Source organism: Gorilla gorilla, chromosome 4 (assembly GCF_029281585.2).
Source record: "Gorilla gorilla gorilla isolate KB3781 chromosome 4, NHGRI_mGorGor1-v2.1_pri, whole genome shotgun sequence".
Classification (NCBI taxonomy): Eukaryota; Metazoa; Chordata; class Mammalia; order Primates; family Hominidae; genus Gorilla; species Gorilla gorilla.
Window position 1 is genome coordinate 50,549,043 of NC_073228.2, and position 276,790 is coordinate 50,825,832.

General features: G+C 51.4%; 10 protein-coding genes and 3 long non-coding RNA genes across 33 annotated transcripts; 8 read left to right on the forward strand and 5 right to left on the reverse strand.

Moving 5' to 3' along the window:
* Positions 1–1,079: 1,079 nt before the first annotated feature.
* On the forward strand, positions 1,080–51,668 carry ACLY (ATP citrate lyase). Of its 4 annotated transcripts, none has more exons than XM_019027100.4 (29): positions 1,080–1,312; positions 6,310–6,491; positions 7,661–7,783; positions 9,931–9,993; positions 10,515–10,705; positions 11,147–11,226; positions 12,641–12,771; positions 13,575–13,693; positions 14,563–14,699; positions 15,431–15,492; positions 18,457–18,574; positions 21,476–21,630; positions 22,422–22,512; positions 23,611–23,640; positions 27,077–27,218; positions 27,805–27,973; positions 32,514–32,618; positions 33,896–34,092; positions 35,933–36,014; positions 36,975–37,085; positions 41,230–41,357; positions 41,959–42,052; positions 44,628–44,782; positions 46,411–46,561; positions 46,761–46,904; positions 49,007–49,120; positions 49,474–49,556; positions 49,815–49,891; positions 50,688–51,668. In XM_019027100.4, the coding sequence occupies exons 2-29, from the start codon at positions 6,333–6,335 to the stop codon at positions 50,780–50,782; spliced, it is 3,306 nt and encodes a 1,101-aa protein (XP_018882645.3). In that variant the 5' UTR covers positions 1,080–1,312; positions 6,310–6,332; the 3' UTR covers positions 50,783–51,668. The 4 variants fall into 4 exon arrangements, with proteins under 4 accessions (XP_018882645.3, XP_018882644.3, XP_018882643.3 ...); XM_019027098.4 differs by having other exon boundaries at positions 1,093–1,312; positions 6,306–6,491; XM_019027099.4 differs by lacking the exon at positions 23,611–23,640 and having other exon boundaries at positions 1,085–1,312; positions 6,306–6,491.
* Positions 51,669–52,583: 915 nt separating this feature from the next.
* Positions 52,584–69,879, forward strand: KLHL11 (kelch like family member 11). Of its 2 annotated transcripts, XR_008680128.2 has the most exons (3): positions 52,584–53,518; positions 63,064–64,722; positions 68,039–69,879. XR_008680128.2 is itself a non-coding variant. In XM_031011419.3 (2 exons), exons 1-2 carry the CDS (start codon positions 52,974–52,976, stop codon positions 64,643–64,645), a joined length of 2,127 nt encoding a protein of 708 aa, XP_030867279.1. In that variant the 5' UTR covers positions 52,585–52,973; the 3' UTR covers positions 64,646–69,879. The 2 variants fall into 2 exon arrangements, 1 of the variants encoding a protein (XP_030867279.1); XM_031011419.3 differs by having other exon boundaries at positions 52,585–53,518; positions 63,064–69,879.
* A 162-nt stretch (positions 69,880–70,041) lies between these two features.
* On the reverse strand, positions 70,042–82,210 carry KLHL10 (kelch like family member 10). Of its 3 annotated transcripts, XM_055388136.2 has the most exons (7): positions 81,986–82,019; positions 80,769–80,867; positions 80,231–80,457; positions 76,058–76,547; positions 72,646–73,263; positions 70,979–71,128; positions 70,042–70,456 (listed from the first exon to the last, which is right to left on the reverse strand). In XM_055388136.2, exons 3-7 carry the CDS (start codon positions 80,422–80,424, stop codon positions 70,082–70,084), a joined length of 1,827 nt encoding a protein of 608 aa, XP_055244111.1. In that variant the 5' UTR covers positions 80,425–80,457; positions 80,769–80,867; positions 81,986–82,019; the 3' UTR covers positions 70,042–70,081. The 3 variants fall into 3 exon arrangements, with proteins under 3 accessions (XP_055244111.1, XP_055244112.1, XP_004041741.2); XM_055388137.2 differs by lacking the exons at positions 80,231–80,457; positions 81,986–82,019 and adding an exon at positions 82,077–82,210; XM_004041693.5 differs by lacking the exon at positions 81,986–82,019 and having other exon boundaries at positions 80,231–80,429.
* LOC129533761 (uncharacterized) lies at positions 80,623–82,049 on the forward strand. The gene is made up of 4 exons (XR_008680129.2): positions 80,623–80,777; positions 80,907–80,993; positions 81,701–81,793; positions 81,972–82,049. It is a non-coding gene; the product is annotated as an uncharacterized lncRNA (long non-coding RNA).
* On the forward strand, positions 82,105–95,942 carry NT5C3B (5'-nucleotidase, cytosolic IIIB). 2 transcript variants are annotated; one of them, XM_004041691.5, is made up of 9 exons: positions 82,105–82,181; positions 82,406–82,504; positions 83,091–83,160; positions 83,247–83,293; positions 85,890–85,975; positions 87,479–87,568; positions 89,518–89,680; positions 90,843–91,043; positions 93,538–95,770. In XM_004041691.5, exons 1-9 carry the CDS (start codon positions 82,170–82,172, stop codon positions 93,670–93,672), a joined length of 903 nt encoding a protein of 300 aa, XP_004041739.1. In that variant the 5' UTR covers positions 82,105–82,169; the 3' UTR covers positions 93,673–95,770. The 2 variants fall into 2 exon arrangements, with proteins under 2 accessions (XP_004041739.1, XP_055244115.1); XM_055388140.2 differs by lacking the exon at positions 82,105–82,181 and adding an exon at positions 82,681–82,775 and having other exon boundaries at positions 82,366–82,504; positions 93,538–95,942.
* Positions 95,943–95,988: 46 nt separating this feature from the next.
* FKBP10 (FKBP prolyl isomerase 10) lies at positions 95,989–106,241 on the reverse strand. Of its 3 annotated transcripts, none has more exons than XM_019027106.4 (10): positions 105,902–106,241; positions 101,994–102,139; positions 100,913–101,102; positions 100,664–100,809; positions 99,792–99,981; positions 99,516–99,661; positions 98,729–98,921; positions 98,102–98,244; positions 97,378–97,541; positions 95,989–96,977 (listed from the first exon to the last, which is right to left on the reverse strand). In XM_019027106.4, exons 1-10 carry the CDS (start codon positions 106,144–106,146, stop codon positions 96,792–96,794), a joined length of 1,749 nt encoding a protein of 582 aa, XP_018882651.2. In that variant the 5' UTR covers positions 106,147–106,241; the 3' UTR covers positions 95,989–96,791. The 3 variants fall into 3 exon arrangements, with proteins under 3 accessions (XP_018882651.2, XP_063561902.1, XP_063561901.1); XM_063705832.1 differs by having other exon boundaries at positions 100,589–100,809; XM_063705831.1 differs by having other exon boundaries at positions 95,989–97,541.
* A 96-nt stretch (positions 106,242–106,337) lies between these two features.
* On the forward strand, positions 106,338–117,251 carry P3H4 (prolyl 3-hydroxylase family member 4 (inactive)). 4 transcript variants are annotated; one of them, XM_019027108.4, is made up of 9 exons: positions 106,338–106,816; positions 107,038–107,726; positions 107,896–108,048; positions 108,146–108,317; positions 109,339–109,467; positions 111,168–111,313; positions 112,293–112,376; positions 115,749–115,893; positions 116,201–117,251. In XM_019027108.4, exons 1-9 carry the CDS (start codon positions 106,771–106,773, stop codon positions 116,221–116,223), a joined length of 1,587 nt encoding a protein of 528 aa, XP_018882653.3. In that variant the 5' UTR covers positions 106,338–106,770; the 3' UTR covers positions 116,224–117,251. The 4 variants fall into 4 exon arrangements, with proteins under 4 accessions (XP_018882653.3, XP_055244108.1, XP_055244109.1 ...); XM_055388135.2 differs by having other exon boundaries at positions 106,702–106,816; positions 108,146–108,500; XM_055388133.2 differs by having other exon boundaries at positions 106,623–107,726; positions 108,146–108,500.
* A 13,327-nt stretch (positions 117,252–130,578) lies between these two features.
* On the reverse strand, positions 130,579–132,416 carry LOC129533762 (uncharacterized). The gene is made up of 2 exons (XR_008680131.2): positions 132,066–132,416; positions 130,579–131,613 (listed from the first exon to the last, which is right to left on the reverse strand). It is a non-coding gene; the product is annotated as an uncharacterized lncRNA (long non-coding RNA).
* Positions 132,381–164,634, forward strand: JUP (junction plakoglobin). 6 transcript variants are annotated; one of them, XM_004041688.4, is made up of 15 exons: positions 132,381–132,564; positions 147,331–147,546; positions 149,512–149,771; positions 149,982–150,220; positions 151,600–151,801; positions 154,112–154,256; positions 154,363–154,466; positions 155,856–156,194; positions 160,371–160,526; positions 160,723–160,842; positions 161,458–161,608; positions 161,706–161,827; positions 163,028–163,067; positions 163,348–163,513; positions 163,811–164,634. In XM_004041688.4, exons 2-14 carry the CDS (start codon positions 147,339–147,341, stop codon positions 163,497–163,499), a joined length of 2,238 nt encoding a protein of 745 aa, XP_004041736.1. In that variant the 5' UTR covers positions 132,381–132,564; positions 147,331–147,338; the 3' UTR covers positions 163,500–163,513; positions 163,811–164,634. The 6 variants fall into 6 exon arrangements, with proteins under 6 accessions (XP_004041736.1, XP_018882589.1, XP_055244116.1 ...); XM_019027044.3 differs by having other exon boundaries at positions 132,401–132,564; positions 147,334–147,546; XM_055388141.2 differs by having other exon boundaries at positions 132,443–132,584.
* Positions 164,635–183,577: 18,943 nt separating this feature from the next.
* HAP1 (huntingtin associated protein 1) lies at positions 183,578–195,095 on the forward strand. Of its 4 annotated transcripts, none has more exons than XM_055388147.2 (12): positions 183,578–184,066; positions 185,402–185,481; positions 185,857–185,973; positions 186,085–186,227; positions 186,421–186,526; positions 186,605–186,671; positions 189,404–189,534; positions 189,899–189,973; positions 190,303–190,437; positions 190,591–190,682; positions 191,836–191,874; positions 192,579–195,095. In XM_055388147.2, exons 1-12 carry the CDS (start codon positions 183,598–183,600, stop codon positions 193,030–193,032), a joined length of 1,908 nt encoding a protein of 635 aa, XP_055244122.2. In that variant the 5' UTR covers positions 183,578–183,597; the 3' UTR covers positions 193,033–195,095. The 4 variants fall into 4 exon arrangements, with proteins under 4 accessions (XP_055244122.2, XP_063562473.1, XP_030867604.3 ...); XM_063706403.1 differs by having other exon boundaries at positions 185,806–185,973; positions 192,579–195,088; XM_031011744.3 differs by lacking the exon at positions 190,303–190,437 and having other exon boundaries at positions 185,806–185,973.
* A 6,670-nt stretch (positions 195,096–201,765) lies between these two features.
* GAST (gastrin) lies at positions 201,766–205,403 on the reverse strand. The gene is made up of 3 exons (XM_004041687.5): positions 205,347–205,403; positions 202,088–202,303; positions 201,766–201,957 (listed from the first exon to the last, which is right to left on the reverse strand). Exons 2-3 carry the CDS (start codon positions 202,296–202,298, stop codon positions 201,863–201,865), a joined length of 306 nt encoding a protein of 101 aa, XP_004041735.1. The 5' UTR covers positions 202,299–202,303; positions 205,347–205,403; the 3' UTR covers positions 201,766–201,862.
* Positions 205,404–226,036: 20,633 nt separating this feature from the next.
* EIF1 (eukaryotic translation initiation factor 1) lies at positions 226,037–228,978 on the reverse strand. The gene is made up of 4 exons (XM_019027048.3): positions 228,613–228,978; positions 227,741–227,904; positions 227,489–227,590; positions 226,037–226,896 (listed from the first exon to the last, which is right to left on the reverse strand). Exons 1-4 carry the CDS (start codon positions 228,641–228,643, stop codon positions 226,852–226,854), a joined length of 342 nt encoding a protein of 113 aa, XP_018882593.1. The 5' UTR covers positions 228,644–228,978; the 3' UTR covers positions 226,037–226,851.
* A 26,271-nt stretch (positions 228,979–255,249) lies between these two features.
* On the forward strand, positions 255,250–256,459 carry LOC129533763 (uncharacterized). The gene is made up of 2 exons (XR_008680133.2): positions 255,250–255,537; positions 255,912–256,459. It is a non-coding gene; the product is annotated as an uncharacterized lncRNA (long non-coding RNA).
* The last annotated feature ends 20,331 nt before the right edge of the window (positions 256,460–276,790 follow it).

Genomic DNA, 276,790 nt, shown 5'->3' on the forward strand with positions numbered 1-276,790 from the left:
TTACCTTACTCCTGGCAGCAACAGGATTGGGGGAGGGGGTCTTGGAGAAGATTTTGTCTGCAAATGTCGCAACACTGTTGCAGTGTGAGTATGACCCAAAGTGCTTGGCAGGGGGACAGGCCTGCTGCTTCCCTGCATTCTGGGCTGACCTCTTCACCTGAGTCGGTCAGTGGATGCTTTTGGCCTCCTTCCTGGAGCTAGACAGCTGTTAGGCTTAGGGAGCAGCTCCGGACCTACAGGGTTGGGGTGCAGGTAGGGAGGGAGGCTGCAGCATGTCAGAGTGGTAAATACATGTCCTGATTTCCAGGACTGATTTCACATATTCTGCCCCACAAGTTCACCAGCACCTGTCAGATTGGATGTCCCAGTTTTTGGTTTGGAAAATTCGATCTGTCTCAGGTAATGGAGAAGGGGGAGACAGCAGTTCATTCATTCCAGTGTCTAAGCCTGTGGTTGGTGGGAACAAGAGACTGTCTGGGATGGCTCCAGCTCTTCGCTGGAATCTCGCATTGAATTCCTAGCTCCGCCCTGATCCGTGCTGAGGCGAGCAGGTGAGTGGGACGGACAGCGCTGTACCTGAACCCTCCTAGCCCCACTTGCTTACCGCGGCCTCTGCCCTATCCCACACTGGGAAGTATGATGCTCTGTTAGCCTCGGCTCAGCCTTGCCCCATCGGCCCAGTGGGGAGAGTCCAGGGAGGGGAGAGGCTCCACGTGCTAAAGGAAAGCGGCCTGCCAGACACTGCTGCTTAAGGAGACTGTCTAAGCAATCGGATTCAGTGCGGCCGAGATGCAGACGTCCGTTTCTCCCAAGGGAAGGAGCAAGGGTACTCCAGGTCCCAAAGCTGCGTTACAGCCAGTTGGGCTAATCCCACCCGCCCCTCCCCCAACTCCCCGAGTGGCAATCTGTCCAGCCCCTCAAGCGATCAGGCCACAACCCCCAGCACCGCGCGTTCTCCTCCCAGCCTAGCCCGGCCCATCTCCCCACCCGGGGCCCCGCCCCGGCCCCGCAGGCTCCCAAGAGGCGGTGAACGGGCCAGCGGGACTACAAGTCCCAGCAGGCCCCGGGGCCCGCCCTCGTGGGGCGGAGCCAAGCCGGCAGCGAATTGGGAGGAGCCCTGGCGCTCAGGCTAGGGAGCGCGTGTGGCCAATCGCGCGGCCGTTCTCGCCGCGAGCCGATGGGGGCGGGGAAAAGTCCGGCTGGGCCGGGACAAAAGCCGGATCCCGGGAAGCTACCGGCTGCTGGGGTGCTCCGGATTTTGCGGGGTTCGTCGGGCCTGTGGAGGAAGTGCCGCGCACGGACTTCGGCAGAGGTGAGCACGGGAGGCTGTTTTCGCTGGCTGGAGCCCGCTCGCCCTAGGAGCTTCCTGCCTCCGTCCCCCAACCCGGAACCGCCTTCCCCGACGCGGGCTCGGTGCCCACGCGCCCTGCTCGGAAGTTTTGAGGGTCTTAGCTTTAGGTTAGCCTTCGCCCGGGGTCCCGGCCGGTGGCCGCGTGTCGACGCCCCTCCCCTCCCCCCGCGCGACACACACATATTCCAGTTCCCGGGAGTTTGCATGGGGCTTGCCGCCATCCTTGCCTCTTCTGCCTCTGCCACATTGCATGGTCCCCCTCCTGGCGCGCCTCACCCCTCCCGGGCACAGCTATCGAGGCTCCTCGGGCTCATCGGGACGCCTTTTGGCTCCATCCGGGTTCCCCCATCGGATGCCGGGACGGGAAGTAGAGAAAGCGGTGGCGACTGGTCCCACTCCAATTCCTCACTGGCCGGACTGAGGCCCTTCTTGGTTCTGTGGGTACAAAATTGAGCTCCACGCCCAAGTGGAGAGAATGAGCTATGCGCGCCTCCGGGGCGGGCCACGCGGGGCCAGGCTGCCCCAGGGTGCCCGAGGCCTCGCCTCATCTCGCCGCGAGGACTGGAATCTCGCAGCAAGGACCCTCCTCGCACTGGAGGTATCGTCGAGTCCAGCCCCTAAGCGACAGATGGCCGGGGTGCCACCCCACCCCTGAGCTGACGCCAAGTCTGGCCGGGGAAAGGTCCTCAAGGGGCTGGAGGATGCTGCCGCCGCCCTCCTGTCGAGCCTGGCAATGGGCCAGTCCCAGCGCCTGCCGCCGTCTCCAACCTTGGCAGATACCGTGCAGTGCCGAGTTCTGCCGTTATGGGGTCCCTGGAGGTCTTCCTGGGAAGAGGATTTTGGAAGAGATGATAAGGAAAAGTGCACAGCACAGTTTGGCCAGCTAGCCTACTCCTCTCCACCCTTAACTTTCCTCTGTGTTTTCAGCTGCCTCAGCTGAACTAAAATGTGGGGTGAGGGACAGCTGGTAGGTCTCATTTGCCCAAATGGGTGATTTTCACCTCTTAGAAACCTTCCTAAACAGCTTGGGGGGCGGTAGTGGGAAGAGCCCTCAGACACTGGGCAGCTTATGACTCCATCCCCGTTCTGACACTATGCCTGCCGCAGTAAGGGGCACTCACAGAATTCTGCCTCTCTAGAATTTACTCCAGGGATTGCCTGTCTTCTCAAAAAAAAAAAATAAAAATAAATACCTACATACGTAAGTCCCAATCCTGCAGATACTAACGTTCAAATGAGTGTTTTTGTCTTTCCCAGAGGCACCCTTAGTAGCATCCCCAGTGATTCCCTTCCACTGGCTGTGTCCCAGGGGTGTGTTCTGGGGAACAGGCTTCTTTCATTCAGCCTCCTGTGTGGGCTGCTTCTCTCAGTGTCTGCTAAAAGTGAACTCAATCCTGGGTCACTCACCCGTCTGCAGAAAAGACTCCATTCAGCTCATAAGGCCCCTCCCTTAGAGAATGTGTGTATGTGTGTGTTTTCAGGTTCCTTGGCATGATTTCCCCCAAATGGTTTACACATTTAGCTGTTACCAAGTAACAGTTCCTGGAGTCCAGGCTCAGCCCAATCATCTGTTACTTGTTTGACAGCACATTCAGCTACTGGGGAGGCAGACTAAGACGTTCTGGGGAGCGGTCCCAAACCCAGATAGGTATTTGTAGGTATTTGCTGATTACACTAGAGCAAATATTCTTTTTTTTTTTTTTTTTTTTGAGACAGAGTCTTGCTCTGTTGGCAGGCTGGAGTGCAGTGGTGGATCTCGGCTCACTGCAACCTCCGCCTCCTGGGTTCTAGTGATTCTCCTGCCTCAGCCTCCCCAGTAGCTGGGACTACAGGTGTGCACCACCACACCCGGCTAATTTTTGTATTTTTAGTAGAAACAGGGTTTCACCATATTGGCCAGGCTGGTCTCAAACTCCTGACCTCGTGATTTGCCCTCCTTGGCCTCCCGAAGTGCTGGGATTACAGGCACAAGCCATCGTGCCTGGCTGCAAATGTTCTTAACTGGTGGTCAGTCTGTGGGCCATCGGATCATTGTCACAGGTGAGCACCTTGAAACAATATGCACAACTGGATTTGTGTACCTTTTTCTGGGGTTTTTTTCAGTCTCAGAAGAGTCTGAGACCTCAAAGAGGTTAAGAGCCACTGCCTTAGAGAGACTTTAAGACCTCACTGAAGGCCAGGCGCGGTGGCTCATGCCTGTAAATCCCAGCACTTTGGGAGGCTGAGGTGGGTGGATCACGAGGTCAGGAGTTCGAGACCAGCCTGACCAACATGGTGAAACCCCGCCTCTACTAAAAATACAAAAAAATTAGATGGGCGTGGTGGCGTGCATCTGTAATCCCAGCTACTCAGGAGGCTGCAGCAGGTGAATCACTTGAACCTGGGAGGCTGAGGTTGCAGTGAGCCGAGATCACTCCACTGCACTCCAGCCTGGGTGACAGATCCAGAGTCCTTCTCAAAAAAAAAAAAAAAAAAAAAAAAAGAAGAAGACCTCACTGAACCACTAAAGTTGCGATTTATCTCTACTGAGTCCACTCCCTGGGTTTGTGAGCCATTTGCCTTCTCTTTATTGGTGAATTTGCAGAGGCCTTATTTTTATTATGTTGTATACATTCCTTGTCTCAACCTCCCGTCTCTAAGCCAGAATGCTCTAGTGGCAAATCTCTTGTTTTGGTAAACTGGCAAATCTTGTTTTCTATCCTGTATTATCCCATTGTGTCTTCTCTCCTATCCCCCTTCCAAAGACCCTATGGACATCGGCTCTTGGACCTGAAGTTTGATCTGGGTCTCAAGAAAACTGTGATTTCTCAGCTGCAGGGGTCCATTTTCTTTCCCTTGTCCTTTCCAAAGTTGGGTCTTGTGTCTGTTTTGGAGGTGCCAGGTTCAGGGGACTGTTTTACTGGGAGTCTCAGACTTCTTTCTTCTAGAGAGGCATAGCCCAGGGACTTCCTTTCCCCTGGAGTTATGGAAGGAGTCTGAATTGCTGAGGATGGTCAGCCACTGCCCCCTCCTCTCTGAGTGTTCCTTGATCTGCCCTGGGCTGCACTCTCTTTGGAAGGGGGTGGGGGGTGTACCCATTCAATTTGAGGACCAGTTTTTCTGGTCTGAGTCAAAAATATTGGGAAATGGAGCAGTGGGTGGGGGGTGGAGGACCGTGGGGCAGTGAGGTGGTTGGGACGTCTCTGGAAACTCATGCAAGTCATTCCAGGGGAAGGCCAGAAAAGGGAACATTCTGAGCCCCTTCCCAGCTACCCCACTTTAGGCAGACACCAGGCTGAATACACCCATTGTGCCATGCTGGATACTAGCTAGGAGGCTGACAGAGGCAGCCAAGCCAGGATGAGAACCTGAAGCCCCACCAGCCTGGCCGATTGGGATGGGGCGCGATGTAGCCCCTGGAATGTTGGCCTTCTCTGAGTTGGGAACGGAGACCCAGCTTCCAGCACGTGTAAACAAGCCGGCTCCTTCACTCTGCCCTCCTTTATTTGTACTTGACTTTTTTCTCCCCCAGCAAATTAAACAGCTTTGCTTCTGGGCCTTGGCGGGGGAGACAGGAGTGACTTTTCCTGATCCGGCCAAGCTCTTGGCCTGAATTTCCATGCCCACCTCCCCCCATTCCCCTCCCCAGCTCGCTCCTTGAGTTACCCACAGGAGAATGGGTGTATCAGGACAAGAGTCGTGGGGAGGGGAGATGATGAAATTCTTATCATAGACTCTTTGAAGTGAAAAGCACACATGGGCCTGGCTCTTGGAAAAATGGTCTTTTCATGGGCTGGTGTGGATTTTTCTGGGGACCTAGGTGTAAGAGGGTTTGGGTTCGAGTCTTGGGTCATAACCTTGCTTATTATTAGGTGGGCTTCTTGGGCAAGTTATCCTAACGCCTCTGAGATTTTATTCCTCATCTAAGAAATGGGGTTATAAATCTCAGTGTACCTCCCAGAGCTCATATGAGATGAGTTTCTTTTTATTTTTTTTAGACACAAGGTCTTGCTCTGACACCCAGGCTACAGTGCAGCGGTGCAATCATAGCTCACTGTAGCCTTGAACTCCAAGATGAGTTTTCCTATACATGTGATGGAGGATGGTTTCTGCCTCTTCCTCCTCCTCCTCTCAGTCCGCCCCAGTTAGAAGTGACCACTACAGGGTGGTCCCCAGAGAGGCATCTGTTCTTCTTAGTGAGTTTTGCTCTAAATTAGCAGCTGGATGACGCAGTGGGGCGGGTGGAATGTGCTAAAGGTCGGTTTCCCTGCCCTGTGTCTGCTCCATACTCAGAATTGGGAGGCTAGTGTCCAGGAGAAAAGAGGAGAAAAGAGCTTTGTGATGATCCTCCCCCCTCCCCTACTCCCCTTCTAACCAGGACCTGGGGGTGTGACCCTTTTTGAGGCTAAGTAAACTTGCTGGCTTGGCCATTGGCCCAGTGGTGTGTAAGGGTGTGTATAGGGGTAAATCTGGGTGTGGGGGAGATGAAACCTGTAGGGAGAGAAAGGCTAGCCTTTTGCAATTTCAGCCGTACTCTGCACTGGTCAGAGAACAGAAAGGTGTTTCAGTGTCTGCCCATCTCAGATGGGACCAGCAGTCAGATTTGGGTCAAAGCACCGGTTTTCCTGGCCTTCTAGCCAGCTGCCTTTTGCTCCAGGATGAGTGTGGTTGTGGATCAGCTAGTTTGCCTAGAGGGAGTGGGGCAGGGTGAGGCAAGAGTCCCAGGGGAAATGGCACTTTTGTTTTTCTCTATCTTCCCTCACCCATTATCTCTGGATCTTCTTCCTCTGCTGGCAAAAGTGCTGCTTGATATCTCTCTTCCATCCCTCCCACTGGGACAGCATTTTTTCCTTCCTCTTGAGAAAAGCTGAGATCTGGTTTTATTGTCTGGGGGCAACTGGGAGTGGGTCTGCCCTGCTGGGGAAGATAGTGCCTCCACACGCCCGCCCCCTTCTGACCAGCTCCTCTCTCCCAGACAGGTAGAGCAGGTCTCTCTGCAGCCATGTCGGCCAAGGCAATTTCAGAGCAGACGGGCAAAGAACTCCTTTACAAGTTCATCTGTACCACCTCAGCCATCCAGAATCGGTTCAAGTATGCTCGGGTCACTCCTGACACAGACTGGGCCCGCTTGCTGCAGGACCACCCCTGGCTGCTCAGCCAGGTGAGCCCTGCCTCCACTTTGGGCCTTTCTTCCAGGCCCGGGGTCTGAGGAAGAGAAAGCCATTGGTTTGTTGGTGATGCCGACAGGGTCATGGGGTTGGAGGCTGCCAGCAGCAGCTGTGGGAAGCATGCCATGGGCTGAGCAGGGTTTGTGTTCATGCCGAGCCCTGCATGTTGAGGTACCCCAGCATGGTATACCCTGCCATGGGCTTGAAACTGGACAAACTGGTGTCCAAATCACAGCTGTGTTTATTAACCATGTGGTCTGGGGCAAGCCATTTCACCTCTTTTGAGTTTTACATTCCCCATCTCTCCAATGGGATAATACTCACTTTGAGCTGTAAGGATTAGCAAGAAGCATTTAGCGTGCTTGGTGCCTGGCACATGGTAGATGCTCAGTAAAAAGTAGGGATGTGCCCTCTTCTCCCCTAAGTGGAGTATATCAGGAATGTATCAAGGCAATTAGGAAGTGTGATGTTGTACTTTGTGAAGAATGGCCCCGACCCTGGAGGGTCAGCCTGGAATAGAGGCTCTGTTCTTGAGATCTCTGCAGGGCCATTGTTAGAAAGCTCTTAGATTTCCTTGGCAGGGCTCAGAGAGTAAGCCTAGGACTAGTGGTGGTGTTTCTTCCCACTAGGAGGCAGCTCAACCACAAAGGGATGGAGGGAGTTTCCTGGCCCTGGAGATGTATGAGCAGTGGTTAGGGGCTGCTTTTTGGGCCTGTTGTAGCCAGGGTTCAAGCACAGGGATGGGGTTGACCAGATGACCTCTAAGGTTCCTTGCTGCCTCAAGGCTCTGTCTCTCTGTTTTCCTCTTTGGAACACATGTTCTGGTCCATATTCTGAGGGGCTTACTGTTGAATGAAGAAGCTAATGTATCACATAGGGAGGGTAGAGAATCACTTATTCACTCAGCAGGTATTTGCTGAGCGCCTACTCTGCCAGGCTCCATCTGGGCACAAATGCCTCCAGATACCTGGTTGTCAAAAGCAAGATATTGGCTAGGGTAGGTGGAGGAAGCATCCAGGAGTTGACTCTGAAGGATGGTTAGGGCTGGCTTTGGAGCAGAGTGAATGGGAAGTCAATCCCTGTTGTCCTCTATTTGGATCCCCAAAATACTACGGTTTATCTAATTCTTCCTCACTCTAAATACAAACCGCTTTTGTTCCAGAACTTGGTAGTCAAGCCAGACCAGCTGATCAAACGTCGTGGAAAACTTGGTCTCGTTGGGGTCAACCTCACTCTGGATGGGGTCAAGTCCTGGCTGAAGCCACGGCTGGGACAGGAAGCCACAGTGAGTGGGCATGGGGTCAGGATGAACGTGTGTGGTAACAGAAGCAAATATGGTCACCTCCAGGTCAGCAGCTCTGTGGATCACCCCCACAGCCAGTCTCATTGTAGCTCAGGGAAGGCAGGAGTCCTGTGGCGCTGACCCACTCAGGTGGCTGCCAGCAGTAGGCTCAGTCTTGGTGCCCATTCCCAGCTCCCTCATCATCCAAACTTCTTTGTTTTATTGGTTTGGGCAAGATGTGCTGCAGAGGTAACCTCAATATAATTCAAGAGCCAGGTGGAAATGGTCTGATTCTTTTTTTTTTTTTTTTTTTTTTTTTTGAGACAGGGTCTTGCTCTGTAGCCCAGGCTGGAGTGCAGTGGCGTGATCTTGGCTCACTGCAACCTCCGCCTCCTGGGTTCAAGCGATTTTCTAGCCCCAGCCTTCTGAGTAGCTGAGATTACAGGCATGCAACACCATACTTGGCTAATCTTGTATTTTTAGTAGAGACGAGGTTTCTCCATGTTGGCCAGGCTGGTCTCGAACTCCTGACCTCAGGTAGTCTGCCTGCCTTGGCTTCCCAAAGTGCTGGGATTATAGGCATGAGCCACTGCGCCCGGCCTACTTTATTTTTTTTTAAGACAGGGTCTCACACTGTCACTCAAGGCTGTGGTGCAGTGGCATGTTTACATCTCACTACAGCCTCCACTTCCCAGGTTCAAGTTATCCTCCCACCTCAGCTTCCTGAGTATCCGGGACTATAGGTGCATGCCACCATCCAGGCTGCTTTTTAACATTTTTTTATAGAGTTAGGGTCTTGAATGTTACCCAGGCTGGTCTTGAACTTCTGGCCTCAGGTAATCCTCCTGCCTCAGCCTCCCATGTAGCTGGGACCACAGATGTGTGCCACCAAGCCCAAATTCAATTATTAACTTCTCCCAGCTTGGTGATGAATTTCAACCACGTAGATGAGAGAGTTAAAGTGAAACATGGTTTAGGAAGGCTAAGAGATGCCTGGAAATAAAATTATGTTTCTTCTTATTCCCCAGGGGAGCTGGAGGACTAAGGGAGGGAGTGGAGCTGAGGCCTGGCCTAGCCTGGGAAGAATGTGCCATCCACACCTGGCTCTGTAGAGCACATGGCTCTGAAGGGCCTGGTGCTCATCTGGGGTGAAACTGTACCAAGGATGAGCTGTTCTCTTCCTTGGCTGCCTCAAGAATAGCAATGAAGGTGGTGATGGAGATGTCTTCCTCCCTCATTGGGCTTCCTCAGAGTAGCCCTTAAATGTTAATTTCCCAGTTTCTGGCCCTCATGGGTAAAGAGGGATCCTTGAAGTTGCACATGGACCCAGGCATGAAGCGACCTGTCCCTTGAGTTCCCAGGCCTTTGGAGAGAGGATGGTGGGATTGGAGGGAGGGATGCTGAGCATGTCCCCAGGGAGCACATCCTGCTTCCTTCTGCTGGCCTCTGGGAGGGGAAGGTGGGACGTCAGACATCTGAGCTGGCAGCAGCGTTGGGCCAGCAGGACTGGCTCATTACCTCTGATGGATTGCTGTCTGGTCCCTGACTCAGCAGTGACGCACAGGCCAGGCGGGGGGTTTGGGACTTACTAGGATGAGGGCTGTCTCGCCACAGCCGCCGCCAGGGAATCACTCAAACTGATTAGCTCTGCAGGCCTGTGGTCCTCAGCCAGGAGAGTCTGCGTGGAGAAGTTTCCCTGATTAAGCCCTGGCTCACCACTTCTCCACCCATTCCCTGCGCCCGGACCCATGTCCTGAGGCTGAGTCACTGTGCCTTCCTCAAGGCTCATGAAGCAGAATGGTTACCTCCCTTCTACCCGGTTTCCCCTCCCCGTCAAGCTTTGCCACAGCCGTGACTTGTTGGAGCCCTTTCACTTGCGCAGGTCCTGTGTCACCCTCCAGAGGAGGCCAAGAGTGGGCAAGGTCGGTGCCTGTTCAGGCACAGCCCGCACTAGAGCAACGGGTGAAAGGGCATCTCGTGAGGACTTACTGAGCTTAGGGATCTGTGACCCCATTTTTTCTGGAAAAATCTCTCTTTGCTGGGTGTGGTGGTGGGAGTGCTTGGGCACCACCCCTGTGCAGTCCCTCCTTCTGCCCTAGGGGCAAGACGTGCTGTCCCTCTGAGTTTCATCTCCCTCAATTTTTCTGTAGGTTGGCAAGGCCACAGGCTTCCTCAAGAACTTTCTGATCGAGCCCTTCGTCCCCCACAGTCAGGTATGTGTGAGGCGGCTCCAGGCTGGGTCTTCTCCCTCCTGGAACCTTGGGTTTGTCCACCGTAACATGAGGAAAGAAGTCAAGCTGATGAGGACAGTCAGAGGGACCAGGGTCCCTGAAGCTGCACTGAGGATCTGAGGGTGCTGCGGACTCGGGAGTCCAGAGGGGAAGGAAAGGGCTTGGTCTACAGCAGAGAGGAGTTAGGACTGGTAACAAAGGGGACTTCCAAGTGCAGGGATGAGAACGACCTGGAGGCAGGCCCCACCCCTCAGCTGGGGTTGGTCATACTGATTCAGTCTGGACCACCAGCCAGTGGGGTAGAGGCTTCTTCCTCTTGTCCTTGGGGAAAAGATGGTGGACAAGTCTCTGGATGAATGGTTTTCACTGGGTTTTAGAAAATGAGACCGTGGGGATTGGTTTCCTCTCCCAGTACATGGTAGACCATCTTCCCCAGTTCAGCGCCCCTCACCAGCTTCGCCCTCACAACCCCAATCCCACTGTCCTGTCTCTTCACCTGCAAGGCTGAGGAGTTCTATGTCTGCATCTATGCCACCCGAGAAGGGGACTACGTCCTGTTCCACCACGAGGGGGGTGTGGACGTGGGTGATGTGGACGCCAAGGCCCAGAAGCTGCTTGTTGGCGTGGATGAGAAACTGAATCCTGAGGACATCAAAAAACACCTGTTGGTCCACGCCCCTGAAGACAAGAAAGAGTTGAGTGAGAGGGACAGTAGGGAGGTGGCAGTTGGGATGAGAAGACCGACAGGCTCTGGGCACAGACTGGGGAGAACGGAGCGGTCTCGTCTCTGGGAGCCAGGTGGTAGACACGGCCCTGTCCTGAGGAAGACAGCTGGGTGCAGGGCGGGGACTGGCTTGGAACCAGACTGAAATATGCCGCCAGCGTCCCTCACCTCCTTGCGCCTGTCTGTCTGACACCTCTGCCTCCAGCTTCTCGCCTGACAGCTCCTTTCCGCCTCAGTGGCTGAAGAGCTATGTCCAGGGAGCAGGGGTTGCAGAGGAGATGGAAGGGCCAGTGGGGTGCGTTTCGGGAAATGGAGCTGTCGGTGGCAGTGAGAGATTGCTGCGGGGCACCTGGGGTGCTGCCGAGCTGCTCCCTGATGGATGAACTGTCCCTCTCTCCCTCCCACCTCTAGAATTCTGGCCAGTTTTATCTCCGGCCTCTTCAATTTCTACGAGGACCTGTACTTCACCTACCTCGAGATCAATCCCCTTGGTAACTGGGTGTGCTTGGCTGGGAGGGGGCAAGGGTCCCAGTGCCTATGACAGCCCTGGCCTTGGCATTCAGAGAACCAGACTCCCACTTGCCAGAGGGTAACACAAGACAGATATGCACAAGCAGAGGGGTCCCCATGCACGTTTAGTGCCAGTTCCTGTTTCTGAGCTCTCAGAAGACTGTAGTTCTTCTCTTAGTCAACTCCAACCTCTCTCTTTGGTCTTAGAGACAGAGTCTTGCCCTGTCGCCCAGGCTGGAGTACAGTGGCACAATCTCAGCTCACTGCAACCTCCGCCTCCTGGTCTCAAGCAATTTTTCTGCCTCAGCCTTCTGAGTAGCTGGGATTACAGGTGCCCGCCACCACGCCAGGCTAATTTTTTATTTTTAGTAGAGACAGGGTTTCACCATGTTGGTCAAGGCTGGTCTCGAACTCCTGACCTCAGGTAATCTGTCCACCTCGGCCTCTCAAAGTGCTGAGATTACAGGCGTGAGCCACCACGCCCGGCCAGAAGTCCTGGTTTTGATCTGACTGTGTGCTTCTGCTCCTCCCGCTGGGTCAGGCTTTCTGACAGCAGGAGGTGGGCAGCCTCTGCACTGCTCTCACCCTTTGGCCCTTCATTCCTCCTGGTGCACTCAGAGGCCTCACACTTGCCTCCCTCTGTGGGAGTTGGTCAATCATTAATCCTTGATGCTGGGAAGAGCTTGGTCTCAGTCTCTTGGGCTGTGAAGGAAGCAGGTGGTGTTGAGGGAGAGTGGCGTGGGCTGGCTCTGGCCAGGACTTCTCAGGGCAAAGTCTAGGAAGGCGAGAAATCAAATCATTCCAGCTGAGGATGCAGCCCCTCTAATGGACCAGATGGCCTTGTGCTAACTCAATCAGCTAAATGGCCCTGGGGGAGGAGGAAGATGGGTGTCCAGTGAGGTGGTATAAACGAATCCTGCTGATTGGGAGTCCAGTGCACCCTGCGGCCCCTGCTCCACCTGACACAGGCTTCCCCTAGCCAGACCCTGGGAGACATAGATGTGCATACCGGTGGGGGGTCTTCTGTCAGCAACATGTACCTTTAAACACTTTTTAAAAGTGGCCGGACCATGGGTTTGCGCATGGTTAGATACTCAAAAGCAGGGAGTGTAGCGTTTTGTAAAGATGTTTGAAAATTGCCATGGCAACTAATACAGACCTCCATGTCCCATTGCCTATAGGTCAGGGAGAGGGGAATGGCCTTGTAGAATTTGTTTTGCCTTTAATGGGGAAAAGCTCTGTCTCCATAAGGGCCTCTCTGGTTTCTTACTGAGCTTAGAGAGTTCTGAGGCCTGAATGGGCCACCGTGGGATCGGTGTTTGTGGAGGGGTTGGAGGTTGGTGGTTGTCTCTACCCAGAGCCGGTGTCTGATGATTGCCTCTGCTCCCCTTGAAGTAGTGACCAAAGATGGAGTCTATGTCCTTGACTTGGCGGCCAAGGTGGACGCCACTGCCGACTACATCTGCAAAGTGAAGTGGGGTGACATCGAGTTCCCTCCCCCCTTCGGGCGGGAGGCATATCCAGAGGTAAGGCTGGTTTAGAGAGGAGATGGGGACTGGGGGGAGGGCGGTGGGGAGGTGACTCATCTCTGATGTGCATTTGGCCCCCCTTCATGAGCTGTTTATTTGGCAGGGAAAGGAAGACTGAGAAGCATTTAATTTTCTTAAAACCCCAATGGGGTGGGGGTGGGAGTGAGCCAAGCCTCTGAATCCCAGCCAGAAATCCTTTTAGATTTCTCTCTCAATCAGCCTCCCTCGACTCTTCACTTGATTTGTTGCCTCTCCATGGTTCCAAGTGTCTCGCCTTAATCCTGATGGAAGGTCATTCTCTCCGCGTCTCACTGAGAATTTTAATTGCTCTTTCCCACTCTGTCCTCTGAGAAGTCCTCACAGCAGGATTGGGCTTTCTGGGAAGTACCCCAGGCCCAAGGAAGAGGCTGGGCTAGGAGACGGTCTGGTCTGGGGAGGCCTGGGGTTGCGGGGACGTGTGATGGGCCGGGCAGGCAGATGCTGGGGTGAGGGCATGGTTGAGCAGAGGGACATGGTTAGGCTCAGGACTTAGGCAGAGGGCCAAGGACTTGACGTCAGAGAAGGGAGATGGGAAGTTTGTCCCTAGGCAGTGACTGTGACTATGGGTGGTTTTGGTACTTGGAGACACCATCAAGTGTCTTCAAGGCATGTGGGGCCCTGCGTAGCCCCTTCTTCCCACCCCATTAAGGTGATTAGTGACCTTTTCATGTGCCTCCAGGGAAAGCGGGGAGGGGTCCTAGGATCTGGGACCTGGTAAAGGGGGTACCCCAAGGGCCTACCTGTTGCTGTCTGGTCCCCAGGAAGCCTACATTGCAGACCTAGATGCCAAAAGTGGGGCAAGCCTGAAGCTGACCTTGCTGAACCCCAAAGGGAGGATCTGGACCATGGTGGCCGGGGGTGGCGCCTCTGTCGTGTACAGGTGACCGAAGGGGGTTGCTGAAGGGATGCCAGCCCAGTCTACCCAGCATCAACATGTGTGTGGCCTGGGTGGGTGGGGTCCTGTCACTTTGGTGTGGGAATTTGGGGCAGAGGAAAGCAGTGGCATCCCAGAGGGCTTCGAGGGATGTTGGTGAGGACCTGTCCTGCACACAGTGTCTTCTATAACCTTCTTGTTTGTGTCAAAATGAAGCTGTTTTATGAGTTTTAATTCTGAAAATTATGTGCTCCATACAAAGGTACAGAAAATGAGCTAGAAAGTGAAAGTTGCCTGGACATTTCCCCATCCTCTCCCTGACCAGGTCACCCCAGTTAGCAAGTTACTGTATGTCCTGTCAAGCACATATAAATATTTATACTCTTTGCTTTACAGAATATTAGGATCATATTCTACACCCTTTACAATAATTAGCAGTTTTTTTCACTTTAAGCATGGTAGACACCTGCTCATTTCTAGATGTGCAATCTGCCATTCCCTTCTGTGTGTGACTGGCACTATTTCCTCTGGCTGCAGCACACTTTCTCTTGGGCAGCCCGTCAGGGACTCCTGCAGTGTGTGATTTTGCTTGTCTTTGTGTTAGGGAGGTGCTCATTGTTCATTTTACCTGCCATTGTCTGTCCAGGGCTCCCCAGTGCCCTAGGGCTGGCAGAGTGCACTGCCCAGAAGAGTCTGATGTAGCACCATTAACCTGCAGGCCAGACTTGCATGGGAATTGGGGGCTGGAGATCCAAGAGGCCAGTTCCACAGGCTAACTCCAGTGTTTTGAGGGATCCGTGTGTCCTCCCAGACACCAGGCTGCCACTCCCTGCCCCAAGTATGACAGCCATCACTGACTTCTGTCTCCTTGGCAGCGATACCATCTGTGATCTAGGGGGTGTCAACGAGCTGGCAAACTATGGGGAGTACTCAGGCGCCCCCAGCGAGCAGCAGACCTATGACTATGCCAAGACTATCCTCTCCCTCATGACCCGAGAGAAGCACCCAGATGGTGAGATACGTGCACACACACATACCTGTCCCCCCTTCCCCAGGACAGCCCAGCAGGCTGCAATGGGACAGCTTCGTCTGAGGAGTCACCAAGGCTGTGTGTGGTCCTTTGCAACTTGAGGCTAATCATTGAACTTTGGGTCTCAGTTTCTCTGACTGCACAGAGGGCAGGGACCACATCTATCAGTGGGAGGGGACTGAGAGGGCAAGAGGCAATGTGTGATAAAGCCCTTCAAACAAGTGCAGGGGAGGAGGTGGCTGTGGCATGCTCCTGCTACAATTGCAGTAAACTCAGTTTATCCAATTGCGATAAACTCTGATTGCAATAAACTCAGTGACCCTCTTATATTACCTGGCCTCTGTGAGTCTCAGTGCCCCTTTACCACCTGTGTTTTGGAGCTCTGCATACCAGTTCTTCTTTCCTTGAGCCAGAGAGGGAGAGAGATTCCCTCCAGAGATATCTAGAAACCAACCTGGATTTTTGGATGTTGGTTAGGAGTTATGTAGTGCTCCTGTGGGTTTGTTCTGACCCCTGTCTGGTGGCATAGGTAATGGAGAGTTGAGCTGATAAAGCGGAATGTCTGGAGAGACTGTCCTACTCACTCCCCAGTACCTCCTGGCAGATGGGGGACCCTCATTCAGGGGAACAAGAACTTCCTCAGTTGGATTGCTGGGAAGATGCTCAAGTCTACCTATGTAACTGTTTTTGATTCTCTCTTACTCCAAATCCAGGCAAGATCCTCATCATTGGAGGCAGCATCGCAAACTTCACCAACGTGGCTGCCACGTTCAAGGTAACAGTTGCAACAGTGGTGCAGTTTCTGGGGCAAGTGGTTTGGGGAAAGCAGGGAAGGGACCTTGAAAGCAGAGTTTGAGCCAGAGCCAAGTTACCATGAGTTCCCAGGTCAGGTAGGGAGCTCTTGCCCCAGGGTCTCTTAAAGGGGTGGAGAAGACACTGGGACAGGAGCTGCCCATCTGCGCTGTGTGTCTCTGGGCAAGCAGCTGCTACGCTGAACTATAACTCTCCCACCTGAACCATGGGAGGCGAATTTCTGCTTTCTTCCTTCTCAGGACCAATGCTTTGGAGCACTGGCTCAATCGATCCTTTCTTTCTTTCCTTCCCTTCCCTTCCTTTCCCTTCCCTTCTCTTCCCTTCCTTCTTCCCTTCCTTCTTCCCTTCCTTCCCTTTCCTTCCTCCCTCCCCTCCCTTCCTTCCTCCCCTCCCTTCCTCCCTCCCCTCCCTTCCTCCCTCCCCTCCCTTCCTCCCTCCCCTCCCTTCCTTCCTCCCCTCCCTTCCTCCCTCCCCTCCCTTCCTTCCTCCCCTCCCTTCCTCCCTCCCCTCCCTTCCTTCCTTTCCTCCCTCCCTTCCTTTCCTCCCTCTCTCCCCTCCCTTCCTTCCTTTCCTCCCTCCCTCCCCTCTCTTCCTCCCTCCTTTCCTCCCTCCCTCCCTTCCTTTCTTCCTTCCATGGAGTTTCACTCTTGTTGTCGAGGCTGGAGTGCAATGGCACAATCTCAGCTCACTACAGCCTCTGCCTCCTGGGTTCAAGTGATTCTCCTGCCTCAGCCTCCTGAGTACCTGGGATTACAGACACCCACCACCGTGCCCGGCTAATTTTTGTATTTGTAGTGGAGCGGGGGTTTCACCATGTTGGCTAGGCTAGTCTCGAACTGACCTCAGGTGATCCACCCGCCTTAGCCTACCAAAGTGCTGGTATTACAGGTGTGAACCACCATGTCCAACCGATCCTCCTTACTTTCAACACTCTCGTGAGACTCTGGGTTCTCTGCATCTCCTTTTTTTTTTTTTTTTTTTTTTTTTGAGACGGAGTCTCGCTCTGTTGCCCAGGCTGGAGTGCAGTGGCACAATCTCGGCTCACTGCAACCTCCGCCTCCCAGATTCATGCCATTCTCCTGCCTCAGTCCTCCAAGTAGCTGGGACTACAGGTGCCCGCCACCACACCCGGCTAATTTTTTTTGTATTTTTAGTAGAGACAGGGTTTCACCATGTTAGCCAGGATGGTCTCGACCTCCTGACCTCATGATCTGCCCGCCTCGGCCTCCCAAAGAGCTGGGATTACGGACTTGAGCCACTGTGCCCGGCCATCCTGGTCTTATATCTTTCTGTCATGAGCCCTTTTTCCAAAAGATCGGAATGAAGAAAGTGCTTTGATGATCCGGGGCTCCTCTCATCCTACCGGGGTCTTCTCAACCTGGGTGCCTGTTCACGGGTCAGGGCTGTGTGTGCACATGCTTTAAAGCACATGTGACTGCTGTCAACAAGGAAGACAGAGCTAACGTGTCTCAAGAGTCATCCCTTTCAAGATAGCCACCCAAGGAGGCCATTTATTAATATTCCATGCTGTCAGATGCTCAGTGAGTGTATTCAAAAGAGTGTGTGCCACATCTGGTGGATCCATGTGAGTTTTGAGAATAATGACTAGATTAGTGTCAAACTTGAAAGTCTGAGATCTCAAGAAGTGAGAGGCTGGGCGTGGTGGCTCATAACTATAATTCTAGCACTTTGAGAGGCTGAGGCAGGCAGATCACTTGAGCTCAGAAGTTCAAGACAAGGCTGGGCAACATAATGAGATCTCATCTCTACTAAAATTTAAAAAAAATTAGTGGGTTGAGCTAGGAGGATTGCTTGAGCCCAGGAGGTTGAGGCTGCAGTGAGCCGTGATCGTGCCACTGTGCTTCAGCCTGGGCGACAATGAAACCCTGTCTCAAAACATAGATAAAATGTGGGACCAGACCCCATCAGTCCTGCCCAAAACAGGGTATCCATAACTGGACCTGATTTAACAGACAAATCTGGGACAGGGGAGCCTCAGCAGCTTTTATTTAACTTCTGAGCTGCCCTGCACTGACCCTTGGTTAGGGCACTTGGTTTGGAGCAGGTACTGTACATGGAGCTTTGTGTAAAATGCCTTGGGTGACAGAAGTCAGACTCCAGGCTCAAAAATCTAGCCTCTGTCTTGAGAAACAGATCTAGGACACACCTTTCCACCCTCTCATTTTTCCAAAGTGGATATCCATTGTAAGAACTGTTCTTACACCGCGCTGGGTGCGGTGGCTCACGCTTGTAATCCCAGCACTTTGCGAGGCTGAGGTGGGTGGATCACCTGAGGTCAGGAGTTTGAGATTAGCCTAACCAATATGGTAAAGCCTCATCTCTACTAAAAATAAAAAAATTAGCCAGGTGTGGTGGCAGACATCTGTAGTCCCAGTTACTCGGGAGGATGAGACAGGAGAATCGCTTGAACCCGGGAGGCAGAGGTTGCAGTGACCCGAGCTCGCACCACTACACCCCAGCCCGGGTGACAGAGCGAGAATTTGTCTCAAAAAAAAGAACTATTCCCGCACATCACTTAAGAAGCTTTTGTAGGACATTGAGTATGTCTTAGTACCTCTGAGAACCCTTGCATAGAGCCCAACATAGATATCCCCACCAAAAACAAAAATGTAGTAAGAGGCAGTAATGACTGCAGAAGGGACAAAAGAGAGACCAGCAAGGCCTTGCTGATGATGGAGGCCTGGAGCACCATGACATTAAGGGGTGTCAATCCCGGGTACCCCACGTTCCCACCTCAGCAACATTCTGAGTGATCATATCCCAGGCCGTGGCTGCTTATGCGTAGTCCTGTGCTTCCTGAGGAGCAGCACTTGTCACATATACCTGGTATGTTTGTTTATCACGGTTATAAATCATTGACTTGTGGCTGCCTTGTTTTTAGTCACATGTCACTTTGGGCTTCCAGGGCATCGTGAGAGCAATTCGAGATTACCAGGGCCCCCTGAAGGAGCACGAAGTCACAATCTTTGTCCGAAGAGGTGGCCCCAACTATCAGGAGGGCTTACGGGTGATGGGAGAAGTCGGTAAGATGAGGACCTTTTCTCTCCCCCTCACCCTGAGTGTGGGTGGCCTTCCTCTTTGGGATTTCTGATTCCTGAGCATCAGTCTTGGGCTCTTTTGCTCTCTACTCCCCTTCCTGGGTGTGCAGTTTGGGTTTCCATTCCCTGTCCCAATACAGAGTGCTGTCCTAAACTTTGGAGTGGTCAGGAAAGCATTTTCATTGAGCTCTACACTTAACAGATATTTATTAAAGATCACTCGCTCTGTGCTGGGCTTTGTGCTGGTGACGAGGGTTACAGCCACAAATGGACAGACAGCAAGCCTTGATGGAATGGAGGACACAAACTGCTATGTCAGGGGGTGCCGAGTGCCAGGAAGGAAAACAAAGCAGGGAAAGGAAGAATGCATGTGGGAGGGGTCAGGGCAGCCTTCAACAGGGAGATCAGAAAATGCTTGATCAAACTTGATCAAGGCTGGGCACAGGTGGCTCATGTACTTTGGGAGGTCGAAGCGGGAGGATCCCTTGAGCTCAGGATTTCAAGACCAGCCTGGGCAACATGGCGAGACACCGCCTCTACAAAAAAAAAAATACAAAAATTAGCCGGTCATGGTGGTACACACCTGTAGTCCCAGCTACTTGGGAGGCTGAGGTGGGAGGATCACCTGAACCTGGGAGGTCGAGGCTGCAGTGAGCCATGATCATGCCACTGCACTCCAGCCTGGGTGACAGAGTGAGACCCTGTATCAAAAAAAAAAGAAGAAAGAAAAGAAAACTGACATTTGAGCAAAGACCTGGAATGAGGGAGCAGCGCCATGGTGACTCTTGGAGAGGGAAGGGCAAATTCCAGTACCCTGCAGTGGTAAGGGGCTGGGACTGAGAGAGTGGCAGCGAGACACTACAGGTCACAGGAGGACTTGCTCATCACTGTGAGACAGCAGGCACAAGAGGTGTTCAAGCAGAGGAACCACATATTTATTATTATTATTTTTTGAGACAGTGCCTTGCTTTGTCACCCAGACTGGAGTGCAGTGGTACCATCATAGCTCATTGCAGCCTCCACCTTGTGGGCTCAAGTGATCCTCCTTCCTCAGCCTCCCAAGTATTGGGGACCACGGGTGTGCACCACCATGCCTGGCTAATTAAAAAAAAAAAATTTGATGTGAGATAATGTCTCACTGTGTTGCCCAAGCTGATCTCAAACTCCTGGCCTCAAGTGATCCTCTTGCCTTTGCCTCCCAAAGTGCTAGGATTATAGACGTGAGCCACTACAACCAGCCAAGTGACACAATTTGACTTAGGTTTGAATTGAATAGGGTTAATTTTTTTTTCTTTTTTTTTCTTTTTTTTTCTTTTGAGATGGAGTCTCGCTCTGTCACCCAGGCTGGAGTACAGTGGCGCGATCTCGGCTCACTGCAAGCTCCGCCTCCTGGGTCCACGCCATTCTCCTGCCTCAGCCTCCCGAGTAGCTGGGACTCCAGTCATCTGCCACCACGCCCGTCTAATTTTTGTTTGTATTTTTAGTAGAGATGGGGTTTCACCGTGTTAGCCAGGATGGTCTCAATCTCTTGACCTCGTGATCTGCCTGCCTCGGCCTCCCAAAGTGCTGAGATTATAGGCAATTTTTTTTTTTTTTTTTTGGAGACAGGGTCTCACTCTGTCACCCAGGCTGGAGTGCAGTGGTGTGATCACAGCTCACTGCAGCCTCTGCCTCCCAGACTCAAGGGATCCTCCCACCTCAACCTCCTGAGTAGCTGGGACTACAGATACATGCCACAATAAATACACAATTTTTGTACAAAAAATTAGCACACGCCTGGCTAATTTTTTTGTAGACGAACTTTTGCCATGTTGCCCAGGCTGGTCTCGAACTCTTGGACTCAAGCGATCCACCTGCCTAGGCCTCCCAAAGTGTTGGGATTACAGGTGTGAGCCTTTTGTTTTCTTTTTAATAGAGCTGGTTCAAAGCTGAGGATCTGCTATGTGCAGTGGGGCAGGCCTGGGGACAGCACAGTGAAGTTACCAGATCATGCTCTTAAAATTAGAACATTCCACAAGTAAACAGTAGGAGAAGATGCTAGGGGTCTGTCTGTACAAGGAGGAGGGGAGCGTGGCATGGGAGAGTGACCATCAAGGTCAGAGGGGGCCTTTCTCAGGAGGTAGTGCTTGGGTTGAGCTGGGAGACCAGAGAGCAGCCAGGTGAAGCTCCATGGAGAGCTCCATGCAGAGGGAGAAGCAGGGCCAGAGCCCTGGGGGAATGGGCTCAGGGTGTTTAGGAACAGAGACCAAGCACTGGTGGATGCATGCGATGAGGGCTAAGGAAAGCTGGAGAGCTGGGGTCCAGACTGCGAACAGGACGAATATGGGCTCTGATAATTTGGTTACTTGAATCTTGCCAGTAAATATGTTTCTTGTGTGGTTTTTTTTTTTTGGAGACAAGAGTCTCACTCTGTCGCCCAGGCTGGAGTGCAGTGGCGCAATCTCAGCTTACTTTGCAACTTCTGCCTCCCAGTTTCAAGGGATCCTCCTGCCTGAGCCTCCGAGTAGCTGGGATTACAGGCGCACACCACCACGCCTGGCTAATTTTTTGTGTTTTTAGTAGAGACAGGGTTTCACCACGTTGGCCAGGCTGGTCTCAAACTCCTGACCTCAAGTGATCTGCCCACCTCGGCCTCCCAAAGTGCTGGGATTACGGGTGTGAGCCACTGCACCTGGCCTGTTTCTTGTTCTTGTTATCAGCAAGTGGCCTTTAGAAAGATTTGTCTGGTGGTGAAATTATGACAGCTGATTTGTCCTGGATATTGGTCTTGCACTGAATGCGCCAAACACTGATCATGGCTGTAAAAGGCCCTTTGCAGGGTCACATGGACTTGGGCGCTTATCTGCAGACTTGAATTATGGATTTTTTTTTTTCCTTCCCTTACAGGGAAGACCACTGGGATCCCCATCCATGTCTTTGGCACAGAGACTCACATGACGGCCATTGTGGGCATGGCCCTGGGCCACCGGCCCATCCCCAACCAGCCACCCACAGCGGCCCACACTGCAAACTTCCTCCTCAACGCCAGCGGGAGCACATCGGTAGGTGCCAGCCTCCCCAAACCTTACAGGAAGGAACCATTTCATCTTTTCCACTAGGATACAGTCTTCTTCCTCTGTTCCCTGGGGGCATAGAGGAAATACAGTGGGAGTTAGTGCATGGTTGGTTTGTGGATCTCTGCCAATTTTTTTCCTGTCCTGATTAAAGTAGTATAATGGAAGGACAAAGGATTTTAAAATTGGATCCAAGTTCAAATTGTGGCCGGGCATGGTGGCTCACGCCTGTAATCCCAGCACTTTGGGAGGCCGAGGCTGGCGGATCACCTGAGCTCAGGAGTTCGAGACCAGCCTGGCCAACATGGTGAAACTGTGTCTCTACTAAAAATACAAAAATTAGCCGGACATGGTGGTGCATGTCTGTAATCCCAGCTACTCGGGAGGCTCAGGCATGAGAATCACTTGAACCCGGGAGGCGGAGGTTGCAGTGAGCTGTGATGGCACCATTGCACTCCAGCTCTGAGCAACAGAGTGAGAATTCGTCTCAAAAAAAAAGAAAAGAAAAGAAAAACTTAAAAATCGTTACTCTTACTTTTTGCTGAGAGAGCAACCTTAGCCAGTACCTTGTCCACCCAGGGCCTCAGTTTGCTCATCTATAACATGGGATAATATTAATTCGTATCTTAGAGGATTATTAGTACTTTTGGAAGCAACTTATAAAGAGCATTGCTGTGCATAATTTTTATTACGAGTTTTCTTTGGGGCCTTTAAGAACCAGTGGCTTTTTTCCCAGGTGTGACTCTTACCTCTTACACTCTCTCCTTATCTCACCCCAGACGCCAGCCCCCAGCAGGACAGCATCTTTTTCTGAGTCCAGGGCCGATGAGGTGGCGCCTGCAAAGAAGGCCAAGCCTGCCATGCCACAAGGTAACTCCCTGAGGCTTCAGGCATGTTGCAGGGAGTGGCCTTTCGGTACCCTCTGTATCTCTCTCCCCTTTCCCTTTCCCCCCTGGGCTGGCAGAGGCAGATGAACAGCGGTTTGGGTTTTGCAATGGGAGTGCACCTGGGACACGAGGATGGTATGACTTGAGCCTTCCCTGTGGGCGCTCCTGAGGCAGAGGACCCACGCCGTGCCTGGTCGCCTCAATTCCCCCTATTCTCTTCTACCCCTGTTCTTCTTATGGGGGTGTGAACTGGGCAGGGAGGCTGTGGAGGAGATAGGGTTACAGAAATTCCAGGAAGTGGAAAGTTCTCTGAGACTCTTCTCCTGAGTGGAGGGCAGACACCGGGACCCCAGGACGGCAGAGCCAGCTCATACAACAGCAGTTCCCAGGCCACCCCCGCCATCTTGGGGCCCTAACAGACATTCTCTCCTTTGAATCCCCAGCAAGAAAAGCCCCCGCCTGTCAGCCCATCTGTATTTCAACTAATTTTTCTCTCCGTGTAGATGTGATTCCTGCCGGCCAGCCCTTGCAGCCAGCTCTACATAAGTGGTGTTAGTTACCCCTGGGCTGGTATACCTGTGCAGCCTCTTTCTGGGACACACTTTGCTATGGCATTTTGGGAAATAGTGACACTGTCCCAAATCAGCAATCTTGTCCACAGCACGGGTCAACCCCATGCTGGCCAATCATCTCATAGTGTTTCATGGAGACAAAAAGGGATTGGCATTAAGAGGGTGGGACTGCGCCAGCTAGAGAGCCCAGAGTTCAAGTCATCCAGCTGTCCCTGCAGAGGGCCTGGGGGAGGCGCTGGTGTTGAGCACACCTGCCCAGCCTTCGTCCTCCTCCTGCCCCCTCTCTGCCCGTTTGGTCTTTGCTCTTTCTTGCTTCCATTCTGCTCATCGGTGCTTTCACCTCTTCTGCTGGCCTTACTCCGTTGTCCATTGCAGAACGGGAGAGGGATGGTGAGGGCTTTAGTCCTGAAAGGCTTGTCCATGGGACCCTTCCCTGTTCCCACCCTCTCCCTCCAAAGCCTCCAGCCATCAATGGGTCACTCAGTTGCCTTGGTCATTTTCTTTGACAGATTCAGTCCCAAGTCCAAGATCCCTGCAAGGTAGGATGCCCCCACCCTGCCCCCACTCTGCGTGTGGCTTTGTTAGTGGGTGACAGTTTTACTGTGTGCTCTGTTTCCCCCTCCCCTGGTGGGTTGCAGTGTCGTCTGGTCTATTTTCTGTCCCTGCCTTGATGTGGCCTGACCCGAAGTCCTAAGTCTTCGCTCTTCCTCCCCTCCTATCCGTGCTCAGTACGCGCCCCACTCAGTGCTCTCCTCACTGTGTGGCTGTTTCTGGCTCCAAGCTTGGGAAGGGGTAGAGATTTTGGAAGGAGCAAGAGCCAGACCCACAGCCCTGGAGAGTGTAGTGTCAAGGAGAGAGTGTCGCCTGGGAAGGAGGGAGCCATCCAACTGAATGGGGAGTGGCAGAGAGTTGTGGGCGTCTGTCACTGCTGGGGTGCAGAAGGGGAGCCACAAGTCACCCCTGCTTCTCATTTACATCTCCTGATGTCATTTTCCCACCTTTCCTGCCTCGGCTTCACCACTGCCAGCTTCATCCTCAAGCTCCAGGGACCAGTTTATCTTTTTCTGGGGTTGTGGTGGAGGAACAAGAGAGGTGAAGAAGGAGGTAGACGGAAGCGCAGAAGGGTGTGCGGCGGATCTAGTGACTGGGTAATTGGAAGGGGTATGAGCTTTGTCTGGTGTATGAGGTCACATTTTACAGTGGACACTTCTGTGCATGCGCATTCACCCACTAGCCTAGCTGAGTAGATTAATTGGTTCATAGCATCAGAGCTTCCATTTAACTTTGACATTCACAGCCGTGGAGGCGGGGAAGTCTTTGTTGTCCCCTTGCTAAGGGGAGGGGAAGGAGTAAGTGGCAGGGTCGATAACCAGCTGGAAAGGCCTGGAATGCAGCACTCTGGCCACCTGGCTTTAATCCTGATGTTTTTGCCTCTGGAAAAAGTTAAGAGCAGAGTGAGCCCAGTGTGGAAAGAACAGAGACCAGCCCTGGTTCTCCAGGAGCTCTCTGTGCTCTGAAGGGGAGGAGGGTTATGAGGAGGGGGGTTATCCTTGTTACTTTCTGGAGTGAGAGAAATAAAAGGAGGGTGTGTCAGGGAGAACAGATTATGGCTGAGCGAGCCCTCCCCTCAGCGAGGCCAGAGGAGGCCTGGTGTAGGGGGCATAGCCCCTGGCACAGAGGTTCTCTCTGGAGCCTCTCTGCTGCTGGTGGGCTGAGGATACACCCTTCAGCTTTGGTTTCTCTGTGCTTAAGGAAGGGCCACTTTACCTCCACCCTTTCCTGCTGGAGATGCTGGTAGGTTGGTAGATTCCAGGCTTTGTCTTGATTTCTGTGGCTGGAAGGGTAGATAGATCAGAGGCATGTGCACATGCGTCACCTGGCGGGGGTGACATGCAGGCTTCCCCTGAGGATGGCGGGTCATGAACTCACACTTATATTCTCCCTCCTCACTTTCACAGTTGAGCTGCATTTTAAGTGATTGTGTAATCCTGGCTCTGATGCTGGATGACCTCGGACCTCAATCATTTGGCATCTCTGGGCTTCAGTTTCCTAGGACTGGGAAGTGGGAGAACTGGATTAGGTGGCTTCCCTTGTTCTGTGATCTCATGTCTCAGCAGAACCCAGGGGGGTCTAGGTGACAGTAAATCCCAGGTATTTGCAACATCAGGAACCTTCTGCCATGAGAAGCTGTAAGGCTGTGATGGAAGAGGCAGGCCCGTACAGGGATTTAATGAGACCATGAACTTGGTTAGCCAAGCCTGCTCTAGTACAGTAGGTTAATTAATACCAGATGCCACTGGGCTAGATGCATCATTCTCCCCTAGGGGAGCTCAGAACCTCCCTGAGGGCTGCTTTCCTCCTCTTGGACTTGCAGGGACCCAGAGGGGAAAGTCAACTGCCTGAAGCGTGGTAAAAGTCCTTTCCCTTCAGGCTAAGGACTGCACTTTTTTCTTTTTTTAAAAAATATACTTGCTGCATTAAAATTTTCTTTTTAAAATTTTTGTGGGTACATAGTAGGGGTGCATGAGATATTTTGGTACAGGCGTGCAAAGCGTAATAATCGCATTATGGAAGGTTTTTTTTTGTTGTTGTTGTTTTTGAGGTGGGGTCTCACTATGCCGCAGTGGCTGGTTTCGAATTCCTGGGCTCAAGTGATCCTCCCATCTCAGTCTCCTAAGTAGCTAGGACTCAAGCATGCACCACTATGCCCACCTAGAGAACTGCACTTCTACCAGCTCCTTTTGTTCCCTTACCCTTTTTTTTGAGACAGGGTCTCACTCTGTGGCCCAAGCTGGAGTGCAGTGGTGCGATCTCGGCTCGCCGCAACCTCTGCCTCCTTGGTTCAAGTGATTGTGTGTTGGCTTCCCAAGAAGCTGGGATTACAGGTGCATGCCACCACGCTAATTTTTTTTTTTTTTTTTTTTTTTTTTTTTGAGACAGAGTCCCGCTCTGTCACCCGGGCTGGAGTGCACTGGCACGATCTCGGCTCACTGCAACCTCTGCCTCCCGGGTTCAAGCGATTCTCCCTGCCTCAGCCTCCTGAGTAGCTGGGATTACAGGCGTCCACCCCACCACACCCAGCTAATTTTTGTATTTTTATTAGAGACAGCGTTTCACCGTGTTGGCCAGGCTGGTCTTGAACTCTTGAGCTCAAGTGATCCACTGGTCTCAGCCTCCCAAAGTGCTGGGATTACAGGCGTGAGCCACCACACCTGACCTGCGCCTTACCTCTTAAGTGCCCACTGGAGGGTCTGTCCAAGAGCACTGTCCTGAGCAGGAAAGAGCCACCTGGTAGAAGGGAGAAGGACAGGAAAAACAGGAGAGCAGGTTGAGGGCACTGGCCCTGTGTAACTAGCTTGCTGCTCCTGCCTTGTGCAGAGCCCTGGCCGGAACCACAGTTAGCGATAAGGCTGCTGTGTCCTCAGCCCTGGCTGCACAAACCTCTTCTTTGGACCTACACTGACCTAGAATTCATGCTGATTCAAACCCTGACTGGAGCTGGTTTTATGTCCAGATTTACAGGGTAATAAGCATTGTTGGAACATAAGTCCTGAACCCACCAAAATTGGGCGAGCTAAGCATTTTTTTCCAATGACTTTAAAAATAATTTGTTAAGACCTCATTTGCATATAAGCTGATGACACACCTTGCCTGGGAAATGAAGCAGGTCCTATAGGAATTATCCTGGGCATCTTTGACTGTGGGGCCCTTCTTTCTCCATTCTTTGCAGAGCTACTTACCAGCTAGCAGGCCCTCTTAGCTTGATTTGCTCTTTCTGCCACCTTCTTCCGGAAAAATCGAGGCACCTCCTCCCCAAGTTCTCAGAATTCTGTCCTCTTGACATTCCTTTACGGTTGTGATGAGGCATCACCCTGTGGACATGGGGCGTGGAGGGGTCTGTCAGGCAGCCCTGGCCCCTGCAGGTCTCCCAGGGGTATGTGTTCTGGGTGCACTCTCTGTGTCTTTGCCCACCAGGAAAGAGCACCACCCTCTTCAGCCGCCACACCAAGGCCATTGTGTGGGGCATGCAGACCCGGGCCGTGCAAGGCATGCTGGACTTTGACTATGTCTGCTCCCGAGACGAGCCCTCAGTGGCTGCCATGGTCTACCCTTTCACGTGAGTTACCCCATGGCGGAAAATATCTCCTTCCTGTGCTAAGACACAGCTTGGGGCTGGGCACAGTGGCTCATGCCTGTAATCCTAGCGCTTTGGGAGGTCGAGGTGGGAGAATTGCTTGAGCCCAGGAGTTTGAGACCAGCCCTGGGCAACATAGGGAGACCCCCATCTCTACAGATAATTTAAAAATTAGCCGGATATGGTGGTGTGCACCTGTAGTCCCAGCTACTTGGGAGGGTGAGGCAGGAGGATTGCCTGAGTCTTGGAGGTTGAGGCTGCAGTGAACTCTAATTATGCCACTGCACTCCAGCCTGGGTGACAGAGCAAGACCCTGTCTCAAAAGAAAAAAAAAAAGGCAAGGCTTGAGGAGTCAGCGAGCTCATTCCCTTTGCTGGGGAAGGCTTTGCCCATCCTAGAGACAGAGGCAGTCAGTATTCCTGGGGGATCTTTGTCCCTTAGATGAAAATTCTTTGAGGGCACAGACCATGCCTTTTCTATCTTCTAGGTGAAATTCCTCCCCTCAGCTTCCCCTTCCCCAGTCCTGACAGGTTGAGGATATCCTAATTCTTCTTTTACTTTCTCACAGTGGGGACCACAAGCAGAAGTTTTACTGGGGGCACAAAGAGATCCTGATCCCTGTCTTCAAGAACATGGCTGATGCCATGAGGAAGCACCCAGAGGTAGATGTGCTCATCAACTTTGCCTCTCTCCGCTCTGCCTATGACAGCACCATGGAGACCATGAACTATGCCCAGGTAGATCACTGGGCTCTGGAGGGTTGGCGGTGGGGACCATGAACTATGCGCAGGTAGATCACTGGGCTCTAGGGGACAGAGGGTGGGGAAGCAGGAATGGCTCCTGGTTGATGTCCCGTCACTGCTGCCTGGGACGAAGGGCTGGGGATTTGGGAGTAGCCAGTGGCTTAGGTGGAAATGGTTGGAGACACGTGATCTTCAGAAGTCAGGATAGTGACTTAGGGCAGGTCAGTCTGGGCAGAGGCTGCTTATCTGGGCTTACAAAGAGGCTGCTCAGGCCTGGGACAGTGACTTATGCCTGTAATCCTAGGACGTTGGAAGGCAGAGGCAGGAAGATTGCTTGAAGCCAAGAGTTCAAGACCAGCCTAAGCAATAAAGCGAGACCCATTCTCTACAAAAAGCTTAAAAATTAGTCAAGCCAGGCATAGTGACTCACACCTGTAGTCCCAGCTACTCAGGAAGCTGAGGCAGGAGGATCGATTGATCACCCAGGAGTTCAAGGCTGCAGTTAGCTATGATCATTCCATGGCACTCCAGCGTGGGTGGCAGAGCAAGACCCTGTCTTTAAAAAATTAAATAAAGTAAAATAAAATATACGCTGGGCATGGTGGCTTATGCCTGTTATTCCAGCACTTTGGGAGGTCAAGGCAAGAAGATTGCTTGAGCCCAGGAGTTTGAGACCAACAAAGCAAGACCCTGTCCCTACAAAAAAATTTTTAAAAAAAAGAATTAGCTGGACATGGTGGCATGTGCTGGCTGAGGTAGGATGATCACTTGAGCCTGGGAGGTCAAGGCTGCAGTGAGTTGTGATCACACCACTGCACTTCAGCCTAGGCAACAGAGTGAGACTCTAAATAAATAAATAAATAAATGTTAAATAAATAAATGAGGTGGCTCAGGCTCCACCCCACCCCCACTATATTCTCTCTGTGCTATGCATAACTGGCTTGAAAACCGGGATTGGCTGGATGCCATGGCTTGTGTTTGTTGGGAGGCAGAGGCAGGGGGATTGTTTGAGGCTAGAGGTTCGAGACCAACTTGAACAACACAGCAAGACCTTGTCTGTACTTAAAAAAGGATTAGCCAGGCATGATGGCACTCACTAGTCCCAGCTAGTAGGGAGGCTAAGGTAGGAGGATCGCTTAAGCTCAGGAGGTTGAGGCTGCAGTGTGCTGTTATCATGCCATTGCACTCCAGCCTGGGCAGCAGAGTAAGACCCAGATCCTGTCTCAAAAACAAACAAAAAAGCAAATCAGGATTAAAGCACTTTATTTTATGTATGTTTGTATTTATTTATTTATTTTTTGAGACAGGGCCTCACTCTGTCACACAGCCTCCACTTCCCAGGCTCAAGTGATTCTCGTGCCTCAGCCTTCTGAGTAGCTGGGATTACAAGTACATGCCACCACACCTGGCTTTTTTTTTTTTTTTTTGTACAGATGGGGTTTCACCATGTTAGCCAGACTGGTCTCGAACTCCTGGCCTTAAGTGATCCACTCACCTTGGCCTCCCAAAGTGCTGGGATTACAGGAGTGAGCCACTGCACCTGGCCTATTTTAATTAAAAAAAAATTTTTTTTTTTTGAGACAGAGTTTCACTCTTTTTGCCCAGGCTGGAGTGCAATGGCACAATCTCGGCTCACCGCAACCTCCGCCTCCCGGGTTCAAGTGATTCTTCTGCCTCAGCCTCCCAAGTAGCTGGGATTACAGGCGCCTGCCACCATGCCCGGCTAATTTTTTTTTTGTATTTTTAGTAGAGACGGAGTTTCACCATGTTGGCCAGGGTGGTCTCGATCTCTCGACCTCGTGATCCGCCCGCCTCGGCCTCCCAAAGTGCTGGGATTACAGGCGTGAGCCACCGTGCCCGGCAAATTTTTTTTTTTTTTTTTAATCGGTCAGCTTCCCAAGCCAGAGGAGGCTCAGAAAGACTCCAACATTTCATTATAAAAATATTACATATTTATTATAGAACAGTTTCAAAATACTGATAAATACTGTTTTGTTGAAAATAAATACTTGAGGTCCCATTTCAGAAAAACATGACTGCTGCTATGACGGTATGTCCTTATCTACCCCCTTTTCTAGATTTGAACAAAGGGAATAATACTGTATGCCACTCATATAATCTGCTTTCTTCAGTTGCTCTTTCCACATCAGTAAGCACTTACTGGCAGCATCACTTTTGCTTTTGCAAATCTTGTGATGGGCAATCTTGGATTAACATTTGCCTATATCCTTAGTTATTCCCTAAGCATAAATTTCTAGAAGTTGAACTACTGCATCAGAAGGTGCAGGTTTGAGGCTGGGTGCGGTGGCTCACATCTGGAATCCCAGGACTTTGGGAGGCCAAGGTGGGTGATCATTTGAGGTCAGGAGTTCGAGACCAGCCTGGCCACCGCCTCTACTAAAAATAAAAAAAATAGCTGGGTATGGTGGCGGGCACCTGTAGTGCCAGCTACTTGGGAGGCTGAGGCAAGAGAATCACTTGAATCTGGGAGGTGGAAGTTGCAGTGAGCCAAGGTCGTGCTATTGTACTCCAGCCTGGGCGACGAGAGACTCCATCTCAAAAAAAATAAAATTAGGATATTGATTATTTTGTTGAAAATTATCATCTGATCCCAGACTGGCTTATTTCAGTTTATGACTGGAGAATATAAAATTGTCTTGATACCTAGAGGAAGTGAAAAAATACATTTGCTGAAAATGAGCTACTTTTTTTTTTTAAATGGAGCCTCTCTCCATCACCCAAGCTAGAGTGAGTACAGTGGCGTGATCTCAGTTCACTGCAACCTCCACCTCCCGGGTTCAAGCAATTCTCCTGTCTCAGCCTCCCGAGTAGCTGGGACTACAGGCGCCTGCCACCACGCCCAGCTAATTTTTGTATTTTCAATAGAGATGGGATTTTACCTTTTTGGTCAGGCTGGTCTCGAACTCCAGGCCTCAGGTGATCCAACCGCCTCGGCCTCCCAAAGTGCTGAGATTATAGGCGTGAGCCACCACGTCCGGCTGCTGCTTCTTTAGTTTAGGGCAGAGGTTGGCAAACTATGGCCCAAGGCAAAACCTAGCACATCACCTAGTTTTAGGGCTGTTTTTTGTTTGTTTGTTTGTTTTTGTTTTTTGTTTTTTGAGACAGAGTTTTGCTGTCATTGCCCAGGCTGTAGTGCAGTTGTGTGATCTCGGCTCACCGCAACCTCTGCCTTCCAGGTTCAAGTGATTCTCCTGCCTCAGCCTCCCAAGTATCTGGGATTACAGGCATGCATCACTATGCCTGGCTAATTTTGTATTTTTAGGAGAGATGGGTTTTCTCCATGTTGGTCAGGCTGGTCTCAAACTCCCAATCTCAAATGATCTGCCCACCTTGGCCTCGCAGATTGCTGGGATTATAGACGTGAGCCACCGCGCACAGCCAGGGGTTTTTGTTTGGTTTTAAAGAGACACACATACTGCTCTGTAGCCCAGGCTGGAGTGCAGTGATGCAATCATGCAACTCACTGCAGCCTCAACCTCCTGGGTTCAATTGATCCTTCTACTGGGTCTCCCTGTGTTGCCCAGGCTGGCCTTGAACTCTTGGGCTCAAGGGATCCACCTGCCTTAGACTCCCAAAGTGCTGGGATTACAGGCATGAGCCACTCTACCTGGCCCCTACAATACTATCTTGACCCTTTACAGAAGTTTGCTGGCCCTGGTTTAGAGCCAAAGAGAAGTGATTCCTGGATCTGTCCCATGCCCCTCCCACCCCGTCTCTGGGCTGAGTGTAGAAGCAGCTCATTTCTCTTAAACGCTGACCCTGTCCTGTGGGGATGGTGACAAGACTCGGAGGGTCCCATGAAGAAAAGCCTTAGATAGCTGCGTTATGAGCAGGCACAGGAACAGGTAGACAACAGGAGGGTGTGAGCTTTTGGGTGAGAGTGAACGTAGCTGCTATGACTGTAGCAGGGCTTCCAAAATACCTGCCTCTTTTGGGTGGATCACTGTGGCGTTAGCTAGTGGAGATCAGTTTCGGCTATCCACCACTTGTGTTTTCAGGAGATGGTTGGAGTGATTACGAGCAGAGGCCTGTGGGAAGAATGAGATGCATATTGGTTTTGTTTTTTCGTTTTGTTTTGTTTTTGTTTTTGAGATGGAGTCTCGCTCTGTCACCCAGGCTGGAGTGCAGTGGTGCCATCTCAGCTCACTGCAACCTCCACCTCCCAGGCTCAAGCAATTCTCCTGCCTCAGCCTCCCTAGTAGCTGGGATTTTAGGCACGCACCACCATACCCAGCTCATTTTTGTATTTTTAGTAGAGACGGGGTTTCACCACGTTGGCCAGGCTGGTCTCGAACTCCTGACCTTAGAAGATCCACCCTCCTCGGCCTCCCAAAGTGCTGGGATTACAAGCATGAGCCACCGCGCCCGGCTGATATGCATATTGTTAACATTACTTTGTTCTTGGACCCTGGAAGGGGACACGCGGAATGGGAGGTGGGCCCTTAAACGGTGCTGTCTTGTTGCCCTTTCTGAGGCAGAGAGTTAACAGGAAGGGACTTTTGTCATCCTCTAGATCCGGACCATCGCCATCATAGCTGAAGGCATCCCTGAGGCCCTCACGAGAAAGCTGATCAAGAAGGCGGACCAGAAGGGAGTGACCATCATCGGACCTGCCACTGTGAGCTTCCCCTCCGGAAAGCCTTTTACGTTCGATGCTATCTTATGAAGTTCAATGCCCTTAGGAAGTTTACTTTTTGACTCCTCTATCTCCCTCCTAGGTTGAGAAGATTCAGGAAATATGTGTTGAAAATCAGTCTGTCCATTTTTAGCTTTTTTTTTTTGAGACACAGCCTCACTGCAATGCCTAGGCTGGAGTGCAATGGCGCAATCCTGGCTCACTGCAACCTCCGCTTCCGGGTTCAAGTGATTCTCCTGTCTCAGCCTCCCAAGTAGCTGGGATTACAGGCACCCGCCACCATGTCCGGCTAATTTTTGTGTTTTTAGTCGAGACGGGATTTCACCATGTTGGTCAGGCTGGTCTCGAACTCCTGACATCGGGTGATCCACCCACCTTGGCCTCCCAAATTGCTGGAGTTACAGGTGTGAGCCACCGTGTTTGGCCTTTTTTTTTTTTTCTTTGAGATGGAGTCTTGCCCTGTTACCTAGGCTGGAGTGCAGTGGCACGATCTTGGCTCACTGCAGCCTCTGCCTCCTTGGTTCAAGCAATTCTCCTGCCTCAGCCTCCCGAGGAGCTGGGACTATAGGTGTGAACCACCACGCCTGGCTAATTTTGGTATTTTTAGTAGAGGCAGGGTTTCACCATGTTAGCCAGGCTGGTCTCAAACTCCCAACCTCAGGTAGTCTGCCCCCTACAGCCTCCAAAAGTGTTGGGATTGCAGGCGTGAGCCACCATTCCTGGCTGAAATTATTCTTTGAATTATTTTTTGTTTGTTTTTTTAAGAAGCAGGGTCTCGCTGTGTTGCTGGAGTGCAGTGGCTTTTCACTGGTGCAGTTATAACACACTTCAGCAGCCCAGAACTCCTAAGCTCAAGCAATCTCCCTGCCTCAGCCTCCTGAGTAGCTGGGATTACAGAAGTGTTCCTCCACACCTGGCTTATTTTTACTTCTTACTGTATTAAAAAATTGGAGCTAGTATTTATTTCCAAAGAGCTGAGATTACAGACCTGAGCCACTGTGCCGGGCCAAGTATACGTATCTGAACCTGAATTAGTGAGCCATGCTTTACAAATAAGGCTCTCTTTTGTTCTGTATGTCTCTTGAGAGAGAGAGGAGACTTTCCTAAGCAGGAAACCCAGTGGGCAAGCGTGATTTCTCTTGGTCATTCTCTCCCCAGCCTGGCCAGAAGGGGCTGGGCAGTAATGCAGGGGCTTTGTGATTCTTTGTGGTGAATCTGGAAGTCACCTTCCTCCCTGATTGTGGTTTCTGCCCCCACAGGTTGGAGGCATCAAGCCTGGGTGCTTTAAGATTGGCAACACGGGTGGGATGCTGGACAACATCCTGGCCTCCAAACTGTACCGCCCAGGCAGCGTGGCCTATGTCTCACGTTCCGGAGGCATGTCCAACGAGCTCAACAATATCATTTCTCGGACCACGGATGGCGTCTATGAGGGCGTGGCCATTGGTGGGGACAGGTAATCAGCTGGGAAGCCAAGGAGGGGCTTCCTGCTTTGAGAGCAGTGGGCTAGGAGACGATGCTGTGTCCTGCAGGCTGCTTGCTGCCCCTCAGTTCCAGGCCCGCAGGAATGCTGCTGAAGTCTAAACAATGGGGCATCACTGCTCTTGTCTCAGGACTGACAGAACATGAAATCGGAAAACACAGAACAGGGCAACAATGTGCAGGAGAGGCGACTGGGCTTTGGGGATAATTCTGTTTGTTGTGATTGGTCATAGGGAGGCAGCAGAGTACAGTGGTTAGGAGGGCCAGTTCTGAAATTGGACTAAAGAGGTTCAAATCCCATTTTCCCTCTTTAGTAGGGGGTGGGTGGCAGGGGCCATCCTGGTCCGGTTACTTAACCTCCCTAGACCTCCATCATTTTTACACATCAACACATCAAATGGGTAAATAATACCCCCGCCTCATGGGGCTACTGGAGGAATAAATGAATTGTAATACATATAAGTGTCTGAGCCAGGGCCTGCATTCAGCAGGTGCTCAGTGAGTTTTTATTGTAGTTAATAATAGTATTCTCATTATTTTTGGTAGTGGGAACACTAATCAGTAGATCATGAATACAGTATTATATGTTAGAGTAACGTCTGGCACTTAGTAGGTTCATAATAAATGTTAGCCATTATTGTTTATTATTCCTACTATTACTACTGCTGTCGGGCTTAGAAACCAAAAGCTGTTGAGATAGAGTCACCTTGTTCGTCTCCCTGGCTCTACCACATGATTTCCGATAGGATGCCTGGGTGAGGAAGAACTCTCACCAAGGTCTTTAGGGGTGTGGCCTGGGAATCCGCAGTCCTTGGGTACTGCCTGACCAAAGGCTCAGGGAATAAGTCTAGGAAATGCTGCTTGTTTAGATTGTCTTCTTAGATTTATAATGATCATATCAAAAGACATGAAGAGGCCAAGAACATTGGCTTATGCCTATAATCCCAGCACTTTGGGAGGCTGAGGGAGGAGGATTGTTTCAGCCCAGAAATTCGAGACTAGCTGAGGCAACACAGTCTCGAATTTGGTAGAGACCCCCATCTCTACCAAAAAAAAATTAGCCGGATGTGGTGGCATGTGCCAGTAGTGCCAGCTACTTTGGAGGCTGAGGTAGGAGGATTGCTTGAACCCGGGAGGCGGAGGTTGCAGTGCACCAACATCACACCACTACACTCAAACCTGGGTGAAAGAGCAAGACTTCATCTCAGAAAGAAAGAAAATATGTGTGTGTTCTTAGGTTTTGTTTGTTTGTTTGTTTTTGTTTTTGAGACGATCAAAAAATTCAAGCGATCCTCCCGCCTCAGCCTCCTGAGTAGCTAGGACTGTACAGGCGCCCACCACCACACCTGGCTGATTTTTGTATTTTTAGTAGAGACGGGGTTTCACCATGTTGGCCAGGCTGGTCTGGAACTCCTGACCTCAGGTGATCCACCCTCCTGGGCCTCCCAAAGTGCTGGGATTACAGGCATGAGCCACTGCGCCTGGCCGGAATTTGTGGATATATTTTAAAACAACTGCACCAGGGCGTACTTTCTAGGTCATCTCTTACTGCTGAGCGAACCTCTCTGGGCTTATTTTGTGCCCAGTCTTCTCCTTTGCAAGTTAAATAGCTCCAACTCCTTCCCTCTTTCTTCTCTTCTGTTCCATTTGCTACCTTCCCCTGTCCATTATTGCTGGGGCATCTCTGGACCCTTACTGGCATCCACATCCCCCCAAAATCCAGTGTACCCAGTACAAGTGTGCTTTCTAACCCTGTACACACTTCCCCAGGCCTCCTCCTGATCCTGTATCTTGATACTCCCTGCTCTCAACAGGTACCCGGGCTCCACATTCATGGATCATGTGTTACGCTATCAGGACACTCCAGGAGTCAAAATGATTGTGGTTCTTGGAGAGGTGAGTTACTTTAAAAAAAAAAATTATGATTTTAAAACTGTAATGCATGATCTCAGTTTTCAAAAAATTAAAACATTTTGGTTACATGTAACTTAAAGGGACAGTCCCTGGTAATCCCATCCCCTAGATGCTGGGGCCTCGAGGTTGTCACTATTAGTACTGCCATTTATGTTTCAGAGAAGGGAGTTCTTAATCTCCCAGCGTCCCAAACTTTAGCGCCAATAAGAGAGAAGCTCTGCTCTGGCTGGCCGTGGTCTCTACCTGGTGGGCAGTGGAAAGCTGGAGTAAAAAAAGTGCATTTTTTTGGCCAGGTATGGTGGCTCACACCTGTAATCCTCCCAGCACTTTGGGAGGCTGAGGCAACTGGGTCACTTGAGGTCAGGAGTTCTAGACCATCGTGGCCTACATGGTGAAACCCCATCTCTACTAAAAATATAAAAATTAGCCAGGCATGGTGGTGTACACTTGTAATCCCAACCACTTGGGAGGCTGAGGTGGGAGAATCGGGAGAATCATTTGAACCCAGGAGACAGAGGTTGCAGTGAACAGAGATAACGCCACTGCCCTCCAGCCTGGGAGACAGATCAAGACTCCATCTCAAAAAAAAAGCCAAAAAAAAAAGCGCTTTTTAAAAAATGTGATGACTTTTGGATAGAACAGTTAAAAAAAAATTTCTAAATACTAAAAAATTTGGGAGTGCCATAACCGCATCCCTTGTTTGCACCTCTGAAGGCAGGTCTAATCCTAAATCATGTTATATTTCTAGATTAGGAAGGGGGAGTCCCAGAGATTCCTCTAGGAGACCTGCTGTTTGTTCCTTTAGAAATCTTCCTTGTATCCAGGCTGAAATTAAACTCCTTTTATTTGGCCAAAGCCCGTGTCACTCCATTTTCTATCCAGTTTTTACGTCAGGATGGGCTGCACTAACTTGGCTTTTTCTCATTCCCCATTCCTTGGCAGATTGGGGGCACTGAGGAATATAAGATTTGCCGGGGCATCAAGGAGGGCCGCCTCACTAAGCCCATCGTCTGCTGGTGCATCGGGACCTGTGCCACCATGTTCTCCTCTGAGGTATGGCTGAGATGGATCACTTCTGGGCTGGGAGTGGGGATTGCAAGAGGGGGCATCTGAGGCGAACCATGTAATCATCTTATTAAGCAGCTAGTTCCTTCAAGAAACGGTTGTTACTTGCTTAGTTACTACAAAGTCCAGCCAGGGCCCTGCTCTCTGGGAGCTTATATCCAGTTGGAGGAGACCAATTTATAAGCAGATTAAAGCTACAGTCAGGCTCTGAGTCCCTACTTGGCGTAGGTAGCAACCAGCTGTCTGGAGAAGTTGAGATGGCTTCCCTGAGAAGGTGATGTTTGAACTGTAGTTTAGGGGATGAGAAGGGCTTTGCTGATGAAAGGGAGGCCGAGGAGGGAGAAGGACACAGCCTGGGCTCAGCTGGGTGGGGCTTGGTGAGATGTTTTGTGTGGGGAGAGGTGGTAGAAGGAAAGGTTTGTTCTTGATGTGTTAAAATGATAAAATGTACGTGAAAGTGTCTGGCGCACCTGATGGTATTGAATATAAACACTCCTTGGGCTTCTGCTGCCTGCTAAGCTTCTGAGCTATCTGTCTTCTGCTGGGGGATCATATGCCAGACTTCAGCCCCTGTGCTTCGGCTTAGAGAACCCTTTACCACCTTGAAGGTGGCTCACGTGATGATGATGAAATTGAAGGAAAAGCCGGGTACCCGGTATGTGTACAAGAATACTCTGCAGTATCATTAACAGCAAAAACTGGAAACAACTTTTTTTTTTGGAGACAGAGTCTCACTCTGTCGCCCAGGCTGGAGTGCAATGGTGTGATCTCGGCTCACTGCAACCTCCGTCTCCCGGGTTCAAATGATTCTCCTGCCTCAGCCTCCTGAGTAGCTGGGATTACAGGTGCGTGCCACCACACCCAGCTAATTTTTGTATTTTTAGTAGAGATGGAGTTTTACCATGTTGGTCAGGCTGGTCTCGAGCTCCTGACCTTGTGATCTGCCTGCCTCGTCCTCCCAAAGTGCTGGGATTACAGGCGTGAGCCACCATGCCCGGCCTGGAAACAACTTACATGCTTATCAGGAGGGGACTGTCAGCATGGCATATCCACAAACTAATGGAAAACAGGGCAGGCATGCAAAGAAGGAGGTGGAACTTGATATGTTGATACAGAAAGAGTTTAAGATACATTACCTGTAAGAAAGGGCAGAGTTCAGTAAATGCTTATAATATCCATTTTGTGTAAAGTGTGTGTGTATGTGGGTTTTATTTTTTATTTTTCCATGTAAGTAAAAGGGGAGGAGAGGTCCAGAATCCTGCCCATCCCTCCAGGGTGAGCTCTGCTTGCACAGGCTTTAAAATCAGACCTTGGTAGATCTGTGTAGCCAGATGTGGTGGCAGGGGCATATAATGCCAGCTACTCCGGAGGCTGAGGCAGGAGAATTGCTTGAACCTGGGAGGCGGAGGATGCAGTGAGCTGAGATCAGATCTTTAAAATCAGATCTTGGTAGACCTGGGCAAGTCATTTAGCCTCTTGGTAACTGTTTCCTGAGCTGTAAAATGAGGATGCCATGCCGCAAGGTTGTTGTATGACTTAAATGAGGAAGTAATTGTAAAGGTCTGGCGTGCATAGGTCTTAGAAACTATTCTTTTTTTCCCCATGCCTTGTCAGTCCACTTATTCCATGAAGCTGTTTCTGATTCTCCTTTTTTTTTTTTGAGACGGAGTCTCTCGCCTAGGCTGGAGTGCAGTGGTGCGATCTCAGCTCACTGCAGCCTCTGCCTCCCTGGTTTAAGCAATTCTCCTACTTCAGTCTCCCAAGTAGCTGGGATAACAGCCACCACGCCCGGCTAATTTTTGTATTTTTAGTCGAGACAGGGTTTCACCATGTTGGCCAGGCTGGTCTCGAAGTCCTGACCTCAGGTGATCCACCTGCCTCGGCCTCCCAAAGTGCTGGGATTACAGCTGTGAGTTACCGCGCCCAGCCGATTCTCTTTCTTCTTGAGTGCTCTCCCCCAACTCCATTGCTCTCCCCCCAACTCTGTACTCGCCCAACAGCCAAAAACCAGTCACCCTCCTCCATTGTTTCTCCTGGCTTGCTTTGCATTACCAGCCCCTCCACCTTTCCACCCCACCTCCCCATCCCCACCATGATCAGGACACTTCTAAGAGGGTGAGCACCTCGCATTTCAGTATCTGGCGGCACTCATCGCCCCATGGGTGGGGTGGGTCCTTGAATTATTTTAGGTTTTTGTGGGTTTTTTTTTTTGAGACGGAGTCTCGCTCTGTCGCCCAGGCTGGAGTGCAGTGGTGCAGTCTCGGCTCACTGCAAGCTCCGCCTCCAGGGTTCACGCCATTCTGCTGTTCCAGCCTCCCAAGTAGTTGGGATTACAGACGCCCACCACCAAGCTCGGCTAATTTTTTTTGTATTCTTTTAGTAGAGATGGGGTTTCACCGTTAGCTAGGATGGTCTCAATCTCCTGACCTCATGATCCACCCATCTCGGCCTCTCAAAGTGCTGGGATTACAGGCGTGAACCACTGCGCCCAGCCCTTTAGTTTTGTTTTTTAAATAATTCATCTCCCTTTTAGAAATTTTGTTTTTAGTTTTGAGAAATCCAGAGTTACAAGAAACTTAACTTCTTTAAACCTAGGGTTTCTGAATATAGACTCTCTTCTTCCCACCCATCTGCCGATGCAGATTAAATCCTACAAAGAACGCATTGGGAACTCACGCTTTAAGGTGTCTTTCAACCTTTGCTTACAGAGCAGCAGTTCCTAACCTTTTCATCTTTTTGTTCTGTTTGCATGGTGAAGAGCACAGGCTGAGGCCAGATTGCCTAGGTTCAAGTGCTACCACATGCTACCTGTGTGACCTGGGATAAATCACTTTACCCATCTGTGCTCCCATTTCCTTTTTTTTAGGAAACGATCATAGCTACTGAGATTGAATGAGTAAAACTCTTAGAAAAGTGCCTGAACATAGTGTTATGTAAACAGGTTAGATAGTACTATGATTACTCTCTGCACCCCATCCTAAGACAAGGCTTTGCATCAGATGTCTTGTGGGTTAATTTCCTCCATCGCTTGATTAAAGACACAGTCACGCTGGGCGCGCTGGCTCATGCCTGTAATCCCAGCAGCTTGGGAGGCTGAGGTGGGTGGGTTGCTTGAGTCCAGGAGTTGGAGACCAGCCTGGACAACATGGCGAAACCCCATCTCTACTAAAAAACTACAAAAAACTTTTAGCCAGGCATATGCCTGTGGTGGCATACGCCTGTAGTCCCAGCTACACGGGAGGAGGTGGGAGAATCACCTGAGCCTGGGAGGTTGAGGCTGCAGTGAGCCAAGATAGCACCACTGCATTCCAGCCTGGGGAACTGGAGCGAGACCCTGTCTCGAAAAAAAAAAAAAAGAAAGAAAAGACACAGACACCATTTAGCACTTCTTCTTTTTTTTTTTTTTAGACGGAGTCTTGCTCTTATCACCCTGGCTGGAGTGCAGTGGCGCAATCTTGGCTCACTGCAACCTCAGCCTCCTGGGCACATATCTATAGTCCCAGCTATTGAGGAGGTTGAGGTGGGAGGATTACCTGAGCCCAAGGAGGTCAAGGTGCCAATGAACCGTGACTGCATCACTTTACTCCTGCCTGGGTGACAGAGTGAGACCCTGTCACTTTAAAAAAAAAAAAAAAAAAAAAGGCGGGGGGGGGCAGGCGTGGTGGCTCACACCTGTAATCCCAGTACTTTGGGAGGCCGAGGCTGGTGGATCACCTGAGGTTAGGAGTTCGAGACCAGCCTGGCCAACATAGTGAAACCCCATCTCTACTAAAAATACAAAAATTAGCTGGGCGTGGTGGCAGGCGCCTGTAATCCTAGCTACTCGGGTGGCTGAGGCAGGAGAATCGCTGGAACCCAGGAGGCAGAGGAAGGTGATTCTGGAGTTGGGCTGCCAGTCTTTGTATCCTGACTTCCATGCACATTAGCTGCGTGACCCTGAGGAAGCTCCTGAACTTCTCTGTGCTTTGGTTTCCCTGTCTGTAAAATGGAAATCATCTATTGTACCTATTCAGTGAGCTTGCTTGAGGCTTAAATGAAGTGATTCATGTAAAGTGTTTAGCACACTTTACATGGGGATTCTATGTTCACTCTTGGGGGATTAGCAGTAAAGCTACTTTCCTTTGCTTTCCAGGTCCAGTTTGGCCATGCTGGAGCTTGTGCCAACCAGGCTTCTGAAACTGCAGTAGCCAAGAACCAGGCTTTGAAGGAAGCAGGAGTGTTTGTGCCCCGGAGCTTTGATGAGCTTGGAGAGATCATCCAGTAAGTGGACCTTGGGGAGGATGCCGGCCTCCCCCTCATTTCTAAATCCCTCCTGAGACAGCAGCCTCTCCCACACAGGGACATCCCGTATTCCTGGTCCCTCTCGGTGTCTAGTGCAGCTGTATGGATGGTTCAAAATCCTCTTTCTCTTTGGCTTTCCTTTTGTTTTATTTAGTTTGTGGAAGCAGTAGGTCTAGGCTGGTATTAAAACGTGTTGAGTTGCTGAGCCTACCTATTTGGCTGGGAGGTGGCAGCCATAGATGAGAGCTCCACCTGAAAATGTTTAGAGAGTATTATCTATGATTGATAGAGAGTTATTAGATATCCTGTGATCTCTTCCCATTTCTGCCTCTTAAACCTGCCTGGACTCCCGGCTGTGTCCTTCCTTGCCATCCAGAGATTGGGACATGAGGTAGTAGGGAGCAGAGGGGCAGGTGCAGTCTTGGCTAGAACTTCTTTTCATTTAGTTCTCAGAATTCAGCAGGTAAGAGTAAACTAAGAAACCTACAGTGTTTGGGTTAGATAGAGCATTCTTGGGATGTCTTACAGGAGCCCAAAATAAGAAAATCCGCATGGATGTCTTTTTTTTCCTGCCTCCCAGGTCTGTATACGAAGATCTCGTGGCCAATGGAGTCATTGTACCTGCCCAGGAGGTGCCGCCCCCAACCGTGCCCATGGACTACTCCTGGGCCAGGGTAGGTGCCTTAAATGTCCCTAACAGTGTGAGCAAGGGAGATCTATGGGTCTATGGTGGTGGGTTTCGCGTTGATTTGCCTTGAACTCTTGGAAACCAGGCCTTCTGTATCAGTCGGGGATCTCTTAGAGGGACAGAACTAATAGGATATATATATATAAAGGAGAGTTTATTAAGTATTAACTTACATGATCACAAGGTACCACAATAGGCTGTCTATAAGCTGAGGAGCAAGGAGAGCCAGTCCGAGTCCCAAAACTGAAGAACTTGGAGTCCGATGTTTGAGGGCAGGAAGCATCCAGCACAGGAGAAAGATGTAGGCTGGGAGGCTAGGCTGGTCTCTCTTCTTCACATTTTTCTGCCTGCTTTATATTTGCTGGAAGCTGATTAGATTATGCTCACTACACTAAGGGTGGATCTGCCTTCCCCAGCCCACTGACTCAAATGTTAATCTCTTTTAGCAACACCTACACAGATACACCCAGGATTAATACTTTGTATCCCTCAATCCAGTCAAGTTGACACTTTTGGAGGTCAAGATGGGAGGACTGCTTGAGACCAGGAGTTGAAGGCTGAAGTTAGCCATGACTGTGCCACTGCACTCCAGCCTGGGTGACAGAGTGAGACCCTGTCTGTAATTTAAACAAAAAAAAAAAAAAAAGGGCTGGGCCTGGTGGCTCATGCCTGTAATCCCAGCACTTTGGGAGGCCAGGGTGGGCGGATCACCTGAGGTCAAAAGTTCGAGACCAGGCTGGCCAACATGGTGAAACCCCATCTCTACTGAAAAAATACAAAAATTAGCCAGGCGCGGTGGTGGGCTCCTGTAATCCCAGCTACTCTGGAAGCTGAGGCAGGAGAATTGCTTGAACCCGGGAGGCAGAGGCTGCAGTGAGCCAAGATCGTGCCATTGCACTCCAGCCTGGGCAACAAGAGCGAAACTCCGTCTCAAAAAAAAAAGGAGAGAGAGAGATAGAGAACATATTCATGTTGTTTTTGTAATAAAAATGTAACTGTAAAGCATTTTAAAAATTCATAGAGGATAATTGGAGAAATAGGATTGGACTAAATTGGCTGATTTGCCTCAACTCTGGAAATGGGAAATTCAGGAATTCAGTCCCCGTCCCCTGGGTAAAAGACATATTGAAGGGCTCCCCCATTTCTTTAGCCACGTATCTCGCCCTTTTTTTTTTTTTTTTGAGACAGAGTTTCACTTTTGTTGCTGAAGCTGGAGTGCAATGGTGCGATCTCTGCTCACTGCAACCTCCTCCTCCCCGATTCAAGTGATTCTCCTGCCTTAGCCTCCCGAGTAGCTGGGGTTACAGACACATACCACCACGCCCAGCTAATTTTTGTAGTTTCAATAGATAATGGGGTTTCACCATGTTGGCCAGGCTGGTCTCGAACTCCTGACCTCAAGTGATCCGCCTGCCTTGGTCTCCCAAAGTGCTGAGATTACAGGCATAAGCCACTGTGCCCTGCCCCGTTACATTATTGTTATGGTTGGCAGCTATATCTGAAGTGTATGTAAGATTTTCCCTTTGGATTCATTTTACCATTTCTTACCCAGGTGACCTTGGGCTGGTTACTGAGCCTCTCTAAGCCTCTTTTTTTTTTTTTTTTCTATAACACAAGGAATGCTTCTCCTTTGTGAGGTTAAAATGAAGCAATGGGCTGGATGCAGTGGCTCATGCCTGTAATCCCAGCACTTTGGGAGGCCGAGGCAGGCGGATCATGAGGTCAGGAGATTGAGACCATCCTGGCTAAAACGGTGAAACCTCATCTCTACTAAAATTACAAAAAATTAGCTAGGCGTGGTGGCAAGCGCCTGTAGTCCCAGCTACTTGGGAGGCTGAGGCAGGAGAATGGCATGAACCTGGGAGGTGGAGCTTGCAGTGAGCTGAGATCGTACCACTGCACTCCAGCCTGGGCGACAGAGCAAGACTCCGTCTCAAAAAAAAAAAAAGCAGCAATGGACTGGGTCTCACGCCTGTAATCCCAGCACTTGGGGAGGCCGAGGTGGGAGAACTGCTTGAGCACAAGAGTTTAAGACCAGCCTGGACAGCATAGCAAGACCCTGTCTCTACAAAAAAATTTTAAAATTAGCCAGGCGTGGCGGTGCGTGCCTCGTTGCCCCAGGTACTGGGAGGCATAGCTGGGCAGATCGCTTGAGCCTAGCTAGGAGTTTGAGGCTGAAGTGAGCTATGGTCTCACCAGTGTACTCCAGCCTGGGCAACAGAGAGACTCTGGTCCCCCTCCAGAAATGAAGCAATGAATATAAACTGCTTAGGCTATTTCCTAGCCCAGCAAATGCTCAGGGAAGGATAGAAATAGAGCTGATAGTGCTGATGCCAAGTGGTATCATGGGTCTTCCTGTTTTCTATGTCCAAAATGATCTAATGAAAGGGCTTTTGCACTTCTTTCTTGGGAAAACTTTGTCTGAGAGTTGTTACTTGGCTGCCAGAGTTTACGACATTCCTGGGGCGCTTTGGTTCTGAGAGTACACACAGCAGGGCAGTCCTGGAAAAATCTGTGGTGGTCACCAGGGCCCTGCTTCCCTCTTCCCCATCTCTGCCCAGGAGCTTGGTTTGATCCGCAAACCTGCCTCGTTCATGACCAGCATCTGCGATGAGCGAGGACAGGAGCTCATCTACGCGGGCATGCCCATCACTGAGGTCTTCAAGGAAGAGATGGGCATTGGCGGGGTCCTCGGCCTCCTCTGGTTCCAGAAAAGGTGAGCATGGAGGGCAGAAGATGACAGGGCCCTGCAGCTCAGAGTTATGATTTTCCCCCAACAAAGGGGTGGGAGTGGACAGGCCTGGGGAGTGTGTCCAAGGTCAATCTTTGGGGCCACAGGTCAATTGAACGGCCAGAGGAAGGACACATAAGCTATTCCTAAGTCTTCCAAGGACAGAAAGTCCAGTCACATGAGCCACCGCACCCGGCCAAATGCAGATCTCTTGACAGCAAGATAGAGGTTAGGCAGGAGAGAACTGGAAAGATGTGGTGGCCTAAGGAGTGTGGGCCTGGTGGAGCTGCTGAACAGATAGAAAGGACCTTATGGGCTAGGCGCGGTGGCTCACGCCTGTCATCCCAGCACTTTGGGAGGCCGAGGTGAGTGGATCACCTGAGGTCAGGAATTCAAGACCAGCCTGGCCAACATGGTGAAACCCCATCTCTACTAAAAATACAAAAAGTTAGCCAGGCATAGTGGTGCACGCCTGTAATCCCAGCTAATCAGGAGGCTGAGACAGGAGAATCACTTGAACCCGGGAGGTGGAGTTTGCAGTGAGCCAAGATCACGCCATTGCACTCCAGCCTGAGCAATGAGCAAAAATACTCCGTCTCAAAAAAAAAAAAAAAAAGAAAGTATCTTGTGTTCACTTTGCAAATTTATTTCTCCCATCAGCTTGAATGTTAGAAAAAATTGGTTTTCTCTGCAACTCCCAATCTTAGCCCTCCCGTGGGACTGACGGCTGGGCAGGGGAGCCAGTGAGTATGTGATTCACAGAGCCCTGGACTTAATGTGGTGCTGGGCAGAAGGCCAGGTCAATGTCTTTGGTTGTGTCATGCCCTCACCTGCAGAGAGATGGGTCTTGGTCCTGCTTTGGACCCTTCCTGGGAAAAGTTCACGGGTTATAACACCTGAGCAGGTCTCTCTCTGTCTGCTCCTGCCTCCCACCTCTCCATACTTTGTTCCTGATTCTTAGTTGGGAGGTTGAATACTACAGGAATGAGGCATGGGGCCTCTTACACTGTGAAGGGACAGGGTTCTCACCTCCTGTCTGTCTGGCACATGGAGCATAGCCACAAATACAGGTCAAATCCTGGTGCAGGCAACTCATGCTGAAAATCACTGATCAAAGAATAGATTCAAAACTCTGGTTTCAAACTCTATTTTACAAACAGTATTTGGGGCCGGGCACGGTGGCTCATGCCTGTATGTAATCCCAGCACTTTGGGAGGCCGAGGTGGGCAGATCACTTGAGGCCAGGAGTTCGAGATAGCCTGGCCAACATAGCAAAATCTCGTCTCTACTAAAAATACAAAAATTAGCCTGGCGTGGTGGTGCGTACCTGTAGTCTCAGCTACTTGGGAGGTTGAGGCAGGCAAATTGCTTGAACCTAGGAGGTGGAGGTTGCAGTGAGCCAAGATCGCACTACTGCACTCCAGCCTGGGTGACAGAATGAGACTCTGTCTAAAGAAAAGAATCAGGAGGTTTTGCCTTAGAGTTGTGTGGTAGTATTAGACTTGGGTTGGTAGTTACCCTTCTTGGATTTGAATGACTTGTTTAGGGAGATGGGGGAAAGTACGAGCATGGCCTTGTCGACCATCTCCTGGCCTTTGTTCCCCCCGCTCCAGGTTGCCTAAGTACTCTTGCCAGTTCATTGAGATGTGTCTGATGGTGACAGCTGATCACGGGCCAGCCGTCTCTGGAGCCCACAACACCATCATTTGTGCGCGAGCTGGGAAAGACCTGGTCTCCAGCCTCACCTCGGGGCTGCTCACCATCGTAAGTACTGTCATCATGGGAGGTGAACAGTGGGGACACTGGGCCTTGGCCTCATGCTGCTTTGCCACAGCAGGGCCCTAGAAGGAGCCCCTGAGTGTAAAACCCAGTGCTCAGGGCCGTTCGGGACACACTGGGTTGGTTTGCCCAACTGAAGGAAACTCTTAAAGCTCAAGGCAACATACACTTGTTTCTCTTCCAGGGGGATCGGTTTGGGGGTGCCTTGGATGCAGCAGCCAAGATGTTCAGTAAAGCCTTTGACAGTGGCATTATCCCCATGGAGTTTGTGAACAAGATGAAGAAGGAAGGGAAGCTGATCATGGGCATTGGTCACCGAGTGAAGTCGGTGAGTTGTTACTCTCCTAAAAAAGTGGGATGGAGACCAGGCGCGGTGGCCCATGCCTGTAATCCCAGCACTTTGGGAGGCCAAGGCAGGTGGATCACTTGAGGTCGGGAGTTGGAGACCAGCCTGACCAACATGGAGAAACCCCGTCTCTACTAAAAATACAAAAAAATTAGCCAGGCGTGGTGGTGCATGCCTGTAATCCCAGCTACTCAGGAGGCTGAGGTAGGAGAATTGCTTGAACCCAGGAAGTGGAGGTTGTGGTGAGCCGAGATTGTGCCATGGCACTCCAGCGTGGGCAACAAGAGTGAAACTCCATCTCAAAAAAAAAAAAAAAAAAAGTGGGATGGATCTACTGGGTGGGTGGTGATAGTGGGGGCATTAATTTATTTGGGAGAATACCTAAGCTTTCAACTCCAACATACAAAGCTTTGGATGTGTTGACAGATGCCAAATACAAAGCAGCTATTTTTTCCATGTTATAATACAGATTGCCCTTAACAGTTTTTCTGTCGTTCGCTTGCAGTATGGAAATAGCAGTTGAAATGAGATGGAAAACTTGGTAACTTTGGTTTCCCAAATGAATCTTATGGGTAAAAGGGCCAAGGTCAGGTTGAGGGGACATATTGGTCACCTTCGGCTAGATAATACCTCATTCCGCAGTAACAGACAACTCCAAAAATCTCAGTGGCTTACCACAGCAAAGGTTTATGTCTCATTCACACTACATCCACTGAGGGTTTGCTGTGCCTGTTCTCTGCTATCTGTGCTGAAGGAACAGCCGCCGTCTGGGATGTGCTGGCCTCACGTCAGCAGGATAACAGCAATGGCAGGACCACGTGCAGGCTCTTAAAGCCTTACATGATTCACGTTCACTCACGTTTCATTGGCCACCGCAAGTCAAGTGGTTATTTGTGACATCACTGGGGCAGGAAGAGTGATAATATCAAGGCATATCTGATTGGGAGAGACCAGTGGGAAAGGACAGTAAATATTTGAAACAGTTTATATAGTCTCACACAGGGCCAGTCATTTCTATGTCCTTATAGTGTGCTGTGGTTAGAAACCGAAGAGCAAGAGATGAGGTCACTGGCAGCTGCTCAGGGCCTTATGGGGACAGCTCCTTAGCAGATCCCTTTACCCTGGGCTCCTTGGCTCTGTAGCTCCAGCAACCTCATTTATTTGGTCACTCCACTGGCCTAGGTGGGGAGTATTAACACGAAGGTCATGCATGTGATTCAGGACACCACCTTCTAGGCAACCAAACACTTGGCCATCTCAGGTGATACCCAGAGGTTGCTTGATGAGCAAGGACCAGCTCAGAACCAAGCAGGGAAGGTGGGTGGCTCTGAGGGACATTCCATCCAGGACTTGCTGGACTTTGCTCAGCCAGCCCCAGCTCCTGAGCATATAACAACATGCCTATGTACAGCACAGAGCCTCTTTCTAAGATAATGCTAGACTTGCACTCCACACTCACTCATTCACTCTTTGAGCTCCCCGCTTTCTAGAGGATGTACTGACCCAGCTATCTCTTTTGCTGAGGGCTGAAGTTGCTTTGGTATTCGATTTGGTATGTCCCTAGATCATCTTCCTCCCCCACTGACAGGTGGTTAATTTCATTCACAGCAGGTCTAGAGTTTTTCCTAAAACTTTGGGAATACTTTGCCTCCCCACACTCAACACGTGTTTGTTTAGTGTTGAACTTTGTCACAGCTTGAGTAGGCACAGAGCTGGCGGGGGCATGGCTGGAGGCTGGAACCTAAGACTCTTGAGTTGGAGAGTGGTTAACTTTCAGACCTCTGCTGTTCAACACTGTAGGACCTGGCCAGTTCCCTGAACATCTCAGGGCTCAGTTTCTTCTTTGCAACTTAAAAGTGAGAACCTACCAAGGTTGTTTTGTGTCCCAATTGAGATATGAGAGGACTTCAAAAGCCAGCCTCATGGCATTAGCACAATTGGTGCCGCATGGGATGGTACACGTGGGCCAGGTTCCTGAATTGCCGCTGGGATATGTCCAGTTCTACCTACCTGTAACACAAGTATGAACAAACACATCCCAGCAGTATGTGAGTGTTCCTCTGTACCGTTGGGTTCATTTCTAGATAAACAACCCAGACATGCGAGTGCAGATCCTCAAAGATTACGTCAGGCAGCACTTCCCTGCCACTCCTCTGCTCGATTATGCACTGGAAGTAGAGAAGATTACCACCTCGAAGGTAACAAAGAAAAAACTTCCTAATTCCCTAATATTACGTTGGACAAGTTTATTGGAGGAAATAGGAGCCACATTACATTTTGATTATGCAGCTAAAAGCAAACCTAGTTTTCTGGAAATGTTATTTTTGTTTCATAACTAAATTTAACAGACATGCACTAAATGTCAACTAGGTGTTGGGTACTTTGCTAGATGCTGGGAATTGAACTGAGTCAGACACAGTGTCGACCAGTGGGGCTGGTAGAAGGTTTTTAAATGATGGTCACAATTCGTAGTAATAGTAGTAACAGTGGAAAATTATGAAGAAAAAATGAGAAATAATGATAAATGCTTTGAATTTTTTTGCCTTCCCAGAAGCCAAATCTTATCCTGAATGTAGATGGTCTCATCGGAGTCGCATTTGTAGACATGCTTAGAAACTGTGGGTCCTTTACTCGGTGAGCATTGCAGCTGTTTTCTTCTTCATTACGTTTGTCGATTTTTGTTGTTTCCTCCAAACTATAAAAGTAATGCATACTCATACTAGAATATTTGAAAAATAAGGAGGGGTATAAAGAAGAAAACAAAAATTGCCTGTAATGCTACCACCCAGAGCACCCCTTTTCTTCTCATTCTTGGGCAGTAGTAGTACTGTCTGTGGGGAGGAGGGCAGTCACGTGAGCCTTTTAAAACTACAAGTTGATTGTGTGTTGCAGGGAGGAAGCTGATGAATATATTGACATTGGAGCCCTCAATGGCATCTTTGTGCTGGGAAGGAGTATGGGCTTCATTGGTGAGTCCATTCGTTGTTGTTTTAAGTGTTTTTTTTTAAACCCCATGGTTCAGCTACACCACTTACCCATGGGGTTGAGTTTCTTTTTTTTTTTTTTTCTTTTTTAATTTTCTTTTTGTGGTTCAGTTTCTACAGAAGAAATGTCATATCCTCTTAATCATTGTTCTTAATCTTTCCTTTCTTACTTTAACCTTTCCCCTTATCTTTATTATTGTTCCTTTGTTCTTAGAAATGATTGCTAGCCCAGGAAAATTTTTTTTTTTTTTTTGAGACTGAGTCTTGCTCTGTCACCGGGCTGGAGTGCAGTGGCGCGGTCTCAGCTCACTGCAACCTCCGCCTCCTGGGTTCAAGCAATTCTCCTGCCTCAGCCTCCCAAGCAGCTGGGACTACAGGCGCATGCCACGACGCCTGGCTAATTTTTTGTATTTTTAGTAGAGACGGGGTTTCACCGTGTTAGCCAGGATGGTCTCGATCTCCCAACCCTCGTGATCTGCCCACCTCGGCCTCCCAAAGTGCTGGGATTACAGGCATGAGCCACCGTGCCCGGCCTATTTTTATTATTTATTTTATTTTTTCGCTTTAAAATTTTGTTTTAATTTAAAGGAAAATAGAATCAGATCCAACAGCTCCCTTGTACAAAGTCCGCCTCATCTACCTATACAGTGGATTTGGACTAAACTTCCCACTGCTTTGTGTCTACTTTTTTTGTGTGTTAGAAAGATTTCCCTTCCTTAGCCTCTTCCTCTCACCAGGCTTATGAAGCTCTAATAAAAAAGATGTGTTTGCTTCATTTTAGGACACTATCTTGATCAGAAGAGGCTGAAGCAGGGGCTGTATCGTCATCCGTGGGATGATATTTCATATGTTCTTCCGGAACACATGAGCATGTAACAGAGCCAGGAACCCTACTGCAGTAAACTGAAGACAAGAACTCCTCCCCCAGGAAAAAGTGTACAGACAGCTGGCAGTGGAGCCTGCTTTATTTAGCAGGGGCCTGGAATGTAAACAGCCACTGGGGTACAGGCACCGAAGACCAACATCCACAGGCTAACACCCCTTCAGTCCACACAAAGAAGCTTCATATTTTTTTTTATAAGCATAGAAATAAAAACCAAGCCAATACTTGTGACTTTGCTCTGCTACCTGCTGTATTTATTATATGGAAGCATCTAAGTACTGTCAGGATGGGGTCTTCCTCATTGTAGGGCGTTAGGATGTTGCTTTCTTTTTCCATTAGTTAAACATTTTTTTCTCCCTTGGAGGAAGGGAATGAAACATTTATGGCCTCAAGATACTATACATTTAAAGCACCCCAATGTCTCTTTTTTTTTTTTACTTCCCTTCTTCCTTATATAACATGAAGAACATTGTATTAATCTGATTTTTAAAGATCTTTTTGTATGTTATGTGTTAAGGGCTTGTTTGGTATCCCACTGAAATGTTCTGTGTTGCAGACCAGAGTCTGTTTATGTCAGGGGGATGGGGCCATTGCATCCTTAGCCATTGTCACAAAATATGTGGAGTAGTAACTTAATATGTAAAGTTGTAACATACATACATTTAAAATGGAAATGCAGAAAGCTGTGAAATGTCTTGTGTCTTATGTTCTCTGTATTTATGCAGCTGATTTGTCTGTCTGTAACTGAAGTGTGGGTCCAAGGACTCCTAACTACTTTGCATCTGTAATCCACAAAGATTCTGGGCAGCTGCCACCTCAGTCTCTTCTCTGTATTATCATAGTCTGGTTTAAATAAACTATATAGTAACAATGAAGGCATACTGCTGGCTCCTGGCATCCATATCCTTTGATCTGTATTCCTTTGTAACTGTACTTTTTTCCAGACAGGGTATCACTCTGTCGCCCCAGGGCTGGAGTACAGTGGCACCATCACAGCTCACTGCAGCCTCCATCTCCTGGGCTCAAGCAGTCCTCCCACTCCAGCCTCCCAAGTAGCTGGGACTACAGGAGCATACCACCACTCCAGGCTAACTTTTGTATTTTTTGTGGAGATAAGGTTTTGCTGTATTTCCCAGGCTGGTCTGGAACTCATGGACTCAAGCAATCCATCCTCCTTGGCCTCCCAAAGTGCTGTTACAGGCGTGAGCCACTGTGCCTGGCCTGGCCTGAACTGTACTAATAGTTTCAGTATATATGGTTTTAAAAATGCTCATCTACGGTCAGGAGTGGTGGCTCATGCCTGTAATCCCAGCACTTTGGGAGGCCGAGGCGGGTGGATCACGAGGTCAGCAGATCGAGACCATCCTGGCTAACACGGTGAAACCCCGTCTCTATTAAAAATACAAAAACTTAGCCGGGCATGGTGGCGGGCGCCTGTAGTCCCAGCTACTCCGGAGACTGAGGCAGGAGAATGGCGTGAACCCGGGAGGCGGAGGTTGCAGTGAGCCGAGACCGCGCCACTGCATTCCAGCCTGAGCGACAGAGCGAGACTCCGGCTCAAAAAAAAAAAAAAAAAAAAATTAGCCTGGAGTGGTGGCGGGCGTCTGTAGTCCCAGCTACTCGGGAGGCAGAGGCACAAGAATCGCTTGAACCCGGGCGGCGGAGGTTGCAATGAGCGAAGAGCGCGCCACCGCACTCCAGCCTGGGCAACAGAGCGAGACTCCGTCTCAAAAAAAAAAAAAAAAAAAACCCAAAACAAAACAAAAACAAACAAAAAAAACGGATAACGAGTAACTCATTCATCCCTCATCCACTTAGCTGGGGCTAGATCTTATAAAAATCCTTTATTGCCACTCAAGGCTTTAACAACAGGTGATGGTCTAAGGTGGCTTTACTCGACAAAATGACTGCAGAGAGCATGCTACCCACTAAGGAAAGGAAGCGAGCCATCCTCGCACCGACGCCCTGGGGGTAGGCCTGGGGCTAAGTCTTCTGGACTGGGCGACTGTTACTGACGGACCTCACCAAGGCAGGCAGAGCTGCTGGAGGCGAGGCGGCGCATGTGCGGCCGGCGGGCGACCTGGCCCCGCCCCGCGCGCACTATTTAATCCCAGAATCCCTCTGTGTCGCACCAAACGGCCGCATCGTTCCGAGGCTGTGGAGGCTGGGCGCAGCGGCGTCAAGATGGCGGCTGCGGCAGTGGCGGCGGCGGCGGCGGCGGCCGCGGCTGCATCTCTTCAGGTACTGGAGATGGAGAGCATGGAGACGGCCGCCGCCGGCTCGGCAGGACTGGCCGCCGAGGTCCGAGGCAGCGGCACGGTGGACTTCGGGCCTGGGCCGGGGATCTCTGCAATGGAGGCGAGCGGGGGCGATCCGGGCCCAGAAGCTGAGGATTTCGAGTGCAGCTCTCACTGCTCAGAGCTGTCCTGGCGGCAGAACGAGCAGCGGCGCCAGGGCCTCTTCTGCGACATTACCCTGTGCTTCGGCGGGGCTGGAGGCCGCGAGTTCCGGGCCCACCGCTCGGTACTGGCTGCCGCCACCGAGTACTTCACGCCCCTGCTCTCGGGCCAGTTTTCCGAGTCCCGCTCGGGACGGGTGGAGATGCGCAAGTGGAGCTCCGAGCCGGGGCCCGAACCCGACACAGTGGAAGCCGTAATCGAGTACATGTACACCGGGCGCATCCGCGTCAGCACGGGCAGCGTGCACGAGGTGCTGGAGTTGGCCGACAGGTAGGCGAGGGAGGCGGGAGCGCGGAGGGCGGCGGACGCGGAGACGGGGAGATGCTCGCCGGCGGAGGGGAGGGCAGTGCCTGCCACGGCAGCTCGCGAGTCCTGAGTGAACGCATTGGTTTCACCCTCGCTGAGCGCCTGCTTGGGGGCAGCCACCGCGGTGGGCGAGGAGGATGCACCATCAGGTCCGGCGAAGGCGCCCGGCGCCCAAGGAGCTCAGATATTAGGTGGTGGGACAAAAGTGATGAAAAGGAAAGTCAGTATGTGGTAACTGTTGTGCTGACGTTCAAAAGGAATGAAAGGCTAGGGATTGAATAAAGATCTTTCTGAAGAGGTGAAGTTTAGATCGACCTCTGAATGTCAAAAAATAACTGACCGTGCAAAGATGGGGAATGAATATTCCAGACAGCGCAAATGCCCTCAGGCAGGATCCAGTTTGGCTTAGAGAAGAGAATTAAAATACAGTCCAGTGAGGCTGGATCTAGTGGATGAAGGGGAGAAGGATGCGTGAGATGCGTTGGAATAAGGAGTTTGGATTTCACTAAGTGTGATAGGAAGCTGGGTAAAGAAATAGCTGATTTAAGTATTTTAATATTATTCTGCCACTGTGTTAAACGGATTGTAGGGAGCAGGAATGCTCCAGAGACTGGTTAGAAGGCAGGTAATACCGTTTATAGAGATGGAGAAGCGTTTGTTTTGGCAGTTATCATCTTACAGATACATTAACAAAAATGCCTATTGAGCGCCTATTACGCATCAGCTCAGATGCGGGATTCTAAGGTGCTAGGGTTTCAGCAGTGATCAAAACAGACAAAAGTCATTTTCCTTATCGCACATAGGTTGGTAGATGGACGGTAAATAAGTAAAATGTATAGCCTGTTGGATGATTGTTAAATGTATAGCCTGTTGGATGATTGTTATCACTGATGAAAAATAAAGCATGGGGGGAGTACATAGAAACTGCTGGGGGAGAGGAAGTGTTTTCCAAATTGGGTTGATAGAGAATGCCCTATGAAGAAGACGTTTTGCTAAGAACCGAAGCAGGTAAGGTAGACTGTGTCAGGTAGGGGACACAGGTACAGAGGCTCTGAGGTGGAGCTTGTATGTTAGAGAACAGCGGGGAGTCAGTGTGGCTGTATCAAAGGGATGCAGGATGAGAGGAACAGGAGAAGCCCCAGGATGGTAATGGGCATGGATCCAGATCCCGTAGGGCCTTGATGGCCTGTGGAAGGACATGAGCTTTTACTCTGATTGAAATGGGAAGGTTTGGGGCAGAGGAATGATGCAGTCTGATTTGATGAATAGTGCTGTGTTGAAAAAAGGATGTGGCGGCCAGGCGCGGTGGCCCACGCCTGTAATCTCAGCACTTTGAGAGGCCGAGGTGGGTGGATGCTTGAGGTCAGGAGTTCGAGACCAGCCTGGCCAACATGGTGAAACCCCTGTCTCTACTAAACGTACAAAAATTAGCCGGGCGTGGTGGCGTGCCTGTAATCCCAGCTGTTGGGGAGGCTGAGACACAAGAATCGCTTGAGCCTGGGAGGCGGGAGGCTGAGGTTGCAGTAAGCTGAGATTGCGCCGCTCTACTCCAGCCTGGCGGACAGAGCAAGACTCTGTCTCAAAAAAAAAGAACAAAGGATGTGGCATTGGGGAGGAGGGGGCACCAAGGGCAGCTGCAGAGAGACGCAGAGAGGAGGTTGTGGCAGTGGTGGTGGAGGCTTCAATTGAGGAGGGAGAAGTAAAGGTGATGAGAACTGCTCTGGTTCCAGATATATTTTGAAAGTGGATGAGATGAATTTGCTGATGGATTTGACGTGGGGTATAAGGGAAAAGACTGCTACCTTTTTGACCCAAGCAATGGGAAGGATGGAATTATTAAGATGTGGAAGATTGCAGAAGAGCAGGTTTGGGAGTAAGATCAGGAGTTTTTGGATTTGGTTAAGGAGATCCCTGGGAAGTGCATGGGAGCTAGAGATACAGATTGGGGGAAATTACCGTATAAATGGTAACTAAAGCCTTGGGGCTGGATGGTATTACTTAAGGAGTATACATAGAAAAGGGACAGCGGGGAGAGAGTAGGCGAGACTGAGCCCTGGGGTTCTCTAGAATGTAAAATAGCCGGCTGGGCGAAGTGGCTCACGCCTGTAATCCCAGCACTTTGAGAGGCCGAGGCAGATGGATCACTTGACCAGCCTGGCCAACATGATGAAACCCCATCTCCACTAAAAATACAAAAATTAGGCCGGGCGTGGTGGCTCACGCCAGTAATCCTAGCACTTTGGGAGGCCGAGGTGGGCAGATCACGAGGTCAGGAGATCGAGACTACCCTAGCTAACATGATGAAACCCCGTCTCTACTAAAAATACAAAAAAAAAAAAAAAAAATTAGCCAGGCATGGTGGCGGGTGCCTGTAGTCCCAGGTACTCAGGAGGCTGAAGCAGGAGAATGGCGTGAACCCAGGAGGCGGAGGTTGCAGTGAGCTGAGATCGTGCCACTGCACTCCAGCCTAGGCAACAGAGTGAGACTCCATCTCAAAAAAAAAAAAAAATACAAAAATACAAAAATTAGCAGGGCGTGGTGGCAGGTGCCTGTAATCCCAACCCCGTCTCTACTAAAAATACAAAAAAAAAAAAAAAAAATTAGCCAGGCATGGTGGCGGGTGCCTGTAGTCCCAGGTACTCAGGAGGCTGAGGCAGGAGAATTGCTTGAACCCGGGAGGTGGAGATTGCAGTGAGCTAAGATTGCGCCACTGCACCCCAGCCTGGGCAACAGAGTGAGAGACTGGATCTCAAAAAAAAAAGAATCTTAAAGAGGAGACTGATCTCATGGAAACGTAGAAAAGAAGGATATCAAGGAGGGAGTAGCCAGTCGTGTCAACTCTGTCAACCCATTAGTGATGGTTGCAGGTCAGAGATGCCATTGACAAGAGCTGTTAAGCCTTGCTTTATAAAGAGGATCAGAAACGTGTAAATGTTTTGGGGGACAATCCCACCAAGGTAAAAGATACTAGAGCATGTCTGTGTGCTGCTGAAAATGATTCAGTAGAAGATGAGTAATTGGTGTTACAGGAGCAGGGGAATAATTGCAGGAGTAAAGTCCTTGCAACCAATAAGGGAACTGTCGGGATGGAAGAGGGGTGATCCCTTTCCTCCCCCTCATAAAGGGGTCACAGCTGACATTCTTTTTTTTTTTTTTTTTTTTTTTTGAGACAAGAGTCTCGCTCTGTTTCCCAGGCTGGAGTGCAATGTCGCAATCTCGGCTCACTGCAACCTCTGCCTCCTGAGTTCAAGCGATTTTCCTGCCTCAGCCTCCCAAGTAGCTGACATTACAGGCATGTGCCAGCACGCCCGGCTAATTTTTGTATTTTTAGTAGAGATGGGGTTTCACTGTATCGGCCAGGCTGGTCTCGAACTCCTGACCCGCCTTGGCCTCCCAAAGTGCTGGGATTACAGGCGTGAGCCACCGCACCTGGCCACAGCTGACATTCTTATAATAAAAGACAGGTTATATAGGACAGAGAAAAGCATAGCAGATTATTACAGGCACATTTGTGCTCGAGAGTCATACAAAATATGAAAACTCTAAGGGTGACTGAAGTTTTTATACCATCCTGTGGTTATAGAAAGGAATAGGGGCTTGGAATGCATCAAGACAGGTTATGGGAGAGCCAGGAGAGGAAAGCTTGGCAAGCACAGGCTGTCCTGTTATGCAGGTGAAACCTCACGGGCAGCAGCTGTCAGAAAAAATGGATGTAGCCTATGGGAAAAGTTTCTGTCAGATCTTTAAAGTGTCAGACCTTAGCCTCCTTAGTTTTTCCTGTGAGTGCGTCTTTCCTCAATCTGAGTAAGGGGAGGCCTCAGAGAAAGCCTGTTTGCATCCCTGTTTTCCTTGCTGTTTACCTCATTAATGTAGATTTTCTCTACAGATGCAAATCGCCCCCACAAAAGACAGCTCTTCAAAGCTATTCCTGTGGTTTCGGCCCCTCTGAATATGTCAAATGAGTATATTTTGGGGTGAAATATTCTGGTTATTCTTCAGTGTAGAATCCATATTAAAATTGGAACGGTTGGACTGCAAAGTATAGGGTACAACTGCTGGTGGAATGGGTGGTGGGAAGATGAAGTTCCTGCTTGATTGTCTCTGTTTTCTCAAGAGGCTGGGTCATCAATGAGAAGGTGGAGTGGGATGGGCATAGCTCTGAGGGAGAGAGGTTTGTTGCATGAAAATGGGTGGAAAAGGGTCATTGCACTCACTCAAAGCTAGGTTTGATTCTGTCATATCATCTTGAGTTTGTCAGATTTGCTCCTGCTGTATTGGGGAGTTAGAGGAGAGGAGACGATACTCCGGGCATTTTACTAAAAACTCTTAACTTCTTCTCTCCATCTGTCAGCAGCTAAGCCAATGACTTTTGTCAGGCACTGTTCAAAGTGCCCTGCAACCATCACATTTAATCTTCCCATCAGCTCTGAGGCAGGACCCGCCCCCACCCCCTCCAAAACCCCTAAGTACAAATGTCTGTTGATGATCATGCCTGCCTCACTGGGCATTTGTAAGGATCAGAAATATAATAATAGGATGTGCACAATGCCCCTCACATGACAGATGCCAAGTGTATGACAGCTATTTTCATAGAGCATTGCTTCCAGACACTTAAGGGAATTTGTCTCTGAATTACCTGGAGTGCCTGCTAAAACTAGGAGCCCAGGGCAGCCTGGGAATCAGGTGACACTGGCACCCAGACATGTCTGGGAGCCACTATATCCCATACCACTCTACTTTGTCTTTGCTTTATCTCTAAAATGATATGTTCTCTTAAAAGGGTGAAGGGAGCCTGCCTTATTGATTATCATATCATAGTTAAGAGAGTTACTAAGCACAGTCACTAATAACAAACGGTTACTGAATTGGGAGAGGCCTGAATTGATGAAGTGATTCTTAATCTTGTTTAAGGTTCTTCTCGGTTCTGGGGACTTAGTCTTTTTAAAGCAGTGGTCTCAAATTGGCTATCCTCAGGCTGATTGCTGCCAGATTTATGAATTTGTCTGAAATGATTGTGGTTTTTTTTAAATTAAACTTTAAATGGATTTAGGTGAGCAGACAATATCTAGTCAGCTACATGCCAGATCACTTTCTTTTGTTTTTTAACCTACACATGCTTTGTACTATGTCGCCCAGGATGGAGTGCAGTGGCGTGATCTCAGCTCACTGCAACCTCTGACCCCAGGTTCAGGCAATTCTTATGCCTCAGGCTCCTGAGTAGCTGGGATAACAGATGCACGCCACCACGCCCAGCTAATTTTTGTTGTTGTTGTTTTGTTTTTTGTTTTTTTGAGATAACATCTCATTCTGTCGCTGGAGTGTAGTGGTGTGATCTCGGCTTACTGCAACCTCCACCTCCTGGGTTCAAGTGATTCTCCTGCCTCAGCCTCCTGAGTAGCTAGGATTATAGGTACCTACCACCACGCCCAGCTAATTTTTTGTATTTTTAGTAGAGACGGGGTTTCATCATGTTGGCCAGGCTGGTCTCGAACTCCTGACCTCAGGTGATCCACCCACCTCAGCCTCCCAAAGTGTTGGGATTATAGGCCTGAGCCACTGCACCCAGCCTGAACCACTGCGCCCAACCCTACACATTTTTTTTTGTTGTGTTTTTGTTTTGTTTTCTGCTTCTTCAGATGTTTGAGTTTGCTTTGCATTCCTGCTTTGATGAGAACCCAGTTCAGGACAAATCTTCTCAGTACCCCATCCCCTCTGGCTGCCCAAAGAAAAAGCTCTGATGACGAGATTAAAACCTCTGACACAGGGAGTATATATTCAGGGCAACTTGAATCTATGATCCTGGAGAAAAATTTAAAAATGAAATAAAACCTCTAGCAGAAAGCCTAAATCTGAGTAAGGGGGGCATTCCTTCTGATATCTGACTGAGCAGACCCCCAAAGAAGTTCCTGCCTGGCTGTTACTTTATACCATAAAGTCCCTTCACTTAGACCCTGTTTCATTTAAGAGGAGGCTGGTGGGCTGGGCATGGTGGCTCACACCTGTAATCTCAGCACTAAAGTGGGCAGATTGCTTGAGCTCAGGAGTTTAAGACCAGTCTGGCCAACATGGCAAAACCTTGTCTCTACAAAAAAATACAAAAAAAAAAAAAAAATTATCTGGGTGGCCAGGCACAGTGGCTCACACCTGTAATCCCAGCACTTTGGGTGGCTGAGGTGGGTGGATCACCTGAGGTTAAGAGTTCGAGACCAGCCTGGCCAACATGATGAAACCCTGTCTCTACTAAAAATACAAAAATTTAGCTGGGTGTGGTGGCAGGTGCCTATAATCCTAGCTGCTCTGGAGGCTGAGGCAGGAGAATCGCTTGAACCCAGGAGGCAGAGGTTGCAGTGAGCCAAGATTGTGCCATTGCACTCCAGCCTGGGCAATAAGAGCGAAAGTCCATCTCACGGGGAGAAAAACAACAACAACAACAAAATATATATATATATATATCTGGGTTTGGTGGCATGTTCCTGTAGTCCCAGCAACTTGGGCAGTTAAGGTGGGGGAATCACTTGAGCCCTAGAGGTCGAGGCTGCAGTGAGCTGTGATTGCACCACTGCACTCCAGCCTGGGTAACGGTGAGAATCTGATCTGTCTCAAAAAAAAAAAAAAGAGGCTGGTGACTAGCAAGGAATTAGGAAAGGATGGCAAAGACAAGTTTGGATAGGGATTTGCCTTTGCCAAGGACAAATTAAAGTGAAAATAAAGTGTGTGGCTGGGCGTGGTGGCTCACGCCTGTAACCCCAGCACTTTGGGAGGGTGAGGCAAGTGGGTCACCTGAGGTCAGGAGTTTGAGACCAGCCTGGCTAACATGGTGAAACCCTGTTTCTACTAAAAATACAAGAAATTAGCCAGATGTGGTGGCGCGCGCCTGTAATCCCAGCTACTCGGGAGGCTGAGGCAGGAGAATTGCTTGAACCCAGGAGGCAGCGGTTGCAGTGAGCAGAGATCGCGCCAGTGTACTCCAGCTTGGGCAGCAAGAGCGAAACACTGTCTCTAAACAAAAAAGAAGAAAAACCTCCAGCCAGACACAGTAGCATGTGCCTGTAGTCCCTGCTACTCTAGAAGCCGAGGCAGAAGGATTGCTTGAGCCCAGGAGTTTGGGGCTGTAGCGCACTGTGATCGCACCTGTGAATAGCCACTGCAGCATAGCAAAACCCTGTCTCTTAAAAAAAAAAACTCTATTTTGTGTTTTTATATATGTATATGTGTGTATATATGTATGTATTTCACATATATGATAGGTAATTATATAAACTAATATAAATAATACTTTATATTTTATATATAAATAAGATTTTTATATATGCTTTTTTTTTTTCTTGAGACAGAGTCTTGCTGTGTTGCCTAGGCTGGAGTACAGTGGCGCGATCCTGGCTCACTGCAACCGCTGCCTCCTGGGTTCAAGCCATTCTCCTGCCTCAGCCTCTGGAGTAGCTGGGATTACAGGTGCCCGCCACCATGCCCAGCTAATTTTTTTGTATTTTTAGTAGAGACAAGGTTTCACCATGTTGGCCAGGCTGCTTTCGAACTCCTGACCTCATGGTCCACCCGCCTTGGCCTCCCAAAGTGCTGGGATTACAGGCGTGAGCCACTGCGCCCGGCCTGTATACACTTTTTTTTAAAGAGACAGTCTTGCTATATTGCCCAGGCTGGAGTGCAGTGGCTATTCACAGGCACGATTATAGCTTACTGCAGCCTTGAACTCCTGACCTCAGCCAATCCTCTTGCCTAAGCCCCCTGAGTTGTTGAGACTACAGGCATGCATCTCCCTGCCCAGCTCTATATGTGCTTTTTATTTTTATTTTTTTTGAGACAGAATCTCGCTCTGTCACCCAACCTGGAGTGTAGTGGCGCAATCTCAGCTCCCTACAACCTCTGCCTCCCAGATTCAAGTGATTCTCCTGCCTCAGCCTCCCGAGTAGCTGGGATTACAGGTGCCCACCACCATGCCCAGCTAATTTTTGTATTTTTATTAGAGACAAGGTTTCACCATGTTGTTGGCCAGCCTGGTCTCAAACTCCTGACTTCAAGTGATCTGCCTGCCTCAGCCTCCCAAAGTGCTGGGATTACAGGTGTGAGCCACTGCGCCCAGCCATGTGCCTTTTTTTAAAGAGACTTGGTTTTGCCATGTTTCCCAGGCTGGTCTTGAACTCCTGGCTCAAGCAACCCTCAGCTTCCCAAAGTGCTGGTATTATAGGTGTGAGCCCCCATGCCCAGCCTATATGTGCTTTTAAACATACTTTGCCAGCACAATATTTTCTAATTTGGTGGTGGTTTTGTTGTTGTTGTTGTTGTTTTCAGATTTTGTGTGTAAAGTGAGATTAATCTAACTATTTCAATATGTATAATTTAGATGCTCTCGAAATGTGACCATAGGCTGGGTGTGGTGGCTCACACCTGTAATCCCAAACACTTTGGGAAGCAGAGGCAGGAGGATTGCTTAAAGCAAGGAGTTCAAGACCAGTGTAGACAATATAGTGAGACCCCATCTCTAGAAAAAAAAAATAATTTTTTTAAATGTAGGCCATGGCCAGGCACAGTGGCCCACGCCTATAATCTCAGCACTTTGAGAGGCTGAGGTGGGTGGATGCTTGAGGTCAGGAGTTCGAGACCAGCCTGGCCAACATGGTGAAACCCCATCTCTACTAAAAATATAAAAATTAGCTGGGTGTGGTGGCACACGCCTGTAATCCCAGCTACTCGGGAGGCTGAGGAAGAAGAATTGCATGAGCCTGGGAGAAGGGGGTCGCCGTGAGCCAAGATTTTGCCACTGCACACCAGCCTGGCCGATACAGTGAGACTCTGTTTTTTTGGAGTTGTTTTTTTTTTTTTTTTGGGGGATAGTGTAGGCCGGGCATGGCAGCTCACACCTGTAATCCCAGCACTTCGGGAGGCCGAGGCAGGCGGATAACTTTGAGGTCAAGAGTTCGAGACCAGCCTGGCCAATATGGTGAACCCTGTCTCTACTAAAAGTACAAAAATTATCCGGGTGTGGTGGCACATGCCTGTAATCCCAGCTACTCGGGAGGCTGAGGCAGGAGAGTTGCATGAGCCTGGGAGACGGAGGTTGCCATGAGCCAAGATTGTGCCACTGCACACCAGCCTGGCCGATAAAGTGAGACTCTGTCTCAAAAAAAAAAAAAAAAAAAAAAAAATGTAGGCCGGGCACGGCAGCTCATGCCTGTAATCCCAGCACTTTGGGAGGCCGCGGCGGGCGGATCACTTTGAGGTCAGGAGTTTGAGACCAGCCTGGCCAATATGGTGAAACCCTGTCTCTACTAAAAATACAAAAATTAGCTGGACATGGTGGTATGCCCCAACTACTCAGGAAGCTGAGGCAGGAGAATCGCTGGAACCCAGGAGGTAGAGGTTGCAGTGAGCCGAGATCACGCCACTGCACTCCAGCCTGAGTGGCAGAGTGAGACCCTGTCTCAAAAAAAAGAAAAAAGTAACCACATAAAATATGCACATTTGAAAAATTAATCTTTTTTTCTTGATTTTAGGTTCCTACTCATTCGTTTAAAAGAATTTTGTGGAGAATTTCTCAAGAAAAAACTTCATCTCTCAAATTGTGTGGCAATTCATAGCTTAGCACACATGTACACCCTGAGCCAACTTGCTCTGAAGGCTGCTGATATGATACGGAGAAATTTCCACAAAGTGATTCAGGATGAAGAATTTTATACGTTACCTTTCCATCTCATTAGAGACTGGCTTTCAGATTTGGAAATTACAGTTGATTCTGAAGAGGTTCTCTTTGAAACCGTTTTGAAATGGGTTCAGAGAAATGCTGAAGAGAGAGAGAGATACTTTGAAGAACTTTTTAAATTGCTCAGGTTGTCCCAGATGAAACCTACCTACCTTACTCGACATGTCAAACCAGAGAGGCTGGTAGCCAATAATGAAGTTTGTGTCAAGTTGGTCGCTGACGCAGTGGAGAGACATGCTCTGAGAGCTGAGAATATACAATCTGGCACATGCCAGCACCCCACTTCTCATGTGTCACTATTGCCTCGTTATGGGCAAAACATGGATGTGATCATGGTTATTGGAGGTGTGTCAGAAGGAGGGGACTATTTAAGTGAATGTGTGGGATATTTTGTTGATGAGGACAGATGGGTAAATCTGCCACATATTCATAATCACCTCGATGGACATGCTGTTGCAGTAACAGAATCCTACGTGTATGTTGCTGGATCAATGGAGCCAGGGTTTGCTAAAACTGTAGAAAGGTATAACCCAAATTTGAATACATGGGAACATGTTTGTAGTCTGATGACAAGAAAGCATTCTTTTGGACTAACAGAAGTCAAAGGGAAGCTCTATAGCATTGGAGGACATGGCAACTTTAGTCCTGGTTTTAAAGATGTGACTGTTTATAATCCTGAGCTTGATAAATGGCACAACTTGGAATCAGCACCAAAGATTCTTCGAGATGTCAAAGCACTAGCCATTGAAGACCGGTTTGTATACATTGCCGCCCGCACTCCTGTAGACCGGGACACTGAAGATGGATTAAAGGCTGTAATTACTTGCTATGATACAGAGACTCGACAGTGGCAAGATGTGGAATCTTTGCCGCTTATTGACAATTACTGCTTTTTCCAAATGTCTGTGGTCAATTCAAACTTTTATCAGACAGCATCATGTTGTCCCAAGAGTTATTGTTTAGAAAACGAAGAGGCAGTAAGAAAAATTGCCAGCCAGGTGTCTGATGAGATCCTTGAAAGCTTGCCTCCAGAAGTCCTAAGCATCGAAGGAGCAGCCATTTGCTATTACAAAGATGATGTCTTCATTATAGGAGGCTGGAAAAACAGTGATGATATTGATAAACAGTATCGGAAAGAAGCCTACCGATATTGTGCGGAGAGGAAGAGGTGGATGCTTCTTCCTCCTATGCCACAACCTCGTTGTAGAGCCACTGCTTGTCACGTGAGGATCCCATACCGGTACTTGCATGGCACACAGAGATACCCTATGCCTCAAAACCTGATGTGGCAGAAGGACCGCATCAGACAGATGCAAGAGATACATCGTCACGCCCTGAACATGAGGCGAGTGCCAAGCTCTCAGATTGAATGCTAGGTTCTCTCAAGCGTGCCGATTAAAACTGTTACACCCGTTTCGTGAAGCTGAAGATACCCAGGCTGTTATTTGAAAAAGTATGTCGATAACTTATTTTCTACATGAACTGATTATTACCCCATATAAAGGAAATAGAGTTAAAAACTAAAGAATGGGAGACTCAGTTCAATACATGGTCATTTTGTTAGCTTGCAATTTTTGTCTTTGGTTTGTTTGTTTGTGCTAGCTAAATAAGATCTTATTAAGGACAAGTGGAAAAATCAGGTGTAGTTGCTTAGCTGTTTTCCTGCCAACGAGTTATAACTCCTTTGTCTTGAGGACTTATGTTTTGAACATGCTTTAAGCACCAATTTTATTTGCACATTTACTTTGATATTCTTTTTCATTTTTTATTAAATGATTGGTTTTGGCAAGATCTGACTTCTGCATTGAGCCCTCATCTGCAGGAGGCATGTGCAATAGTGAGACTGAAATTTGAATGAAAACACTCAATATTTCAGCAAGATAATTTGAGAATGTTTGCATTGATATTTTCTTATGTTTATCTAGAAATGCCAGTTTCCTTCCTAGAAGATGTGACTGATGAAATTTCTTACTGGCTCATGCATTTTTTGAATATTTTTCATTAGCAGCTGTTTATAGACTTTAAGCCTTCAATCTGAGGTGACGGTAGTTGGCAAAAGTATAGATCTTTGGCTGATTGACTAAATACAGAGCAAGTTACATGTGTGAACTTTGTTTCTCTAAGAAGAAAAGTATTAGTGTAGACTGGGAAATCAAAGGCATTTAAAATTTTTTCAACATTTTTTTCAGGAGTTGCAGGATTATTTGAGGATGTGTTAATGAGTGTAAATAATGCCTATGACAATCGACACTCAATGCCTTCCATTTTAATTTTTGATCTAATGCATATTATATAGAATCTTCATTATTCCTTTTCTCTCTCTTTTTTTTTTTTTGCTCATGTTGCCCAGGCTGGAGTGCAGTGGTGCAATCTCGGCTCACTGCAACCTCTGCCTGCCAGGTTCGAGTGATTCTCTTGCCTCAGCATCCCGAGTAGCTGGGATTACAGGTACCCGCCATCACGCCTGGCTAATTTTTGTGCTTTTGGTAGAGACAGGGTTTCACCATGTTGACCAGGCAGGTCTTGAACTCCTGACCTCAGGTGATCCGCCCGCCTCAGCCTCCCAAAGTGCTGGGATTACAGGCATGAGCCACCGTGCCCAGTCCATTATTCTTTTCTACAAGAAACTTTTTTTCCAAAATGGGAAGGAAGTCACAATTTAGAGAAATGTTGCTAAAGAGAAGCCTTATTATTTCTGATTGTTATATTTTATCCAGTTGCCCCACACTTTCAAACTTTGCCTGAGCCTAGGATACCAAATTTGGGTACATAATTTTGGCTTTTAAAGGTTTATGGGCTGGGCACGGTGGCTCATGACTGTAATCCCAACACTTTGGAGGAGGCTGAGGTGGGCAGATTTTGAGCCCAAGAGTTCAAGACCAGCCTGGGAAACATAGCAAGATCCTGTCTCTACAAAAAGTACAAAAATTAGCTGAGTGTGGTAGCTGGCACGTGCCTGTAGTCCTTCCTACTTGAAGCCAAGGTGGGAGGATCACCAGAGCCTGGGGAGGTTGAGGCTGAAATGAGCTGTGATCATGCCACTCTACCTTGGGTGACAGAGAGACGGTGTCTCAAATAAAAAGTAAAAAGATCACTGAAGCTATCTTTTATTTAGTTTTATACGTTGTTCTAATTCTCTTATGTCTCCTGAGCTTTATAAAAGTTAGCACTCAAATTGACTTTTTTTTTTTTGGGCCAGGGGATGGGGTCTCACTTTGTCACCCAGGTTGGAGTACAGTGGTACGATCTCGGCTCACTACAACCTCCACCTCCTGGATGCAAGCCATCCTGCCACCTCAGCCTACTGAGTAGCTGGGACTACAGGCACGCGCCACCACGCCCAGCTAATTTTTTTTTTGTATTTTTGGTAGAGATGGGGTTTCTCCATGTTGCCGAGGCTGGTCTCCAACTCCTGGGCTCAGGAGATCCACCCGTATCAGCCTCCCAGGGTGCTAGGATTAGGTGTGAGCCACCACGCCCGGCCTCAAAATAACTTTTTTTTTTTTTTTTTTTTTTTTGAAACAGTCACGCTTTGTCACCCTGGCTGGAGTGCAGTTGCGCAGTCTCAGCTCACTGCAACCTCCACCTCCCGGGTTCATGCGATTCTCCTGCCTCAGCCTCCTGAGTAGCTGGGATTGCAGGTGTGTACCACCACGCCCGGCTAATTTTTGTATTTTTAATAGAGATGGGGTTTCACCATGTTGGTTAGGCTGGTCTCGAACTCCTGACCTCGTGATCCGCCCACCTCAGCCTCCCAAAGCTCTGGGATTACAGGCATGAGCCACCATGCCCGGCCCTCAAATTTACTCTTAATGCTCAGTTAATATAAAGGATTCCTAACAGTTTACAATGTGGTTTTCTTGTTTTTGTTGTTGTTTTGGTTTTTTAAGATGTGAGGTCTCACCTTATTGGCCAGGCTGGTCTCAAGCTCCTTTCCTCAAGCAATCCTCCCACCTTGGCCTCCCAGAGAGCCACCTGTCCAATGATTTATCCTGTTTCTTAAGGACTGTCTTTACCTTCTTAGACATTTTGTCATACCATTCTAGAAGTCAAATTCCAAGTGCAGTGATTTTTTTTTTCCCTAGTCCATTATAGTTAATCTTCTTGTTAGTGATCAAATACCAAAAGAGAAAAGCACAACCAGAAATTTTGGCTATTTGCTGCAAGACTAGTAGTTGTAGGTCTTGGGCTCTATACTAAGAACTTGAAATTTTTAAATTAGTATCCCTGCCTAGGTGAAAAGTTTTTAATAAATGTGTTGAAAATCAACTTTAAATCCATTTAATTTAGACTGGAGTGGGCGTGAGAAACTGCAAGTCTATTTCTACATATAAGGATATATTATTATATTGTCCTATCCCACCACTACCTTTTTCTCAATTTCTGTTTCTTTGTAGTTATTTTAGTAAAAGCCATTTGGATTCTGAGAAGCACTAATTCTTAGCTGTGATAGGTCTATGCAAGTAAAACAGAATCATTAAATGAAGCTCACTAAATGAAGTTCTCATTTCTCTCCAATTGACTGTGCTAGCAAACTTCGTTTTCTTGATTGTATTTAAATAATTTAGTATCTCACTACGATAATAGTTTTTAACTGGAAGGGTGTGATGTGTTTTTTGTTTTCTCAGAGTTGTCTTTTGAGATAATCATTACCAAGTCATTTGTGGGGTTGTGTTTTTTTCATATCATGTGACAGAAATTATAACTCATAAGATTTAGGCATAATCTGGTTTTAAAACCTTGATTGAAACTGTTGTTTTTTAACTTAGCAGGCAGCCTAGGCCATGGCTGAAAAGAAGGGGTAAGTCCTTCATTGCATGATGATGTGTGCAGGTTTTCCTGATTTTCTAATTTTTATATTTGAATTCACATGTGTAATTTCACATCAATAACTTGTGTTTCTGAAATATCCTAACTAACTTGTTAATAAGGAAAGAAACCAGATTTGCTTAAATCTGTTCAAGGCTGACATTCTGAAATTCTAAACTGGAAATAACTTCCCAGAGTATTTGGAAAGGTTCTAAGTACAAGGATCAGGCCTAAAATAGCTCCTTGGGAAAGAAATTTCCTTTTTGATGAGAAAACTTAAAATATTGTTTTTGGTAATGTAAGCAGTTAAAAACATGACTTTAGAAAGACAGCTTAATGTGTATTCAAGCAAACCTTTGTTTTGTTGCTTTTGCTTTTGTTTGTAGAAGAGAGAGGAAGTTATTATACCAAAAAGTAATAGTATATGTAACTTTGAGTGAGGCTACTTATATCTTAGAATGGGTATCCTTGAACTATATCTACCCCACCATGGCTTAAAAAAATCAGTGGTATATATTGAGAATGTCAGTCATGAGCTTAGTGTTTAAGTAACACATCCCACTTACAGTTGTTTGCATGATTAGTCTTGTGTATCATGATGTTCAACTTTGCTTTTGCTGTGCCAGTTCAAAAATATCTTTTTTGCTAAAAACTCTTAAAATTCATGACATAAGTTTTGTTTTGATCACCTGGTTTTATATAGTATTTCTGGGACCAAAAAATTTAAATATACCTTTTTAATACAAAACAGAAGTTTGAAGCTGGAAAGATAGTGTTTATGGAAGATTTGTGTGCTTTTGTGTTTTTTAAACCCGTCAGGCTGCTGGTAAGGCAGTTTCTAGGGCTCACTTTTCCTCCTTACCTCTTGACTAGTGTAGCATGTGGTATGTTTAAAATATTTCATTTTCTGCTTCGTAATTCTAAGGTCAACACTATACTGTATGTAGACAGGAGAGCTGATTTGTATATTTTAGTTATTTGGTCTAACCAAGCATAACTAAAGGGACTTCTGTTTTGATACTTTTCTCAAATTAAGTTTAAATATAGTATACGGGCCACATTTCATGTCTTTGAAAGTGTTGTACATTACTGTAAACCAAGTACTCTGTCTACACCAGAGGGTGCTTTAACTGCAAAATATTTGAGAAACAATTCAGTCTCTCAAACATTTTGGCACAGTTCATCACTCCAGTTTGTTACTTTCTTGAGAATAGTCCATTTTTTGTTTTTGTTATTATACCGTATGTTCTGGTCATTGGAAACAGAACAGCTCATAGTTGAGTGATGTAATATAATAACAGTAATATAACCTAGTAGTCATTTTGCTTCAAGTAATTTAATTAGATAGCAAAATCACTGCGGTTTGTTTATTACACTTGTAGGGCCTTTTGTCTTACTCAGTGACCATCACTACGAATGTCTTACATTGAAGCACAGACTGCAGAGCACTTGTTAACTTAGTCCTCCTGCATAATGCACTCGTGAAAAGTAGTGCTTGCTAGGTGTTTGAAGACTTTATGATCCGTGTGCTTGGGCTCGTTGAGTTATTTGTAAAATAAACATTTAGTTTGAGTTGATGCAGTAAGTTTTTTGGACTAGTAGTATCCAGGTCCCTACTCTACTGAAAATATAATCTTCACTATCTCCCCTTAAGTCAGAGGAGATGTAGTATTTAGAACACCTTGAGACATGACATTGTAAAATAGCTTGTTTTATGTTCCTGAAGCTATCTTGTTCTCTGTTAAAGCTACTAATTGTCTCAGTGTAAGTTTTAAATAAACATATTTCTTTAAAGCTGGTTTGTACTGTGTGACTTTTTTTTCTTCTTTATGCACTGTCGGATATAATTGCCTTCTTCCATCCCTCCTACTCCCTCATTCATCCAGCCATTGGCTCTCTTAAGTTGAACATTTTCCAGTACTCTTCAAAGTTTAAACACTGCATTTTTTAAAAAAAGAATTAATTCTTATTGCTTAGACTTTTTATTAGCTAAATGAAGAGGCTCATACAGGTAGGGTACTTGTCGAAGCAGAATATTTTACTTCATCTCGCAGTGCTAATCCTGGGAAGTTGTCCCGTCTAGCTGCATATTCCTCAACATTGGCCAGCCCTGGTACTACACAGCAGCTCAGAGCACTGCGGTATATACTCATGTCATGAGCATCATACCACTCATCGGTCTTTTCATCATAGCACTCAACATTAAAGGTGGTGGTAAAACCATTAAAGCCACCCACCACAAACAAGAGGTCGTCCACCACCTCGATGCCAAAATTGCTACGAGGATTAAACATAGTGGGGATTGTGCGCCAAGTGTTAGCCACAGGGCTGTAGGCTTCGGCACTCCTAAGTCGATTAGCTCCATCAAAGCCACCTACCTGTGGATAGCAAAAGAAACACCGTTGACTGCTAACCATTGATTCTGTTCACTGAGGAAGCCCTTGTTGGGGGTACCAGTGATTTCATAACTCCCTCTTCCATTATCTTCCATGAAAAAAAGCTTTTCAGCTGGGTGCAGTGGCTCATGCCTGTAATCCCAGCACTCTGGGAGGCCGAGGCGGGTGGATCACAAAGTCAGGAGATCGAGACCATCTGGGCTAACACGGTGAAACCCTGTCTCTACTAAAAATACAAAAAATTAGCTGGGCATGGTGGCAGATGCTGGTAGTCCCAGCTGCTCGGGAGGCTGAGGCAGGAGAATGGCATGAACCCGGGAGGCAGAGCTTGCAGTGAGCCGAGATCCTGCCACTGCAGCACAGCCTGGGCAACAGAGCAAGACTCCATCTCAAAAAAAAAAAAAAAAGCTTTTCAAATACTTACCAATAATAGCATAAACCCATTTACTAATACAAAATCTAGGGGTAATGTGGTTTTTTTTTTGTGATAGTAGATAAACTTACCGCATATACATGTTCTCCATAAGCAATCACGCCTATTCCACTCCTCCTGCTTCTCATGGGTGCTATGACTGTCCACTGATTACTTTCAGTGTTATACACTTCTGCTGTGAACAGGCACTCGTTTCCATTAAACCCACCACATATGTAGACCTGTGTGAAGAGTTCCAAGATTATTAAAATTCCCACTCTAGGGAGTAGAAAGAAAGGATATGTGTGTGGTGGTAGTGGGCACTTAATTCCAGTCTGTACAGTCTGAATTTCTTTTTTTTGTATGTGCATGCATTGCTTTTTATTTATTTTTTAGAGACAGAGTCTCGCTCTGTCACCCAGGCTGGAGTCCAGTTGCGCCATCTCTGCTCACTCCGCCTCCCGGGTTCTAACAATTCTCCTGCCTCAGCATCCAGAGTAGCTGGGACTACAGGCGCACACTGCCACGCTCCGCTAATTTTTTGTATTTTAGTAGAGACGAGGTCTCACTGTGTTGTCCAGGCTGGTCTCGAACTCCTGAGTTAAGGCAATCCACCCCTCTCAGCCTCCCAAAGTGCTAGGATTACAGGCATGATACACTGTGCCCAGCCTATTTATTTTTATTTTTTGAGATGGAGTCTCACTCTGTTGCCTGGGCTGGAGTGCAGTGGAGCTATCCCGGCTCACTACAACCTCCACCTCCTGAGTAGCTGAAATTACAGGTGTGTGCCACTGTGCCTGGCTAATTTTTTTATTTTTAGTAGAGACTGGTTTTCACCATGTTGGCCAGGTTGGTCTCAAACTCCTGACCTCAAGTGATCCGCCCACCTTGGCCTCCCAAAGTGCTGAGATTACAAACACAAGACACTGGGCCCTGCCACATTACACATTACTTTTTTTTTTTTTTGGAGACGGAGTCTTGCTCTGTCATCAGGCTGGAGTGCAGTGGCGCAATCTTGGAGCACTGCAACCTCCGCCCACTGCAGCCTCCGCCTCCTAGGTTCAAGTGATTCTCCGCCTCAGCCTCCTGAGTAGCTGGGACTACAGGCGCCTGCCACCACACCCGGCTAATTTTTTGTATTTTTAGTAGAGACAGGGTTTCACCATGTTAGCCAGGATGGTCTTGATCTCCTGACCTCGTGATCCTCCCGCCTCGGCTTGCCAAAGTGCTGGGATTACAGGCGTGAGCCACCGAGCCCAGCCTGCATTACTTTTTTTTTCTTTTTTCTTTTGAGATGGAGTCTTGCACTGTCGCCCGGGCTGGAGTGCAATGGCGCCATCTTGGCTCACTGAAATCCTCTGCCTCCGGGGTTCAAGCGATTCTCCTGCCTCAGCCTCCCGAGTAGGTGGGATTACAGGCGCCTGCCACCAGGCCTGGGTAATTTTTTGTATTTTTAGTAGAGACAGGGTTTCACTATGTTGGCCAGGCTGGTCTTGAACTCCTGACCTAGTGATCTGCTTGCCTTGGCCTCCCAAAGTGCTGGGATTACGGGCTTGGGCCACCGTGCCCGGCTTTGCATTACTTTTCAATAAACAACATAAAAGACAGTTGCAACTAGTCACCTTGTCAATTGAAGAAAGAATGAGTACTCCAAAGTGAATACTGCCACTGCGTCTTCCATCCACCCCAAAAAAGAGCAGTATCATTTCTGGGCTTGTACTTTGCATCCACGTCTTCCCCTCCCACCCTGGTCCTTTACCTTCCCATAAAGTGTTGTGGCGCTTGCATCACTCCTCTGTTCGTGCATGGGGGCGATGAGTGTCCATTGATTGGTCTCTGGCTCATAACGTTCAGCAGTGTTTAGACGCACGTAGCCATCAAATCCTCCCATGGCATAAATAAAATTGCCGAGGACTGTCACACTGACATAGCAACGTCTGGAGTGCATCGGGGCCACCTGATGCCAAGTTTTCTTGACTGGGTCAAAACGCTTAACGCTATTGAAATAGTCTACACTATCAAACCCCCCAATGATATACACATAGCCTTTCAAATAGGCTGCCCCATGGTAGGCACGGGGACTCTCTTCCTCACAAGTAACATTCACCCATCTGTCTGCCCGAGCGTCATATGCCTCAATGGCATTGGTGGGGCTCCCACCACTCCAGCCACCAATTGCAAAGAGGATGGCATAGGGCAAGCGGGGTCTGGTGAGTGGGTTGGTGAAATCAGAATTAGAGGGTCCATTCATGTTGAGGTCATACATGGCCTTTAGGGCATTAATGATGACTGGTTTGCATTCCTCACTGTCTTTGACATAGTCATTCATCTTAACATTGTTCATGAAGTACTCAGCATGCATTAGGGCCAGGCGAACCTAAGAAGCAAACGCAGAAAGTCATTCAGGTGACGTGAGAGTGCCAGGAAATCCCACATCCTTAACTCCCATTTTACAGTCTGCCTTTGAATTGCTGGAAATATTTTGGTTTGTTTTTGAAATGTATAAGTCACAGTTTAAATAGTCGATTTTGAGGCTCACACCATAATCCCAGCACTTTGGGAGGCCGAAGCAGGTGGATCACTTGAGGCCAGGAGTTTGAGACCAGCCTGGCAACATAGCAAGACCCTGTCTTTACTAAAAATACAAAAATCGGGGCCAGTCGAGGTGGCTCACGGCCGTAATCCCAGTACTTTGGGAGGCCGAGATGGGCGGATCACCTGAGGTCAGGAGTTCTAGACCAGGCTAGCCGACATGGCAAAACTCCATCTCTACTAAAAATACAAAAATTAGCTGAGCGTGGTGGCACGCACCTGTAATCCCAACTACTCAGGAAGCTGAGGCAAGAGAATCGCTTGAGCCAGGGAGGCAGAGGTTGCAGTGAGCCGAGATCGCCCTACTGCACTCCAGCCTGGGCCACAGAGCAAGACTCTGTCTCAAAAAAAAAAAAAAAAAAAATCAGGCTGAGTGCAGTGGCTCACGCCTGCAATCCCAACATTTTGGGAGGCCGAGGTGGGCAGATCACTTGAGGTCAGGCATTTGACACCAGCCTGGTCAACATGGTGAAACCCCCATCTCTACTAAAAATACAAAAATTAGCTGGGCGTGGTGGCAGGTGCCTATAATCCCAGCTACTCAGGAGGCTGAGGCAGGAGACTCGCTTGAACTGGGGAGGTGGAGGTTGCAGTGAGCTGAGATCGTGCTACCACACTCCAGCCTGGGCAACAGAGCTAGACTCCATCTCAAAAAAAAAAAAAAATTAGCCAGGCATGGTGCCGCGTGCCTGTAGTCCTAGCTACTCTGGAGGCTAAGGTGTGAGAACTGCTTGAACCCAGGAGGTGGAGGTTGCAGTGAGCTGTGATCACACCACAGCACTCCAGCCTGGGTGACAGAGTGAGACTTGTCTCAAAGTACATAAATAATTGTCAGCCGGGCACTAGCTCACACCTGTAATCCCAGCACTTTAGGAGGCCGAGGCAGGCGGATCACGAGGTCAGGAGATCAAGACCATCCTGGCTAACACGGTGAAACCCCGTCTCTACTAAAAATACAAAAAGTTAGCCGGGCGTGGTGGCGGCCTGTAGTCCCAGCTACTGGGGAGCCTGAGGCAGGAGAATGGCGTGAACCTGGGAGGCAGAGGTTGCAGTGAGCCACGATCGCATCACTGCACTCCAGCCTGGGCAACAGTGAGACTCCTTCTCAAAATAAATAAATAAATAATAAATATTTATTTACTATTTATTTATGGGGAGGTGATATATACATTTGGAAGCTGAGAATGAGCTAGATAGAAGGCACCTCAAGTGGCCAGAGAGCAATCCCATTCCTTGGTCAGTGGTCAGTACTATTAGACCAAGAAAAACCATGGTAATTGTTCAGTAATTGAGTATGTCTTAATATGTAAAATAACGCTTATTAGCACCAACTGACAACAATTGTGTGCAATACTTAAGATTTTTTTTTTTTGTTTTTTGTTAATTTGAGACCAAGTCTCTCTCTGTCGCCCAGCTGGAGTGCAATGGTGCGATCTGGGCTCACTGCAGCCTCCGCCTCCCGAGTTCAAGTTATTCTCCTGCCTCAGATTCCCGAGTAGCTGGGATTACAGGCATGCACCACCATACCCAGCTAATTTTTGTATTTTCAGTAGAGAGTGTTCTGCTATGTTGGCCAGGCTGGTCTTGAACTCCTGACCTCAGGTGATCCACCTGCCTCCGCCTCCCAAAGTGCTAGGATTAAAGACATGAGCCACTGTGCCAGCCATGATTTCTAATTCAACTTCTACCTTGGGTATGGAGAAATTCATAGAAAGGAAAAAAGCTGAAAGGAATTTCAGCCCTTTAGAATTTTTTTTTTTTTTGAGACAGGGTCTCGCTGTATTGCCCAGGCTGGACTGCAGTGAGGTGATCACAGCACACTGCAGCCTTGACCTCCCAGGCTCAAGCAGTCCTCCCATTTCAGCCTTCCACCCAGTAGCTGGAACTGCAGGCATGCACCACCAAGCCTGGTTAATTTTTAAATTTTATAATTTTTTTTTCTTTTTTTTTTTTGAGACAGAGTCTTGTTCTGTCACCCAGGCTTGAGTGCAGTGGCATGATCTCAGCTCACTGCAACCTCTGCCTCCTAGGTTCAAGCGATTCTCCTGCCTCAGCCTCTTGAGTAGCTTGGATTACAGGCACCCACCACCATGCCCAGCTAATTTTTGTATTTTTAGCAGAGATGGGGTTTCACCATGTTGGCCGGGCTGGTCTCGAACTCCTGACCTCAGGTAATCCGCCCACCTCGGCCAAAGTGCTGGGATTGCAGGCTTGAGCCACTGCACCTGGCCAAATTTTATACTTTTTAAATTTTATAACCTATGTTGCCCAGGCTGGCCTCAAACTGGGCTCAAGTGATTCTCCACCTCGGCCTCCCAAAGTGAGCCACCACACCCCACCTAGAATTATTTTGAAGGCTCTCTTCTTCCCCCACCACCAGGAAGGATTTTGGTCAAAGAATATAACTTAGGTAAAAAGAACTAGTAATGCCAAGGGAAAAGACAGTTGCAAAATTCCAGAGAATAGTAGATGCCTTCTATCTAAGGACATGTAAATACAGCCTTGGGATCTGTCATATGTCTGAATTTTGCTTTTAGGACAATCTCTCTGTGATAAATGAATCAAGAGTGAACACTGACCTTAGGAAGCAAAATTGAAATGTGCTGCTTTCTATTTTGGGGGTCATGAGAAATCCACTTTAAAATGGCCTCAAATACAGCATCTTCCTGTTTGACATTGAGCTCATCTTTTTCGATGATATCCTTAAGTTCAGTGACCGAGAGCTCTAAAAATTCTGCCGAGACTTTCACCATCTCCTCAAAGTTGTGCAGTATGAACATGTAGGTCTTCTGCCTCAGCTCAGGACAGTAGTAGTAGTCCGTGAACTTACAGATGCCGATACAATTATCCAAGCACAGCTCTGACTTGAGGAACTCGCAGCAACCCCTGACGATACCCATGATGTTAAACTGGTCTGCAGCAGCAAGCAGTTTCTCCACATTGTCCGGTGTGATAGGCACGGTCCGGGTGTATGCATACTCAATGATTAGCTTCATCATGTCGGGGGAAATGCCAGGGATGTTGTATACCTTCTTTTCAGTGTTGTTCCAGCCACTTGTAAACAAAGCTCTGGAAAAAAGAAAGAAACTAGCAGCCACGGAAACATTTCTCTCCTGTTAGGTGAGTACATTGGAAATGGTCTGAGAAAGTGGGGTGCAGGCATGTGCTATATACAGTGGACAAGAAGAACACCTTTCCAAGAACTCTGACTTTGGTCACTCTTACCTTGTGGATGGAGAAATTAAGATCTAGAACTGAGAGTAAGACCCAGGTCTCTTGGGCCAGGCGTGGTGGCTCACGCCTATAATCCCAGCACTTTGGGAGGCCGAAGTGGGTGGATCATGAGGTCAGGAGTTCAAGACCAGCCTGGCCAACGTGGTGAAACCCCGTATCTACTAAAAATACAAAAATTAGCTGGGCATGGTGGCACATGCCTGTAGTCCCAGCTACTTGGGAGGCTGAGGCAGGAGAATCGCTTAAACCTGGGAGGCGGAGGTTGCAGTGAGCCAAGATCATGACACTACACTCCAGCCTGGGGGACACAGCGAGACTCTGTCTGAAAAAATAAAAATAAAATGGCCACTCACTGCTTTTTATCTTCCTTTTCTTATTTTCCCAGGCATTTATGATGATTTGATATGCATTTTACTCATTTAATGCCTGTTTCCTCATCCAGGGGGTAAACTTCATGAGAACAGGAATGCTTCTCTTTTTATTAATTGTTTTCTTTTCTTTTTTTCTTTTTTTTTTTTTGGAAACAGGGTCTTGCTCTGTCACCCAGGGTAGAGTGCAATGGCATGATCTTGGCTCACTGCAACCTCCAACTCTGGAGTGCAAGCAATTTTCCTGCCTCAGCCTCTTGAGTAGCTGGGATTATAGGCGTGTGCCACCACGCTCAACTCATTTTTGTATTTTTTAGTAGAGATGCGATTTCACCATGTTGGCCAGGCTGGTTTCATCATATTGGTCAGGCTTGTCTCGCACTCCTGACCTCAGGTGATCTGCCTGCCTCGGCCTCCCGAAGTGCTGGGATTACACGGGTGAGCCACGATGCCCGGCCTTTGCTTCCTTTTTCTAAGAGGTTTAAGGAAATGTGGTCTTAGAAATCAAATTCTTCCTCTAGAGCAGGGGTCTGCAAACCTATGGACTCTGTCCAAATTTGGCCCACCTCTTGTTTTCATGCTGCCCACAAATTAAGAATGATTTTTACATTTTAAATGGCTGGAGGAAAAAATCTTTTTTTTTTTTTTTGAGATGGAGTCTCGCTCTGTCACCCAGGCTGGAGTGCAGTGGCTTGATCTTGGCTCAGTGCAACCTCTGCCTCCCAGGTTCAAGCAATTCTCTGCCTCAGCCTCCTGAGTAGCTGGGATTATAGGCGCCCACCACCATGCCCGGCTTTTTGTATTTTTAGTAGAAATGGGATTTCACCATCTTGGCCAGGCTGGTCTTGAATTCCTGATCTCATGATCCACCCACCTCAGCCTCCCAAATTATTGGGATTCCAGGCGTGAGCCACTGCGCCCCACTGGTTGGGGGAAAAAATCAAAAGAATATTCTGTGACACCTGAAAATTATAATACATTTAAATTTCAGTGTCCATAAATAATCTTATTGGAATACAGCCACAGCCATTCATTTAGTATTGTCTATGGCTGCTTTTGCGGTATAAAAACAGAGTAGTTGCAACAGACTGTGTGGCCTGCAAAAACCTAAAACAATTACTATTTGGTCTATTTCTGGACTCAGCTGAGCGCGTTGGCTCACGCCTGTAATCCCAGCACTCTGGGAGGCTGAGGCAGGCAGATGACCTGAAGTCAGGAGTTCAAGACCAGCCTGGCCAACATGGTGAAACCTGTAACCCCAGCTACTCGGGAGGCTGAGGCAGGAGAATTGCTTGAACTTGGGAGGCGGAGGTTGCAGTGAGCAGAGATCATGCCATTGCACTCCAGCCTGGGTGACAAGAACAAAACTCCATTTCAAAAAAAAAAAAAGAAAAATTAGCCAGATGTGGTGGCACACAGCTGTAATCCCAGATATTCGGGAGGCTGAGGCAGGAGAATCGCTTGAACCTGAGAGGTGGAGGTTGCAGTGAGCTGAGATTGTGCCACTGCACTCCAACCTGGGTGACAGAGCAAGACTCCATCTCAAAAAAATAAAAATAAAAAATAAATTGTGGACTCTGCTCTGTGGTCTACCTGAATGAGAAGTTTTAGCAACAGGTAGGACACATTGATCATATCTTCATTGGAATTGATTACTCAAACATTTTCAGCTCATGAACAAAATAGCCCTTCTACCTCCTGGGTTACAATGGTTTTAGCCCAAACTCCCTTTTTCTTCTGATATTTCCTGGGTATTTCCCCCTCATCTCCCTTCCCATCCCCTTAATACTTGTTAATTTATCACCCTGTTTGAAATGGTCTCTATTGGGATAGGGGTACAGGGGGTCCCTGAAGTGGCATTGTCATCTGAAATCCAGTAGGGATGTCCAACCTTCCCAAAGGTTGGTTTGGGTGAGAATCAAAGATTAAAGCACCTGGCCCACCAATAGTTGGTTGAAATCCAGTTGAAAAATCAGATCTTAAAGGCTGGGTGCAGTGGCTCATGCCTGTAATCCCAGCACTTTGGGAGACCAAGGTGGGTGGATCACGAAGTCAGGTGTTCGAGACCAGACTGACCAACGTGGTGAAACCCCGTCTCTACTAAAAACACAAAAATTAGCTGGGCATGGTGGCGGGAGCCTGTAATTCCAGCTACTCGGGAGGCTGAGACAGAAGAATCGCTTGAGCCTGGGAGGCAGAGGTTGCAGTGAGCCGAGATCACACCACTGCATTCCAGCCTGGGGGACAAAGCGAGACTCCATCTTAAAAAAAGAAAAATTGTATCTTGCCAGGTGTGGTGGCTAATGCCTGTAATCCTAGCACTTTGGGAGGTCAAGACGGGCAGATCACCTGAGGTCAGGAGTTTGAGACCAGCCTGAGCGACATGGCAAAACCCTGTCTCTACTAAAAATACAAAAATTAGCCGGGCGTGGTGTCAGGCGCCTGTAATCCCAGCTACTTGAGAGGCTGAGGTGGGAGAATGGATTGAACTGGAGAGGCGGAGTTTGCAGTGAGCCGAGATGGTGCCATTGCACTCCAGCCTGGGTAACAGAGTGAGACTCATCTCAAAAAAAAAAGACAAAAATCAGATCTCTCAAGAGCAAAAGGAAAACAAAACAAAACAAAACAAACAAACAAAAAAAAGAGAGAAAAAAGGCCCTGACCCTAGTCATGCCTCTTCAGAAGGCAAAGGAGCCAGGCAGGAGCTCCTGCCTGGACCAGAGTTGGCCAGGCACAGTGGTAATCCCAGCACTTTGGGAGACTGAGGCAGGAGGATCGCTTTGGGCCAGGAGTTCAAGACCAGCCTGGGCAACATAGCGAGACTCCCTCTCTACAGAACATTTCAAAAGTAGTCAGACATAGCGGCATGTGCCTGTAGACCTAGCTACTTGGGAGGCTGGAGTAGGTGGATTGTTTGAGCCCAGCAGTTGAAGGCTGCAGTGAGCTATGATTGCATCACTACACTCCAGCCTGGGTGAAAGAATGAGAGCTTATCTCTAAAAAAAAATTTTTTTTTTAATTTTTAAGGAGCCCAGAGCTTTGACAGTGTCCCTAAAGTTAAGGTGATGGGGTGGGAAACAGAAAATGGATCAAAGTGTCTCAAAATGAGCCCAATTACCCCTTTGGCTTAATTTGGCAACCCTGTTATACCTAAAGTAGGAACTGCAGCTACAGAGGATGTTCTTATGGGCACTGAACTCAAAGCCATTGACCTTGATGACCACGTCGCAGAGCTTGCCCTCTAGTCTAAGCTCGTTGAAGATCTCACAGGCCATCGCACTCATCTTCCTCTCCATGTGAGGCTGGTGGAAACGTGTGGAGGCCGCTGCGCTCTCCATCTCCATGGCACCTTGGGACAGCGGAGAGAGGCTGCTTTCCTAGGGTGTTGGGGAGGGTTGTGGGGGGCCCCTTTAGCCAGCTGTCGCTCCTTTTCCCTACTACATCTTTTGTATAGGGTCTATCAGGCAACCCAAGTTCCAGAATCCTGGCCCTGCAGTGAGATCACACAGGATTGTCGTCTCAGGTTCTGGAACTGCCTCCTGGACTTGTCCTCTTCCTTCTCCCCTCCTTACCACCCCACTTAGGCTGAAAACCACCTCACACCTCCTTCTGTGTCCTTGAACCCAGAACAGAACCATGACCACTAGCACCATCTGAGTGTTTATTGATTCCAGCTCCTGTTACTCACCTGATACAGGTCTCTATCGCTGGAGCATTCATCTACCTTCCACAGCCCAACACTTGGCTCCCTAGACACGGAACTCAAGGAAATCCAAGTCAGTTGAGGCTGAAGGGAGAAGTAAAACTGATTAAATTTCTCTCTTAGGCCGGGCGCAGTGGCTCACACCTGTAATCCCAGCACGAGGTGGATGGATCACAAGGTCAAGAGATCAAGGCCATCCTGGCCAACATGGTGAAACCTCGTCTCTACTAAAAATACAAAAATTAGCTGGGCGTGGTGGCACATGCCTGTAGTCCCAGCTACTTGGGAGGCTGAGGCAGGAGAATCGCTTGAACCCAGGAGATGGAGGTTGTAGTGAGCCGAGATCGCTCCACTGCACTCCAGCCTGGCGACAGAGTGAGACTCCATCTCAAAAAAAAATCTTTCTTTTTCTAGGGACGGGTCTCGCTCTCTCACCCAGGCTGGAGTGCAGTGGTGTGATCATAACTCACTACAGCCTCGACCTCCTGGGCTTAAGTGATCCTCTCACCTCAGCCTCCTGAATAGCTGGGATTACAAGTGCTCCGCACCGTGCCCAGCCAACGCTGATTACATTTCAGAAAGCTGTCCCGGGTCTCCCAGCCCGCTGGATGGGTTAGTCACTCAGTTTCTTCTGGAATGAGGAATGGCCTAGTTAACAGAGCCCTTTCCGGGTGATTAACAGAATTCAGTTTATGGCTCCTTCATCTCTCCTCCCATCCAGCCGTGTGGTTTTTCTGTTTTTGTTTCTGAGACAGGGTGTCATCTGTCACCCAGGGTGGAGTGCAGTGGTATGATCTCGGCCTACTGGAGCCTGGATCTCCCGGGCTCAAGTGATCCTCGTGCCTCAGCCTCCCGAGTAGCTGGGACTACAACAGGTGCGTGTCACCATGCCCGGCTAATTTTTGTATTTTTTGTAGAGACAGGGTTTCGTCATATTGCCCAGGCTGGTCTCGAACTCTTCGGCTCAAGCGATCCTCCTGCCTCGGCCTCCCAAAGTCCTGGGATTACAGGTATGGGCCACCGCGCCCAGCCCCAGTCATGTTTTTGTCACAAACTTTCAGCCTGGAAATGACCACGCTTGGCAAGGCTTTTCCTCCACAAAGAGTGGCAGAACCCTATCTACCCACGTAACCCCAACACCTTGGGACCTTCACCCTGCTCTTCACAATAAATAGAACCCTCCTCCAGTTTGCCTAGCGCACCCGGCAAGCCCACCCGGATCGCGGCCATCTCCGGGACCACTCGATTCTCGGCCCCACCCACGCCCCGCCCCCGGCCCCCGGCCCCACCAACCCCCGCCCGGGCTCCAGGCAGGAGGCGACGCCTGCGCAGTGCGGTCGCGGGGCTGTCGTTGTCCCGCGAGCCGCCGACCAGGCCTCGAACGGGATGGCAGAGGAGGTGAGGAGGGAGGAAGCGTCCGGAGTGGGGCGGGCCCGGACTCCGACCCCCGGGGCGCTTCGAGCCCCCCAGCTGGTCACCGAGGCACCGCCGCTTCACTCAGGCCAGTAGCCGCCCCCTCGCGCACCCCGGCCCCGCCTCACACGCGCGCCCGAGCGAGCCCCGGGCTCCCCTCGGGCCCAGCGCGGCGCAGGGGTCAGTGGTTCTCTCGGGTCTCGGGACAGGTGAGCACCCTGATGAAGGCCACGGTCCTGATGCGGCAGCCTGGGCGGGTGCAGGAGATCGTGGGCGCCCTCCGCAAGGGCGGCGGAGACCGGTTACAGGTACCTCTGGGGCGTGCGGGGGCCGGCCGGGCTGGGGGCGGCTGGAGAGGCTTCCTGCCCATTGGGCCTTCCCGCTTTGCTCTGCCGCGGACCCCTCCTAGCTCTCTGCCCCAAGAAATGGCCGGGAGCTTGAAGGAGAGCGGGTTGGTTCGCCTGTCCTAAAACCCAAATTTCAGATTTCTCAATATGGTCATGCTGCTTCCTCTAATTGGACAGAAGGCGCCCACACCAGTACCTAGGGCCTTATCCTCCCCAAGCCAGCGGCTCCCCAGTAAGTTGAAGATGTCCAGATGGGCCGTAATGGTAGAGATCTCTTAGGAAGGACCCGATATTGAAGGAGTCAGAGGGGTCCTGAGTATTCACCCTTGCCCCTACACTAGGAGACTGCGTTTTCCTCAGGGTTAACGGGTACTAATTAGGATCACTTCCCCTCTATCCCTCTGTGTCACTCGGTAACTCCCCTAGGGCTTTGCCTACATCCTGGCCACTGAGCTGTATTGATTTCCATAATCATCCCCCAGGCTGAGGCAGGGCCACACTAGAATTCTGGTGCCTATTTAGGCATCATCTCTCTTTTGCCTTATAGGTGATTTCTGATTTTGACATGACCTTGAGCAGGTTTTCATATAATGGAAAGCGATGCCCTTCTTCTTACAGTAAGTCACATTCTAGCTTCCCTTGTTGAGCTTGACAAGACGATGGGTTCTAAGGGACGAGTAAAAGGAGTTTTCTCTTTTTCCAGATATTCTGGATAATAGCAAGATCATCAGTGAGGAGTGTCGGAAAGAGGTGGGTTGCTCCCGTCCTTTGCTCAGAAATGGTTGTCATTTGCTACTTCAAATGGTTCCTGATTGGAACCAAAGATTCCAGTACAGAGACCTTAGAAAATTAATTTTTAAAAACTTGTTGTTTTGCTAAGGAGGGTCTAGTTTTAATATATTAAGACAGCTATTCCTTACTGGCCAGGACATATGATGATTAATGGTTGGAACTGGACATTATAGTTACTGTTGGCTATAGAGTTTACAAGAGATTTGAACATTCTGGAGGTTCAGCAACTTACCCAGGGTCATACAGCCAAATGGCAGAGCTTGTTTGTTTGTTTGTTTTGAGACAGGGTCTCACTCTATCACCCAGGCTGGAGTGCAGTGGCTTGATCATTGTTCACTGCAGCCTGGACCTCCTAGGCTCAAGTGATCCTCTTGCCTCAGCCCTACTGAGTAGCTGGAACTACAAGCATGTAACATTACACCTAGCTAATTTTAAAAATTTTTTGTAGAGATGGGGTCTCACTGTGTTGCCTAGGTTGGTCTTGAACTCCTGAGCTCAAGCAATCCTCCTTCCTCAGCCTCCCCAAAGTGCTGGGCTTATAGGCGTGAGCTACCACACCTGGCCTTTTTAAAAGAAAATTTATATTCTGTTGGGTTCTAGTGTGTGTGTGTGTGTGTGTGTGTGTGTGTGTATTTTTTTTTTTTGAGACAGAGTCTTGCTCTATTGCCCAGGCTGGAGTGGCATAATCTCAGCTCACTGCAACCTGGGTTCAAGCAATTCTCATGCCTCAGCCTCTCGAGTAGCTGGGATTACCGGCATGCATCACCATGCCCGGCTAATTTTTGTATTTTTAGTAGAGACGAGGTTTCTCCATGTTGGTCAGGCTGATCTCGAACTCCCAACCTCAGGTGATCCGCCCGCCTTGGCCTCCCAAAGTGCTGAGATTACAGGCGTGAGCCATCTTGCCCAGCCTGATTTTTAGAGAAATGTTCTCACTCCAAAAAAACACACAGATTGAGAATCTTAATACATTTCAGAAGTTTTCTGCCTTTGTTACTATGTCATCTTTCATTTAATCTTCTTTTGAACAGATGGACAGGGATTCCATTTGATCTTGTAATGTTCCTGAGAATCATGCATGTATTAAAATTCTTTACTTGGTCAATTCTCATTTTTACTAGGCACTGTTACGGACTGGCTCTGTGTGACACATGATCCCTGGAACAGCCCCTTTAGAGTGTCAAAGTCTTGGCACATAGAAGGAAACCTTAGACGAAACACACATAGATGCTGTGCATTCATATGATATTGACACTTTTGACAGAATTGTCCACCAACATGCTGTGTCCCAAAGTACAGTCTTCTAGTTATATTTCATTTTTTTTGCCATATCTGTATATCACCTTTACTAAATCTTTCTCTAAATTGGCCTGCTTTTAAAAATTGTAATTAACTTATAAAGAAACAGGCCGGGTGTGGTGGTTCACGCCTGTAATCCCAGCATTTCTGGGAGGCCGAGGCGGGCAGATCGGTTGAGGTCAGGAGATCGAGACCTGCCTGGACAACATGGCGAAACCCTGTCTCTACTAAAAATACAAAAAATTAGCTGGGCGTAGTGGTGCATGCCTGTAATCCCAGCTACTCGGGAGGCTGAGGCAGAAGAATTGCTCGAACCCGGGAGGCAGAGGTTGCAGTGAGCCGAGATTGCGCCACTGCACTCCAGCCTGGGCAACAGAGTGAGACTTTGTCTCAAAAAAAAAAAAAAAAAAAATTGTACATGAAAATGAATCCAAAACTTCTGAGTTGAAAAGCCCTTCTCCATGAATTCCCTAAAGTTTTCTTACCTATCACCTGAGAAAGTGGACCACATTCTGGGAAACACAGCATTAAGTAAGTTCTTACTGGTTAAGCCCTGACAATTGAGCTAATTAATAACAGCAAAAAAATCTTAGTAGCCTTCTTCTCTGATAGTAAAATCTCATATTGCTGACTTTTAGACCTCACTCTCAGGGTGAGTACAAAGGAATGACCAGCTCTGTGGATCCAGGTGCTCCCTGTACTTCACCAAATGGGTAAAAATGTGAGTGTATTGAGCGATTATGTTGGAAGATAATATGAGAAGAGAAACTTAGGTCTTATAAATGACATGTCCCCAAAGGAAAACTTGAAGAAAAATTCATGTAACACTCTCTTAGATGAAGTTGCATCTTCTTTTTATTTGAGACACAATTTTACTCTGTGGCCCAGGCTGGAGTGCAGTGGTGTGATCTTGTCTTGGCTCACTGCAACCTCCGCCTCCTGGGTTCAAACGATTCTCATTTTTCAGCCTCCTGAGTAGCTGGGATTAAAGGCGCATGCTACTACACCGGCTAATTTTTGTATTTTTTAGTAGAGACAGGGTTTCGCCATGTTGGCCAGGCTGGACTCGAACTCCTGACCTCAAGTGATCCACCTGCCTCAGCCTCCTAAAGCACTGGGATTGCAGGTGTGAGCCACCGCCCCGGCCATGAAGTTGCCTCTTCTAGGTGACTTTTTTCTCATACTAAGCTGTAGGACATTGCTGGGAAGAACTTGATATGGACTAATGGCCTTTCTCCCCATTTGGATATCCCAGCTCACAGCGCTCCTTCACCACTATTACCCAATTGAGATCGACCCACACCAGACTGTCAAGGAGAAGCTACCTCATATGGTGGAATGGTGAGTGATGGTGGTGGAGAAAAGCTTCTGGGCCCTTGAGATGGAGTAGGCTGGGAGGGGCATATTTTTCCAGACCCTTGATGAGATGACAGGCTCCCTTACTTCACTGAGGGCTTAATTTAATGCTATTAGTCCAGCTATTGGAACAAACTTTTCAGATGAACCCAGGGCTTTTTGTGGCTGCTGCTAGAGTGGAGACCCTCAGAGAATCCTTGGGATAAGTTGAAGACGCTTGGTGTCGGGGGATAAGTGCTTTGCGGAAGTGACTTTTAGTCTGTTTTGTGCTGCTGTCACAGAATAACAGACTAGGTGATTTATATATTTTTTCTATTTTTTGAGACAGAGTCTTGCTCTGTTGCCCAGGCTGGAGTCCAATGGCATGATCGTGGCTCCCTGCAGCCTCGACCGCCTGGGCTGAAGAGATTCTCCCATCTCAGCTTCCCAAGTAGCTGGTACTACAGGCACGTGCCACTGTGCCTGGCTCATTTTTTCTATTTTTTGTAGAGATGGGGTCTCACCATGTTACCCAGGCTATTTTCAACTCCTGAGCTCAAGCAATCCTCCCACTTCGGCCTCCCAAAGTCTTGGGGTTACAGGCATGAGCCACTGCACCCAGCCTAGACTGGGTAATTTATAATGAATAGCAATTTATTGGCACACAGTTCTGGAAGCAGGGAAGTCCAATATCAAAGGACTGGCTGGCATTTGGTGAGGGCCTTCTTGTTGCATTATCTCATTGTGGAAGGGCAAAGAGAGTAGGGGAGAGAGAAAGAGAAAGAGAGTTATTTTTATAAGGGATCTGTGATAATGACATTAATCCATTCATGAGGATGGTGCCCCCATGACACCTCCCATTAGGCCCCATCTCTCAACACCTCCACACTGGGGATCAAGTTTCCAACACATTCAAACCACAGCAACCATCATCACTGGACAGAGCCCTACTTCTCCAGATAGAGGGTTCACGGAGGAAGGGATTCAGAAGAGTGCCGACTTCAGCAGTCAGCTTGCCCAGCACTTGTCTCTGTTGGGTTGCTTTTCTCATCCTCTTCCTTTTTTTTTTTTTTTTTTTTTGAGATGGAGTCTCGCTCTGTCACCCAGGCTGGAGTGCAGTGGCCCCGATCTTGGCTCACTGCAACCTCCGCCTCCTGGGTTCAAGTGATTCTCCAGCCTCAGCCTCCCAAGTAGCTGGGACTACAGGCGTGCACCACCATACCCAGCTAATTTTTGTATTTTTAGCGGAGACAGGGTTTCACCATGCTGGCCAGGCTGGTCTCAAACTCCTGATCTCAGGTGATCCACCCGCCTTGACCTCCCAAAGTGCTGGGATTATAGGCATGAACCACTGTGCCCGGCCACCCTCTTCCTTTTAAGGGCAGCTAACGTAAGGATGAGGCCTCTGTCGGCAATGCTGTCAGAGGGTACTTGGCTCTATAAAGGGAAAGGGTGAGTTATTTACATCAGTGATTTGAATTTGGGGTTTTCTGGGGTGTCTATTTCTAGGTGGACCAAAGCGCACAATCTCCTATGTCAGCAGAAGATTCAGAAGTTTCAGATAGCCCAGGTGGTTAGAGAGTCCAATGCAATGCTCAGGTAAGCGTCTTGCTCTGGAAAACATTCCTATCAGACTATTTAGAACTGTTTTGTTCAAAAAAAGGAGGCGGGGGAAGAGTAGAGAGCAGTTAGTTGCTTAAAGGACTGGAAGGGACATGGCACTATGAACAACTGATGTGATACAGCTAAAGCATTTCTTACCCTTGCTAGGAAACATTCAGCAGGTAGTGGATGTAGTACAAAATGGCCAGGGCACTATCTCTGAGAAGAAACCAAGTCTAGCTCTTCTTTCTTTCTCTCTCCTTCTCTTGTCTTGTCTTATCTTGTCTTGTCTTATCTTGTCTTGTCTTGTCTTGTCTTGTCTTGTCTTGTCTTGTCTTGTCTTGTCTTGTCTTCTCTTCTCTTCTCTTCTCTTCTCTTCTCTTCTCTTCTCAAGACGCAATCTCGCTCTGTCGCCAGGCTGGAGTGCAGTGGCGCAATCTCAGCTCACTGCAACCTCCACCTCCTGGGTTCAAGCGATTCTCCTGCCTCAGCCTCCCGAGTAAGCTGGGATTACAGTTGCCCGCCACCACACCCAGCTAATTTTTGTATTTTTAGTAGAGACAGGGTTTCACCGTGTTGGCCAGATGGTCTCAATCTCTTGACCTTGTGATCCGCCCACCTCGGCCTTACAAAGTGCTGGGATTACAGGCGCGAGCCACCGCGCCCGGCCAAGTCTAGCTCATTTTTCACAATGGTAAAAGACTTTTGGGGTCTCTCTGGTGACTGGTGTTCTTCATGGTGACTGGGAGTTGGCTAGGCTGGGACGCTTGATCGTTGGCGGCCTTCACTGAACAGCTGTCTCTGCTGGAGATTTCTTTCCTGGAGGAAAGAAATCCTCATAAAGGAAGGAGTGACATGGGTGCCTGCCCTCAAGGGTTGTGCATCCTAATTGGGGAGATTGGCTAGCTCCTGAAAAGTCAAGACAGTGGAGATGTGTGACCCAGTAAGTGCCGGGGTGGGAGTACTTGTACCCTAGTGAAGGTGCCCAGGTTAGCTTCCTGGTTGTATGGACAGCAACAGAAAACATATGCCTACCTTCCACCACAACAGCATCTCTCCCAGGTGTGTACCCCAGAGGAATGAGGGCATGTAGCCACTATAAGACATGCACAGGGTATTCATGGCAGCTGTATCCATAACAGCTGAAATCTGGAAATCTCTCAGCTGTCTATCAAAGAGAAGCTGGGTAGATAAATTGTGGCATATTTATATGGTGGAATAATGCTGCATAGGAGTGACAAAGAATAAACTCATTACATGCAAAATATAGATAAACTACATAGGATTATATTGAACAAAATAAGCCAGGCACAAAAGAGTACATTGTGTATGAGTCTATTTATATGAAGTTCAAGGACAGGCAAAGCTAATCAATGGGAGGGATGATATTGACTGGGAGAGATCACGAGGGAGCCTTAAGCTAGTTAGTTACATGGGTGTATACATATGTCAAAATTAACTGAGCTGAGCACTTAGGATTAGCACACTTTAACTGCTTATTGAATATATCGTATGCTCTATTTTATTTATTTATTTTTTGAGATGGAGTCTCATTCTCTTGCCCAGGCTGGAGTGCAGTGGCGCGATCTCGCCTCATGCCTGTAATCCCAGCACTTTGGGAGGCCAGGGTGGGTGGGTTGCTTGAGCCCAGGAGCTCGAGACCAGCTTGGGCAACAGAGGAAAACCCCATCTTTACAAAACATAAAAAAATTAGCCAGGTGTGGTGGCATGCACCTGTGGTCTCAGCTACTTGGGAGGTTGAGGCGGGTGGATCACTTGAACTCGGGAGGTCGAGATCGCAGTGAACTGTGATTGTGCCATTGCCCTCCAGCCTGGGCAACAGAGCAAGACCCTGTCTCACAAAAAACCCAAAAAACAACCCAAATAGGAAACAAAGAACAGCAGTAGAGGCAGTGCCATTTCAGAATTCCTCGATCTCTTTTCAGGGAGGGATACAAGACCTTCTTCAACACACTCTACCATAACAACATTCCCCTTTTCATCTTTTCTGCGGGCATTGGTGATATCCTGGAAGAAATTATCCGACAGATGAAAGTGTTCCACCCCAACATCCACATCGTGTCTAACTACATGGATTTTAATGAAGATGTGAGCCAAATCCTGTTTGGGCTGGGAAAGGACGAGGGGTGGGGACCACCAGCCAGGGCAGTTAACTCTGCATGAACCCTAACCTGGGGAAGAATGGGGGGAAGCCACGCTAGCTTCTTCACCCTCAGGCAGTTGTTTATGGGTTACTTTTTGGCCAGGCGCGGTGGCTCAGACCTGTAATCCCAGCACTTTGGGAGGCCGAGGCGGGCGGATCACTTGAGGTCAGGAGTTCGAGACCAGCCTGGCCAACATGGTGAAAGTCCATCTGTACTAAAAATACAGAAATAAGCCGGGCGTGGTGGTGTGTGGCTGTAATCCCAGCTCCTTCGAGGCTGAGGCAGGAGAATTGCCTGAACCCAGGAGGCAGAGGTTGCAGTGAGCCAAGATCACACCACTGCACTCCATCCTGGGTGACAGAGTAAGACTCTGTCTTCAGAAAAAAACAAAAACAAAAAAACTTTCAAAGGATCCTCTCTCTTTGGTGTTTGCCTGACAGTCAACTCTCTGCCCTGGGGTACCAAATTTATGGGCCTGTCCTGCCCTATGTCACTGTCATATTATTATGTGCCATTCTGGGTCCTAAAGGGCTTGAGCTTTGATTTGTTTTTCCCAAGCCAGAGGTGGGCTGCTCCAACTCATCCACGTTCTGACTTTTTTCCCCATAAAACTGATGGTTGGAATTTTCATCATGTTGACCTGCAGTGAGGATGTGGCCCGCAGCTGAGCACTAGCACATGTGTAACCTGAGTGGCATTTATATCACAGCTTCGTGCATCCACCAGAACAGATGATCTGCAATATTGGGTGGCTCCTGTTCATTTAAACTAGGAGTTACAAACTTATGCTGTAAAAGGCCCTGTCATCGATATTTAGGCTTTGTGGGCTGTGGCATCACTGTTGCAACTGCCCAACTTTGCCTTTATAGCACAAAAAAGCAGCCATAGGCATCATGTAAACAAATGAGTTTGGCTGTATCCCAATACAACTTTATTTACAAAAGCAGGCCAAGTCTGGCCCACGGGCCGTAGTTTAGGCTACAGTGAAGTTTTGGCACTATCTGTCACTTTTGGGATTCCCTTTTCTCTGTGACAGAGACAGTGGAGAGCTGGTGCCACATGGGTCCCTGCAGCCCTTCCATCTGTCTCTTGTCTTCATTATTTAGGGTTTTCTCCAGGGGTTTAAGGGCCAGCTCATACACACATACAACAAGAACAGCTCTGCGTGTGAGAACTCTGGTTACTTCCAGCAACTTGAGGGCAAAACCAATGTCATCCTGCTGGGAGACTCTATCGGGGACCTCACCATGGCCGATGGGGTTCCTGGTGTGCAGAACATTCTCAAAATTGGCTTCCTGAATGACAAGGTGGGTAGAGGACCAGGGCTGCTTCTCTTCATGGCTTTCTTCTCTTTGAATGCCCATTAACAAATGCCTTTGAACACATTCTCTTTTTTTATTTTTATTTTTATTTTATTTTATTTTGTTTTTTTTTGAGACGGGGTCTCACTCTGTCGCCCAGGCTGGAGTGCAGTGGTGTGATCTCAGCTCATTGCAAGCTCCGCCTCCCGGGTTCACGGGACCCTCTGGCTTCCAAGTAGCTGGGACTACAGGCACCCGCCACCACTCCCGGCTGATTTTTTGTATTTTTAGTAGAGACGGGGTTTCACCGTGTTAGCCAGGATGGTCTCTATCTCCTGACCTCGTGATCCGCCTGCCTTGGCCTCCAAAAGTGCTGGGATTACAGGCATGAGCCACTGCACCCAGCTTTTTTTTCTTTTTTTTTTTTTTTTGAGATAGAGTCTCACTCTGTTCTGCAGGCTACAGTGCAGTGGCGCCGTCTTGGCTTACTGCAACTTCCACCTCCCAGGTTCAAGTGATTCTTCTGCCTCAGCCTCCTGAGTAGCTGAGACTATAGGTACGTGCCACCATGCCTGGCTTATTTTTGTATTTTTACTAGAAATGGGATTTCACCATGTTGGCCAGGCTGGTCTTGAACTACTGACCTCAAGTGATTCTCCCATCTTCGCCTCCCAAAGTGCTGGGATTACATGCGTGAGCCACTGCGCCCAGCCACCTTTGAACACCTTCTGTATGCTAGACACTAGGTAAAGTATTATGGGCACAGAAGGAAGCTGTATTCTCTTGGAGCACATAATCTCATAGGAAACAGAAACCCAGTGATTACAGCTTTGTCTTACCACATGACCTGACAGGTGTTCAGAGAGAAGATCAGGCCGGGCATGAGATCCTAGCCTCAGTTTACTGATTGTGCACTGCACTGTCACTCTTCTCAGCATTTCATGGATATTAATTCATTTGATTTTTATGATAACTCCTTAAGGTAGTGACTGTTATCCTCATTTTACAGATAAGGAAGCTGAGGCCTGGGGTTAAGTAACTTGCCTAAGATGCTACAGTTCAGGAAACAGTGGGGCTGATTACCAGTCCTAAATCCTACTGGAAGGCATGATTGAGATGGGAGATGTTGGTAGTGAGGACATGGGTTTATAATTTAGAGAAAAAAAACAACAAGAACAGATCAGGGACTGACAGGGGTGAAAGCAGCATTGTCATAAAGGGGCCCAAATATGGGGTGAAGCTAGGCAGCTGCCAGGGTGCTTCCCCACAGCCTGCAGGCGCTGGAGCCCACCAGGATGCTTAAGCCATATAAAACTGGGTCCTGCTGGGTGCGGTGGCTCACGCCTGTAATCCCAGCACTTTGGGAGGCCGAGGCAGGTGGATTACCTGAGGTCGGGAGTTCGAGACCAGCATGACCAACGTGGAGAAACCCCGTCTCTACTAAAAATACAAAATGAACCAGGTGTGGTGGCACATGCCTGTAGTCCCAGCTACCCAGCTGCCTGAGGCAGGAGAATCGCTTGAACCCAGAGGTGGAGGTTGCAGTGAGCTGAGATTGCACCACTGCACTCCAGTCTGGGTGACAGAGCGAGGCTCCATCTCAAAAAAAAAAAAAAAAAAAAAAAAATGGGTCGTGGTCAGGTGCGGTGGCTCATGCCTATAACCGCCCCACTTTGGGAGGCCAGGGCAGGGGGATCACTTGAGGCCAGGAGTTTGAGACCAGCCTGGGCAACATAGTGAGACCCTGTCTCAACAACAGCAACAACAATTAGCTGGGTGTGGTTAGCATGCCTGTAGTTCTAGTTACTCAGGAGGCTGAGGCAGGAAGATCACTTGAGTCCAGGAGGTTGAAGCTGCAGTGAGCCAAGATTATGCCACTGCACTTCAGCCTACGCAGCAGAGTGAGATCCTATCTCAAAAAAGAAAGAAAGAAAGAGAGAAATTCAGTCCAGATGGATTAGAGGCAACATCTGTTTTTTTTTTTTTTTTTTTTTTTTTTTTTGAGACAGGGCCTCACTTTGTCACCTAGGCTGGAGTGTCATGGCTCAATCTTGGCTCACTGTAGCCTTAATTTCCTGGGCTCAAGTGATCCTTTCTGCCTCAGTCTCCCGAGTAGGTGGGACTACAGGCACCCACCCCCATGCCCGGCCAATTTTTGTAGAGATGGGCTTTTGCCATGTTGCCTGGGCTGGTCTCAAACTCTTGGGCTCAGATGATCCTTCTGCCTCAGCCTCCCAAAGTGGCAACATCTGGTTTTTTGTTTTTATTCCTTGTTACTGTCCTTTTGTATTGACCCAAGGGTTAATTGTGATAGCCCATGCCCATCCCTCATCTGTCTCCAAAGGGTAGGCCCGGTAACCTTGAACTCCTTTGGCTCTCAAAAGGGAGCTGGGAGTTGCTGCTTGAATGCTCTCCTCCCCAGCGCCAGGGGCTTTGAGAGTGAGCTACGGAGAGCAGGGCATTTGGGGACCCTCTGGCTTCTGCCTCTCATTCCGGGCAGGTGGAGGAGCGGCGGGAGCGCTACATGGACTCCTATGACATCGTGCTGGAGAAGGATGAGACTCTGGATGTGGTCAACGGGCTACTGCAGCACATCCTGTGCCAGGGGGTCCAGCTGGAGATGCAAGGCCCCTGAAGGCGCAGGCTCCAGCCCGGCCTGCAGGCCGTGGTGAGGAGGGGCGCCTCCCCAGAGTCCACTCCCCTGTGAACACAGAGCAGAGGCCAGGGTGGCCAGCAGTGGCTGGGTCCTTCCGCGCCCCTCCGTCCTCCTTTCCCTGAGCACCTGCATCACCAGAGGCTTGAAGGAACCCCGCCATGTGGCAGGGCACAGGCACTGTTCCTGGTGAACCTTGGACCACAGCATGTCAGTGCTCTAGGGATTGTCTACTCCAGGGATTTTCTTCAAAATTTTTAAACATGGGAAGTTCAAACAAATATAATGTGTGAAACAGATCAAAATTTTTAAAATGAAAAAAAAGCTGCTCTGATTCAGGGGATGTGGGTGGGGGTAGAACCTGGACCTTTTGGCCCTGGGGGCACATGGGATGCTTCTAGGAACACAGTTTGAGAACCACCACAAATTGGCCTGAGACCCCATCCGAGCACAGCCTGATTGTGTCTGTCTGGTTCAGCGTGGGGCTGAAAGGGTGTGTTCTAGCCTACAGTGGTTTGACTTTATTCTGATTCAGCCATCAAACTTGAAATTCATTTGGGATCGGTGGGGTTGAGGCAACCCTGTCTGAGAGCCCCCCCTTTAGGGATCCCTGAGGGGATGCGTTCGTGTGTGGCTGTCCCCCTATGCCCTAGGCTCTCCTTTCCCCTCCTCTCATGGGTCAGGGCCACTAAAGTGGATGACCTGAAAAGGGGAATTTAGAGCAGGGACCTGAGGGAGACTGTGCCAAGGTGAAACAAGTGATGTGTGCACTGTGGTCTTGCATTATTGGGCCGACCCTGAAGAGCCAGTTCAGCATTTTCTTAGCCTTAGAGGAAATCACCAGCACCCTTCCTGCAGTGTTCGGCTAGCCGTTGGAAAGTTCTGTTATTCTGCAGATGTGAAGCGGGAGGTAATACAGATGTTACTGAAGGCCTGCGGTGTCCCAGGTGCCACTCTGGGCACTTGGGTGCCTGCCAGTTGACCCTCACAATGACCCCACAAGTAGGTGCAGCTCCTCCTGCTTCCAGATGGCTCAGGCAGGATGGGTAACTTGCCCAAACTCCATAGCTAGGAGCTGGAGCCAGGATTTGAATGTTTCTGACCAAAGCCCATGCCTTTTGCTGCATTTCTCTGCTTCAGGCCTGTTCCATTCGTTTTTGGGAGGAGGGAGTGGCCACCATCTGAGGCTGGGTTAGTAACCACTTCCAGACTTTAATCAAGGAGCTTTCTTGGCCGGCGCAGTGGCTCATGCCTGTAATCCCAGCACTCTGGGAGGCCAGGGTGGCAGATCACTTGAGGTCAAGAGTTTGAGACTAGTGTGGCCAACATGGTAAGACCCTGTCTCTACTAAAAATACAAAAATTAGCTGGGCTTGGTGGCCCATGCCTGTAATCCCAGCTACTCAGGAGGCTGAAGCAGGAGAATCACTTGAACCTGGCAGGCGGAGGTTGCAGTGAGCTGAGATCATACCACTGCGCTGTGGTGACAGAGCGAGACCCTGTCTCAAAAAAAAAAAAAAAAAAGACTTCAATCAAGGAGCTTTCTGGATGCTTCGGGGCCAGAGAATGTCGGTCATTGCCCGTGGGGAGCAGTCACGTCTCTTAGGGGACCCTGGGCAAGAAGTGCTGATGGGGGCAGTTTGCTATATGAGTCCAGTCCTGTCATTTTCTTTCCTAAGTCCCCACCCCGTCCTCAGAATGCTCGGGTCATACCAGGCAAGCGAGGACAGATGGCCTGGTTGGTGGCTGAAGTCCTCCTGCAAGACACTGTGGAGATCTGAACTCCATTACCTTTCCCCTAGCAAGAGGGAGAAGGGTGGGCAGGTGGTAACAGGTGGTGGCCAGGAGCAGGGAGAGACGGGAATATCATAGTATTGGAAATGATCTATGGAAAAGGATAATCTGACTTGTGTGGTTTAATTTAATCCTTGAACTTTGTAGGTTGTGTTTTGAGGTCAGGGACCTTGTCTTTCCCATTCAATGGGGACAATTGGAGGATGAGGATCATCTCTCCACACCCTGCTGGAGGCCTCCCCCCTTTACACATTCACCCACTCCACAGAGCAGGGCTCCCTTCCCACAGCGAAGACCCCAGGTTAGGCCCAGGGCAGGCAGGAAACCTCCAGATGGGGAGCCCCTGACCTGGGGACATGCTGTCTGGAGCTAATGAGGCCATGGAAACAGCCTGGTTTAACTTTTTCCCCAATCTCTGGGTCTAAAGGCCTCCCACAACCCCCACTTCATCCCCTAGCCATTCCCCCCTGCCCCTCAACCTGTTCCAAAAGACATCCTAAGGCCATTGGTTTAATCTTTTATTTGGAACAAAGGAAAAAAGGACTGACACCAGTTTAGCCTTTGAGTGTGCAGAGCTCTGCCCTCCCTCCCACCCCTCAGCCCCAAATCCGAGATTTCATAGCCCTAACACCCACCCAAGCAGCTTCCCTCACACATGCCCTTTGTTTTCTTCCTTTTCTATGGTTCCTTAGGGAAAGGAGCCTTCTTTAGGGACGAAAAGCTAACTACAGCCCAGTCCGGCCTCCAGCAGCCCAGGGTCAGCTCAGCCTCCACTGGAGGTGAGGGAGGAGGGCAAAGGGCATGGGAGAGGTAGGGCTGCCCTCCAGGAGCCGTCCCCTTCCCTAGGAGCCAGTCAGGATTGGGGAGGAAGGCAGAGGGGTCCTAGGGAGCTGTCACATAGAGGAATAGAGGCTGGGAGTGGGGATGACAAGAAGTACAAATAAAGAGAAAGTTTGGGGAGATGGATAACAAGCTCAGCTGTGTCAGTGATGTGGAGGGGAGGTATGGTGGGGGACCAGCCATGGCCCTATCCAACCCCAGGCTCCACTGGCCCCAAATTGGCTTTGCAAATCCAAACATTTTAAGGAAGTGGTTTAGGGATGGAAGAGAAACACGGTAGAGGTCTGTGCTGTGGATTTTCATCTAGGGTGGTGGGAACACCAGAGATGTCTCCTCTGCCATTGTTTTAGTTGGCTCCTGGACCTCATCCCAGCAGAGGGAGGGTGACTGTCAGCAGGTCAGTCCCACCGCCACTGTCCCCCTCGCAGTGGGCCTCTGTGTCTCAGGCCTGGCCAGGCTCCCTGCCCCTCAGAGCTCCTCGTGGACCCGCTCCTCGTCCTCATCTGACTTCAGCTTGAGCTCGTCGACTGTGATCTTGCCGTCCTGGTTGCGGTCCTGGTTCTGGAACATGTCTCCTATGGTTTTCTCAGGGTCCTGCCCAGGCATGAGGCGTCCTTTGCCCTCACTCACTTGAGCCTTGATGAAGGTGGAGAACTGGGGGAGGGGAGAGCCGGGGGAGCGGGCAGTGAGGGTCATGGCCTTGGGAGGGGCCCCGGGTGGAGGCCAGTGAGTGCTTTCTTTTTCTTCTTTTTTCCCAGGCTCCCCCGCACCCTGTAACTCAGGAAGGGCTGGGAAAGGCACTGGTGCTGGGGTCCTGGTGGGGGCTGGGGTGGAGGCGTGGCATGGGGGATAGTCTGTGACTGGTCTCAGGTAGGGAACAGCCTGCATGTGTGCCCAGGAAAAAGCAGGGACAAGGAGCTTGAGGCGTGGGACTCAGCGCAGGCAGGAGCACCAGGGCGGGTGGGCAGTCCGGACGGGGGACGTCTTCTTCCTCGATGCTTCCTGGGTGCAGGGATTGCGTGGGCATGGCTATTAGGACTGAACCTTCACCCACCTCCTCCGGAGGGACCTCGCCATCCTTGTTGAGGTCCATGTCTTCAAACAGGTTGGCAGGAGGGTCCTCGTGCCACACAAACAGGTAGCCTGTGGGCAGCCCATCCTCCCGGGACACCAGCTCCACCTCAAACAGCAGCACAGCACTGCCTGGGACTCCCCGGGCTGGAGGGAGGGCAGGAGAGAAGGGAGGGGTCCTAGTCAGGCCAGGGTCTGGGCCTGGCTTCACTGTTTCCCAGCCCACAGGCCAGTTTCCCCCCCTGGGGCTGGGCTGGAGAGTGGGGCATGGGATGTTTAAGGAGCCATCCTGAAGGCATTCCTGACTCCTCCCACCAGCCATCAGACCCACAATGGGCAGGAGCAAAAGGGACAGATGCCAGTCAGATTACGGTCTCGGGCCGGGCGCAGTGGCTCACGATTATAATCCCAGCACTTTGGGAGGCCAAGGCGGGTGGATCACCTGAGGTCAGGAGCTCAAGACCAGCCTGAACAACATGGCAAAACCCTGTCTCTACTAAAAATACAAAAATTAGCTGGGCACGGTGGCAGGTGCCTGTAATCCCAGCTACTCGGGAGGCTGAGGCAGGAGAATCACTTGAACCTGGGAAGTGGAGGTTGCAGTGAGCTGAGAGCACACCACTGCACTCCAGCCTGGGTGACAGAGTCAGACTCCATCTCAAAAAAAAAAAAAAAAAAAAAAAAAAAAAATGGTCTCAGCCCCTCACCTCCACTCTCCCCGTGGGCCAGGTGCGGGGGCACGATGAGCTGCCGCCTCTCTCCCACACACATGCCCTGCAGGCCCGTGTCCAGGCCTTCGATCACCTTGTTGGCCCCGAGAGTCGCCTCCTGGGGGGCCCCGTAGTCATGCCTGGGGGAGAGCAGATGCCCAGGTCAGCAGCCACCCTGTCCCCTGCCAGCGCACACCCCTCTCCCTCTGAGGTGGGCCCAGAACAAGCCCTCAGTTCCGGAGTTACTCCCACTGGTGACTTGGGCCACGCAGCAGAGTGCAGGGGCCCAGCTGTGTAGACGTGGGGTTCCCTTCTCATCTTGCCTCTGCCCCCTAAAGTGTGGCCTCGAGGGCTCATGGCTCCCTGCGTCAGTTTCCCCTCTGTGAAATGGAAAGAGCAGTTCTCCCCCAACTGTTGGCTTCACCTTCCCTTCCCCTGCGAAGCAGAGAATTTCATCTCCTCGACATGCTCCGAGATGGGGACTTACAGAAGCAGCAAGAGGTTGAATGCTCCCCTGGCGCTCGAGGACCAAGAGGGAGGAGCAGGCATCGGGGGTGCACTGAGGAGGACTCCCCATGCTTGTGCCCACCCACCTGCCCAGTCCCGGCCCCACCCCGGACCCACGAGGTGAACAGCTGGGTGCCGTCCAGCAAAGAACAGTTGTAATGGTATCGAACAAAGTCCCCAAGCTTGGTGGTCTCATTGCAGGTCTCAGATGGCCGGGACAGTGTCCTGATTTCCACCACATCCGCAGGGTTGTGGAAGTCAATGACATGGACGTTGAAGATTAGCACGGCAGAGCCAGGGATCTTGTCTCCTGAGGCCAGAATGGGGGAGTGTGGTCAGCTCAGAGCACTAGGAGAGGCTACTTGAGGTCTCTCCATGGAGGTCCCCAGACCTGATACCCCTTCCCGACCCTGAGGATCCAAAGGAGGATGGGACGGGATGTTTGTCCAGAGTCAATTCTAACAAACTTTCACTGGGGCAGGGGGCAGGGGAAGGTGGCTTTCCAGTAAGAAAGCCCTTTTCCACTCACCGTCTTGCAGACTCCCAGTAACTTACCCTGTGGATCCGCATGGCTTGCCCATTTGACAGGTGAGGACACTTTGGCTCCCAGCACAGCTGGGTCCTGGGTGTATGCTGGTTCTGTTTTTCCATAACCACCCTCCCTCCCCAAACTTGGCTGCCCTTCTCCACTGCGGAAGGGGCGAAGTGGGGCGCTGCCCTGGAGGAAACCGATGGAGTCTGTGTGGCAGGAGTCAGATGGGGTGACAAGATTTAAGCTGCATGCATGTTTTTGTGATGAGAGGGGCCGAGCGGTGGCTGGAATCCCACTGTGGGAGGGGGTGGCCTAGACACAACGGGGCAGTTCGGAGGAGGAGCTGAGGTGGTGGCTGGGGAACGCCCCTACCAGTTCCATTCTCCCCGTAGGCGAGGTGCGGGGGGATGGTAATTCTCCGGCGTTCCCCCATGCAGGCACCCTGCAGCCCCTGGTCCATCCCGGGGATGATGTAACCCTGCCCGATATAGGTATTGTAGGTGTGGTTGCGGGAGTAGCTGCAATACAAGGCGGGAGGGCCAGGAAGGGAGTCAAAGGGGCCCTCCCCTTCCAGGCAGCTCAGAGTGATCCCCAGCTTCTTCCACGTTTCACCCAGCCCCCGCCCTTCCACCTCAAGACCCTCCTGACCTGGAATCGAAGAGGGTGCCGTCCATCAAGGAGCCATTGTAGTGGTAGCGCATGAAGTCCCCGGCCCCGGCTCTGCGGACACAGCCGGGGGGGAGCTCCAGCGTCTCTAGCTGGACAGTGTCCTTCGGGTTGTGCACGTCAATCAGGAGGACGTGAAAGACCAGCGAGGCCTGTTGGGGGATCACTGTCCCTGGGGAAGGGATAGGGCTTGAACGATAAAATTGGGGAGCAAGCCGAGGCTCCTTCTTGACTCAGGAAGGCCCAGTGGGCACCATGCAAGACACTAGCCCCACTCTCCAGAGCCCTTTCCCGCCCATCAGCAGCCCTGCTTCTTGCTCCTCCAGTAAGGCCTGAGCTGGGTTTTCCCCAGGGCCACCACCGGCTCATACTGAGCCTTCGTGTGAATCAGAATAAAGCACCCCTTCTTTTTTTTTTTTTTTTTTGAGACGGAGTCTCGCTCTGTCACCCAGGCTGGAGTGCAGTAGCGCGATCTCGGCTCACTGCAAGCTCCGCCTCCCGGGTTCACGTCATTTTCCTGCCTCAGCCTCTCCGAGTAGCTGGGACTACAGGCGCCCGCCACCACGCCCGGCTAATTTTTTTGTATTTTTAGTAGAGACGGGGTTTCACCGTGGTCTCGATCTCCTGACCTCGTGATCCTCCCGCCTTGGCTTCCCAAAGTGCTGGGATTACAAGCGTGAGCCACCGCGCCCGGCCAAAGCACCCCTTCTTAGTAGCACCAAGGGTAGATTTCATCCCGCCTTGAGTCCTTGGTTGGATGCCCTCGTGCAGTATACAACCTGAGCAACTGTATGTGGAGGCCTGGGTTTTCCCTCTTCTGCGGAATTTCCCCTTGTGTCCTTGCCCACCCTCACCATAGCCTTTCTCGCCATAGGCCAAGAATGGAGGGATGATAATCTTCCTTCTCTCTCCAGGACACATGCCCAGCAGCCCCTGGTCCATGCCCTTGATCAGCCAACCAGAGCCGACGTAGGTGTCATAAGTGCCGCCCCTACTGTAGCTGCAGAAAATGAGGTGGAGGTGGGAGAGGCAGGCTGGGCCCCGGATTCCCGCTCCCCATGCCACAGTCCCCAGTGCTTCAGGGCTCCCCTCCAGCCCCTTACCTGGTGTCGAAGGAGGTGCCGTCCAGCAGGGTGCCATTGTAGTGGTAGCGGACAAAGTCGCCGTCCTGGACCATGCGGGGGCAGTGGGGCGGGCGCAGCAATGTGCTCACCTGCACGGTGTCTTCCTTGTTCCACACATCCAGCAGAACCACATCGAAGTAGAGGGTGGCATCCGGTGGAATGAGCCCTGCTGTGAGGGCGCAGCAGCGTGGAGGTCTCAGAGTTCTGCTCTGCCAACCACGATCCCAGCCAGGGCCCTGTTATTCCCCTTCCTCTCATCCCAGCACCAAGAGACCCAAACCAGGGACAGAGATGCCACTATTTTTGTTTTTTTTTTTTTAAGAGATAGGGGGCCGGACACAGTGGCTCATGCGTGTTATCCCAGCACTGTGGGAGGCCAAGGCAGGTGGATGGCTTGAGCCCAGGAGTTCAAGACCAGCCTGCGCAACATGGCGAAACCCCATCTCTACTAAAAATACAAAAAATTAGCCACGTGTGGTGGTGTGCACCTGTAGTCCCAGCTATTTGGGAGGCTGAGAGGGAGGATTGCTTGAGCCCAGGAGGCTGAGGTTGCAGTGAGCCGAGATCGCACCACTAAACTCCAGCCTGTGCAACAGAGTGAGATGCTGTCTCAAAAAAAAAAAAAAAAGAAAAGAAAAAAAGATGGGGTTTTGCTCTGTCACACAGGGTGGAATTCAGTGGCATGATCATGGCTCACTGCAGCCTCCCGGGGTCAAGCAATCCTCCCACCTGAGCCTTCTGAGTAGTTGGGACTACAGGCACACACCACCACACCTGGATAATTTATTTTATTTTTTGTAGAGACGAGGTCTCACTATGTTGCCTAGGCTGGTCTGGAACTCCTGGGTTCAAGCAATCCTCCCACCTCGGCCTCCCAAAACTCTGGGACCATATATGTCAGCCACTGCCCCAGCCAGAGCTGCCACTCTTCATACTGCGTGCACAGTGTGACATTGGGCAAGTCACTCCTCATCTCCGCACTTCAGTTTTCTCACCCCAGGATCCCTGATTCTGCCTCGTGGTCTCCTCCACCCCCGGCCTGTGCCCCAGCCCTTCTCACCCAGGCCGATGCTCCCATAGCCCAGGTGGGGAGGCACAATGAGGCGTCGCCGCTCGTTGACACACATGCCCATGAGGCCTCGGTCCATGCCAGTGATGAGGCGCCCCACACCCACCACGATGGCCACCAAGGTGTTGCGATCATAGCTGGGGGGGGAGGGACAGATGGGATACAGTGACCTCAGACACACACACTGCCCATGGTGGCATAGATGCACAGGTGTGCCTGCACACACGCACACAATCCCCCCTCCCTATATCCAGGTGTAGATATGCACACACTTCTCACCTCCTTTTCAAGTCCCCCTCCTAGGTCGGCCGTGACGCCCACCTTAAGAGAACGGACTGTTGCGAAAGGCAAGTCCCTGAGGAGGACAAGGGCTGCTATTGCCCTGGGATGGGGTTGGGTGGGATGCACGGGCCTGATGGCTGCTACTATTTGCTGACAGCAAGTGGGGAGTGGTAGGTACAGCACGGAGGGGCAGAGGAGCATTACTATATGGGATTAAATGCTTGGCATTTTACATTCCGTATCTTCTTTCTCTCCCCTGTGAGGTGGGCATTCTTGTTCTCATTTTTCTTATGAAAGCAATGGAGACTTGAGAGACTCAGTGCCTTGCCCAAGGTCACACAGCTAATATGTAGTCAGCTGAGTTCTAAAATTTGCCATTATACTATTGGCTCTCCAAGGAAAAGACGGGAGAGCAGAGGTGGGGTGGGAACTGGTTTCACATTTTGAAAAGGCCTATTCTACAATCCTGGCTAACACAGTGAAACCCCGTCTTTACTAAAAATACAAAACATTAGCCAGGTGTGGTGGCGGGCGCCTGTAGTCCCAGTTACTCAGGAGGCTGAGGCAGGAGAATGGCGTGAACCCGGGAGGCGGAGGTTGCAATGAGCTGAAATCGCGCCACTGGACTCCAGCCTGGCGACAGAGTGAGACTCCCTCTCAAAAAAAAAAAAAAAAGCCTATTCTAAAAGTGTCATGGCTTTTGTTTGTTTTTAGTTATACACTTTTAATTAATGTATTTATTTTTACTTATACCTATGTATTTTTGGAGATGGAGTCTCGACTCTGTCACCCAGGCTGGAGTGCAGTGGTGCAATCGGCTCACTGCAACCTCCACCTCCCGGGTTTAAGCGATTCTCCTGCCTCAGCCTCCCAAGTAGCAGCTGGGATCACAGGCATGCATCACCATATCTGGCTAATTTTTGTATTTTTAGTAGAGAGGGCTTTCTCCATGTTGCCCAGGCTGGTCACTCTTGGCCTCAAGTGATCTGCCTGCCTGGGCCTCCCAAAGTGCTGGGATTACAGGAGTGAGCCACTGCGCCCAGCCAATTATATACACTTTTAATTTATTTTAAGTTTTCAGAAGTAAAGTGAGGATGGGAGATTTTTTTTTTTTTTTAATTGAAGGGGCCATGGGTTAAGAAAGTTTTCTGGCCGAGCGCAGTGGCTCACGCCTGTAATCCCAGCACTTTGGGAGGCCGAGGAGGCAGATCATGAGGTCAGGAGATGGAGACCACCCTGGCTAACATGGTGAAACCCCGTCTGTACTAAAAATACAAAAAAAATTGTGGAGGCGCCTGTAGTCCCAGCTAATCTGGAGGCTGAGGCAGGAGAATGGTGTGAACCCAGGAGGCGGAGCTTGCAGTGAGCAGAGATCGCGCTACTGCACTCCAGCCTGGGGGACAGAGCAAGACTCCGTCTCAAAAAAAAAAAAGTTTTCTAAGTTGTGTGGGCACGGGGGCTCACGCCTGTAATTCTAACACTTTGGGAGGCTGAGGAGGGTGGATTGCCTGAGCTCAGGAGTTTGTGACCAGCCTGAGCAACATGGTGAAACGCCATCTCTACTAAAATATGAAAAATTAAGGCTGGGCGCCGTGGCTTACGCCTGTAATCCCAGCACTTTGGGAGGCCGAGGTGGGCGGATCACGAGGCCGGGGTGGCATGTTTGACTGTGTGACACGTAGACAGACAGGGCCTCCGCAGGGAGCCATGCCCTACCCCCAGGTCCAGCTGGCTGTCTTCTTATAATACCCAACTGCCTTTTTCGAGACCAGTCTGGCCAACATAGTGAAACCCCTCTCTACTAAAAATACAAAAAAATTAGCCGGGTGTGGTGGTGTGCACCTGTAATCCCAGCTACTCGGGAGGCTGAGGCAGGAGAATCACATGAACCTGGGAGGCAGAGGCGGAGGTTGCAGTGAGTTGAGATTACTCCATTGCACTCCAGCCCAGGCAACAGTGTGAGACTCTGTCTCAAAAAACAAAAACAAACAAACAAACAAAAATTAGCTGGGCGTGGTGGCATGCGCCTGTAATCACAGCTACTTGGGAGGCTGAAGCAGGAGAATTGCTTGAACCCAGGAGGCGGAGGTTGCAGTGAGCTGAGATCGCGCCACTGCACTCCAGCCTGGGCGACAGAGCGAGACTCCAGCTAAAAAACAAAAAGTTTTCCAAGCTCAACACTCATGAGCTGGGCTCCCAGAGTCCCCATCAGGGACGACAACCCCTAAATCCCAACCCCTGCCTCACTCCTAGCAGTCAAGGGCTCAGGGCTGCACTTCTGGCTACTACCCTATATCTGAATTTGCCCACCAAGCAGACAGGTTTTAAGTCTGGACTGTTTCCTTCTCAGTGTTGTTATGAAGGCTTAAGCTCTGCATTAAGTTTCTACAAGTTCCACAGCATCAGGTCATACGGTTTTCCTCAGGGTCAATGTTAATGTGTGCTGAACTGGCTGGAGGACTGCCAGGCCCTGTGAGAAGCCTACGTTCATTCATCCATGTCCTTGGAGTCCTAACATCAGCCTTAGCAAGTAGGTCCTGTTCTGTTTTTGTCTCCACTTTTCAGATAAGGAAAGTGATACCTAAAGAGACAAAATTCTCTGTCCATGGTCATAGCCTGGATTTGAACCAGGGTCTTGGGACTCTTGGAGTTTGTAGGCTTACCCCAATATATGCCTGCCTCTAAAGTCATGGCCACTAATTTCCTGTGGTCTGAGTTGTGTGTTTCAGAGGAGAGTCTAAGAAACACTGACTTCTTTCAGTGTGCTGTGGGGTCTGTGTGTAACTGGGACCCTAGGTTTACCCCTGACGCTGGCATACAGCCCTGCCCTGTCCCCGCTAACAAAAGTGGACTTGCTGGGGCAGACCAAAGGCCTGGATCAGACCAGGAGGCCACCTTACAAACCCCAAGGCTGGCAAAAATGGGCGGCCTGTGCCTCTGGCCTGGTGTACCTAAAATGGAGAGAGATGAGGGTTCCAGGAGAACCAGAGAGAGAGGAATGAAATTCCTCCAAGGAGCCCAGGGTGGCATGTCCGACTGTGTGACACGTAGACAGACAGGGCCTCCGCAGGGAGCCATGGCTACCCCCAGGTCCAGCCGGCTGTCTTCTTATAATACCCACCAGCCGCTGAAAACTCCCACCCCCTCCAAAAAAAAGTTCTATTCCCTCTTCTCTGACCACAAAGGCACTGAAAACAGTGGAACCAGAAGGGGAGTCAGGGTGGATGGAAAGGTACGGGGTCCAGGCTGATAGACCATCCCAGGGTTCTTAAGCAGCAGGGACCACCCCCTTCCCCCCAACACTGTAGATCAGAACACCCCTCTCCATCAGGTCATTAAATACAGCCCTGGTAACTACACAAGGCAGTTCACCTTGATTATCGAGTCCTTTCCGGGATGTGGAGAGCTTGTGAGAAAGAAATGGGATCCTTTGAGAAGTGAGGGTTTGGAAGTGGGGGCAGGAGGGTATCTTTGGGGAGATGGGTGTCTGGGAGGCCCCAGGGGTGCTGTCTAGGGTTAGAGTATTGGGATGCAGAGCTTAAAAGAGGCAACAAGGAAACAGGACCCCGGGTTCAGGGGACGGAGTGGTGAATCCGGGGGCGCCCAACCGGGGTTACCTTGAATCAAACTTCTTGCCATCTTCAAAAGTGCCGTTGTAGTGGTAGCGCACAAAATCCCCCATCTGCACTTCCCGGGGACAGGCCCTGGGGATGTGGTACCTCTCGATGACCACATCTTCCAGGGGGCCCCCGGCCGGGCTTGCGCGGCCCAGCCCCCTCCCCACGGCCTGCACCACCAGTAGCAGCAACTGCAGCAGGGGGAGCCGGAGGAGGCTGTGGCTGGGGGGGCCCGCGGGGAACATGGTGCCTGGAGTTGGGACCGCCGGCAGTGAGGGCGAGCGAGGGAGTCGCCACCAACCTCCTTCCCCCCGCCTCCCAGAACTGGCTCCCCCCCTTCCTGTCCTCTTTCCCTACCCCCGCCCTGGCTGGTCCACGTGGAATGGGGGCTGGGAAGACTGAGCTGGCCTGGCCGGGAGGAGCGGGGGAGGGGGTTGCAATAGGAGGAAGGGGCCAGGCTGAGTGTGTTAGAGTCGGAGGGAGGCACTACAAAGAACTCCAGGTTCCCCCTCCCCCCATCTCCATCCCTGGCTGCGAGACCTGGGGCCTGGCCAGGGAGAGAGGCTCGGGAAAGATGAGAACTCTGAGAGGACACCAAAGGAAAAAAAAAAAAAAAGTTCAATGTCTTTTTCCGGAGCCCCCGGGTCCTAAAGCCGGGCGGAGATGAACCTTGCTTCTTTCGCGGGCACTTCGAATTCTAGTCCCCGCCAGGTGGGTGGTGATGTCGCGGAGTGTGAGAGGCATCTCCGTGCTCATCCGTGACCCCAGCTGTACTCCAAGGGAAGGCATCTCCAGGGAAGAGCAGCTTGGTCCCGCAAAAGCTGGACTGCAAGAAGGACTTTGTGACTTGGGATGTGACGGGCACGGAGATGGAGTGGGGGGTGGTGGCAGCGCAAGTTGTGCAGGTGACAGCAGGTGTGTACCTCCGACGTGGGCGGGGGAGACACTCGGAGGGTGCAGGAGGGCGCAGCGACGGAAGGCCCGGCTCCAGGGCTTCCCTCTCTTATGGGCAGCGCAGAGGAGGCGGCCCTCACTCAGTGTCCTGATCTCAGGCGGGGGCACTGTTTGCATGGGGAGGGGCTTCCTGGGCTTCCCATCTCTGGCGGGAAGCGCTCCCCGACTCATTCTCTACCTAGGGGACACCCCCAAGGCAGGAGCCCGGGCCGACGGAGAGGACTTAATGACACTATCGGACCCTCTGGGAAAAGAGGGAAGACGTCGTGACCCAGGCCCCGCCCCACCTTGCCGCCTCGTGCCCGGCGCTAAGACCCAGCGGGCGCGTCGCCCGCCCGGGGCCCGGCCCTGTCCCCTTCCGTCCGCGGGGCCGCCAGCTCAGCTCCGGAGAGCCGGCGGCGCGGCGGGCATGGCTCAGGTGGCGTGGGGGCTGCTGTGGTTGCTGCTGGGCAGCGCCGGGGCGCAGTACGAGAAGTACAGCTTCCGGGGCTTCCCGCCCGAGGACCTGATGCCGCTGGCCGCGGCCTACGGGCACGCTCTGGAGCAGTACGAGGGAGAGAGCTGGCGCGAGAGCGCGCGCTACCTGGAGGCGGCGCTGCGGCTGCACCGGCTCTTGCGCGACAGCGAGGCCTTCTGCCACGCCAACTGCAGCGGCTCCTCGCCCGCGCCCAAGCCCGACCCCGACGGCGGCCGCGCAGACGAGTGGGCCTGCGAGCTGCGGCTCTTCGGCCGCGTCCTGGAGCGAGCCGCCTGCCTGCGGCGCTGCAAGCGGACGCTGCCCGCCTTCCAGGTGCCCTACCCGCCGCGGCAGCTGCTGCGTGACTTCCAGAGCCGCCTGCCCTACCAGTACCTGCACTACGCGCTGTTCAAGGTGGGAGCCCGCCCCCACCCGGGGACCTGTCTCGGGCTGGGCGTCGTGGCTCCCCACAGATCGGTCGAAGGAGCGTTACCTTCACCCGAGGCACGAAGCCCGCCGTGCGCTCGGGGCCGCGAGCTCCGGTCTTGCTGACCCGCTCCCACACCCCCTACCCCCCGACCAGGCTAACCGGCTGGAGAAGGCGGTGGCGGCGGCCTACACCTTCCTCCAGAGGAACCCGAAGCACGAGCTGACCGCCAAGTATCTCAGCTACTATCGGGGGATGCTGGACGTCGCCGACGAGTCCCTCACGGACCTAGAGGCCCAGCCCTACGAGGTGGGGTGGAGGGTCAGGAGGAGGCTTGTAGAGGAGGGCTAGTAGAGGAGGGGAGATGTTGGGGGCGCCCTGACTCCCCCTGCCACGCCCCTTCCAGGCCGTGTTCCTCCGGGCTGTGAAGCTCTACAACAGCGGGGATTTCCGCAGCAGCACGGAGGACATGGAGCGGGCCTTGGCAGAGTACCTGGCAGTCTTTGCCCGGTGCCTGGCCGGCTGTGAAGGGGCCCATGAGCAGGTGGACTTCAAGGACTTCTACCCGGCCATAGCAGGTATCAGCCACCCAGACCACGGTGGGCGGTCCTCTCACCCACAGGGCACGGTAAGGCAGATGTCCCCTTCATGCACGTGGAGCACTGCGAATGCGGAGGAGCCAGCCGGGAGGAAGGCCTTGTCTGTTGAGAAAGACGCTGGGTGCAGGGGCCCCAGCTGGGAGTGTCCAAGGGGCTGGATCAGTGAGTAGAGGCAGTGACATCCCTAAAGGGTTTGGGAAGCTTGGGTTCATAGGCCTTCCAGGCAGAGGGCAGTGCAGATGCAAAGGTGCAGCGGTGAGAGGTAGCCCAGCAGGTGTGTGCAGAAAGCAGGTGATAACCAGAAATTACACCTAGTCTTGGGATCTCTAACCCTGGGGTCCCTCGAGCAGGGGCAGAAAGGACTGTACTTGGCCAGGTGTGGTGGCTCACACCTGTAATCTCAGCACTCTGGGAGGCCGGGGCAGGCAGATCACGAGGTCAGGAGTTCAAGACCAGCCTGACCAACATGGTGAAACCCCTTCTCTACTGAAAGTACAAAAATTAGCTGGTCGTGGTGGCGGGACCTGTAATCCCAGCTACTCGGGAGGCTGAGGCAGGAGAATCGCTTGAACCTGGGAGGTGGAGGTTGCACTGAGCCGAGATCGCGCCACTGCACTCCAGCCTGGTCGACAAGGCGAGACTCTGTCTCAAAAAAAAAAAAAAAAGACTGTCCTTTAGTTTCTCTGTTTGGACTTCTGCCCCATTTCTGGACCTCACCTGCTGCTCTCCCAGAATGCTCTGGCTCCCTCTGGCTTGGGGTGGTGGTTGAGTGGCGGGGGTGGTGAGTCAGCCCAGCCCACAGTCATCTTCCTCACCATCACTTGTCATATAGTATGCCAAGCACTTTACAGACATTCTCTCCTGTGATTGCAACAGCAACACATTTTCTGGACAAGCAGCTTGGCTTGGTAGGCAGAGCTTGGATTTAGAGTCTTCTCCACTGGGGGGACGGAGATGTTCATTGCAATGCCAGCCTCTCACTGCTGCCTCCCACCCTCAGATCTCTTTGCAGAGTCCCTGCAGTGCAAGGTGGACTGTGAGGCCAATTTGACCCCCAATGTGGGTGGCTACTTCGTGGACAAGTTCGTGGCCACCATGTACCACTACCTGCAGTTTGCCTACTATAAGTGTGAGCCCCCTGGGTGGACTGGCTTGGGCAGGGGACGAGGTGATGAGGGAGAGGACTGCATGGGAGCCTCCCAGAGTTGTGGGGAGCTTTCCTTCAGTATTGAGGACCCTGGGTGATAGGAGGAAAGTCTAGGGGTGGTGGGAATATGGGGAATGCACCCTGGGAGTCTGGGGCAGGTGAGAGGCTTCTGAGTGAGAACAGACAGCAGCCTCAGGGAGAAGAAGAGGGTCTTTTGGGCAAATGACTAGACAACCAACAACTGCAGAGCACTTGACAGTTTATTTTTATTTTTGAAACGGAGTTTCACTCTTGCCCAGGCTAGAGTGCAGGGGCACGATCTCGGCTCACTGCAACCTCTGCCTCCCGGGTTCAAGTGATTCCCTTAGCCTCCTGAGTAGCTGGGATTATAGGTGCCTGCCACCACGCCCAGCTAGTTTTTGTATTTTTAGTAGAGACGGGGTTTCACCATGTTGGCCAGGCTGGTCTTGAACTCCTGACCTCAGGTGGTCCACTGCCTCAGCCTCCCAAAGTGCTGGGATTATAGGCGTGAGCCACCATGCCTGGCCAACACTTGAAAGTTTATAAGTCACTTTATCTTATGTGGTCCTTTCACCAACACCATGCAGCTGGCATTACTGGACCGATTTTTCAGATGGGGAAACTGAGGCTTATAGGGCAAGGGGCTGTTAGTCTCATGACTAATAAAAAGTGGCACCAGGACTTGTGGCTCTCCTCACTGGAGAGATCCTGGCATCCACTGGGGCTGGAATGGACAGCCTCCAGTGTTCCTGCAGCTCGGAGATGCCAAGATTCAGACAGAGCCGGGAGTCAGAACAGAGGGGCTGAGAACCCAGGGGCCAGGAGACCCTTCCTGGGTACAGATAGCAGAGAGGCTAAGGGCCTCTAATTCACTAGAGCCATCATTCTCCAGCTGTGTGAGCTTCAGCAATTTATCTAACCTCTCTGTGACTCAGATTTCTTGACTGTAAAATGGGGATGACAGTAATAGGTAGGCATGGCTGGGCACGGTGGTTCACACTTGTAATCCCAGCACTTTGGGAGGCCCAGGCAGGCAGATGGCTTGAGCCCAGGAGTTCGAGACCAACCTGGGCAACATGACAAGACCCCGTGTCTACAAAAAATATAAAAAGTTAGCCAGGCATGGTGGCGCGTGCCTGTAGTCCCAGCTACTGGGGAGACTGAGGTGGGAGGATTGCTTGAGCCCAGGAGGCAGAGGCTGTAGTGAGCCGAGATCACACCACTGCACTCCAACCTGGTGACAGAACAAGACCCTGTCTCAAAACAAACAAAAACATACAAAAAATTAGATGGGCGTGGCGGTGCCTGCTTGTAATCCCAGCTACTCAGGAGGCTGAGGTGAGAGGATCACCTAAGCCTGGGAGATCAAGCTTGAGGTGACCATAATTGCACCACTGCACTCTAGCCAGGGTGATAGAGTGAGACCCTGTTTCAAAAACAATAAAAAGACAATAACAGTGAGGCTTAGATGAGTTAGTCAGGGCCTGGCATAGGGTAAGTGCCCACTACATGCTAGCTGGCATTATGCTTGGGTGGGATAAGGAGCCCATTAGGTATTCTGGGAGGTGGCTGGGTAGCAGGGGTGCTGGCCTGAACTGGAAGATGGGGTTGACTCTGAAGGGGAAGTGCCAGAGCAATTCCTCACCCCTGTCCTGCTGCAGTGAATGATGTGCGCCAGGCTGCCCGCAGCGCCGCCAGCTACATGCTCTTCGACCCCAAGGACAGCGTCATGCAGCAGAACCTGGTGTATTACCGGTTCCACCGGGCTCGCTGGGGCCTGGAAGAGGAGGACTTCCAGCCCCGGGAGGTGGGCACTGCTTTCTGGGGCACTTGCTGGATATGCACTTTGTAAAAAATAAACTCCTGGCGGCCGGGCGCGGTGGCTCATGCCTGTATTCCCAGCACTTTGGGAGGCTGAGGCGGGTGGATCACGAGGTCAGGAGATCAGGACCATCCTGGCTAACACGGTGAAACCCCGTCTCTACTGAAAAGAAAAAAAAATTAGCCAGGCATGGTGGCGGACGCCTGTAGTACCAGCTACTCGGGAAGCTGAGGCAGGAGAATGGCATGAACCTGGGAGGCAGAGCTTGCAGTGAGTGGAGATCGCGCCACTGCACTCCAGTCTGGGTGACAGAGCGAGACTCAGTCTCAAAAGAAAAATAAATAAATAAATAATAAAAAATAAACTCCTGGCTTCCATGGAAGGCAGGATGGGAAATGGAAAGAAAGAATATGAGTTGAGGTTAGAGTCCTGGCTTCAGAGCCCAGCCCCACTGCTGTGTGGTCCTGGGAAGACCATGGCCCTTTCCTAATCTATTGCCTCACCTGCAAGATGGCAGTGGTACTGCCACCTCACCAGCAGTGTCCAGACGAGGGAGGTATGAAGGTACACATCCACTCCTGCCTGCTCCCCTCCCTACCTTCATTACCCTCACTGCTGACCTTTGTCCCTCTTTCCCAGGAACACCCTAGGTAACCAACGGAGGAAATCTGTTGGAGTTGAGGGCCAGGCTGGCAAATATGGGGCACATGGTGCCACTCCTGCCTTCCTTGTCAGTGGCAGACATTGCTAATCGATTGAGGGACTCTTTGTCACCAAACCCTCAGAATCCTTAACTCAGTGTTCCAAGCAGCCACGATGATCTGATTAGCTTGTGAGCTGATACCTATTCTCTGATCCTTGAGCTAGAAGAGGGCCAGTGGGCCCAGATCCTAGGAGCCCTGGCTTCTTGCCATCTGGCAACAGGGTATGGCTCACCCCCTACCCCGTCCTTCCCTCCTTCCAGGAGGCCATGCTCTACCACAACCAGACCGCCGAGCTGCGGGAGCTGCTGGAGTTCACCCACATGTACCTGCAGTCAGATGATGAGGTGAGTGCCTCCTGCTTTCCAGGATTGGGCTGTGATGGGGACACCTTGGACCTTTTCCTGGGGCCACCAGTGTGCCAGAATTCAGCCCCAGCCCCTGGTGGTCAGCTGTCGTGAAGCAGAGAGGTTTGCCTGTTCCTTGTCTAGACTGTCCGTTCCTTCCCCAGCCTTAGTATTCTCATGTCCTCCTTCTGTACATGTCTCAATCCTGTTCCTCCCAGGCCCAGCTCACATGGTGCCTCCTCCAGGAAGCCCTTGCTGCATGCCCTGGCTCTTTGTTCTGGGCTAGCAGTGCCCACTCTGACCTGTGTGCCTCCCTGGCCACCTGTGGCCTGGACCTGGGTGATTGCAGCCCTGGTCCATCTCAGCCCTGGCCCCCTTCTCCAGCCAGTATCCAGGAGAACCGCACTGCAGGACACAGGGCCACATTATTCCCTGTTCTCCCACATCCTGCACAGAGCCTGGGCTCAGAAACTGAGTTTGAATGAACCAGTGAATGAATGAATGCAGGACCTCAGGACAGAAGGACCGTATTGTATTACATTGATTTATTTTATTTTATTTTTATTTATTTATTTATTTATTTTTGAGATGGAGTCTCGCTCTGCCGCCCAGGCTGGAGTGCAGTGGTGTCATCTCAGCTCACTGAAACCTCTGCCTCCCGGGTTCACACGATGCTTCTGCCTCAGCCTCCTGAGTAGCTGGGATTACAGGCGTGCACCACCACGCCTGGCTAATTTTTGTATTTTTAGTAGAGACAGTGTTTCACCATGTTGGTCAGGCTGGTCTCGACCTCTTGACCTCATGATCTGCCTGCCTCGGCCTCCCAAAGTGCTGGGATTACAGGCGTGAGCAGCCGCACCCGGCCCTATTAACATTGATTTCAAGTGAGGGTTTGACAGCCTTAATTTCTCTGAGGTGTTGCTGCTCAGTGCTCATTTATGTATCCTCTCCTTTGTTCATGCCCCCACGCCCCCACCCATCCAACCCCAGGGGAGGAGGGCAGAATCTACACTGTCAGCACCCAGGATGAGGAACTAGCCAGACCTGGCTCCATTACTTACCAGCTGGGTGGCCTCCAAACAAGTGTCAGGCAACCTCTCAAGCTTCTGTTTCTTCATCCATTGAATGGGGAGAATCATGCCCATCTCACATTGTTGTGGTGAGAATAACACAAGATCTGGCCGGGTATGGTAGCTTATGCCTGTAATCCCAGCAATTTGGGAGGCCGAGGTAGAGGGATCACCTGAGATCAGGAGTTCAAGACGAGCCTGGCCAACATAGTGAAACCCTCTCTCTATTAAAAATACAAAAATTACTCAGGTGTGGTGGTGGGCACCTGTAATCCCAGCTACTGGGGAGGCTGAGGCAGGAGAATCACTTGAACCAGAGGCAGAGGTTGCAGTGAGCTGAGATCGCGCCACTGTACTCCAGCCTGGGTGACAGATTGAGACTCTGTCTCGAAAAAAGAGAAAGAATTAAGTGACATCAAGTATTTTTTTTTTTTTTTTTGAGACAGAGTCTCGCTCTTTTGCCCATGCTGGAGTGCAGTGGCGTGATCTCAGCTCACTGCAAGCTCCGCCTCCCAGGTTCTCATGCCATTCTCCTACCTCAGCCTCCCAAGTAGCTGGGACCACAGGCGCCTGCCACCACGCCCGGCTAATTTTTTTTTGTATATTTAGTAGAGATGGGGTTTCACTGTGTTACCCCGTATGGTCTCGATCTCCTGACCTTGTGATCCACCTGCCTTGGCCTCCCAGAGTGCTGGGATTACAGGTGTGAGCCACCACACCTGGCCTCAAGTATGTATTTTTCTTTTTTTTTTTTCTTGGAGACAGAATCTCACTCTGTCACCCAGGCTGGAGTGCAGTGGTGCGATCTCTGCTCACTGCAACCTCCACCTCTTGGGTTCAAGAAATCCTCCTGTCTCAGCCTCCGAGTAGCTGGGATTACAGGCATGCGCCACCATGTCCAGCCAATTTTATTTTGTATTTGTAGTAGAGACAGGGTTTCACCACGTTGGCCAGGCTGGTCCCAAACTCCTGACCTCAAGTGGTCCGCTTGCCTCGGCCTCCCAAAGTGCTAGGTTTACAGGCATGAGCCACCGCGCCTGGCTGAGATCAAGTATGTAAAGCACTTGATAAAGAGCCAGTACCTGGTAGGTGCACAGTGAATGACAGCTGAGTCTCGCTCTGTCATCCAGGCTGGAGTGCAGTGGTGCAGTCTCAGCTCATTGCAACTTCCGCCTCCCAGGTTCAAGCGATTCTCCTGCCTCAGCCTCCTGAGTAGCTGGGATTACAGGCGTGTGCCACCATACCCAGCTAATTTTTGTATTTTTATTAGAGACATGGGGTTTCACCATGTTGACCAGGCTGGTCTTGAACTCCTGACCTCAAATGATCCACCCACCTCAGCCTCCCAAAGTGCTGGGATTACAGGTGTGAGCCACTACGCCTGGCGTATGGCAGACATTTTGACGGCTGTCTCTTATTTCCTGTGGTTTGCCAGACACCAGACTAGGGGCTGGAGTAATTAGTGAAAGTCATGGTCCTAGCGGGGTACGGTGGCTCACGCCTGTAATCCCAGCACTTTGGGAGGCCAAGGCGGGCGGATCACGAGGTCAGAAGATTGAGACCATCCTGGCTCACCATCCTGGTGAAACCCGGTCTCTACTAAAAATGCAAAAAATTAGCCAGGAGTGGCGGCATGAGCCTGTATTCCCAGCTGCTGGGGAGGCTGAGGCAGGAGAATGGCGTGAACCCAGGAGGCAGAGCTTGCAGTGAGCCGAGATCATGCCACTGCACTCCAGCCTGGGCAACAGAGCAGACTCCGTTTCAAAAAAAAAAAAAAAAAAGGAAGTCATAGTCCCTTTCACGTGCCGCTCACAGTCTAGTGGGGGAAGCACAAACTGCTGCTGGAGAGGGCAGCACACGGCACCAGGGGAGGTCTCCAGCCCAACCAGAGTCACCAGCAAGGGCTCAGCCTGGAGCTGATGCCTGGCTTTGGAGGGATTAGTGCAGGCTACGCAGGCACAGGGGACAGCAGTAGTTCCTGGCAGGGAAACAGTATGAGCAAACATTATGCATGGACTAGCAATATTCTTGCCGGGGTCTTTATGCTTAAAAGGTGGGGCTGTGCAGGGGTGATGTTTATGCTGACACCAAATTCTACTGGTGGTGCCCTATGCAGCCACTCAGGGAGGGGCAGTTTGGGAAAAATCCTCGGGACTGTCTCATTAGATCTTGAGACTGGGGAGGGGGAGGGGCTTTGGGGACCGAGAGATGGGATGGGAAGTCCCATTGGCCAGGAAGGGAGCCCATATGGGTTTGGGCGTACTGTGACCCGGTTTCTCCCACAACCGTGGCGCTACTCTAGATGGAGCTGGAGGAGACAGAACCGCCCCTGGAGCCTGAGGATGCCCTATCTGACGCCGAGTTTGAGGGGGAGGGTGACTACGAGGAGGGCATGTATGCTGACTGGTGGCAGGAGCCGGATGCCAAGGGTGACGAGGCCGAGGCTGGTCAGTGACACGAGTCCTTGGGGGGTGGGGATGCAGCCTGGGATGGAGGTTGGGGACAGATGCATTCACCTGCTGGGCTCCGGAGCCCAGGGTGTGTGTGGGTGCCGGGGCCCATCTTCCAGGGGCCTCCAGCCTGTTGGCAACCCCTGTCCCGCCTGGGGGTGGTGGTGCAGCATCTCCCCTGGAGCTGGGACCAGCTGAGACCTGTCCAGGGGAGCCTCACCCCACCTCCCATCAGGACAGCACCTGGACACCCATTGGGAGTGGGTGGGGGAGCAACCCCAGTGCTTTCTCCTTTCCTTTTCAGAGCCAGAGCCTGAACTCGCATGAGAAGGGGACACCCCACACCCCTCAAGCTTGGGAAGCCTGGTGCCGATGGCCCCACCCTCACCAGCCTGGGCAGCAGCAAGAACTATTTATTAAAAACTTAAGATGGGCCAGGTGCGGTGGCTCACACCTGTAATCCCAGCATTTTGGGAGGCCAAGGTGGGTGGATCACTTGAGGCCAGGAGTTCAAGACCAGCCTGGCCAACATGATGAGACCTCCGTCTCTACTAAACTACATAAATTAGCCGGGTGTGGTGGCAGGCGCCTGTAATCCCAGCTACTCAAGAGGCTGAGGCAGGAGAATCACTTGAACCTGGGAGGCAAAGGTTGCAGTGAACTGAGATTGCGCCACCGCACTCCAGCCTGGGCGACAGAGTGAGACTCCATCTTTAAAAAAAAAAAACAAAAAAAAAACAAGACGGGCCGGCACAGTGGCTCACGCCTGTAATCCCAGCACTTTGGGAGGTCGATCACTTGAGGTCAGGAGTTCAAGACCAGCCTGGCCAACATGGTGAAACCCCATCTCTACTAAAAAATACAAAAATTAGCCAGGCATGGTGGCACACACCTGTAATTGTAGCTGAGGCAGGAGAATCGCCTGAACCCAGGAGGCGGAGCTTGCAGTGAGCCGAGATCGTGCCACTGCACTCCAGCCTGGGTGACAGAGTGAGACTCCATCTCAAAAACAAAAAACAAAAAAAAAAAACTTAAGATGGACACAGCTGACTGGGCCCCCATCCTGCCTCACCCGTGGGTGCTGCACCCCAGACCCATCCTGCCACTTCTATGTCTCTGGACCACAGGATGGTGGTGGCATTGCAGGTTGGCAAGTGGGCTGATGGGGTCCGCCCTCCTCACTGCTGAGCTCCTCACCTGGACAGTCTCCTGGACGAGGAGTTTCCAGCTGCTGGCTGGAGTCTCAGGCCAAATTGCAGAGGGTCCTCCAGGGTCCTGAAGCGCACTGGACTAAGAGTCTAGTGGTTCCAGGGCCCTGACCAGTAGGTGCTCAATAAATGTTTGTTGTTGAATGAGTCATAGTACCCGTGGTCGTCTCCCCGGAGCTCAGTTGTAAGGGTACAGGTCCTTCCCTCCCTCTCTCCGCACCTGTGTCCCCTCATCTGTAAAATGTGGGGTGGAGGGGCACCATCTGGGCCCTGGCTGGTCCTCTGCACCTGGGGCTGAAGGTTGTGTGAGAGAGGACGCAGTGTGCAGATCTGCCACCAGGGGGCGGGAGAACACAGTCCTCCCCAGGCGGGAAGACGATGGTTTCAGATTTCTAAGATGGGAAGTCCTGTATTTTCCTAGTTCAGGATCACTTCCCTCGGGGAATGTGGCAAGTGTGGGAGGGGGCCAAGGACATTTGCTCCTAGTGTTTACTTTGTGGGCATTTACTGACCCAGTTTCCTTAGAGTCAGAGGGAACTGGCCCTGCCGCTGCCCTCTATTCCCACATTCCAGAGCCGGGTTGGGGCCCCAACTTAGCAGCCAGAGGAGCCCCAGGGATGTGTTTTGATTACTTTGGGCTTCTTGGGGTGCAGTGGGACAGCCAGATCCCTCTTGACCGATTTTACATGGGCTCCCAGGGGCAGTGGGTCCCGGTGTGCAGGGTGTGCAGGCAACGATGGTGCCTGGTGGCTACCTCCTAGCCTGGGACTCACCGCCAAACCCCCACCCCTATTCCACAGCAGGGAGGTGGGGGCAAAGGGGGTCTGTCTGGGAGGAACCCAGGGCCAAGACCAGCCAGGTGACAGTTCTGCCCCATATTTCCAGCCTCCCGGGGGCAGGGCGGCAGAGTTGTCTTCCCACTTGAAGGTAGAGTCAAGGCTGGGAAGCCAAGTTCTTACTGCCCCACCCCTACTTTCTCTCCAGATGTGCCAGGTGATCTGGCCTGGGCCCTGTCCACCTCTGTTCCTAGGAGGACTCCCTGTCCCACCCCAAGCCCCTCCCCTAGGCCTTTGATCGGGATGAGAGCTGAAAGGGCAGAGTCTGAGTCTGGAAAAAGGGCTGGGTCAAGGCTGGGGGCTCAGTGACCTCACTCCTTCCTCCCATAGGTGGGTCTTCCGGGGAAACACATCTGCAGTGGTAGCGTTTCCTGACTGCCTCCAGGTGCAGGGTGGCCCCGCCCCACCCCACCTCTTTCAAGCTGCAGTGTTGTCAGGTCCACCAAGGCCCAGCCCCTGTTTCTGGGAGGGGCTGGCCCTTCAGAGGGTGGGGAGCGGGATGTGCTGTGGCGTGTCTGCGCAGACGTGAACCTGCCATGAGCACAAGCTTTGGAATCTGGACGGCTGGGTGTGGGTCTGAAAGTGCCCGTGTGCTTGTGTGTTGCGTGAATGTGCGGGTCTGGGTGTGAATGTGTGCCTGCCTGCGTGCGTGCATGAATGTGGTTTTTTTTTCTTTTCTTTTCTTTTTTTTTGAGACAGAGTCTTGCTCTGTCGCCCAGGCTGGAGTGCAGTAGCGTGATCTCAGCTCACTACAACCTCTGCCTCCTGGGTTCAAGCTGTTTTCTGCCTCAGCCTCTCAAGTAGCTGGGATTACAGGCACCTGCCACCACACCTGGCTAATTTTTTGGGGGTTTTTTTTTGTTCTGTTTTGTTTTGTTTTTGTTTTGAGACAGTGTCTCACTCTGTTGCCCAGGCTGGAGTGCAGTGGCATATCCTTGCTCACTGCAACCTCCGCCTCCCAGATTCAAGCAATTCTCCTGCCTCAACCTCCCAAATAGCTGGGATTACAGGCATGCGCCACTGTGCCCGGCTAATTTTTGTATTTTTAGTAGAGATGGGGTTTCGCCATGATGGCCAGGCTGGTCTTGAACTCCTGACCTCAGGCAATCCACTCGCCTTGGCCTCCCAAAGTACTGAGATTATAGGCGTGAGCCACCCCGCCCGGCTAGTTTTTGTATTTTTAGTAGAGACAGGGTTTCACTATGTTGGCCAGGCTGGTCTCAAACTCCTGACCTCAGGTGATCCACCCACCTCGGCCTCCCAAAGTACTGGGAATAAATGTGTTTTTAGAGGGATTCATTCACTCAATCAGCACATATTTGTTGAGCACCTGCCATGTGCCAGGCATGCTGAGGTGCTGGGCATAGAAGAATGAACAGATCAGGCCAAACGCCGGGCCCACATGGGCTTACATTCCAGCAGGGAGGCAGGCAGAAAACAATAAATGTCAGAATGTATGAATTAGATAGGTATGGCATATATGGAGGTGGGAAAAGGATCTGAGAGCTGAGGGGTTGCAGTTGAGGTGTGTTGGTAGCTGTGCAAGTGCGCATCTGAGCGTGACGTCTCCGAGTGTGTGGTGAAGCAGTGTATGTATTAGGGAGCAGGCCCACCCTCTCTAGGCACCATTCCTGTGCAGCCCTTTAGCCCAGGCCACTGGCTCAGCCTTGCCTTACTCAGCTCTCCTTTCCCAGGGAGCCGCCAGCCCCTCCCACCTCCCCTGATGCCAGCATCTCCCCATAGCCCAGCCAGCTCTGCAAACCGGTGAAACCTACTCCCAGCCAGTCCCAGTGTGGGCCCTCTGGGGCCCTCCAGCTCATTCTCCTGACTCCACCCATCCAGACAGCTTCACCTCCTCCACACCTCTGTCTCAGGTAGCCACCTCCCCACCCGCCCCCACACCCCACCCAGCACCTCACCAGTCCTAGAATCTTGGAATAATGGGTAGGAGGTTAGGGATGACCGAAAGGGCTCTGGGGAGGCTGGCCTCATGCAGCAGGACCAGACTCAGATGCCGCGGGAAGACCCCATCCTAAAGAAATCAGAGCTACTATGATGTCCTAAGTGCCTACTGTGTGCCAGGCACTTGGGAGCTTATTTTTTGAGACAGGATCTTGCTCTGTCACCCAGCCTGGAGTGCAGTGACAATCACAGCTCACTGCAGCCTCCACCTTCCAGGCTCAAGCCATACTCCCACCTCAGCCTCCCGAGTAGCAGTGACCACAGGCACATGCCAGCACACCCAGATAATTTTTTTGATTTTTGGTAGAGACAAGGTCTTGCTCTGTTGCCTAGGCTGGTCTCAAACTCCTGGGCTCAAGTGATCCTCCTGCCTTGGCCTCCCAAAGTGCTGGGATTATAGGAATGAGCCACCACCAGGCCTCTTGACAAATTATTGATAACCCTCAAAACAGTCCTGAGATGTACATGTCAGTTCCCCTCTGCTCCAGGTGGGGTTGAGGAGTGAGAAGCAATTTGTCCAGGGTTCCTTGAGGTGGTTGGTGATTGAGCTGGGTTTGGATCTTTTCTAACTAAATCAGTGCTGCTCAGAGAAGAGAGAGAATGCCCTGGTTGCAGGGGCTGGCCTGGTGTGTGTTTGTTCATTTTTGAGACGTAGTCTCACTCCAGCCCAGGCTGGAGTGCAGTGGCGTGATCTCGGCTCACTGCAACCTCCAACTCCCTGGTTCAAGTGATTCTCCTGCCTCAGCCTCCCAAGTAGCTAGGATTGCAGGCACATGCCACTAGGCCTGGCTAATTTATTTTTAATAGAGACACACCATGTTGGCGAGGATGGTCTTGATCTCCTGACCTCGTGATCCGCCTGCCTCAGCTTCCCAGAGTGCTGGGATTACAGGTGTGAGCCACCCCGCCTGGCCAGCCTGGTTTTGTTAGGCTGTCAGCTGGGGCCAGGGAGAGGAGAGGGTGGGCTGCAGGATGTGGAGATAAATCCCCTACAGGGCCATGCGCTGTGGCTAACACCTGTAATCCCTGCACTTTAGGAGGCCAAGCAAGGTGGGTGGATCAGTAGAGCCCAGGATTTCGACACCAGCCTGGTCAACATGGTGAAACCCTGTCTCTACCAAAAAATACAAAAATTAGGCCAGGCATGGTGGTTCACGCCTGTAATCCCAGCACTTTGGGAGGCCGAAGCGGGCAGATCACCTGAAATTAGGAGTTCAAGACCAGCCTGGCCAACATGGTGAAACCCCGTCTCTACTAAAAATACAAAATTAGCCAGGTGTGGTGGCACATGCCTGTAATCCCAGCTACTTGGGAGGCTGAGGCAGGAAAATCTCTTGAACCTGGGAGGTGGAGGTTGCAGTGAGCCAAGATCGCACCATTGCACTCCAGCCTGGGCAACGAGAGCAAAACTCTGTCTCAAAAGAAAAAAAAAAAGAAAATTAGCTGGGTGTGGTGGAACATGCCTGTAATCCCAGCTACTCAGGAGGCTGAGGTAGGAGGATCACTTGAGCCTGGGAGGCGGAGGTTGCAGTGAGCCAAGATCAGGCCACTGGACTTCAGCCTGGGGCCTGGGTGACAGAGTGAGTCCCAAAAAAAAAAAAAAAAAAAATCCCCTGCAATGCCATAGCTCAGCTCTCGCTGAAGGAGGCAAGGAGTGGGAAGGGAGGGGGAAAGAAAAAAATGAAAGGAAGAAAGGAGGAGGAAGGGAGCAAAGAAAGAAGAAATGAAGGGAGGGAGGACAGAAGGAAGAAATGAATGAAGGGAGGCAGGGGGGCCTGGGGACAGAATTGCTGGGATCACTTAGACTAACAACTTCCTGAATCCTGAGAGTCATGATCAGGGAGGTGGGAGGGAGTCCCTTGGGCTCCCCGCAAATTCAGTAAATTCCAGCCGAAGAAATTCCACTCTTAGATTTGAAAAGTAGTTCTTGCCAGGCGCAGCTCATGTCTGTAATTCCAGCACTTTGGGAGGCTGAGGCAGGTGGATCACCTGAGGTCAGGAGTTTGAGACCAGCCTGGTCAACATGGTGAAACCCTGTCTCTACTCAAAATATAAAAAATTAGCTGGGTGTGGTGGTGGGCTCCTGTAATCCCAGCTACTTGGGAGGCTGAGGCAGGAGAATCGCTTGAACCCGGGAAGTGGAGGTTGCAGTGAGCCAGGATCGTGCCACTGCGAGACTCTGTCACAATTAAAAAAAAAAAAAAAAGTTCGGGCACGATGGCTCTCGCTTGTAATCCCAGCACTTTGGGAGGCCGAGGCGGGCGGATCACAAGGTCAGGAGATCGAGACCATCCTGGCTAACACGGTGAAACCTGTCTCTACTAAAAATACAAAAAATTAGCCGGGCGTAGTGGTGGGTGCCTGTAGTCCCAGCTACTCCGGAGGCTGAGGCAGGAGAATTGCTTGAACCCGGGAGGCGGAGTTTGCAGTGAGCGGAGATTGCGCCACTGCACTCTAGCCTGGGTGGACAGAGCAAGAGTCCGTCTCAAAAAAAACAAAAAAAAACAAAAAGAAACAAAGAAAAAGAAAAAAGAAAAGTAGTTCTTGAAGTCTCAACCTGGTTCTCTGTCTCTAGGAGAATAGAAACTCCCTTGGGAACAAAGAGTGGCCCTTCCCCTTGTCAGAAGGCTGTGGCCTGTTGTTGCTAGAGCCAATAGCTCAACATGACTGGGGAGATCCTGGCAGCCACAGGACTCAACTCTTAGACAGTTTCCCCATTCTGGGGCCTTGCTCCAGGCCTTCTCTTGTATCTTGTCTCTAAGGACAACCCTGGCAGATAGATGGCTTCCATTTTGTGGATGGGGAAACGGAGGCCCAGAGAGTCTGGGTTGGGCCCCCAGGGCTGAGGCTCACTCTAAGCTAGGCTGGCGCAGCCCTGCTCAGCTCCCTTCACAAGCTCCAAGATGACTTCGGAATTAGATGGGAGTGTGCTGAGGGCTGGGGACAGCCGCCTGGTACCGGCCCCATCCCAAACCCCAGGTCTGACCTATGGACACACCACTGCATAATCACTGCCTGCCTGGGTCCCAGCTGGCGCCAGCGTTCCTGGATAGCATCTCTTCTGTCCCGCAAACAGCCCTTGGGATGGGAATACCTCATGCCTGTGACTCAGGTGGGGAAACAGATAACTTGGAGGATAAGGTTGTTTACCCTTCCCTCCACGTGCATATACTGTACAGACAGTCCCCAGCTTACAATGATTCAACTTAGGATTTTTCGACTTTAGGATGGTATAAAAGTGATAAGCATTCAGTAGCAACTGTACTTCAAGCACCCAAACAACCATGCTATTTTTTCACTTTCAGTATAGTATTCAGTATATTACATGAGATAGTCACCAAGTTCTTCTTTTTATTTTTTGAGACAGAGTCTCACTGTTGTTGCCCAGGCTGGAGTGCAGTGGCGCAATCTCCGCTCACTGCAACCTCTGCCTCCCGGGTTCAAGCAATTCTCCTGCCTCAGCCTCCCGAGTAGCTGGGATTACAGGTGCGCACCAGCATGCCAGGCTAATTTTTTGTATTTTTAGTAGAGACGGGGTTTCACCATGTTGCCCAGGCTGGTCTTGAATTCCTGACCTCAACTGATCCGCCTGCCTTGGCCTCCCAAAGTGCTGGGATTACAGGCATGAGCCACTGTGCCTGGCCAAAATATTCAACAAGTTCTCATAAAATAGGCTTCATGTTAGGCGATTTTGCCCCACTGTAGGCTGAAGTGTTCTGAGCCCATCTGAGGTAGGCTAAACTAAGCCATGATGTAGGTTAGGTGTATTAAGTACATTTTCTTCTTTTTTTTTAATTTTTAATTTTAATTTTTTCCCCTTGTCTCCTCTCACAATCTTCTTTTTTTTTTTGGAGATAGGGTTTCGAACTGTTGCCCAGGCTAGAGTGCAGTGGCACGATCTCGGATTACTGCAACCCCCACCTTCCAGGCTCAAGTGAACCTTCTGAGCAGCTGAGACTACAGGCATGTGCCACCATGCTCAGCTCATTTTTTAACGTTTTGTACAGATGGGGTCTCCCTATATTGCATTTCAACTTACAATGTCTATCAGGACATAACCCCCCTCTGAAGTTGAGGAGCATCTGCATTTGATCCTTTCTTTTTTCTTTTCTTTTCTTTTTTTTTTTTGGAGACAGAGTTTCGCTCTTGTTGCCCAGGCTGGAGTGCAATGACGCGATCTCGGCTCACCACAACCTCCACCTCCCAGGTTCAAGCGATTCTACTGCCTCAGCCTCCTGAGTAGCTGGGATTACAGGCGCCCGCCACCAAGCCCAGCTAATTTTGTATTTTTAGTAGAGACCAGGTTTCTCCATGTTGGTCAGGCTAGTCTCGAACTCTCGACCTCAGGTGATCTGCCCACCTCGGCCTCCCAAAGTGCTGGGATTACAGGCGTGAGCCACCTCGCTCAGCCTTGATCCTTTCGCTCTCCAGAAGAACTTACTAAGTGAGGTCATGTGCAAAGAAGAGGCCAAGAGAACTTGACATTTTCCATTTGAGGTCACCCTTTTCACCTTTCTTTTCAGAAGAAAAGTGTGATATTGTGTTTCTGGGGTGAAATAAGGGGTAGCTAAGCCAAATTACTTTATTTTTCCTTGACTACTGGGCTAAATCCTCCTGACCTTCCTAGAGGAGGAGGCTGGGAAGGGGCAAGTTTCAGCCAATGTAGCTGGAGAATTTGGCCTTTCCTCCCTGGCCCCAGGCAGTAGGGGGTCATTTGAGGGCCTCACAGCCCTAAAAAAAAAAAAAAACCTCCCATTAAAATTTTTTACCTTATCTCCGGATGAGGTTATAAACCCAGTCACAGAGACAGGGGCAGGACTGAAGTCAGAAAACCCTGTCATATGACTTTAACCTTGAGCATAATTGTTTTGATAACGCCATTTTGTTTATTTATTTTAAAATACATCTGTATCCTCAAACATGGAAATGTTCCCGGCTTTGGAGCCCCTTTTCCCCAGCTCACACACACTTTGGACCCGGCAGCCTTCTTCTCCATCAACCCTTATTGGCAGCCTGGCCCAAGCTTCACCCTCCCCCATGCACCCACCCCTCCCCCTGGCTACTTCCAGGTTCTCTGTTGGGGCCATAAATGCTCCAGGAGATGTAAGTTGGCTGCTGCTTCCACTGGAGGCTGAAGTGCTGATGAAATATTCAAGGATCTCAACTCTCAAATTCCTCGGGGGCCGTGGGATGGGACTGGGAAAGACGGGATGAAAGTACAAGGCCAGGGGCCGCTGAGTCCTGTCCCAGTTCTCAGCCAGGTGGAGTCCAGCGCTTAAAGACCTGGGAAGCAGAGAGGGCAGGAGGGCGAGAGGCAGGGGTGGGGAAGGGTCTCTTTGCATAATTGATGGCTAGAGGCTCTAGGTGGTGCCATCCGCTGGTCGGCTTAGGGGAAGTAAGGCCTGAGTCGCGGACCACCCAGAGCCACCCCCTCCCCCAGCCCTGGCTCTCTAACTCCAAGGTTTTCCTGGGGTCACACCTCGGGCTGACAAAATCAAGCTGGCAAAATTGGTTCTCGTCTCCTCCCTGACTGCAGCCCGTCTTTGCCTTCCTTGGGGTGGAAAGAGACCTACATTGGTGGGGGAGGTGAACTGGCTGGCAGAAGACCAAGGTTCAAGTCCCAGCCCTGCCAGGAATTTTCTTGTGTGATCTTGGGGAAGTCCCTCTCCTGGCTCCAGCCGCAGTTTCTTCATAGATGCAGGGAAAAGGGGGCTCCGCTTAGACTATGCCTTCTTCCTCTTCCCAAGGCTCTCCACAGGTCAGGGAGAAATGGCTGCCTCCAGCCGTGTGTGCGCGTGAGAAGGATGGCCTCTCCGTGGGAAGCATGCCTTGTCAGGGCAGGCATCTCTCCTGGCTTGTGGAAAGAGGGAGGAGCGGGGCAGGCTGGCAGGGCAGGTGGGGCCCCAGCTGTGTCAGCCTGTGCGTGGAGTCGCCCAGACCAGGAGCAGGAAGCGGGTGACTCAGGTGGCAAAGGCTCGGCTACCCCTCCCCACTCAGGAGGAGGGTGTTGCTTAGAGAGTTGGTGAACCAGCTCCGGAGCCCGATCTAGATGCCACCGGTCCTGGAGTTTCAACTTGCGGGGCTTGGGGTGAATAAGGAGGGGCAGCCTGGGACAGGCATTCTCTGGAGAGGTTTCGACAGACCCTCCTCCAGCCTCTCCCTCCACCACCACTGGCCGCTGCTATCTCACCCTGGCCTGTACTATTTCTGGCCCGTCCTATCTCTGTTTTCTTGTCTCCTGTTTTCCTTCTGACATTCCATCCCCACCCACACGCCTTGCAGTGAAGTGTCGCTGGAGCTACATCTGTAATTAAAAGACACACGCCCACAGGACCAGGCTGTGGGCAGCCTCTGGCCTCAAGGCCCCTCCCCTGGACACAAGGCAGGAAAAAAGGCAGGAGTCCATCTCCCCACAGCCTCCCTCCAGGGCCCTGCACCCTCCTGCTCCCTTCCCAGCTTCTGGCCATGCTTGGGCCCACTCCAGCCAGCAGAGTTTGGGAGCCTGCAGGCTCTTCTGCAGCTGTGTCCTCCCCCAGCCCTGAAGGGGCCCTTCTGAGTAAGCCCCCACCCCCAAAGCCAGTGGGCAGGGCCAGGAGCACAAATGAGGCCTACATGCCATAGATCTAGGTAAGTTACAGAGCACACTCCCAGGCCAGTTGTGGTGACTCACACCTGTAATCCCAGCACTTTGGGAGGCCGAGGCGGGTGGATCACTTGGGGTCAGGAGTTCAAGACCAGCCTGGCCAACATGGTGAAACCCCATCTCTACCAAAAATACAAAAATTGGCCGGGCATGGTGGCACGTGCCTGTAATTCCAGCTACTTGGGAGGCTGAGGCATGATAATCACTTGAACCTGGGAGGTGGAGGTTGCAGTGAGCCAAGATTGCACCACTGCACTCCAGCCTGGGCGACAGAGCAAGACTCTGTCTCAACAAAAACCCCAAAAAAAACAAAAAATGGAGCATGCTCCCGAACTGCTAGGTCAGATATACCTTGACAGGTGCACCCCCGCGATGACCTGAAAGTCCATGATGGAGTCCCAAGTTCTCACTGTGTCAGGGCATGGCAGCCCCATGGAGAACGGCTCCTCCCTGGCCCCCAGCCAGGGCCTGGACTATTTCCCTTTCCTTAGCACCTCTGGCTCTGCCTGCGCCACAAGGTCCTCCAGCCCTTGCATGGAGATTCCCTAGTGCGCATCCATGCTGCCTCTATCTCCCCACCCCAGCAATAACTGCCCCTTGTCATGTCCCTAGTTTGGCCCAAGTGTGTCCATGCACAGTAGCACTGGTGCCGCTGCTCCTGGGGAGAAGGACCAGAGTCAGCGACCTGCAGGCCTGGAAAGTAGGGTCAGTGTTGGGCAGGAATTCCAGAGTTTCTGGTGCTGGTCCCTGGAGTGTGGTCTAGAAGGAATGTGAAGTCCATGTAGGTTCCTCTGTCCCTTTGCCCCTGTGTGGAGGGGGCAACCCCAGGAGGGCCAGAGTGGAGGCCTTTTAAAGGCCAGGATTGGCCAGGCATGGTGGTTCAGGCCTGTAATTCCAGCACTTTGGGAGGCCGAGACGGGCGGATGACGAGGTCAGGAGATCGAGACCATCCTGGCCAACACTGTGAAACCCCGTCTCTACTGAAAAAAAACAAAAACAAAAAATTAGCCAGGCATGGTGGCACGTGCCTGTAGTCCCGGCTACTCAGGAGGCTGAGGCAGAAGAATCACTTGAACCCGGGAGGCGGAGGTTGCAGTGAGCTGAGATCGCACCACTGCACTCCAGCCTGGGTGACAGAGCGAGACTCCAAAAAAAAGGCCAGGACCTGGAGAGAAACTGGGTGTAAAGATGGCTCTGGCCAGGTGTGGTGGCTCACACCTGTAATCCCCACACTTTGGGAGGCTGAGGTGGGAGGATCACTTGAAGCCAGGAGCTCCAGACCAACCTGGGCAACATGGTGAGACCTCATCTCTACCAAAAAAAAGAAAAAAAATTAGCTGGGTGTGGTAGCGCCTGTGGTCAGCTACTCAGGAGGCTGAGGCTAGGGGATCCCTTGAGCCCAGGAGGTTGAGGCTGCAGTGAGCTGTGATTTCGCCACTGCACTCCAGTTTTGGCAGCAGAGTGAGACCCTGTCTCTAAGAAAAAAAAAAAAGGCTGGCTTTGTCCCTGGGCTGAGAGATGGCTCATACCCAAGGTGCCTCTAGCTTTCCACATTGCCTTTCTTTCAAGTCTGCCATCCGGGAAGAACCTCCCGTTGTGTGATTTCCTTTTCTGCTGCTGCAAAGCGCAGGGAAGAGGCTACTGGGTGATGAAAAGGTACCATCATCAGCCTGAAGTTTGGCAACCCAGCTGGTCACCCTGGGCTCCCCTTTATAGAAGTGGTTATGTCTTAGGCTACCTGAGGCTGAAGAGGCAGGAAGAAGGGTGTGTGTGTGTGTGTGTGTGTGTATTAGAGAGAGAAAGCGGGTGTTTGTGTATCTGAATCTGCACCCGCAAGTGTATATCCCTGAGGTGTGAGCATAGAAGGTTGTGTGTGTGTGTGTGTGTGTGGCTTGTGTACATCTAAATTTCTACCTGTCTCTGGGGAAAAGGCCCCCATAGAATAAGGACTGTGGGTTTTTTTTCTTTTCTTTTTTTTTTTTTTTTTTTTTGAGCTGGAGTTTCGCACTTGTTGCCCAGGCTGGAGTGCAATGGCACAATCTCTGCTCACCGCAACCTCTGCCTCCCGGGTTCAAGCGATTCTCCTGCCTCAGCCTCCTGAGTAGCTGGGATTACAGGCGTGTGCCACCACGCCCAGCTAATTTTTTGTATTTTTAGTAGAGATGGGGTTTCTCTGTGTTGGTCAGGCTGGTCTCGAACTTCCGACCTTGGACGATCCACCCGCCTCGGCCTCCCAAAGTGCTGGGATTACAGGCATGAGCCACTGTGCCCGGCCCTAAGGACTATGTTTGAATGGAGAACAGAAACTCTTCCATCTCCTTGTATGGCCCAGAGGCCTCGTGGAAGATGAGGGGGGTTGTGAGATAAGGAGAGGATGGTGGCCTGGTGGTCCTGGACACTGGATGATGGTGTGCACCCTCCCCTAGAAAAGAGCCTCCCTCCCACCAGCCCCTCACTGAACCTCTCTGCGCCAATTACTTCTGTCTCTGCAGCAGCTTGAGATGGGCCATGTGGTACCCTTATATTCTCTACTCTGAAGCACTAGCAAGCTGCAAGGTTGAGTTATCCATATGTGTTTTTGGCAGCCCATGGACTCTGCTTCCACTGAGCCCTGGGCAAGAGGAAGGAATTGAAACTGCAGGAATAGGAATCGAGGCTGGACATTAGAACAAGGAGACAGGGGCATTCACCATAAGGGAGGCTGCAGGATCTTCTTTCCTGGACATTTGTCAGAGAATTCTTGCCTTTAAAGGTTTGCAGGCAGGGGACTGGATAAGATGACCTTGTGGCCTTTTCTTCAAGTTCAAGCTACAGGGGAGACTGTGGTCACAGAAACCCCCATCCTATCCCTATATACCTCCTTTCACAAGAGACCAAATTGCCTGTGCAGACAACTGAGTCTAGGAAACATCATTTCTGATTCTATTCTGTATTCTCAGATACAGATGAATCTCAGTGCCTGCCAGGCACATAGTAGGTGCTTAAAGAGAATCCCTTGACCTGGGAGGAGAGACTCAGCTCTAATCCCAGTCTTTGCCGCTGCTGTGGTGGTGCTTCCGCCAGTCCCAGCCTGTGTGTTTAGCTCTGGGGCTGGTGTTATGCAACATGTTCCATGCTAAGACACGCAGGGGGCATTCTGGGGAGACACACACACACACACACACACACACACACACACACACACACACGGTTTATTCTGAAACCTTATTTCTGCTCCTCCACCCACATGGGCTCCTCCACCCCTCTCTGCAGTCAACCAGCCCTACCCTGCCTCTTTGCTGAGGTCAGGAGAAATAGGAAGGAGTCAGGCCAGGCTTGGGGCTGGGACGTATGTGTGTGTGCATGTGTGGAGGTGGGAGGTGGGCAGAAGGGGGAAGAAATGAAACCCTGGCAGCTGCAGCAGTCCAGGATTGTGAGCCCATTCCTTCCCCAGCTGTGGCCTGGCTACAGCTCTATGTGACAGGGTGACAAGCAGGTGGATGGGGCAGGGGTAAGGCAGGGATAAAGATAGGGAGGTAAGCTGGAGGATGGGGAGTTGAGGAAACAGGCAAAGGGCGGTGGCCCTGGTTATGGGATGGCCACTAGTTCAGGGATGTCCGTATCTCCCTGGCCCTGCTTTTGGATGGCGCAACTTCAGAAGGGAGAATGTTCAGCTACCATTCTTTTCTCTGGTGGGGAAAGTGGTCAAGGTTGCTGCTAAGGTACCTTCATCCAGCCCATCCTGTGTGCTAGCTTTGGGGCTGTAGAGCTTTGTTGATGGGGGACCCTTTTCTAAACCACCACTCCTCCAAAACCCACCCACACACGCTGCTTCTGCTTATCCTTCTATGAGCTCTTTGAAGGTTGGGATCATTTTTATTTTCTGTGTCACCAGGTTTTATTTTCTGTGTTCACCAGTGCCTAACATACAGTTGACAATGAATACTCAAGTGTTGAATGAAGGAATGTTTGTAGGGCCCTTGGCACACCATACAGCCACGAGCAGCATTCATGTCATCAACCACAGAAAGGAAGTGCCCTTGTCTTCTTAAGCTGCCTGTGAGAAGTCATTTTTATTTTTTTGAGACAGAGTCTCACTCTGTCACCCAGGCTGGAGTGCAATGGCATGATCTCAGCTCACTGCAACCTCTGCCTCCCGTGTTCACGCCATTCTCCTGCCTCAGCCTCCCGAGTAGCTGGCATTACAGGTGCCCGCTGCCATGCCTGGCTAATTTCTGTATTTTTAGTAGAGATGGGGTTTCACCATGTCAGCCAGGCTGGTCTCGAACTCCTGACCTGAAGTGATCTGCCCACCTTGGCCTCCCAAACTGCTGGGATTACAGGCATGAGCCACCACGCCCGGCCAAGAAGTTCTTTCTGATCTCTACCCCAGGCTCTCCTATCGCAGAGGGGTGTGCTGCCCGGTTTATTTTTTTCTTTTCTTTTTTTTTTTGTTTGAGATGGAGTCTCGCTCTGTCATGCCCAGGCTGGAGTGCAGTGACATGGTCTCGGCTTACTGCAACTTCCGCCTCCCGGGTTCAAGCAATTCTCCTGCCTCAGTCTCCCAAGCAGCTGGGATTATAGTTGCCCGCCACCACGCTCGGCTAACTTTTTGTATTTTTTGTAGAGATGGGGCTTCACCATATTGGCCAGGCTGGTGTTGAACTCCCGACCTCAGGTGATCCACCCGCCTTTGCCTCCCAAAATGCTGAGATTACAGGAGTGAGCCACTGCGCCTGGCCTGCCCCGTTTCTTTCATGCCAGGGCTGGATTTCCTTCAGATCTGCTGCTTGATGTTTCCAAGCCCACCAAAGCCTCCTGACACCAATACTGTATTTTTGTGCCAATTAATTGTTCTGTCTCTCCTCCAAGTGTTTGTGCCTTTTCTCTGCCCCTTCCCCACTGCCTTGACATTTTATGTCTATGCTCCTCTTCCATGAGGGGAACAGCTGGTTTGGTGGTCCTTCAAATGAGAGGAAGGAGGTTCTAGCTTGGGGTGTGCCACTTTGTAGTTTTGTGACTTCTCTGAACTTCGGTTTCTTCATCTTTACAATGAGGGTCGTTTTCTCATCCTAACTATTTTTCAGAGCTGTCACAATAATTAAAAAAAAAAACATACCGTTAATTTAAATTCTAACCTTTAGCAGTTTCTGAGTGCCTTCACAAACCTGACCTCATTTAATCCCCACATACTCCAGTGAGGTAGATATGGCTAATGTATTCAGTTTACAGAAGAGGAGAAACAGGGTGAAGTAACTTGCCTAAAATCATACTAAGTGGGAGAAGACAAACCCTGGCCTTCTAATTCTAAATCCCAGGAGTACTCCATCTTTCGGGAAAAAAATCCCACCCCAGCACAAAGCCTATGAAATGCTATACAAATATGTGATTACTACTTTGGGGCAAGGATGAATAAGCCCAAAGAAGCATCATGCCTGACGCTGAGTTGGCTGGCCGGTGAAGGCGTCTGTCCCTTCCCTTGGTATCCCTATGACTTACCTGTTGGACAGGTAGGGGGAAGGGGAGAGTAATGAGTCTCACCTGCTCAGAGCAAGGGTGGGGCAAGACACACCCCATCCCTTCCATTGGTTTTTTCCTTAGTCTTACTGACAGAGCCTTGTCCAATCAGGAGGAAGCAACTTTCTATCTGCCAATAGATGCAATGTTAGGATGAGACCTCAAGTTAGAGTCCATCCCTAGAGCCGACTGGCAGTCCCTGGGGCCAATGGCAAGCGGATAAACAGAGGCGGCCGTGGAAGAGGACTGGAGGCGAGGCTCCGCCCCTCCACGGGACAGTCAGGCGAGATAGCCAGTGAGCTCGCACCAGAGGGTGGGCGTCTCCCCCAGGGGCGGAGCTTCGGGGTGGCGAGGGGCGTGGCTTGGCTGTCAGGTCTCTTCGCCTTTTGTTCGGTTACTGAGTTGCTGCCTTGGCCAGAGTCCGGAGCAGCCGCCGCCCGACCGCGCCGAGCTCAGTTCGCTGTCCGCGCCGGCTCCCACCCCGGCCCGACCCCGACCCGGCCCGGTCAGGCCCCATACTCAGGTGCGGGCTATCGGGGGCAGGTATCGTTGGGGACAGAAGGGGTGGCGAGCGGCCGCGGGGCCGGTCCCAGCCGTCCCTGGGCAGGTGAGGGCGGGTGCCATCGAGCGCCACCCTGCACCGGCGGCAGGGGGCGCGCTGGGGTCCTGGGCGCGGCCACTTGGGGGTCGCGCGGTTCGGGCCGAGCGCGCCTCGGAGCTCCGCGAACCAGAGATCTGAGCAAGGCGGGGAGGGATCCGGACAGGTGCCTCCGGGGCCGCGCCTCCCCCGGGGCCCGCGCAGCTCGCCCGACGCCGCGTCCCTGACTCTCGCCCTGAGCTGGCGGGGGAGACTTTGCTCTGCTTTGACTGCGTCCCAGGGCTCACGCTGCAGTCAGGAATTTACCGTTTGGGAAACTTGCTGCCGCTGGTTTCTTTGGGGCCACCCTCACCCCACCCCACGCGTCATCCTCGCTTTCCCTCCCTCCCTACTCCCCCAGGCCTGGGTGGGGCCCTATTGTTTGCGCCCAGCTTGCCCAACTGTGGGGGCCGAGCGCACATTTTCCCAGCGACTCTGGCCCCACCTGCCGAGCAGGTGAGCGCACGGAGTCCAGAGGCCCTGCCCTCCAGCTCCCAGAGCCTCGTCGATACTACCTGCGGCGCCTCCCTCCACGCCGGTGGGAGCCCGGCTCTGGCTTCTTCAGCGGAGGTGGGATGGAGTGACAGTGGGGGGTGCAGGGCTCGGCTCAGTGTCCAGCTGGTGTCTGGCACCCGTGGCTCGCCCTGGGGTCTGGGGGGTGGGGTCTGTGCACGGATGAAGAATTCAGGGTCACCTGGCCCAGTTTCCAGTAGCTGTGGCTGCCAGAGTGTTGGTAGGGGAACAGGACCCATCTTCTCTAACCTCTTATTGTTGGAAAAAATCACCCAAAACAAACTTTGCAGGAGGAAGTATTCACAGCAGCTTTATCTGGGTGTTTTCCCGTCTCCTTGCCCAAAACTTCCTTTAGGCTTAGGGGGTCCTTCCTGGTGCAAAACCCCTTCCCCCAGCCGGCCCCTGGCTGAACCTGGGCCGGTGCCTGCGCGCTCCGACCCTGTCTTCCCTGCCCCCACATTCATCCTGTTCGCTGGGCCCCAGGAGCCTGAGGTAGGGGCCGGGGTGGGGGGTGGAAAGTGCTGAGAGGGGAAGCAGCTTCTTCCTTCTCTTCCTGCCTCCGGGGACCACCACACCCCCTCAGACAAGGCCTGCGTAAGTGGTTGTCTCTCAAGCTCTGCCCCCTCCCCAGGAATGGGGGTGGGGCAGGGCTGGGCCAAACTGAGGAAGGTGGGGGGAGTGGTTGTTCTTGTCTTTTTTTTTTTTCCTCTACCCCATCCCCCACATTACTTAGCTGGCTGGTTATTGAGGCAGAAGCGCATGAGGCTGTGGGACTTGCCTTCCATTTGATTTCTGAATTATGAAGGTGCATGCTTTCTGGAGGCCTGCACAGACCTTTCCCACCCGCTTTCCTGAAAGAATTTGACAGGGAAAGTGAGACCGCAGGAGGGCTTTTTGGGGGAAGGTTTCTTCAATGCTAGACTCTCTCAGGCAGAGCTGCATCGGGCCCCCTGCCTTCCCTGCTCCCAATTTCCTGAGACCGCCCCCCCCACCCAGAATTGGGGATCTTGATCAGGGTTTCTACCCCGGTTAAAAAAAAAAATCTGAAGTGTGGTCTTTTTGCAGGATTTGGAGCCCAGCCTCGTTGGGGAACAGAGAGAGAATACAACAGTTGGGTTCTCTCTCAGTCCTGGGGGTGGGAGAAAGATTGTGGGGGGCGGGGATCGAGAGTGCTTGGAGGGGAAGAGTCTACCACCTCTTTCTTTGTTGTAGATGGGGGAGTGAGGCTGGGGGCCCAGACTCAGCCCCTTTATCCTGGGTGGGGATCACGCTCAGCCCTGTGCTAGGGGGAAGTCAGTGTGGGAACTCAGATCCTTTTCTGCCGGGGGATGGGATTCTGCACCTCTGGGGAGCAACAGGAGCAGGGAGTTTGGGCAAAAATAACCTGCTTTCCCTCTTCTCTGTGCCAAGGTGGAGGAGGGGAGGGCATTGTAATTATGTTGGCTAAATGATTAGTTTAGCTAATCTGGTTTGTGGCTGTGATGAAAAGATAATACTGAGGAAGTACTGCTAGGAGGTGCTTGGTGAAAACTGGCCACTGACTGGACTGGGGGACGCGGGGGAGGAGGAGAAGGTAGGACCCAGTTAGTTATTTCTTGCTAGATCAAGCCCCAGCTTGGGTGACTTGAGCCCTCCCACCCCCACTCCACCCCTCCCTTGCACCCTGGCTCCACCCCATTCCCTCTGGAGCCTCTGTTTGGGCTGCCAGGGCCGAGGCTTTGAGAATGCAGTGCATAGGAACGAAAAAGGTCGGGCTAGGGCTGCCAACCTTTTTCCCATCCTGGAGCCACCTTAGAGTGAGATGGGTCAATTGACTAGTCTACAGAAGGACTGTTTATTTGGAGAGATGGGACAGTGGGGCAGTTCTGAGCACAGGGCTTTGGGCTTGAACTGAGCTGGGTTTGAGACCCAGCTCTGTCTCTCATTACCTGAGCCTCAGTGACCTCTTTGGCAAAATGGGAATACTAATACCTATCTACCCAGTCAGTACTTGACAAACGGTAACTCAAGATCAAGGTAAGACTTTACAGAAATCAAGCACTTTCTTTTTTTTTTTTTTTTGAGATGGATGGAGTCTCGCTCTGTCACCCAGGCTCACTGCAACCTCCGCCTCCTGGGTTCAAGTGATTCTCCTGCCTCAGCCTCCTGAGTAGCCAGGATTACAGGCGTGTGCCACCACCCCCGGCTGATTTTTGTATTTTTAGTAGAGACAGGGTTTCACCATGTTGCGCAGGCTGGTCTTGATCTCCTGACCTCGTGATTCACCCGCCCCGGCCTCCCAAAGTGCTGGGATTACAGGCGTGAGCCACCTCACCTGGCCCAAACCAAGCACTTTCATTAACTATTTTTACTTAATCCTTATGGCCGGCCAGGCTGGATGGCTCAGACCTGCAATCCCAGCACGTTAGGAGGCCCAGAAGGGTGGACTGCTTGATTGAGCCCAGGAGTTCCAGACCAGCCTGGGCAACATGGAGAAACCCCGTCTCTACAAAAAAATAGAAAAATTAGCCGGGCGTGGTGGTGCATGCCTGTGGTCCCAGCTACTGGGAATGTTGAGGTGGGAGGATTACTTGAGCCCAGGGAGGTCAAGGCTGCAGTGAGCTGTGTCACTGTATTCCAGCTTGGGCAACAGAGTGAGTCCCTGACTCAAAAAAAAAAAAAAAAAAAAAAAAGCGCATATCATTATTCCCATTCTACAGAGGAGAAAATTGAAACTCAAGGAACTTAAGTAATTTCCCCAAGGTTGTACAGTGAGACCCAAGCAGCACGAAGACTGACGTTTGGGTTCTCTGATTCCAAGCCCAGAACCCATCCTGCTGTATTGCCCCATGCAGCTCTGGAAAGGATTTTTTTTTTTTTTTTTTTGGAGATGGAGTCACGCTCTGCCACCCAGGCTGGAGTGCAGTGGCGCGATCTCGGCTCACTGTAACTTCTACCTCCTGGGTTCAAGCGATTCTCCTGTCTCAGCTTCCCAAGTAGCTGGGATTACAGGCATGCACCACCACACTAGGCTAATTTTTGTATTTTTAGTAGAGATGGGGTTTCACCATGTTGGCCAGGATGGTCTCGAACTCCTGACCTTCAGGAGATCCGCCCGCCTCAGCCTCCCAAAGTGCTGGGATTACAGATGTGAGCGGAAAGGATTTTTCTGCACCCCCTTTTGAGAGCCTCTGCCTGACTGGGGAGAAGAGAATTCAGAAGGGCCCATGAAGGCATGTGTGAGTGGTGAATGTAGGGCAGGTTTTGTAGGTGGGGGTGATACCTGTCCTGGCCACCAGCCCACTTAAATCTCCCCAGTGGCTTGATTTTTAGTTTCCGGTGGAAGCGGCTTCTCCCCAAGGCCAGGGCTGTGGTGAGTGTTGGGGGGAGGTTGAGAGGGAAAGAGGAGGCAGGGGTCAAAGCTGTGCTGCCTCCTAGCTTGGGTTAGGTAGAACCATGGCTGTTGTGGGCTTGTTCATGTGTAGGAAGTGGGAGTTGCCTGCTTTGCTGGGGGCTGGGGCTATGCCAAGATAAAGGGGTGCTGCCCTGTGGGGAGTGGCGAGAAACGAGAGTCCGATTTAGGCCTGGGCTAATGTCCTGCTGGAGTGGACGAGGCAGTGCTGCCAGGCTGCTCTTGATGGGGAACTGGCTGTCCTCTGCTCTGAAGCCCAAGAGACCTGAGATAGGCAGCTGCTGGGAGGGCTTTTCTGGTGATGGAGGTGTGGGGGTCATGTGTGCTGCCTGTCAGCCAGAGCCTTGGCCCTCTAGGGAGGAGCTGGTGTCAGATTGTTCTCCAGACCTGCCTGGTTCTGGTGTCTCTGCCAACTGGACATCTGACACCAGAATGGGCCTGGATTTGGGGTCTGGGAAGTGGGTTCTCTTTATGTGATGGTGCAGCCGGAGTACTGAAGCTGTCACTACCGCGCTTCTGGATTCCCTGAGGGCAGGCTGGGACCCCAGGCAAGGGGATTATCGATCGTGGAGAAGGCTAATGGGACTTGAGACAGAGAAGAAAACAGAATGAACCCCATCCCACTGACTACTACAAAGAGGGCATGAGGTTGCAGTTTTTCCATCTCCCCCGAGGACTTGAGAGCTGCAGGCCCGACGCACTTACTGAAGGGACGCAGTCTAGACAGGAGGAGGGGCTTTCTGCCTGCTAAAGATGAAATCTTGAGTTGAGAAATAAGAGGGAGAGGTGGAGACTCAGCATTGACTCTTCTCTGATGAGGGCCATCCTGTCCAGCAGGGAGGCCAGACAGGAATTGCTGCCCTTTGGGGAGACTCCTCATTTGTATCTTTTGGGAGAAGAGCGACCTGGCAGTGAGAGGGAAAGGCATCTGTGAGCTGGTCCTGTGAGCCCTGTGAAGAGGAAAAGCAAGCAGTGTGGCTGGGCAGGTCACCAGGGCTTGTGTTCCTGCAAGTGACACTGAGCGGCCTCTCCTGGGACATGGTTGAGTCTGGGGACATGGAATACCTCATTGTGAAGCGACTTCCTCTGCCAGGCCTGAAGGGAAAGCTCATGGACCACTCCCCTTTGCTCAGCCTCCTGGCATCTTGGCCTTTGGGGCCAGCAGGGCAGGAAGCTCAGCTTTCTTTTGTCATTCTTTTTTTTTTTTTTTTTTTTGAGATGGAGTCTCTCACTCTTGTCACCCAGACTGGAGTGTAGTGGCACAATCTTGGCTCACTGCAACCTCCACCTCCCGGGTTCAGGTGATTCTCCTGTCTCAGCCTCCCGCGTAGCTGGGACTACAGTACGCGTAGTACTGTAGCTGGCGCCTGCCAGTACACCCAGCTAATTTTTTTTTTTTTTTGAGACGGAGTCTCACTCACTCTGTCACCCAGGCTGGAGTGCAGTGGCATGATCTCCGCTCACTGCAAGCTCCGCCTCCCGGGTTCACGCCATTCTCCTGCCTTAGCCTCCCGAGTAGCTGGGACTACAGGCGCCCGCCACCACGCCCGGCTAATTTTTTTGTGTTTTTAGTAGAGACGGGGTTTCACTGTGTTTGCCAGGATGGTCTCGATCTCCTGACCTCATGATCCACCCGCCTCGGCCTCCCAAAGTGCTGGGATTACAGGCGTGAGCCACCGTGCCCGGCCTAATTTTTGTATTTTTAGTAGAGACGGGGTTTCACCATATTGGTCAGGCTGGTCTTGAACTCCTGACCTCAGGTGATCCACTCACCTTGGCCTCCCGACATGCTGGGATTACAAGCGTGAGCCACCGCTTTTGGCACTCAGCTTTCTTTCCTCCTCCCTTCTCCTCTTCTCTTTTCTTTCTTTTTTTTTTTGGTTTGTTTTTTGAGATGGAGTCCTGCTCTGTCGCCCAGGCTGGAGTGCAGTAGTGCAGTCTCGGCTCACTGCAACCTCTGCCTCCTGGGTTCAAGCAATTCTCCTGCCTCATCCTCCTAAGTAGCTGGGACTACAGGCATGCGCCACCATGCCCAGCTAATTTTTGTATTTTTAGTAGAGATGGGGGTGTCACTATGTTGGCCAGGCTGGTCTTGAATTCCTGACCTCAAGTGATCCACCCACCTCAGCCTCCCAAAGTGCTGGGATTACAGGTGTGAGCCACTGTGCCTGGCTTTCTTTCCTTTTTTTGAGGTAGGGACTTGCTCTGTCCCTTAGGCTAGAGTGCAGTGGCATGATCACAGCTCACTGCATCCTTGAATTCCTGGGCTCAAGCAATCCTCCCGCCCAGCCTCCCAAGTAGCTGGGTCCACAGGTGTGCACCACCATGCCCAGCTAATTTTTAAAGTTTTGTGTAGAGACAGGGTCTTGCTATGTTGCCCAGGCTGGTCTTGGACTCCTGAGCTCAAGCATTTGTCTCATCTCAGCCTCCCAAAGTGCTGGGATTATGGGCATGAGCCACCATGCCCAGCTGAAGCTCAGCTTTCTGTGTCTTTCCCTACTATGGAGACAGTAGCAGGGACCACAGCAGAGTTGGGACAGGGGCTTGGCAATCAATAAGCTGCTTATTTAGGGGAGACTCCTCCTCTTCCTTGATTGAGAAGGTAATATCTGGCTGGGGCAGTGGCTTACACCTGTAATCCCAACCGCTCTGAAGGTTGAGGCAGGAGGATTGCTTGAGGTCGGGACTTTGAGACCAGCCTGCCAGCCTGTGCAACATAGCAAGACCCCATCTCTTAAAAAAAAAAAAAAATTAGCCAAGCGTGGTGGCATGTGCACATGGTCCTAGCTACTCGGGAGGCTGAGGCGGAAGGATTGCTTGAGCCCAGGAGTTCAAGGCTGCAGTGAGCCATGTTTGTGCCACTATACTCCAGCTTGGGCAACAGAGCGAGATCTTGTCTCAAAAAAGAGAAAGAAAATAAAAAAAGTAATATCTGATCATTGTAAAAAAAAGCTGGGGGCCAGCCGCGGTGGCTCACGCCTGTAATCCCAGCACTTTGGGAGGCCGAGGCGGGCGGATCACGAGGTCAGGAGATTGAGACCATCCTGGCTAACATGGTGAAACCCCGTCTCTACTAAAAAACACAAAAAAATTAGCTGGGCGTTGTGGCAGGCACCTGTAGTTCCAGCTACTGTGGAGGCTGAGGCAGGAGAATGGTGTGAACCCGGGAGGCGGAGCTTGCAGTGAGCCAAGATTGCGCCACTGCACTCCAGCCTGGGCGACATCTGTCTGAAAAAAAAAAAAAAAAAAAAAATTGGGAAGTTTAGAAAAGTTTAAGAGAAAAGAAAAAAAATCGCCCATAATCCTAAAAAGCAACTTTCATTAAGGTCTCTTCCTCTTTTTTTTTTTTTTGAGACGGAGTTTTGCTCTTGTTGCCCAGGCTAGAGTACAGTGGCACAATCTCAGCTCACTGCAACCTCTGCCTTCTGGTTTCAAGCGATTCTCCTGCCTCAGCCTCCTGAGTAGCTGGGATTACAGGCACCTGCCACCACGCCTGGCTAGTTTTTTGTAGTTTTAGTAGAGACGGGGTTTCACCATGTTGGCCAGGCTGGTTTCAAACTCCAGACCTTGTGATCCACCAGCCTCGGCCTCCCAAAGTCCTGGGATTACAGGCATGAGCCACCATGCCCAGCCAAGTCTCTTCCTCTTTTCTTAGCATCCTTTTTTTCTTTTTTTTTGAGACGGAGTCTCGCTCTGTCACCCAGGCTGGAGTGCAGTGGCAGGATCTCACTGCAAACTCCGCCTCCTGGGTTCATGCCATTCTCCTGCCTCAGCCTCCCGAGTAGCTGGGACTACAGGCACCCGCTAACACGCCCGGCTAATTTTTTATATTTTTAGTAGAGATGGGGTTTCACCGTATTAGCCACTATGGTCTCGATCTCCTTGACCTCGTGATCCGCCCGCCTCGGCCTCCCAAAGTGCTGGGATTACAGGCATGAGCCACCGCGCTCGGCAACATCCTTTTGTTCTTTAGCCTTGATCTTGATGAGCTCATCCCCTGTATATAGTAACATTTTTTTTTTTTTTTTGAGATGGGGTCTCACTCTGTTGCCCAGGCTGGAGTGCAGATCTCAGCTCACTGCAACCTCCTCTTCCTGGGCTCAAGCGATCCTCCTACCTCAGCCTCCCAAGTAGCTGGGACTACAGGCACATGCCACCACGCCTGGCTAATTTTTGCATTTTTTTGTAGAGACAGGGTTTCGCCATGTTGCCCAGACTGGTCTGGAACTCCTGAGCTCAAGGGGATTCACCTGCCTTGGCCTCCTAAAGTGCTGGAATTACAGGGGTGAGCCACTGCACCCTGCCTACAGTAACAGATTTTAGCCAAAACTTTATTCCAATCCTGGTTTTCCAGCATGTGTTGTACAATAAACAGATGGATCTTCCCAGGAGAGGGTTATATGTAGGGATCCTTGCAGAATCACACCCCAGGGAGTGGGCCTCAGTCAGCTGGGATCGGAGCTGCTGTTATTGAGAAGTGGGCCGCCCCTGGACCCCAGGCTGCCCAAGCCGCACTGGTGGTGGTTGGAGGCAGTGGAATGAGAGTACTTGTGTATTTTGCGTCACCAACACACGTCAACCTTTTGTTGTTGTTTCCTGGTGTGGGGTGAAGTGTTTTTCCATTCCCGGGAGTCCCGGTTTGGGGTCATCTGCCAGTTTGGGAATCTGCCCACGGGGGTCACCAGCAGGGAACGGAGCTCCAGCTGGAGCCCTCTCCAGGGGAGCATAGAGGTCCTTGGGTCGAGCCACTTGGCCGTGGCAAATTCCCTCTCCTACAAATCCCCTTCATTTTCCCACCCGGGTTTGTTTGCTTTGGGAAGGAGCCCAGAAGGAGGAAAATAAACAGCAGCTGGGTCGGCAGGCCTGAGCCTCCCCCAGGCCCCAGCTCATCCTCAGGCCACAGCCTGGGCTGCCCTCCAGACTGGAAGTGAGGGTTTTCCTCCGGAAGCCTAAGACCAGCTTGTCTGACAGCTCCTGCTTCAGTTCTGCCCTCTTGGAATGGACCAGCTTGCTGATGGAGACCACAGTGTCTGCCAGAGAACCTGTAGTCTGCAGGAGGTTCCGTCCTGGAGCTGCCAGCCAGAGGGGAGAGGCCTCCTTGGGCAGCCCCAGCCTGAGAGGGAAACAGGCCCTCAAGGGAAGCCATCATGTCCATCTCTCTGGACTTTCTAGAGTCTGTGTCTGTGCTTGGAACTGCTGGCCAGACCTCAGCAGGAGCCAGGGACAGAGTGGGGAAGGTGGGGGCTGGAGATCTGCTGAGCCCAGCTTTCCCCTGGGACTGCTATGTGGGGAATGTTCACGCCTGGCTGTGCAGCTGCCCCTGGCTGCAGGAAGCAGCATGGACTGGGCATGGGGCAGCCAGTGTCTCCACCTGGCGTGAGCGAAGTTCCACTCCCCTTCTCCTCAGCCATGTTCCCTTGACCTCCCCAGGGCCTGGGAGGCAGCTCCCTACCTAGTCCCCATCTCAGGGGTCAGAGAAAGCAGCCAGGGCTCCCCCAGACAGACTGCCAGCCACCTTGCCCGACAGGTCTCTGTGCCAGCCCTCACCTTTTTAAACTTTTATTATTTTTCTTTTTTTTTTGAGACGGAGTCTTGCACTGTATCCCTGGCTGGAATGCAATTGGTGCGATCTCGGCTCACTGCAACCTCCGCCTCCCGGGTTCAAGTGCCTCAGCCTCCCGAGTAGCTGGGATTACAGGTGCCCACCACCATGCCTGGCTACTTTTTTGTATTTTTAGTAGAGATGGGGTTTCACTATGTCGGCCAGGCTGGTCTCAAACTCCTGACCTTGTGATCCACCCACCTTGGCCTCCCAATATGCTGGGATTACAGGCGTGAGCCACCGCGCCTGGCCCCCTCACCTTTTTGTTTTGAGACACGGTCTCGCTCTGTTGCCTAGGCTGGAGTGGCATGATCCTGGCCCACTGCAGCCTCAATCACCTGGGCTCAAGTGATGCTTCAGCTTCCAGAGTAGCTGGGACTGCAGGTGCATGCCACCATGCCCGGCTAATTTATTTTTATTTTTTGTAGAGACAGGGTCTTACTATGTTGCCCAGGCTGGTTTCGAACTCCTGGGCTCAAACGACCCTCCCACCTCCGCCTTCCAAAACGCTGGGATTATAGGCATGAGCCACTGCGCCAGCTGGCTTCCGCCTCCTCTGCTCTTTCTTTGTTCTTCTAGCATGAGAATGCATGTCTTTCCTGTGGACAGAGGGCTTCCAGAGTCACAGTGACAAAAGAAGTCACTTGATCATCTCCATTTTACAGATGAGAAAATGAGGCTTAAGGAAATTGAGCCCCTCTCCTCACTCAGAATCCTGTGCTCACCCTGTCGCTGTCTGAGCCTGGGGACCTGTGTCTGCACAGGGTGCTGGCCTCTAGCCTAAGGAACCTCTGGGGGACCCAGCCCTAGCCTGCTCCGCCCTGCTCCTCTGTTCCCAAATGCAATGCTTCTGAGTCTGCTTCCAGCACGGCCTCTGGGGTAACCCACTCCTGTCCTTATTTCCAGGTGTCTTGGCACTTGGTGCCCTGCAACCCAGCCTAGATGTGCCCATTGCTGACTGTCCTCGGCAGGTGCCGGCTGGGGAAGGAGCCTGGTGTAGCTCTGGTGGGGCTATTTTTAATGTCAGGGCTGGGCCACACTCTGCCAGATCAGTCTTGGATTTAGGGTGCCCGGTGCCAGCCCTCTGGGTTGGCTGCGCAGAGGAGGAGGCAGGAAAGAAGGGTAGGGGTGCACCCAGTCTAGCCTTATTACTTGCTCACACTTAACCTGGTGTGGGCCCCATGGGGAAGGGTCCTCTGCACCCCCTCTCCAGGGCCCGTCTTCCTTCTTCCTGTCCTTAGGCTGTCCCTACAGTCTCTGATCTGGCTTCTTCCTCCCGTGCTGCTAACAATAGAGCACGCTCTAAACAAACGCCCCCCATTCAACTCAGAAACCCGCCCTGTCTCTGTCCCTGCCCGTCTCTGGCTGGGATGAGTGGGCAGGGCCTGCGTCTGTCTCTCTCGCTTCCACCCTGGCTCTGTCCAGGGGCATTGCAGGAGGTCTGACTCCAGGTCCAGGGTGGAGAGGGACAAGACTGAACTGGGTGTGGCCCCCTCCACCCTGGGAACTGTAAAACCAGCACTTTTGTTTCTTGTGAGAGAAGTTCCCTTGTTCTCCTGGGCAGTAGGTAAGGAAAAGGGTGGGGCTGGTTGACAGTCCTGCCTGAGGTCTGACTTCCAGCCTTCCTGTTGCAGGAATAGCTCCTGTGACCCCTTCCTCAGGAGGAGTTCTGGAGTATGTCCTCTCTCTGAACTGGTTCCCAACTCTGATGTTGCCCACCCCCAAGCCTTCTTCTGTCTGTTGTGGGAATCCTGTTTTTTTTATTTCTAGAATCTTAGACATCAACATTCCTTTGAGATCCAGGGACACAAGGACACCCAGCAAGTTTGTGGCTGGGACTAGAACCTGGGACTCTTTTTTTTTTTTTTTGAGGCAGGGTCTTGCTCTGTTGTCAGCCAGGCTGGAGTGCAGTGGCGCGGTCTTGGCTCACTGCAACATGCACCTCCCTGGTTCAAGCAATTCTCCCGCCCCAGCCTCCCGAGTAGCTGGGATTACAGGTGCACACCACCATGCTTGGCTAATTTTTGTACTTTTTTAGTAGAGACAGGATTTCACCATGTTGACCAGGTTGGTCTTGAACTCCTGACCTCGTGATCTGCCCGCCTTGGCCTCCCAAAGTGTGATTACAGGTGTGAGCCACCGCGCCCGAACCTGGGACACTTGATTTGCAGCCGGGTGCTCCGCTTCCATCTGCAAGCACCTTGGTCCCCTCCTCCCCTTGGCAAGAGGGCTCAGCTCCACTCAGGCTTGTCTAGTGGACTGGATGCTGTTCCTACCACAAGTGCTGCCATTTTCTCAGTGTGCAGGCACAGCTTCTTCACCTAGAAATTGGGAATAAAGCCAGGCACAGTGGCCCAAGCCTATAATCCCAGCACTTTGGGAGGCCGAGGTGGGCGGATCACCTGAGGTCAGGAGTTCAAGACCAGCCTGGCCAACGTGGGGAAACCCAGTCTTTACTAAAAATACAAAAATTAGCCAGGCGTGGTGGTGCACACCTGTAGTCCCAGCTACTTGAGAGGTTGAGGCAGGAGAATTGCTGGAACCCAGGAGGTGGAGGTTGCAGTGAGCCAAGATCATGCCACTGCACTCCAACTTGGGCGACAGAGAGAGATTCTGTCTCAAAAGAAAGAAAGAAAGAAGGAAGGAAGGAAGGAAAGAAAGAAAGGAAGGTAGATAGATATTGGAAATTATAAAACATCTGCCAGGGTTGCTTTGAGGGAAGAATGAGATTCACATAATAATAAAGGCCACTGGGCGTCCACCCCCCTACCCCCCATGGCATCCTGTGGCTTCTGTCTCTCCCTGGGTAGCTGTCTAGCCCTCAGCAGTCTCCTGGCGGTTGACCTGGGCTGGTGGGGGTGGTGAGGGGCCTGCTGAGGAAGTTCCTCAGCTTGACTGTGGTGGTCCCTTTAGATGTGAGGCCGGCAAGGGGTGGCCCTTGTTTGGAGTGAGGCCCGCTTCCCTCTCCCTTAGCTGAGAAGCCCCAGGGTTAGGCACTGTCTATGCAGGAGGGCCCTCTGGCTGGGATGCAGTGTGTTTGTTGACCAGAGCTGCAGATGTCCAGCAGTGTCCAGATGTCGTTCAGCCTTGAGCCCAGCAGAGCGGCATTCAGTGGGTTATTGCTACCGTGTTTACTTGTACACTTGCACCTTCCTTCTCTCCCCGGGGGAGCTTCTCTTCCAAACTCTCCTCTGCTCTCTCTTGGGACTTGCCCTTGGGGCAGGGAAATGGCTGGGGAAGGCGGCACAGCACGAGGAGCTCAGGATTTTAGTAGGGTTTTCCCATGTCTGCCTTCTCCGAGCACCCTGCCCCCCGCCACCCACCATTGCCCCTGTTTCCTGCCAGTGGCCATTCCCCTCTGTTGCTGGGGAAGGGGTGTGGGGAAGGGGTGCGTGTGGAAAGGGGGCTGGTGGCGGGGGGCTCCTCCTGAAATAGCTACACTTTCGAATGCCTGGGAAGCAGCTGTGCACATCTGGCGGCCCGAGCCTGTCGTCTGGGGTCTGCCATCTGAGGTTGCGGGACTGCTTCTGTTTAATCAGCCTGAAACTCTGAGTCACTAGGGATTGCAGGAGGAGAGGAAGGAGGCAGCTGGGAGCTGGCCTGGCCCCTGCCTCTGCCTGTTCTGGGTGTGCTCACGGCTGCCTGCCATAAAAGGCTGGGAGACCTGCAGGACCATTCGTCATCCTCCTGGAGGGCCAGGGCGGCACTGGGGCAGTCACAGGGAAGACTTATCCTTGGTGATCTTTGTTCCTGGGGTGGGGCCAGGTTGCCCCAGCCACCCCACCCTCACCTGGTCCCCATCACAGTGAGACAACCCGGGTGCTGCCTGGCTTCATGGGTGGACCAGCCTGAGTTCTGCTTACTCACTGAGGCTGCGCCGGGATGTGCAAAGACTACAGACCTTGGTGCCCTCACACCTGGTCCCAGTCCCAGCTCTGCCATTTCTAACCTCAGTTTCTGCATCTGTACGCGGGGGAACAGTGCATGGGCTTTGAAACCCGCCCATGAGCATGACGGTGTCTGTGAAAGGTCTGGCTCGTAGTAGGCCCTCATGGGATCACGGCGTCCATTCTCCCCGCAGCCTCTGACCTCTGCAGGTCAGTTCCCAGGACAGTGGAGCCAAACACAGACCAAGCGGGAAGTTCACCTCCCTGGTACAAAGTACGGCCCTGCTACTCATTAACCTTCAGGGGCGCCTAAACCTCTGCAGAGAGAGAGAGGGGTTCCTGACGGCAGTGACCACCCACAGGCCTGCCCCACCCCAGATCCCTAGCCTGGGCTCGAGGAGACCAGGAGGTGAGGAAGCACTTCTGGAGGAGAGGCAGTGCTGATGATAATGGCCGTGGCCTCTGAGCACCTGCTATGCACCAGGTCCTTGCAACCACCTCTGAGGGAGGTGGCGTGACCCCGCTTTACAGATGAGGACACTGAGGTTCTGTGGGGAGAGGAACTGCCCCAGTAGTGAGTAGCTGAGATTTGAATTGCTCTGTGGGACTCAAAGAGGCTTCTAGGGACTGGGAGGGCTGGGAGAGAGGGGGCCTTAGGGTCTGGACCTCAGGGCCATGTGTGATCCTGCCCAACCTGTAGGAAAGCCAGATCCTGGAGTCTCTGAGGGAGCCTGGGGTGCTCCAGAGAAACCTGTCAGACCGCTTCCCTGCCCCACCCAGTTTCCTGCCCAATGGCTTGGGTGCCTCCTCCCTGCAGCCTTTCCCAGGGAGCCCCAGTAGTTGAGGGTGGGCCCAGGGGACCTCAGAAGCTGCTAGAAGCCCTGAGTGCCTTCTCTTGCCCCTGGGAGAGTTGGGTCAGGGCAGCAAGGTGCGTGAGCAGGGGCTTCTGGCGGCAGCTGGCCCTTTACTGTCCTGCCCCCTGGGGCTCATCCCCCTGAGAGGTCAGAGATGCAAGCCCAGGACATACACACAGCTGCACCCCTGGGGCTCACTGCTCCTAGGGTATCTCATCATGGGCAGCCCCTCCCTGGGCCTGGTGCCCTTCTGGGCACTCCCCCCATTCCCAGCTTGCATCCTCATTGAAATCCCTGGGGCCATGGTGATGATGTGGGAAGACAGGCAGGGCTTGGTGACGGGCTGAAGCTGGGGGCTGGGCCAGGTGACTTCCTGCTTCCTGACTTCCTCCTTTGTGCCCCCAGTAGCCACGATGGAGGTGATGAACCTGATGGAACAGCCTATCAAGGTGACTGAGTGGCAGCAGACATACACCTACGACTCGGGTATCCACTCGGGCGCCAACACCTGCGTGCCCTCTGTCAGCAGCAAGGGCATCATGGAGGAGGATGAGGCCTGCGGGCGCCAGTACACGCTCAAGAAAACCACCACTTACACCCAGGGGGTGCCCCCCAGCCAAGGTCAGGACCCCTGGGGACTATTGCATGGGGCAGAAAACCTGCCTGGGTCCTGGAGAGAGGTCAGAGTGAAAGGAGGCAGATTGTAGAGGGTCTCTGGTCTGAGGGAGGAGGCACAGCTCATGCTAACTAGGGGCCCACCCAGTCTGAAGGAGGAGGTGCAGCTACTTCAGGGTGCTGCATCTGGGAGGGTCACAGAATCCTCTTCTGTGAACCATCAGTAGGGAGGGAAGGCATAGTCCCTGCCCTTAGGGTGCCTCCAGTCTGAAGGAAGAGCCATAGTCCTTGCCTTCTGTGAACATAAGAATCTGATGAAGACGTTGGGTATGGTGGCTCATGCCTGTAATCCCAGCACTTTGGGAGGCTGAGGTGGGCAGATCACCTGAGGTCAGGAGTTTGAGACCAGCCTGGCCAACGTGGTGAAACCCCGTCTCTACTGAAAATACAAAAATTAGCCGGGTGTGGTGGCGCATGCACCTGTAGTCCCAGCTACTTGGGAGGCTGAGGCAGTAGAATTGCTTGAACCCAGGAGGCAGAGGTTGGAGTGAGCTGAGATTGCGCCGCTGCACTCCAGCCTGGGCAACAGAGTGAGACTCTGTCTCAAAAAATAGTAAAAAAAGAATCTGATGAGGAGGTATCACTATGGCTCTCAGGGAGCCCATGGATGGCAGGGAGGACACAGCCCTTTGGCTGCAGGAGCCTCATGTTTGTGGGAGAGCCAGGGCCGTAGCCCCCAGGAACCCCCAGGGATTCCCCTTTGGGTAGAGGGGTATAGGTGTCAACCCTCGTTGGGGTTGGAGGGAGACCAGGCCTCTGCTGCTGACCTGCAGATAGGCCAAGGCTGTGGGATGAGTGACTGACTCAGTTCTGGGGCTTAGTCCAGGATGGGGATGCCCCGCCAGCCCAAGCCTCCCCTGCCCCTCTGGGAGAGAGGAGTAGCCAGGCCCTAGAACTGTTGGCCACAGGTGCCTCCAGGGCCCTGAACATGCCAGGGGGTGGGCTGTGGGTGCTGGGAGTAGTGTGAGTGGACTGTGGCTGGTGGGGCTCTATGGAGCTCAGCCCTCGCACGCCAGTCTCCTCCCTGACAGCTGGTAGGGGTAGCAGGGGGCCTTTTGGCTGGCAGGGCGAGGCACTGTGTTGGTAGCAAAAAGTACAGCATCCAGGTGGGAAAGCCATGCAGCTGTCTCCTCCTTCCCGACTAATTAGAGGGTGGAACCTCTGCATCCCTCTCCCTGGGGGCATCAGGACAGTTGCCAGGGTGTGGCTGCTTGGGCACCTACCTGTGGGACTCCCAGACCCACCCAGGGGATGGAAGCTAGAGAGGAACCTGACATCTCAGCTGAGGACCCAGCTCCTGCTCTCTGAACCCACAGCCCTGACTTTCCCTCTGATCTGCTGTGAGATGTGATGTTGGTGGTTCTCTGGGCCTCTGTTTGCCTGCCTGTATAGTGGGAGGATTGCTACCGTTGGGGATGATGAGGGTGTAATTAGACTCCTGAGATTTCAGGGTTGAAAACAGACCTGATGGGTAAGGGAGGAGAATAGAGTAGGGGTTTGGGCCCCTGAGTCAGGCTGCCTTATAACCCCTCTGTGCCCAGTTTTCCCATCTGTAAAGTGGAGCCAGTGATAGTACTTACCTTGCAGGGTCATTGTCAGGTTATGTGAGAAAATATAAGCAGGGCACTGAATTCACTGCCAGGCACATAATAAGTGTGCAAAAAAAAAAAAAAAAAAAAAATTCCCGTGATGGACAGAACATGTGGGGCCTATTTTACAGAGATTACTGAGGTGATGGTAACTTCCCCAAGGTCCCTGGTGAGAGGTAGAATGGCCAGTCATGTGCTGGGGGTTTGGGCAGGGCAAGAGGTAGCCCAGAGGACCCAGGTGGGGCTGTCTGCGGCCTGCCCTGCTCCCCAGTGTCTGCCCAGCCCACTGCCTGCACTCAGTCCCTGTCCCCATGGCCCCCAGGTGACCTGGAGTACCAGATGTCCACAACAGCCAGGGCCAAACGGGTGCGGGAGGCCATGTGCCCTGGTGTGTCAGGCGAGGACAGCTCGCTCCTGCTGGCCACCCAGGTGGAGGGGCAGGCCACCAACCTGCAGCGACTGGCCGAGCCGTCCCAACTGCTCAAGTCGGCCATTGTGCATCTCATCAACTACCAGGACGATGCCGAGCTGGCCACTCGCGCCCTGCCCGAGCTCACCAAACTGCTCAACGACGAGGACCCGGTCTGTGAGGGTCCCTGCTAGGGTGGGGGCTGGGCAGGGAGGGGAGAGAGCAGATGTCCTCAGGGGAGGGACATTGTAGGGGTGGAGGGAGGTTATGACCCAGACTCTCCCGTGTGTGATGAGTCTGACTGGGGCCCTCCTCAGCTCTGTGGAAGGGTATCCCGGCCTCTCCTTAGTGCTCACGTCCCCGCACCTGCCTTTGCCCTCCAGGTGGTGGTGACCAAGGCGGCCATGATTGTGAACCAGCTGTCGAAGAAGGAGGCGTCTCGGCGGGCCCTGATGGGCTCGCCCCAGCTGGTGGCCGCTGTCGTGCGTACCATGCAGAATACCAGCGACCTGGACACAGCCCGCTGCACCACCAGCATCCTGCACAACCTCTCCCACCACCGGGAGGGGCTGCTTGCCATCTTCAAGTCGGGTGGCATCCCTGCTCTGGTCCGCATGCTCAGGTACCCAACCCTGCTCACTGCATGAGCCCAGGACCCCCTCTCACTTGGGCCTCTCCCCTCCCTTCCCTGAGCTTCCATAAATATCCAGTGAGCACCTACTATGTGCCAGGCAGAAGCACACCCCATCTGGGTGCTCGGTGGCTCACAGCCCAGCAGGGAACACAGGCATGTAAACAGCAGGTTAATGATCAGGATACAACACAGGCTATGGCAGAAGAGCATTGAGATTGCTCAAAGGTGGAATCGCTTAATGGCAGGGGATTGACAGATGAGTGGAGTTTAGCTAGTGTAGAGGAAGGGAAGAGTGTCCCAGGCAGAGGGAACAGCAAATGCAAAGTCCCTTGCAAACTTTCTGTTTCCTGGCCCCCTACAAAATGTGGATTGGCCTCATTTCTTTTTTTTTTTTTTTTGAGATGAGGCCTTGCTCTGTCACCCAAGCTGGAGTGCAGTGGCGTGATCTCAGCTCACTGCAGCCTCCACCTCCTGGGTTCGAATGATTCTCCTGAGTAGCTGGGATTACAAGCATCTGCCACCATACCTAGCTATTTTTTTTTTTTTTTGAGATGGAGTTTTCCTCCTGTTGCCCAGGCTAGAGTGCAATGGCACAGTCTCGGCTTACTGCAACCTCTGCCTCCCGGGTTCAAGAGATTCTCCTCCCTCAGCCTCCCAAGTAGCAGGGATTACAGGCACCCACGACCATGCCTGGCTAATTTTTGTATTTTTGGTAAAAATGGGGTTTCACCATGTTGGCCAGGCTAGTCTTGAACTCCTGACCTCAGGTGATCTGCCCCCCTTGGCCTCCCAAAGTGCTGGGATTATAGGCATCTGCTACCATGCCCAGCTCAATTTTGTGTTTTTAGTAGAGACGGCGTTTCACCACATTGGCCAGGCTGGTTTCGAACTCCTAACCTCAGGGTGATCCACCTGCCTCAGCCTCCCCAAGTGCTGAGTTTACAGACGTGAGCCACTGCTCCTGGCCTCATTTCTCATCCCCATACCAGGCTGGAAGCTCCCTGAAGGGGAGACACTGATTTCACTCCCTTCTGAACGCCTTGCAAGGCCTCTCTAATATGTGGCCTTCCACATGGTGGTTACTTAGTAGGGATCAGTGTCTAGGGGACCTACTGTGCGCTCAGCACAGGGCTGGGGGCTCAGAAGCAGGAGGAGTCATTGTCCCAGTTGGGAGAAGAGAGGTGCTGTTTGCTTCATACTTAAGAGCAGGGCAGGCTCAAGGAGTGATGAGATTTTAGCAAAGGGATATTTCCAGAGGGGCGTCAGTAGCGGGGAGGCTTCCTGGGGGAGGTGGGAACCCATGCCAGGCTCACATGTATGCCAGGCCTCTGGGACCTCGGTGTACTAACCCCTGCCCACCCCCCCAGCTCCCCTGTGGAGTCGGTCCTGTTCTATGCCATCACCACGCTGCACAACCTGCTCCTGTACCAGGAGGGCGCCAAGATGGCCGTGCGCCTGGCCGATGGGCTGCAAAAGATGGTGCCCCTGCTCAACAAGAACAACCCCAAGTTCCTGGCCATCACCACCGACTGCCTGCAGCTCCTGGCCTACGGCAACCAGGAGAGCAAGGTGGGCCCTCCCCAACCCTCCCGAGGCCTGAAGCCCACCCTTGCGCCACCTTCTATCCTGCACAGCCTTGGGCCACTGCCCCCTTACTCCTTTTAGATGAGATATAGGTGCAGATATACATGCTTCATCATGCGACTGAATTGCCCAGAATTATTATTTTGAGGATAAGGAAAAAAAAAAATCACTCATCCTCATATAGCCACTATTGTCATTTCGATGTGCTTCCTTAAGAGCTGTTCTGTGGGCAGATTACAGATGTGTACACATCCTTGTCATCATAACAATCTGCAATATTGCATCTGTTTTCTGCCTGATTTTTTTTTTTTTTTTTTTGAGACAGGGTCTCACTCTGTCACACAGGCTAGAGTGCAGTGGTGTAATCAGGGCTCACCGCAGCCTTGAATTCCTGGGCTCAGATGATCCTCCTACCTCAGCCTCCAGAGTAGCTGGGACTTCAGGCGTGTGCCACCATGCCCGACTAATTTTTTTTTTCCTTTTCTTTTCTTTCTTTTTTTTTTTTTTTTTTTTGAGATGGAGTCTCACTTTGTCGCCCAGGCAGGAGCGCAATGGCACGATCTCGGCTCACTGCAACCTTCGCCTCCCGGGTTCAAGCGATTCTCCTGCTTCAGCCTCCCAAGTAGCTAGGATTACAGGTGCCCGCCACCACGCCCAGCTAATTTTTGTATTTTTAGTAGAGACAAGGTTTCACCACATTGGCCAGGCTGGTCTCGAACTCCTGCCCTTAGGTGATCCATCTGCCTCGGCCTCATAAAATGCTGGGATTACAGGCATGAGACACCGTGCCCCACCCCCAACTAATTTTTTATAGAGATGGGATTTCTCCATGTTGCCCAGGCTGGTCTCAAACTCCTGGGCTCAAGTGATCTGCCTGCCTTGGCCTCCCAAAGTATCAGGATTACAGGTGTGAGCCACTGTGCCCGGCCTGTATGATGTTTAAAAAAATTTTTTTTTTGCTATACTGTCCTCAAAACCACCCTCTAATAATGACAGATTGCCTTTCCTTTCCCCTTCCCCCTCCCCTTTCCTTTTTCCTTTTCCTTTTCCTTTCCCTCTCTTCCTCTCTTTCTTCCTTCCTTCCCATTCCTTCCTTTTCTGTCTTTTTTGAGACAGGGTCTCACTGTGTTACCCAGGCTAGAGTGCAGTGGCATGATCCTAGCTCACTGCATCCTCAAACTCCTGAGCTCAAGCATTCCTCCCATCTTAGTCTTCCTGATAGCTAGGACTATGGGAACATACTACTGAGCTAATTAGCACCCGGGCTAAGTTTTATATTTTTTGTGGGGATGGGGTCTTGCTCTGTTGCCCAGGCTACCCTCAAGGAATCCTCCTGCCTCAGCCTCTGAAATGCTGGGATTAAAGTCATGGGCCACCATACCCAGCCTACAGATAGCATTTCATTAAGTGGAGACCTCAGGCTTTATTCTGAGGGAGGGTATTTAGATTGCTCCTATTCCACCTTTATAAACAATGCTGTAATGAATGTCTAGCCTTTGTCAAAGAGCGGAAAAAATTCTCATCAATTTTTAACACTTCTAGGCTTTTACCCAAATGGCCAGATTGATTTCCAGAAGGATTGGACTAATTTCCAGTGCCATAACTGGTAATGGGTGTGCATATAGTTTTGTCATGTCCTTGTCAGCACTGGGTATTATCCTTTTTTCAAAATTTTGGCTTACATAACAGTCATGAAACTATTGGGGTGGGCTGGGTGTGGTGGTTCACGCCTGTAATCCCAGCACTTTGGGAGGCAGAGGCGGGTGAATTGCCTGAGGTCAGGAGTTTGAAACCAGCCTGGCCAACATAGTGAAACCCTGTCTCTACCAAAAGCTACAGAAATTAGCCGGGCGTGATGGCACACGCCTGTAATCCCAGCTACTTGGGAGGCTGAGGCATGAGAATTGCTTGAACCCGGGAGGCAGAGGTTGTAGTGACCTGAGATCGTGCCACTGCACTCCAGCCTGGGTGACAGAGCGAGACTCTATCTCAAAAAAAAAAAAAAAAAAAAAACTTATTGGGGTGTTTGGCTGGGTTTGGTGGCTCACATCTGTAATCCCAGCACTTTGGGAGACTGAGGTGTGAGGATCACTTGAGGCCAGGAGTTCTAGACCAGCCTGGGCAGCATAGTGAGACCCCCATCTTTATAAAAAGAAAAAAATACATTAAAAGAAAAAAATGAACTATTCGTGCTTTAGCTGAAGCTCAGTAATGACAGTTCTGTCTCCTGCCCTGCGCTTCCTTGTTCTGTCATATTCCCCGTCCATCTCACACTCATTCCCTCTTTACCCATAGCTGATCATCCTGGCCAATGGTGGGCCCCAGGCCCTCGTGCAGATCATGCGTAACTACAGTTATGAAAAGCTGCTCTGGACCACCAGTCGTGTGCTCAAGGTGCTATCCGTGTGTCCCAGCAATAAGCCTGCCATTGTGGAGGCTGGTGAGTATGATGGCCTTGAGGGCGGCTGGGGTGGGAGCTCTGCCCAGCTGCCGGGCTCAGTCAGCCATGCTCCCCGTGGCTGATGGCACCCCTATCCCTGCCCCAGGTGGGATGCAGGCCCTGGGCAAGCACCTGACCAGCAACAGCCCCCGCCTGGTGCAGAACTGCCTGTGGACCCTGCGCAACCTCTCAGATGTGGCCACCAAGCAGGTGAGGGAGGTATCTGGGCCTGGGGTTGACCTCTTCAGCTGCCCCATCCAGCCTCCTGTCTGGGCATCTGACCTGAGGTACTGTGGGAGGACTGGGGGCTCTAAATCTCTCTTCCTTGTGACTGAGGCTGGAAATGCCTTGAAGACCCTCATCTCTTTTTTTTTTTTTTTTTTTTTCTGACGGAGTCTCGCTCTGTCACCTAGGCTGGAGTGCAGTGGTGCAATCTCAGCTCACTGCAAGCTCCGCCTCCTGGGCTCAAGTGATTCTCCTGCCTCAGCCTCCCGAGTAGTTGGGACTACAGGCACCTGCCATCATGTCTGGCTAATTTTTGTATTTTTATTAGAGACAGGGTTTCACCATGTTGGGCAGGCTGGTCTTGAACTCCTGACCTCAGGTGATCCACCCGCCTTGGCCTCCCAAAGTGCTGGGATTACAGGCGTGAGCCACCACATCCAGCAAAAGAACAGTTTTGACCTGGTCCCTGGGCTGGAGCAATAGTGTACCAAGAGACAGGCCCCCATGACTAAAAATACAATTTAAGGAAAAATGCAGCTCCAGGGCAAGTGCCCTGTGCCTCCTTCCAACAACCATTCCCCAGGTCTCCCCTAGCAATATGCTGTTTATCAAGTGCCCACCCTGTGCTGGCGCTCTGTGTGGCATTTGTGGACAGTAGCTCATTCAACCTGGGGTTAGAGTGTGGGACCCTGTGGGTTAGATGAAGACACTGAGGCTCGGGGAGCTAATGGCCATGGTCAGAGGTAGTAAATGGCAGAACTGGGATTTGAACCCAGGACTGTCCGTCCCCAAAGCTGGGGTTTTTCTGTCCCACCACAAGGCCCATGTGTCTCCCTGGGAGAAGTGAGATAGACGTCTGAGGTAGTGATTTTACTAGAAATGGATTTGGCTCAGGGCCCCAGGGTGGTGGGGCAGCAGTGAAGGCCCAGAAAGGTGACAAGCGAGTAGACATGGCTCAGCTGGGCCACTGAATCATGCGGCCCCCTCAACAATTGCCTCCTGGTCTTGAGGCCTCCCTTGGCCACCGTACTTTGGCCTGAGGAGGGTTCTGCCTGGGTCTGAGGGCCCCAGGGAAAGGCTGATGAGTTGGAGGGAAGAGATGTGGGGCTTAGAGCCAAGCCTGGGTTCAGATCCAGCCACTAGCTGTGTGTCTGTGGGCAAGTTCCCCAACCTCTCTGAGCCTCATTGCCTCACTTGCACCACAGGATAGTAACGCCCTCTCACAGGGTGTGGCGGGTCATAGGGATGAAAGTTCCCGGGCACACACAGGCAGGGCTGACCCCTTTAGGTCATCCCACTCCCCTCGGACATATTCGAGAAGGCTCCCTGGAGTTGGCTGCTCCCTGACTCCCCCGTCCGTTCCTTGCTCTCCAGGAGGGCCTGGAGAGTGTGCTGAAGATTCTGGTGAACCAGCTGAGTGTGGACGACGTCAACGTCCTCACCTGTGCCACGGGCACACTCTCCAACCTGACATGCAACAACAGCAAGAACAAGACGCTGGTGACACAGAACAGCGGTGTGGAGGCTCTCATCCATGCCATCCTGCGTGCTGGTGACAAGGACGACATCACGGAGCCTGCCGTCTGCGCTCTGCGCCACCTCACTAGCCGCCACCCTGAGGCCGAGATGGCCCAGAACTCTGTGCGTCTCAACTATGGCATCCCAGCCATCGTGAAGCTGCTCAACCAGCCCAACCAGTGGCCACTGGTCAAGGTACTGCTGTTAGGCGAGGGGAAGGAGCTCCCTGCAGCAGGCTTAGGTGCTGTATTGGTATAGGCAAAGCTGCTGTAGCAAAGAAGCCCTAAATACAGTGGCTCGAATAAGACAGAAGTTTATTTCTCTCTCGTGTAATAGTTTAGACCTCAACAATGGCTCTGCTCTAAAATTCCAGAATTGGGATTTCTATCTTGTAGCTCTACCAGCCCCTAGGGCAGAGCTCAGAGTTCAAAATGCACATGAGTACCCTGGGTGGTTTCATTAAATTGCAGGTTCCAGGGCCAGGCACGGTGGCTCATGCCTGTAATCCCAACACTTTGGGAGGCAAAGGTAGGAGGATTGCTTGGGGCCAGGAATTTGAGACCAGCCTGGACAACATAGCAAGACCTGTCTCGACAACAACAACAACAACAACAGAAATTAGCCAGGTGTGGTGGTGCACGCCTGTAGTCCCAGCTCCTGGGGAGGGGAGGCTCAGGTCGGAGGATTGCTTGAGCGTAGGAGTTGGAGGTTACAGTGAGCTATGATTGCATCAGTGCACTCCAGCCTGGGTGACAGAGCAAGAACCCGTGTCTTAAAAGAAAAGAAAAACAGGAGGCTGGGTGCAGTGGCTCACATCTGTAGTTCCAGCACTTTGGGAGGTGCAGGCAGAGGCGGAAGCGGAAGGATCACTTGAGGCCAGGAGTTTGAGACCATCGTGGGTAACATAGTGAGACACCCATCTCTTACAAAAAATTTGGAGAAAAAAAAAAAAAAAAAAGCCCAAACAAATAAACAATCTAAAACACACACACACACACACACTCTCTCTCTCTCTCTCTCTCTCTCTCTCTCTCTCTCTCTCTCTCTCTCTCTCTCTCTCTCTCTCTCTCTCTGTCTCTCTCTCTCTGTCTCTCTCTCTCTCTCTCTCTCTCTCTCTCTCTCTCTCTCTCTGTCTCTCTCTCTGCAGGCCTGCTGCAGAGGGCTTGCCATTCTGTATGTCTTTTTTTTGTTGTTTTGAGACAATGTCTATTGCCCAGGCTGGAGTGCAGTGGTACATTCTTGGCTCACTGCAACCTCTGCTTCCCGGGTTCAAGTGATTCTCCTGCCCTGGCCTCCTGAGTAGTTCGGATTACAGGTGCACGCCACCATGTCTGGATAATTTTTGTATTTTTAGTAGAGATGGGATTTTGCCATGTGGCTCAGACTGATCTTGAACTCCTGAACTCAAGTGATCCACCAGCCTCAGCCTCCCAAAGTATGGGGATTACAGGTGTGAGACACCGGGCCCGGCCAATTCTGTATTTCTTCTTTTTTTTTTTTTTTTTTGAGACGGAGTTTTGCTCTTATTGCCCAGGCTGGAGTGCAATGGTGCGATCTCGGCTTACCGCAACCTCCGCCTCCCGGGTTCAAGTGATTCTCCTGCATTTTTTAGTAGAGACGGGATTTCTCTATGTTGGTTACGCTGGTCTCGAACTCCTGACTTCTGGTGATCCACCCACCTTGGCCTTCCAAAGTGCTAGGATTACAGGCGTGAGCCACTGCACCCGGCCCAATTCTGTATTTTTAACAAGCTCGCAGGTGCTGCTCCATGGAGCACATTTCTTATGCCACTGGGTGTAGACGAGAGGGTTGTCCTCACACGAATGAGTGGACTGTATCATCCCCACGGATGTGTTCTAGCCCTGAGAACTGGGGATGGCTAGCGGCCACCAGTGGCACACATCACTCCTGCTCACACCCCAGAACTTGGTCATTCGGCCACATCAAAGTGCAAGGAGGTTAGGAAGTGTGATCACCAGCCAGATGGCCGTGTGTCCTGCTGAAAATCAGGAGAGCCACTACAGAGACACAGGGCACAGAGGATTCTGGGGACGCTTAGCGTCTCCCATAGGGAGTTGGGTGTGTGAAGGAGTGGGGTCTTCTTCTTGAGGCTACCCGGGTGGAAGAGAGCTAGCGTGTGTCACTTCCCTGTCAGGTGGGGGAAGTGAGAGTGGGTCAGGGGGTGGGCAGACCCAAGGGACAGAGTTATGGGGGAAAGCGTTTGTGTGTGTGTATATCTATATGTAGAGACAAGGAAGGCAGCCAAAGGCAAGGTGGCATCTGGTGCCAGAGAGTGAGGAAGCTACCATAGATGAGGGTCTTGTCAACGGACACAGGAGCCAGCTGGCAGGGGCATCCGCCAGCTACATTTAAGACAATTTAATAGTACAGACAAGCCAGGCGCAGTGGCTCACGCCTGTAATCCCAGCACTTTGGGAGGACGGGGCGGGAGGATTACCTGAAGTTAGGAGTTCGAGACCAGCCTGGCCAACATGGTAAGTCCCCGCCTCCACAAAAAATACAAAAATTAGCTGGCCATGGTGGCATGTGCCTGTAATCTCAGCTACTCGGAAGGCTGAGGCAGAAGAATTACTTGAACCCGGAAGGCAGAGGTTGCAGTGAGCTGAGATCGCTCATTGCACTCCAGCCTGGGTGACAGAGAGAGACTCCGTCTTGGAAAACAAAAACAAAAAACATGGCCAGGCGTGGTGGCTCACGCCTGTAATCCTAGCACTTTGGGAGGCCGAGGCGTGTGGATCACGAGGTCAGGAGATCGAGACCATCCTGGCTAACACGGTGAAACCCCATCTCTACTAAAAAAATACAAAGAAATTAGCCGGGCGTGGTGGCGGGCGCCTGTGGTCCCAGCTACTCGGGAGGCTGAGGCAGGAGAATGGTGTGAACCCGGGAGGCGGAGCTTGCGTGAGCCAAGATCACACCACTGCACTCCAGCCTGGGCGACAGAGCAAGACTCCATCTCAAAACAAACAAACAAAAAAAAAACCCAGTGCAGATAAGAATGACTCTAAGTGATTCTACACATTGAATTATTATTTATTATTATTATTATTATTTTTGAGACGGATTCTTGCTCTGTTGCCCAGGCTGGAGTGCAGTGGCATGATCTCAGCTCACTGCAACCTCCGCCTCCCAGGTTCAAGCAATTTCTGGCTAATTTCTGTATTTTTAGTAGAGACGTGGTTTCACCATGTTGGCCAGGCTGGTCTCGAACTCCTGACCTAAAGTGATCTGCCTGCCTTGGCCTCCCAAAGTGCTAGGATTACAGGCGTGAGCCACTGCGCCCGGCCTATACATTGAATTAAAAAAAGAAAATTCATGTTTAGAAAAAAAAATGTCATTGTGACCCCTCCTTGATGCTTGGTCCCTGCTGCAAACCTGAGGTGGAACTTTGCATCCTAACCCAGCAGCTAAGTGGCAAGTGACTTTGGCAAGTCATTTGCCCTGTGCTCATGTCCCCATCTCACATGATTTTCATCCTTGTCCTCCTGGCGTCTTGTTTTGAGGATGAAATAGATGACACCTTGAGAGGCTCTGGGAGGCCAGAGTGGCTCCTCTGAGTCAAGGACCCTGGGGAGGAGATCTCAGGACACCTCTTTCCAGAGCTGCCCTGCTGGGGATTGATGACAATGTGAGCACCACCCAAGCAGGAGGCTTCAGGGGCACCTGGAGCACAGACTTCCTGAGAATCAGGCTTGGAGGACTATCAGAAAAGCAAGCAAGGTCATGGTGTCTGTGGGGGGTGGTTAAGAAAGAGGGGACAGGGTGAGGGGCCAGGCATGGGGCTGGCAGGATGTTCTGGAATGGGGTGTCATTTTAGCAAGGGCTATTAGAATTAGCCATGAGCAGCTGGACGTGGTAGCCCACACCTGTAATCCCAGCACTTTAGAAGGCAGAGGCAGGCGGATCACCTGAGGTCAGGAGTTCGAGGCCAGCGTGCCCAACATGGCAAAACCCCGTCTCTACTAAAAATACAAAAAATTAGCTGGGCATGGTGGCAGGCACCTGTAATCGCAGCTACTCAGGAGGCTGAGGCAGGAGAATCGCTTGAACCCAGGAGGTGGAGGTTGCAGTGAGGTGAGATTGCACCACTGCACTCCAGCCTGGGTGACAAGAGCGAAACTCTGTCTCAAAAAAAAAAAAAAAAAAAAGAATTAGCCATGAGCACTCCCAGATCCTGTGGATTAAGTGACATGGCTGGGATGGTCTCCTTCTCTGGATATTTTCCAGTATGTCTGTGTCTGGCCTCGGGGACAGAAGAGGTGAAGGAGGGAGGGGATACTTGAAGCTGGGAAGCTGGGATCCTTCACATGTCCAAGAAGTGCCCCTGATCACTGCCCCTTTTTTTGCCAGGCAACCATCGGCTTGATCAGGAATCTGGCCCTGTGCCCAGCCAACCATGCCCCACTGCAGGAGGCAGCGGTCATCCCCCGCCTCGTCCAACTGCTGGTGAAGGCCCACCAGGATGCCCAGCGCCATGTAGCTGCAGGCACACAGCAGCCCTACACGGTATGTGAGCTGGTGGTGTCTCTGACAGCCTTCCTGGGGGGTCAGGGTGTCCTCTGTGGGTGTGTGTGTGAATGGGGAGGTCAGTTGCAACTGATGCTAATTCCAAGAACCTGTGAAGTTCATTCGGCTGTCATGGGGAGGAGTTGTGGCCATGTCCAAGGCACCTGTCCCATGCCCCCTGCCTCCTCTCACACAGGATGGTGTGAGGATGGAGGAGATTGTGGAGGGCTGCACCGGAGCACTGCACATCCTCGCCCGGGACCCCATGAACCGCATGGAGATCTTCCGGCTCAACACCATTCCCCTGTTTGTGCAGGTGAGTCTGGGGCAGGTGGGCAGGAGAGGTCCCCCCACCACTGCTTAAAGGGCAAGGTTAGGAGTCCCAGATTTGGGAGGCCTGGACCAGGTATCAAGAGGTCTTTGGAGGAGTTTGGAGGAAAGTTGCCACTCCAGATTGACTACTTAGCAACCCCCTGCATGGGCATGGCTTTCTAAGCTTCAAAGCAAGGAAAGAGATCACAAATGGAAAAAAAAAACAAAAAACAAAAAAACTTGAGATTCAACCATATAAACATGAAAACCATCTGTATTTCAGAAAGAACCTTAAAAAAGCATTTTTAAAAAATCAGCAAACTGGGAGAATATGTGCAAGTACCATAACAGACAAGAAGAGTCTAACATCTTTCACATCAGTGAGCTCATTAACACTAGATTCCAATGGTTAGATGAGGCAGAGTCACAGGTAATTTCAAGGTAGCTCTTGAACAATGCTCAGCCCAGTTGAAAGCAGTAACACTTACTCCCCAGTGACGGCCCATTTTCCACTATGGAATTGCTACAGGGTGGAGGTGGGCACTGCTGTGGGCTGTGTTGTCCGGCCTGCCTCACCCCTTTCCAACTCTCCCCTGCTTCCCACGTCCCCTCTCCCCAGCTCCTGTACTCGTCGGTGGAGAACATCCAGCGCGTGGCTGCCGGGGTGCTGTGTGAGCTGGCCCAGGACAAGGAGGCGGCCGACGCCATTGATGCAGAGGGGGCCTCGGCCCCACTCATGGAGTTGCTGCACTCCCGCAACGAGGGCACTGGTGAGCTGGGGGAGGGCAGGAGGCTGGGTCCCACTCCCCCAGCCATGATGGAGGCTGGCCGACGTTTAACCTGGCTTTTCCTTTCCTCTCTGCTCAGCCACCTACGCTGCTGCCGTCCTGTTCCGCATCTCCGAGGACAAGAACCCAGACTACCGGAAGCGCGTGTCCGTGGAGCTCACAAACTCCCTCTTCAAGCATGACCCGGCTGCCTGGGAGGCTGTGAGTATCCTAGGTTGGACCGCAGTAGTTGGTTGTGCAAGTTGTGCACTGCCCATGGGCAACACTTTTGGGGGTCTCCTACTACTGTCAACTTCATAGATTTTTATTTTGTAATTGGATCATTTATAACAATTCCTAGCAGATGGAAGTAGTGGGTTGAATCATATATCCACAAAATGCCAATTTTTATTTTGCCCAAATGAGTATACAGTGTTTGAGGTGGGGGTGCCTTTTTGTAATTTGCGTGGAGGTGCTGGATAGGCTATGGGGGATCTTTTCCAGGGTGGGGCAGTGCCCTGTACCCATTCTTGAGTCCTCTGCCTCCTCCCCTGAGCTGCTCTAGTCCGGCAGGAGTCCCTGCTTCATGAATGGGAAACCCTCCTCCCTGGGGAGTACCGAGGACATGAGTACATCAGGGCACTGGGTGACCCCATTTCATCATCCTCTATTCCTCCAAGGCCTCTTTGCTTTTCTCCGGCCCCCTCTTTTATTTATTTATTTATTTTTATTTTTTTTGAGATGGGGTCTTGCTCTGTCGCCAGGCTGGAGTGCAGTGGTGTGATCTTGGCTCACTGCAACCTCCGCCTCACGGTTTCAAGCAATTCTCCTGCCTCAGCCTTCTGAGTAACTGGGACTACAGATGCACACTACCACACCCAGCTAATTTTTGTATTTTTAGTAGAGACGCGGTTTCGCCATGTTGGCCAGGATGATCTTGATTGTCTCCTGACCTTGTGATCCGCCCGCCTTGGCCTCCCAAAGTGCTGGGATTACAGGCGTGAGCCACTGTGCCCGGCCTATTTTTTATTTTTTTCGAGACAGAGTCTCACTCCTGTCGCCCAGGCTGGAGTGCAATGGTGTAATCTCGGCTCACTGCATCCTCTGCCTCCCCATTCAAGCAATTCTCCTGCCTCAGCCTCCCAAGTAGCTGGGATTACAGGCATGCACTACCACGCCCAGCTAATTTTTTTTGTATTTTTAGTAGAGACAGGGTTTCACCATGTTGGCCAGGCTGGTCTGGAACTCCTGACCTCAAGTGATCCGCCTGCTGTCTCCCAGAGTGCTGGGATTACAGGCGTGAGCCACGGCACCCAGCCTGGCCCCCTCTTTTAGAAGCATCTCTCCCTGCCCCTCAGCTGAGATCCAGCTCAGAGCCTGCATTTTCAAACCTCCCCTCCATGTTTCTCTCTCCTTTTTCAGGCCCAGAGCATGATTCCCATCAATGAGCCCTATGGAGATGGTAAGTGTGTGCCGGGCTCTTCAGGACCCTGGAGATCCTGGGCGGCTGTGTGGGTGTGTGTGAGGGGACAATATTATGTCTCCGGGGCCAGAGGACCAGTGGCAACTGCTGTGTGGAATCCACATGTACCCCAGTCTGGATGCCCTGGTGTGGGGTCTGGGGAGGGGGTCAGGCCCACCAGGGGTGGGCATGGGTAGAGGAGGCAGCTGAAGGCTGTGCAGACTGCTCCCTGCAGGGTAGCTTGCAGACCCTAGGACTGAGCCCCACTTTTTGTCCCCAGACATGGATGCCACCTACCGCCCCATGTACTCCAGCGATGTGCCCCTTGACCCGCTGGAGATGCACATGGACATGGACGGAGACTACCCCATCGACACCTACAGCGACGGCCTCAGGCCCCCGTACCCCACTGCAGACCACATGCTGGCCTAGGCGGCCTGGCCCCAGTACGGCCCCCTCTTTGCAGGCTTTTCCTCCTCTCTAGAACCTCCTTCTGTTGGAGGCCCTCCCATCTCCCCGCTGAAACCTGCGCTCCTTTTTTGGGGGGATCCTTTGCTGCTGAGCTTCCCCAAGCACGGTGTGCCCTGGCCTGCCTTCTTCTTGTGTCTTTGGTGGGGATGGGGAGGCCTATTCCTGCTGGCCCCTTCTGGGGGTGGTGGGCAGGTGACACGGAGTGGCTTGAGCTTCTGGGGATGCAGGCCCACCGAGCCCCTGACCCCTGTCTGTCCCCGCTCCCCTAACAGGTGCGGTTCCTCATCTGAGAGGCTCTCCGTGCAGGCGATGGGGCAAGACAGAAAAGTGCCTGAGCTGGGGAAGCCGGGGTGTAACTTCCTGCTGCACCCTGCGCCTCCAGAGGTCCTCCGTAGGGTCTTTCTTGGGATAGTGTTCTGCTCCTGCTTTTTTGTCCTGGGCATGGGTCCAGGGCCTGACTCCCCCTCCCCGCCCCTGTGGCCCTGGCCACTAAAGCTTCAGACTCAAGTACCCATTCTGTTTTCCGCCAGCAACGCCCCTCCAAACCTCCAGCCTCCCTGTCTCCAGCTGCCTGGGCCCGGAAGGGCTTTGGTTCCTTCTCTGGGTCTGATTTTCTCACTGAACTCCACCGACCAACTGCCCTAAGCCCCCAGGGCCTCCAGGGCCCAGGTTCAAGACCCAAACCCCCAAAATCCAAACCTTCTCTTGAAAAGTTCAGGGACCGTCCAGGGGAGATGGGGAGGAGATATGGAGTGAGTCACCCGCTCCAGAAGACGCCAGCTTCTCTCTCCAGGGTGCTTAGTTGGCTTTGCCCACCCCTCACTCCCCAGGGAGCTCTGGGGACAGCTTCCTCACACCCCTGTCCCACCCACACAGCTGCCCTAGCTGACCCCGAGAAGTGCTCTTGGCTGACCCCTCTGGTGTGTGGTGAGGGGCTTTCTCTTCCCCTTCCTGTTTCAGACCCCCCCATTTCCCGCACATGGTGTGGGGGGCCGGGGGAGGTCCAAGCAGAGTGTTTTATTATTATCGCTTTATGTTTTTGGTTATTGGTTTTTTTGTATAGACCAAAGCAAAGAAAATAAAAATAACACAGATGCGTTGGAGGCTGTTTGGGGGAGTGGGGTGGGAAAGTTGAGGGGCTTCCCTAGCGGCCTGGCGCCCTCTTTGCTGGGTCCTGCGGGTCCTCAGGGCTGCCTTGCCCTGGAGTACAATGGCACGATCGCGGCCCACTACAACCTCCACCTCTTGGGTTCAAGTGATTCTCCTGCCTCAGGCTCCCTAATAGTTGGGACTACAGGCGTGCATCACCACACCTGGCTAATTTTTTATTTATTTATTTATTTTTTAGACAGAGTCTCGCTCTGTCGCCCACTCTGGAGTGCAGTGGCACGATCTCAGCTCACTGCAACCTCCGCCTCCCAGGTTCATGCCATTCTCCTGCCTCAGCCTCCCGAGTAGCTGGGACTACAGGGTTTCACCGTGTTAGCCAGGATGGTCTCGATCTCCTGACCTCATGATCCGCCCACCTCGGCCTCCCAAAGTGCTGGGATTATAGGTGTGAGCCACTGTGCCCGGCTGGCTAATTTGTGCCTGGCTGGCTAATTTTTGTGTTTTTAGTAGAGATGGGGTTTACCCATGTTGGCCAGGCTGGTCTCGAACTCCTGACCTCAGGTTCTCTGCCCACCTCAGCCTCTCAAAGTACTGGGATTACAGGCGTGAGCCACCGTCCCCAGCCAACAATGCCCTTTATATGTGCTCTGTGTTCAGGACCCTGGCAGGAAACACTCGAATTGGGTGATTTGAGGAGACTGTGGTAAGGGGACAGTTTACAAAGCTGTGGGCATGTATAGGAAAGCGCAAGGGATAGGACAGGGCGCCGGGCTATTTATAGTGATATTCACCTCTGGCCTGATACTGGGAGGAGGGGGGGTGCTCCCTGGGACAAGACCCTGTGGATGAGGCTTCCTGACAAGGGGAGACTGTGACCGTGCTCCCTCCTACCAGAGCTCCCTACTGGCCCAGCCCAAGCAGAAACAAGAGCCCATTCACGTCCATTCGTGTCATCTCCCACCACCCAGTGCAGAGTGGAGAAAAGGTCTGGAGAAGCCAATGAAGATAGATAACTGACACATTAACGCCATTTCCCCACCCCAGCTTTCCAAAAGAGGGCCGGAGGCACCCCACAGAAAAGGACTGCTCGCTCAAGCCACATGACAGGTGCTGAGGACAAGAGAAAGACAGCTAAGTCCCCATGCTAAGGGGCAGTGCTAGATTGGAGCTTCACAGTAGGCTGTCAGCTTCCTGGCAGCCTGGCCAAAATGGGAAACTTAAGGCCAGTTAATTTATTTCTTTCTTTTCTTTTCTTTCTCTCTCTCTCTCCTTCCTTCCTTCCTTCCTTCCTTCCTTCCTTCCTTCCTTCCTTCCTTCTTTCCTTTCTTTCTTTTTCTTTTTCTTTTCTTTTTTTTTTTTGAGACAGAGTTTCGCTCTTGTTGCCCAGGCTGGAGTGCAGTGGTGCAATCTTGGCTCACTGCAACCTCCACCTCCCGGGTTCAAGAGATCCTCCTGCTTCAGCCTCCTGAGTAGCTGGGATTACAGGCATGCACCACCTTGCCCGGCTAATTTTGTATTGTTAGTAGAGACAGGTTTTCTTCATGTTGATCAGACTGGTCCCAAACTCCCAACCTCAGGTGATCTGCCTGCCTCGGCCTGCCAAAGTGCTGGGATTGCAGGCGTGAGCCACCATGCCCGGCCAGGCCAGTTCATTTCAATGCAGTGAGTTGGCCACTTCAGTTTTCATGGAAGAGCTAGCTGAGCCTTGCAACCTTGAGAAAGTCAGTTCGCTTCTCTGAACGTCAGTTTCCTCACATGTAAAATGAGGATGATCCCTTCTCCGTGTACCTAATGTGAGGATGAAATGAGAAAGCACAGGGATTCCAGGTAGGCAGAAGGGGGGAAAGGGCAATGGGCTATATCCCGGAAAGGTTATGCCTTTTTGATTTTCAGAAGGGACATCTACCCTGGGGACTTATCTGGACCTTGGCCTGAGCTATGTCGCATGCCCATCCTTTGCTGCAAAGACAGCTGGGAAATGGAGACTACTTTAGCTGCACACAGTGCCCCCTTGATAAGAATCAGGGTTTTTTGTTTGTTTGTTTTATTTTTAAGAGACAGGGTCTTGCTCTGTTGCCCAGGCTGGAGTGCAGTGGCATGATCACAGCTCACTGCAGCCTCGAGCTCCTGGGTTCAAGTGATCCTCCTGCGTCAGCCTCATGCGTAAGTGGGATTACAGACTACAGGTACACACCACAATGCCTGGCTAATTTTTTTTTTTTTGTAAATGATTTGTAAAGATGGAGTCTGGCTATGTTGGCCAGGCTGGCCTTGAACTCATGGTCTCTAGCAATCCTTCCACCTTGGCCTCCTAAGGTTCTGGGATTACAGGTGTGAGGCACTGCACCTGGCATAAAACTCAGGGTTCTGACAGTAGGAAAGAAAAAGATGGATAAGGCATTGGGTACATCACCACAGGGGTCTGCCACAGCTAGGAACAAGTCTCCCCAGACTAACCTTGCCTCTTCTTGGGTAGGCTTGGTCAGGGAGGCAGCAGGAAAGCTCTGAGTGTCCGGGTTTCAGCAAGACCAGAGGGCAAATGCAGGCTTCGGTGATGTGAGCGGGCTTGGTGGAGCAGTTATCCCCAGGGAGTAGCAGACGTGGTCCTGTCCATCTGGAGGAAGCTCTCTATCTGCCATCTGCCATGGCCAACATTTCTATGTCAGAATCTACAAAACCAGTGGAGACAGAGATAGACCTATCAAAAAGGCAGGTGCCACACTGAATGACAAGTTATTAAAACAAGTCTTAAAAATAATGTATCAGCTGTGAAACTAAAACTGCTCTTAAAAATTGTGTTAATCCAGATATGGTGGCACGGCCCTATAGTCCCAGCTACTTGGGAGGCTGAGGCGGGAGGATCACTTGAGCCCAAGAATTTGAGACCAGCCTGGGAAACATAGTGAGACCTTGTCTCAAAAAGAAAAAAGAAAAAAAAGTGTCAATTTTAAAACAGTTGCTCAAAAATAAATGTCATTAAAGTCATACCAAAAAAAAATGTAAAACATGTACGCAACCTCATCCCAGAAAGTCTGTCACTGGGCTTAAAAGAGGACAGTCAGCGGGTACAGTGGCTCACACCTGTAATCCAAGCACTTTGGGAGGCTGAGGTGGGCAGATTACCTGAGGTCAGGATTTTGAGACTAGCCTGCCCAACATGGTAAAACCCCATCTTTACTAAAAATACAAAAATTAGCCAGCATGGTGGCACGCACCTGTAGTCCCAGCTACTCGGGAGGCTGAGGCAGAAGAATCACTTGAACCCAGGAGGCGGAGGTTGCGGTGAGCAGAGATTGTGCCACTGCAGGACAGAGGCACAGGACAGAGGCCACTGCAGGACAGAAAAAAAAAATACCAGCCTAAGCAATATAGTGAGACCTTGTCTCTACAAAAAATTAAACAACAACAACAAAAATTAGCCCAGCACGGATGGCACCTACGGTCCCAGCTACTTGGAGCCTAATGTGGGAGGATTGCTGGAGCCCAGGAGGTCAAGGATGCAGTGAGCTTTTTTGTTTTGTTTTCTTTTGGTTTTGGTTTTTTTCATTCTTTGAGAAGCTGTGAATGACATGTAGTGAGCTTTGATCGCTCTGCTCTCCAGCCTGGGTGACTCACAGAGCAAGACCATGTCTCAAAATAATAATAATAATAATAATAACAACTAGGTAGGAAATCTTAAAACATCTATGCCCAAGTCTGGGCGCAGTGGCTCACACCTGTACTCCCAGCACTTTGGGAGGCCGAGGCAGGTGGATCACAAGGTCAGGAGTTCGAGACCAGCCTGGCCAGCATGGTGAAATCCTATCTCTACTAAAAATACAAACAATTGGCCAGGCATGGTGGCACACACCTGTAATCCCAGTTACTCAGGAGGCTGAGGCAGGAGAATCGCTTGAACCCAGGAGGTGGAGGTTGCAGGGAGCCGAGATCGTGCCACTGCACTCCACTAGGGGACAGAGTGAGATTCCATCTCAAAATAAATAAATAAAATAAAATAAATTTTATTTATTTTATTTAGGCTGGGCGTAGTGGATCACGCCTATAATCCCAGCACTTTGGGAGACTGAGGCAGGCAGATCACCTGAGGTCGGGGGTTCGAGACCAGCCTGACCAACATGGAGAATCCCTGTCTCTACTAAAAATACAAAATTAGCCAGGCGTGGTGGTGCATGCCTGTAATCCCAGCTACTTGGGAGGCTGAGGCAGGAGGATCGCTTGAAGCCGGGAGGCGGAGGTTGCAGTGAGCCAAGATCGTGCCATTGCCCTCTATCCTGGGCAACAAGAGTGAAACGCCATCTCAAAAATAAATAAATAAATAAATAAATAAATAAATAACATCTATGCCCATATAGAAAGTGTGGGGAAATTCTGCTATACCCAGCACATGAGGGACAGATTTGAGAAACTCAGTCGACTCTCAAGTTCACGATAAAATTACTAATACAATGATTATATATAATGGAAAATAGCCAAAAATGCAGTCCAGTGTATTAGGATTTTCAGACAACAGAACCGATAGCACATATATATGTTTGTGTGTGTATGTTGGTGTGTGTATATGTGTGCATGTGTATATATACATGTGTGTGCGTGTATATGTGTGTCTGTGCATATATATATATGGGGCTATAGTCGCAGCTAATTGGGAGGCTGAGGTGGGAGGATCACTTGAGCCAGGAATATGAGACAAGCCTGGGAAACATAGTGAGATTTATACACACACACACACACACACACACACACACACACACACACGCATATATGGAGATTTATTATGAGGAATCAGTGTTTTTTTTTTTTTTTTTGAGACGGAGTCTCACTGTGTTGCCCAGGCTGGAGTGCAGTGGTGTGATCTTAGCTCACTGCAACCTCCGCCTCCTGGGTTCAAGTGATTCTCCTGCCTCAGCCTCGCGAGTAGCTGGGACTACAGGCGCGTGCCACCACACCTGGCTAATTTTTGTATTTTTAGTAGAGACAGGGTTTTGCCATGTTGTCTAGTCTGGTCTTGAACTCCTGACCTCAAGTGATCTGCTTCGGCCTCCCAAAGTGCTGGGATTATAGGCGTGAGCCACCACGCGCAGCCCAGTTGATTTATTGTGAGGAATTGATTATGGAGACTAAGAAGCACCATGATAAGCTAGAGAGATGGACAAGCTGGGGGCGCCATTCAGTCTAAGTCCAAAGGCCTGGGAACTGGAGGAGCTGATGATGTAAATCCCAGGAGATGAGATGAAATGTCTCAGCTCAAGTGGTGAGGCCGGAAGAAAGGGGGCAATTTCTTTTGTTCCCTTCAGGCCCTCAACATATCGAAGGACACCCACCCACATTGGCCAGAGCAATCTACTTTGCTGTCTACCGACTTATTTATTTATTTATTTATTTTTGAGACAGAGTCTCTCTCTGTTGCCCAGGCTGGAGTGCAGTGGTGCGATCTCAGCTTACTGCAACCTCTGTCACCCGGGTTCAAGCGATTCTCCTGCCTCAGCCTCCTGAGTAGCTGGGATTACAGGCGCCTGCCACCACACCTGGCTAATTTTTGTAGTTTTAGTAGAGATGGGGTTTCACCATCTTGGCCAGGCTGGTCTTGAACTCCTGACCTTGTGATCCGCCCGCCTCGGCCTCCCAAAGTGCTGGGATTACAGGCATGAGCCACCACACCCAGCCGAAATAATGTGGGGTTTTTTTGTTTGTTTGCTTGTTTGTTTTGAGACAGAGTCTCACTCCATCACCCAGGCTAGAGTGCAGTGGCACAATCTCAGCTCACTGCAACCTCTGCCTCCTGGTTTCAAGTGATTCTCATGCCTTAGTCTCCTGAGTAGCTGGAATTACAGGTGCATGGTAACATGCCTGGCTGATTTTTATATTTTTAGCAGAAACGGTTTCAGCCGGTTGCAGTAGCTCACACCTGTAATCACAGCACTTTGGGAGGCTGAGGCGGGCAGATCATGAGATTAGGAGATCAAGACAATCCTGGCTAATACGATGAAACCCTGTCTCTACTAAAAATACAAAAAATTAGCTGGGCATGGTGGCAGGTGCCTGTAGTCCCAACTACTCGGGAGGCTGAGGCAGGAGAATGGTGTGAACCCGGGAGGCGGAGCTTGCAGTGAGCGGAGATCGCGCCACTGCACTCCAGCCTGGGCAACAGAGCATGACTCCGTCTCAAAAAATAAAGAAACAGGGTTTCACCATGTTGGCCAGGCTGGTCTCAAACTCCTCAAGTAATCTGCCCTCCTCAGTCTCCCAAAGTGTTAGGATTACAGGCGTGAGCCACTGCCCCTGGCCAGAAATAATGTTTAATCTGGGCACCCCGTGCCAGTCAAGTTGACACATAAAATTAACCATGGCACTTACTTCATATTGATAGAAGTATAATGTCTCCCATCCCAGCCTCCCATACAGGCTCATGCCTGTAATACCAGCACTTTGGGAGGCTGAGGCAGGCGGATCACCTGAGGTCAGGAGTTTAAGGCCTGACCAACATGGAGAAACCCCATCTCTATTAAAAATACAAAATTAGCTGGGCGTGGTGGCGCATGCCTGTAGTCCCAGCTACTCAGGAGGCTGAGGCAGGAGAATCGCTTGAACCCGGGAGGCGGAGGTTGTGGTGAGCCGAGATCGCGCCATTACACTCCAGCCTGGGCAACAGGAGCAAAACTGTCTCAAAAAAAAAAATAAATAATAATAAAAGAGAAGTATAATATCTCCCAAGGAAAGCAATGGGCACTGCATTGGCTACATTCATTGGTCATTCATTCACTCTTTCACTAAATGTGTCCCAAGGGCTGCTCTTTGCCAGCCTTGGTTCAAGGTCCTGGGAATAGAGATGCCCAACCTTCTTGTCTTCCAATGAGAATCCACAGAAAAGTGTGGGAGAGAGCATTGCGCTTGAGAGTCTGGGAGCTGGAGGCAAGAGGGTCATTCTGATCAAGGAAGAAGGAGTGAGTGAGATTTGAGGAGGTGTTTGCTGGGCCCCAGGGAAGGCATTGGCATTCCTGTCAGCTGGAGCACTGAAGACATGGAGATCTGACCTACCTAGTGGGAGGGTGTGAGAAGTGACAGTGGGTTGATGTGACCAGCCTGGGAGAGGAACCGGTAAGACAGCCAGAAGCAAGGCTGGAAAGTAAAGCAAAAGTCAGATGGGGGGGCCTTTGTCTGTCAGACCAAGGTCTGTGAATTTGGTTCTGCAGAAGATGGGGGTGGGAGGCCGGGCACAGTGGCTGATGCCTGTAATCCCAGCACTTTGGGAGACCGAGGCGGGCTGATCACCTGAGGTCAGAGGTTTGAGACCAGCCTGACCAACATGGTGAAACCCCGTCTCTACTAAAAATACAAAATTAGCCAGGCGTGGTGGCACATACCTGTCATCCTAGCTACTCGGGAGGCTGAGGCAGGAGAATCACTTGAACCTGGGAGGAGGAGGTTGCGGTGAAGCGACATCGCGCCATTGCACTCCAGCCTGGGCAACGAGAGCTAGACTCTGTCTCAAAAAAAAGAAGATGGGGGTGGGAACCCCTGATTCCCCTGATTGGTTTTAACTGCAAGGTAGCTGTCACCTGTCCTGGAAGGTGAGGTTCTGTCCTGGGTCATTCTTGGAGAGCCAGGGACTGGTGGCACTTACTGATCATGCCCATCATAGACTGAGCTTTCTTTGTGCTGGGCCCTGTGCTAAGTAAGTACCTTCCTTCTAACAGCCTTGAGGCCGGAGATGTTTCTCCTTTCATTTCACTTTGGAGGCCAAAGAAGTTTGAGTGACATGCCTAGTGACCCTATTGGCTTCTTCTTTCTGTTTTTTTTTTTTTTTTAAATAGAGATGGGGGTCTTTCTATGTTGTCGAGACTGGTTTCAAGCTCCTGGACTCAGGCAATCCATCTGCCTCTGACTCCCAAGTGCTGGGATTAGACGTAAGCCACTGCCCCCAGCCCCCAACCCCGACTTTTATTTTGTGAGACAAGGTCTCACTGTGTCACCCAGGCTGGCGTGCCGAAATCACGGCTCACTGCAACCTCTGCCTCCTGGGCTCAAGTGTTCCTCCCACCTCAGCCTCCTGACTAGCTGGGACTACAGGCATGCGCCACCACGCCTGGCTAATTTTTGTGGGTTTTTTGGTTTGTAAAGATGGGATTTTGCTATGTTGGCCAGGCTGGTCTCGAACTCCTGGGTTCAAGCTATCTACCTGCTTTGGTGTCCCAAAGTGCTGGGATTACAGGCATGAGCCACTGCACCTGGCCAACTCTATTGTTTTTAAAAATCATATTAACAATAACTGTTACCATTTGTTGAGCCCTCATTGGGTGCTTTACTGAATAATCTCAAGTGCCACAGCCCTGCCAGCTGTGCAATATGAAGGTCAATTATACAAGAAGCAGGGCCGGGCGTGATAGCTCATGCCTGTAATCCCAACACTTTGGGAGGCCGAGGCAGGCGCATCACCTGAGGTCAGAAGTTCAAGACTAGCCTGGCCAACATGGCAAAATTCCATCTCTACTAAAAATACAAAAATTAGGCTGGGGGCGGTGGCTCACGCCTGTAATCCCAGCACTTTGGGAGGCCGAGGCGGGCAGATCACAACGTCAGGAGATGGAGACCATCCTGGCCAACATGGCGAAACCCCACCTCTACTAAAAATACAAAAATTAGCCGGGCATGGTGATGCATGCCTGTAGTCCCAGCTACTCGGGAGGCTGAGGTAGAATTGCTTGAACCTGGGAGGCGGAGGTTGCAGTGAGTGGAGATTGCGGCGCTTCACTCCAGCCTGGGCCACAGAGCGAGAGTCTCTCTCAAAAAAGAAAAAAAAATTAGGCTGGGCACGGTGGCTCATGCCTGTAATCCTAGCACTTTGGGAGGCTGAAGCAGGTGGACCACCTCAGGTCAGGAATTTGAGACCAGCCTGTTCAACATGGTGAAACTCCATCTCTACTAAAAATGCAAAAATTAGCCGGGCATGGTGGCACGTGCCTGTAATTCCAGCTACTCAGGAGGCTGAGGCAGGGAATTGCCAGAACCCGGAGGTGGAGGTTACCACGAGCTGAGATTGTCCCACTGCACTCTAGCCTGGGTGACAGAGTGAAACTCTGTCTCAAAAAAAAAAAAAAAAAAAAATGGCTGGGCGCAGTGGCTCACGCCTGTAATCCCAGCACTTTGGGAGGCCAAGGCAGGCTGATCACGAGGTCAAGAGATTGAGACCATCCTAGCCAACATGGTGAAATCCTGCCTCTACTAAAAATACAAAAATTAGCTGGGCGTGGTGGTGTGCACCTGTAGTCCCAGCTACTCGGGAGGCTGAGGCAGGAGAATTGCTTGAACCTGGGAGGAGGAGGTTGCATTGCAGTGAGCCGAGAACGCGCTACTGCACTCCAGCCTGGCGACAGAGAGAGACTCTGTCTCAAAAAAAAAAAAAAAAGTTTTTTTTAATAGAGACAGGATCTCATTATGTTGCCCAGGCTGGTCTTGAACTCCTGGCTTCAAGTGATCCTCCTGCCTCAGCCTCCCAAAGTGCTGGGATTCCAGGTGTGAGCCACTGCACCTGGCCAACAGCCACCACTGTTGAGGGAGCTCTTGGAGTGCAACTTGGTGTGTGTGGTCTCATTTGTTCTCGAATGAACCCTGTGATATAGGCGGTCTTATCCCCATTTCACATGTGGAGAAACCGACTGCAGCAGGACAGAGCTGCCTGCTGGAGTTAAAGCTACAGGGCAGGGGGCAGGTGGACTTTGAGCCCAGGTGTGTCCCTGGGCTTCCTGTTAGGCCCAACTCCAGTTGGTCCTCAGGGAGCTGAGGATTGGAGGGTAGTGGAGAATGCCTGATCCCCATCACAACCTGTCCTGGCTCCTCCTGCCTGTCTGTTCCTAGGTCTGCCATGGCACTCTGATGCCCTGGGACGGAAGGGACCTCTAGGCTCTGCCTGCTTGGCCCTGCCCTACCTCTGCCTGGCTTTGCCCACTCTGCCCTCCACTGTGGAGAGAAGGGGGTGAGGATTCCTTTCCCCTCCAAGAGCCAGCTGGGGAGTCAAAGGGGAAGCTTTTGCTAAGCACGTGCTATGTGGCTGCTAAGTGCCTTACTTTCCTTATCCCACTTAATAGGAAGTCTTTACTAAGCAGGACTTATGATTCGTTATCCCCATTTTACAGATGAGGGAAACTGAAAGCCAGGGAGGTCTTATAAAAATCTCTGGCCAGGCGCGGTGGCTCATGCCTACTGTAATCCCAGCACTTCGGGAGGCCGAGGCGGGCAGATCACTTGAGGTCAGGAGTTTGAGACCAGCCTGGCTAACATGGTGAAATCCATTTCTACTAAAAATACAAAAAATTAGCTGGTCGTGATGGCGCGCACCTGTAATCCCAGCTACTCAGGAGGCTGAGGCAGGAGAATCGCTTGAACCCAGGAGACAGAGGTTGCAGTGAGCTGAGATCGTGCCATCGCACTCCCGTTTGGGCAACAAAAGCGAAACTCCGTCTCAAAAAAAAAAAAGAAAGAAAAGAAAAAAAAATCTCTGCCAAGGGGCCGGCAAGGTGGCTTACGCCTGTAATCCCAGCACTTTGGGAGGCCGAGGCGGGCGGATCACTTGAGGTCAGGAGTTCGAGACCAGCCTGGTCAACATGATGAAACCCCGTCTCTACGCCAGGCATGGTGGCTCACGCCTGTAATCCCAGCACTTTGGGAGGCCAAGGCGGGCGGATCACCAGGTCAGGAGATTGAGACCATCCTGGCTAACATGGTGAAATCCCGTCTCTACTAAAACATACAAAAAAATTAGCCAGGTGTGGCGGCGGGCGCCTGTAGTCCCAGCTACTCAGGAGACTGAGGCAAGAGAATGGCATGAACCTGGGAGGCAGAGCTTGCAGTGAGCCAAGATCGCGCCACTGCACTCCAGCCTGGGTGACAGAGCAAGACTCCGTCTCAAAATAAAAAAAAAAAAAAAGAAAGAAACCCCGTCTCTACTAAAAATACAAAAAATTAGCTGGGCGTGGTGGTGTGTGCCTGTAATCCCAGCTACTCGGGAGGCTGAGGCAGGAGAATCACTTGCACCCGGGAGGCGGAGGTTGCAGTGAGCCGAGATCATGCCATTGCACCCCAGCCAGGGCGATAGAGTGAGACTCCATCTAAAAAAAAAAGAAGAAAAAAACCTCTTCAAAGACTCTCTGTGATGTCTACTGTTGAGTGAGAGCTGAGAGGTTGAGAGGTCAGGGCAGCAGTGAACATCTTCCACTTTGGAGACCACTTGTAGCAGTGACGGGCCCAGCCAAGCCCTGAGGGCATCCCTGGTGCCACTTTGCCCCACCTACACCATGACAGCCTGCCCTCCAGACTAAGGAATCAGCGCAGGTTGCTGGAGCCCTTGCTAGGTATGAGGTGCCCAGGTGGGGTGACCACAAGCATGTGAGGAGCTGTCTGTGTTCTTGATGCCGTAGCTTTTGGTCAAGCTGAGACCTCTACACACGAGAGAGTGTAAATGGCCACCTGCGAGACAGCCCAAGGCCCTCCTGTAGCCCAATGGGCGTGATGTGGTTGGAGAAGGTGAAGGATGCTCTGGGCTTCCTGGAGGAGGGTTTGGGGAGAGCTGGGCCTTGAGGAAGCGCCTGGGGTCAGGGTGTTGCCTGCTCTCCTAGTTTGCTAAGTTATCCAGTAAGTATTTATTGAGCACTCAAGCTTGCTAGCCTGCACCAGGCTCTGGAATGCACAGATGAAGACTGCCAACCCCTGCCTTGAGTGGGGCCCACAGGTGAGAAATCAGTGTTTATAGCCCAGGTCAAAGAAAGAGACAGACACATAGAGGAGAGGAACGTTTACTTATGAGGAGTAAAGGGGGCTCCTTTTCAGAAGGCCTGGCGGGGCAGATACAAAACACGGCAAGGATGTAAAGGAAAGCCTGACATTATCCGTTCTGCCATGGGAACCACAACGATTTCACTACCTTATCACAAAGGTCATGACTTAGCTTTAGGAATAGGCTTATTTTTTGTTAGGGAGTTCAGATTTATTTGTTTGTTTCTTTGTTTATTTATGACAAGGTCTTGCTCTGTCATCCAGGCTGGAGTGCAGTGGCGGGAAGACGGCTAACTGCAGCCTTGACCTCCTGGGCTCAAGCAATCCTCCTGCCTCAGCCCCCGCAAGTAGCTGGGACTACAGGCGTGCACAATCATGTCCATCTAATTTATGTATTTTTGTAGAGACAGGGTTTCACCATGTTGCCTAGGCCGGTCTCAAACGCCTGGGCTCAAGCAATCTGCCTGCCTTGGCCTCCCAAAGTGCTGGATTACAGGTGTGAGCCACCGCGCCCAGCCAGGAGTCCAGGTTTATGGTGAAAACTCAGTCTTTCTTATTTTGAAGACTGGAACCAGTCAGGATGATTCTGTTATTTTGGATTTATGTCAGAGTACAAGTGTTTCCCTCTGAGCCCATCAAGCATGGGCCAAGGCAGGCTCAGATACTAAAAGCTGGGCACAGAAGCCCTTCTTGCTTTTGCCCCAGTGTGTGGAAGGCTGGGGTAGAGGTAAGCACATTGGATCTGGGAGGCAGGGACCCAGATCCAGCCAGGTTAGTTCAGGGAAGGCTCCCAAGACTGGGTGGCGTCTGAGCTGAGGCTTGAAGAAGGAAGAGCGGACATAGCGTCTGCAAAAGGCACATGGTATTTGTCCTTCCTTTATCTCCATCCTCTGGCAGGATTCCTCCAGAGGCCGTGGGGCAGATGCCCATGGTGGGCATCTAATTTATAAGACCTAACAGTTGGCTCATAAGTAGTATTATGTGGAAGCAAATCCAGTGAGCATAGGCAGCTCCCGGGTATGGGAGAGGGAGGGTCGCCCAGCTTCTTCTCTGAACTGGGAGGCCGTGGACAGCACATGGGCTGTTGGTAAGACAAGCCTTTGTGATCTTCCCTCCCTGATACTTCCTGGCTGTGTGGCCTTGGATAAGTTGCTTGACCTCTCTGGGCTTCTGTTTTTCATCTATAACACAGTAGTATTTTTTTCCTTCCAGTGATGATAAAATGAAATATATCCAAAATCCATACGGCACCTAGTCAGGTCTCAGTGAATGTGTATTTATCCCTCTGTCTCTATCCCCAACCCCACAAATTGTCCCTGGAAGGGCTCAGAGCCTAGACATGGACGCAGGGATGAGAGGGAATTGCTGACTCTGGGGACAGAGGTCAGGGAGCGAAGGGCTCCTTGGTGTTATCCCTGAGCCTGGAGGTAGCTCAGGGAGGCCAAAGGGCCAGAACATCCTTCTAGGCTCGCCACCACCTGGTATTGCCTGTCCAGCAGGCTGGACGCAGCTGATGGTCCTGCCCTCCTCACAAAGGGTGCTGTGGTCCCCCCACTCCCAGCTGCTTCCCGTGGAGCCTCCCAGGTCAGGGCACTGCCGACCTGCTGGACCCAGCTCCCTATCAGGCCAGCCCAGGCCTCCTGCTCTGGTCCCTGGGGAAAGGGGCGGGGCTGGGCTGAGGGCTCTAGGGAAGAAGTGGGCACCTGGCTGTGCCGAGGGTCACTCCCTGGGGATCTGTGGCTCACATCCTGGCTGGTCTCCACCCTCTCCCACAGGTGCCCCTGGAGGGTTCCTGGTGGCGCTCATCTGTGCCAGGGGATGTGGAGCCCTGGTTTGGGAGTCCAGAGTCCTAGGATCTCACCCTTACCGGAAGTCACTTCCCCAGGGCGATTACCACTCCCGCCGTCCATACCCAGAGAATCCACTGATGTGTTCATTCAACAAATATTTATTGGACGCCTCATTAGAGTCCTGAGAATACAAAAGTGAGCAAAACAGATACTGCTCTCATTGTTACTAAATAGATCATCTTGTCAATGACATCATCTTACCTTGTGAGCGGGCAGAGTCGGGAGAGAATGCCAGGGGAGGGGAGGACACAGAGAGGCCCGATCTGGCACAGGGGACCTAACACAGGTAAGCCCCACCAGGGAGGGCTTCTCAGAGGAGGAGTCAGACATCAGAACCAAGAGCAGGAGTGAGCCTGTGTGGGAGGCGGGGCCTTCCTCCAGGATAGGAGCCCCCAGGTGGGGAAGAACTTCAGAGTGGGGGTCAGTACTCTCCACCTGAGGTCCCAGCCACCTCAGCCCCTTGCCCTCGCCCCCGGCACTTGCTCTCTGTCCTTTCTCTCCTTGCCTCTCTCCCTTTCAGTCCTGGCCAGCAACGGGGCCATGGAAGACAGCAGGCAGAGGGCTCAGACCCCCAGCTGCCCCCAGCACCTCGTTACCTCCTTGCTCCAGGCCAGAGGGGCTCAGTGGCCCAGGAGTTGGGCTGGGCTCTTTAAGAAGAGGAGAAAAGTTAAAGGGAGCCAGGTGTGGTGGCTCATGCCTATAATCCCAGCACTTTGGGAGGCCGAGGCTAGATGGATCACTTGAGGTCCGGAGTTCAAGACCAACCTGGGCAAAATGGTGAAACCCCGTCTCTACTAAAAATACAAAAATTAGATGGGTATGGTGGCATGTACCTGTAGTCCCAGCTACTCGGGAGGCTAAGGCAGGAGAATTGCTTGAACCCAGGAGGCGGAGGCTGCAGTGAGCCGAGATCATGCCACTGAACTCCAGCCTGGGCGACAGGGTGAGACTCCCTCTCAAAAAAACAAAAAGAAAAGTTAAAAGGGAACCTCTGAGGGCCTAGGCCCTCAAGCCCCCCATTCTCTGCTGATCTAAGGAGGGACTGTACCTGGGTTCTGGGGTGGGGGTGAGGGCTATGGCGGCCACTGCCTGGTTCTGGAGGGGAAGGCCTGGATCAGAGATGGGGGAGGGCCCCCGAAATGCCTGCAGGAGACAGCAGGACTGCGGCGGGGGTGAGGAGGTCTCCCCTGTCCCTAGTTCAGGGTGCCCCTCCACCCTGCTCCCCTGCAGAAAGTAACCCCGGTGCCTGCCCCCCCCCCCAGGTCCCTGGCACCGACCCTTAGGGGCTCTTTCTATGACCTACCCTGTTCCAGGTGTTTTTTTCCCAGGGTCAGGCCAGGGGAGGGGGCAGGAGGAGGGGCCTGAGCCACCTGTGTGCTGCCCAGGGCTGGGCACTGGAGTGAATGTGCCCCAGGTTCAGGGGGGGTGTGCACAATTAGGTGGTGGGTGGTCTGGCTTTGCAGCCTGGCAAGTCTTCTGCACCCTCCCATCCTCTTTCGGATCCAGGAGGGTCCATGGGTGCACACTGGGAGGGAGGACAGGAGGCCGAGGGTCTTTGCTGTGTCTGATTTCTCCCCCTAGACGAGAAGCAGGAGAGGGAGGGGGTGGTTGACAGAGGAAAACCACTTGAGAGGCCTGGATCAGAGACCACCCCCAGTCTCCTGGACAGCCCTAGGCTGTAGAAAGGCAGATATCTGTTAGCCAGGCCAAAATGCTTACTTCCAGAATGACGAGCCCCGAGCCCTGGTTTCTCCATTTGTAAAATGGAGTCTCTGTCCCTACTCCACCTGCTGTGGGGCAACTGAGCCTGTAGGTGAGGAAGCCACGGGGGGAGGTATACGGGCTGACACTGCCCTCTGGTGGCCGTAGCCAGAGTTGCTGGCTGCCAGGGTGTGGTCAGCTGGGGGAGCTTTCAGGGTCTCCTAACTTCATCTCTGTCTTCTCCATCCCACTGCCTCTGCCTTCTTCCCCGTCAAACTCTCCACGGGTTTCCCAGGGCTTCTTCCTCATGGGCCAGAAACAATTTAATTCAGCAGGAGTGTAATAGGCTTCTTCTGTATGCCCTGTTCTGTGCTTGGTGGTTGGGGCTGCAGAGATGTCCAAGGCACAGAGAGACAGTCCAGGAAGCTGGGCTGTGGGAGGACCACTCGGCAGAGCCTACGGAGCTGCAGCCTCACGGAAGCCTGGGCTGTGCCGATGCCCGAACAGCCACCTCCTTATGTTCTTCAACCTCACTGTCGTAGCAAACCCTGGGGTTGTGTGTCTCCTTCAAGCTTTCTGCTGACAAAGAAACCATAGGAAACATGCAGACTTTGGGCTGGGCACAGTGGCTCACGCCTGTAATCCCAGCACTTTGGGAGACCAAGGGGGAGGCGGATCACGTGAGGTCGGGAGTTTGAGACCAGCCTGACCAACATGGAGAAACCCCGTCTCTACTAAAAAGACAAAAGTAGCCGGATGTGGTGACGCACGTTATTGGGGAGGCTGAGGCAGAGGCAGGAGAATTGCTTGAACACGGGAGGTGGAGGATGTGGTGAGCCGAGATCGTGCCATTGCACTCCAGCCTGGGGCAACAAGAGCGAAACTCCATCTCAAAAAAAGAAAAAGAAAGAAAGAAAGAAAGAAAGAAAGAAAGAAAGAAAATAAAACATGCAGACTTTGAACAAGGAGGAGAACGGTTATGTTATGAAAGTTCCTCCATTTCCAGAAGTATTCTGGGAGATATGCTCTCTTTTCTGCACCTGTTTTCTCCTCCCTGAGGGAACATTTCCATCAGCATGTAAACATATTGTCCTCTCTCCCATCTTCAAAACACACTCCCCAGCACTCATGTCCTCCTTCAGCTCCTGTGCCCTTTTCCAGCTCTCCTTTGTTGCAGATTTCTTCAATACAGTTTTCTATACTGTCTCCCTCCCTCCCTCCCTTCCTTCCTTCCTTCCTTCCTCCCTCCCTCCCTCCCTCCCTCCTTCCTTCCTTCCGACAGGGTCTTGCTCTGTCACCCAGGCTGGAGTGCAGCCTCGACCTGTGCTCAGGTGATCCTCCCACCTCAGCCCCTGAAGTAGTACAGGTATGCACCACCATGCCCAGCTATTTTTTTTTTTTTTTGAGATGGAGTTTCGCTCTTGTTGCCCAGGTTGGAGTGCAATGGCACAATCTCGGCTCACTGCAACCTCCGCCTCCCGGGTTCAAGCGATTCTCCTGAGTACCTGGGATTACAGGCACCCGTCACCATGCTCAACTAATTTTTTGTATTTTTAGTAGAGACGGGGTTTCACTATGTTGGCCAGGCTGGTATCGAAATCCTGACCTCAGGCGATCCACCCGCCTAGGCTTCCCAAAGTGCTGGGATTACAGGTGTGAGTCACTGCGCCCGGCCAATTTTTGTATTTTTTTGTAGCGAAAGGGTTTTGCCATGTTGCCCAGGTTGGCCTCAAATTCCTGGGCTCAAGCAATTCACCCTCCTAAGCCTCCCAAAGTGCTGGGATTATAGGTGTGAGCCACAGCGCCTAGCCTTCTTTCTGTTTTCATTTTGTTACCTCTCGTTATTTCCTCACTCCTCTTTGGTCTCTCTCACCCCCTCTACCAAGACCGCTCTTTTTTTTTTTTTTTTTTTTTTTTTTTTTTTTTTGAGACAAGTCTTGCTCTGTCGCCCAGGCTGGAGTGCAGTGGTGCAATCTCGGCTCACTGAAACTTCTGCCTCCTGGGTTCAAGCAATTCTCCTGCCTCAGCCTTCCAAGTAGCTGGGCTTACAGGCTTGTTCCACCACACCGAGCTAATTTTTGTATTTTAGTAGAGATGGGGTTTCACTATGTTGGCCGGGTTGGTCTCAAACTCCTGACCTCAGGTGATCCACCTGCCTTGGCTTCCCAGAGTGCTAGGATTACAGGTGTAAGCCACTGTGCCTGGCCCCGCAAGACCGCTCTTGCCGAGGCCATGACCCCAGCTCACCAAGGTTGCCCATGACCCCAGTTTGCCAAGCTGAGTCTCTGTCCTCAGTCTTTGCCTGGCCCAACAGCACCACCCAACACAGGTGGCCACTCTCTACACGAAACATTTTCTTTATTTTCTAGGACCCAACTTTCCTGGTTTTCCTCTACTTCACTGCCCCACTCATCCCAGTCTTCCTTTTGATGCCTCCTCTTCTTCTTTCTGCCCTCTGAATCCTAGGGGGGTTAGTCCTGGGCGCTCTTATCTGTCTTCTCTCAGTCTCTTGGGGATCTCACCCAGTCTCACAGCTTTAAATGGTCATCAAAGAACAATGACTCCTACATTTAAATCTCCAGCCCGGTCTCTCCCCTACACTCAGATTTATACATCTAATCGTCTACCCAACATTTCCAGTAGGATACTTAAAAAAAAAGTATTCTATTTATTTATTTATTTTGAGGGGGAGGCTCGCTCTGTAGCCCCAGCTGGAGTGCATTGGCACAATTTCGGTTCACTGCAACCTCTACCTTCCAGGTTCAAGCAATTCTCCTGCCTCAGCCTCTTGAGTAGCTGGGACTACAGGCACACGCCACCATGCTTGGCTAATTTTTGTATTTTTAGTAGAGACAGGGTTTCACCAGGTGGCCAGGCTTGTCTGGAACTCCTGACCTCAGGTGATTCGCCTGCCCCGGCCTCCCAGAGTGCTGGGATTACAGGCGTGAGCCACTGCGCCCGGCTACAGGGAGACTTTTAAGCGGCGTCTCCCAAGGAGAACAGGGGCTCGCCAGCATGGCAAAAGGAGGGCAAAGCGAATTAGGGTTGGAGGTGAAGAACAGTTAATCCAATCAAATGGAAGACGTCGAGTGGCGCGAGCACTGGGGTGCGAGCGCGAGGGTCAGGGTTGCAGCGCCAGGCAGGGTTGCAGCACGTTGGAAGCGCACTGGAGTTTGGAATGTCTCTCCCAGTCAACCGAGAAAGACGCAGCGCTGCCCTAATGCACTGGCCACCCCAGACCGTATGCACAACGTTGGGTTGGCAGCTTCTACACCAAGGAAGGCACCCGAAACCCCGGCGCGGCAGCTGGGGAGGGGCTGCCCCCAGCCAGGGACCCGCGAGTCCTGGGGCAGCCGCGGCTTTGGGCAGAACCATTCTCCGGAGATGGAGAGGGCAGAAAAAATCTTTCGCTCCCATCCCAACTCGGAGCCATCCGGAACTTGCACTCGCCCTTCTTGCCCTCCTTTTCTTACTGTGCTCTGTTCCGTCACCACTAGCTCCCCTCCCGCGCGGCTCTGAGTCCCGCTTGCCACTAGTTGCTTCTCGGCAGCCCCCACCCCTACGCGTGGTCCGGCCCGGCGGCTGGCGCAGGTTATAAAGGTCCCGCCGCAGCAGCGGACAGCAGACTTGAGATGCGCCCGAAGAGGTCGGGCCAGTGCTTCGCGGGGAGCCGGCTCGGACCCGGGGAACCAGCGGCACTCACCTGTGCACCTTCGCCCTCAGCCAGTCCCGCTCCGGAGCCCTCTGCGCAGCCGCAGGCACGGGGCACTGGACAGAGAGCAGGATCCCGAGCCGCCTCTGGATCCCAGTTCCTCTCGGAAGCCCGCACTGGAGCTCGCCCGGCCTCCGAGGCTGGAGCCAAGGCAGGAGCCCGGCGCCCGTCCGCATTCTCGGCCATCCAAGGGGATGTCCGGTCTATGCCCGACAATTCGGACGCGCCGTGGACCCGCTTCGTATTCCAAGGGCCGTTTGGTTCCCGGGCCACTGGCCGGAGGACTGGAAAGGCAGCGGGCATCTGGAAGACGCCAGCCGCCTACGTTGGCCGGCGACCCGGGGTGTCCGGCCCTGAGCGCGCCGCCTTTATTCGGGAGCTGGAGGAAGGTAAATCGGGCCCCCGGGGTCCTGGACGGGGTGGGGACTGGGGCAACTCCAGGGAGGAAGTGGCCCCATCGGGTCCAGGCGCCCCGCCCCCTCTAGCACTCAGTGTCACCCGTCCACCACCCCCGCGATGTCACTGCGGTGTCTGTCTGGTCGCCCCTTCTCCATCTCCTCCTCTGCTCTTGTCCCCGGGTTTGTGCCCGTGAGTCAGGTTCTGGGGCCTGCACGCTCGCCCACCCACCTCCACGCGCCTCTTGCTGCGGCAGATCTGCACCCCCTCAGCGCCCCTCTCCTGGGTCTACCGCAGTGCCAGGAGAGGGGCGGGGGGCTGCGGGAGGGCGCTGTCCCGCGCGCTCTGAGCCTGCGCTGGCCGACCGGGCTTGCGTGCGATGGAGGGGTGGGTGGGCGGGCGGAGGGGGAAGTTTTGCCCACTTTTTGGTTGCGGGTATGGGGGCAAAGTCGCGCTCTTTTCCTGCCCCTTGTCTCTCCTATCCTCCTGCGGGTCGGGGGAGATCTCTGGATTGGGCCTAGAGGCTCGAGTGTCTCCTAATCTGGTGAAGTCTTCCTCCTGTCCTCTGCACACGCAACAGGTGCAGGGTGAGTGGCTGCGTCTGTTTGTATGACCCAGGAGACTCCATTGCACTGCCTCCTGGGTAGGGGGTGATGAGCCAGTCTGAGGCTGTACTTCCCCTGGCTGTCTCCATTCTAGGCGCCAGGGACCCAGGTGTCCGGAGAGCCCAGTTTCTGAGCCTGGAGGACTGTGACCCCCTTACCTCAGGCTCCTCCAGGGGTTAAAAAAAAAAAAAAAAAGCCGGGCGCGGTGGCTGACGCCTGTAATCCCAGCCAGCACTTTGGCAGGCCGAGGCGGGCGGATCACTAGGTCAGGAGTTCGAGACCAGCCTGGCCAACATGGTGAAACCCCGTCTCTACTAAAAATACAAAAATAAGCTGGGCGTGGTGGCGGGCGTGTATAACCCCAGCTACTCGGGAGGTTGAGGCAGGAGAATTGCTTGAATCTGGGAGGCAGATGTTGCAGTGAGCTGAGATCTCGCCATCGCACTCCAGCCTGGAGGACAAGAGGAAGGCTTTGTCTAAAAAAAAAAAAAAACCCAAAAACCTAAAAACCCTGTCCACTTGGCCCTGGGAGCAGGGAAGGGAGTGTTGAGTGCCGAGGGGTAAGGGGAGGATGTGGGGGGCAGGAGGGGAGCCCAGTCTTCTCTCCCGATGACCCTTGTTGGAGAACTGACGATAGGACGGGAAACAGCTGTTTGCTGGTAGCATCTGCTCCTTTTTCCTGACCTGGCTGGGCCTTTTCTCCCCACCTGCCGCCTCCTGCAGCACTGTGTCCTAACCTACCTCCGCCAGTCAAAAAGATCACCCAGGAAGACGTCAAAGTGATGTTATATTTGCTGGAGGAGGTGTGTGCTGCCTTCCTGATCCAGGCAGGCCCTTATTCTAGTTTTGTCCTGTAGGAGTGGGGGTCTTGTTTATTTCCTGATTGGCAGTCTCTCTGGGGCCCCAGGTTAGGGTCCTTCTTATGGAAGACAGGTCGATGTGGGATGTTCAGGCTGGAAGAGCTCTCAGAGCCAATCTGGTCTGATCTTCTTTTTCCATGAGGGGAAACTGAGCCAGGTTCCACAGTGGGTTAATGGCAGACTCTGGTCTGGTACCCTAGAGAACTAGGGGATGGGGAAGGTTCTCTTAGGGGCCTAGCCTCTCTCTGACCCCTGTGTCCCCCCCAGCTTCTCCCACCTGTCTGGGAGAGCGTTACCTATGGGATGGTCCTTCTGCAGAGAGAGAGGGACCTGAACACTGCAGCTCGCATCGGCCAGTCCCTGGTGAAACAGAACAGTGTTTTGATGGAGGAGAACAGCAAGCTGGAAGCCTTGCTGGGCTCAGCCAAGGAGGAGGTAACCGGGTGGGGAGGAGAGGATAGGGGGCCAATCTACACCTGCCTCATGCCAGGACCCTCTCCTGTCCCTGCCCACTCCCAACCCATGGCTCCTCTCTCTTCCTGCCAGATTTTACACCTCAGACACCAGGTGAACTTGAGGGATGAGCTCCTCCAGCTCTACTCAGATTCTGATGAGGAGGATGAGGAGGAAGAAGAAGAGGAAGCAGAGGAAGACCAGCAGTGTGCTCATCCCTGTGATGCCCCTAAGCTGTGAGTTCCTGCCTTTGCACCTGCGAGTCCTTTCTCTGAGCCTCAATTTCCTCATTTGTTAAGAGGGACACAGGTGATGTGCTTGCCGGCAGGGTTGCTGGAACTAATTGAGAACACTGCCCTTAGCCCTGGTGGGCTGGGAACTGGGAAGCCCCACTCCCTGAACCCTGACTCCCATTCCTCCCTCCCCTAGGATTTCGCAGGAGGCATTGCTGCACCAGCACCACTGCCCACAGCTGGAAGCCTTGCAGGAGAAGCTGAGGCTGCTGGAGGAGGAGAATCATCAGCTGAGAGAAGAGGTGAGAATGGGGGAGGAGGGCGTCCCTGCTAGCAGGGGGTGTTGACTTCCCTGTCCCTTCCTCTTTGTCTCCCTCCAGGCCTCTCAACTCGACACTCTTGAGGATGAGGAACAGATGCTCATTCTGGAGTGTGTGGAGCAGTTTTGTACGTAATGTTGTCACTCGGGGTGGGGGGTTGTCCCAAGGAGCAGAGAAAAGAACTCAAGATGCGGAGTATGGAGATCCAAGTTCAAGTCCCAGATCTGGCACTCCTAGCTGTGTGAACTTGGATACATTCCTTGACCTCTCTGAACCTTTGTCTTTAGAATGGGGATTAATTTTCTCAGCCCCACTGATCTCTCCAGGGTTTATGAAGATTAAGAGTGTCAACAGCTGAGGAAGTACTTTGTGCAAACTATAAAGAGCTATACAGAAATTGTGGGTCTCAGGCCAGGCACGGTGGCTCATGCCTGTAATCCCAACAGTTTGGGAGGCTGAGGCCGGCGGATCACCTGAGGTCAGGAGTTTGAGACCAGCCTAACCAACATAGAGAAACCCTGTCTCTACTAAAAATACAAAAATTAGCCAGATGTGGTGGCACAAGCCTGTAGTCCCAGCTCCTTGGGAGGCTGAGGTGGGAGAATTGCTTGAACCTGGGAGACAGAGTTTGCAGTGAGCCTAGATCACGCCACTGCACCCCAGCCTGGGCGACAGAGCAAGACTCCATCTCAAAAAAAAAAAAGGTGGGTCTCCTCCAAGCCTGTCTCCTCTTATTTGGGGCAGGCAAGAGGGAGCCATGAGCTGCCAGAGACCAGGCATCCAGGGCTGGGACAGTTCAGAGTCATGCACGGGGCAGTGGCTGTGCCTGACATCGTCCTAGGCACTGTGTGTTTATGAAGATGAGTGAGGAGCAGTGTTTGTGCCTGAGGAGTTCAAGTGTAGCTGGTGAGATGCAGACGCAAAGTGGCAACAGCTGAACTCCTGCTGTTCCTTTTACCCCAGACCTGACCTTCCTTCCTGCTGGGTTCTGCAACTCCCTGAATGGCCCCACTGGTCCCCAGGCTACTGGAGTAGGAACCAGTCCCCAAGCTCTGTTGCTTTTACCTCCTAGGAATGGCTTAAGTCTTTTTCCCCCTCCCCACTCGGGCTGCCTCTAGCCCAGGATACCTCTTAACTGGTCGCACTGCCTCTACTCACGCCCTACCAGGAACTTCTGCACACAGCCTTAATGAGTTTTCTAAAACCAAACCTGGCCAGGTGCAGGGGCTCCCACCTGTGGTCCCAGCTACTTAGGAGGCTGAGGTGGGAGGATTGCTTGAGCCTGTGAATCCTGGGCTGTAGTACACTATGCCGACAGGGTCAGTATGGTCCAGGGAATGGAGTACCACTGGGTTGCCTGAGGAGGGGTGAACGGGCTCAGGTCAGAAACAGAGCAGGTCAAAACTCCCATGCCGATCAGTAATAGGATCGCGCCTATGAATAGCCACTGTACTCCAGCCCCAGCCTGGGAACCTGGCAAGACCTCATTTCTTTCTTTCTTTTTGAGATGGAGTACAGTGTTGCAGTCTTGGCTCACTGCAACCCCTGCCTCCTGGGTTCAAGTGATTCTCCTGCCTCAGCTTCCTGAGTAGCTGGGACTACTGGTGTGTGCCATCACGCCTGGCAATTTTTTTTTTTTTTTTTTTGAGACGGAGTCTCACTGTCGCCCAGCTAGAGCAATGTCATGATCTCAGCTCACTGCAACCTCCGCCTCCCAGGTTCAAGTGATTCTCCTGCCTCAGCCTCCTGAGTAGCTGGGATTACAGGCATGCGCCACCATGCACAGCTAATTTTGGTATTTTTAGTAGAGATGGGGTTTCACCATGTTGGCCAGGCTGGTGTTGAACTCCTGACCTCAAGCGATCCATCCCCCTCGGCCTCCCAAAGCGCTGAGATTACAGGCATGAGCCACTGTGCCTGACCCAAGACCTCATTTCTTAAAAAACGAGTAGCCGGGTGCAGTGGCTCACCCCTGTAATCCCAGCACTTTGGGAGGAGGAGGCAGGTGGATCTCTTGAGGTCAGGAGTTTGAGACCAGCCTGGCCAACATGGTGAAACCCCGTCCTACTAAAAATACAAAAATTAACCGGGCGTGGTGGCGCATGCCTGTAATCCCAAGTACTCGGGAGGCTGAGGCAGGAAAATCGCTTGAACTCGGGAGGCAGTTACAGTGAGCCAAGATTGCACCATTGCACTCCTGCCTGGACAACGGAGATTCGGTCTCAAATAAATAAATAAATAAACCAACAAACCCAAGTCTGACCACGTCATTACTGTGCCTAAAACTCCCAAATAGCTTTCCACTGGCCAAAGGATAAACCCCACCCCCTTGCCCACCCTCGTGGTCTGGCCTGTGTGCACTGTTCTGGGCCCTCCGCCTCCCAGTGTCTTATGATGGCCCCTGGGCCTTTCCAGTCACCTTGGACCCATGTTTTTCCTTCTTTGCCTGGGTGAGCTTCACTTGCCCTGTGGTCTTAGCTTAGTGGTTCCTTTTTCCAGGAATCCTTCCTATACCTTGCAGGTCGGGTTGGGTGCTGTAGCTGTGATGCCCCTGCCCCGTACACCCTTGACATTTGCCCATCATGGCCTGTATGATGTGTGACTGTGGTCTGTCTCCCCACCAACTTTACCTCAGTGTGGCGGCTGGGTCTTATTGACCACTCACCCTGGTGCCCTGCTCAGTATCAGTCAATGAACATTTCTTGAATGGAAGACCTGAGTGAGGAATGCAAAGCCCTGCAGGACCCGCTGGCACAGCGCAGCAGCCGAGGGTGGGGGAGACAGAGGCATCTGGGAGGGCCAGAGCTGGTCCCTGAAGGCCAGGGGAGCCAGGGCTGACCTGTCCTCTGCTCTCCCCAGCGGAGGCCAGCCAACAGATGGCTGAGCTGTCAGAGGTGCTGGTGCTCAGGCTGGAAAACTATGAACGGCAGCAGCAGGAGGTTGCTCGGCTGCAGGCCCGGGTGCTGAAGCTGCAGCAGCGCTGCCGGACGGTGAGTCGGGTGTGTGTGGAACCCTCTTGTCGTGGCCCCATGGGACCCTAGCTTCCTTCTTCCTGCCTCCACTTGGCTCCACCAGGCCTGAGGTCCCTTTCTGTGTCAGAGTCAGAGACCTCAGAGAGCCCCTTATCTTGACCCCTTGTTGTCTTGAGGAGACCAAGGCCCAGAGAGGGTCCTGGAGTCTTCTAGGAACCAGGCTGTGTGACTCCCTTGCCTTCTTTGCCCTCCTTCCGTGTGACTTCTCATTTCATGGGCTGCCAAGGACTCACTGATGTGCCTGGGAAGACTTGCTGGAAGCAGGGGGTGCCCTGAGTGGGTAGGCCTCAGATGGGGGTTCACTGGTTTTGGGTCCTTCCAGTATGGGGCTGAGACTGAAAAGTTGCAGAAGCAGCTGGCTTCGGAGAAGGAAATCCAGATGCAGCTCCAGGAAGAGGTGAGTCTCGCTGCCGGCTTCTGCCCCCGCCCTGGAGAGCTGCTGGCCCAGAGTGGGGACCCCAGGCCCTTGGCAGCTACCTGACTCTGGAGAGGACTAGCAGGAACTGAGTCTTGTCCCTTTCCACCCCCTCCATGCCTGGCACAGCCCAGCAGGTGACAGTTCCTTCAAGGTCTGAGTGGTGTGGAGTGCAGGGACCTGCCCTGAGTCCCCCACATGACACTCGGAGTCCAGAACCTGGGCCTCTGGCCTCAGCCTGAGAGCAGATAGGCAGGAGTGCTGGACTGGGTGTGCCTGGGCCCCAGCAGAGCCTGTGGGTGGGTTCCCAGCTGCAGGACCTGCGGGAGAAGTACATGGATTGTGGGGGCATGCTGATTGAGACGCAGGAGGAGGTGAAGACCCTCCACCAGCAACCCCCGGTGTCCACTGGGTCTGCCACCCATTACCCATACAGCGTGCCTCTGGTGAGGACCCTCCCCTGGCTGCCCACTTTTCTACATCTGTCCCTGTGTCTCAGCCTTGGTGGCTGATTGAGATCCCAGTTCCCTTCTGTGCCTGAGCCTATGGGTGGTGGTTCTGCGGGGGTCCTCTGGTAACGTCTGTTCTCTCCACCATAGGAGACTCTTCCTGGTTTCCAGGAGACGCTGGCTGAGGAGCGCAGAACGTCTCTAAGGAGGAGGATCTCAGACCCTGTGTATTTTATGGAGAGGTGCGTGGCTGGGGCCCTCCCTTGCCCCGTAGGCCATGGCCTTTCCTGTAGTGGGGAGGGGGTTTGCCCTCACACTCTGACCTTCCACGCTTCCCTATACCCGCCTTGTTCACTGCATCAGCCCCTCCACTCATTGCTTCTTTATGAATATGGACCCATCACTTCCCCCTGAGGTATTTTTTTTTTTTTTTTTGAGATGGAGTCTTGCTCTGTCACCCAAGCTGGAGTGCAATGGCATGATCTTGGCTCACTGCAACCTCTGCCTCCCAGGTTCAAGCAATTCTCGTGCTTCAGCCTTCTGAGTAGCTGGGATTACAGGCATGTGCCATCACGCCCGGCTACTTTTTGTATTTTTAGTAGAGACACAGTTTCACCATGTTGGCCAGGCTGGTCTCAAGCTCCTGACCTCAGGTGATCTGCCCGCCTCAGCCTCCCAAAGTGCTGGGATTACAGGCGTGAGCCATCGTGCCCAGCCTGAGGTTTTTTTTTTTTTGAGACGAGTCTCACTCTGTCACCTGGACTGGAGTGCAGTGGCGAGATCTTGGCTCACTGCAACCTCCATCTCCTGGGTTCAAGCGAGTCTCCTGCCTCAGCCTTCCAAGTAGTTGGGACTACAGGCACGAGCCTGGCTAATTTTTTTTTTTTTTGAGATGGAGTCTTGTTTTGTTGTCCAGGTTGGCGTGATCTCAGCTTACTGCAACCTCCGCCTCCTGGGTTCAAGCGATTCTCCTACCTCAGCCTCCTGAGTAGCTGGGACTACAGGTGGCCGTCACCACGCCTGGCTAATTTTTGTATTTTTAGTAGAGATGGGCCAGTAGAGATGTTGGCCAGGCTAGTCTTGAACTCCTGACCTTGTGATCCACCCGCCTGGGCCTCTCAAAGTGTTGGGATTATAGGCGTGAGCCACTGTGCCTGGCCAAGCCCAGCTAATTTTTGTATTTTTAGTAGAGACGGGGTTTTACCATGTTGGCTAGGCTGGTCTTGAACTCCTGACCTCAGGTGATCTGCCCACCTCGGCCTCCCAAAGTGCTGGGATTACAGGCATGAGCCACTGCTCATGGCCACTACCTAAGGTTCTTCAGCTTGACCAAGCCCCAGGGACTGCAGTTTCGGCTTCCATTGTCTCATAATGAAGGTCCTTTTCTCTTTGAAGGAATTATGAGATGCCCAGAGGGGACACATCCAGCCTAAGGTGAGCCTGCCAGGGGCTCCCCCACCACCTGCCCTCAGCTTTCAGCAGCCAGACAGCCCACCTGCCTCTGGTTCTGCCACCCTGCAACTCCGGAGAAGGCCCTGCTATCTCGGCTGGCTGAGCTGAGAACTGTTCTGGGAAGGAGCTGCCCCACTTTTCCTTCAAATCTTGCCTCCTGGGTGGCTGTGTGATTCCAGGCAGCTCTGAGTGGGGACTGAAGCTTTCTTTTCAACTGACTATGGGCTGAGAGGTGACAGGCACTGGCTTAGGAGCTGGGAACACCTGGGACTAAGGCCCAGCGTGGTCCCTTTCCTGACTGTGTGTCCTTGGGCAAGTCATTTGACCTGTCTGAGCCTGTCTAGAATGGATTTGTTCCTATGGCAAGTAGCTGTGGGGTGGGCTATGAAGGTTAAATCATGCAGGAGGGAGGCAGAAGTGGGTGTTAACCCTGTTGGTGTCTTCCGTGCAGGGTCAGGGACATAAAAGAAGATGGGGCCTATGCAGTGTTGGTGACCATTCTTCCTCCCTCCCACCAGGGGGATGGGCTGGGTGTTTGAAGCCTTGGAGCTGGTACCTAGCTCCCCTCTCCCCTGGCTGGGACAGAACCAGGAGGAACCATCAGGGTCTGTGTGGAGACGAGTGGGGGTAGGCCTGGGGGGTTGGACTTTCCAGCCCCTCAAAAGATGTCGCTATCTCCCACCCAGGTATGATTTTCGCTACAGTGAGGATCGAGAGCAGGTGCAGGGGTTTGAGGCTGAGGAAGGGTTGATGCTGGCAGCGGATATTATGCGGGGGGAAGATTTCACGCCTGCGGAGGAGTTGGTGCCCGAGGAGGAGCTGGGGGCTGCCAAGAAGGTGCCGGCTGAGGAAGGGGTGATGGAAGAGGCAGAGCTGGTGTCAGAGGAGACCGAGGGCTGGGAGGAGGTGGAACTGGAGCTGGATGAGGCAACGCGGATGAACGTGGTGACATCAGCCCTGGAGGCCAGCGGCTTGGGCCCTTCACACCTGGACATGAATTATGTCCTCCAGCAGCTGGCCAACTGGCAAGATGCCCATTACAGGCGGCAGCTGAGGTGGAAGATGCTCCAGAAAGGTGAGTGCCCCCACGGGGCCCTCCCTGCCGCCAGCCGGACAAGCTGCAGATCGTCGTGCCGATGAAAAGAGAGGGTGGATAAGCTCCCCGAGTGCTCACCTGCCCCAGCCTGGCCCTACCTGCTGTGCTTATTTGCGTGGACTTTGCATATCATTTGCATAGACACCTCTGATCCCCTTCAGTGGGAACCGTAGTGTCAGTGCTCATTTATGTCGCATTTGCTTAGGATTCCAGATCTCCATCCACTTTTCTCCTGGGGGCTGGGCTGGGGGTCAGGGCTGGGACTGTGCCCCCACACTGCGCCTCAGCTTCCCATCTCTGCCCGCTTGCTTCCCCTGCCCCCAACCCCTGCCTCCTCTATCCCCCAGGCTCTCCAACTCTGCAGCAGTGGCAGCAGCAGTCAAAACAAACACAGGGGGCGGTGGGTGGGATGGTGGAGCAGCCCGGGGGCTGACCCAGGCTGGAGGACAGGGCCAGCCACCCTCCCACGGCCTGGGAGGAAGAGAGGCCTTCTGGGACTGCCCAGGCTATGGGGACAAAGGCCTTCACCAGCAAGGGCCACAGTTGGAACAGTCCCCTGGGTGTCAGAAGGTGGGCTAGGGCCTCCTGCAGGGTTGTGGGGTGGAACAGGGTCTCCTCTCCCCAGCCAGAAACCCCAAAGTCTGGGAGCTGCACCTGCCGAGTGCAGGCCATGTGAGCCCTGCCTCTTTAAGGAGCCGCAGGACATGAAAGATGACCTCGTGACACTCATGCACAGCAGCCATTGCACGTGCGTCAGCTCCCATCAGCCTCACTCCGTGGCAGGTGATGTGTCCCCATTGGTTAGGTGAGGAGGGTGAGGCTCAGAGAGCTAAGGACACTTGTTCGGGGCCACACAGCCAGGGGTAGATCTGAGCTCGTCCTCTCTACTCCTGTGCTGTAGCACCTTCACTGGCCCATCCCTCCCCTCTAGTGCTGTCCTGGTACCCGTCCCAGCCTGTCCCCATTCTCATGGCCCTTTGGTCACTGCCAGGTGGAATAGCACTGGCTTCAGCAGGCGTGTCATGTAAGCTTGTGCAGGTTATAAACTGAACCATGACCTTTATGGCGCATGCAGGGGTCAACCTGCATAATTATCAATGGCGACTTTCCGTGTCCTTCTGATACAGTTGATCAGACCCCTGCCCACCGCCCAGGCCAGGCCTGTGGTCATCAATGCCCCAGTTCACATCCACCTGCTTCTCTTCCAGGCTTTGCTGTTCCCCAGCAGCCTGCAGAGGCCCCAGAGACAGCTTGAGGCCCCTCCTTCTGCTGCCTGGCCAAGCCCCACACCCGCAGACCCTCCTTCCCATCCTCTGAAATGGGACCCTGTGTCTGTCACCAGCCCACCCTCTGTGTTCATGAACCTGGGCTGGAGCTTGGGGACCCCTCCCTGCCCCTGGCTTCCTCTTCCATGTTCTGCCCTTTCCCACATGTTGGAGGCTTCTCCAACATCTTCAGGGACAGGCGGTAGGAACCCCGGCCCTCGCTCTGCAGCTCGTGCAAAAGCTGTGGCTGCCAGGCCTGGGCCACATGGCAGCCCAGGGGGCAGGAGAAGCCCGGGAGAGGCCCACTGGCTACCAGACTCAGCCCTGAGCGGGGAACAGGGCCCAGCTTCCACCGGCAGGGAGTTGTGAGCGCCCTCCCAACAATGTGCCCCTCACCCCTTGATGCCCATGCTAATGGTGGCCACCCTGGTTCTTGTTGACTTGAGGGACCTGGCTGTCTTCCCTGTTCTTCATCCTTTCTTCTCAGTCCCTACTTACTGTTTGTAACCACAAGTGTCTCTGTGTGTGGGTGGGTGAGGGCCCCTCTGCCCAGTGGTGTGTCTCCTCTCCCTCCCTCCCTCTTCTGCCAGTGGCCTGGGGGTGTCCAGGCTCCCACCCATGGCCCAGCCCCTCTCCCCTCTGTCTTGATCCCCCCGCTCCCTGCCCCTGGCTTCCTCTTCCATGTTCTGCCCTTTCCCACGCCTTTGTTCCTCAATAGCTGGGGGCTGGGACTGAGGCCTCCTGCAGGTACCTGCCCCCCTTCACACAGCACCTCTCAATCTCCTATTGCTTGTCAGCCTGTGTGCGTGTGGTGCAGGAAATAAAGGATCTATGCCCTCCTGGCCCAGCCTCCAGCTGTCTCTCTAGGGAGTGTGTGTGTGCACTTGGCAGGGCGAAGTTATAGAGAAAGGGTGGATGCTAATATTGAAGTATGTGCCAAGGACTCCTATTAAATACGCCGTTTAATCATAGCAGCAGCTCCTAGAGGGCGGTGGGTGATGTCATAAGTGCCTGTCGGATGGAGAAACTCAGGCCAGAGTAGGTTAAGTGATGCCCTCACCAGCAGATCATGGCTAGTGTGGAGCTGGGATTTGAGCTCATGCTTCCCTGATCCTTTCACCCCAGAGACTGACTCAGTGGCCTGGCTGTGAAAGATAGGATGGGAGAGAGTCACCCACTGTCTTAGGGTGAAGTCCCCAGAGCAGACCTGGAACAGGGTTTAGGAACAAGTATAGTCGCCCTCTGTATCCTCAGGCTCTGCATCCGTGGAGTCGACTAACCACAGATAGAAAATATTTGGGGGAGGCTGGGTGCAGTGGCTCATGCCTGTAATCCTAGCACTTTGGGAGGCCGAGGTGGGTGGATCACTTGAGGTCAGGAGTTCGAGACCAGCCTGGCCAACATGGTGAAACCCCGTCTCCACTAAAAATACAAAAATTAGCTGGGTGTGGTGGTGGGGGCCTGTAATTCCAGCTACTTGGGAGGCTAAGGCAGGAGGATCACTTGAACCCAGGAGGCAGAGGTTGCAGTGAGCGGAGATCATGCCACTGCACTCCAGTCTGGGCAACAACAGCGAGACTCCATTTGAAAACACAAGAAAATATCAGGGGGAGGCCAGGCGCAGTGGCTCATGCCTGTAATCCCAGCACTTTGGGAGGCTGAGGTGGGCGGATCACTTGAGGTCAGGAGTTCGAGACCAGCCTGGTCAACATGGTGAAACCCCTTCTCTACTAAAAATACAAAAAAAATTAGCCGGGCATGGTGGCAGCCCCTGTAATCCCAGCTACTTGGGAGGCTGAGGTGAGAGGATCACTTGAGCTTGGAAGGTTGAGGTTGCAGTGAGCTGAGGTTGCACCACTGTACTCCAACCTAGGTGACAGAGTAAGACCCTGTCTCAAAAAAAGAGAAAAGAAAATGACAGACAAACCAGACATGGGGGAAATTGCCAGCTTTGATAAAGCTTTGAAGGAAACGGAGATGCAGGAGAACACCTTGTGGACCAGAGACCACTAAGCAGGAGAAGCAGTGAAATTTCCTAAAATCTGGAGGATTCCCTGCCCCTGTTATCTTCAAGTCCCCAGTGGTGATGTGGAAGAAAAGCAGCCTGCAAGGTGGATGCAAGCCACAAGCTGCTCTGTGAACCTGGGCACCTCACACAGATGCCACTGGCCTGTGGGTCTCTGAGGGGACCCGCAAATGGGACTGCCAAATTCTCTGGTTTGCTCCAGGATATTATAGAAAATTATTTATATGAATAGTAAAAATAAAACACACTTTGTGGCCCCCCTGCCAAAAGAATATCATTGAGAAGATTATTGCTGTGGCTAACCAGGCCTCAGTCCTGCTGGGAACTCTGGGGGACAGTAGAATATATCTCAGAGTAGCCTGGGTGAGGTGGCTCACACCTGTAATCCCAGCACATTGGGAGGGCGAGGCAGGTGGATCACCTGAAGTCAGGAGTTCGAGACCAGCCTGACCAATGGAGAAACCCTGTCTCTACTAAAGATACAAAATTAGCTGGGCATGGTGGCACACATGCCTGTAATCCCAGCTACTCGGGAGGCTGAGACAGGAGAATCGCTTGAATCCAGGAGGTGGAGGTTGCGGTGAGCTGAGATTGCACCATTGCACCCCAGCCTGGGCAATAAGAGTGAAACTCCGTCTCAAGGAAAAAAAAAAAAAAAGAATATATCTCAGAGTTATCCCACCCCTTGGGTGGGGGAGCTGGGGTATTTATCCTCTAACTGTCATCTGACACTGTCTGAGAGATGCTTCTGGAGGCATTTAACTGCCCTGCACTTGGCCCTGAAGGAAATTAGAATGTGTTACCTCCAAATACGCCACTTTGGCATAAGGACTATTTTGAGCTGAAGGCAATTGAGAAGAAGCAGATACAAGAAAAGCTCCCTACCCTCCTATTTGCATAAAAACAGGACATACATTTTCAACTGTGTCCATCTACCAGGAAGGATAAAAGTTAAATCTCTGGGCTGGGCACGGTGGCTCATGCCTGTAATCCTAACACTTTGGGAGGCTGAGGTGGGTGGATCACCTGAGGTCAGGAGTTCGAGACCAGCCTGAGCAACATGGAGAAACCCTGTCTCTACTGAAAATACAAAATTAGCCGGGTGTGGTGGCACATGCCTGTAATCCCAGCTACTTGGGAGGCTGAGGCAAAAGAATCGCTTGCGCCTGGGAGGCGGAGGTTGCAGTGAGCCGAGATTGCCCCCATTGCACTCCAGCCTGGGCAACAACAGCGAAACTCTGTGTCAAAAATAAATAAATAAATAAATAAAGCTGGGCGCGGTGGCTCATGCCTGTAATCCCAGCACTTTGGGAGGCCGAGGCGGGTGGATCACGAGGTCAGGAGATCGAGACCATCCTGGCTAACACGGTGAAACCCCGCCTCTACTAAAAATACAAAAAATTAGCCGGGCGTGGTGGTGGGCGCCTGTAATCCCAGCTACTTGGGATGCTGAGGCAGGAGAATGGCGTGAACCCAGGAGGCAGAGCTTGTAGTGAGCCAAGATCGTGCCACTGCACTCCAGCCTGGGCAACAGAGTGAGACTCTGTCTCAAAAAAAAAAAAAAAGTTAAATATCTGGAGAAAACTTTATTTTTTATTTTTTTTTGGTTTCCATAATTTGGACTTATTTTATTGATACTCATTAGTGAATAAAATGTTGATTTTTGATGCATTACAATACACTTTTTGGTAGTGGTTGCACAATGTTGATCATTTATTTATTTACTAAATACTGCAATCTCCAAATTGCCTTTTTTTTTTTGAGACAGAGTCTCGCCCTGTCTCCCAGGCTGGAGTGCAATGGCGTGATCTCAGCTCACTGCAACCTCTGCCTCCTGGGCTCAAGCAATTCTCCTGTCTCGGCCTCCTGAGTAGCTGGGATTACAGGTGCATAACACCATGCCCAGCTAATTTTTGTATTTTTAGTGGAGACAGGGTTTCACCGTATTGGTCAGGCTGGTCTCGAACTCCTGACCTCAGGTGATCCGCCTGCCTTGGCTTCCCAAAGTGCTGGGATGACAGACGTGAGCCACTGCGGCTGGCCAAATTGCCAATTTTTACATGGTATTTCTGGCAATGATGTTGGCTCGTCTCTCTGAATACATAAAATGGTCCATTCAATCCACGGTTTTCATATTCCTTTGTTATTCTATCTACTGCTTTAAAATACATTCAGGCTGAGTGCAGCGGCTCACACCTAGAGAATCCCAGCACTTTGGGAGGCTGAGGTGGGTGGATCACGGGGTCAGGAGTTCAGGACCAGCCTGGACAACATGGTGAAACCCCACCTCTACTAAAAAGTACAAAAATTAGCCTGGCATGGTGGTGCCCGCCTATAATCCCAGCTACTTGAGAGGCTGAGGAAGGAGAATCGCTTGAACCTGGGAGGTGGAGGTTGCAGTGAGCTGAGATGGCACTACTGCACTCCAGCCTGGGTGACAGAGCAAGACTCTGTCTCAAAAAAATAAAATACATTCAAATAAAAAAATATAAGTTACTTGCAGCAAGTGCACACTTAGAACAGCGAGGAGAGCTGAGAACATAATTAACCAACACTCTTGTGTTCAGAGCATAAATAGTCTGAAACCGTGGGACTGAAGCTTGCTCCTCATAGACTTTCTCAAAGTATCCTTGGTGGATGTAAGGTTACCCTCACTCAACGGAAGGACACATCTGCTGCTGTGGTGGGAGGACACAGGATGACAATTTCATTTACGTAGGACGTTTTCCTTCCATAATGTCTGGAACAGGTCGGAGACAACTTTAGACCCCTTTCAGCCTGGAGTGGCACCAGTGCAATCTAATAACAAACTTGACTCGCTAGCCTATATCTACCATTCGTTTTCCATATAGCTGCTTTCCCATGCACAGTTAGCCACCCTTGGAAGTCCAACCTAGGCTGGAGCTTGGGGGCCTGGACCTCAGCCCTCTTCTGGGACAGGTGGTAGGAACCCCAGCCCTCGTTCTGCAGCTGGCACAAGAGCTGTGACTGCCGGGTGTGGGTCACATGGCAGCCCAGGGGGGCAGGAGAAGCCGGGGGAGGCCCACTGGCTACCAGACCCAGCCCTGAGAGGGGACAGGGCTCAGCTCCCACGGGCAGAAAGCTGTTTCCCACACACAGTTAGCCACCCTTGGAAGTCTAAAAATTGCTGTCCTTTATCTTGCCTACAAATGTATTGTTCTTTGTTGAAGATGCTCTGTGAGCCTGAATTCTCCCACCCGAGTACTAACCAGGCCCCACCGTGCTTAGTTTCCAAGATCAGACGAGATTGGGCGCGTTCAGGGTGGTATGGCCGTAGACAGTGTGAGCCTGAATTCTAAGCTACCTCTCTGAGTTACTCAACTCTGGGTACTCTGTGTGTTAAATGTGTGATACACATGTTAATAAACTTGTTTGCTTTTCTCTTGTAATCTATCTTTTATTACAGAGCCCCAGCCGTGGACCTAAGATGGGTAGAGAGAGAAAACACTTTCCCTCCTCTACAGCCCTCAGGTGGCGGGTAGCTCAAGGTAATGGTGTCAACAGGCACAAGAACAATGATGGAATGGAGTGAGACACCAGCAATGCCTGCACCAGCCACTCATGAGCAATTATTTACAAATATTTATTGGGTTCCTCCTATTCTTGCCACCGGGGATACAGAAGGGAGGAGGGACTTGTCACGCTCCCAGTTTCCTGTTTTGCCAGAGAGGCAGACAATAAACTGGCAAACAAAACAACTACAGATTGTGAAATGTGTTCTAAAGAAAATATTCTGCTATTGTGAGACAAAGCAACAAACATGAAGAAGATGTGTTTGCTCCTTTCTGCTTGTCGGCACAGTTTCACAAAGCACCTGACTCTGTGACTACAGACAGACGTGCAGCCCTCCGGAAAGATGCTTTGAAGACAGCACAGGAGAGAGCCTGAGGCCCTCCCATGTCTCTTGGCTGAGTCACTACTTTTCTTTTCTTCTTTTTTTTTTTTCTTTGAAAGGGAGTCTTGTTCTGTTGCCCAGGCTGGAGTGCCATGGCACAATCTCGGCTCACTGCAACCTCTGCCTCCCGGGTTCAAGCAATTCTCCTGCCTCAGCCTCCCGAGTAGCCGGGACTACAGGCACATGCCTGGCTAATTTTTGTATTTTTAGTAGAGACGGGGTTTCACCTTGTTGGCCAGGCTGGTCTCGAACACCTGACCTAAAGTGATCCACCCTCCTCGGCCTCCCAAAGTGCTGGGATTACAGATGTGAGCCACTGCGCCCGGCTTGAGTCTTCACGTTTCTTAAAAGAGAAATAACCCTAGTCCCTGGCTTTTCTGACACAGAACATTTCCAAGATGACATCTGACGAGGTTAGTGATGATGCCTCTGTGATCTAGGACCCAAACCTTGCTGTGATTCTGCTGTCATGAAATTCTGAGCAAGTCTGATGGGATTTTGCACATACGGAACCTCCACCTTTAGCCCCCAGCTGTATATAAGCAATGGGCTGAAACATTGTGCCAGAGCCTGCTCCTGGGCTGGAGGCCTCAATCTATAGTCCTCTGTAAGACTTCTGAATACAACTAGCATTCATTCTTTAAAAAGCTTGATTTTTTCTCTTTTATTTGACCCTGTGGTAGAGAATAACTGGGTCTATGTGTGAAGGGTGAGGAGCAGAAAGGGTAGGTCTCTCAGGAAGAGGCATTTCACCCAAGAGCTAAGGAGGAAAGGGGAGCCCACCATATTTGTGCCTGGGGAAGAGCGTTGCAGGCACAGAGAATGGCAAGGTCGGAGGCTCTGAGCAAGAGAGAACATGGCATGTCTGTGTAAGGGAAAGGACCGAGAGGACAAAGAGAAGGAAGCCACTTGGCGCACAGTGGGAGGAGAACCTCGGGGCTAGCTTTCAGGGCTGTGGCAGGGAGTTCAGGTTGTATTCTAAGTGCACTGGGAAACATTGCAACGTTAAAACCGAGTGTGACACGGTTTATCTTTTAAAAAGCTTACTCTGAGGCTGGGCACGGTGGCTCATGCCTGTAATCCCAGCACTTTGGGAGGCCGAGGCGGGTGGATCACCTGAGGTCAGGAGTTCAAGACCAGCCTGGCCAACATGGTGAAACCCCGTCCCCACTAAAAATACAAAAAAATTAGCCAGGTGTGGTGGCGGGCACCTGTAATCCCAGCTACTTGGGAGGCTGAGGCAGGAAAATTGCTTGAACCCAGGAGGCAGAGGTTGCAGTGAGCCGAGGTCTCATTATTGCACTCCAGCCTGGGAGACAAGAGCGAAACTCCATCTCAAAAATAAAATAAAATAAAAATAATAAAAAAAAGGTTACTCTGGCTATGAACCCTACCATATATTATCCTGCCCATACCTGTGGATTCTCGTTCGATGTGGGGCTCTGGGGGACCCAAGAAGAATCAGCCAGGGTCCCTGCCCCTAAGAGGCACTCAGCTCTTCTCCCTGCCACAACTTCACCCCCAGATGAGTCCCCCTCCTCTGCCCTACAACACTGACACAGTCCATTGATCCACTGGAAACTAGTTTATTTTTGATCAGTTTTTCAGGGGACAGGGCTGGAGTGGGGTGGGAGGTGGCTGGGCTCTGAAGCTTGGTTCTAGGATTGTTAGTTCTCATCCTCAGCACTGCGGCGGCCGAAGTCCATCCATCCATAGGCTTCTTCTTCTTCCTCCAGCCATGGTCCCTGCTTCTTGGACGGGTCTGAGGAGGTGAGAGAGGCGAGAATGGGGGAAGGATGCCTACCTTCCAGGAACTGAAGTCAGAGCCAGTCTGGGGAGACCTTGGCCAAACCTGGCCAAGTGAGGCAAGCAGGGCAGTCAGCAGCTCCTACCTGCCACGAGGTGTGGGGGACCCTGGGGTCCCAGCTGCCTTCGATGATGAGAGGCTGGGCCCTGCTGCTCCAGCCAGGGTAGCTCCAGGTCCCTGTTGGCCCCTGTACCTAAGGGTGCATCTGGCTGCTGGGAGCGGGGCTTCCAAGAAGCTTCAGAGAAGGCGGCCAGAGCCAGTGCAAAGATCAGCACATACACACATAGTCGCTGCATCTCGTCTGCAAAGGGGAGAAGGGACTAGCTTAAGGGTGAGGCTGTCCCCACACAGGCCCAGAGGCAGGGGACTGAACCATGTGGCTCCAGGCCTCTACCTGCTGATGAGTGTGCAATTCTTTCTTTTTTTTTTTTTTAGACAGAGTTTCACTCTTGTTGCCCAGGCTGGAGTGCAGTGGTGGATCTCGGCTCACTATAACCTCCGCCTCCCGAGTTCAAGTGATTCTCCTGCCTCAGCCTCCAGAATATCTGGGACTATAGGCACGTGCCACCATACCTGGCTAATTTTTGTAATTTTTAGTAGAGATGGGGTTTCACCATGTTGGCCAGGCTGGTCTCGAACTCCTGACCTCAGGTGATCCATCCGCCTCGGCCTCCCAAATGCTGGGATTACAGGCGTAAGCCACCGCACCCAGGTAAGTCTGCAATTCTGTGTGGAGTTGTGGACTATTTCTTCAGATCAGTTCTCCAGTTTCTGCCAGTTCCACACCAGCCCCGAAGTCTTGTGTTTTTTCTCTTTACCTACCCCGATTACAGCCACTGCTTCTACTGGAGAAAGTCAAATCCTAGGGCAATGGTTTCCCTAGGTTCTGTTCTGCAGAATTTGAGGCCATGTTAGTGGTTCTGTAGCTGTTTAAGTAATGTAATTAATTTATTTATTGAGACAGGGTCTCACTCTGTCGCCCAGGCTGCAGTGCAGTAGTGCAATCACTGCTCACTGCAGCCTCTACCTCCTGGGCTCAGGTGATCCTCCCACCTCAGCCTCCAGAAGAGCTGGGACTACAGGCTTGCACCACCACGTCCAGCTTATTTTTTTTGTATTTTTTGTAGAAACAGGGTTTCACCATGTTGCCCAAGCTAGTCTTGAACTCTTGGGCTCAAGCAGTCCTCCCGCCTCAGCCTCCCAAAATGCTGCGATTACAGATGTGAGCCACTGTGCTCGGCCCAAGACTTGTTATTTAAAGTGAACTTTTTAGGCCAGGCATGGTAATCCCAGCACTTTGGGAGGCTGAGGAGGATGGATCCCTTGAGCCCACGAGTTTGAGACCAGCCTGGGCAACATACCGAAACCCCATCTCTACAAAACATACAAAAATTAGCCAGGCATGGTGGCATGCACCTGTATTCCCAGCTACTTGGGAGGCTGAGGTGGGAGGATCGCTTGAGCCGGGGAGGTGGAGGTTGCAGTGAGCCAAGATTGCACCACTGCACTCCAGCCTGGGCGACAGAGTGAGACCCTGTCTCAAAAAAACAAAAACAAAAAGTGAAACTTTTAAATAGTAATACCAAAGGAACATGGACATCCAACTGTGTTACAGACCGCATGTTATCACTTTGGAGACTGCAGCACATTCAATGCTTGGCCAGCTCACACTGATTTTTGTGCAGCCCTGAGAGGAAAGGTTCTCCTGTCATTTTTGCTTAACTGAGGAATATCCTGTGATTATAATGAAGCAGTTAATAAAAAATTAAGCTGTCACCATTAGCAATTATGTATCAGGGTGAATCAAGTTTGGGGAAAACATAATACAGAACTAAACTGGAATCTCAAACAAACATAAAATTCAAATGCTCATCTATTCCCTGGACTCACTATTTTTGTATTCTTTTGGTCTCACTATTCTGATTGGCTTTATCATAAGAAAATGATAAAAATTTTCTCTTCTCAGAATACATTTGTATTAATAAAATACTGTACTGCTTTTAAGTTTTTCTTTTTTTCTTTTCTTTTTGTGAGACAGAATCTTGCTCTGTCTCCCAGGCTGGAATGCAGTGGCTGGCGTGATCCTGACTCGCTGCAGCCTCGACCTCTTGGGCTCAAGAGATCCTCCCACCTCAGCCTCCTGAGTAGTTGGGACTACAAGTGTGCACTACTATGCCCAGCTAATTTTTTTGTTTTTATTTTTAGTAGAGATGAGGTCTCGCTATGTTGCCCAGGCTGCTCTGGAACTCCTGAGCTCAAGCAATCTGCTTGCCTCAGCCTCCCAAAGTGTTGTGATCACAGGCATGAGCCACGGTGCCTGGCCATTAAGTTTTTCATAATCAGGTTTTCTGTTAGGTTTTCTTTGGAAGAAAAGAATTCTGCTGCTGAAGAAATGTTTGAAAAATCAGTGATCTGGAGCTGTATTGTCAGATGCTAACCACATGTGTTGTTCAGTGCTATAGCCACCAGCCACATGTGGCTCTTTACATTTAAATTAATTAAATAAAAAAATTATGGTCAGGTGCAGTGGCTAACGCCTGTAATCCCAGCACTTTGGGAGGCTGAGGGGGTTGGATCACTTGAGGTCAGGAGTTTGTGACCAGCCTGGCCAACATGGTGAAACTCTGTCTCTACCAAAAATATGAAAAATTAGCTGGGTGTTGTGGCAGGCACCTGTAATCCCAGCTACTCGGGAGGCTGAGGCAGGAGAATTGCTTGAACCTGGGAGGCAGAGGTTGCACGTCACTGCACTCCAGCCTGGGTGACACGGCGAGACTCTATATAAAAAAACAAACAACAACAACAACAAAAACTTCCTTACACTAACCCCATTTCAAGCACACACGTGGCTAGTGGCTACCATATTGAACAGTGCAGATGAAGACCATTTCCTGCATCATAGGACGTTCTTTTGGATGGCACTGGTCTAGGAAAGGGCTTGAAGTGGGATCCAGGAGCTGTGGATTCCTATCCCAGCCCTGCCTAATAATCCCTGTGACTCTGGGCAAGTCACATCTTGCCTCTGGGCCTCAGTTTTCTTGTCTGAGAGAAAGGAGCAGAACCCCAGTCCTCCTCACCTCCCAGGGCTGGGAAGAGTGTGAAGGGATAGGCTAAGGGCAGGGCCCCGGCTGCGGCAGAAGGGCAGGTGGAAGGCAAGGCTGGGAATACCAGGGTAGGTACTGGAGCCAAGACCTAGTTCCATCCTGGGATAAAGAAAGGGTCCCAGCTCTGGAGACCCCAAGGGGTGAGCCCCAGACTGTGGCCAGTGGCCTGGTACCTTGATGGGGGAGAGGACCTGTCAACCCACTTCCTAGCCTCTCCCCTCTCCTCCTGGGTTTTCTCACCTGCAGAGCTGGGAGGTGTGTGGTGCCGTGGCTGGGCCTGGTGCCTCTCAGGTCTCTGCTCTGCTTGATGCTCCAGGCTTGCCTTATAAAGCCCTCAAGGTCCCTCCCAACTGTCCCCCCACCCCGCCCCTACCCTGCCATATGAGTCCAGGCGAGAGGAATGGGGTGGGGCACAGGTACAGCCCATCACCCTGCCCCGCCCTTTCATTTAGTGTCAGTCAGTCATCCAGGATGTGGGGGAAGGATAGGGGAGTTGACCTTCATGGTGAGGGGCTGGAGCGGGGTGGCGGCAGCTCTCCAGCTGTACCTGAGGGGCAGGAACCAAGCTCCCTGGGTCAGGAGCAATGCTCCCCACCATATCCTGGGGGTCAGAGGCCTGGCACTTATCTCTGGAACTACATAGGGACCTTTGTGGGTGGTGGTAGGTGAGGGAGTGAACCCGATGGGCTTAGATTCAGGGAAAGTGTATTTCGCCATCCACTGATGTTTGGCAAGTGTGTGAATGTGGGGTGGTGTATTGATTCCCCGTCCCCTCCACTGGACTCTGCAAACATAACGTGTTACCAGGAGCAATGGGTTGTGGGCTGATGGCGCTGTTCTCTCCTTCTAGTGGCTCACATCCTGGTCACCTCTGAAGTCCTTTCACCCTCCCCATACCATGGAACACCCTCGGTGCCGTCTTCTCCTTAGGCCCTCTGTGCTGGGCTGGGTTTGGCTTGTAGCTGCCCCGTGTCTTCTAGGTCAGCTGCCCATGCACCACCACTTGCAAACCCCCTATGCAGAACCAGTTCCTGGAGGGTCCTGCCTTTGAAGCCTCCTTCATTTTGCTTTCAAGGGGAGCTAGTAATCTGCATAACAACTTTTTTTTTTTTTTTGAGACAAAGTCTAGTTCTGTCACCAGGCTGGAGTGCAGGAGTGCAGTGGTGTGATCTCAGCTCACTGGAACCTCCGCCTCCTGGGTTCAAGCGATTCTTCTGCCTCAACCTCCCTAGTAGCTGGGATTACAGGCGCACGCCCCCACGCCTGGCTAATTTTTTGTATTTTTAGTAGAGATGGGGTTTCATCATGTTGGGCGGGCTGGTCTCGAACTCCTGACCTCGTGATCGGCCCAGCTCGGTCTGCCAAAGTTCTGGGATTACAGACGTGAGCCATCACGCCCAGCCAACAACTTTTCAGTATCAAAATATACCTTCAAATGGTTAGCAAACAGACTAAAGCATTTGCCAAAGATGGACCAGAAAACAAAATGGTACCTTGTTGACTTATTTGATAAACTGCTGCCTCCACATGGTTTGACCAGATGTAATGAGCCGTAGGCTGTTTTTTATTTTTCCACTGTTGAGAGCAGAGATTTTGCTCCTGTTCATGCGTCATTGGGCCCCTTCCTTTTCTGGGAGAGTTTGATCCCCTTGGGTATTGGGTAACTGCAGTGGTACCCATGCTTACAGCCAGCCTTGCTGAGAATTAATGGGTGATGAAGGAAGCAGGCTGTGTGGTGTCCATGGCAACCGACGGCTGAATAACCGTTGTGAATAACCACTCTCATCTAGAGCAGGACGCGGTGACTCAGCAGATGGAATAAATGAAAATGACAAAAAGCAGTGCAGGCATTGGTGATAATTAATTGAATCACAGAATCTCAGAGATGAAAGGACTTTGAGGGGGCTTGGGAGAACAGGTGGGGTGGGTGTAGCTCTGTTCATACACTAGGGGAATGAATGAAGACATTCGTGTTGCTATGGTAACACTAATGGGAAATGATAAGTTTTCAGTAGAACCCTGGTTGTACCAGAGCCCAAGACTCAGTATGTGCCCATGGAGGGGGTTATGCCCCCTTGAATGTTCTTCCCCAGGCTGGTTACATGAGGGATGACAATTTCAACAAATAGAAGCATGTCTCCTATTCCACAGGCAATGGTTAGAATGTCACTATTTGGCCAGGCGTGGTGGCTCACTCCTGTAATCCCAGCACTTTGGGAGGCTGAGGCAGGTGGATCACAAAGTCAAGAGATCGAGACCATCCTGGCCAACATGGTGAAACCTTGACTCTACTAAAAATACAAAAATTAGCTGGGCATGGTGGCGGGTGCCTATAATCCCAGCTACTCGGGAGACTGAGGCAGGAGAATCGCTTGAACCTGGGAGGCACAGAGAGGTTGCAGTGAGCTGAGATCATGCCATTGCACTCCAGCCTGGTGACAGAGCGAGACTCTGTCTCAAAAAAAAAAAAAAAAAAAAAAAAAGAATGTCACTATTTGCAGACCCTGCCAGGTCTGCAGGGGAAGGGTTGCATTCAGAGATGAGCATCCTTGACCCTGAGGAGCTCCCCAGTCACGGACTGCACGTTCTCCTCACTAGGGGACCTCGTCTGATGGAAAAGGAAGGGTTTCCTGGTCCTGTCTTTTTCCAGTTGTTGAGCTTTGAGCATATTTCTCTCCTTCTCTGAGCTGTTTTCTCCTCTAGGAAATGAGGAAAGTAACTTGGGGAAGAGGGTCTCGTGAAGGTGATGTACATAAAGCGCCCTGCACGGTGCTCAAAACATTGCAGGTATTTGGCCAGGTGCGGTGGCTCATGCCTGTGATCCCAGCACTTTGGGAGGCCAAGGCAAGCAGATCACCTGAGGTCAGGAGTTCGAGACCAGCCTGAACAACATGGTGAAACCTCGTTTCTACTAAAAATACAAAAATTAGCTGGGAGTGGTGGCACGTGCCTGTAATCCCAGCTACTTGGGAGGCTGAGGCACGAGAATCGCTTGAACCCAGGAAGTGGAGGTTGGAGTGAGCCAAGATTGTGCCATTGCACTCCAGCCTGGGTGACACAGTGAGACTGTCTCAAACAAACAAACAAAAGAGAATATCGCAGGTATTTAATCCATTTTGCATCTTCTCCCCCATCCTCTCTGGGTCTCAATTAACCACATTTGGAAATAGGAATCATTCATTTGTACCTCATAGGGCTGCAGTGAAGGGAAGAGGTGACAAGGTCTGTGCACACGCTTTATACACTTGGGGGAGTTCTCCTCCCCCAAGGCTTAAAGGAGGGTAATTCCCTAAGCATATCACTCTGTGAATCCAAGGGTTTCCCTCCTGCCAGCTGTGACTCAGAGGGACATCAGCCCAATTGCCACTGAAAGAGGCAGCAGGGATAGAGTCTATGGAAGCTGGACCTCCTGGTGTACAGGGGGTTTTGGAACTGGTGAGGCCAGGGTTTGAATCATGGCTCTAACATCGACTAGCTGGGTGAGCAGAAAATTCAATTACTGGGCCTACCAAATTGAAGACCAGATCCCAGACCTTGGGACCCATCTCCGTCCCCCTCGAGGGTGCAGGTGTGTGGGCCCTGCCACTGTCATCACAACGATAACAATCCATCCGTGTACCAGGCACTGATAAGCTCTTAGCATGAATGAATGCAATCACTCTTCACCATGATCCTAGGACCTAAGTGCTAGTGTGAACCCCTTCTTCAGAAGAAACTGATGGGTACGGTGGCTTATGCCTGTAATCCCAGCACCTGGGGAGGCCGAGGCCGGCAGATTACTTGAGCCCAACAGTTGAAGACCAGCCTGGGCAACATGGCAAAACCCCATCTCTACAAAAAATACAAAAATTAGCTGGGTGTGGTGGTGCGTGGCTGTGGTCCCAGCTATTTGGGAGGCTGAGGTGGGAGGATTGCTTGAGCCGGGGAGGTGAGGTTGCAGTGAGCCATGATTGTGCCACTGTACTTGGGAGACAGAGCGAGACGCTGTCTCAAAAAAAAAAAAAAAAAGAAGAAGTAGAAACTAAGGCTTAGACAGGTGAAGCAATCCCCATCCCGAGTCCACACACCAAAAAGGAGAGGTGGGTCTGAAACTCAGGTCTCTATCCTCCCAGTAGGAATGTGGCAGGCAGAACAATCATGTCCCCAAAGATGTTCCTGCCCCAATCCTTGGAACCTGTGAATATGTGATTACATAACAAAAGAGACGTTGCAGGTGTGATTAAGGTTACTGGCTTTAAAATAGAGAGCTTATGCCAAGTGCAGTGGTGCATGCCTGTAGTCCCAGCTACTCTGGAGGCTGAGGCAGGAGGATCACTTAAGCCCAGGAGTTTGAGACCAGCCTGGGCAACATAGTGAGACCCCTGTCTCTGAAAAAAAAAATTAGGGAGTTTATGCTGGATTATCTGACTGGGCCCAGTGTAATCACATAGCCCTTAACTTTCTTCAGCTAGAGGCAGAAGAGATGTGGCTGAAGGTCAGGTCGGAGAGCTGGAGTTATGAGGACTCCACAAGCAATTGCTGGTCTGAAGATGGCAGGAGGGCAACAGGACGAGGAAAGCAGTGGCCTTGAGGAGCTGAGAGGTTCTCCACCGACAGCCAGGAAAGAGGAATGTCAGCCCCGCAACTACAAAGAATGAAATCTGGCCAACAACCTGGATGAGCTTGGAAGTGGATTCATCCCTGGAGCCTCCGGAAAGAAATGCAGCCCTACCGACCTGACTGTGGCCTTGGGAGATCCTAATCAGGGGACCCCGTGAGCCACTCTGTACCAGGACTTCTGACCTACAGAACCGCGAGAGAATAAATTGCTGTTGTTTTAAGCTTCTAAATTGTGGTGACTTATTATGGTAGCAATCAAAAATGGATACAAGGGATCACAGCCTTGTGAAGGTTTCTGTTTAGTAAAAACTGGCCCAGCATGAATTTCCATGTAAATTTTCAAATACAATGAAGGGAGCTGTTCTTTGAGTTATTTTGACCATCCGAATATTCCAAATTCATTCCAATTACTGAGCACCTGCTGTGAGCTAGGGTACAGATGAGGCTACTTGGGGATAAGAGGTGAATATGACAGCGCTGGGTGCAGCGGCTCATGCCTGTAATCCCAGCACTTTGGGAGGCTGAGGTGGGCGGATCACTTAAGTTTAGGAGTTCAAGACCAGCCTGACCAACATGATGAAACTCTGTCTCTACTAAAAAATACAAAATTAGCCGGGCATGGTGGTGCACGTCTGTAATCCTGGCTACTTGGGAGGCTGAGGTGGAAGAATCGCTTGAACATGGGAGGCAGAGGTTGCAGTGAGCTGAGATTGTGCGATTGCACGCCAGCCTGGGCAACAAGAGCGAAACTTTGTCTCAAAAAAAAAAAAGAGGTGACTATGACAGGACAGACCCTTTCATTGCTTTGGTGGAGTTTAGATTCTAGGGGCATAAAAGAGTAACACACAGCCGGGGGTGGTGGCTCACGCCTGTAATCCTAGCAATTTGGGAGGCCAAGGTGGGCAGATTGCCTGAGCTCAGGAGTTCGAGACCAGCCTGGGCAACATGGTGAAACCCTGTCTCTACTAAAATACAAAAAAAAAAAAGCCGGGCATGGCGGTGTGTGCCTGTAGTCCCAGCTACTTGGGAGGCTGAGGCAGGAGAATTGCTTGAACCCGGGAGGCAGAGGGTGCAGTGAGCTGAGATCGTGCCACTGCACTCCAGCCTGGCGACAGAGTGAGACTCTGTCTCAAAAAAAAAAAAAAAAAGAGTAACAGAATAACAAGGGTCCCCTGTGGAGGAGACTGTTCCCTGAGGAGGGAGAGGCTTCTCAGTGGACCCGGGCAAACTCCTGCCTGCCAGGGCTGGCTTTGGGAAACAGATCACTATTGATGAGCTGCAAACCGTTGTCAGGGAGGCAGTGCCTTGGCTTCCTAATTGGTTATTGATGGCAGAAAAGGAAGAGCTTGATGATGACTCAATCATTCTGGCCCAGGCAACCAGGGCTTTGGAGGATGTGGTGGTTCTGGGGACAAACAGTGACACCTGGAAGGTGTTTGCATCAGTGAGGGCATCCATGATCCCCCTGGGGTAGGGGGCTAGGTAGGGGGAAGTGGGTTCTTGGGTTCTGGCCTCAGCTGCTGTCTGAGAGTGGTGACATGGCAGGGCCAAGAGGGCAGCCTGCAAGCTGCTTGCAGACTGGGCTGGAGAGGCTGCCCACCACCCCTGGGCCCAGGCTGGGCTGTCAAGGACAGAGAGTAGTGGCTACCCTTACTCTGGCTTCCACTTCTCTCCTGAGCCTCCTCTCTCCTTTTCTCCTCTGATGCCCACCTGTGCCTTCGAAGCAATGGTTCTCAGCCCAGGCTTTGTATTTGGATCACCTGGCCTCAAGTGATCCTCCCTCCTGGCCTCCCAAAGTGCTGGGATTATAGGCATGGGCCACCACGCCTGGCCTAACAGTGGTTTTAACTGGGAAAAATAATCCTAAAGGCCCCTCTGTGAGAGGATGAGAGGAATCTTTATTCGGGTGTGTTCCAGGCTGAATGGCTCATCCCCGGCCCAACAGGTAGGAGGTGAGGGAGCTGAGTTGGGGAACCCCCGGGTCTTGGACTCCACGTGCTGCTGCCTCTTCTCAGCCCACAGCCTCCCATCCCACCCTTTCCAGAAGCCTCGCTCCTGCTGAATCTGTCTTCACTGTGACCTCCAGCTCCTCCACTGTCTGGCTCCTCCCAGCCCGCCTACCCCTCCCAGGGTTTGTCATCTCAGTTCTGTGTGATGCACATAGATTGCTGCCCCTGTCCTGCTTCTGAACCTGCCAGGCTGGTCCCAGGTCCCTGACAGCTACCCCGACCCCTTCCTCAGCTCCTGCCACTCCCTGCAAAAACCGACAGGAAGTTTCCAAAAGTGACCAGTTGATTCAATTGCAAATTAATATTCTGCAGCTTGGTTGTTACTGGCAACTGTGGTGAATCATTTCTCTTTCATTCCCAAGGTCATTTGACGTCGGCCCCCTTTTCCCCACCGTGAACACAGCTGCCTAAGTCCCCCTTCCGTCCTTTTCTCCTTTCCTCCATCGCTGGAGTTTCTGTCACCCCATTCAGTGTCAGCTCCTCCACCAGGGCCCGTCATCCCAGACCCTCCTGCCTGCTTAGAGACCGTGTGCTTTCACTCTTTCATTCACTCATTCATCCATGCATCTGTTTACTCAACACAAATTTTCCAAGTGCCTGCTTTGTGTCACGCACTGTACTGACCCTGGGGACGCAATGGTGATCGAGGGGGTCTTTGTTCTTTCTCTTCCCTTTTCTTTGTTGTCTATTGAGCCCAGGAGTGGGGTGGGTTGGAGTGACACACAGTGGGCTCAAGGGGCCATGGGGGAGGTTTGGATGGCTGGTTATGCCTATGACCTCGCTATTGAGAACGTTATTTCAGAGAAGGTAGAAGGATCAGTGCGTTTCTTCAAGCTTTACTGAAGTTTTGCTGCATATATAAACCCACCTGATTCCAAATGATCCCTGGCAGAGGGCAGAGGTCATTTCTGTCCACGAGCCAGAGAGATGCTGCCATGTGGCAAGGGCAACACCCCTGCTCATAATGTGCCCACCCAGCCAGCTTTGGAAATGATGCAATTCTTTTTTTTTAAAAAATAAGCCATTTAGCCAGGCGCAGTGGCTCATGTCTGTAATCCCAGCACTTTGGGAGGCTGAGGCAGGCGGATCACTTGAGATCAGGAGTTCGAGACCAGCATGGCCAACATGGTGAAACCCCCGTCTCCAATAAAAATACAATAATTAGCTGGGAGTGGTAGCGCATGCCTGTAATCCAGCTACTCAGGAGGATGAGGCAGGAGAATTGCCTGAATCCAGGGGGTAGAGGTTGCAGTGAGCCAAGATCAGACCACTGCACTCCAGCCTGGGCAACAGAGTGAGACTGTCTCCAAAAAAAAAAAAAGCCATTTATTTAGATATTGTTTATACACCATACCTTTTGCCCTTTGAAAGTATACATTTCAGTGGCTTCTATATTATTTACTTTCTTTTTGAGACAAGTTTTTTTTTTTCTTTTTTTTTGAGATGGAGTCTTGTTCTGTCACCCAGGCTGGAGTGCAGTGGTATGATCTCAGCTCACTGCAACCTCCGCCTCCCGAGTTCAAGTGATTCTCCTGCCTCAGCCTCCCAAGTAGCTGGTATTACAGGCGCCCATCACCACATCTGGCTAATTTTTTGTATTTTTAGTAGAGACGGGGTTTCGCCGTGTTGGTCAGGCTGGTCTCGAACTTCTGACCTTAAGTGATCTGCCTGCCTCGGCCTCCCAAAATGCTGGGATTACTGGCGTGAGTCACTGCGCCTGGCTGGGGTCTTCTTATATTGCCTAGTCTGGTCTTGAATTCAGGTGATCCTCCTGCACTGGGCTCCCTAAGTGCTGGGATTACAGACTTGAGCCACTGTGCCCAGCCAAAGACAGGTTTTTTGCTGTGTTGCATAGGCTATTCTCTAACTTCTGGGCTCAATGATCCTCCTACCTAAGCCTCCCAAGTAGCTAGGACTGGAGATGCAAGCCACCAAGCCCAGTTTCAGTGGCTTTTAGTTCACACATTTGTGCAACTATCACCATTATCTAATTCAGAACACTTTCATCACCCCACACCCATTTGCAGTCATTCCTCATTCCCCCTTTTCCCTGGAAACCACAAACCTACTTTCTGTCTCCAAGAATTTGCCTATTCTGAGACTTTCATTTAATTGGAATCATACAATATATGGCCTTTTGTGTATGGGTTATTTTACTTAGCATGATGCATTTGTGATTCATTCATGTTGTAGTATACATCAGAACTTCATTCTTTTTTTTTTTTTTTTTTTTTTTTTTTGAGACAGAGTCTCGCTCTGTTGCCCAGGCTGGAGTGCAATGGCAGGATCTCAGCTTACTGCAATCTCCGCTTCCTGGGTTCAAGTGATTCTTCTGCCTCAGCCTCCCAAGTAGCTGGGATTACAGGTGCCTGCCACCACGCCCAGCAAATTTTTTGTATTTTTAGTAGAGACGGGGTTTCACTATGTTGGCCAGGTGGTCTCGAACTCTTGACCTCAGGCAATCCACTCTCCTTGGCCTCCCAAAGCGCTGGCATTACAGGTGTGAGCCACTGCACCCGGCCTTTTTTTTTTTTTTTGAGACAGAGTTTCGCTTTTGTTGCCCAGGCTGGAGTGCAATGGCACGATCTCGGCTCACTGCAACCTCCGCCTCCAGGGTTCAAGTGATTCTCCTGCCTCAGCCTCTCGAGTAGCTAGGATTACAGGTGCTCACCACCACACCCGGCTAATTTTTATATTTTTATTTATTTTTTATTTTATTTTATTTTATTTTTTTTCGAGACAGCATCTCACTCTGTTGCCCCGGCTAGAGTGCAGTGGTACAATCTTGGCTCACTGCAACCTCCGCCTCCCGGGTTCAAGTGATTCTTCTGCCTCAGCCTGGCCAGCATGGTGAAACCCCGTCTCTACTAACAATACAAAAAATTAGCTGAATACGGTGTCGCGTGCCTGTAATCCCAGCTACTTGGGAGGCTGAGGCAGAAGAATTGCTTGAACCTGGGAGGTGGAAGTTGCAGTGAGTTGAGATTGCGCCATTGCACTCTGGCCTGGGTGACAAGAGTGAGACTATCTCAAACAAAACAAAACAAAACAAAACAAAACAAAACAAAACAAAACAAAACAAAGAAATGGTGCCAAATCTTATTTATTAATTTAGAGACAGGCTCTCTCTCACTCCCGTTGCCCAGGCTGGTGTCCAGTGGCGCAATCTCGGCTTCCTGGGCTCAAGTGATTCTCCCGTTAGTCTCCTGAGCAGCTGGGATTGCGGGCACACACCACCGCACTGGCTAATTTTTTTTTTTTGTTTTTTAGTAGAGACAGGATTTTGCCATGTTGCCTGGGCTGGTCTCGAACTCCTAGGTTCAAGCAATCTGCCGGCCTTGGCCTCCCAAAGTGCTGGGATTACAGGCGTGAACCACCGTGCCTGGTCCAAATCTAATTTAGAGCATTAAAAAGTATTCATGGCCAGTAATGGTGGATCACGGCAATAATCCCAGCACTTTGGGAGGCTGAGGTAAGAGGATCACTTGAGCCCAGGAGTCTGAGACCAGCCTGGGCAACATTGTGAGACCTTGTCTCTACTTAAAAAAAAAAAAAAAAGCCAGGTGTGGCAATGTGAACCTGAAGTCCCAGCTACTTGGGAGGCTGAGGCGAGAGGATTGCTTGAGCCCGGGAGTTGGAGGCTGCAGTGAGCTACGATCAGATTGCACTAGTGCACTCCAGCCTGGGTGATAGGGTCTGGTGCACTCCAAAGCCTATCTCAAACAAAATAAAACAAAACATTCATTATTAAACAAAGGAATTAAAATAAATGTGTGAATCTTTAAACTCAAGAAGTTAGAAAAAGAGCCACAAAATCAAGGAAAATAAGGAAAAAAATCGGAGATTAATGATTGAGAAAAACAGAAAAAAATGATAGAGTTGCTAAGATTAAGAATGGATTTTTTGGTTGGGTGTAATTCCAGCACTTTGAGAGGCCAAGGTGGGAGCATCCCTTGAGAGCAGGAGTTGGAGGCTGCAGTGAGCTATGATCACGGTACTCAGCCTGGGCAACAGAGTGAGACTGTGTCTTAAAAAAAAAAAAAAATTGGCCTGGCGCAGTGGCTCACGCCTGTAATCCCAACATTTTGGGATGCTAAGGCGGGTGGATCACCTGAGGTCGGGAGTTCAAGACCAGCCTGACCAATATGGAGAAACCCCGCCTCTACTAAAAATGCAAAATTAGCCAGGCATGGTGGCACACGCCTGTAATCCCAGCTACTCAGGAGGCTGAGGCAGGAAAATGGCTTGAACCCAGGAGGAGGAGGTTGCAGTGAGCTAAGATGGTGACACTGCACCCTAGCCTAGGTGACAGAGTAAGACTCCAACTCTAAAAAAAAGTAAAATTAAAAAATCTCCTTTAAAACAGAGTCCTTGTTGGACAGGAGGTGCACACGCAGGAGCCGTGACCCCGCGGCACCCAGGTGTCCAAACGGGCTCCCTCAATCCACAGCCACTCTTGCCAGCCGTTACCGAGTCACAGCAGCCCGGGTCACTGCACAGTTTAAATTGTCTTTAATCATAGTCCTTTATGGTTAATTTATACCCATAATGGGCAATTGGTTAAAAACAGGAAGCAGAGGGAGCACAGAGGTTGAAAAATAAGTGAACATTGAACATAAACATGATGCCCTTTGTGTGTCTAGTTATTAATTCTCGCTCCATTTCTGTGATATAGGAGGAAACAAGCACAAGGGGAATATAAGGTTCAGGGAGATTATGACTTGCCCACCTTGGAGACAGAACTAAAGATTTTTGCTGCTCAGCATCACCTGGGAGCTTGATAGATGTGCAGAATTTCAGGCTCTACCCCAGATCTACTGAATCAATCTCCATTTTAACAATCTTCATTTTAAACAGTTTCAAGGCCAGATGCAGTGGCTCACGCCTATAATCCTAGCACTTTGGGAGGGCAAAGTGGGAGGATCACTTAAGCCCAGGAGTTCAAGACCAGCCTGGACAACATAGTGAGATCCCACCTCTACAAAAAATACAAAAATTAGCCAGGCATGATGGGGCATGCCTGTAGTCCCAGTTACTCAGGAGGCTGAGGCAGGAGGATCACTTGAGCTTGGGAGGCGGAAGTTGTAACAAGCCATGACCACACCACTGCACTCCATCTTGGGTAACAGAACCAGACCCTGTCTTGAAAAAAAGTCTGATATAGCCTGATGCAGTGGCTCACGCCTGTAATCCCAGCACTTTGGGAGGCTGAGGCGGGTGGATCATTTGAGGGTCAGGTGTTTGAGACCAGCCTGGCCAACATGATGAAACCCCATCTCTACTAAAAATACAAAAATTAGCTGGGCGTGTTGGTGCATGCCTGTAATCCCAGCTACTTGGGAGGCTGAGGCACAGGAATCGCTTGAATGCAAGAGGCTGAGGTTATAGTGAGCTGGGATCATGCCTCTGCACTCCAGACTGGGTGACAGAGCAAGACTGTCTCAAAAAGAAAAGAAAAGAAAAGAAAAGGACCGGGCTAGGTGGCTCATGCCTCTAATCCCAGCACTTTGGGAGACTGAGGTGGGCGGATCACGAGGTCAGGAGATTGAGACCATCCTGGCTAACACAGGTGAAACCCCGTCTCTACTAAAATTACAAAAAAAAAAAAAAAAAAAATCAGCCGAGCGTGGTGACAGGCACCTGTAGTCCCAGCTACTCGGGAGGCCGAGGCAGGAGAATGGCATGAACCTGGGAGGTGGAGCTTGCAGTGAGCCAAGATTGTGCCACTGCACTCCAGCCTGGGCAACAGAGTGGAATTCAGTCTCAAAAAAAAAAAAGAAAAAAGTTTGAAATGCAGCACTTTAGACCATAAAATTAGCAGACTTTATTTTTTTAAATTTTATTTATTTATTTTTTTGAGACGGTGTCTTGCTGTGTTGCCCAGGCTGGAGTGTAGTGGCGTTATCTCAGCTCACTACAACCTCTGCCTTCTGGGTGCAAGCGATTCTCCTGCCTCAGCCTCCCAATTAGCTGGGATTACAGGCACCCGCCACCACGCCCAGCTAATTTTTGTATTTTTTTTTTTTTTTTTTTTTTTGAGACGGAGTCTCGCTCTGTCGCCCAGGCTGGAGTCCAGTGGCCCGATCTCGGCTCACTGCAAGCTCCACCTCCTGGGTTCACGCCATTCTCCTGCCTCAGCCTCCCGAGTAGCTGGGACTACAGGCATCCACCACCACGCCCAGCTAATTTTTTGTATTTTTAGTAGAGACAGGGTTTCACTGTGTTAGCCAGGATGGTCTTGATCTCCTGACCTCATGATCTGCCCGTCTCGGCCTCCCAAAGTGCTGGGATTACAGGCGTGAGCCACTGCGCCCAGCTAATTTTTGTATTTTTAGTAGAGAGGGGTTTTTACCATGTTGGTCAGGCTGGTCTCGAACTCCTGACCTCAGGTGATCCACCCGCCTCAGCCTCCCAAAGTACTGAGATTACAAGTGTGAGTCACCGCGCCTGGCTTTAGTGGACTTTATATTGCAATCTGTGCACTGGTTAAAAAGAGACAGTGGCATTGTTTTTATAAGTGCACATTCCATCGCAGTTTTAGATCTGCATTGGAGCACACAAAAATGGACAGTAGAAGCATAGAAAGCGACAGTTATGAATTGAGTATGGATCGAGCATCATTGCATTAGGTGAGAGGTGTGGGTATCTGGCTGGCAGGGGAATCAAACAGGGAGCCCTTCAGTGATACCAAGCCTGGGCTCAGGCCTCAGAGTCTCAGGCAAGAACCGCTGCGGGTGGCAAAGCGATGGTGATCTACCCAGCCATTCCCACTGAGCCTCACCAGACTCGCAGGTCAACCGACTAAGAGGGTTCCAGGATGTCACAAACAATGCTGACAGAGAAAATTCAGTGACGGTTATATCTGATTTGGCTTTTCTTTTTTTTCTTTCTGATACAGAGTCTCACTATGTTGCCCAGGCTGGAGTGCAATGGCGCCATCTCAGCTCACTGAAACTTTAGCCTCCCAGGTTCAAGCAATTCTCCTGCCTCAGCCTCCTGAGTAGCTGGAATTACAGGCGTGCACCACCACACCTGGCTAATTTTTGTATTTTTAGTAGAGACGTGGTTTCACCATGTTGGCCAGGCTGGTCTTGAACTCCTGACCTCGTGATCCGCCCACCTCAGCCTTCCAAAGTGCTGGGATTACAGGTGTGAGCCACCGCACCCGGCCTTGGCTTTTCATTTATGGGGACCAAGGACAGCCTACATCTCTCACGTACTATTCGCGAACTCCTTGGATATGAGTATCCTGAAACTGTCTTATATCATGCTCTAGGGAAAAATACACGAGTTATAAATTCAAATTTTAATGTAGTGAGTGTAAGCAGGGGATCCTAATGAGCTTTAGTGTTAATAAAACACTCATAATGAAATCTAAATCTGCATTTTATTTTATTTTACTTTGAGATGGAGTCTTGCTCTGCCCGCCCAGGCTGGAGTGCAGTGACGCCATCTCGGCTCACTGTAATCTCTGCCTCCCGGGTTCAAGTGATTCTAGTGCTTCAGCCTCCTGAGTAACTGGGATTACAGGCACACACCTCCACAGTTCGCTAAGTTTTGTATTTTTAGTAGAGTCGGGGTTTCACCATGTTGGCCAGGCTGGTTTCAAACTCCTGACCTCAGGTGGTCTGTCCGCCTCAGCCTCCCAAAGTGTCAGGATTACAGGTGTGAGTCACCACGACGAGCCTAAATCTGCATTTTAATATATATGTGTTCTCATAACCAAACATAATGTAATATCACTTTTCAATTTGTTTGGCACTTTTCTTTTTTCTCTTCTTTTTTTTTTTTTGAGACAGGATCTCACTCTGTCATCCAGGCTGGAGTGCCGTGGCGTGATCATAACTCACTGCAGCCTCAAACTCCTAGGCTCAAGTGATCCTCCCGCCTCAGTCTCCTGAGTAGCTGGGACTACAGGCACATACCACCACACTAGGCTTGCTTTCTCTTCCAATTATATATACAATATTTGTTAGTGAGTCCCTGGGAGATCTAAAATAAATAAATAAACACTGTGTTTTGTCACTTTTTTAACGGAGAAAGTCAAAATAGTCTTTGAATGGTATGATTACCACAGATTATACTTTAAATGCACTTTAGAGAAGCAAGAAACTATCACATAATTTACCAACCAATTATCTTTTACTTAAAATTCCTAGCATAGTCCAGGCGTGGTGGCTCATGCCTGTAATCCCCAGCACTTTGGGAGGCAGAGGCAGGAGGATCACTTGAGTCCAAGAGTTTGAGACCAGCCTGGGCAATAGAGTGAGATCCTGCCTTTATCTATTTCAAATAAATAAATAAATAAAATAAAATTCCCAGCATATACCAGGCGTATGATGAAAAAGATCTAAAATTCTCAAGTTGGTCCTCTAGATTGCTGATATAACAGGGGAAAGGATTATTGGGTCCAAAAAATGTTGAGACTCACTGAGAGAGACAGCAGCTGCTTGGCTGCGGGACACAGGATAGAAGGCAGTCACGTGGGTGACTCTGAAAAGCTTGCCCGGGTTTATGACAGTTCTCAGAGGTTCATGTGACCCAGGGTTTCTCAACCTCAGCACTGTTGATATTTTGGGCCAGATAATTATTTGTGTGGGGGTAAGAGGCTGTTCCATGGGTCACAGGATGTTTAGCAGCATCTCTGACCACTTCTTACTGGATACCAGTAGTATACATCTCTTCTCTCCCACCCCCACCCCAGGCAACGAACATAGTCTCCAGACTCTGAGAACTACTGATGTAATTCCAGCCTTTCCCTCCGGCTCTACCAAGTAGGGATGCAAAGGAGAGAGAGTAAGTCATATAACTTTTTTTTTTTTTTTAGGAGAGACAGGGTTTCTCCATGTTGCCTAGGCTGGTCTCGAACCTCTCATCTCAAGTGATCCGCCTGCCTTGGCCTCTCAAAGTGCTGGGATTACAGGCGTGAGCCACTGTGCCTGGCCCTAGCAAGTCACATAATTTATAGAGGGTAACTCTGTCGATTTTAAACTTCGCGTAGTCTGACCCATTCATTCATCCAATAAACACGTATTCAGCACCTAGTATGTGCCAGACTCTCTTGGAGGCACTGGGGATACAGCCCTGGACAAAGGTTTCTGCCCACACAGAACTTATGTTCTAGTGGGGGAAGATGGCCAAAATCAAATGAACAAATAAATTATATTGTTGCCCTACAAATAAGTCATATAGTTGTGCTATGTAGATAAAAAAGCAGGAAGAAGAGAGATTGTGCCTCTCCCTGTCACAGACCCGAATGTGGCCCCTTCTAAACACAGTTTAAATTCTTCAGTATTTATACGATGATTGGTTTAGAATCTGACTTTCCGACTGCAGTACTGCAAACCCCACGAGGAGTGTGGTTTCTCTTGTTCATCACTGGGCCCCCACATCTGGCACAGCACCTGCACCGAGTGAGTGCTCCATAGGCATGAATGAATGAATGAATGAATGAACGCGGCAAAGAGCTATCGATGGAGTCTGGACTTGGACGAGAAGTCGTGGCTGGACACAGAGCCTTAGGATCGGGAACACTGAAGACAAACAAAGCCATGATATAGGGTGAGACCACCAAGGGAGAGGGAAGGACAGTCAGGACAATCCCTTGGGAACGCTTGCATTTAGAGAGTGGAAGAAATGAGAGGCTTGAGCAGGAGGGGGCAACAAGGGTGCATGGTGCCTAGCAGGAGACCTCACTGCACTCCAGCCTGGGAAACAGAGTGAGACTCTGTCCCCCTCCCCCAAAAAAAGGTTAAAAATTGGTCAAGGAGCTCTTAATTGAAAAATTGTAAAGCCTTGTGCACAGTAAACTGTGTTTTTACACTACTGCCACAAGGGGGCACCATCGAGGCTGATAAACCAGGAAAGGGGTCATGTTCAGTTCTCCAAATATGCTACGTGTTTTTCTGGCTTATTCATAGAGTTGACAGCAATTGGAATAGGTTCTAAAGTTGTTTTGTAGCTTCTTATGTAGTTTTAGCTGACCAGTTTTCATTTTGTCTTCATACCATCTTAAGAGACACTCAGTTTGTCCTTGCGTGTAGCTGTTGCAGCGGGTGGGGATGGGGGGAGGAGGGCTGGGGGGTTTGGGGTGGGAGAGGACGACTAAGGAGCAGAGAGCTGAGGGACCTTTTCAGCATAATCAATCTTTCTTTTTTTTGTTTTTGTTTTTGAGACGCAGTCTCGCTCTGTTGCCCAGGCTGGAGTGCAGTGGCACGATCTCGCCCGCCACCACGCCCAGCTAATTTTTGTATTTTTAGTAGAAATGGGGTTTCGCCATGTTGACCAGGCTGGCCTCGAACTCCTGACCTCAAGTGATCTGCTGGCCTTGGCCTCCCTAAGTGTTGGGATTACAGGCGTGAGCCACTGCGCTGGCTTCCAGGTGCCTTTTCACCTCTGGCTGTGACTCTTTTTCTCTGCTCGAGATGCTTGGCTTCAGACAGCACCTCCTTTATGAAGCCTTCTTGGCCCCCTTGGCTGAGGATGGGAGTGGGGAAGATTTCACAGTCCTCAGAGATCCTGTGGCTCTTTGGGTCCCTTTCTGTCCTGTGTCAAGGCTGTGTGCTGGTCTTACATCCACCTACCAGGCAGTCAGCTCCCTGAGTGCAGGGGGTCTGCCTGACGTGCCCTGTAGTGTACTACAGATACCAAGCACTCAACAATCTCTGTAAGATGAGCATTTATTTATTTATTTCTGCTCCCACTCCACCGGGAAAATGAGTTACAGAAATTGTGAATGTACAGGTGCAGCTGGTGGGAGGAGGGGTACACAGGGAGTCCTGGGTTCTAGAAGAGGCTCCACAACTTACCTTGGGAATGTCCACATCACATTGTTTTCTTTTTTTGAGACAGTGTCTATCTCTGTCACCCAGGTTGGAGTGCAGTGGTGCGATCTTGGCTCACTGCGACCTCTGCCTCCTGGGCTCAAGCCATTTTCCCACCTTGGCCTCCCCAGTAGCTGGGAGCATAGGCATGCAACACCACGCCTGGCTAATTTTTGTATTTTTTGTAGAGACAGGGTTTAGTCATGTTGCCCAGGCTGGTCTCGAAGTCCTGGACTCAAGCAATCTGCCTGCCTTGGTCTCTCAAAGAGCTGGGATTACAGGCATGAGCCACCATATCCAGCCATCATGCCTTTTTTTTTTTTGGAGACGGAGTCTCGCTCTGTTGCCCAGGCTGGAGTGCAGTGGCGCAATCTTGGCTCACTGCAACCTCTGCCTCCTGGGTTCAAGCGATTCTCCTGCCTCAGCCTCCCACCTGGGACTACAGGTGCACGCCGCCATGCCCGGCTAATTTTTTGTATTTTAGTAGAGACAGGGTTTCACCGTTGTTGCCCAGGCTGGTCTCGAACTCCTGAGCTCAGGCAATCCGCCTGTCTTGGCCTCCCAAAGTGCTAGGACTACAGATGTGAGCCACCGCGCCTGGCCCATCGTGACTTTTTAATTATACTTTTCTTCATTCAGCCTGAGTATAGGTTACATCAGGTGGATAAGGGTGTTCACCAACTTCTTCAGTTCTGTGTTCACAGATACTTGTTCCGCTTGGCTTCACAGAGCTGATTTAATAGATGTTGATGGTTTAACTTGGAATAATCCCATCCTAGAGAATTGGAGGTCCTTAAAAAGCATGAGATGGAACAGCCTAGCACAGAACCTGGCCGTGTTCACAACCTACAGCAAAGAAGGAATTCTCTTCTCTTGCTGTTTCATCCTGATTGTAGTATTTTGTGTGTTTGGCCTCCCGCCTTGCTCTAGAAGTTCCTCCAAGAAAAAACCTCCTACATTACAGTCAAATCTTACTGATTTAAAAGTCTCACCCAGCCAGGCACGGTGCTCATGCCTGTAATCCCAGCACTTTGGGAGGCTGAGGCAGGCGGATCACAAGGTCAGGAGATCGGGACCATCCTGGCCAACATGGTGAAACCCTGTCTCTACTAAAAATACAAAAATTAGCCAGTCGTGGTGGCGCGTGCCTGTAGTCCCAGCTACTCGGGAGGCTGAGGCAGGAGAATCGCTTGAACCTGGGAGGCAGAAACTGTAGTGAGGCGAGACCGTGCCATTGCACTCCAAGTCTGGGCAACAGAGCAAGACTCCATCTCAAAAAAAAAAAAAAAATTCACTCAAATATTTTGAACAATGCCAGTGTATTTGGAGCCTTGGTTGGCTCCAAGGCTAAATTATTTTGTGTTCATGAAACAGACTGGTTTTGTAGGACCTTTAACACGACAAGCTCCTGATGCTGGGGTTAGAATCATTGCTATAGTTTGAATGTTCCACCCAAACCAAAACCCATGTTGAAATTTAATTGCCAATTGAACAGTTATTGGGAGGTGGGGCGCTTTTTTTTTTTTTTTTGGAGACTCTGTCACCCAGGCTGGAGTACAGTGGCAGTGACACGATCACAGCTAACTATAGCCTTGGCTTCCTGGGCACCAGTGATCGTCCTTCCTCCTGCCTCAGCCTCCTAAGTAGCTAAGACTACAGGCGTGTGCCATCACGCCTGGCTAATTTTTGTATTGTTTGTAGAGATAGGGTTGTGCCACATTGCCCAGGTTGGTCTCAAGGATTCACCCCCCTTGGCAAGTGCTGGGATTACAGGTGTGAGCCACTGTGGCTGGCCAAGGTGGGGTTTTTAAAGGTATTAGGTCCTGAGCCTCTGCCCTCATGAATGAAGTGGCTCACAACAGGAGTATAGGTTTGGCCCCCATTTGCTGTCCAGCCCTTCCACCATGTTATGATGCAGTAAGAAGGCCCTCACCAGATGCCAGTGCCATGCTTTTCGACTTCTGTGAGCCAAATAAATCTCTATCAATTATTCAGTCTGCTGTATTCTAACACAATCACCTCCTAGTTTTAGGGCAGTTGCCACTGGCTCAACCTCACCAGCCCTCCTCCACAACTCACCTGGTTCTATGCTCTTTCCCAACCTGGGCTCTAACCTAACTCACCGCTTGTACCTTTATCTACAAAACGGGCTGGTAGTAAACTTAGTAGTCTTGCGTTACTCAATGACAGGGACATGTTTTGATAAACACATCGTTAGGCGATTTTGTGTTTTCTACGAACATCATCGTGTACTTACACACACCTGGATGGCACAGCCTACTACATGCCTAGGTTATATGACATAGCCTGTTGCTCCTAGGCTACAAACCTGTACAGCATGTTACTGTGCTGAAATTGTAGGCCAGGGGTGTCATATCTTTTCACTTCCCTGGGCCACATTGGAAGAATTGTCTTGGGCCACACATAAATACACCAACAATAGCTGATGAGCTAAAAAGAAAAAAAAAAGTCACCAAACAAAACTCATGTTTTAGCAAAATTTATTAGTTCGTGTTGGGCCACATTCAAAGCCATCCACACAAGCTTCCTGTAGGCCATTGTAACACAATGTTAAAAGGTACAGTAAAAATACAGTATTATAATCTTATTGTGTAGCACGGCTGTGAGGCTCATTGTTGAATGAAGCATCCTTAGGCAGCACGTGACTGCATCCAGATGTGTGCTGAAAGAACTTTGCCTTTTTAACTAAATTAATGGACCCAGGAACAGAACTTGGTCTTTTACTTGCCATTCATTGTCCTTCATGAGGGACGGCCTCCCAACACTTAACTTCAGCTCTTCAAATACTTGTCATTAAACCTTCTAATACTACAAACTTACTACCCAGAGTATACACATTCCTAGCGATTTGTGGACCTTAACCCACAGCATGACTGCCCGTTATAGCCCTTGCATTTACTCTCCACTCTGCGCCCTTAAACCAAGGCTGTTACTACTGAGGGGGCGCCAAGATTTCCAAGCAACCCATTCTCCAGGACACTGATTAACAGCACAGCATGACTCTGGCTAAATGCTTGCAAAAACAGTTGACCTGCTGGGCATGGTGGCTCATGCCTGTAATCCCAACACTTTGGGAGGCCGAGACAGGCAGATCACTTGAGGCCAGGTGTTCGAGACCAGCCTGGCCAACATGGAGAAACCCTGTCTCTACTAAAAATACAAAAGTTAGCTGGGCATGGTGCCTGTAATCCCAGCTACTACGGAGGCTGAGGCACAATTGCTTGAACCTGAGGTGGAGGTTGCAGTGAGCTGAGATTGTGCCACTGCACTCCAGCCTGGGCAACAAGGGCAAACCTGTCTCAAAAAACAAACGAACAAAAAACCAGTTGACCAGAGAGGGACAAGCTCATAAAGGTTTTTCTTGGCCAAGTTCAGGCCTGTTGAGAAGCTGTGGGTGTGGACGAATCCTCCACTGCCCGTTTCTATGGTTTCTTTATATGCACAAGATCGACTATATATAAATAATCTGCAAGTCAGGTATTTCTGAAAACAAGTTTTATTTAAATAAGGGTTTAAATACATTACACATAACATTAAAACTGAAGGGGAAAAAAAACCAAAAACCAGTTTGTTACTTCACATGGCATTGGGCAGCTGCTGCTATTAAGTTGCAAGCTCTACAGCTAGCTACATGACTGATGGATCAGTTTGAGATTTGTTCCCTTGTCAAAAGTTTAACTCTGATAGAAGGTTGGCCTCACATTCTGATGTTTGGACATCCCTTAGCTAGGATATGTCTGGTCAAACAGACCTTTGTGGCAAGCCAGATGTCCTATCACCTCGCTAGTGGAAGAGGGCCTCTTTGAGCTCTGTCCACCTAGTCAGGTTGGAGACACCAGGGGATCTACCACCAAAAGCTCCCTTCTAGTAGTACAGCTGGTGCTTCTGCCTTACATCCTCTCCTCTCATATTCACCGAGGACTGTTCAGGTGGTAACATTCTCTTAGGGTAGGGAACTCTGCAGAGGGAGAGCTGAGGAGGTTCCGGCCATAGTTGTTTGCAATCTTAGGGCTCTGGGCTTGGCTGAAACATGACAGTATTGCTTGGTTTCAGGCTTGACACTGCCAGGCGCCTATTGCTTGACCTCTGTTTAAATGAGGGACTTCAAGACTAGACAGCATGGCTCTTTTCAGTTTATTGCATGAAGGAGTTACACTAGTCCAAGTTAAAAGCCGACCCCAAATGGTTACATTATACAAGCTGTGAGGTTTTTAAACTTGTGACAAGGGACAGAAGGGAAATTCTACTCATTGCAAGGAAATCCTCACTTAAGCTTCAGTGAGCCACAAGCACTTAAAACCCATGAACCTTCAGCTGATCGTCCTTAGCCAGTCCAATCTGAAAAAACAAAAGGGCAAAGTTTTAAATGGGGGACAGGGAGAGTTAAAGCCTCCATTTCTAATGGCAACAACCCTGTCTTCCTGCTACTACACTGCCCAAGAGCCAGGGGTGCGCACAATGGTTCAACAGAGGGTCCTCGGTTAAGAGCTACCTTTTTTGAACGCTCAGTGCCTTCCAAGATTCTGAATTAGTGTGAGAATGAGACTCATCACGTATCTGAAATCTCTTCAATTATATAAAGAGCTGATCATGTAACAGTATTTTAGTCTTAATACTCAGAAAATTCATTTTTAAAAACTCATGTCCTTACAAATACAGGAACAACCCAGCATTTGGCTTATTTTACAATGCATCTATGTGCTATTCAAATTTGCATCTGTGAAGTAGATCCACAGAAACAGTAAACCAAAGGTAGACAAGTCCCTTCTGCTTTTTCCTATAAAACAGAAATAAGTCTATGTACTTTAAAACCCAACTGAGGTTTTGCTCAGCCTTACAAAGCCAACTTTTATGTCCCCAGCAGAAGCTAACAGACAGGATCTGAGATTTGCCAGCAGAGAGGCACAAATCAAGTAGTGACTGAACTCACCTCTACGAGGAACTGGCATATGTTCTTGCGTTGGTCACCCTGTAGCTGAATTACTTCTCCATATTCCGGATGCTCAATTACAGTACCATTGCAGGCAAACTTCTGCAAGCACAAAGGAAACAAAACGAATTAGGCCTAGCAAGAGCATGAACGCATTTACCACCCCTTCCGCTAACAATACATACAACACAGCTGGCACCCCCTTGTGGACAAATCCATTATGACTTTCCCACAATCTCACTGAAGACCTACTTTCTTAAACGCCTTCACTAGTTTCTTTTTATCGTAATCATCAGCGATCCCTTGGACAGTAGTAAGGGTCTTCCTGCCGTTTCTCTGTTGAATTCTTATATGGATATAATCCTCAGTGCCAGCAGGAAGCAGGTCATCACCCTTACTTGCATCAGCAAAGGGGTCTGAAAAGAAAGGTTAAGCTCGTTCAGAGCTGTCAAAGATCGGATGCCACTGCCATCCCCTCGGTCCCCAGGTGTTTTGCGCGTGCAGAAAACAACACTGAAATCGTCAGGGCTTGGGCCAGGCCGAATGTGTCCTTTGCTGGCTCTCCCCGAGCAGGTCAGTCCGGGACGGCCAGCTTCCCCAGGCTCGGGGAACACTCGGGCCTCCCGCCCTCTCTGGGAAGCCGATCACATGTCGGGGGAGTCCGGGCTGCCAGGCGGTGCCCCACCCAGCTGATGCAACCCGCCGGAACCCGAGCTCCCGAGGCGGGGCTAAGCCTCCCACCCCCATTGGTGCACCCGCTTGCCACTTAGGGCTGGCACCGCCTTTCCCTCCGGATCCGTGACAACGGGTGGTGACGTAAAGGACGTGACGCAATGGTGACGGGAGGGGCGGGTGTGGCCCGAGGAGGCCCAGGAGCCATTAGTAAATGCGCCACCGAGACGCCGGGCCCGCCCAAGGGCTGACCTACCGCCTGCTCCTTCCGGTCGCGCTCAGGGTCCGACCCCGGGGCCCAGGCCTTGATCCCGCTGCCCTGCGACCCTGGACGAGTTTCCCCTGCCCGAGCTTACGAAGGCCCGGAGCGCTTGGCAACTTCCCGGAACACGTCTCCGGGCCCGGAAGGCCCCGCTGCCCCACCCGGGCCCGCGACCTTTCCCATAGCTTACCGAAAGAGTGGAGGTTCTGGATAGCGGACATACGATACGATTCCTTTTCCTCGGTGGAAACGGCCTGCGGAAGGCGGCGGCGGCGGGAGAAGGCGGGCAGGGGGGAACGGAACGTCGGGAAGCGAGGGGGCTCAAGGGGGAGGCTGCTGAGTCCTCGGCGGCGGCTCAGTGACTGGGGCAGAGGGGCGGTGCCTGTGTTCAGTTATATAGCCGCTCCTCTGACGCCAGCGCGCTGCCCTCACGTCCTGACCCCACCCACAGCGTCGTACCCCAAGCGCCCAGGCGGCGCCGCTTCCAATTGGTTTGGGGGCGGGGACATGGGATGGCGCTTGCGCAGGAAGTCTGCGGCAGGAGGGCGTCCTCTTGACTCTAGGAGAGCTGGGAGGGGGAGGGAAAGCTTGATCTGTCTCGGCGCCTGCGCAGTGCGAGTGGACGGTGTCTGGGCGCCGAGAATACCGGCCGAGGTTTCGAGCGCGCCTACGCACTGTGTCCTTTGGTACGTTCCACGTTCTTGACCCTGTTGCATCCCTGTCTTCTCGAAAAGAGGTGTCTCATAGGGTAGATGAACACTCCTTAGAGAGGATTTAGATGCTGAGCCTCCCAAACACGATAAATCCTCGTTGTGTCAAACCCACCTACCTACCCACCCTACTACCCACGGAGTCGCAGCGGGATTTAGGGTGGCACTTTGATTAATCAGCATACAATAATATAATCAAAACGGTAACCGCATAATTTAGATTGCCATTTAGATTTATTCTAAAGTGGGTTAATCCGATCTAAAATTTTCATTTAGATTAGATTAATCCATCTAAGGAAAAAGTGTGCCCAGCTCATTGGCATGAGTTCAAGGTATAGTAACTGGTTCTGGGCCCCCCCCGAGAATAATTCTGGCACCAGAGGGCGTCCTTCATGTGGCACAGCTTGTGTGGAGTAGAGCCTTCCTAGAGTTTAGATGAAATATTTCCTTCAAAACAGCCAACCTTTCTTGCTTTCAGTTTATTTATTTCAACACTCAGTTGTAGGGGTAAGTAGAGTGGTGAAAAGAGACCAGGAATTTTAGACTCAAAGGCCTCCGGGGATAGGCAGGTAAGTAGGATCAAGGAGTGCAAACAGCCAAGTGTGATGTAATGGGGTGGACTGGGGGCTGGAGTAAGAACTACGGGCTGCAGTGGCCGCTCACCTCCAGCCCATTGTGCTAGATCTTTTTCAAGAGGGCCAGGAAATCCAGGTGTTTACATAAAATCTCTTGATTTTTAAATATTGCCAATAAATTGATTTTTTTTTTTTTTGAGACAGAGTCTCACTTTGTCGCCGAGGCTGGAGTGCAGTGGCACTGTGTCGGCTCACTGCAACCTCCGTCTCCTGGGTTCAAGCAATTCTTCTGCCTCAGCCTCGCGAGTAGTTGGGGTTACAGGCATCCACCACCACGCCCGGCTAGTTTTTTAAAAATATTTTTAGTAGAGATGGGTTTTCACCATGTTGGCCAGGCTGGTCTTGAACTCCTGACCTCAGGTGATCTGCCTGGCTCGGTCTTCCAAAGTGCTGGGATTACAGGAATAAATTGAATTTTTGATAAAACACTGCAAGCCAAACAAAAATATGCATGCCCATGGACTGCTGGTTTATGTCCCCGACAGTCAGGGTCACTGCCCTTGTGGAGTTGAAGGCCAGCGGGAGAGAAAGCCACTAAACAAATAATAAGATAAAGAGGCTGGGCGCTGTGGCTTACGCCTGTAATCCCAGCACTTTGGGAGGCTGAGGTGGGCGGATCACCCGAGGTCAGGAGTTCGAGACCAGCCTGGCCAATATGGTGAAACCCTGTCTCTACTAAAAATACAAAAATTAGCTGGGCGTGGTGGCGTGTGCCTGTAGTCCCAGCTACTCGGGAGGCTGAGGCACAATAATTGTTTGAACCCGGGAAGAGGAGACTGCAGTGAGCCGAGATGGCGCCATTGCACTCCAGCCTGGGCGACAGAGCAAGACTATGTCTCAAAAAAAAAAAAAAAAAGGATAATGACAGATTGTGAGAGGTGCCAAAAAGGAGATAAACAGGGTGATGTGAAAGGGCCAGGCTCCTTCAGATGGGGCGGTCAGAGAAGGCCTCTGGGGAGGCAGCATTCCGGCTGACAGAGGGTAGGAAGGAGTCCACTGTGGGGCAGGGCCTGTGCCCGCCAGAAAACTCAGAAAAACTCTGAGGGAGGAAATGCTAGGTGTACCTGATATATATATGTGTATGTGTGTGTATATATATATGTATGTATAGGTGTGTGTGTATATGTGTGTGTGTATATGTGTATATATGTATATATATATGTGTGTATATATGTATATATATGTATGTGTATATATGTGTATATATATGTATGTGTATATATATATATATATAGACAAGGTCTCACTCTGTCACCCAGACTGGCTGGAATGCAGTGGCATGATCATGGCTTACTGCAGCCTCAACTGCTTAAAGCGATCCCCCTGCCTTGGCCTCCCAAAGTGCTGGGTTTACAGGCAGGAGCCAGTGTGCCTGGCCTGATACTTTGTTTTGATTCTATATTTACTAAATAAACTTGATTAATAGTTTGGTTTCCTTGACATCAGGAAGGAGGAACCATGGCTAGGTCATGGGCATCCCAGTCTCATGGTCATCCCCGTTTGAGAAGCTAAGGCCCCAGTCAGCCAACTTGGGAACCTTTACTATCAGGCAGAATTCACCCCCGATGTTTCACGTAGGTTCTTTTCTATTTTCCTTAAGTGTTGGCTGGTCCGAGAAATAAAGGGACAGAGTACAAAAGAGAAATTTTAAAGCTGGGTGTCCGGGGGAGACATCACATGTCGGCAGGTTCCATGATGTCCCCCAAGTCGCAAAACCAGCGAGTTTTTATTAGTGATTTTCAAAAGGGGAGGGAGTGTACGAATAGGGTGTGGGTCACAGAGATCACATGCTTCACAAGGTAATAAGATATCACAAGGCAAATGAAGGCAGGGCGAGACCACAGGACCACAGGACCGGGGCGAAATTAAAATTGCTAATGAAGTTTCAGGCACACATTGTCATTGATAATATCTTATCAGGAGACAGGGTTTGAGAACAGACAACCGGTCTGACCAAAATTTATTAGGCAGGAATTTCCTCATCCTAATAAGCCTGGGAGCGCTACGGGAGACCGGGGCTTATTTCATCCCTCAGCGATGACCGTAAAAGACAGCTGTCCCCAAAGTGGCCATTTCAGAGGCCTCCCTGAGGGACGCATCCTCTTTCTCAGGGATGTTCCTTGCTGAGGAAAAGAATTCAGTGATATTTCTCCCATTTGCTTTTGAAAGAAGAGAAATATGGCTCTGTTCTGCCCGGCTCACGGGCAGTCAGAGTTTAAAGTTATCTCCCTTGCTCCCTGAACATTGCTGTTATCCTGTTCTTTTTTCAAGGTGCCCAGATTTCATATTGTTCAAACACACAAGCTCTACAAACAATTTGTGCAGTTAACGCAATCATCACGGTCCTGAGGCTACATACATCCTCCTCAGCTTATGATGACAGGATTAAGAGATTAAAGTAAAGACAGGCATAGGAAATCCCAAGGGTATTGATTGGGGAAGTGATAAGTGTCCATGAAATCTTCACAATTTATGTTCAGAGATTGCAGTAAAGACAGGCGTAAGAAATTATGAAAGTATTAATTTGGGGAACTAATAAATATCCATTAACTCTTCACAATTTATGTTCTTCTGCCATGGCTTCAGCGGGTCCCTCTGTTCGGAGTCCCTGACTTCCCACAACACTTTGCACTGACGGACATCGTTCTGCTGGAGAGGGTTTGGGGAGAGAGTTTGAATGAATGAATTGGAGCTGTCCTTCCCAGTGTGCATGCAATATTTTGTCACACTAAAATATTTTTTGAGACAGAATCTCGCTTTGTCGTCCAGGATGTAGTGAAGTGGTGCGATCTCGGCTCACCACAACTTTCGCCTCCTGAGTTCAAGCTATGCTTCTGCCTCAGCCTCCCAAGTAACTGAGATTACGGGCAGGTGCCACCATGCCCAGCTAATTTTTGTATTTTGGGTAGAGAAGGGGTTTTACAACATTGCCCAGGCTGGTCTTGAACTCCTGACCTCAAATGATCTGCCCGCCTCGGCGTCCCAAAGTGCTGGGATTACAGGCGTGAGCCACAACACCCGGCCAAGACTCAGTTCTTTTTTTTTTTGAGACAGGGTCTGGCTTTGTCACTTAGGCTGGAGTGCAATGGTGCCGTTATAGCTTATTGCAGACTTGAACTCCTAGGCTCAGGTGATCCGTTTCAGCCTCCTGAGTAGCTGGGACTACAGGCATGTGCTACCATAGCCAGCTAATTTTTTAAATTTTTGGTAGAGATGAGGTCTTGCTATGTTGCCCATGCTGGTCTTGAACTCCTAGGCTCAAGTAATCCTTTACCTCGGCCTCCCAAAGTGCCGGGATTACAGGCATGAGCCACCGCACCAGGCCTGAGACTCAGTTCTTGACTTGCCACCAGCTTTGTGGGTGACCTGGTTTACCTCTTGGCTTCAGTTGTATGCCCCATAAAAGGAGCACTGGGTGATCTCTTCCTGGGTCTGAAGTCTGAAGCGCTGTTTTCCCAAGTTGGGAGCATTTCCAGAAGGGTCTTCCGAAGTCTACCTTCCAGTGTGGGAGGTTACCCCAGCCCCAGGAGCCTGAGGAGTAATCATGGAGGCAGGAGTAATTAGTTTGAAAGTGGCATGCATGCCTGCTGTTAATGCTGGCTTCTTTATTAGTGTGCTCCTAGCTTTGAGATGCTGTCACCTGGGCAGCCAAGGGCAGGGTACAAAGCACAGGCTCTGGAGTGTCTGTATCTGAATATCATCTCCATCTTGTTGCCTGGGCGACTTAGCCCCTCCCAGCCTGCATTTTCTCCTCTGTACGACAGAGACAATAATGCCCTTCTCATAGGCTGTTGAGGGGATTTAAAGAGGAGACTATGTACAGCCGGATAAAAATGTAAAGTTATGAAACCACTATATAGATTATACCAGTTTCCCAGAGGGGAAGGGAGAGAGAGAGCCTCCGAGAGCAGCAGGGGACAGGAGTGAGCCCCTCTGAATGAGGATGGGACAGAGGTGGGCACCTCTCCATGGTGATCTCCTTGGGATGTGACAAGGGCATGGCTGTGTGGGACACCTTCGGACCCTCGACCTCAATAAGATTCTCCAAGGCCACCAACGTGGCACAGAAGCAGCAGAATCTCCCTCCAGGAAGGGATTGCATCCTCTGGGAAAATAGACATCTCCATGGTAACCAAGGCAGATAGATGATCTGGTCTAGGGGCTCGTTGTAGCTCTGGTGCTCTAGAAAACCCTGTGAGCGAGAGAGAATCCTGGGGAGGGCTGGAGCCCCTGTCATTTCCAAGGCTGGATTTCTGAGCAGCCCAGTGGGATGTTAATTGGCAAAGATCTCACTTGATTTAAAGAAAGTCCAATTAATGCCACATTTCTTGCATTCCTTATTTGGGACTTAACCACCCACGTATGTAAGTGACTAGAATAGTTCCCCCTCCGCCGCTCCCATGCACATAGAAGGTCCCAGTGAATGAAGGCTGCTGTTCTTACCACTTGGAGGAGGGAGACCCGGGCCTGCTGCAGCTTGATCTGCAGCCTGCACAGGGTAATGATGAGATGTGCAGGTCAGGCATCAGCTGGGGTTCTGCTGGCAATACATCAATTCTTCAAACCTGCCTAGGGTAGATGCTGGGAAGGGACACGGGGGAAACTGTTTTTTTTTTTTTTTTTTTTTTTTTTGAGATGATGTCTCACTCTGTCTCCCAGGCTGGAGTGTAGTGGTGCCATCTTGGCTCACTGCAACCTCCGCCTTCCGGGTTCAAGTGATCCTCCCGCTTCAGCCTCCCAAGTAGCTGGCATTACAGGCATCCACCACCACGCCTTGCAAATTTTTGTATTTTTAGTAGAGATGGGGTTTCACCATGTTGGTCAGGCTGGTCTCGAACTCCTGACCTCAAGTGATCCGCCTGCCTTGGCCTCCCAAAGTGTTGGGATTACAGGCGTGAGCCACCACGCCATGCCCGGCCTGACATGGGGGAACCTTATGGGGTGCTGGAAATGACCTTCCTCTTGATCCAGGTGGCAAAAATCTATTGAGCTGTACCCTTATGGCTAGTGTGTGTTGTGTGTGTATGGCGGTTATATTTTACCCCCACCTCCCAACCCGGCCAGCCTTTCTTCGTGTTCTTACTTTCCCTCCCCTTGCCAGGGACCCACTTATGCCAACCCATGGTGGGGACTTGGCTCAGTTCCTGTTTGCCTCTTTGCTGGCAGAGCATCTGTCTTCCCCATCCTGCTTCCCACTCCTTCCCCTCCTCTCTTTCCTCTTTTTTCAGGGAGTCCTGCAGAAGCTCCTATAGATGGGGGGAAACTGCATTTAGGAAGGGAGATAAAGACCAGAGCCCTTGGTTCCTCTCCCCCGGGCAGGGCCATCCAGGTGGCCCAACTGCGGACTCAACTGCCGAGGTGGGTGGGAGAGGATACAAAGTGCAGCCTGGGGAGGTGGAGAAGGCCAGGCCTGGCATTGGGCCTCAAGGAGATCACAGCCTAGTGAGGGTTCAGACAGTGCTGCAAGGAACCAGGGGCCCAGGAAGCGTGGAGGAGGTGCCAGACACAGGTGCACAGAGGGGTTCTATATTCTGACCGGGCACTGAAGGAGGTGTTCTCTAGCTGAGGGCAGGTGGACGTTCCAGATGGAGGGAAGAGCATTAGACATGTTTGATGGCAATCAGTTCAGATCTGGCCACTTTTCTGGGACAAGCTCACAGGTGTGTTTGGGTGGAGCAGTCTGCCTTGGACCTAGGCATAGGTCCTCTAGCCCTCCTTTTATTTCATTTCATTTTTTAAACTAGTGTAACTCATATAAGGGCTGTCTCCAAGAGTTCATCCAGCGGTAATCGAGCAGCAAGACTCAAGTCCTTCACTTTCACTGTGAGAGGACAGGAGGAAACGCAGAGAGGGCTGGTGCCGTGTGGTGACAACCCTCACCAGTTGGGACACACTGCTCATCCCCTTTCAGTCACACCTCTGCTCACCCCCCAACACTCAGCTGTCCCCAGTGTGCAGCTCTGGCCCCAAGCACATGTCACCTGGAGGTGCCTCTCTGGGCAGCCTCCCCTCTCTTCTGCACCCACCCATCTTCCCCAAATTAATTCTAACTCTCAAAGGGCCACAGCAGCCACAAGCCACCTGTGGCCTCTGAACCCTGGAAATGGGGCCAGTCTGAATGAGGATGCTCTGTAAGTGTAAACACACACAGGGCTCTGAAGAATGAGCATGAAAAAAAACTGTAAACTCTCACAATGCTTTATATTATATTATATTAATTGATTAATTTATTTTGAGTCAGAGTTTTGCTCTTGTTGCCCAGGCTGGAGTGCAATGGTGTGATCTCGGCTCACTGTGGCCTCCGCCTCCCGGGTTCAAGTGATTCTCCTGCCTCAGCCTCCCGAGTAGCTAGGATTACAGGCGTGTACCACCATGCTCGCCTAATTTTTGTATTTTTAGTAGAGATGGCGTTTCACCATGTTGGCCTGGCTGGTATCGAACTGCTGACCTCGTGATCCGCCCGCCTTGGCCTCCCAAAGTGCTGGGATTACAGGTGTGAGCCACCGCACCCGGGCTGTTGTTTGTTTTTGAGATGGAGTCTTGCTCTGCTGCCCAGGCTGGAGTACAATGGCGCAATCTTAGCTCACTGCAACCCTGCCTCCTGGGTTCAAGCGATTCTGCTGCCTCAGCCTCCTGAGTAGCTGAGATCACAGGCGCACATTACCGAATTAGCCCGGCTAATTTTTGTATGTTTTTGTAGAAATGGGGTTTCAGCATGTTGGCCAGGCTGGTCTCAAACTCCTCTGCTCAAGCCATTCGCGTGCCTCAGCCTCCCAAATTGTTGGGATTATAGGTGTGAGCCACTGTGCCCAGCCTTCACAATACTTTTTATATGAATTACTTATTAAAAGAATATTTTGGATCTATTATGTTAAATAAAATATATTATTAAGTTAAATTCACCTGTTTCTTTTTACTTTAAAGAAACGTGGCTCCTGGGAGCCCCCAGGAGCTATTTAGTTGCATGTGTGGTGTGCGTTCTATTCCTACTGGACAGTGCTGCTCAGCAGGATGCTAGGCTGAAGCGAGCCTGCTGGCGCACACGTGGCAGGCCCTAGTCACAGGAACGGCTGTTCTTTCCAGCCTTCTCTGCCACCACCTGCCTCATTTCCTTGTCTCCTGCCCCCGCCTCCAGCATCTCTAGTTCCCAGTGATTTAGCTCTGCTGTGAGCTTGCATATTTCTCTCCCTGCTCCCAGTTTAGAAGACAGCTTGGTGATGGTCATATGTACCAAAGCCGGGCCAAGGATGTGGAGGGAACTTTTTCCTGCTCAAGTGGCTTATTGAGTATTCACCCACCCAAACTGCGTCCCTTCCTGGGCCAACAAGGTGAAATTCTCTCCTCTTTTCACTTGCCTAGCCCAAGCTGAGTCACTCTGTCAGCCAGTGGACAGATACTGCCACCTGAGCATGCACTGGGGCAGTGGGGGGCATCTATTTCATCCTTTGCCCCAAACAGCTTAGCAGCTGTCCCTCTACCATAGATAAAACTCTTCCTGAGAGGAGTTTTGTACGGTCTTTTTTTTTTTTATTTTGTGAAATTTACAGTGGTTGAGCTCTTGCTACGAGCTTAGCTGAGTGTTTCACACCCTGTCCCACGGAATCCTGACAAAGCTCATTAGTCCTGCAGACAGAGACCTGGCAGGATAGCGGTGGTGGCCCTCTTCCTGCTGGGCTGCCTGGCCACCCAAGAGGGACCAGGTTTCCTGAGCGAGGAACCTCTGGGATGATTCTGCTCTTATAAAGGGGTTATCTGTTTTCTTGATGGAGGCCAGCATTTGGGGCATGCACCCCAATTCTCTCCGGAGCTCAGATGTGCCGTGCATATTTGGAGAGGGTCTGGGAGGCCAGTGCTACTGTGGACAATCTCATTACAGCACACAACATAAGATTCAAACAAATTCCCTCCCTCCCTCCCCTCCCTCCCTCCCTTCCTTCCTTCCTTCCTTCCTTCCTTCCTTCCTTCCTTCCTTCCTTCCTTCCTTCCTCCCTCCCTCTTTTCTCTCCCTCTTTTCTTTTCTCTTTTCTTCTTTCTTTGTTTCTTTTCCCTCCTTCCTTCCTTCCTTCCCTCCTTCCCTCCTCCCTCCCTCTCTCCTTTCTTTCTCTCTCTCTTTCTTTCTTTCTCTCTCTCTGTCTCTCTCTCCTTCCTTTCCCTTCCTTCCTTCCCTCTTTCTTTCTTTTCTTTTTTTTTTTTTTTTTGAGATGGAGTCTCACTCTGTAGCCCAGGCTGGAGTGCAGTGGCACAATCTTGGCTCACTGCAACTTCTGCCTCCTGAGTTCAAGCAATTCTCCCACCTCAGCCTCCTGAGTAGCTGGGATTACAGGCACCCACAATCATGCCTGGCTAAGTTTTGTATTTTTAGTAGAGATGGGGTTTTGCTATGTTGCCCAAGCTGGTCTTGAACTCCTGACCTCAGGTGATCTGCCCACCTTGGCCTCCTAAAGTGCTGGGATTACACGTGTTAGCCACTATGCCTGGCGAGAATTGTTATTTTCTTTTACAGATGAGGATGTTACCCAGTGAATGCCTGTGTGACATAGGTGAATTTCTACCCTGCCTTAATTCTGCTTATCTTTAGGAAACAGGATGCTTGAGGTCAAAAGCTCCCCCTTCTGACCAAACTGGCTAAGACTTGTGGGATCCAAGGCAGCTCACTTGACCTCTGAAGAACCTCTAACTTCATTATAACTAATTTCTGTGCTAAGTGACACTCCCACCAGCACCATGACAGTTAACAATCACTGTGACTAAGACCGGAAGAAACCACAAAAACACAAAAAGGAAGACGGCACTCCAGTTTCAAGGAGTTCTCCACCCATTCCCAGAAAAGAAATGAATATTCCTCCCCTTACTTTTAATATCCAACCCTTTCATTAAAGATGCCCTATATCTGTGACTTCCTGGCTCTCAGGAGCCGAGCCCAAGCTCCCACTTCTCAATTCCATGACCATCTAATCTAAAGCCTGCATTGCTTGACATTCACTTTCAGTTTTGCATATTGATTTGTAACACCAAACGGGGAAAGGCTCCATTTTTTGGGGACCAGCTTTGTTGGTAACAAAGATACTGAATCATACAGAGGAATCATTTTTGCAAGATCACAGCTGGTAAGTTGCATGGCTGGAATTCAGATCCAGAGCCTGTGCCCCTAACCTGGAAGGGGTGCCTGCCCTGGAAGATTGTCTGGGTCTAGTCCAGGGCCCCATACAGGCATCCTTGTAGTCACTGCTGGTTTCCCTTCCCAGAGCTTGGGGGAGGTGCTGAATGCCCTGCCCAGGTCAGTGTGGCATTAAAGAAAAAATTACTCATGACACTTGTTAAAGATGAAGGAAGACTTTATTCAAGGGGGAGCTATTACATTGGGGTTTTATAGCAGAGGAGAGAGACTGGGTTTCACTCTCTCTACAATAGGGAAAATTGGGGATTTATAGCCAAGGAACAGGGTAGGGAGATTGGTGGAAAATTACTAAGAAGTTTTGAAGCTCTTTTACCCCCGTAGTTCAATGAGTTCCGAGTTGTTGTCCCATGAATGAGAAAAATGAGGTACATGGACAGCAGAGAGTGAGTAAGGCAGAATAGAATTTATTGAGGGACAGAAAAGCTCTCGACAGTGAGAGGGGACCCAAAAATGGGTTGCTGACCACGAGGCTGATACATTATAATTAGCATATAATAAGCAGTAAGGACACCAGAGGTTGGGTTGCTTTCTTTTTGTTTTTTTTTTTTTTTTTGAGACAGAGTCTTGCTCTGTCGCCCAGGCTGGAGTGCAGTGGCACGATCTCAGCTCACTGCAACCTCTGCCTCCCAGGTTCAAGCGATTCTCCTGCCTCAGCCTCTCAAGTAGCTGGGACTACAGGCACGTGCCACCAGGCCCAGCTAATTTTTTGTATTTTTAGTAGAGACGGGGTTTCACCATGTTAGTGAGGATGGTCTTGATCTCCTGACCTCGTGCTATGCCTGCCTCAGCCTCCCGAAGTGTTGGGATTACAGGCGTGAGCCACCGCGCCCAGTCCAGAGCTTGCTTTCATTACCGTCTTGGTTTCGGCTGGCTTCTTTACCACATCTCGTTTTATCAGAGGGGTCTTCGTGACCTGTACCTTGCAAAACCAGTCCTGCGGAACTCCTATTGCAAGACTATACAGGTTAATGGCTTAACTCTACAATACTACCCCACTTCATTTTAAAATTTTATCTATCTATCGATCTATCTATCTATCTACCTACCTACCTACCTACCTACCTACCTACCTACCTACCTACCTACCCACCTATCTATCTATCTATCTATCTATCTATCTATCTATCTATCTATCTATCTATCTATCTATCTATCTAATCTATCTATCTACTTTTAGAGACAGGGTCTTGCTCTGTTGCCCAGGCTGGAGTGCAGTGGTGTGATCATAGCTCACTGCAGCCTCCAATTCCTTAAGACTGTCCCACTGCAATGCCAGCCACAAGTCTGCGCTTCACGTGCTTCTGGCCAATGGTTATAAATCAGGAGTTCCCACAACCCCTCCTTGGATTTGATAGTTTGCTAGAATGGCTCACAGAACTCAGGAAAACAGTTGAGTTACCAGGCTGACAGCTTATTATAAAAGAATACAACTAAAAAACAGCAGATGGCTGGGTGCAGTGGCTCATTGCTGTAATACCAGCACTTTGAGAGGCCGAGGCGGGCAGACCACTTGAGGTCAGGAGTTCAAGACCAACCTGGCCAAAACGGTGAAACCCTGTTTCTACTAAAACTACAACAATGAGCCAGGTGTGGTGGTGGGCACTTGTAATCCCAGCAACTTGTAATCCCAGCAACGGGCTGAGGCAGGAGAATTGCTTGAACCTGGGAGGCAGAGGTTACACTGAGCTGAGATTGCACCACTGCATTCCAGCCTGGGAGACAGAGTGAGACGCTGTCTCAAAAAACAAAACAAAACTCAAAACAGGCAGGGCGCGGTGGCTCACGCCTGTAATCCCAGCACTTTGGGAGCTCAGGCGGGTGGATCACAAGGTCAGGAGATCAAGGCCATCCTGGCCAACATGATGAAACCCTGTCTCTACTAAAAATACAAAAATTAGCCGGGTGTGGTGGCGGGTGCCTGTAGTCCCAGCTAGTTGGGAGGCTGAGGCAGGAGAATCGCTTGAACCTGGGAGGCGGAGGTTGCAGTGAGCCAAGATTGCTCCACTGCATTCCAGCCTGGCAACAGAGCCAGACTCCTTCTCAACAACAACAACAAAACAAACAACAACAACAACAACAACAACAAAACAAACCTGGCAGGATGGAGGAGACGCACAGGGTGAGGTGTGGAGTAGTGTGGGGAGCTTCGACGTGCTTTCGGGTGCACCATCCTCCCAACACCTTGATGGGTCCTTTGGGTTTTTATGGTGGTTCCATTATGTAGGCATGGTTGATTACATCATTGGCCCTTGGTGATTAAACTCAATCTCAAGCCTCTCTTCCCTCCCCAGAGGCCAGGAGGTGGGGCTGAAAGTTCCGCTTCTCTAATCACATGCTTGGTTCCCCTGGCATCCAGCCCCCCTCCTTAGGGGCTTTCCAAAAGTCACTCATTAACTTAAACTCCTGTGTGGTTGAAACAAGCTTGTTTTGATAACAAAACATGTTCCTTTAACTTTTGTTGCTCCAGGGATATTTCAAGAGCTGGGGACAAAAGACAAATATTAATTTATTATATTACATTAGGGCTCTGTGCCAGGAACTGGAGACCAATATCAAACAACTTTTCATATCGTATCTCAATATCGCAATGCCTGTTGCATAAAAAATTAAAAAGTCGCAAAGCAACCAAAAAATCACCTGTTAAATCAGTCACCACCCAGAGATGACCAGGACCCATTCTGGCCTCTTTCCATCTGGTTATGTGTAGATTTATGAAGACACCAAATTCTTTGAGGCTCTCTTTGCTCTGTGCTGTGTCAGTCTGTGTGCAGTCCTCGGTAGCTCTTCACAGTCTCCCCAAAGAATTCATTTTCACTTAAAACAAAAGTTATAACCGTAGTAGGTTTATTGCTCGATGTGCATATGGAAAGCCAGTAACTGAGACACTGGGTTGTAGCAGAGAAAGAGGCTTAATTGTAGGGCTGCTGAATGAGGAGACTAGAGGAAACCTCAAATCCATCTCCCTGAGGAGTTTGGGGCTAGGAATTTTAAGGGTTTTGGAGGGAACTGATCATTGATTGGTGCAAGGTGAATTCACAGACCGGGAAATGAAGAAACTGCATTCTTATGCTAATTTGATTACTCCGTGGGAACCTTCAAACTGGTTGGCATCAGCTGTTCCATTGGAATTCAGGATTGGAGAAACATCTTCAGCAATTCTTTTTTTTTTTTTTTTGAGACAGATTCTCACTCTGTCACCCAGGCTGGAGTGCAATGATGCAATCTGGGCTCACTACAACCTCCGCCTCCCGGGTTCCAGCAATTCTCCTGCCTCAGCCTCTCTAGTAGCTGGGATTACAGGCATGCACCACCATGCCCAACTAATTTTTGTATTTTTGTAGAGATGGGGTTTCTCCGTGTTGGCCAGGCTGGTCTTAAACTCCTGACCTCAGGTGATCCACCCACCTCAGCCTCCCAAAGTGCTGGGATTATAGACATGAGCCAACACACCTGGCCATCTTCAGCAATTCTTAAACAGAAGTCTCATGATTCTAATGTCAGAGATCCTATCTATAGGAACATGGAAATGCAGATGTTCAGTACTGAGTGTTAAGTGATTTTAGGTTACAAGGAACTGGGCCAAAGAGTAGCCCGATTAATGCTTAATTATACCTGTATCCCTATCCAGAGTTTTTGTCAAACTTGTGAGGATGGCTTCAGTGTGAGTGATGTAAACTTTACTCAGTGACCCCTGAAAGAGGTGGGGGAGGGCATTTACACACACACACACACACAAATGCACACACACCCCATATCTCAAAAGTCTTAACTTGCTTAGATCCCTCTTGACCTCTCTATGGGGGTTGCTTTCTCCCATCTAGAACCTGTTTTGTTGGCTCCTTCATCTCCTTTGATCCCCTCCCAGTTGCAGCCCTTCAACTTTTCTGTCTCTGGTTTTGCAGGTCAGTTTATCCCTGCTCCCTGCTTGCCCCCAAATGTGTACAGCCAAGACCTATTTCAGTACTGGGGGAAAAAAAAAAGAGGGTTGCAGGTTTATAGAACCTCTAGAGAGCAGGAGGGGTTAGAAACATCCAAAATTTTCCTTCTTTCTTTTTTTTTTTTTGAGATGGAGTCTTGTTCTGTAACCCAGGCTGGAGTGCAGTGGTGTGATCTCGGTTCACTGCAACCTCTGCCTCGTGGGTTCAAGCGGTTCTCCTGCCTCAGCCTCCTGAGTAGTTAGGTTTACAGGCGTGCGCCACCACACCTGGCTAAATTTTGTTATTTTTTGTAAAGACAGGGTTTTGTCATGTTGGCCAGGCTGGTCTTGAACTCCTGGCCTCAAGTGATCTGCCCACCTTGGCCTCCCAAAGTGCAGGGATTACAGGTGTGAGCCACTGCATCTGGCTGAAATTTTTATTTTTAAATTATACATTTAAATTGTAGGAGATCAGAATATGCCACCCCAAAATATGACCATAGACCGGAATATGCTGCCCCAAATATACTTCTTCAGCATAAGGATTATTTTGAACTGATTTTTTTTTAACAAAAAAATTTACAGTTAAGGGAACAAACAAGTTAATCGTGTTTAATGAACAGACCCAGGAAATGTCCTGATGTACCAATACCTTAAGAAACAAGGCCTGGCACGGTGGCTCACGCCTGTAATCCCAGCACTTTGGGAGGCTGAGGCGGGCAGATCACCTAAGGTCAGGAGTTTGAGACCATCCTGGCCAACCTGGTGAAACCCTGTCTCTACTAAAAATACAAAAAATTAGCCGGGCGTGATGGCACACACCTGTAATCTCAGCTACTCAGGAGGCTGAGGCAGGAGAATTGCTTGAAATTGGGAGATGGAGGTTGCAGTGAGCTGAGATCATACCACTGTACTCCAGCCTGAGTGACAGAGCCAGACCCGTTCTCAAACAAAAACAAAAACAAAAACAAACAAACAAAAAGCATTCTTAGAGCATTCTTAGTGTGAGTTTTGCTTTAAAGATAAAGATAATATATTAGAGGCCGGGCGCGGTGGCTCACGCCTGTAATCCCAGCACTTTGGGAGGCCGAGGCGGGTAGATGACGAGGTCAGGAGGTTGAGACCATCCTGGCTAACACGGTGAAACCCCGTCTCTACTAAAAATACAAAAAAATTAGCTGGATGTGGCAGTGGGCGCCTGCAGTCCCAGCTACTCGGGAGGCTGAGGCAGGAGAATCGCTTGAACCCGGGAGGCGGAGGTTTCAGTGAGATGAGATTGAGCAATTGCACTCCAGCCTGGGCGACAGAGCGAGACTCTGTCTGAAAAAAAAAAAAAAAAAAAGAGATAATATATCAGATAATAATAGATTCTTGGAGAAGATAGTAGTTACACAAGGACCCAGCTGATAAAACAGGATGCACCAAAGAAGCCAGACAAAACCCACCCAAACTAACATGGCAATGAATGTGACCCCTGGTCATCCTCACTGCTCATTATATGCTAATTATAATACATTAGCATATGCTAAAAGACACTCCCAAATGCCATGGCAATGCCCGGAGGTTGCCCAATATGGTAAAAAAGGAAGAAGAACCTTCAGTTCCAGGAAATCCCTGCCCCTTTCCCAGAAAACTGATAAATAGTCTACCCTTTATTTGTCATGAGATCAACAAATATCCATAAAAATAACCAACCAGCAGACCTTGGGGCTGCTCTGCCTATGGAGTAGCCATTTTTAAATTTCTTTGCTTTCTTAATAAACTTGCTTTCACTTTACTCTGTGGACTTGCCCTGAATTCTTTGTTGCAGCAGCTCCAAGAACCCTCTCTTGGGGTCTGGATCAGGACTCAGGACCCCTTTCTGGTAACAGAAGTATTCCAGGTGTTAAAAGATAAACTGGCGCTGGGTGCGGTGGCTCACGCCTGTAATCCCAGCACTTTGGGAGGCCGAGATGGGCAGATCACGAGGTCAGGAGATCGAAACCATCCTGGCTAACATGGTGAAACCCCGTCTCTACTAAAAATACAAAAAATTAGCTGGGCGTGGTGGCGGGTGCCTGTAGTACCAGCTACTTGGGAGGCTGAGGCAGGAGAATGGCGTGAACCTGGGAGGCGGAGCTTGCGGTGAGCTGAGATCAGGCCACTGCACTCCAGCCTGAGTGACAGAGTGAGACTCCGTCTCAAAAAAAAAAAAAAAAAAAGATAAACTGGCATATTAGAATTTTAAAGAGCTGGCCAGGTGAGGTGGCTCATGCCTGCAATCCCAGCACTTTTGGAGGCTGAAGTGGGAGGATCACTTGAACCCAGGAGTTCAAGACCAGGCTGGACAACATAGTGAGACTTTGTCTCTTCAAAAACAAAACAGAACAAAAAAAGTGCTAATTTGAGCAGACAGTGATTCATGAATCAGGCAGACTGGGGGATGAATCCCAGACTGGGGGATTCTGGTGTTTCAGAGCATAAAGGAAAAATTGTATAGGGTAAACTTTGAAGCAGAGCAAAGAAACTATTTGATTGGTTCAAATGAAGATTATTCCCATGGAAAGTCCCTTGCTAGTAGTAACTTGTGGTGGTTTCTGATTAGTTAAACCCATCTATACTGAGATGGGTTTTGATTTACTTACATAGAAACCCAGGGCACAAGGCCGGGCACCGTGGCTCACGCCTGTAATCCCAGCACTCTGGGAGTCCGAGGTGGGTGGATCACCTGAGGTCAGGAGTTTGAGACCAGCCTGGCGAACATGGCAAAACTCCGCCTCTACTAAAAACACTAAAAATTAGCCAGGCGTGGTGGCAGGCGCCTGTAATCCCAGCTACTCGGGAGGCTGAGGCAAGAGAATTGCTTGAACCCAGGAGGTGGAGGTTGCAGTGAGCTGAGATTGCACCACTGCACGCCAGGCTGGTGACAAGAGTGAAACTCTGTCTCAAAAAAAAAAAAAAAAGAAACCCAGGGCACTAGAGTGGCTTCAGTCTAATGGCCTTCCAATTATTTTAACAATGTGATAAATGAAGAAGATGAGCCACCGTGCCCGGCCCTAAATCTCATCTTGAATTCCCACATGTTATAGTGGGGACCCAGTGGGAGGTAATTGAATGATGGGGGCGAATCTTTCCCATGCTGTTCTCTTGATAGTGAATAAGTCTCACAAGATCTGATGTTTATTATTATTATTATTATTATTATACTTTAAGTTTTAGGGTACATGTGCACAACGTGCAGGTTTGTTATATATGTATACACGTGCCATGTTGGTGTGCTGCACCCATTAACTTGTCATTTAGCATTAGGTATATCTCCTAATGCTATCCCTCCCCCCTCCCTCCACCCCACAACAGTCCCCAGTGTGTGATGTTCCCCTTCCTGTGTCCATGTGTTCTCTTTGATCAATTCCCACCTATGAGTGAGAACATGCGGTGTTTGGTTTTTTGTCCTTGCGATAGTTTGCTGAGAATGATGGTTTCCAGCTTCATCCATGTCCCTGCAAAGGACATGAACTCATCATTTTTTATGGCTGCCTGATGTTTTTTTAAAGAGGAGTTTCCCTGGACAAGTTCTCTCTCTTTACCTGCCACCATCCATATAAGACATGACTTGCTTCTCATTCTGCCATGATTGTGAGGCCTCCCCAGCCATGCAGAACTGTAAGTTCATTAAACCTCTTTCTTGGCCGGGCGTGGTGGCTCAAACTTGTAATCCTCACACTTTGGGAGGTCGAGGCAGGTGGATTACGAGGTCAAGAGATTGAGACCATCCTGGCCAACATGGTGAAACCCTGTCTCTACTAAAAATACAAAAATTAGCTGGGCGTGGTGGTGCTCACCTGTAATCCCAGCTACTCGGGAGGCTGAGGCAGGAGAATTGCTTGAACCCGGGAGGCAGAGGTTGCAGTGAGATGAGATCGCGCCAATGCACTCCAGCCTGGGGACAGAGCAAGACTCTGTCTCCAAAAAAAAAAAAAAAAAAAACAAACCATAAAAACAAGAAAAAAAACCCTTTTTCTTTTGTAAATTGCTCAGTCTAGGGTATGTCCTTATCAGCAGCATGAGAATGAAGTAATACACTGGATATGGTGGCACATGCCTGTGGTCCCAGATACTTGGGAGGCTGAGGTGGGAGGATCCCCTGAGCCTGGGAGGTCAAGGCTGCAGTGAGCTGTGATTGTGCTCTCTCACTACACTCCAGCCTGGGTGAGAGTGAGACCCTGTCTCCAAAAAATAAAATAAAATAAAATAAGAAATTATGCCATTTGATTGTCAATCTTTTCCCAACCCCTAATGAATGAATGAAAGGATCCAGGCATCTATCATCAAAGGCTGCTAAAGTCACAAAAAGAGAACTCTATACTTCCTGCACCACCTAGGAATTGTCCCTGTGGAGAAGGGGGAGTAGGAAATCCTGAATCTGATCAAATCTTCAGGTCTAACTATCAATTTACAGGCAATACAGAGGACAGAGGAACAGGTGAAACCACACCAGGGGAATGCAGTCAGCAAACTCGATGCAGTGGAAACTGCAGGACAAATGATCTGTTTCTTCAACAAATAAATTGCAAGGGGGAAGGAAACGTGATGGAGGAGGTACGTATAGTAAAGATGGGGTTTCTACATGTTGGTTGGGCTGGTCTCGAACTCCTGACCTCAGGTGATCCGTCCACCTTGGCCTCCCAAAGTGCTGGGATTACAGCCGTGAGCCACTGTGCCCGGCCGCTGGTCCCCTTTGTTAGGCATCTAAATTGTTTCCAATCCCGTGTTCTCTCAACAGCCCTGGGATGAACATCCTTGTGGATCATTCGACATGAAAATCTTTCAGTGTTTCTTAGGACAAAGTCCTTGAAGTGGGGTTTCCAGGTGAATAGATAAGCATATCTTTTTTTTTTTTTTTTTTTTTTGAGATGGAGTTTTGCTTTTATTGCCCAGGCTGGAGTGCAACGGCGCGATCTCGCAACCTTCGCCTCCCTGGTTCAAGCGATTCTCCTGCCTCAGCCTCCCAAGTAGCTGGGATTACAGGCATGCACCACCACGCTCGGCTAATTTTTTTTTTTTGAGACAGAGTCTTGCTCTGTCACCTAGGCTGGAGTGCAGTGGTGTGATCCTGGGTCACTGCAACCTCCGCTTCCCGGGTTCAAGCGATTCTCCTGCTTCAGCATCCCAAGTAGCTTGGATTACAGGTGCCCACCATCACGCTGGCTAATTTTTGTATTGTTAGTAGAGACGGGATCTCACCGTGTTGTCCAGGCTGGTCTTGAACTCCTGACCTCAAATAATCCGCCCACCTCGGCTTCCCAAAGTGCTGGGATTACAGGCATGAGCCACCGTGCCAGGAAATTTTGTATTTTTAGTAGAGACGGGTTTCTCCATGTTGGTCAGGCTGGTCTTGAACTCCTGACCTCAGGTGATCCACTCGCCTCTGTCTCCCAGAGTACTGGGATTACAGGCATGAGCCACAGTGCCTGGTGATAAGCATATCTTTAAGGTATGTACCTCACTGACCTGCAGAGGGAAATTGGTTCACCTTCCCTCCAGCAGCCCATGAAAGGTCCTTGCCTCTGTCACTTGGTTGCTTCTGAAACTCCTCTTGTCTTCCTTGCTTTCTATGATCCTTTCTCAGATCTCCGCAAAATGCTTCATGAATCTTAGTTCATCACATCACTCAACGAGGCAGGTACTTTTATTATCACCATTTAGAGATAGAGAAATGGCTCAGAAAGGGTAAGTAACCAGCCCAAGGACACACAGCTCCTAATAAGCTGTGATTGGCATAGAGAATTGCCTGGTGCCAGGGCCTGGCCTCCTACCCTCTGGCTGTGTCAATGGGCAGCTTTTTGTCTGCCTTCTCTGCTGCTCCTCTTCTCTGTCTACATTGTCCCCAACTTCTGTTTCCTGCTCCCTTGGGTCTCTCATTCCTTTCTTCTGCAGCAAACTTGTTTCCCACTAGCTCTATAAAGATTCCTGCTGGGCATGGTGGCTCACACCTGTAATCCCAGCACTTTGGGTGGCTAAGGCGGGCGGATCATGAGGTCAGGAGATTGAGACCATCCTGGCCAACATGGTGAAACCTCGTCTCTACTGAAAATACAAAACAATTAGCTGATCCTGGTGGTGCGCTCCTGTAATCCCAGCTACTCGGGAGGCTGAGGCAGGAGAATCACTTGAAACTGGGAGGCGGAGATTGCAGTGAGCCAAGATCGCGCCACTGCACTCCAGCCTGGTGACAGAGGGAGACTCTGTCTCAAAAAAAAAAAAAAAAAGATTCCTAAAGTTGCACGTTAGTTCAATTCAGCTCTCATGGGTTTATATTTCCAGATCTCTCCCCAGAGGGGTTGTTAGAATCACAGCAGCTCAGTGAACCAGAAACATCTCTGGTTCAGCTACTCGGGAGGCTGAGGCATGAGAATTGCTTGAACCCAGGAGGCAGAGGTTGCAGTGAGCCGAGATCATGCCACTGCACTCTAGCCTGGGTGACAGAATGAGACTGTCTCAAAAAAACACACAGAAACATCTCCGGGGCAAGGATCCTTGGGCCAGGGCTTTGCTCTCGGGAGCTTCCCGCCTGGCTAAGTCCCTTCACCCATCTGATTCTCAGTTCCTTCCTGTGCAAAAGTGGGCATGAAAACACATAGGGTTGGAAAACAGTATTTATTCATTTAGTTCTTTTTTGAGACAGGGTCTCACTCTGTTGCCCAGGCTGGAGTGCAGTGGCGCCATCTTGGCTCACTGCAACCTCCACCTCCTGGGTTCAAGTGATTCTCTTGCCTCAGCCTCCCAAGTAGCTGGGACTACAGGTGCGTGCCACCATGCCTGGCTAATTTGTGTATTTTTAATAGAGACGGGGTTTTGCCATGTTGGCCAGGCTGGACTTGAACTCCTGACCTCAGGTGATCCACTCACCTTGGCCTCCTAAAATTCTGGGATTACATGCATAAGCCACTGTGCCTGGCCCCCACTGATGTTTAATAAACATCTCAAACTCAATATGACTCAGACTGAACCCCTAATCTCCTGGCACTGAACAGCTCCTGCCCACAACCTTCCCATTGTTCATGGCAGCTCTATCCTCTCAGTAATAGCATTCTTGACTCCTCCACCCACTACAGTTTGTTGGGACGTCTGGGGGCTTTCCCTACATGTTAGCTCCAGTGTCTGGTTGCTTCTTGCCACCTGTACATCATTTTCAAGCCTACAGTTCAGTGTAGGGTTCCTTTGCTCCACTCTGATCTGAGCCACCATCCTCTCTCGCCTGGACTATTGGAGTAGTTTCCTCATCTCCCAGTGGGTCTCACTCCTGTCCCTGCTCCCTGGCACCTTCATTCTGCACAGCAGCCACAGTCTCCACCACATTCTAGGAGGCCCCCTGTGATCCAGTGCCTGTGACTCTGCTCATCTCATCTCAACTACTTGGCCTTCCGTCCCCACTCCAGCCACACCAGCCCCCAGCTGGGCCTAGAGCATGTCAGAAATGCTCCCACCTTGGGGTCTGGAAGCTTCCCTCCAGATATCTCTGTGGCTTTCTTTCTCAAAGTCTAAGGTTTTGCTTACATAGCACTTTTGTATGAGGCCTGTCCTGACCTCTCTTATTATTATTATTTTTTTGAGATGGAATTTCCCTCTCCTTGCCCAGGCTGGAGTGCAGTGGCGTGATCTCGGCTCACCACAACCCCCGCCTCCTGAGTTCAAGTGGTTCTCCTTCCTCAGCCTCCCGAGTAGCTGGGACTACAGGCGCGTGCCACCACGCCCGGCTAATTTTTTGTATTTTTGGTAGAGACGGGGTTTCACCATGTTGGCCAGTCTGGTCTCAAACTCCTGGCCTGAGGTGATCTATCTGCCTCGGCCTCCCAAAGTGCTGGGATTATAGGTGTGAGTCCCCGTGCCCAGCCTTGACCTCCCTATTTTGAATTGTACCCCTCCCCGCAGTCTTCCTCCTCTCCCTTTTTCTGCATTACTGCTCATTTCCCTCCAGGACATCATCTCCTACACCCTGTAATTTACTTATTTATTTTGGCTGTTAGTTAATATCTGTCTCCCTCACTGCAATCTAACACCGTATTCACTGAAGTCCCCCAACGGAGTGAAGAACGTGCCATCCCCAAATATGCCAAATTGGCCTAGTGATTATTTTGAGCTGTAAGTATTGGAGAAATTGTAGTTTCAGAAAGGGCGAGCTGACCTGTCTTTTCCTGTATGCAGTAAGCCATAAAGATTCCTCTCGGAGGTCCCTTCTCTGGATGAGAAATTAGCTCTTATCTTCACAGACTGAGAAGTGAGGCTGCAACAGACCTGAATAAACTTTCCAGGCTGGGTGCGGTGGCTCACACCTGTAATCCCAGCACTTTGGGAGGCTGAGGTGTGTGGATCATCTGAGGTCAGGAGTTCGAGACCAGCCTTCAGAGACCAACTCTGGCCCTCCCGGATGCCTCTGTCTGCCTCCTCTTCGGCTGCTGCGCTGTGCCAGCAGGTCCCGCAGGGCTTCACATTCCTCACTCAGGTCTTCCATTCAAGAAATGTTCATTGACTGATACTGAGCAGGCCACTGGGGTGAGTGGTCAATAAGACCCAGCCGCCACACTGAAGTAAAGTTGGTGGGGAGACAGACCACAGTCACGCACCATACAGGCCATGATGGGCAAATGTCAAGGGTGTACGGGGCAGGGGCATCACAGCTACGGCACCCAACCCAACCTGCAAGGTATAGGAAGGATTCCTGGAAAAAGGAACCACTAAGCTAAGACCACAGGGCAAGTGAAGCTCAGCCAGGCAAAGGGCAGACGTGGGCCCAAGTTGACTAGAAAGGCCCAGAGGCCATCATAAGACCCTGGGAAGGGGAGGGGCCGGAGCAGTGCACAGGGGCCAGACCACGAGGGTGGGCAAGGGGGTGGGGTTTAGCCGTCTCAAAAAAAAAAAAAGATAAATAAATAAAATATGAGTCAAATGCATGATGGATTAAGCTGCTTTATTTACTATAAAGTCTGTACACATATGAGCAATAACTATTACTTCCTCTTTTATTAATGTATTCTTTCTGGCTTCCTGAAGGACGTCTTCACTGGGATGTTCTGCCAGGAACTTAAACCCCAGCCCTGGTCTCCCTTGCGTGGCCCCTGACTTCCCAGCTCTGCCAGTGGCACCTCCATCCGCGTCGCTCATGCCTCCTCCTGTTCTCCTTCCTTCCTAATTGCTCTGAAACCTCACCCATTTGCCCTATCCACTCCCCCGTTCCCCAGCTATCATGCTCTTTTCCTGGACAGACTTCTGGTCAAGCTGCTGGCTTGCTCAAAGACCTTTGTTGGCCGCGTGGCCTAAAGGGTTAAGTGAAACCTCCTACCTGGGCACTGGAGGACCTGGCCATGCTGCTCTCCCCTTCACAGTTGACCTAGACTTGGGACAAGCTGGAATCCTGAGAATCCGTGTTTCCTGCCCCTGTGCCTTTGCTCAGGCTGGTCCCTCCGCCCGGAGCGCCTTCCTTCATCTCTGTTTGCCCCAGCCCCGCCTGCCCTATAAGGCCCAGTCTCGACACGGCTTTGCTGCAGGAGGGCTTTCTCGATGTGCTTCGGGGCAGGCTGTCTCCACCTTTTGGAACCTTTTACACGATCTTCTATTTTGGGCGGTATCTGGCGCCAAGTTGAGTGTTGGATCATGTCATTTGAAGGCCATCCTACCGAACTGTAAGCTCTTTCAGGGCACGGGCTGCGTCTTGTCCCTTTCTATGTCCCTTGTAACGTCAGCACGGGGCCCGGTTTCACTCAACCCAAGGGTGACCCGGCATTTCAGGTTCAATGCAGAGCGGCCTGACAGGCACACTTCCTGCAATGGCCACAGGATGGCAGCACAGACCGGGTTTCGGCACCTAGGCGCGCCTCCCGCACCCACCGCACTATTCAATGTTTCTCGGCCCTAATGGAGTACCCGGTCCCCTGGAGATATTGTGCAGGAGGGTCCCCTCTCTAGGGCTGGGGGCTTTAGGGCTGGGGAAGAGGCACCAGGGGCAGAGCCTCTGGACCCCACCTGGAGTCCTGTAGTGAGTGCGTTTCCTCCCCTTCCCAGTGGCCCCTTTTCCAAGAGAGAACTTGCGGAGGGGGGAGGGGGTGGGGGGTGAGGAAGGAGCACTAGGGAGGGAGTCGGCGGGTTTGGGTCCTGGTTCTGTGCTGCGGTCCTGGGCAGGTGTGGTGTGTAACGGGAAAGGGCCTGTCACAAAGCGTGGCAAATGTGCTCGTGGCAGATGCCCACGAACGTTTGTCTCCCTGTCCTCTGGCCTCCACCTCCCCTGCAATTTTCCCAAAGGCAAAATGATGGGTTGGACAAACGATACGAAGTGTAGCCACGTTCGCTGCGCATGGGGCAAGGTGGGGGTGGGGGTGGGGGTTTCTGGGGCACCAGATCGCTCTGCTCCCATCTCAAGGCCCCTGCTTCTGGAGGCAGGGTTAGCTCCACGTAGGCAGAGGAAACACCCCGGGTTTCTTAGGATTCTTGCTGTGTGACCTTGGGAAGTCCCCGCACGCCTCTGGCTGCAGCTGCCGCCTGTGAAAGAAGGGGCTGCACTTCCTGGATGGTGGAAGGTTGCTAAGGTAACCACAAAGTGCCCGCTCAGCAGCAGCTGCCGTCATCATCATAGTTATTATTATTAGGGTTTCGTCCTGTGCCAGCATTTGACAATTCTCACCCCACCTGGAGGCCTGCTAAGAGAGCAGGCGAGGGCTGGTGATCATTTAGGGATGCCTAAAATGTTTGCAGGGGGAGCAGGAGAGAGGAAGGACAAAGGATGTTCATGAGGATCAAAGACCTGGGTTTGGGGCTTCTCGGGGCGAGGGGGTGCGGAGGGAGGGCCCCAGATCGCGCCTTCTCCCTTTAGGTCTGGTCCCGGGGTCGCGGCGCGCGTGCGCAGGAGGAGGCCGTGGGCCTGGCCAGCAGAGGGCGCCACGAGCACCACGCCCGGGCTTAGCTGTGCGGGGCTCCGCCTTGCTGCGCAGTGGGCAAGCCGGCCTGGCTGCGATGGGGGAGGGCTGCGCTGGGGAGCTGCGGGTAAGGGCAGCTGTCACCGTTTTCAGTTGTTGGTCGGTGTCCTGTGTGGCATTGTGGGTTTGCCTGTAACCACCACATGTTCATTCATTCAACTAGCACGATCAAGCACCCACAAGTTTCAGCCACTGCTGGGAGTAAAGAGGGGAACGAGGTGCATGTCCGGAGAACCCGCACCCACCATCCAGGTGACAGAGGTCAGCCCAGGGCTGGGGGAGCTTGGAGGAGGAGCCGCCTACCTGGAGAGAACAGGCGAGGCAGACAGAAGGCAGGAAGCACAGAGAGCCCGCTCGCAGCTTGGCAATGTGGGGAGCTGAACAGAGCAAGAACTGTTTGGGGCCATGCTCTCGAACACTGGCCCAGGGCCGGCGATGTCGAAGCCATGATGAATCCAAGGCTAAACTACAGCAGACACAACGGCTGTCCCTAAGGGGGTTATAATTGCGTGTGTGTGTGTGTGTGTGTGTGTGTGTGTGTGTTGGGGGAGGGGGGCGCTAGGGGTGGGAGGCTGGGGCGTGTAGGCAAATACCAGGACTGGAAAAAGTAGAGTCCTAGGATCTCGACCCTCCTAGGCCGGCGGGGATGTCTTGCTGCCTCACTGTGAAGGTAGATGGGCTGCATGGGGAAGGAGGGCCAGGTATGTGAGTGGGGGAGTGGACAGAGGGGTGGGGTAGGAACCAAGGGCATCAGGGAGTCCAGGTGGGAGCAGTCGGGACGGTGATGGAGCAGACAGTCTGGTGGGAGAGTGAGGGGTGGGGGGGACAGTGGGGAGAGGGTGGCAAAGACTGCTTGAGCCTCTGAGCCTCAGTTAACTCAGAGGAGGTTGGCATAACACAGAGGGCAGTGAGGACAGGGACAATGGGAAAAAAAAAATAAAGTGAAGACCATCTTGGTTCCATTATGAGGAGTAGAGTGCCTGGATCAAGGAGGTGATGATGGTTCCATGTGTCCTGGGTAGGTCAGAGAGCAGGACCTGAGAACATTAGAACTGGTGGCAGCCTTTCAGGCCATCTTATCTGATTCCTTTCTTTTATATATAGGGAAACTGAGGCTCAGAGAAGGGAAGGAAAGGCTACTCCCCCCAGAACAGAGTTCAGCTCTTAATGGCACTTTTTTTTTTTTTTTTTTTTTTGAGATAGCATCTTGCTCTGTTGCCCTGGCTGGATTGCAGTGGCTCAGTCATGGTTCACTGCAGCCTTGACCTCCTGGGCTCAAGTGATCCTCCTGCATCAGCCTCCTGAGTAGCTCAGCCTACAGATGCATGCCACCATGACCGGCTAATTTTTAATTTTTTTGTAAAGGTGGGCGGTGGGGGCGTTCTCCCTATGTTGTCCAGGCTGGTCTCAAACTCCTAGGCTCTAGCGATCCTACAGCCTCAGTCTCCCAAAATGCCAGGATTGCAGGCTCAAGCTGCCGTGCCCCGTCCTGGTGGCACATTTTAAAATGCAGAACACTGACTGATAGGATCTTTTCTGGAAAAGGTCAGCTGGGGATAAACCATGTCATTGTCACCACCTCTGTTATCACCACTGAGTACCTAATGGGTGCTGAGCACTTCCCAACACTATCCCTCTTGCATGTGCAGCCCTGAAGTCAGTGATCCATCTTTTACAGAGGAGAAAATGGAAGTTCAGAGAGGTTAAGTAAGAGACAGACAACATAGCCGGTAAGGGCTTGAGCTGGGATTCACATCCAGAGTGCCCTCCTGCCTACCCTGTGTGAGGGCCTCTGCCAGGGAACAGCCAGTGAGGCTGTTACAGGGTGAGGGGCTGTGCTGGGGGCAGGGAAGCACCTCCATCTGTGTGTATGCCTCAGGAGCCTGTGGGCAGGGGAGGCATCAATTTCATCTCAGAATGAACTTTCCAGCTAGCAGAGCTGCCCAGTCATACAGTGGGCTCTACTAAGGAGCAGAATGTGCTCTGTCTCCTCCCAGGACAGGCAGTGGCCCCCTGTTGCCCCAGAGCAAGAGCAGATGCCTTAACTTTGCAGATCCACCCAGCATTGGAGGCTCTGTCTGGCTCAGCCCTCTTCTCTCTCCAGCTCTGCCTCACCTCCTCTCCCCATCACCCTCTGCATTCCTGCCGGTCGGTCCTTCTTCCAGCCACTTTCTGGATACACTCCTCAGCTCTGGAACTTTGCACATGTGGTTCTTCCACCCTGTCGGCTAGACGACCCATTCTCAGGCCACTGGAAGCCTTCCATGACACTCAACAAGGTCAAGTCGCTGCCCATATGTGCTGCTCAAGTGGCTTCTCTGCCCCTCCAAATATGCCTCATCACACCTTGTGAATGATTGGTTAGTCACTTCCATGAGGGCGGACCGCTTTGCGTATTCTCAGGTGTTTCTCCAGCACCTGGCACCGCACATTGTGTAGTGCTCAAGAAGAGTTTGCTGAAAGAATGAATAACGAATGAAGTTAAGAAAGAATGATGAAGTACTCAAGGCCAAATGCACGGGGGGAAGGGACTTAAGTCAGCTGACCTTCACATCCCCTCCATCATCTTTTGGCCATAGTTCATGGTCTTTGATCAATTCCCCAGGGGTTAGAGATTCACAGCCACAGTTAGTAAACATTTAAGCTCTGTCAGATGTTTTCTCACCGATGGAATAATAAGCAGGGGCTGGGCGTGGTGGCTCACGCCTGTAATCCCACCACTTTGGGAGGCCTAGGCGGGCGGATCATCTGAGGTCAGGAGTTTGAAACCAGCCTGGTCAACATAGCAAACCCCGTCTCTACTAAAAACACAAAAATTACCCGGCGTCGTGGGTGCCTGTAATCCTGGCTACTCTGGAGGCTGAGACAGGAGAATAGCTTGAACCCGGGAGGCGGAGGTTGCAGTGAGCCGAGATCGTGCCACTGCACTCCAGCCTGGGCAACAGAGCAAGACTCTCTCTCTCAAAAAAAAAAAAAGAAAAAGCAGAGACGAAGTGAAACTTTTTCAGTGAATACTAGCTTGGAGGCGTCAAGCCCTGCCTGGAATTCTTTGCGCTCTGGTCGTTGCCACACCTGGCTGGACCAGCAGGGCCTCTCTTGGAACCCACGAGAGCTTTTGCTCACCACATCTGGGCTCCCAGCTGCGCTTCCAGAAATGGCCACCAGGTGGTGGCAGAAGCTAAGAGTCCGGCCTTAGGGCGCGCCGGCCAGCCCCGGACCACCGGCAGGGGGCGCTGCTGCTCCGCCAGGTGAGCGGATGCAGCAGAGGTGGGCCAGGTGTACCTGCTGGGCTAAGGGGCGCTGGGTCTGTCCCACCAGGAGTGGGTGGAGGAGGAGGTCCTAACAGCAGCAGGGAAGGAAGGCTGGGTGGCCCCTTTACTCTTCTTTGTACAGTGGGGACTTGACCCCTACTTCATGGGATTTATAGAAAAACTGTGAAGGTCTGTAAGGCCTCTATCGCAGCCACTCAACACTGCCCTTGTGGTGTGGGACAACCCGTGGGTGCGTGGGGGTGGCTGTTCAGATGTCACAAAACGCAGCTGTCCCTCGGGTTCCATGGGGCTTTGGTTCCAGGACCTTCTACTTAATACTAAAATTTGCAGGTGCTGAAGTCACTGCTATAAAATGGAGTAATATTTGCATATAACCTACGCACACCCTCTGTATACTTTAAATTATCTCCGGGTTACTCAGAAGACCTAATACGATGTAAATGCTGTATAGATAATTTTTTTTTTTTTTGAGATGGAGTCTTGCTCTGTTGCCCTGGCTGGAGTGCAGTGGTGCGATCTCGGCTCACTGCAACCTCCGCCTCCCAGGTTCAAGTGATTCTCCTGCCTCAGCCTCTGGAGTAGCTAGGACTACAGGCACACACCACCATGCCCGGCTAATTTTTGTACTTTTGGTAGAGACGGTGTTTCACCATGTTAGCCAGGATTGTCTTGATCTCTTGACCTAGTGATCCGCCTGCCTTGGCCTCCCAAAGTGCTGGGATTACAGGTGTGAGCCACGTGCCCAGCCGCCATAATTGTTATACTATATTGTTTAGGGAATAACCACAAAAAAAAAGTCTGAACATGTTTAGTACGGAAACAATTTTGATTTTTGGAATATTGTCCATCTGTGGTTAGTTGAATCCATGGATATGGAGGATCGACTGTATTGTTCTTCTTCCTTTCTTTATTTTATTTACTTATTTTTTTGAGACGGAGTTTCGCTCTTGTTGCCCAGGCTGGAGTGCAATAGTACGATCTCAGTTCACTGCAACCTTCACCTCCTGGGTTCAAGCGATTCTCCTGCCTCAGCCCCCCGAGTAGCTGGGATTACAGACATGTGCCACCACGCCCGGCTAATTTTGTATTTTTAGTAGAGATGAGGTTTCACCATTTTGGTCAGGCTGGTCTTGAATTCCTGACCTCAAGTGATCCACTCACCTTGGCCTCCCAAAGTGCTGGGATTACAGGCATAAGCCACCATGCCTGGCTGTCTTCTTCCTTTATTTTATTTATTTTAGAGACAGATCCTATTCTATTACCCAGGCTGGAGTGCAGTGGCACGATCATAGCTCACTGCACCTTCAAATTCCAGGGGCTCAAATGATCCTCCTACTGCAGTCTCCACAGTAGGTGGGACTACAGGCACACACCACCATGCCTGGCTAATTAAACATTTTCTTGTTGTTGTTGTTCAGATGGGGTCTTGCTTTCTTGCCTAGGCTGGTCTCAAACTCCTGGCTTCAAGTGATCCTCCCGCCTTGGCCTCTCAAGGTGTTGAGATTACAGGCACGAGCCACTGCACCCAGCCTGTTCTTTTGATTTTTAAAAGAACTGCCTAAAAATGTGAAAATCATTCTTAGCTCTTGGGGCCACACAAGACAGACAGGCGGGCTCTGACTAGGTAAAGTCTCACACCAGTGCCTGACTGCTAATAGGTGCCCAATTCATGGCAGGTGTTGCCAGCCCACCCAGGAGCTCACAGCCAGGTCCCATGGCTCCACCCTCCTGCCACCCCTGGAGTGGGGGTGGGGGGTGGGGGGTGGGACTCTGTCCTTCCGACTGTGGCCCCTGGCTGTCTTCCACTTTGCAGAAAGCACTCAGTGAAGGTTAGCTGTCATCTGTCCTCCCTGGCTGCATGTCCACACCTGCAGGCCTCTGTTCTTGCAGTCCCTCCTCCTGGTGAATCCCCTGTCCTTGACATCTTCCAAGAGACCACCACCATAATCAAGACAGAGAACATTCCCTTCACCCCAAACACGTCCCTCGTGCCCCTTCCCAGTCGACCCTGACTTAAAAATAACCTCCCGATTACCAAGTGCTTGCAGGGTGTCAGGTGCCACAAGGGCCCTAGGCCAGTTGGTCTCACTGAAGCCTCTGGGACCTGGTGACGTGGGGGCAGTTGTTACAGGGGGTACCTTAGGGCTGAGGGCTCTGAGGCTGGGGGATGGGAAGCAACACGGCCACGATGGGCAGGAGGCAGAGCTGGGACCTGAATCCAGGCGCATCTCTTAGCCACTCTCCTGCCCTGCCTGTCCCCCAGCCCTTGGTGTTCCTAGAGCCATGTTTCTCACACCTCCTTTACTCCTGGCTAATCTGGGTGTGGCCTGGGACCCGCAGCCTTGGCGTCCGCTGGGAGCTGGTGGGAAATGCAGAGTGTTGGGCCAGATCCCACACTACTGAGTCAGCACCTGCTGTTCTGAGGCTTGGAAGCTCTGTCCTGAGGCAGGCTCTTCCTGGGAATTGGTGGCCGTGTCTGCGTCCCCTTCCCTGCTCACTGTGAGCTCCTGGTGGGCAGGTGCTCAGCTCTCTGGTGCTCACTTTGGGGACTGGCCCTTGGCCCCCTGAGAATCAAAGTTAAATGAATAGATGAAGGGAAGGGCAGGTGGTCAGAGCTTTGGGTTGAGGGTGTGGGGGTGTGGGGCTGTGGTGCTCAGGAGCTGGTGGGAGGAATGGGGCCAGGGGCAGGGGCCAGTCTAGTCACCTGTTTGGAGGTCTGGTTCTTCACTCACTCTGGCTACTGCCCAAGTTGACTCAGGGAGTCTGTGTTCATTTGCATACCTTTGCATGTGCTTAGCATGTCTCTCTGGTGCACTAGGAGGCGCAGGCTGGATTGTGGAGCGGAGAGGGTGGACAGGACAGCAGGTTGGGGGCGTTGGGGGCTTTAGGGCTGCAGATATCTTTCTTGGAGCAGGTCTGGAGTTTGAGCACCCATCCTCTTTGGGTGAGGAGAGAGGCCTGCTGGATCCTCCTGGCTCTGGGTACCTGCTGGGGCTGGGCAGTTCCCACCTCCCTGCCTTCGCTCCTCAGTGGCCCTTTCCTGGAACGCCCTTTCCCCTGTGTCCCTGTGACAACCTTGTGATCTGGGTGCTGTGATCTGGGTGCTGGTTACACAGTTGGGTTCAGTCTGTGAAAATTCACTGAGTTGTACAACAATTATATGTGCATTTTTCTGCATAAAAAATGGAAAAAGACCAGAACTAACTTCCAGGAAGAGTCCCATGCCTATTCCACAGCTGGGAGCCCTCCCCAGGGTGCCTCTCTTCCCCCTGCCCACCGTCTGCGGTGAAGGCCCTGGTCAATTTCAACTCGACTGAGTTTTATTTATTCACTCTCCTCTCCCCCTGGACTGTGAGCCACCCGGGGCAGAACCAGGTCCTGTTCATTCTTGTGTCACGTCCTATTAATTCTTGTGTCCCCTGACATGAGACCTGGCACAGGGCAGGTGCTGAACCCATGGGTTCGACCTCACCATCTCTGGGGTGCTCCAGGAGGCCTGGGGCACTGACCACCTGGAGGGGGCATGTCTCCTTACTACCGCCACCCCCAAGCACACAAAAGGCCAGCATTACAATGCCCCTGCTGTGGCCCAGGGCTAGAAGTGGGACTCAAGGGTCCCTGGGTGGGAGTAGGTGTGGGGCATGGCCACCGTGTGGTCCTCAGCGCCCTGCCCTCCCCTGGTTCTCTCTAGCCCGGGTGGCACCTCCTCTTGTCTGTGGTTCATCCCCGGCCTTGAGGCCATCTGGGTCCCTGCTGAGTTCCTCTTCAGGCTTGGGGAGGGGGAGGCAGAGGCCTGGCTTCTCTGGACTGGGCCTGCATGCTGAGTGGCTCTGGGCCTGCCTGGCCTGGCCCTGCCTCATCCCTGCCAGCCCCTCCCTGCCCTGCAAGTTGGGGCCTCCCTGCTGCCTGAGTTACAGAGACCTGTAAGCGGGCACACAGCCCCCTCCCCACTGTCTAGAACTTGGCAGAGGAGGACTCTGGGCAATGGCCTGCCTCTCTGGCCTCAATTTCCCTTTTCTGTAAAGTGGGGAAAACAATTCAGGCAGCTGCCAGGTCAGATCAGTCAGAGGGTGTGGGAGACCTCGGCACCCAGGCATGTGCAGAGCAAAAGCCTGCTGGGTGTGTGTGGGGTTCGTGAGGGCGCTCTTCAGCTGGGCTGGGGTCTGCACGGTGGAGCAGGTGAGGGGGTGGGAACCTTGTTGGGGAGAGCACAGGAAAGTCAGGGCCTGAGTTTCGGCCCAACTTGATCCTAACTGGCTGCAAGCCCATCCCTCCTGGGCCTCACTTTACTTTTTTGTAAAGGGGGTCCTGGGTGAGATTGTCCTTCAGCCCACATGAGCTCCAAGGCTGGCTGAATGCCTTGCTTTGTTTGGCCCGCACAGGGTGTTATTTTGGAATTAGTTTCCAAATATGAAGCATCAGGAGGCTTCCCATACAAATCCAGAGTTCTAGCTTCCTGGGTGCAAAGTGAGAAGATCCGGCCTCCTGGGATTCCCTGTTTGCAGGCGGCAAGTGGCACAGTAGCGGGGGAAGGGGCCCTCGGTTCTCCCTGCCCCAGGGCCGACCCTCCTGCTGCCCTGCCTAGGACCCTCAGCTGCTGGCCACCCAGCCCCACACCCAGTCCTCTGGTGGCTGATGCACCTGTGTGGGCAGGCCTCTTCTGTTTTGCCACCTTGCAGCTTTGGAGGGCAGGTCTGGATCGGACTGGCATTAGCTCATGCGCTTATCCAAAGCACACAAAGCAGAGATCTAGGTCTCAGCATTTCCTGGGGGTGTCCGGAGCCGTGGTCAGGGCCCAGAGACCATGTCTGTGTGTGGGGTGCTGCGTCGCTCCTGCTGGGGTTCAGTCCTTTCCTTCGCCCTTCACTGGCCCCCATTCCATGTCTCAGCCTGGTCGCAAGGCCCTCAGAGACTGGACCCTGCTATCTCTCTCTCTCTGTCTTTTTTTGAGTAAGCAGAGGGGTGTTTATTGACCTTGAGACAGGGGAGCTCTCGCCCTGTGTGGAAGGCCTGAGGGGCTCCAAAGCCCTGGGTTTCTTCCTTGCTTGAACAGAGGTGGTCCGGAGTGGTGAGTGGTGTGGCCCTGGCTCCGTGTTGAGTTAATGGCTGGGTAGGACGGAACCCTGGACTCCTGCCCCTGGCCTGTGTTCTTCCTGTGGTTCCCGGTTCAGAACAGCAAATGGCAAGGCCCCTGGCTCTGAGGCCGGGTGGTTTAAGGAGGTGGCGATGTAGGGAATGTGGGTTTGAAGGCCCTGGGCCCAGGTAACAGGATGAGTCCAAGCAGGGATTCCAAGTCTGCCGCAGGGACCCGCCCGGTGCCAGAGTCCCCTGACAGGAAAGCCCCCGCCTCTGCCCCACCACATCCTTCCCCTGAACCCGCGGCTGCAAAACCACACTGGAATTCCCGAGGGTCACTGCCGAAGTGGTCCCAAACTGAGGAGGACACTATACATGGGGACAGAGGAGGGGGCCATGGGGTAAGGGGGACAGGAAAGGCCATCACAGCAGGGCCCAGAGGGGAACTGACCCAGGCTGAGCAGGAGTCCCAAGGAAGGGCCCAGGTGCTGCCTGCCACCAGGACCCCCGCATTACAGAGGCCTCTCTTGCAACAAGAAAGCTTGGAACACATAGAGGTGTCCAGAACTTGCACATTCCAAATGATGGTATCATTCTTGGGGCAGGAGGGAAGGGAGGCAGAGCCTGTTCCCCACTCTCACTTTCCCAGATGCCACAGGGACCCAGACTCCCTGTGTCTCTCATATCCTGAGACGCAGACCCTGTCAGGGAAGGGGCATGTGGCAGCGGGGCAGGCATGCCTGTGCCAGGCTGGGGCCACCAAACACTGGTGGCAGCATAGACCCTGGGGCCTCTCTGTGCACAGCAGGGCCACCAGCAGGGCCAGGGCAAAGGTCTTCATGGTGTGGGAACTGCTCATTCTCGCTCTCTCTGGCCGGGCTGCAAGGCAAGTGGTCCCTTCCCCTGCCCTGCCATCTTTTGGCCTCACCTTCCTCCCTCCCCATGGAAGGCCCACACTCCTGTGTTCCTTGTGGCACTGCCTGGTCACAATCTCAAGTCCCCTTCCTTTCTTCCCTACCTGCACCCCCCATCCCCCAATTCAAGCCTCGGCATCTCCACCCTCCCCAAGCCATCCCTGCCCCATCAACAAGGGCCAGCTCTATGCCCCTGATGAACTGCCAGCCTTCTGAGCCAGGCTGTGCACTCTCTGACTGCCAGGCCAGCCTCTGTCCTGCTTCCCCTACTTCCTGCTCAGAGCCGGTCATGCTGAGGCTGCGATGGAGACCTGGGAGCAGGAGGCAGCAGGGGATTCCTTGGGCTGTGGCTCTCATCATTGCTGAGAGAGGGAGAAAGGGCCCGGCCATTCCTGACCACAGCCCTGGGCTCCTGCACTCAGCTGGGCGCTCACTGCATGCCAGCCTCAGACAGGGCAGTAGGGCCGCCTGGATGTGTACCGAGCCCTTCCAGCCAGGGCTTCAAGGCCGGGTCACGACTCCCGGCTCAGTGCCCAACTCCTCAACCCCTCAGCATCCACCTGCCCAGCTCATGACAGGGAGGACAAAACAAAGGAGGCCCCTGTGGGACTACACAGGCCAGCTCCTGACACTATACAGGTGGGGAAACTGGGGCCCAGAGAGGGGTGGTGACTTGTCCAAATTCACGGGCCCAGAGCTGGGGTCCTAGGCCTCTCTCCCGGGTGGCCTGAGTTAGGCCGTGGTGCCGTCAGTCCCGGAAGGTTGGGACACCCACGGCAGTACCTGACTTGTTGGGGCCCAGCCTCCAGCCCACAGCCCCGCTTTGAGCAGCAAGGGAGCCTGCCCTGCCCCCAGCGTCTCCTCCTGCCTGACTGAGTTTCCCAGAGCCAGCAGAAAGGCAGGGCCGATGCAGGTCTGAATCCGCCCAGGGATCTGGGAGTCCCAGCTGGCTTGCCCTGCCCTCGGGCCCTGGGAGCGGGAAGTGAGCCTCCCCACCTCAAATCCTCCACCTTCCCTGCCACCCACGCCTTCAGCCTGGGGCCCAAACATGGCAGGGAGCCAGGCCCCTCACCTCCCTCCTTTGTAACCGAGGCAAACACCCAACACTGGAGACTGTTTGTCCTGCCAACGCTGCACCCCAACCTGAGACCACACGCCCTGCCGCAGTTGGGAGAAGCCTGGCTGGGGGAGGGGACGTGGCAGGGGCAGCCAGAACCTGTGGGCTTGGGGACCCTTCCCCTCCACTCCAGTTCCCCAGGAGCTTCTGAGTGAGCACAGGGCAGCTGGGCTGTTGTCTCAGCACCTTTGACTGTGAGGCCCCCAACCTCAGCCTCTGCTCCACCCCTAAGACTGTGCGCCTGGAAGGTGGAGAAGGGCTGGCTGGGGTGAGAGGGTCTGTGCTTGAACTACAGCAGAGAAAGAGAGCAGAGGAAGAAAGTTCTCTCTGGCCAGCCCAGCTATGGGAGGGCTCAGGGAGGGAGGCCTGTGGCCCTTTCTTTGCAGGCAGGGAGGGATGGGAGATTCTACCAGTGCCAGACCTGGGGGGCTCTGCCTCCTGATCCCCAGGGTCTGGGTGGGCACCGTGAGGCACTCCAGCGTCGTGTTTGGGGGCTAGCTGGGTGGGCAAGGAGGTGGATGTCAGGGCCTGGGGAGGCTGGGGTAAGGTGGCGCCAGGAGGGGACAGGCAGTTTTTCTGGCCTTCACTGGCCTGTGGTTTCCGCAGTGCAGGGCATGGGACTGTGGGGCGATGGAGCAAGGAGGATGGAGTTTCTGTCACTGGGAAGCCTCTTGTCTGAGGGGAGACATGCCCCGAGCCTTCAGGGACCGCCTAGTCAGAGGGGGAGACACAGCCCTTGTCCTGGGGAGTTTGGAATAGCCGTATTGGGGCCAGGGACAGAGGATGATGGAGTCACCCTGCTCTGCATGGAGCACGGGACCACCCGGCCTCACGGGGCTGGGCAGACGGTTCTGTTTCTTCTGCATGGAGCATGGGATCACCTGGCCTCATGGGGCTAGGCAGACGCTTCTGTTTCTTAGGAAGAGGTCTGTTTGCTTCTCAAATGCTTCCCGGGAACCTCCTCCACCACTGCAGCCCTGCGCTGTGGGCAGGAATGTCACTAGCCCCCTTTTACGGATGAGGAAACTGAGGCTCAGGCATCTGGGAAAATGTGCTGTGGGCAGCCCCCCCGGACAGAGCTGTGCTGGCACCCTCCAGACAGTGCAGGAGAAGGGCAGGTCCCACAGAGTCCCTGCTGTTCCCCCAAGTCCTGAGGCCAGGGGATGCTGTCTCTACTCTCAGTCCCCTGCCAGGACCTGTCCCCTGGTTCAATCCCAGGCAGGCCAGCAGGGAGGGTGGGGTGGGAGACTTGGTTCTGCTGAGGCTGCAGCTTCCCTGGCCCACCTAGGCTGAGTCAGGGCTGGGCAGGAGCCGAGGGCGGCAGCTTTCCCAGGGCCAGCCCGGGCGGCGTCCGCATTCCTCACTTGCAGGGTGCGTCTGGGCTTGGCTGAGCCAGGTGTGCTGTGCCCCACCCAGGCCCCCGCCTGCAGCTGAGCCAGCTCAGCGCTGGGGCCTTGTAAGGAAGCTTCTGGCAGCCACCAGGAACGGGGTGTGGGAACTGCTTGGCTTGCATGTCCTTGCTGGGTGGGGTGCAGGCTGGGGGAGATCAGCCTGCTAGAGCCCAAGCTCCCACAGTGGCCAGGGCAATTGGGGTGCCCACTCCTCACCCCCTCCTCACACTCTGCTCTTGCCTCTGCAGTTGGAGAGCTGGAGGCCGAGGCCCCAGGCAGTCTGTGGTTTGGAGCTTTGGTCTTGGTCATTGCTCAGTAGATGCTGGGGGCAGAATGAAGGATGTTCTGAGAGCTGAGGTGGTGGTGAGGGCCCCGCAGCGGCCAGGAAGCAGCAGAGGGACACGTTCTGTTTGCTGCCTCCAGCCTCTAAGGGATGCCTTTGTCCTAAGCAGCTTGGAGCTCTGTGCCAGATGGGGCCCTGGAGTAGAGGCTGTGAGTGCGGCCTTGTGCCCATGGGGTGCCCATCTCTGGGGACTGCTGCTGACACCTTGCCACTTGGCCCTGTGTCCCCCACACCCCAGCTGGGCTGTCTGCACTGGCACCCGGGTCTGGAAGGGGTCTATGTGGGGTTGGCCAAGGTCAGTCCTCACCACTTACTGCAGTGAAATTCTTCCCACAATCTACTTCCTCTCTTTGGGCCTCTGTTTTCTTTCCTGGAAAGTGGGGGTAGGAACTCCCTTTCCCAATGTCCCTGGGCTCTTTTTGTTTTTTACTTAATTAAAATTTTTTTTTGTTATTTTTGAGATAGGGCCTCACTCTGTCGCCCAGGCTGGAGTGCAGTGACGCCATCACAGCTCGTGCAGGCTTGATCTCCTGGGCTCAAGCGATTCTCCCACTCCAGCCTCCTGAGTAGCTGGGATCACAGGTGCACACCACCAAGCCTAGCTGAATGTCCCTGGGTTCTTGGTGGATGGAATGTGACCATGAGGCTGAGGATGTGTGTTGGGAGCTGAGATGAGCTGTGCTGGGACCTGCATCTTCTCCACCACAGGACGCCCCAGCTTAGCGCTGTAGCTTCTCCGTCACTCTCTGTGAGTCTGGCAGGGCCCCTGGATGGTGACTGGGGAAGGAAACTTCAAGTTTGGGATTTGGGGACCTTGCTCACTGTTTAGCCTCTTCCTGGAGGGCTACTGGTAGAGCCAGCATTTCAATCACACCAACAACCACCCATGGGGGGCCTCCTTGCCTCCCTGTTGCCCAGTTCTGAGGCCTCAGCATTTCTGAGCACAGCCCAGGGCTGGTCCCCTCTGTCATGCCTCGCAGCAGGCAGGGCCAAGCTGTTTCCTGGGAACCTGTGATGGGCCCAGGGTGGCTTGGTTTGCAGAAATCACTTCCCAAGCCTTGGTGGGAACCAGCAGTTCCTGGCCCTGGGCCCAGGGTGGGCGTGGGAATTCTGTCCTGCAGGGAGGACAGGAAGGGTGACAGCAGGGCTGTGGGAGCAGAGGCTGAGGGATGGGGTGGGACACTGGTCCTGGGCATCTAGCGTAGCCTCCACGGTGAGGGCGGCAGGCTGAGCTCCAGGCAGCTGGGTTGGGGGGCAGGGACCAGAGCAGGTGCAGCCCCCTGGCCCCACCTAGCCCCTTGCAGAGCAGTGGTGGGCAAGCCTGGCCAAGGTGTCCCAGGCTGGGGCAGAGACCCCTTGGCTCCTCTTTCTGGGGGCAGCTCCTCACTTCCCCAGCTTTCTTTGGCTGAGCCCTGGGGCTGGCTCTGGGGTGCCCCATTCCAGGGGCTCTCTGGGGACCTTGGCTGCTTTCCCTGCTTATCTGTCCAGGGCCTTGTGGCAAGAGGGTAGAACTTTGTCCTGGCTGGGTGCTGCCTGCAGTGGAAGGAAGTGCCTCAGCTCCTGAAAACACTGCTCTGTGTCTGTGTCCTGTGGTTGAGGATGGCTTTGTGTGTGTGTATGTGCATGTGTGTTGATGGCGTGTGTGTGTGTGCATGTGTGCAGACATGTGTTGGTGGGATGTGAGTGTGTGTTCATGTGTGTTAGTGGGGTTCGTGTGTGTGTGCATGCATGTGTGTTGGGGTGTGTGTGTATGTGTGTGTATGTGTGTGCATGCGTGTGTGTTGGTGGGGTGTGTGTATGTGTGTGCATGTGTGTTGGTAGGGTGTGTGTCTGTGTATGTGTGTGCATGTGTGTTGGTTGGTGGTAGTGTGTGTGCATGCGTGTGTTGGTGGGGTGTATGTGTGTTGGTATGGTGTGTGTGTGTGTGCATGTGTGTTGGTTGGTGGTAGTGTGTGTGTGCATGCATGTGTTGGTGGTGTGTGTGTTGGTAGGGTGTGTGTTTGTGTGTGTGCATGTGTGTTGGTGGTGTGTGTGTTGGTAGGGTGTGTGTTTGTGTGTGTGCATGTGTGTTGGTTGGTGGTAGTGTGTGTGCATGCATGCGTGTGTGTGTGTTGGTGGGGTGTGTGTGTGCATGTGTGTTGGTGGGGGAGGCACTTGTTTCTGTGGGGTGGTCTTCTGGACATTCGCACTGGCGTCCCTGTAGTTAGAGTCTGAACCCTGAAGGATTCTGGGAGCTGGCACTGGGAGCTGGGCCCAGGGTAGCCTGGGACCTAGTGGGAACAGGCGAGAACAGGCTGGTACTGGCTGGCGGGAGCGGCAGCAGCTGGAATGTGTGGGCTGCCCCACCCTCCCTCACCCAGGAATGGGCCCTCGTCGCGGAGCCAGGACCCAGCTCCTTCGCCCAGCTGTCCCAGCTCTGCCCCACCAGGCCTCCTGAGCCCCTGTTCCCTCCTGTGGGGCTCCCCCACTGCCCTCGCTCCTGGCTGGGCTGGAGCCAGCGGACCAGCTGGGGCGGGCTGTCTGGGAGGAGCTGGCACTGCTTCTTCAGGATCCCAGGTCTTGGTGCCGTGTGTTTCCAGGTCTGCACAGACTGACCCTCTGTCACTTACAGGGGCCTCGTTGTGATGAATCAGGGAAGAACGTGGCTGTACCTGTGGGGGGTTTCCCTGGACCAGTGGTGGGCTCCTGGGCCTGCTCTGCTCCTGGAATGGAGGCTGAGGACGACCTGCCCTCCTGCAGGTTTTGGGTACAAGCTGTGTGCCTCTGCACAGCAGCTGTGTCCTCTCCTGTCCTGTGCAGTTAATCAGGGCTCCCTGTGGCTTTCAGGAGCAAGGCCCCGCTCCCTCGTGTGACACGCAGGGCCTCTCCCAGGTGGGCCTCTCCCAGGTGGGCCTCTCCCAGGTGGGCCCCTGCTCACCTTGCCAGGCCCAGCCCCCACCCCCTGCCTTTCCAGCCAGCTCCCCTGGCCTGGGACATCTCATGCTTCCCTGAGGGTGCCCCCTGCCATGGCATGTGCCCATCACCCTGCCTGGAAGGCCGGCGTCTCCTGTGTCTCCTGCTGTGCTGGACCTGCTCAAATCCTTTCCCCAGCTGTCCTGCCTTGAGGCTGGGTCAGGGACCCCTCATGGGCACTCCCACAGGCCAGCCTGCACAGGTCTCCACGGTGTCTCGTGAGGTCCAGGAGCTCCCCAAGATCAGGGCCTGCTGTGTGTCCCCTGTCATGTCCCCAGGTCAGGCTCTCCCACGTATGGGCTGGGGAGTGAGAGGATGAGCTAGTGAGTGGGTACAGGAAGCCCGGGGAGTTCCTCTGAGGCCCAGTCCTGGCCCCGACTCTGCTTCTTCCAGTCCAGGAGGAATATCCCTCTGCCTTGGGACTGGGGTCTCCTGGGAACATTCTAGAAATCTCTCTTGCAATCAGGGAGGATACAAGCCCCTCCTCTTTCCTGGTGAGGATGTAAGATTAACAGGCCAGAGTGGCAATGGCGTCTTTGTGTGAGTGTGTAAGGTGTGAACCCGTGAGAGGTTGTGTGAATGTGAAAGTTTGCGTGAGTGTGTCCATGAGTGGGTGACAGTGTGCACAAGAGTCTATGAGTGTGAGTGTGAGTATGGGGAAGTTTGTGAGTATGGGGAAATTTGTGAGCATGTGCTGGTATGTGTGAGTCTGGGAGTGTCAGTGTGTGTGTGTGAATGTACCTGTGAGTGGCACGTGAATGGGTATGAGTCTTTGAGTGTGTCTCAGCCTGTGAGCATGTGCCTGTGTGTGAATCTGGGAGCGTAAGTGTGTATAAGGTGTGTGTGAACGTGTGTGTGTGAGTCTGTGTGTGTGCACGTGTCTGAGAGTGTCAATGTGTGTGTGAATGTGTGTATATGAGTCTTTGAGTGTGTATGTATCTGTGAGCATGTGCCTGTGTGTGAATCTGGGAGTGTGTGTGTGAGCTGTGTGTGAACGTGTGTGTGTGAGTCTTTGTGTGTGCGCGTGTCTGAGAGTGTCAATGTGTGTGTGTATGTGCCTGTGAGCTATGTGTGAATGTGTGTATATGAGTCTTTGAGTGTGTGTGTATCGATCTGTGAGCATGCGCCTGTGTGTGAATCTGGGAGTGTGAGTGTGCATGTGAACTGCGTGTGAATGTGTGTATATGAGTCTTTGTGTGTGTGTCAGCCTGTGAGCATGTGCCTGTGTGTAAATTTGAGAGTGTAAATGTTCGTATGAGCTGTGTGTGAATGTACGTGTATCAGTCTGTGTGTGTCTGAGTCTCAATGTGTGTGTGTATGTGCATGTGAGCTATGTGTGAACGTGTGTGTATGAGTCTTTGCGCATGTGTGTGTCAACCTGTGAGCATGCACCTGTGTATGAATCTGGGAGTGTGAGTGTGTGTGTGAGCTGCGTGTCGATGTGTGGCTTATCCTGCAGGAGTGCTGACCCGGGACTCCGGGCGGTAAAGAAGCCTTGGTCCAGGCTCTCCCCTTCCCCAAAGCCACAGGCAACCCCAGAGACACTCAGAGCCCTCTGTGTTCTGGGGGTTCTGGGGGCGATCTGGGGAGCTTGGAGGCTCACTTTGCTCCACTGAGCGATGAGTGGTCTTTCCACATTCTAGAGAGAGCTTGGAGGCCTTTATTTTAAAAAGAGTAATACTGAATAGATTCAAAATAATATTTACAAAATATGTGTAGGATTTAAGAATGAAGGCACTGCCGGGCGCGGTGGCTCACGCCAGTAATCCCAGCACTTTGGGAGGCCGAGGCGGGCGGATCACCTGAGGTCAGGAGTTCGAGACCAGCCTGGCCAACATGGTGAAACCCTGTCTCTACTGAAAATACAAAAATTGGCCGGGCGTGGTGGCAGGCGCCTGTAATCCCAGCTACTTGGGACGCTGTGGGAGGAGAATCGCTTGAACCCAGGAGGTGGAGGTTGCAGTGAGCCGAGATCACCCCATTTCACTCCAGCCTGGGTGACAAGAGTGAAACTCGACCTCAAAAAAAAAAAAAAAAAAAAAAAAGAAAAAAAGAGAATAAAAGGACAACAAACATCCGTGAATCCACTGCCCAATTTTGGACATTTTAGCTTCGATGTGCGCCTCGCGCTCTGCCCGCAGTGTAACCGCTAGCCTGGATTTGGGATTTGATTCCTTGCTTTCCTTTACAGATTTGAAGTCCTTCCCCCAGGCCCTGGACGGGGAAACTCAGGACTCCTCTCGGGGTAGAGTCTGGCCCCAGTCGGGCCAGAACAGCTCAGTGCTGCCCTCTGGGGGCGAGGCCGCGGCTTCCTCCTGCTCAGCCCCCGCCTGGGTTGGAAGGAGCCCACCCAGCTAAACGTGGCGAGACCCGACAGAGGGGTGGGCGCAGTCACTGCCCACACACCTGCAGGGCACGCCTGGACGCACATCCGCATGTGGCCACGCACAGGTGCGCACACGGACTTTACCCTCGTTCGTTTGTATTGAGTCCCCCGTTGGTGTCACACCCCGCGTGGGAAGCCCAGAAGCCGCTGCCTCTCCTCAGGAGTTGACAGGAGGGAGAGGTCCCCGCGGGTGGAGCGTGTCTGCTCCAGGGACCCTCAGACTCGGGGCCGGGCAAGCTGGAGGGAAGGCTGGTTTTGGGGTTAGCAGTTTATTAACAGAGGGACTTGAGCGGGTGGGCGTGGGGGAGGCACACGTGCCAAAGGCAGGGAAGGGCTTTTTTGAGATGGAGGGATGGGGGATAGGGGGTGATACACAGCGCAGGCCAGCTTCAGAAGGGAATGTTGTGTCCATGCGCCTGGAGGCAGAGCCATGGACACACGGCCCAGCCGGGGCCTGGTGCTCTGGCTGTTAAGGGACTAGAGACGGTGAAGCTGAAGATGGCGAGGAGGAGCCAGGACTCTGGGGGAGAAGGAGTGGTTTGTAGAGCGCAGGTGGAGGATGGGTCTCCAGGGTCCCTGCATTCCTCCTGCGGCCTCGCGGGCTCCTCTCGGGACTGCAGCGCAGAGGCGCCACCCAAGATGGCCAGCAGAGGGCGCTCCTGCTACAGATTTGGGGATCCCGGGCGGCCGGAGCGTGTCCCTGTTTAACAGGGCATGAGCCTTGGAAGGCGGCCGGGCCTGGGGTCTCCATGGGGAGCACTAGAGCCTGCCCCTTAGGAGCCACCGAGCACAAGAATGAGGAGAGACGACCTCATGAGGTGGGAACCCCACAGGGTTCCATGCATCCCTTTCTGCTGCTGCCGGGTCAGGCATTTGTCTGGTCAATGCTTCCATCCTTTTGTCCCAAGGTGGTGCCTTTGAAATCACCCCCGGAGATGTGACTGGCCCGCCTAACCTGCCCTGGAGGTCTTCCTCCAGGCCAGGGGTCTGTTAGGGCTAGCTAGCCTTTCTAGAAAGTTCCCTGGGTTCTAGCCCCTGCAGCTTCCCTGGTGACCCCTTGCTCCTGCTTCCTGTTCCTGCCTCTGGGAGGAGGACTTGCTTGTCTGGTCTCCTTCCTCACCCTGCCTCATCCAAGGAGGCTTCTCCATCGCTGCCGGTGCATCCTGCAGTTCTGAGGACCAGACGCACCCTTGGTCTTCTGCCGTAAAGAGTTACCGGCGTTCACGCAGCTGGTGGGTGAACACTGCCAGGTCCCCTGCTTGGCTTGAAGTGTGGCAGCCGCCATCAACTACCGGGGGAGGCGACTAGGGAGGAGAAAATCCCTTCGGTTGTGAATTCTGCCTTCCACCTCCCAGCATCTCCACCTGGACAGAGGGACCACACACTCAAGCCATTTACTCATTGATTTTTAAATTAAATTAAATTAAATTTATTTTAAAATTATTAAATTTTAATTATAAATTTATTTGTAATTATATTTAAATAATTAAATCTGTTTATAATATAAAATTATAAAATTTAATTTATAAATTTTAAATTATTTAAAATACATTAAAATTTATTTTATTTTATTATTATTTTTTGAGACAGAGTTTCGCTTTTGTTGCCCAGGCTGGAGTGCAATGGCGTGATCTTGGCTCAGTGCAACCTCTGCCTCCTGGGTTCAAGCGATTCTCCTGCCTCAGCCTCCAGAGTAGCTGGGATTACAGGAATACGCTACCACGCCCGGCTAATTTTTTGTATTTTTACTAGAGACGGGGTTTCTCCATGTTGGTCAGGCTAGTCTTGAACTCCTGACCTCAGGTGATCTACCCGCCTTGGCCTTCCAAAGTGCTGGGATTACAGGTGTGAGCCACTGCGCCCAGCAAAATTTATTTTATTTTATTTTTATTTACTATTATTATTTTTGAGATGGAGTCTTACTCTGTTGCCAGCCTGGAGTGCAGTAGCACGATCTCGGCTCACTGCAACCTCCACCTCCTGGGTTCAAGTGATTCTCGTGCCTGAGCCTCCTGAGTGGCTGGGATTACAGGCACGTCCCACCACACCCAGCTAATTTTTGTATTTTTAGCAGAGACGGGGTTTCACCATGTTGGTCAGGATGGTCTTGATCTCCTGACCTTATGATCTGCCCACCTCAGCCTCTCAAAGTGCTGGGATTACAGGCGTGAGCCACCGTACCCGGCCATATTTTATTTTTTGAGACAGAGTCTCGCTCTCTCTCCCAGGCTGGAGTGCAGCAGTGTGATCTTGGCTTGCTGCAACCTCCACCTCCTGGGTTCAAGCGATTCTCCTGCCTCAGCCTCCCGAGTAGCTGGGATTACAGGCATGTGCCACCACACCTGGCTGATTTTTGTATTTTTAGTAGAGTCAGGGTTTCGCCATGTTGGCCAGGCTGTTCTCGAACTCCTGGCCTCAAGTTGATCTGCGCGTCTTGGCCTCCCAAAGTGCTGGAGCCATTCATTTATTAATTTGTTCATTCATTTATTCATATCTGCAGTTATTGGGCACTCTTTGCTATGGCCATTTCCAGGGACAGAGAGAAGGAGGCAGGGTCCCTGTCCCATGTCTAGAAGGGGAGTCAGGTATACAAGCAGGTGTAACCACATAGGGTGAGACGTGCCCCATAGAGGGGAATTGCTGTGTTTCTGTGAACTCCGCTTGTCCTAGCTTCCCTATCCTAGTCAGTGACATCATCACCCACCCAGTTACTCAGCTCAGAAAATGCAGAGTCATCCTGCTGTTCCCAGCTCAGGCCTGGCTCCCTGTTGGCCATGGTGTCCCATCCTCACCTCACAACTCTCTCCCAGGCCACCACTTCAGCCCTGAGGCCAGTTCTGCTCTATCCAGCATTCACACTGCCACAAAAGAGAGCTCCTTCAAACTACTCGATGCCCAGACACAGGAAAAAGAAGGAAGGAATGTGGCCTGAGGGAATTGTCTGTGTGGAGAAAGACCGAAAAACAAAGTTGGAAAATGAAAAAGTAACTGGGAAAATGCATTCACAACACCTGTGCCAAGGCCTCTTCCCATGTTTATGAAAAGCTGACACAAACCAGGAAGGCCAAGACTGCAGACAAGAATAGGCAAAGGATAGGAACAGCCAGTTCCTAAGAAACAAGAAGGAGAACAAGAAGCAACCACGAAATATAGGGAAGGATGTGGTCTTTGTCTGTTCTGTGCTGCTCTAACTGAACACTTGAGACTGGGTGATTTAACAGAGTAGAGAGATTTACTTCTGAGAATTCTGGAGGCTGGGAAGTCCAGGGTTAGGGGGCTGCATCTGGCGAGGGCCTTCATGCTGCAGCATCCCATGGCAGGAGGTAGAAGGGTAGAGAGGGGAGTGGGGGGAGAGAGAGAGACAGACAGAGAAGGAAGGGGACCAAACTCATCCTTTTATCAGGAACCCACTCCCTCCATAACTGCAATAACTAACCCACTCCCCTGGTAATGGCATTAATCTATAAGGCCATTAATCTCTGCCTTTGTGAGCTAATCTCCTCTTAAAGGTCCCATCTCTCAACAGTATTGCATTGGAGATTACGTTTCCAAAACATGAACTTTGGGGGATACATTCAAACTACAACAGAAGTTCAATTTTACTCATAATTAAATAAACGGAAACTGAAGCAACAGAGAGATCTGTTTCAACTATGAAGAAAGACAAAAGGGCCAGGCACGGTGGCTCATGGCTATAATCCCAACACTTTGGGAGGTCAGGACAGGAGGATAGCTTGAGCCCAGCAGTTTGAGACCAGCCTGGGCAACATTGTGAGACCTCATCTCTACAAAAAATGCAAAAATTAGCCAGGTATGGTGGCACACACGTGTAGTCTGAGCTACTCGAGAGGCTGAGGTGGGAGGATCACTTGGGCCTAGAAGTTCAAGGCTGCAGTGAGCCATCAGTGGTGATCACACCATTGCACTCCAGTCTTGGTGACAGAATGAGACCCTATCTCAAAAAAAAAAAAAAAAAAAAGGAAAGGCCGGGTGCAGTGGCTCACACCTGTCATCCCAGCAGTTTGGGAGGCTGAGGCAGGTGGATCACTTGAAGTCAAGAGTTCGAGACCAGCTGTCCAACATGGTGAAACCCCATCTCTACTAAAAATACAGAAATTAGCAGGGTGTGGTGGTGGGTGCCTGTAATCTCAGCTACTTGGGAAGCTGAGGCAGGAGAATCACTTGAATCCAGGAAGCAGAGGTTTCAGTGAGCTGAGATCATGCCATTGCACTCCAGCCTGGGTGACAAGAGCAAAACTCCATTTCAAAAAAAAAAAAAAAAGATAAAAAAGGAAAACAACAACAAACAAACTTAGATGGTGTCATTGCTAGTAGACGTATAAGGGGAAAGATATTCTTAGTCATGATTAGGGCAAGTGCTAATTTGTAGAACTTTTCAAGGTGACTTTTTTTTTTAACTGTGGAAAATTCCAGATGTACACAAAAGTAGAGAGAATAGCAAAATGAGCTCCCATATGCCCATCACCCGGTTTTGATAATTGTCAACATGATGCCATTTTGGTTTCTTCTCTCTCCCGCTGCCAGTTTTTATGGAAGAGGTAAGAATATTTTAAAGCAAACTCCAAGTATCATTTCATTTTACTCTGGAAGAAAATTTGGCAATGGCTCTCGAAGTATAAAAGGATTTACCCTTTAACCCAGTCATCCCACTGCTAAACTTTCCCCTGAAGATGTATTTGCAAAAGTTCACCATGCTTTACATCCAGGGAGGTTTATGACACTATTGCTTGGAAAAGCAAAAAGCCTTGGAGACCAGAGAGGTTGTTGTCAGGGACGAAGTAGATAAATTATAGCTCATGGTCATGATGGATTAAAAAGAATGAGGTGGCTTTCCAAGAGATATTATTAACTGGGAGACCGAAGCATTGGAGATATTGATAATATCCCTTTTGTTTGATTAAAATCTATATAAATAGACACATTAAGAACAAAACAGCACACAACCATGCTTGGATGACTCCCTATTAATACAGGATAAAGTCCAAACTCTTCAGCACCCTGTCATGGTGGTCTTCCTTTTCAACCTTTGTCCCAGTCATTTCTTCCACTTGTATGACCTACGAATTGGCCCAGAGATTTCCAAAATGGTGTCCCAGGAACCCTAGCTCCACCTGCTTCTCCTGGAAGTGGCTCCATGTCCATATGAGTTTGGGAAACACAGCATCATGGAGAGTCACACTGTGCATTGGCTTGTTCCAAGCTCTGAGAAGTTTGCAGTGCAACAAGCAAACAAAAACTCTCTGTCGAAGACATGAGGCTCCCAGGCCCACGGGGCTGTGGGTCATGGTTCTCAGTTCTGCTCTTAAGAGCACCACACGGGCCTTAAGAGGCCCCTGTGCATCAGGGATGAGAACCTCCCTATACATCGGGGATGAGAACCTCTGCTCTGAGGGTCAGCCCTGTCCCTTCCTGACTTGATGTGGCTTGACTCTCTCCTTTGCCCACTCCACCCCAGCCACACAGGCTCTTCTTTCTGTTCCCCAGAACGGAATACCTCGGTCCAGCCTCAGG

Excerpts from the sequence above, each read along its gene's own strand:
- ACLY (XM_019027098.4), top strand. The coding sequence starts at position 1,178 with ATGGGGGCGGGGAAAAGTCCGGCTGGGCCGGGACAAAAGCCGGATCCC. Across the intron at positions 27,974-32,513 it reads AGACCATGAACTATGCCCAG|ATCCGGACCATCGCCATCAT; the intron begins GTAGATCACTGG and ends GTCATCCTCTAG. Across the intron at positions 49,557-49,814 it reads AACTGTGGGTCCTTTACTCG|GGAGGAAGCTGATGAATATA; the intron begins GTGAGCATTGCA and ends TGTGTGTTGCAG.
- GAST (XM_004041687.5), bottom strand. The coding sequence starts at position 202,298 with ATGCAGCGACTATGTGTGTATGTGCTGATCTTTGCACTGGCTCTGGCC. Across the intron at positions 201,958-202,087 it reads TCCCCCACACCTCGTGGCAG|ACCCGTCCAAGAAGCAGGGA; the intron begins GTAGGAGCTGCT and ends TCACCTCCTCAG.
- JUP (XM_063705833.1), top strand. The coding sequence starts at position 146,603 with ATGAGGACACTGAGGTTCTGTGGGGAGAGGAACTGCCCCAGTA. Across the intron at positions 147,547-149,511 it reads GGGGGTGCCCCCCAGCCAAG|GTGACCTGGAGTACCAGATG; the intron begins GTCAGGACCCCT and ends CATGGCCCCCAG. Across the intron at positions 154,257-154,362 it reads GCCTGCCATTGTGGAGGCTG|GTGGGATGCAGGCCCTGGGC; the intron begins GTGAGTATGATG and ends TCCCTGCCCCAG.
- EIF1 (XM_019027048.3), bottom strand. The coding sequence starts at position 228,643 with ATGTCCGCTATCCAGAACCTCCACTCTTTCG. Across the intron at positions 227,591-227,740 it reads TAGTGAAGGCGTTTAAGAAA|AAGTTTGCCTGCAATGGTAC; the intron begins GTAGGTCTTCAG and ends TTGTGCTTGCAG. Across the intron at positions 226,897-227,488 it reads TATGCCAGTTCCTCGTAGAG|ATTGGACTGGCTAAGGACGA; the intron begins GTGAGTTCAGTC and ends TTGTTTTTTCAG.
- FKBP10 (XM_063705831.1), bottom strand. The coding sequence starts at position 106,146 with ATGTTCCCCGCGGGCCCCCCCAGCCACAGCCTCCTCCGGCTCCCCCTG. Across the intron at positions 101,103-101,993 it reads CTATGGGAGCATCGGCCTGG|CAGGGCTCATTCCACCGGAT; the intron begins GTGAGAAGGGCT and ends GCGCCCTCACAG. Across the intron at positions 100,810-100,912 it reads GGCACCTCCTTCGACACCAG|CTACAGTAGGGGCGGCACTT; the intron begins GTAAGGGGCTGG and ends CATTTTCTGCAG.
- HAP1 (XM_063706403.1), top strand. The coding sequence starts at position 183,598 with ATGCGCCCGAAGAGGTCGGGCCAGTGCTTCGCGGGGAGCCGGCTCGGA. Across the intron at positions 185,482-185,805 it reads TGTTATATTTGCTGGAGGAG|CTTCTCCCACCTGTCTGGGA; the intron begins GTGTGTGCTGCC and ends TGTCCCCCCCAG. Across the intron at positions 189,535-189,898 it reads TGCAGCAGCGCTGCCGGACG|TATGGGGCTGAGACTGAAAA; the intron begins GTGAGTCGGGTG and ends GGGTCCTTCCAG.
- NT5C3B (XM_004041691.5), top strand. Across the intron at positions 83,161-83,246 it reads GCGATGCCCTTCTTCTTACA|ATATTCTGGATAATAGCAAG; the intron begins GTAAGTCACATT and ends CTCTTTTTCCAG. Across the intron at positions 87,569-89,517 it reads GAGTCCAATGCAATGCTCAG|GGAGGGATACAAGACCTTCT; the intron begins GTAAGCGTCTTG and ends ATCTCTTTTCAG.
- KLHL11 (XM_031011419.3), top strand. The coding sequence starts at position 52,974 with ATGGCGGCTGCGGCAGTGGCGGCGGCGGCGGCGGCGGCCGCGGCTGCA. Across the intron at positions 53,519-63,063 it reads GTGCTGGAGTTGGCCGACAG|GTTCCTACTCATTCGTTTAA; the intron begins GTAGGCGAGGGA and ends TCTTGATTTTAG.
- P3H4 (XM_055388133.2), top strand. The coding sequence starts at position 106,623 with ATGTCGCGGAGTGTGAGAGGCATCTCCGTGCTCATCCGTGACCCCAGC. Across the intron at positions 107,727-107,895 it reads TGCACTACGCGCTGTTCAAG|GCTAACCGGCTGGAGAAGGC; the intron begins GTGGGAGCCCGC and ends CCCCCCGACCAG. Across the intron at positions 109,468-111,167 it reads GCAGTTTGCCTACTATAAGT|TGAATGATGTGCGCCAGGCT; the intron begins GTGAGCCCCCTG and ends GTCCTGCTGCAG.
- KLHL10 (XM_055388136.2), bottom strand. The coding sequence starts at position 80,424 with ATGGAGATGGAGAGCGCAGCGGCCTCCACACGTTTCCACCAGCCTCAC. Across the intron at positions 76,548-80,230 it reads AGCTGCAGTTCCTACTTTAG|AGCTTTGTTTACAAGTGGCT; the intron begins GTATAACAGGGT and ends TCTTTTTTCCAG. Across the intron at positions 73,264-76,057 it reads TTTCAATTTTGCTTCCTAAG|GTTCGCCTGGCCCTAATGCA; the intron begins GTCAGTGTTCAC and ends TTTGCTTCTTAG.